We start from the raw sequence: 288358 nt of genomic DNA on the forward strand, positions 1-288358 counted from the left end.
TATAATGTGATATTTAGCTATTTACAATGAACATTTATACATTGCTAGACATTCACTTTCTTTCTTCCTCTAAGCAATGCTATCATCAGATGTTCAGCAGGTTCTTCATGAATGTCTGAATCAGAGCACAGATTGGCTCTCGGTGTGCTGATGGACAGTGTGTGAGCTCGAGGATGCTGGATGTGTTCATCTCAACGCTGGGATTATGGACAGGAGAGCAGGAGAAGGCAGGACACGTACAGTAAGGTCCATCTGTTAGGACAGGAAACAGATTGCATCCTGCAGCATGTTGTGCACCATCTAATGGCTCTATCAGCCATGCGTGAGGGACTTTGAATACGCTCATATCAGTGTAACTCATTTAGGTGCGTTTAGAGATAAGCTGAGAGCAGATTCAGAAGAGGACGCATTATACACACACTGCATCCTGCCATCATATAATGAAGCATGCATTTGGTCAAAAAGTTTTTTATAATCATTATTTAATACAAAGCTTTTGATTACAAATTAATTACTGGCATCAAAAAGTCAAAAAGGGAAAAGTTCAAGTGAATGTTAGAGTGTCTTAGTGGGCAAAATAAATAAATAAATAATTAAAATAAATTCCCAGTAGTTAATTGGGGATTTAAAAAAATACAAAGCATTACACTATATTAATCAGTATGAAGATAATATTAATTAATAAATAACATTTCTAAGTGTGCTAAGATATGTACTCGAGTGATGATCTTCTGCAGTATTCAATGATATGGTTATCTAATAGATAAAATCATCCAAGTCACAACAAAATTCCGATCAAAGGATAATTTGATATTTGATTCAATCTATTTAAAAACGTTATTTGATAGAAAACAGCAAAATCTATTTTAAATATAATATAATATAATATAATATAATATAATATAATATAATATAATATAATATAATATAATATAATATAATATAATATAATATAATATAATATAATATAATATAATATAATATAATATAATATAAAAATCTGTAATTGCAAAAGTGACCCTCTACCGAAACTCCACAGTTTCGGGACGAGCCCAGCGCATACAATTGATGGACGTGTGTTCTGACCAATGGCAAACCATTCAGCTGTAGACGGCCCCGCCTTCTACATCAAGTTAGATAGCGCAGCAGTGCATTGAGAAGAACCGCAGCTCTCACGCTGGATGCACAGAAAACCTTTCCCATGAAATCATCAGCGAATATGTAGCTGGAAATCACGCCTGTGATCTAAACAGTGCTGATCATCGAGTGTGCACTGGATACACGGGGCTCAGGGCTGCACATCAGATCACTGAAGGGTAAGATGACTGATATTTGTGAGAGTTTATGGTCTGATTGTCGCGCATAGAGCTAAAGCAATAAATCCGACGCTTGTTCTGGGTGGAACCAAAGATCTTCATAACGACAGAAATATGAAAAAAAACTAAACAATCTCAGAAATCATGTCTCATAGATAAATCAATGTGATGGTAACGGGATTGTGTAAAGGCTGTGGTCAGGCCTCGCATTGCTGTGATTTCAGCACAAACTCATTCCATCCACAGAGTCAGAAAATGATGAAAAGTGATGGGGATTTATATTAAAAACATGAATCAGACACAAACTGCTGCAATGTTTGTGTTCAACAGGCCTGTATGGCATTTACATTGAAATCTCAATGCAGTGCTGTTAGCTCTATGGGGGTCTTTGTTTGAAAAAAAAGAAGAAAAAATGTTTTATTTGTTATAAACTGCAAACATTGCTGTTTTTATCATTGTCCATGAGATGTTATCATTATTTTTGATTATGATCATCTGTTTAGATGGGAAATCTGTGTTGATATCTAGTTATTATGCAACAGTTATCAAGACAGCACCAAACAGACAGAAATTATTCGTAGATTTTATTACTGAGCACTTAGTTAATGTCTAAATGCTGGTTTGTGGTCTGATTCAGGCCGGAAGTATAATTAAATATAAAAAAGAAAATAGTGCAAAATAAATAATTCAAATTTTTCTATTTCTTAATATTCATAATTGTAGGGAACATGAGAGGATAAAGGCCAACCTCTTGTGAATTGTATGTGTCTTGATTTCCTCTACAAATCAAATATCTCAACTTTATTAAATCATGACGTAAGCTCGGTCTAATAGCTCAAACTTCATTTATACAACAAGAATTAATATCTTAAGTAATTAAGCATCTTTAGTACACATATACAAGAAGACAAAAATATGCAAGTAAAGAAAAACTGTTAACCGTTTATTATAAGGACCAGTTCTAACTATTAACTAGTTGCTTGTTATTAACACATTGGCTGTTATTAGTAGTTATAAAGCACATATTCTTCATGATCATATTCTACATCCCTAATCAAACTTAACTTAACTAGATTACTAACTATTTATAAGCAGTAAATTAGTAGTTTATTGAAGCAAAAGTCATAGTTTAAGGTTTGCATGTCCCACCTCATGCTATCTAAAATTATATATGTTTGGAAATGGACATGATAACATGATTTCATTACAATGTTTCAAGCACAAACATTAAACCAAAACTTTTGTGAGAAAGAATGCAAAAACAAATAATTATAAGTTTATTGATAATTACTAAAGGTCGACCGATATTGGATTTTACCGATACCGATAGCTAGGTTGGACCACACAGGCCGATACCGATTAATTAAGTAGAAGTAAAAATATAGTTTTTAAAATGGGTACTGAAAAAATAAATAACTAAAATAGTGCTTTATAAAAAATAAAAAAACAATACTGAACCATACTAGTAGTAGTAGTAGTAGTAGTAGTAGTAATAATGATAATAATAATAATAACAGTAATAGTAAATGTTGATTTTCCACACTCTAATAGGGCCCTATGAAATCTGTTTAATTTTTTCCTAAATTCCATTTTATTTATTTCCAAATTCTGTTATTTACATTTTCTGGATTCTTTTTTTAGTTAGTTAAATTAAAGTTTATTAATCATAAAGTAAGTCTAATTAAATTAAATCATGAAACTTATTTTCAAATCAATTTAATAAAAGTTTAACACAAATTACATGATTAGGGCTTTATGAAAAATTTTTTTTTTCTCACCAGATTTTGGTAACAATTTTTTTATTGTTACCAATTTCAGTTTTAGCATGTCTAATTATTTGAACGCATAAAACAACGTAATTTATTAATTTGTTTCTTAAAGAAGCCTAATGATTATTCCCCCTCAAAAATTCTGTGTGTATTTACATTTTTATTGTTATCAAATCAAGGAATGAAACATACATTTTATTTGTTTTTTAATTACTCAAAATTAAACAAACTTTTTTGGGGGGCAAACAAGGGGAATTTACTATTATATCGTTATTCCTTAAAATAATTGTTTTATTTTAGCTGTAGAAGTAGACTATGTACATTCTACTGAACAATAGACTTCAAAACCAGACTTGTATTTTGACGGGTTGCCGTGAATACCTTTACAATTCTTTGCATGTAATGATGCTTTTGCTCAAATCAAACGGTCCGATGCTCATGAAGTGACTCTCAGAGCAGTTCTGGAGATGTCCTTCATGTGTTTTCGTCCTCATTTAGTGAGACGGCAGATGCTGAAATCACGCGAGCTTCACGCGCTAAACTGTGAATTCTGTTTTTATGAATGGATTCCTTGACTCCGTCCGTGTTTTCCGCATTGAGGGAAACATAAAACCCTACAATTTTACCAGCACAATGTTTACTTTCGCACTTTAACTGTTTCTATACTTGAACACTTAATGATTATCTAATCAAAATAAAAGAGCAGCGCTGAGTCCAGGAGAACTCACGGGTATCACACACACTCCGGACGCATCGCGTTAAACTCAAACAGTGTTCTAAAAGTGTTTATTTATTCACCAAACAGACACAAGTTTACTTCAAGAATGAACAATAAGGCAAAGATAAGTTTGAAGTTCAGTGTTAAAAAAAACTTAGCAAACATAAATGACACATACAGACTTTATTAGAGCCACAGAAAGACAAATGTATCGATGGAAATGCTCAATTCATTATGTACATTAACAACGATTCGGGGTGAATATAATGTAATTTAATGTTAAACGATGTGAATGGTACTGTGAGGTGCGGCAGGTTTTTCTCAGGTTTATCGCTCTGTTCAGCGTGCAGTGTCACGTGTCTAAACACACAGCACGTGCTGTCAGTGATTTCAGCCACTAGAGGCCGCTCTCGCTCTGTATAATGAAAACAGAGCCTTCTCAGCCGCTCCAGCAACAGACGAAACACGGAAAGCATCAGCATGGATTTTGCAGATAACCAATTCTTCCAGCAATCAATTATCGGTGCCGATTAATCGGTAAAACCGATAAATCAGTCGACCTCTAATAATTGCATACCTACATTTAGTCACTAATGATTGAAAGCACAAAGAGATAATTTATCCCTAAGACTTGAGCCTGGGCTCTTTTTGTTTTAGAAACCACCCTTAACACCCTAGCAACCACATTACGACACTTTAAAACACCCTAGCAACCACATTGCTACACCCACAGGCTTATAACTCTACACATGATTTCCAGGTTTTCTGGGGGGTTTTGACACGGCATGTGTTTTCCAGGCGATCACGTGTGATTTTATTTATTTATTTTTTAATGTATGTATTATTTCTCACACACACACCTGGTCCAGTGTCTCAGCTGCTGTGGTTTTGTGTGTATGTGGTGGCCTGTGTGACATTATCTGGATTACAGGATGAGCAGTCATAACTACTGTTATGTGATTCTCTGCTGTCGTCTTATTAAAGTAACCCAGTGTTCAGCGTCTGGGAGACGGATGAGATACAGTAGCCCTCCTCCTTTTTTCTCTTTTTCCATGACCTCACAGTTGTGTGTATGAATGTTTTGGGGCCCGGGGCCAGTTGCAGCTGGTGAGTTTCTGTAATTATTGTCACACTGGCTTCTCTCTCCACAGCCTCTCATTAAGATAAAAAAGAGAGAGAGAGAACTCAAATGAATGAGCAAGAGACATTTTGTCTGTGGCCCCGGATCCAGCTGAGCTGAGGGGCCCGGGATCAAGGAGAAAGGGTTTGGGAAAATGGTGAAAGCAGCTATTTATATTGATCCATTTCCCCCCATGAGCGTGCTTCTTTCACAGAAGCTGGATGGTGTATCTGCGGTCTCCTTTTCCCCCCTCCGTCCCCAAACGTCCCCTCTTTGAGTCTCAGAGCAGCACCTGCCATTCAGACGGCTGCAGTGACGTGGCATTGATTCGCCGCACGCGTCTGTCTTTCTCTGCTTCTGTCAGCGCAGTCGTCCAGAAGCTCCTGCGGCGTTTGGTTTCTGAGACGGTGCTTGGCCTGTAGTCTGCTTTTACTGGGATCTGTTGTTTTCAATATTGCACGGTTGCTTTTAGAATGAGAATGACTGTGTTATAAATATTTAATATATTTTTTAAAAACATGGAATATATTATTATATTAGAGCTTAATATCAAATATATATATATATATATATATATATATATATATATATATATATATATATATATATATGTATAGACCAACGCTACTTTTGCGTCATCGAAGGTTAACGCCCCTTTTTGGGGGAAAACAAACGGATTCCCCTGATACAGAACTCGCTCTAATTTCTTGATAGCAAAAATGACAGAAACATACACACTCTCTTTGCCGGCCGAGGACCGTGAGAGGTATTTAATGAAGCTACTGGATACGGTGTTTACAGAGGTTTCCCTTTGAAATGGTCGAAAACTTGATTAATAACCCCACACAGTGGCCAAATATGGACATCTAACGTTACCATTATCTCGTGGAATCACCAAGTAGCCTACTTTTGTCATTAACATCCTCACAGTATGATAAACTAGATAAACTAGACGATGAGGCCATGTCAAGAGGAGTCGGTGGTTTACTTGGATCATATTTCACTTGATTTAAGCTATTGACAGTTTTGTTGTAGTTAGAAATACGAAGCTGCTAGTAGCTACGTGATTAACGTTAGCTCTCATTAGGCACGCTAACTTGGCTGTTAACTGATTTTAAGTTTCAAATTTTCGCAGGCTAGGACTAAACAATATAACTATTATACAATATCTGTTTGTAATTGTGTCTGACAGGCCTGTACACATCAGAAACAATGAAAAACAAAAGGTCCCTGGAGCGAGTTCTGTATCAGGAATCCGTTTGTTTTCCCCCAAAAAGGGGCGTTAACCTTCGATGACGCCAAAGTAGCGTTGGTCTATATATATATATATATATTGATCCATTTCCCCCCATGAGCGTGCTTCATTCACAGAAGCTGGATGGTGTATCTGCAGTCTAATATAATATATTAATAATATGGTTTGTATTCATCCTGTCGATTTTCTAAATGTATGTTTTGATCTTGTTGTGACTGATTTCATTTTTCTGATTGAAGATCATTTCATTATTATTTTAGAATTAAATATCATCAATGAAATATTAATACAAACATATATATATATATATATATATATATATATATATATATATATATATATATATATATATATATATATATATATATATATATATATATATATATATTTAAATATATTAATAATATTTCATTAATAATGTTTAATTTGCATGTCTCTTGAATTGACTCTAAGTGGGAGATGGATGTGATGGATATATAGATCTAATTTTGAAGAAGTACTATGCTGAAATTAGTAAGGCCTGTTTTTATTTTTTTACATTTTCTATTTTTTTCATTAAAATTATGAAATCTAAATATAAGTAATCAAAAATTTCTTGAAATCATGAAAATTTATTAAAAGTTTAACAAAAAACAAATTTTTACAACCTTATGAAATACATTTTATTTTCAATTTCATTTGCTGAAATTTCCGCGTCTTCATGGAGAAAGCACGTCATGGTTGCTTAACAACTGCAGACGCCCCAGGAGCGCAACTGCCCGAGCGCTTTGGAAAGAAGGAGGAAGCGCCGCGACTAGCGTTTTACACGATATGTGAGCGCCCCTAACGCGTGTTCGAAACCAGCGCCAACACAGACTTACTTTTTTTTTTTTTTTTATCCTTACTTCAGCCGCTACGGGTGTAATCTTTACAAGAATATCAGAATCATGCAATGAGCAAGTCTGCGTTTACTAGACACTTAATATCACATCAGTTTGTGCTTTTTGGTCTCTGTTTTTGTGATAGAATGCAACTTTCTCCATTCCCAGTAAGCCATTACGCACGTCGATGTATTTTTTGTAGTCGACGTAATCGATGCGTCGTTGCAGCACTAGTCTAATTAAATTTTAATAATCACTATACATGTCTAATCAATTGAATTTGTACGATAAAACTTAATATCTTAATAATTTTCTGTATTCCATGTTATGAGGTAAATTCTACGTACTATGTCTGGATTCTTTGTTTTCAACATTGCAGGAATCATAAGAGCCTAACTGGTTAAATACATCAATTCATAAACCATGTTTAGTGCATTCTGAGCAATGTCTACATTCTTGGCAAACAGCCGCCGTCTTTGGTCTGATTGAACTCCTGTCATCATGGAAGAGCTCATTTTTTGAAGAGAATCTAGTTTGACATGTTTACAGTATTAATATCCTAATAACACTTTAGTGTAATGGTTCAGACATTTAAAGGTAACTCTGTCGTCTCCTGGAGCACTGAGATTTATCACAAAAACATTGCATTGGTCATTATATCTTTAGTTGTATTTCTGGGCATATATCACATAAAAACAATGGTAAGACACTGAGAAGGTGGAAGTATTGTGTATCAGGAAACTGCTGCAATACTTAGATCTGTCCTCATTTACCCGACACGTGTTTCTGTTCTCTGTTTCACAGTCATGCTGTTTGCTTGAGTAAGTCCATATAGTCAAACCTGCTCGAGCAAACACAAGCAGGCCACAAGGGAGGAACTCGAATCTGTGTGACCACTTTATATGGGATTGTTGTTGTCTTTTAATTACATCTAACAAATTGCGACTTTTTTGGTGTATGAAGGTCACATTAGCTTTTAGATATATTTGCTATTTTTAAAATGCATTTTATATAGAGATTTTTCTATTATTTGACCGTTGTCTCAGACCCAAATATTACATTTCTAAGTATGATGAATCCTTCATTTAAAAAAATTAAGAAATAAATGTTGGTCTTGACAGACAATAAGACCAGACTTGTTCCTGGAGGGCCTCCAAGACTGAGTGACCCCTGATTTAAATATTTTATTACACAAATTTCTAAATGACATTTTTGCACACATTATGACCGTCCCTGAGTTGTTGCACAGTTTTCACAATGAACATCAGCTTCACTCTAATGAAATCTACCAAGACAAAAGTGTCAAAAGTGTTGATTAGGGAGCAAGGGAACCGAATCGGGTGATTTTCTGATCGGTGATCGGTCAATCAGTCTCACGTCTTTCCAATTTTGAGCTGATCTGTCTACAAGTGGGTGTGAGAGCCACATGCAAAATAGTCGTTGGTTTGGAAGTTTTTTTACTGTCAGTGAAGAAGACTTGTTTTTTTGTTTTGTTTTTTTTTAAACTGTGCTAAAATAAACCATGGAGGAACCACTTGCCATTAATGCTCAAGTAGCAGTATTGTACTCTTCTGTTTTTTTCATTCATAGGATCTTTTGACTTTTGTAAGACAAGTAAAAAAAGAGAAAAAGATTAACTTAAAAAGTTGTTTTGTTTTATAAAGTAACTCATTGTCAGCGAATTGTTATTTCTACTTCTTTCCGGTCGCAGAGCACTTATTTTTTGAGAGTTTTTTAAGTGAGAGAAGATCCTGTAATTTGGGAAAGTTTCATGCTTAAGTTATTTTATTATGAAAAGAAAAAATAGCTTTGATGGAAAGTACATTTTTGTTTTTATATGCTGTCAATTATAGTTAGTAGCAATCGGAATCGGCGGATAACACTTACAACAAATCTGAGAAATCGGTGCATCTCTAGACTTGATCTTTGAAGAAAATACAGAGGGAAAAATAATGTTTTATGTTGCATTTTCCTAAGATATGATGGTCATAAAATGATCCTTTTTAAAAAAAGAAATTGCCAATTTATTTGAAAGATATCACCACAGAATGTAGCTTTATAAATTAAAAAATTGCAAATGATATTAGATAATTACCGAATTCGTGCATGATAAATCTTGGCGTTTGAAAAGTTTATTTTCTGAAAGTCCAGTGGATTAAAAGTTTTGTGAGCTTCATTTATTGATTATTATTTTTATTGTTCAATAATATCAGTCATAGTATGTCTTCTTAAAGAAGAAATAAAGGAGAACAAAGTGGTAATAGAAAATGCGTTTATGGTTATCATGCAATTTTCAGTTCTGTATTCAGAGACTGTATTGGTAAGCATCTCATAGTTTATTATGGTTTGGTTTATTATGGCATTTCCTCTTGTGTATTTCAATGTGTCATGGCCTTTTAGGGCCTGAAAATCAGTCCGAGGCTCTCGGTTCACCTTGTTAGATGACATGTTCCTGGTCTTACTGAACACTTTTCAAAGACATTTTTCCATAATCTTCCATCATAATGTAGTAACGTCAAGTTGGTTGAATAAATTTAAACCCCTGGGCACCGATTGTGTGTTAGGAGGGATGTAGTCCTTCTCAATCCACTGCAAACTGACACTCCAATCAATTCCTGATGGATAAAAAACGAAGCTCTGTTTGCGATTTTGGGGTTTTTAGCATCCCGTTTTACTTCGAAATACAGCTCATTTACAGTTACCGTTTCTTGAAAGTTTGTGTTTTTGATTTCTATAGGGTTTGTGACTAACACTGATGCACCTGTGTGTCTGAGCGGGAAAAACTGAGAAACTGAAATATTTAAGCATTTGACCTTGATCTGTAAAATAGGCCATGGTGGGAAAACAGGTGTTCAGTGTGTGAAACGACGGTTTTCCATCGCTCTGCAGCAGGGTTTACTACTAATGTGTTTGTTTGCCATTGTGGCAGGTCTCATGGGATTGCTGTCAGTTAGAAATAAATAAGAGTGGAAGATATAGCCACTGTATCCACACAAACCTTTTGAAAGCGTCATATCTGTGTGGTTTAAAAATCTGCAGATATTTTGATTGCAGCAGTGAATTCATCCTCATGATGGAGCACGAGCGTCCATTCTTTATTAAGAGTTTTACTGTTTTTAAAAGAAGTCTGTTCTGCTCTTTGAAAGTACAGCAAAAATGTTAACATTTTGAAATATATTTACTATTTAAAATAACTGTTTTCTATTTGAATATATTTTAAAATGGTATTTATTTCTGTGATTTCAAAACTGCTTTTCAGCATCATTACTCCAGTCACATGATTCTTAAAAAAATCATTCTAATATTCTGCTCAAAAACATTTATTATTAATATTAATGTATTAAATTATTATTATTAACACGTCAATATTATTAGTATTAATATAAATTTTATTAATTTTATTAATAGAAAATTAAAAAGAACAGCATTTATCTGAAATAGAAATCGTTTGTAACATTGTTTTTATCACTTTTGATTAATTTTAAAGCATCCTTGCTAAATAAAAGTATTAGTAGATAAAAGTATATATTTCAGATAAATGCTGATCTTTGTGTCTTTCTATTAATTAAAGAAATTGAAAAAGAATTACTCAACTGTATTAAATATTGATAATAATAATAGTAAATAAGAAGAAAACAAAGATTTTGAGCAGCAAATCAGCTTTTTTAAATTTTGGGTGTGTGATATTGACAAAAAAAATGATTCTGTGTGGTCAGTTCACAGCATTGATAGAAATTAATCTAGTTTAAAATTTTTATGGCAGGAATGCAAGAAATTGGATTTTTGCCGATATCAAATATGCCAATTGCAGATACCGATATATTTCCTTTTGTTTGGAAACAACACCAAGTCTCTCCTGTGTGGAAATTATAAGCATTTTTTACTTTTGTTTAGTTTTTAAAAAACTTATTTGTTAGAATTAAATATACAATAATAATATTTTGCTTTCATTTTATTAGAAGTAGGCTAACAGCGTCCCCTACAGAATAAATACTCTATACCTAACAAGCATTAGGACCCGGGGGAGGCTGCCTCTGCTGCTGATGCACTGCTGTTACTGTTGACTCTATCACACACTGATCGCGTCATACGTTGCATGGATTCTCAGTTTCAATGCAGCGATCCAAAACATTTAATCTAATCACCATTCAGGCAAAACTTTGCTTCAATAATAAGCCACACTGCTGACCTGATCTAATCGCTAGCACACCCTGAGCACATATGAGTAAACGTATTCCTCCAAAACATATCTGCATCATTTTTCATATTGGGCCAATGTGGATATGTATATTTAAAGCCATTATCGGCCCATTCCGATATCGGTCCGATAATATCATGCATCCTTATTTATGGGCATTTTTTACTTTATAAAACATTTTTTCTAAAAGTGTTCATTAGCTTTTTGAGTCAAATTATTACATTTAAGTAGTAAGTTAGAATAAGACATTTGGGCTGTTACCAAGCAAATAAAATCCGTGTTGACAGAAATCATCTTTGCAATGCAGAGGAAACACTGAAGCTGCATCTGAAGTGGCATTTAGATGCATTTACGTACTGTTTAATGCAGGACATGAATGCATTCAACCTGCAGTTGCAAATGCATAAATAATGTTTTGATCTACATAAAAATGTTAAAAAAAGATACTTTAAATGTGAAATTAAAACCACCAGTAGGTTATAAGGGAGTCATTGCGATTGAACCAAATAATTTAAACAGTTTATTCATTCAGGAATGAAATGCAAAACAGCGCTGTAGCTGTGGTTTGGAATTAATTTTTTATTATTGTCGAAATAGAGCAAAAACAGGCGATATGGTGTCTAAAACGCAAGTCCCTTAATTAACTTGTTTATTGAAAATCAATATCATGTTTGAAATCATGCAAATATTTAGAGTAAAAACTGGCACTCTTCATGTGATATTGATTAATTATTTGAAATTATGTCATTATACACATTTTCTGCCCACAAATCTAGAATTTTGTGGGGTTTTTTTTTATTCTAAATGCATTTGAACAGACTGAATCATGCAGTGAAAGAACACAGTTTAAATGTGAGATAGAAGTGAGATAGACAGCTGATATGTTCTAATATGGTTGGAATTATAAAAAAAAAAACATAAAAAATGTTGAGTCTGTGCCCATTATACAATGATTTTCGGTTAAATCTGTCAACTCCAGCTGCCCAATTTCTGCCGACTCTTAAAACTTTAAGTACTTCTGCCTTTTGCTGTTAAGTCTGCAAGTGTGATGTTCCCTAATGTTTTAAATTTTAAAAGTTTTTTTTTTTTTAAGTTGTTGTTAATTGTTGCTGGTTGTTAGAGCCCCTTCTTACCTAAAGGCCTGTTCTTGGCTAAGCTACAAAGTGGATCAGTCTTTGTCAATAAGAAAAAATCTGTCTCTGCATGCAAGAAGACAGGGATGTTTCAAGTGCACTAAATAGGTTCTGTGGTTAAACAGCTATAGGGTTCATTCATTTTACTGGGCCTTGTGAGGAAACGGGTGGTTACATTATGATCATGCTGTTACCACATGGTGTAATACATTTGGTCTAATTCCTCTGTGGTGCCAAAGGGCTTTAAAAAGGACTCCGTTTTGAGATGTAAAAACGGCCAAGACTTTATTTTAACTTGTCATTTTTGAGTGCTTTTATTGGCGATTGACTCTTGAATATAACTTTAGTTATGGATACATTTGTATGTTTTATGAAGAAACGTGGTTCTTCTCAATGCAGAACTGAAGTACTTTAAGTGGAATTTAGGATTTTTATTGCAAAATCATCAGTGTGAATGCCTACAAAAGTAATAGCACATCTGGCCTCGACAAGCTGCGAGGTATCATCCATGTCTGGCGCGGGACGAGTTACACGCTAACGTTTAATACTTAAGGTTTGGGGTTTGTTGAAATATGAATTGCAATAACCATTCAAAGACACTGGAAGTCTGTTAACACGATCATGAGAACTAACTCATGAGAGGTTTTATTATGGAAAATGTCAAAGGAAGCCCTGAGGGAGTTTTCAGCCAAAAGATATTGAGGTCCTTTTGTGAACAATTTCCTTGGATGACTTTTGCTCTAGTCCTTCTCAAGCGGTCATCCCCTAACGGAGCCCTATATAAGGCCTAATAAACTGAGTTTGTGTCTTCCAGGGGCTTGTATGGCCATCCTGTTTCACACACTTACGTAAGCGACACTTATTCCCCATACTTTACCTAAATCAACAGGCCTGGATTTCTCCTCTAAACCTCCCGTTAACAGTAGCACCACATAAATGACTCTTGAATGATCATGTTTTCTGTGTTCAGCTGCCCTGATGTTATATGGCCTTCCTCATCGACAGAGGGCAAACAAACACACACAGATTGATTAATTGTTTTTAATCTTAATCTTTTCTAAAGCTGTGCAAGTTTGGGAATATGATATGTGCCTAAGAATAATGGGGTTTCAGTGGCTCTTGAATTATTGGGATAGTTCACCCCAAAATTTAAATGGTCATTTATTTACTCAATCTCATGTTGTTACAAACTGATTTTTATTTTCTGTGGAGCACAAAAGGAGCTATTTAGAAATTTGCTGATGCTGCTCTTTTCCATAACATGCAATCATGCAGCAACTTGCAGATGTCAAGTTATAAATAGTTAAACGGCTTCTAAAAAAATTATGCAACTCATACATTATCCACCTCATTCGAAGTGGAAGTAAGCTATTTCAGCTAGGGCTGCGATAAACAGTTAATCACTTTTTTTTTCTCAAAAATACAGTATTTTTCAGACTAGAAGTCGCGCCTAAGTCGCATCAGTCCAAAAATACGTCATGATGAGGGAAAAAAGCATATATAAGTCGCACTAGACTATAAGTCGCATTTATTTAGAACCAAGAGAAAACATTACCGTCTAAAGCCATGAGAGGGCGCTCTATGTCTTCAGTGTTGGCTACAGTTGCATTGAGCAGCATAGAGCGCCCTCTCACGACTGGAGACGGTAATGTTTTCTCTTGGTTCATTTCTCTTGGTTCATGTCAAATTTTGATAAATAAGTCGCACCTGACTATAAGTCCCAGGACCAGCCAAACTATGAAAAAAAGTGTGACTTATAGTCTGGAAAATACCGTAATTTTTTTTTAATTTATTTTACATTTAATCAGAATTCATGTCAACTTGCATGGTTTGCATGCAGATTACTGTTCAGACAACGGTGTTAACAGTATTCTCTTATTTTATCAGAATAAATGTACGTGTTCTGGTGTTTTCAGCTCATCATAGCATTTTCTGTAATATAGAGAGAGTGCTTGTACATGGTTACCAGGCTGGGAAGAAGCTGGATGATGAAAGAATGATTCATTTGCAAATCTGACATAACTCACTTTTTGGAGCTTGTCTAGATTCGAACTTGGGACGGACGTAACGTAACACTGTTTACAAGGCTGTTCTGTGATTTCTTTTTAAAACGGTATGTTTTCATTCAGTGCAGTGAGGTAAAGTAATATATTGTGAGTATATTCTGTTTTGGTTTGAGTAAAGTAAGTTTCCCATAACACAAATACCTGGAAGTACAGACGAATAAAGAATGTGCTACTTAACGTACATTAATTGAAATATTAATTTGATTAGCTGAAATAAACTAGAATATACACTGATGGTCAAAAGTTTTTAATAATTGTACCCATTAAGGTCATGAAGGCTGCCTTTTTATTTGTTCAAAAATATAGCAAAAACCATTATATTGTGAAAATATTCTAATTTAAAATATTACATTTATTTCTGTAGGATCAAGTGATAGTGAAGACTGGAATAATGGCTCCTAAAATTAAGCTTTGTCATTACAGGAATAAATTACATTTTAAAATATATTTACAAAGAAATATATTTTAAAGTGTAATATTTCAAAATGTAACCTACATTTTTGTAATCAATCCAAACTTTTGACTGGCAGTGTAAATATTAGATGAAAAAAAAAAAAAAAACTAGGGGCTATAAAATATTACCCCTAAATTTGCTAAATAGACCAGCTTAATCTATGATAGCTAAAACTTAATACAAGATATTAAAATATGAATAATATTCATAATGAGTTAATACTTTAATAGTGAAAGAATGACACTGAAATGAGAGACTTACAAAGTAAAAATGTTTTGTTACTGGTTACCACTGTTTAAATATAAAAATCTGGTTTAGCCATGAAATCATAATGGACCATATTTTTATTAAGATGTTCAGTGTCATCCGTAAACTGATGGATAGCTATTCTTTACTGATCCTCAGGTGAAATGTATACCTATGATGCAGAGACCATGCATACCACAAGAGCGGAAAGTGGCATCACTCTGTAATCTAACCCTCATTAATTCTGCCGTTCATCATTTCCCATCACTCCCCTGTCGCCCCTTTCTCTCGGACCCCGTGTGTCTGTGATCTCCAGGCTCTCCGTCGCTCATCACACACTCGCCGTGTGCTCGTCAGGCCCTGGTGGCGGTCCGAGACGCTGCAGAAGAACTGAAGGAAGCAGTGAGCGACGGCATCATCCTCTCACCTCAGCGAGACACAATAGAGAGAGGAAGCTGTGCACTCTTACACTGCAGCAGAGTGTGTCATGTGCGGTCTAGCTCTATTGCCGCAATGGTTGCAGCATTGCTAATCCAGCTGTAGACCTCATCTGTGTCGGTTTGCAGTGCACACACTCGTCGTCTTGAATGCACTGGTTATAGTAACAGGTTTGATGGGAGTGGTTAGATTTTTAAGGTTACCAAGCATGATTACCTGTGAACCAGCGAGCGGGAGTTTGAATGTGAAGAGGAAAATATGTCACAAATTTGTTGTCATTGCCAAGACTGGAGAAAGTCACTGAGGGACCTGCGGTTGTCGGATAAGGTGGGGCTTCCTTAAATTTTTGTGCATTTTGAGCATGTTTGTATACTCCAGCACTCTTTTATTAGTTCTTTACATGTACAGTAAGAATCAGAGGCGCTCGCTTGTCTATGTGTCTGTGAAACCTGGGGCCTGTTACAAAACCTGCAGAGATTGCTACCTTCTAAGACGCCAATCTAGCGAAGATGGAATCTTAGAAGTGACTGATTAGAATTTTTCATTAGAATTTTGTTATTAAAGAGAGAGCCCCTTGAGAATCTGGAATGTTTTACATAAGCAGCTTCTCGATGAACCGCACAAAGCTCTGAACAGGAGAAGTTTTTTTTTTTATTCTGGTGGCGTATATCGTTAAGCTAACTGCGCATTATTCTAATAAAAATAAAAATACTGAAACTAGCTGCAAAACAAGCACTTTAACTCACAAATGAGTCATTCGGTGCAGTTTATGAACTGATTCAACAGATGATTATCAAATCAGACATCGCTCTCGCGTTATCGAGATGCTTTAGGTTTCTTTCAGTTTAGTGAGAAACCATGTGTTTTTATGAAATGTTTTGATATTATAGAACTGCCTTTAATTTTTTGCATCGCTCTTTCGGGGTCGGTCTTGGTTTATAACAAGGAAAAGTATGTTTTTATGAAATGTAGAGAAGTTGCTTTCGATTCCAGCAGCATTTGGTGCGTTAGCATTTTGCTGAGCTAAATGCTAAAAGCTAACAGCTCATCATACAAATATGCAAAACTATTGCTATACATTGGATCATATGTGTACCGTTTTTTAAGTGTTGAATTAAATATAATCAACATTTCTCTTCCTCCACCATCTTAGTTTTTGTTCTTGTTCCGTGAGCTTGGTGCAGTACATTGCATCTGTCTTTTCTCTGAAAGATTTGTGTGAAACTGCCCTAGAACTTGACCAAACTTGGAGTTTTCTTAAATTTAGAGTAGACTCAGTCAGTCACCTCTTTATATAGAGGTTATAACGCAGAGCTATTTTGTGCTTTTTGGCCCATTCACAGCATTCTCATGGGAATTCCTTCTTTTATCCGTGTCTGTTAGCTTTCAGTAGAGGTGTGTCGTGACTCGAGAGGAGCGTGAGATGGTTCACATCACCTCTGCAGTTCCTCTTGATCTTATCAGGGTTATTGAATGCGTTGATGGATGTTGAGAAGATGTCCTCAGATTGGCTCTAAACAGGAATCAATGGGGAGCACGCTTCTTCAGGTTGGTACACTTCATTGCTTTAGCTAGATTTGTTTATGACATTTCGGTCAGTTACATGTTATAAGTTTCAAAAACATCAGGATTTGGACACGGTTGCTACAGCAGTGTCTCACAAACATATAAAACTGAGTTATCCATCGTACATTAAAAATGTTTTCACATTTTTGGTTGAAAAAGTGTTTATTTCAAATATTACAAGCATGATTATGCTTGTTGTTGGCCAGTAACTCTAATTTAAAGGGATAGTTCACAAATATTTAAATTCTGTCATTAATTACTGATGCTCAAACCCGTAAGACCTTCGTTCATCTTTGATACACAAATTATGATATTTTTGATTAAATCCGAGAGTTTTCTGACCCTGCATAGATAGCAAAGCAACTGACATGTTCAAGGCACAGAAAGGTAGTTAAGACATTATTAAAATAGTCCATGTGACATCAATGGTTCAACCGTCATTTTATAAAGCTACAAGAAAACCTTTTGTGCGCACACAACAAACATAATGACTTTATTCAACGGTTTTTTCTCTTCGACACGCGTTCATGAGAGTACCATGACACATTGATATTTAAAAACACTAATAATCGAATTACAAATCGGAGTACTAAATATAATCTCCAGTAAATGTCCAAATTAATCACATTTTTCATACTGTACAAAGTTAATCACTTTTAGCGTATTATTTCTCGTGTGTGTTAAGTTTTCATTAAAACGAGTCCCAGTAGACAAAAGAACACTACACATTGCTTATATCTGTATCTCCAAATCGGTTTGTTTTTTTAGTCGGCTTATCTTTTGTAAAATAATTTGCACACATGATTTGGCGAGGTTGTAAATGTCAAGCGCGTGAACCTGTGGGACAAACCGAACACATCTGTGCCGTTCCATCCCTAACTCAAATGAGCGAAAAGGTTTCTGGGACGGCAGAATTTAGGGCTGAGAGACAGATGGAGAGGGAGGATGGCTCGTTTCAGTTCTTCTGCCCTCAATAGTGTGTCTAGAGTACAGATGTCTTGTTTAGCTCTCTTCTGTGAAGTGCAACTCTTTTACCATCAGTCCTACAGCTTGAAGAGTGCAGATGGTTTCTTGAAGCTAACGTGTTTATCAGACAGCAGCTTTGAAAGCTCTAAAAGAGCGTGCATCTGAGAAGCGGTGGCCTTTCAGCCTTTTGTGATGATAAACTCAAGACGGCGTTCCTTTTTTAGTGTGCAAAGAGCTGCAGAGAGCTACTGTTCTGAAGCTTTGAGACTCCATCTGCATGTTTGCTGTCTTCAATGGGGAAAAATCGGAACTAGAGTTTAAGGTCTTTTGAAGCCTCTCTCTCTCAGTGACAAGCATCATTTCCTCCGCTTTTCTTTTCTAGCTTATATTTGCATCCTTGCAATGCAATGCTTGTAAATACAGTTGGTCTGATGCCTTATTTTTTTATATCTGTCAAAGCGTTTCAAATTATCTTCAGCGTTTCAATTATTTACATTTAGTTATTTAGCAGACGCTTTTATCCAAAGCGACTTACAAATGAGGAAAATAGAAGCAATAAAAACCAATGAAAGAGCAATGATATACAAGTGCTGTGTTTAAATACGATTAAAACAAGTCAGAAGAATAGAAAAAGAATAGAAAATTCTAGTTTTAGAGGCAACTTTTTTTCTTATTAAATAAAACTAGTTAGAATGTAAAAAAAAAATAATTAAATGAAAACATTTAATAGTTAGAATAGTGTCAAAAGAAGATGGGAGAGATGTTTTCAGTATCTATTCTGATTTATTAAATTATATATTTGTATATAAAATATGCATTAATTGCATTTATTAAATGCATTCATATAAGTATATTTAATATTATAAATGTAAAAAAATAATATATAGATTCATGTGTGTGTTTCTATAGGCTACATAATAAATCTACACAGTACACACACATACCATAAACATAAACCTTTATTTTGCATCCCATTTATCGCGATTAATCGTTTGACAGCGCTAGTATTAAGCCAATATTTAGTTTTCAGCAGGAACACCTTAAGAAGGAGATGAAGAAGACTGCCAAAGGACAGACAGACGACAGGAGAGTTTGCAGTGATGAAGAAAGGGCTGGTTGAAGGAGAATGTGATGGTCAGAGATTAGTGTGTGGCGTATGTTTGGCCTCAGCTCTGTGTTCTCTGGCTGTGTGTGGACTCAGTTATGTGTTGGGAGTGGATGGGCTGTGTCTCTGCACACTCCCAGCGTTCATTAATCTAATCAGTGAAACTGCTAGAGGTTTGAACGTTCTCGTAATAGAGCTCGTGAAATAGATCTGGTTTACCATGCAGGCGAGTTTATTAACAGAGATGTGACCGTTAGAGATGTGTGAGAACTTCAATCGCAAAAAAAGCATTCATGTCAAATCATTCGACGCATAAAGCACTATGTGAGAAAACACCTCGGGTTAAACTTGTGTGGTGTTCAGGAGCAAGAAGTCAGTGATCAGGTTATCAGTTCGGTCGCACACAGAGTTGATCTGTTCCGTAAGAAACAGTCAGAAACAATGTACTGTGTCTAAGATTCTTTGTTCTGGTGAAAATCTGAGGCAGCAATGCAATGCATGCATCCATTCACGTCATTTGCCTTCAGTTTCACTTGGAGGGCCCTATGAAATCAATTAATTTTTTCTGTATATATGCTATTGGAATGTTTTAATGGTTAAAATTTGTTTTTTTCGATTATCAGAAAGCATGTCTGTTTAATGGAAGTCGTTAAACTTGTACAATTGAACAAGATCAAGATTATAAAAAATTTAATTCCTGGGACACTTAAGAAAGCATTTTATTTTATAAATGTTTTGGATTGCATTTTTAAATATGTAAATATATCAAATAAACCAATCAACTGAATTCATAAAACTTGTATTACTTAACAATAATTTTTAGAAAATAAGAGTTATGATTTAATACAAATTTATTACCGATTTTTTTACTTAAGTCTGCTTTCAGTTTGTCAGGATCATAGATGCGAAGCCACGTTCGCTCTTTTAAAAGTTGTTGTTTTTTTTCCTACCCAGGCTCTTGTTATCATGTGTACAATGCATTAGAAATGAAACTGTGTATCCTGCGTTCACAGTTAGTGCCCTACTTTTTGGATCTGCCTTTTCCCCCATCTTCCTGCCTCATGTTTGGACAATAGACAATCGCTGGCCATCATTCTAGAGGAAGTGATCTCTCGCTTTGACTGCACGGATATCATTTGACTATAAACTGTTCTCTGGCAGTCGTTGCGTTGAAGTCTTAAAACAATGGTCATCTTCATCAGTTATTTATTTAACCAAATGGCACACAATCGCTGGGGAGATGCTTGTCTTTGGTGAGTAGACAGTGGTACATTCCCTTTGTACACTGCTGAGGGTGTGTTCAACAACGGGTCGCCAGCGTTCAATGCCAGCCGCTCCGGACAGGAGATGTGTGTTGCATTGGTTTCTCTCCAAAAGTCGTTGCAGACTGTTTCCATTAGATGTTTTCTGTTTGTCGTGTTGAACTTAGATTTTTTTTCTTCTTCTCTTCTAGGCCTGCCATAGAGCATCTTTACTAAGATATCCACAGCTTTGATGCAGCACAGGTAAGCATTTATACTTGAATTAACGTTAACACACAAGCAGTTACTGTGATATTCTGAGTGGGTGTTTGGTAATGATTGCTAGGTAGGGCGATAAAGATTTCATCTTGAGAAAATGCATGTTGATAACGATGATAAGCTCTTGCCTCTGTGTGGATTTATCTAACAGCTGATCATACAGTATACAGAAATAAATGTGACAGCAGACAGACAGAAGCCACAGTGCATGTGGCTAACAAGTCTGCATGGTGTTTAATGTCTCTGAGTGAATGAATGGTGCAGTTTTGTCTATAGAAACTCAAACGTATAATGCTCATTGTGCTTTCAGCATCTGCGTCTTAATAAATGAGGACATGAACACATAAACTTGATCTCTAGAGCTCTTCAGCAGCACTTTACAGTGGCATTTAAGTTTCAGATAGGCCTACACACCGAATCTCTCTTCACGACTGAAAGCGAAAGATCTTTCGAACGAACCGACAAAATAAAAGTTTGGTTTAACTTGAAGAAATTGTGACAAATATATTACTATATGCACAAATGTAATACAGTAATGACTTTTAAGAAGTATCATAAGTTTTATTTTGCATAGTTCTTTTGTGCAGCATCTAGTAATGCAATGTTTTGTTAGAAATTAATTGTTAGATTTTCATTTGATTACATTTTAAAAGTTTGATTAAAATGGTATCAATTCATTCCGTTAGTAACCATTTTTGATGATGAATTTGTTTTAAATCATAAAGAATCATCAGAATCCAGAAACATTTTATGGAAAACAGAATCTAGGGGAAAATAAAATTAAAATTAAAAAGAAGCTCTGTGGAGTTAAATTTTGAACAAACTAGTTTTGTTTACATTAATTCTAGGTCTATGTGGAAAGCATTTTCTTCCCCATTAACGATGGAACAAATATTGTGATGTTATTTTTGGACCAGCATTAATGGTAGGGCATTGCAAAACTATTTCTAAGGGGTTTCGAAATTATCAGAACTAGTAAAAGCATAGATGGATAGTTGCCAAGTTTTTGGTTCGGTATTAGATTCCATTAAGAAATCCATCTACTGTATTTCAGTGGGAATCCATACATTTGGGAATTTAGCGCGAGTATGAAAACACTCCCCATGTAGATTTGGCTTGGTTTGAGTTCATGCATCCTTACACTATTAACAAAAGACAATGGTTGTTTTTTTCCCCAAATTTTTGTGACTTGGGAATTAAAACTAATTTCACACTTTTACAGTATGTAACCGGTCACATATTGTGTTTCCAAGGTCCTCAAATATTCTTTGGAGTCCAGACACTCCTCGTGTCTTTAGTTTAAGACATTGTTTCAGCATTTTTGTCACTGGATAGCATTTGTTTAATGTAACTAATGAAAACGAGAGTCCAAAGACCTTTAGAAAGTAGGTCACCTATGATGTGGCCTGGAGATGTTCATGAAAAGGTGAACAAAGATGTAAACTCGTTCTGACAGCTGAGCCCTGCAGGCCAATCAGCATCAGTCTGTTCTTGAGAACACTACCTGCTCAACGGTCTGCACCGCCTGATCATTCTCCAGTTCGCTGTTGTTGTTTTTGTAATACAGAATTGTCATTTTAGATCCATCATGTCTGGCTCAGTCATCCAATTGAACATCAGGATCTCTACAACTTCCATTTTAACTCTGGCAAATGTCAGTAGTTGTTTACGAAGTTCATTTGAAGTTTTCTGTTGGTTTTCCAAAAAGCAATTTGACCTTGAAATGGGACATTGCAAAGAGATTTTCTCTTTTCTTAAATACCAGAGCCTTTTCCTGATTGCTTTCACTTGTTAAAGAAACTCAGTTTCCACTATGTAACCTTAATTCAGTTATTATCTTCCTCAGTGTTGAAATAAATCCAAGATGACGGACGAGGTGATTGTCATCGCCAAGTTTGATTACATGGCCCAGCAGGACCAGGAGCTGGACATTAAGAAGAACGAGCGTCTCTGGCTCCTGGACGACTCCAAGTCCTGGTGGAGAGTACGAAACGCTACCAACAAGACGGGCTTCGTGCCATCTAACTACGTCGAACGAAAGAACAGCGCAAGGAAAGCCTCAATCGTCAAGAATCTCAAAGACACTTTAGGTGAGGCCACAACTTCTGCTTTACTCAAGAACATCCTCCCAGTTGCTATTTGATTATATCTCTAGATTAAGAAACTCATGTTGCTTCAGACCCATGTGACCGGTTTCAGCAGAATTTCCATGCTAATCTTCTATTTTTAATTCAACAAGAATGTTACCAAGCTCCAGAAACGATAAAAACAAAAATACTTATCTAGCCCGTGTGACTTCTGAAGAGATAAAATAGCTTTGTGCACAAGACAGACACAAATTTAAGTTATCATACATTGAGAATCTTGATTTCTGCTCTAATTTTGCAATAACATGCAACAACTTCAGTTGAATATAGAAGTAAGGGTTGAAATGGCATGAGCGTGAGTCAGTATTGACAACGATTATCTTCACTGTTGTGTGAGCAACGAAACCATTTGCAAACAAACTTCTGCTTTAAAGAGGTCCAGATATATTTGCTTCTAATTGGGTAATGTGCGATTTTAGTATGCAGGGCATATTCATCTTGTCATTTCCTGAGGAGTCTTGTTTTTGACCACGATGATGTTGCGGAGATACACAGGAAGATACAGTACTGAACAGTTAGTAGCTTTCATTTGACAAACCTGCTGCGTTCAACGGCTCGCTCTCAAAATCTCACACATTCAGTGGATGTTTTTTTCAGGTAAAGTAAGTGTCTTGTAATTTTTAGGTTGTCGAGATGTTTTAAACCCTAAGCCATATGATATTGTGTAGCCTATGCATTTACTGACATCTAAGAAAGTCATTTTTCAGCCAGTTTTCTCTTCAATTTACTTTTTTGTTTAGAATCTAAAAGTTCTGAGTAACAACGCTGTATGCAGTGCATGCTCCATGTATGGTTTACTGTCAGATCCATTAAGATTGGCAAAAAAGGCTTATCAATGGGTTAAAAGTAATTAAAACTTGTCCCGACTGGATTTAGACTTAAATTGAAAGAAAGCGTCAAGAAATTATGTTTTGCATTTTTAATTAACCTGATTTAGGACTAAGTTTTTATGCACCATTTTTTAAATGAATGAAAAACATCCCACTACACAGTACTGTGGATATATATGTGTGTGTGTGTTGGTTTAAAAATCTATATTTGTTAATTTCAGCAAGTCATTCTCATTAGATTCTTATTAATAATGATAAATAAATAAAAAAACTCAGTAAAATGCTGTGATGTATTAAAGTGATAACAGAATTAGGGGAGAATTTACCATGAAAATAATTAGTGCTTTTAAACGATTAATTGCTTTCAAAATAAAAGTTTTCTATTTATATGTATTACCGGAATATAAATTCCCACACATGGAGTATATATTTTGAAAATACTTATATATTTTAGATAAATATATTTAATATATAAACATAACATATTTTTTTTAAATGTATGCATGCATGTATTTTATTTATATAATATACAAAGTATACACACATATATTATGTAAACAAAAACGATTTATTTTGGATGTGATTAATCGTGATAAATCATTTGACAGCACTAACAATAAAAAAAAAAAAAGTGAATCCTCTTACAATTGCCCTTACTTGTTTATACAGTATTCTCTTTTTGATATTGGTGCAAAATATTGGGCTGTCTCTGAGTCTCATGAATACATTGAATACATTCAGCGATATCAAGCATAATGCTCTTAGTGTTTGTACTTAAAGTTGCAATGTAACCGAAGACGCAACAGATCTTTTCTTCTGTGTTGTGTTGTACATCAGATAGGGATGCTCCGATCACGATCGGCCGATCGTTAATGCGCATCTCATCAGTAAAGCCGGTTTTCTAATCAGCGGTTAATTCCCTCAGGTGCGTGATTTCACATAGAGCAGCTGTTACTACACAGAGCCATTGTTAACTGAGAAGATGAGCCAATAAACGCTGAAAATTAACGTGATTTGCGCATCTTCTCTATTAACAACGGCTCTGTGTAGTAACAGCTGCTCTATGTGAAATCACGCACCTGAGGGAATTAACCGCTGATTAGAAAACCGGCTTTACTGACGAGATGCACATAACGATCGGCCGATCGTGATCGGAGCACCCCTACCATCAGAGAGAGTACTCTACCCTTACACCAGAAGACTAGGTTTTTATATTTTACTGAAAAAATTGAGACGCATGCATTGATGATTCATTCAGAGTATGGTAAATAGCATGCATGCATAACGTATAAAGGGTGACTTTTCATTCCATGCTGAATTCTTTTGCATTTAGAGGATTTGAGATGTTGATGAGGGAAGTGTTTGTGACACTGGAATGTGAAGCTTAGTGTCAGGAGATAAGCAAGACAAAGAGAAACAGAGGAGACTGAAAGATTAGCTCATCATATTCCTGTCTAGACTAGACCACATGTTTACCACACCTGAATAGCCTTGTCACGGTAGCAAAATTTCAGTATTTGGTACCAATACCAGTGAAAATCCACGGTTCTCGGTAACAAAGCAAAACACACAAACATGCAAAAAATGAAATCCAAACTGTACATATTTAATTTTTAAAGGGCTTTTGAATTTTAAAGCCAAGAGTGATCTGGTTGTCTGTCTTTTAAAGTGTTTTGGTGTGCTTCCTCGTTTTGAGAGTGCATCTGCGCACCTTTCGGATAGCACCTCAAGGACCGGGTTGACCGGGTACACAGTACCACCAGTACTTAAAAAATCCTTGTACCGTAACATTTTAATTTCTTTAGTACCGACTTGGTACCGAAGTACCGGGTCTTTTTACAACACTACACTTGAGGCGCTGCTCTGAGCCTCTGGCTCTTTAGCCTGTTTTGTAAGTTTTTTTTTTTTTTTTTTTTTACACCGAACATCATGGTTTTCAAGCCTCTATTTGAATCCAAAAGCTTAAAGGGTTCGTTCACCCAAAAATGAAAAATCATTCATTAATTGTAATTTATTACTCACCTCATGTCGTTCCAAACCTGGAAGACCTTCGTTCATCTTCAAAACACAAATTAATATATTTTTATAACTCCGTGCCTGCACACATTGTGGTACTCTCCTGAACACGCATTGAAGACTGACACGGAAAAGATTCAATTGTAGAAATGTGGAAGTTCCGTTGCTTTCTATGCAGGGTCAGAGGGCTCTCGGATTTCATCAAAAAAAAAAAAAAAAAACAGTTTTTAAGATGAACGAAGGTCTTATGGCGTGGCCACACTGCACTTTTCGCTCCATTTACTCCCATTCATACGAATGCGAAAGCGTCAGACCGGAAACGCAAGCTCATGCGAAAAATGTAGCATTTCGCTGCGTTCCAAAGTTCCAAGTTTGGTGAACTCTGACCTGCGACTTCGCATCAGGTGAAGATGTGGGACCAGTAGAAGATCGATACGTCACTGCGTGACCTCTTTGTACAGAAATTCAAAAATTAAGGAATCGCTAGCTATATAACTTTAGCTGTAACGCATCGTCCTATTTTATATAATAAATATTTAAAAGATTATAAAAATTAAATATAAAAAGAAGCTGCATGGTTTTATATCAGTGGAAACAGGAATGGTACATTTGAATGAGGACGTTTTATCATTTTTATTGCTTAGGGTGTATACATTTATATAGAGAGAGATACAAGTACAATATAATAATACGCTTTCGACGACGTCGCAAAGGCACAGTACATGCACATATTAATCCATGTTGTGATAATTGAGGAGAGACCGTTTTATCTTGCTTTTAAAGTTACTGAGAAACAGTCCATGTGACAACTAACCCATTATATGTAAAGTCTACATTTATGCAACAACGATTTGACTAAAAACAGAAACGTTTTTCTTTTGCATTCTTGAAAATGTTGCATACGGAGAGCAATGTTGTCAAAACGATCTCCGTTCACATGGATCGGACTAAAAAATGTTAGTTGAAAATAATGTTGTGTAAATGCATGGTAATGCATGTTGCCATATGTATGTCTGTTTATAAAATGTTTCATCCTTTTAAAGTGACGGTCTCTGCCAGTAAATATTTGTGGTGTTTGATGGAACTGCTGGCACACGTCTGTGAGTGTGAGCATGTTTGCTCTTTAATCTTCACATCGGTGTACTCTTAAAGTGTTTCTGTGGTGGTTAGCTGGAGGTTGGGTCTGTGCTGTTGGTACACAGGAACAGGAACGGCTTCTTGTGTTGAACCTGGAGCTGTACAATGAGAGTTGTGTGCATGCTGCTGATAGCTATCTCTCTATCGCCGTCTTTGCGGCTGTTTTGAAAATGGCTTGTTCACACAGCCTCTGTTCTTGAGGCTTTCTCTTACAACTCTGCTGTTGTGTTTTAAGTTTATGTGTGTGTGTTTGCATATGCCATCACCTTCAGGTGCTCTTCCTGCCCTGCCATTTGCAGTACACAGATTTTCTGTCATAGAGTTTCTGTCAGAGTTTCTGATCTGTAAGGGACTCCAAACGAAATTGCAAATATATATATATATATATATATATGTATGTATATGTGTATGTGTATATATATATATATATATATATATATATATATATATATATATATATATATATATATATATATATATATATATATATATATGTATATATATATATATGTATATATATTAGGGATGTCAAATTTCGATTATTTCCATGATCGATCGTCGTTTAAATTAACGATCAATTAATCGATTAATCGTTAACCATAATACTGCAAAATGCGTCTATTGCAGGCACGCAGTCAGCGGTATGACAGGATGTGCAAAAGCCACACACACACACAAAACGCTCTCACTTGAATTAAAGAGGTTTTAGTCTGAATAAAATGCTAGTAGCAGGATTATAAAATGAATAGATGCGATTATGATCATTTGATAAAATGAAGAGAGCGCGCCATACTTTTGAGGTCATTTTACTTTGTTGACAGTTTCCAATCCCGCACGGAGAACGCTGAACTCGCATCTTTAAATGGTTTTGTGGTGCTCGTTGTTGTATTTTAAAGCACAATTGCAATGTTTTCAACTGACATTATTGTATAAAATTATCCGAAATGTGGAGCGCGTGTGACTGCGCTGCACATTAAGTGAACTACATCGGCGCTGCTGCACCAAAACACAGTTGCTCACATTAATTTGATCCTGCTGGATTCTGTCCTAGAAAATGTCCGATTTTTAAAAATCCGGCATACAGCGCATTAGATCGTGACAGTGCATGCGTGCAGACGAGGATGAGAGCGCGGCTTTGGCTAGATTTATTTGGAGGTTATTATCATGTCTCATTCGGCACAAATCGAAATGTTTCCATATTCGCAATGTATTTGAATGTTAAACTATTATTTATAATGTAAACTAGGCTTGTACTTAACACGCATATAGACGGAAAAGATGATCCTCTTCATATGAGCAAAAACGTCCTTGGAACAGCAGAGAGGACCGGTATACTACGGTCTATTTAAACTGACCAGTGTAACCTTTTAATGTTTAGTTGACATTTTATTTTGATAATGAACAGACTGCGATGTAAGTTTGAATCGCTAGAATATACGTGTGCAGCAGGCTCCAGCGCGATCGAAACAGCTGAGACATTAAAAATATATATATATATTTTCCGCAGAAGTGTTTACTTTCATTTGTGCACACTCACAATAAAAACAGAAGATTTGTGCTCTTGTAAAATAAAGAAAACAAACAGAATGCGTTGTCATCCTTTTTTTTTTTTTTTGTGAACTTATGGAGCGCCCACACTTCTGTTTTAAATCCGTTAATCTTAATTAGCCTATTTAAGTCGGATATATTTCGCATTGCCTATTTAAAAAAAAAAAAAAAAAAACATGAAAACAAATTGTTATTTTTATGTTGGGCCTATTACTTAGTAGGCTATAAATTTTCCTTAAAGCATCCCATTTTGTCCCAGGGCTTAGAACCTGTGCCCTAGTCAGGTCCATGCAGAAACTTGTGAACGATGCTCGGCGTCACCGTTTAGTGACAGCAGTGAATGCTCCAGGAATGTGTCGGTCACAGCGCCTATTAATCGCTGTTTTGAATCCAGCAATTATTTATTTAGAAATGATAAGATCTGATTATGACAAGTGTGGTATAAAAGCTTTGTTTATTAGAGGAATAATAGGTTAACTGGAAAATGTTAGCTCGCGACCATGCTTTTGGACCCCATAGTCTTCATTTACGCGGCTTTGTTCTGGTTTGCCGGTTGGTAACGAATTTCCACAAATTCAGTATATTTAGGCATTGTTTCTTTTCCTAAATCTTCATAGTCTAACCCTCTAATTTCCCAGGTTTATTTTATTATCTTTCGCTTTTAATAACTGTTTTCGCATCTCTTACTGTGGTAAACATGGGAAGGGAAATTAAAGATTTCATGAATTAAGAATTCGTTCGATTTATTAATTTGTTCCCTTATTTCACTTAAATCATGGGTTATTTAGGGAACAAAATTAATGAAACATGGACAATTGCCACATTAATAAATCGTAGGAATGAATTAACAAGTTGTAGGAATGAATAGACTACCTGTCCTGTCACTGTGTCCCGCAGCCCTGCAAAGCGCACGATATAAAACAGTTATCTGATGAAATGATTAGTAACTACATTTCTATTGCATTTAATGTTGAAGAACTTTTATGTTGTTTCTATTTTAATGTACTTTAAAGTTTAAATCACATTAAAAGCTTAATTTGTACATTGTGAATGAATGATGATGCTTTTATATATCGTCACCGTCACTCACAGCCGCTCGCACGTGTTGAGTGCGCATGAGCCGCACGCAGCCCAACATTGAATCGGTTAACCGACCATCGATAGCCTTAATCGATTGCATCTCTTATCGACAATTAATCGATCATCGATTAATCGTTGACATCCCTAATATATATATATATGTATATATATATATATGTATATATATATATATATGTATATATATATATATATATATATATATATATATATATATATATATATATATATATGTATGTATGTATATATATATATATATATATATATATATATATATATATATATGCTGCTAATTTTATTTATTGTTAGTTAGTTTTCAACATAAAACTTGGTCAAATGATTTTAGTCCATGTATGAGTACTTTTTGAGCAAATTTTAAGAAAATCACGACAATACTGATAACCATGATAATTTTGGTCCCAATAAAATTGTGATATTACATTTTCATAATGTTTCATCTTTATGAGGTTGAATAAAAGAATGACATTTTATTATTATTTAGTTTATTTTCTAAATCTCTGGGGTATATTTGTAGCAATAGCCAACAATACTTTATGGGTCAAAATTACTACATTAGGATATTATGGAACATTTCCTAATATATCAAAATGTAATTTTTCCTTCGTCAATTTGGAAAACTTTAAATGTGATTTTCTCAGTATTGACATTGTTTATTTAATCAGCTTTCAGATTATATATAAATCTCAGTAAAAAAAAAAAATGACCCTCATGACTGGTTTTGTGGTCCATGCTCACATATGACTAATAATCTTAATCATATTTGTGGTGTTGATTGCATCAGCCTTGCGACACGGTTTATTTTAAGAAAATATGATCAAACTAATCAAAATAATTTTATCAATAACTATACAAATAGACACTAGCTAGTAGGGCTGTGCGATATGGAGAAAAAAAAAAAACTATCGCGATTTCTTTGATACATTTTGCGATTTCGATTTTAATTATGATTTTGACACACACAGACATGCTTTAATTTGAAACATATTTCCAAAAGAAAACCAGCTGGAGCTTTATCAAGAAGTTGTAACATGGCTTTAGAACAAACACAAGTAAATGTGACAAAATGTCTAGACATGGCAAAAAAAAATTGTGGTGTTGAAAAAAAGAGCACGTAGTAGTGTGAAAGCACATTTTTTTTCAGCATTATTTGTGTATTAAGTCCATTAACTATTTAGTGTTTTTTTTTTTTTTTTGGTGTATTCAATGCTGATATCAAATGCTTATGGCATTATAGTATGCTATACATAAATATGGTAGTCATCTTGGTATTTTCATGGTACCTTAAGGAATACCACCATGTCCAAACATGTTACATGTTCTTGTATTAGTATGAACAGACTGGATGTTCATGGCTTCTTCTGTGCAAACTTGCATTTGAGGCAAAAAAACTGTGAAAAGGGAATAAAAAGCTATGTTTTTAAAGCAGACTGATATTGGCAGTCAGGGTTGGCTGCTAGTCACCATAGACGCCATGAGTTCCCTATGTGTGTATGAGGGACAGACTAGTCCTGCTAAAGGAGGGAGTGATTGTGATTGGTCCACACTGGTCACATGGTCAGGCAGCCGGAGAGCGGTTGACTCGTGGGAGGGTGTTTCACATGGAATAGTTGCACAGCTGCAGAGGGAAGTGCCGAGTCGCCTGGATAGCCCAAAATGGATATGGCCGATCTCTTCAAACACTTCTTCCGTGAGTCTTGCCACTTTTCTCTCCTCCTCGTTCTATCGCCAGTCTAGAAATCTGACAGCGCTGAAAGTTTTAGCTTGGATTGAGTTTGCATTGAGACATTCTTGGTTGTAGGATTAGGGAAGTGTGAAAGGCTTTTCTCTTGTGAGCGGAGTGTGAGTTTGTCAGAAACCCCCACAACACACACACACTCACTATTTTTAACCTTTTCTGTTAATCCATCATTTGTACACACTTTACAAAAATTAGTTTGGAAGCCAAATAAGAGTTAACAGACTAGTTGGCATGAAAAGTATTTTTTTTTTTTCTCTCTCTTGCTCTCTGTGTGTTGTCGAGCAGCTGGGCGGGCAGTGCTCTGAAAAGCCTGTAATTGCACTACACACACACACACACACACACACACACACACACACACACACACACTGCAATCAACACAGTGTAAAGAACTTCCACTCTTCTTTGTGCACTTAAACTCTCCTGTTACACTCAACTGGAGTTTTCTCTCCCAGCCCAAGCCTCTTTTAATCAAGTTTGGTTTGGAAACCCGCCGGTTCTGTTCTTCTAGATGCGTCGCGTTTGGGTGCTGAGGGTCTGCTGTTTTGGGGATTCCTGGTGTCAGCTCTCGGTGAAACACTGAAAGCACTGTTTGATGATTGATGGCGCTCGTATCTCTTCTGGGACAGCCGCTGGTGTAACATGGTGTTAGTTTCTACAGTCTCTGACAGGACTGATGTGATGACAGTAGTGTCTTGTCGACATGAATTAAAAGATAATGGGGTGGTGTGTGAAGTGTATGTAATTGTGCTTGAGAAATAGGGATCTTAAAAGGACTGTACACCCAAAAACGTATTTTAAAAACCCATATGACCCATACCAATATTGTTCATCACTATCATAGCTATTGTAAAAATATATATTGCGTAAACGTTTGGGATTGGTACGTTTTTGTTTATTTTGTATTATTGTTCTCTTTTGTTCACAAAGGCTACATTTGTTTGATAAATACAGTATTTTTAAAAACATTTTCAATTTAAAGTTAATATTTTTTATTTAGTAATGCCCAATTTTTAGCTTCGTTACTCAAGTCTTCGGTGAAATCATTCTAATATATCAATATCATCAATATTATCAAAGCTCTTTGTGTTATAATTTACATTATAAATGTCTTTACGGTCACTTTTGATCAGTTTACAGTGTCTTTGCTGGGGAAAACAGCAAAAAAAAAAAAAACCTTTTTCTTATTATCCTATTGAACCTAAAACTTTGAATGTTTTTAGTAATGAATTGCAAATTGTATCTATTTTAACAATCATCTCCCATCTTAGTTATTTTTTAATTAGTTACAATTGAATAACATTATTAAATGTAATTTTCAGCTAATTAAAAATGTTGATGCCTAAATTCATTTGTAGTATTTTTAATTGTTCAGTTTTTGGGGGTTTTATTTCCAGTTCTTTTAGACTGAATTGAATAGAACTTTATTATCAAGCATTCATCAGCCATCACATGAAAATAAATATAGTTTAAATGTATTTGTTTTGGCGAAGCTGGATTACTAACATAGGTGTTTAGTTCACGCTCGTACGCTTGTAGTCTTAATTCTCATTCGTCCATGCATTTAGCCACATGACATGTGACCATCAACGATGTTTGGCATTAGATGACGTTAAACCTGAAATAAACCTAAATGCACCATATTTAAATGTCAACGCAAATGTTTCTTTAAAGGAATATCTCCTTTTTTTGTGTTCTACAGAAGAAAGTGATACTACGAGTTTGAATGGAAACCCGCCCCTGAGAGGTGGTCTTAGATTTTGGCATCCTTTTCTCCCAGTTTTTCAGACCCTTTCTCTGTCTTCCTGTCGCTCGTAGCGGAAGAGCTCTAATTTGAGAGCGATTTCTCCTCAGATCTTTGGAGCCTGTGAGAGAGGAAGTGAGGAAACTGGATTGTTGATTCACTGCAGCGTCAGCCCATCCGTCTGTTTTTCTCCACTTCTCACTCCGACGCTTATAAAGCTGGTGGAAAACACCACGAGATGATGTCGATTTGTGAGCGGGACAAACACGCAGCTTTAATTCTGATGCAGACGAGTACAGGAAGTGATGACGGCTTTCTGGAGTGTTCCTGACTTAAACACACAGCAGGCTGATGGTCTGCATACGTGGTTGGGCTGTGACCCCCGTTTGACTCCCAGAGGAGCTCTCGACGGGCCTGCGCTAGCCAAACAAGCACAGATGTGCAACAGAGGCTATTTATACCAGCGTGTCGTCAGACTACCTGCACCAGAAATGAGTGTTAGTGCTTAATTACGGTGAATCTAATGAAATGTTTCACCTCACAATCAAAAGAAATTTGATTTTGTAGAATTTGTGTATACTTACTGTAATACAGTTTAATGTAATTATGTTTAATGTCGTCGAACTTTAACTAAAATAGCCATTATTCTTTTTTCGTTTATTGTTTGGTTGAAATATGGTATTTCTTTTTTATTTTTGCTTAATCTGTCTTTGTTTCATCTTGGTTTTTTTAAGCTTATGTTGAACATTTGCTGGTTTCATTTAGGGAAGTTAAATTGTATTTGGAGGTCTGTTCGTTGCAGATTGTTTTGAATTGGTTTGCGCATCGAGCGAGCATGTGACGTGCACACAGTCTTGAGCAGCTGAAGGCTCTGTGGTTTACAGTCACTGTCATTGGAGGCCGTTTGATGTCTCTTCTTTTTGAGTTGAAAGAATGTCTTGTTTTCCGCTTGACTTTGAGCCCAGTTCTTACATTAAAAGTGCAAGTGATTTTTCTTTCCTGTTTTTACTAGTTTTGCTTGCATCTCTTTCATTCATACACTTGGGCACTTTCTGCTAAATCTATAAAAATATATATATTTATAAACAAGTTATGTTTGTTTGCCACACTTTCATGTCATTTATTTAGCTAGCATAAAATCCACCTACTCATAGCCATAGGTTGCTTTTGAATTGGGTACAGCCTTGTATTGGAGAACAATAGGATGAACTCATCATAGGAAACAACTAATCTAAGTCAGCTCATGCTGCACTCAGAGGAAAGACTTGAAATGGAAGGGAAGTGGATGTAGTGTGTTGGGTGGGTGGAATAGAACTTTATATGGAACTCTGTTGGTTTTTTACAAGTTGTAATGGTTGCCAGTTAATTACAGATGGCAGTTTTTGGTCAAATTTGATTTAAAAGTTCATGTTTAAAAGTTATATTGGAAAAGATAATAAAAGAGACGTATATAAACACATTGAGTTATGGCCATACAAAGCGTGCAGCTTCCTTCCTGAGCAACCTCCATAGGAATCCAGGAAAATTCCTAATTTTGTTTTCAGGAAATACACCATGGCTCAATACAATGTGTTTTGTTCTTTCAGCAGCACATCCATGGACTCGTAGAGAATATCAGAGACTCGGGGTGGACCGAAAACTCTTTGCATTATGGTGGTAAATTCTGAGTAGCGTTATTAACTTTTTCTTCAACACATAAACAGATCTGTTTTTAAAAAGTACGATTCCAAGTGTTTAAATAAAGCATATATTTAAGTGGGAAACACCCGCCATTTGTAATCCAACCTATTTGCGAAATTGTATGTTTGCGCTGATGTGGTTGGTTACTGTCTAGAAGTGTTAGTTAAGAGACTTGTGTAAACTGCCAAAGTCAGCTCACTAGAGACCATGTAGACGGACTAATCCGATGGCTGAGTGGGTGGATTACTTTCCCTGTCTCGTGAAACAACATCAGTCGTGTCACGCTCAAGAAAACCACCACTGGTCTGAACATTCACACCCAACATCAGTTGCCTTTATTAACAAGTGACAACGTGAAATTTGCCTTCGTAATCATTGTATATTTTAACCTGCATGTTTAGTCCAAATTTTTATTTATTTACACTTTTTCATTCAAATTGTCCTAACTTTTTCATGAGTTGGATTAATGAATTAGATCACTAACGTTTTATTTGGATCTTTTTAATGAATCATTTGATCTGTTTATAAAACCTTTCTGAATGATTCTGTCATAAATCATACTTATCTGGTTTATATTAACTCGCTGACCGAATGATATGGTAATGATGGAAGGGCATGACATGAGAGTGAATGATCTAACAGAATTTTCATTTTTGGGTGCCTGTTGAATTTGTAGACGAGTTGAACTCATGCTGTCAGAAGATTCACACATCTGTGGTTACATGCACCAACACGCTCACGCATGGGGCACTAAATGCTCCAGTTAGTATCGCTCATACACTTCACATTCACTTCCTGCTCACATTGACCATGCAAATGTCAATCCCCCTTAATCTGACAAAGCTTGGAGGCCAAAGGCAAATACGTCATGGTTTGGGATTTCATACATTTGTATTGCAAATCAGGCAGTAGAGGTATACGCAGGCACAGAGTAAATTCTTCTGGCCTCTACCTTTGATAAGCATCTCACTTATAGCATATAGCCATTGGAAAAGCTTTGTTCTCGCTATGTTAACCTTTAACCCCTGAGCAAGCATGAAGTAAATTTGGTGATTTCCTTTTAGATTAGGTAAGAGTGGTTCCAAGGTTTCACCTGCTTTTTTGGTGACAAGTTTTGTTAAATCACATCTAGTTCTTGAACCCTGCCTACAGGTATATTAATTTGAAATATAAAGACTGAGTTTGCCAACTTCCATGTTGAAAACAGGGTGAACCAGCTTAAAGTAATTTGGTGTGGTTTGGTTCTGATGGTTTTAGTGGGGGTTGGCTTACTTTAAGCAAACCATCTTAGACCAGCAAACAGCAGAGATACTATCGTAATACCACGGTATTCTTTGAAGTGCCATGCATTTTGTGTTCTATAAATGAGCATGGTACTACCATCCAGTAACGTAATTATATTGCTTTGCTTTTTTTGTAAAGTATGTAAAGAGAAAGAGGGTTTAACTGTCTTTGGGCCTTTGGATTGGGCCAGTACAAACTTCACTGCCAAGTGGACATTCCTGCACGGTAACACTATTCACAAACCTTTGCCAAACTAACCAACATGGTCAAAAGGCCTTGGGGTCAGATATTCTCCATTAATCCTCCAGACCGGCACACTTTGCTTGACCTAATGTGGTCAGACAGGCCGGAATCCTCGACAGCATCCATGAACCTAACCCAACACTCCCTCGCTCACTTCTTCCTCATGGAGGAGGACGATGGGTGTGGTGATCATTCCAGTGTCTCTTTGCAAGTACTTTTTTCTGAACAACAGAACTAGACCACACAGCTGTGCGAGACAGGTTTGCGTCATATACCTTGTATCATGGTGGCTATATGTTTTGCGTTGTCACAAAGTAAGCATTTATTTTTGTTTGAAGAATTTTTCTGTTGCTCCTACATGCTCGTTCACATGGGAATAATTGAACCATCTCCATGATCAAGGAGGAAGCCAAAAGTGCACAGCTTGTCATATGATCTATGAGTTGTAAAAAGTGGTGAGAACATGATTAGTTGGTTGTAATTGGGTGGTTTTGAAACTGGACCAGTGCCCGTGTTTACCAAGAGAGGACACACTGCTCAAGCAGGCGGGAGCTGATAGCACCCTGTCAGTATGAAAACACAAGCCTGACTGCACTGTAACATGTGTTTGGACAAGTTCTTTTTTCACTTGTGCCCTGCCTGTTGGTGCCTGTATCAAAATACATTGTTCTTTGGTTTCACAGAATAATTTAAACAAGAATGGAGTGCAGGGTGATGAAATTACCCCCTGAAGAGACTGTCTCAACACATTTTTCATTTCTGAACATGGCTTTCCATTGACAAAATGCCTTTAGTTAAATGTGCATATTTTTTTTAGTGGACAGTAGTGCAGGAATAAAGATATGAGCTTTTTCTTAATATAAAAAAGAACTGATACAAAACCAATTGAAGGTGTCAGGTGTATGCAGAAGCAGTGAGTAAATAAGTGAAGTGACACGCAACCAGGTATTGTGTTCCATACTCTGAATTTGTGCTTTGCATTTAACCCATCCAAGTGCACCAACACCGTAGTGAACTGTAGTGCACACTGGAGTAGTGGGCAGCCATTTTTTGTTGCAGCACCCAGGGTGCAATTGGGGGTTCAGTACCTTGTTCAAGTGTACCTCAGTTGGTGCTGTTCATTCACTCCCCCCCCCCCAACCCACAATTCCTGCTGTTACCAAGACTTGAACCTGGGACCTTCAGGTTACAAGCCTGACTCTGACTGCCCCCTCGTAATGAAGACTTTTCACAAAGTTGAGCGGCAAAATTATGTTGCCTTGTACCTTGTATCTGCCACTTTCTAAAGCAGTATCTTATGTATTATTGTAGAAGGCAGTCCTAGAATGCAGCAACAAGTTCTCTGAAAAGGTGATTTGTTAACAAATAAGGTAAACTTAATGAAACATTGAAATCCCCTAGTTGCTAAATTGCTTTAGTTTCAATGAAGTTGAAGCCAATTTTTGGGGGGGCGTCCACACTGACTGCAGTACAAGTAGTTGAGAACAAAGAAGGGACACTAATTGTGTATTTGGGAAAACCTGAATGGCTGTTCTTTATGTATGCAGGAATTGGCAAGGTGAAACGGAAGACGGGCATGCGTGAAACGGCCTCCAATATGGACTCTGACCTCTACCCGGACAATGGTGAACGTCTGTATGACCTAAACCTTCCTGCGCTAGTCAAATTCAGCTACACGGCAGAGAGGGAAGATGAGTTGTCATTGGTTAAGGGCACAAGGGTCATTGTCATGGAGAAGTGCAGTGATGGCTGGTGGAGAGGGAGCTACAATGGCCATTCGGGATGGTTTCCATCCAACTACGTGACGGAGGATGCAGATGGATCGGCGAGCAACGACTGTGGCTTGTCGGAGAAATTGGCTGCTGTTGTTCATAGTGCGAACGGCAATCAGGTGCTACACACAGTACAGGCACTCTACCCGTTCAGCTCGGGCAACGATGAAGAGCTGAACTTTGAGAAGGGGGAGGTTATGGATGTTGTGGAGAAGCCCGAAAATGACCCAGAGTGGTGGAAGTGTCGCAAAGCCGATGGGCAGATGGGACTTGTGCCGAAGAACTACGTGACTGTTCTGCAGGAGTCGCACAACTCAGCCAGCATGGCCGGGCCGCCCACACCTGACTGTGACTACATTGAGCCTTCATCCAGTGGACGCTTCGCTGGCAAGCAGTGGTACTATGGGAAGGTGACACGTCATCAGGCAGAGGTGGCACTCAACCAGAGGGGCACAGAGGGAGACTTTCTTATCCGGGACAGTGAGTCCTCAGTAAGTTGACGGAAACGCTCTTTCATATATTTTGAAAAATATATTAAGATTCCTTCTTTCAGCAATTGTTGACATGTTTTCCCTTTCTCCCTGTTTTCTTTTTCTAGCCCAATGACTTTTCAATATCACTGAAAGCTCAGTCCAAAAACAAGCATTTCAAAGTCCAGCTGAAGGACAACCTCTACTGCATCGGACAACGCAAGTTTAACTCAATGGAGGAGTTGGTGGAACACTACAAAAAGGCACCCATCTTCACCAGCGAACAGGGCGACAAACTCTACCTGGTCAAGGCTCTGGCTGCCTCCTGATCCAAGTAAAAAGAATATCCAGTGACTACACTTCCAGACAGACGGACGGACTGGGAATATCAAGCATTCCAAGAATGGGAGGTACAGGGAGAGATGGACAATGGACTCCCGTTCATACGCTCGGAAACTTGCTCATATTTCATTGCGACACACACCCAATGTATCAAAATACAGTATGTTTAGACCATAGATGATGCAGTGTATTTTGATGTCAACATGTATTAGAATTACAACCTATGTCTTCTTTTGTTAATATATATTCTTTTTTCTTTGATTTTAAAAATGTATTTTTTATTTGTTCTTTAACTTCCCTGCCAATTTTTTAACAGTCCTTTCAAGTTTCTGCTGTTTAAGTCCTGACTGCAGAAGAACTTTGCTCAACATGTTTCAAAGGTCTCACATACTGTCTGTTACTGCCTGCATTGCCTGAACCACATTGAACTGTTGAAATTGACGTAATCTGCTATATTTATTAGGAATCAATATTTCTGCAAAATGCTCCAACAATAAAAGTGAGTGACGAAAACCAATATTCAGAATTAGGCAAAATCTTTTCGGGATTAATCTTGAACTACAGTCTTGCAACTTCATGTTTCCAACATTAAACAAACTTGAGGTCTTTTTGAGGATGACATCTGTATTTATGAGGGGTAAAGTTTCAGAAGCTGACAATCAAGGTGCCTATTATTGTGGTTTGTCAGCTAGTCCTAAATTTACCCACACATGTTGGATCTGTCAGGATCCATGCCATGCAATAAATGTGTCTCCACTTTGTCGTAGGACTTAGCTGTGATTAATGTCCCTTACTAGGCATTTATTTGAATGAATATTGGACTTTGTGCTAGATTTCCAGATCTTTATTGGAACCTGAACTGCAATGCCATGACAGATGATTAAAGAAGATTAAACCACATTGGTATACACAATAGGTCTTTTATAATGCAGTTTTACTAATAAAAGCAGTCTTTCATGATCCAGGCTGAAATTGCACTACAACTGGTGCAATGGCTATGGATTTAGTTATTGGTGGTGGTGGTGGTGGATTGGTTAAAAGCTTCATCAAGTGTTTGTCTTTGCTTTGCACTCATTTGGTTGCTAGCTTTCTCAAATGACCATATATCTAGTTTAGAGAATGAATGAAAGCGTGTCAGCATGAAGGCAGCATTGTGTGCTCCGGTTTCAAGGAAGGATCCATATCGCATGGAGATCAAGATCCACAGTGCTGCTTCCTTTTAGTTTTCAACTGTTTATTATAAATGGTAAGAGATGTTCCATTGAGGATCAGATGTTTGTAAGTAAAACTTAATAGATAAGTATGTTTGGTGGACCAGGCCATGGGAAAGAGATTTTCCTGGACATGTCTCCGATTCAAGTTGGGAAACATGGAAGTTTCTTTTCTGAAGACTTATGAGTAGAGTGATGATCTGGGCTCTTCTCCAGGCAACCATCACTACGACTGAAATTACTTCTCCAGCTGTTCGGAGCTAGAATGGGGAGAGTTGAGCAATGGGGAATTTTTGGGGGATGTGTGGGTGAAGAGAAAAAATAAAAGATTCGCTGAGGCATGCAGAGTTTGCTCAAGTGATTTAATCTTGGAATTAATTGGAAATTACAGATTTTTTTTTCATTGTGACCAGTTCAGATTGGTTCAGTGTGAGTAAGGTGCTTCAGGACCAACTGCTGACTCAACATTACCAAACAGTATCATTTTTCTACTGCCTTCGGTTGTTTTGTTAATGGTTTTTGAGGCTAAGGGGATGCCAAGCAACAAGTACTTATTGGATGACGTCTACCAAGAAACAACCTTTCAAAACAACCCTGCTACCCAATTTATGTTTTGATCAAGCAGTTGAGATCCACTTGTTTTGGATGAGGGATAATGGAGACGTGTAGTCTTATCAGATAGTTTTGTGCTTTAAAATGTGCCTTCATCTCAGTTGGTGGAACCAAAATGTTACTATAAGATGCATAGGTTTTGAGTATCACTTTTTATGTGTGTAATACACCCTTGATAAGTCATACAATCATCCTTACTGAGGAGCTTGTCATGACTCTTGTGACTTAAGTGACCTTCCATTTAGACCAGGGTTGTCTAATTCTGCTCCTGGAGGGCCAACGTCCTGCAGACATTAGCTCCAATCAGCTTCAACAAACTTGCCTGGAAGTTTCTAGTGCAGTGGTGTCCAAACTCGGTCCTGGAGGGCCGGTGTCCTGCTGAGTTTTGCTCCAACCCCAATTAAACACATGGACCAGCTAATCAAGGTCTTACTAGGCATACTAGCAGCTTACAGGCAGGTGTTTTGGAGCTGGTTGGAGCTAAACTCTGCAGGACACCAGCCCTCCAGGATAGAGTTTGGACACCCCTGTTCTAGTGAGTCTGAAGACTTGAAATTATGTTTAATTAAGGCTGGAATTCCCAATATAAAACTTAGTTAGGGTAAAAGCCATTTTTAAGTTCAAAGGATTGTACCAGGGGTGTTCAGTCATCTGAGACAGTGGTTCTCAATCCTGGTCCTGGGGAACTCCCAGTAATCTCTCATATCTGAAACATCTTTGAGGTCTTGGTGTCTTGAGCTGATGGGTTGAATCAAATGATTAGAAAAACATCTAAAATGGTGTTTGGGACTTCCCTGGGACCAGGATTGGGAACCACTAATCTAAGGGCAGGATTGGACACACATCTTTAATTTGTATTAAATATTACATCTACTCCTGACTAAGGTAAGTAGGCCCAGCAAAAATGGTTGCCTATTAATTTTTGTGCTGGTTAAGTATACCTGTGTGTATATAAGACTGCTAGATCAGTCAGCTTACGAGATACCTAGTAATTAGACTTACTGTTGTTATCAATCATGTAGACTTCATTTGCTCATTTCCCCCTCCAAGTTGTTACCAAACAGATTTTCTTTCCTTACTTTTGGAAGAATGTTTTAAGTGAGCTTTGAGCTTTTTGGACATCCAAACTTGGACAATACTTTGAATTATGTAGCATTGTAACACATTTGTACTAGGTTTTGGCTAATTTGCCAACATTTTGTCTCCAAACGTTATTGAAACCTGGAATATTGGGAAGTAAATTACTCCATCTACCATATCTAAGCTATCTGAGAGAATAAAAAAGGAATAATTGAGGAAGCACTGCCTTTATAAACTTAATTTTGCTACAAAAGAATGAATTCTGAATTCAGGCCATTAGATCCTCTACTGAAAAGCATGTATAGTTGTTGTTGTGGGCTGAATTGACCAGTTTTATTGAGTAACCTCATTTTGTTTTAACTATGAGTGAAGCGTCTCTGTAAATGGGCCTGAAGGTGCTGTGAAAATCAAATACAGTTGTATGCTCACTGTCTCCATGAAGAGTTAAGACTGTACAAAGGAAGAAATAAACTACACCAATATATTTTGACATCTCTTTAATATCATCCAAAGCATAAATGTGGTGTCACAATTTCAGAGGTTAAAACTATATATAAAAGCTTAATGATTAAATGTCATCTGAAATGTTATCCTGCATGATTTTGTGTAGCACTGCCATAGAAAATATATTGGAGGCATTTAATGAAGACCTACTGGGAATCATAATGTCTTTACACATGCTGTGCGTGAGACAATTAATAAAAAGACAGTCAAAATGCATACTGAAACAATCTGAAACATGTCAGCTGTAGGAAGAGAAAGGATTTGATAGAGAACCACTGGGGCACCGTGTGACCATTACGAGCGCAATTACTTGCGTATGCAGAGTTCCCTAAATACATAAATGTACTCTCCATGATTGCACAAGCAAAGCCAGAGAAAATCCCTAAAATATTAGATGTGAATGCTGTGCATACAGTACTGTATTATCGTGTTGCAACATACAGTAAGTTATATTAAACACAAAGCACACCGCAACGAGTTTCTCAACTAATCTTGTAGAATGAATTTTGTAGAAACTTGCATACACTTTACTGGTTTTCACATTCACAAGAAATCAAGAAAGCCATGCAAACACTTGGTCTGTATTAGGCAATAACATTATGTGTAGAGAGAGCAAAGTCATAACGCGATACACTATTTGATTATACTGTTAGTGTTTTTTCTTTTGAAAGAGGTTGATGGCTTCGGATGCCAACTCAACTGCACTCTCTGGTGGCCAACATTTGATGACATTCCTGTTCCCATGCAATCCATTCTACTGGATATATATAGTTTGTGAAATCAGCATAAGTGAATGCCAAATCCTAGTGTTTCAAATGTAATACATCACTGAAAATGATTCACTGAATTGACAATATTTTAAGGTAAGTGGTTGCAATCAATTTATTTTAGCTTCATTTAAATAAACACTCAGTTGACATGTCAACATATATTTTTTATGTAGCTAAAATAAACTGTTTGCAATGACTTAACTTAAAATTTTAGTATAATTTTTTCAGTGTATATATATATATGAGGTGTTTAGGCTAATAATGCCTATTAGCCCTTGTATTAAGGAAAGAGTAGTGGTTTGTGACAATTATCTTAAGGAATGTTCAGTCATTTAAAAAAAGCCTGCAATGCAATACTGAAACTGCCACAGCAGTTGGTAATTGTATTATCCTTACATTTCAAAATGAAAAAAGTTATAATAAAAATAATTTATATAGAGGCTTTAATGCTTCCAAGCAAATTTCATATGGGTTCTGGTTCAGAAATGTATAATGTGGATGTTTCTACCATTCTGGCTATGTTCAAAATTGTATACTAGATCTTACTATTGTGCAGTATACATTGTGTACTTGTACTTTTTCAGTAAAGCAGTAAAGCTTTATTCTACACATTTTAACTGTAAAATATGAAAATACTAAATGATTAATTCAGTGGCTTCCAATTATTACCTTCATTTTTTATTTTTTTTTCATTCAAAATTCAAGACCAATCAAATAACTGAAGCAAGAGTTGTGAAAAATCACAAGCGATCACTCTTGATGGAAGGGGAAGTCGAGTGCATTGAATTGTGGGATACACAAGTCCACGCTCTAAGCTCTCATTCATAAAATCTGCATTCTGTGCAAACTATAATGCCATTCAAAGGTTTGGGGTCAGTAGTTTATATGTATATCACCAAGAACACATTAAATTAACCAACGGTTACCATATTTATGTTACAAATTTGTAATTTAAATTGCAGTATTTCATATAATTACTGTACTTTTGATCAGAATGCATTTATTTTGATGCAGCCTTGGTGAGCAGAAGAGACTCCTTTCAAAATCATACTGATCCCAAACTTTTGAATGCTAGTACATACTACATACTGCAGCAACAGTAAGAATAGTATGCTTGTGTGCTGTTTTTAACACAGCCAGTCTTACTACATACGATGAAGCGAACGACATCTTTTTATTGCATAGAACTATGCAAATTGGAATGCTGCATATGTATACATTAATTTTAACATTCAGAACATTTCAGCACAAAATTTGCTAAAGTGAATGGCAAGTGATCTCATAAAACCTCAAAATGTAATCATTCAGATTCTTGGAAGAAATGCTCATAAAGGGAAAATGTGTTGACTCTTTCATAACTCTTTCAGCCCCTCCCTCTTATTGTTTCTCCTAAGAAAGCATTGACAGAACGACAGTCGTCCTCTTTTGTTCATCTGTGGGTTCATCCTTTCAATGAAAAGAGCCACACTCAGACATCTGCCACATCAGCAGCCAGCCGGGACGCGCTGTATAATGCTGCTTTTCACTGCTGCTGGCTTCAGGCCTCTGGGGATTCGTGATCGCTCTATGGAAATGTCTGCGAGACCAAATCAAAATAATGGGAAGTGTTCACATTTTCCAAAATACTTAACCATTGATGTGTCTAAAATACGATAAAGTGAATCGAAGTGCATACATTTAAACTCAAAGGTATAGTTCAGCCAAAAATGAAAGTGTGCAGTGAATTTCCTCACACTCAGGCCTCTTCTCTTTTATAGAAGATTTTTTAGCTGAAACCGTGGTCCTTGGTGATTCATTAAATGCGAGTTAATAGCTACCGGTACTTTGACAGACACAAAAACCCCTGACAATATATAGTGAAGTATCATGAAGCGAAACAATCAGAAACTGAGCAAGACAGGAGTGCATGAGGCTCTGGATTAAACATAATGGGGATGATGATAATAATAACAATAATGTTCAGTTTCTTGCACAGATTGATTGTTTTGCTTCATAAGACCTCAGAATATTATAAAGAGTAACAGGTATTCATTTTGTCTTGCATGTATGTTTTTTTTTTCTTTTGTCTCTTAAAGTGACAGCAGCTGGTGACATGCATTTATGAATCACCAAGGATCACCGTTTCAGCAGAAAATCTTCTTTACTGTTCTACTGAAGAAAAATTGTCAAATACATCTTGGATGAGCTGAGGGTGAGGAAAAGAACAGCAAAGTTTAATTTCTGGGTGAACTATCTCTTTAAAAGAATAATTTTTTGACAAAATAATGTAGACTTGTCTTATTTCCCTTGGTATCACACATATTTTACCGAGAATATTCCTTTTGTGATTCTTTTTTTCAAATTTAAGATTGTATGCTAATTCTTTTTTGGATTGTTATTTAAAAGATTGTATACTATTACGTTCAATATGGCATATATTAATTCGTTGATTCCCCCTGTGACGAACGTATTGGAAGTTGGCATCACATCAGAAGTAGAGTCTGTCTGAGATGGCCGCAGGAAGGTGGGTCATTATTTGCATGCGGATCCACCAGTGCGGCTCCATGGGGTTGTACCGTGTGTACGGACATTTGGACGTGATGGCATCGGTGATGTCGTCTAAAACCGGCTCGATCTCTCGCTGGCCGCTGTTGCAGTAGGAGCGCATGAGAGCCATGTACTGCTCAAAGTGACCTTTCCCATAGTCCTCCTGGACACCAGGGGGCGCCTCCTTCCAGAGCTTCTCTGCCGTTGTCGTGACTATGTCACGTGTCAGGATACCAGTGGCCACGATAAAGTTTCCAGGCTCAACGACGGAAACTTTAACGCCCCAAGCCTTCATTTCATACCTGAGACAATCAGAAAAGGCCTCCACTCCGTATTTGGATACACAGTAAGGGGATCGGAGAGCGTTTCCCATTCTACCGTACATGCTGGCGATGTTCACCACGCGACCTGTGACCAAAAGACAAAAAAAACTGTTTTCTATTTGAATATTTTACAAATGTAATTTATTCCTGTGATGTGCAGCTGTATTTCCAGCATCATTACTCCAGTCTTCAGTGTCACATGATCTTCAGAAATCATTTTAATATAATGATTTGCTGCTCAAGAAACATTTCTAGGGTCTCATTTATGAAACTCTCCATAGATTTCATTAGATTTTCATAGATTACTATGCATAACCAGCATATCATTACTATGCATATTCCCATCCACATGACACATTGTTTAACACCGTCAAAGGTACAAGACGTTAAGGAAATAAGAGATACAGATTACAGTTTTTTTGCTAAAAATCATCCAGTATCTTTGTTATGTTTTAGAATAGATGTAAAAAAAAAAAATGTAATAGTTAAGAAAATTTTTTAGAATAGAGTTGATCTCATTCAATTCCATTGGCCTAATAATATTTCAATTGTAAGAAAAAAAATCTAATTAAATGAATTCAGTTTTGCTGAATCTATTTTTACTCAATCTCACTGATCATTGTTCTCGCTAAAAATATTTTCTCATAACATGAGATGTGCAGTTTATTTTAAAGAAATTATTGTGCCCCTATAGCACTCCTCGCTGTCATTAAAACATAACATACCACAGGAAAAGTAATCAAGCGCATCCGCTACAAATAGGCAATGTGTAAAGTAGGGATGTAACGATTCACTCAACTCACATTTCGATTCACAATTTATTTTTTTACAAAATGAGATTTAAGACAAATTATAAATAAAATGTGTATTTTTATTATCACTTAGACAAGACGCAGCACATTTCTTTGTGAAAATGAAATATAACACTATAATAATATAGTGCTTGCATTTTATTGCTCTTTTGTTGGTTCTGATTCTATTGTCCTCATTTGTAAGTCGTTTTGGATAAAAGGATCTGCTAAATAACCAACTTCAAATGTATGTTCCTGTAGCTCAACTGGTAGAGCACTGCGCTAGCAAGCAAGCAAGCGCAAGTTTGGGGGTTCAATTCCCCGGCAACACATGATATGTAAAAATTGATAGCCTGAATGCACTGTAAGTCGCTTTGGATAAAAGCGTCTGCTAAATGCATAAATTATTATTATTATTATTATTATTTTTTTAAGATTTGTTTGTACAAATTTAAATGCGATTTTCTTAATATTTTGATTTTCAATGATTTAGATTTTTAGTTTTTCAAAATTGTTGTATCTTGGCCAAATATCGTCCTACTAGGACAAAAGTAGGACGAGTACTGCTGAACACAGACCATTTTGACAAAAAAAAAGAAAATAAATAATAATAATAATAAATATATATATATATATATACACACACACACACACACACACACACACACACACACACACACCCACATATATATATATATAGATAGATAGATAGATAGATACACATTTTTACATCATGAAGAAAAATTTCTAAATCATATTATAAAAATATACTAAAAAAAAAAAAAAAAATCACTGAAAACACAAAACACTGAAATCACAAGTGTTTGTCAGACAATAAACTCCAAAGTCCATTTGCTTTAACCATTGATCCATTCAGATCCAAACATCCCATTAATTCAGTGAAAGACTAACAGAAATGGAAACTGTAGTAGAGAAACATTAACATCTGTCTGCAAAATAAACTACCAAAACAAATTACATATTATCTATACCCACAAGATCATCACGACCAAAAGGCCTGCAGCATTCTCTAAGTCTGTTGACCGCAGGAAGACACACTTGGACTGCATGGAGTGTGTTCATCATTACTGTACCTTTAGCCCTGCGGATGAGGGGCAGGAAGGCTTTGGTCACTCTGATGGTGCCCCACAGGTTGACCTCTGAAACCTGCTTGTATGTGTCCATGGTTGTGAACTCCACCTCACCGAATGTGGAGATACCAGCATTGTTGACCACAGCCCACAGACCTGCGAGATATAATCACAAACCCCTCAAACTCACCGATCAGACATCCTGATTCAATTCACACAGTAATGAACAAATATATAACACAAGTAAACATGCAAAACTTTTTCTGCTCACCATGTTTACCTTAATATCTTATCCCACTTATTTTTAAAGCTGCAGTATGTTAAATTGAGAGTTAGTGGTTGAATATGATACTGCAGTCCAAATTCAAAATATTGGAAAGTGTTGGTTGTCCCGCCCCCTCCTCCTGCTCAGACTCCGCCCTCACAAGGGTTGCCAGTTTTTTAGGTCGAGTAGAATCTGTGCTTTCTGACCCAGTTCGTTTACTGGTTTACTCTGCTGCAATATGCTCGGTTTTCCACCAACTGGCAACCCAGTGTTGAAATACTATTGGGTGAACTGTCAGTGGGCGGAGTCACACAGACCAAAACAAAAACAGACATTTGACACTGAACGCATATTTAAAAGTAAAATAACTTGCTGCAGCTTTGATTCACAAGTATGTGATTTCAATATGTTTTTAGATATTTAGGAAACATGCGGAGATATTTTTTTGTCCAGTCTAACAAATTACATTCAGCACCTTTTAAAGTAAGAGTGGGGGGGCAGTTTGTTGTGTGAATGTGTGAAGTGTCTCGTATCATTCACAAAAACAGTCTGTTATGCTAATTTATATTGCAAACCGTTATTATTTTAAATTACGCTGTTATAAGAATTACAAACAGGTTTAGCAGTTACAGGTTTAACACATTTTAAAAAAGGATAAAAACTAACTTGGCAAATATTTTATTATTTAGTGAGCTTAAAAACATTACAAGAAGAAATATTCAGTTGACAAAGTTTTATTTGGGGATGGATCTCAGTATTAACATGGGAGGATCTATATGGATGTTTATATTTTATTATACAGTTCTGACTTTATAACTCACAATTGTGAGTGTATATAATTCTGAGAAAGTCAGAATTCTGAGTTTATATCATGCAATTCTGAGGAAAAAAGCACTCAAAAAAAGTCAGTATTAAGAGATAAAAAGTTGCAATAACTTTTTTCTCTGTTTATTTTATATTGTGATGAATGAATTCCAGTAAGTTTTCCAGTTTGGCCAATTAGTTTCAGAAGCAGGACTTTTATCTGTGTTAACTACCGTATAGTGTTCTTCAATTTATGAGCATTAATAAAAATTAAAGATTACAAGAATAAAGTCTTAAAACTGCTAGAATAAAGTCGAAATATCACGAGAATAAAGTCAAAATACTACGAGAATACATTCAAAATATTAAGAGAATAAAGTCAAAATATTACAGGAATAAAGTCGAAATATTACAGAAATAAAGTCGAAATATTACGAGAGCAAAGTCGAAATATTACAAGAGTAAAGTCGAAATACTTTGAGAGTAAAGTCGAAATATTACGAGAGTAAAGTCGAAATACTATGAGAATAAAGTCGAAATACTTCGAGAGTAAAGTCGAAATATTAAGAGAATAAAGTCAAAATACTTCCAAGAATAAAGTCAAAATGTTTTGAGAATAAAGTCAAAAAGTTTCAAGAATTTAACTAGTGGAAATTAAAGTCATATTATTTAGAGAGTAGGCCTTTATTGCGCATGTAAATGTCCAGGATTGAGAGGCCACCGGGATTGATTTAAATATTGTTGCATCCGAGCGGCCGCATCATCTTACTGGGATAAGGAATCAAGAATAAGATATTTATTAACAGACTGAACAGGAACAACTTTTTATCTGAACATCAGCTCACACACCCAATCGACATTCCTTCGGGGGTGCTGTAGCTCTCTAATATATGTGTATTATTATTTATGTGAAACAATACATTAAAATAAACTGTTTTCTTTGTGTAAATTCCAAATATGTGAAAATGTATTCTCGAAACACAACGACTTTATCTCGTAATTTTAGATTTTTATTTTTTTTTATCTTAGATTTTTTCATGAGAAGCTCTAGTTTAGATATTTTTCATTTCTTCATATTCAAGTGTTTAGATCAAGGAGATGGCACAAGGATCACGCAGCTTCAGTTCTGAGTTTAAGTCAGTAAATAGTGTGTTTTGTAAACTAATGAACTGTTTTACAGTGTGCCTTATATGCTGCTGGTTGTTTTCTGTTTGATCTGTAACACAGGTCATCTACTCATATAGTTTATAGCAGGTATAAAGAGTGATAAACAATCATTCATCTATACAGCTGTATCTGGTGGATGTGGTCTAGTGTGAGGTGAGGTGAGGCACAGTGATTGACAGAAGGGGGCGTGGCCATTATTCCCTCTAAACAAATCAGCTTTAACCATTTCTAGCCACACCCACCTGACCATCAGATTAATTATTGTTCATCACTGTTTACACCTGTAGGAACCAAAATCACATATGAAAAAATAAAACAGCATAAATTTGATCAGGTATATTAAAAAAAAAAAAAAAAACGAAAAGAAAAGAAAAAGCAATAAAATAGAGATGACAAAGTGAAGATATTAATGTTTTACATGCATTAGCACATCATACAAAGTAATTCTGCTTTAAGACTGCTCATTGACTGTCTGATGTTGGGAAAAAAGACAGATCAGTTATTTATTCTACTGACAGCCCTAAACCATTAAATCCGAATATATTTTTGTATAAACATTCAATTCATAAATACAAAAAAAAAAAAAAAGTGTTCACAAACAGAAAAACACATTTGGGAAACATTAAAATGTAATCCTCCCAACTAATTTTTTTTTTTCACAACACATTTTTTTGTCACTTGCAAATACATGGCACCATAATTTCGGCCACATCAGAACACCTTCCATTAAAACATTTGTCTGTAAATAAAAATATATCATTTTTTTTTTATTATTAATGAATGAATAATTAAATTTTCTACTGAAATGAAGCTGAAATAAAATATAAATCTACTTTATTACATAAAATATAAATACATTTCAGAAAACTTAAAAAGATTAAAATATTAGAAACATTGCCTCGGCAACTGACTGAAAATTAGTTACTATACTATATTAAAACTGCAAAAAAATAAATAAAGCCCAATCATTAAAAAAAAAAGAAAAAAAAGAAAAACTAATAAAAAATGACAGAAGCACAAATAAGAATGGTTTTTATCATGGTTTCACGTGTTACTGAATAAATAAATTCTATTGGAGAGATCTTATGTATCTGTATGTATATAAATATTAGATGAAAATCTATAGTTAATTGTGGCCAGTGTGTATTAGAGAAAAACATTTATTTCATAATGATATTTCCCCCCATTTTAAATTCTTATTATCTAATGAACATACACTTTTATTTTTTTATTTTTTTATAAAATATCAAAAAGATTAACAATGCAGATGAATTTTCACAGCCTTCTTTGATCATATTTACCAAGGGTGCCAATATTTTTGACCATAACTGTAGCTATATAGCTATATAGACAAAAGCGCAACTATAAATAATACTAAAATAACTCTGCAATGAAATGCCCTCATTCTCCATTACGGTGATCTGTCTGGTCTCCCTGAATGACCTTTGAATGACCCTCACCTTTCTCTGGCTCGTCCAGGCCAGCGGTCAGGACCTGAAGCGCCTCAGAGACCTGCTCCTCACTGCAGACGTCCAGCTGCAACACCTTCAGCTTCTCTGAGTGAAGGCTCTCCAGCTCCTTCGCACCTTCTCCGTCCTTCATCCACACACACACAACACCACATCACACACTCTGCATACACAGATCATTTATCCTAATACAAGTTTAGTCTGCATTACCACAAAACTTTAAAGAACTATACATACATAACCGTGACATGGTCATTTGGTCATAGTTCTAGAATTATGAAAAGGTTTGACACAAGACCAACTGAATCTTGTGTAATATATTGCTTCATCTCAAGCTCTCTTGACTTCCGGCCAACAGTATGTATGTATGTATGTATGTATATATATATGTGTGTGTGTGTGTGTGTGTGTGTGTGTGTGTTAATAAATCAACTTGAGCCAAGCTGCTCATTGCAGGAATAGTTGAACCATTACCTTAAACAGACAACCTGCAAACACAGTGAAACCGAGCTTGTGAAAGTGCTTGGCCAAAGCCAGTCCGAATCCAGTGTCACAGCCGGTAATGAGCACCGCTTTCCCTTCAACCTGCAGAGGAAACATTACTCAATATTACTCTCATAGAGCCACGGCATTACTGTGCAACCGCAAGTGAATGTGCCAACAATTCACCGGCCTGCTGAGAACAAAACGGTCCTCAGCTGAGCTGGAAGCGAATGGGGATCCAAATGAATGACAATAAATGATCAACTGCAGCTCAACAATCACCTCGTTTAGATTTATTAGTTAGCATTTCAATAAAATAAACTGTCAATATTTACGATAATACAAAATGTATAGAAATTGCATGCACTGAGACCAATATGTCATTCATTTCTATAAATTCAAAACCTATAAAATTCTTATATATCTACATTTCTTATGACAATGCAGGTTCATAAATTGAAATTCATATCGCTCATCACTAGGCCTCCATTAGTACTTGGCCTCCATATAAGGCAAAAAATAATTATTTCTACATTTCATTGTACACATATATTGCATCACGTACCATTTCTACTACAGATGCAACACAATACATGTATATTTGGAACCATGTGCCTCAGCTTTTATGGTAATGATACCATTACAAATGTGCATTATTAGAGAGAACTAATAAAAACAAATGCAAAAAAGCACAGAAATTTATATCATTTATCACTAGCACTCTATATGAGTCAAAGACACAACCATTAATACATTTCATACATGCACACACACACACAAACATATATACATACATACACATATTGCATAATGTACCACTTATATCATGACAATAATAATACATAACGTTAATGTACTTGCATTTACAGAATTCAAAAAAGTAGACTAATACACTTTTTGTGCATGATAGAATTGATTGAGACACTCAAGTTAATCAAAAGTACACTAACTACAGGTTCTGTAGGATTGCAACACAGTTTTTGAGAGTATAATGTAATGTGTATGTGACTCAAAAACCGATTTCAGAGTTCAGACTCATATAACATCGTACTGTAATACGCCGTTTGTTAGCTGATGTGTGTAACGTTACTGTACCGTCACTGTCCCGCGAGGCAGGCGCGGCATGGCCACATACAGCACGAACAGCGCGTACAGCAGCACTATGCTCTCGGTGACGCTCGCCTCCGGGAAGCCGCAGTACCGCGCAAAGATGTTGAGCACAGACGGTAAGCCGAAGCCCAGGACAAGCGTCAGAAACACCGAGAACGCGACGAGCAGCGCGACCCTCACCAGCGGCAGCGCAGCCATCTTGACTTGAACTGACTGTTGACAACTCTGGCGGGGCGGGGCTATAGAGTCACGTCTCATGAATTATGCAAACATACGCAAATTAATGGGACGCTTATCCATCTAAAATAGAGAGTGCACTTGAGGGGCGGAGCCATGAGCATAAATTATGATAAAATGAATAACAGTCCACTTTAATCAACAATAACCAACAGACGAGGCAAGCGTGATTTATCTATTAATTTAAAGATAATCATTATGTTACCTTAAAAAATGAGTTAGGATATTTTTAATGGGTCAGTTGAAATGTAAAAGAAAAATAATCATAAAAAAGGTTCCGTCTGAAGCTGTATTTGTTAGTTTTTCAAATATAAATGTAAAATATAATTACAAAATATAATCTATAAATATCTATAATATAATATTTATAAATAAATTATATAAGTATTATATATAACCTTAATATAAATACAACTTTATGGAAAAACTGTAACAGTCATTTTTAAAAATCATATGATTTAAAACAACGAAAGGAGTGTAATCACATTATGGCTTATGACTTTATTTGTTATTGTGCAGTAGAAACCGCATCGTTATCGCTACCATCGCGGTTTCTATTAATAAAAAATACCTAAATGCCAATAAAATTTTGCTCGACTTGAGAACTACATGGACATAACTATATTTCATAAATACAAACACTAAAATAATTCAATTTAAAAATGCCTCTCCACCAACAACCACAGGGTGTCGTAACAATTTATAAATTCATAATTTCCTGATTTTTTTTTTTTTTTCGGAATGTTACTGTTAAATGTTAAATGTTTCCATTTCTCAAATCAAACTCATGTTTTTAATAAGACTTCAGTTACAAGCTGAAAAATGTTCCTGACAGCTGAAGTGAAAGATCTATTACAGTTAATAACATTAATAAAAAAAGATGAAACTTCACACATAATCATTTTGCCAGTTTTATTTTGTAGCCAGAGGGGACAATGGCTCTGTAACACAGAATTCAAGAAAACAGAGATACAAAAAGACAAAAGTAAAAAGATATAAAAAGGAAGATATATGTGATCAACATTCAAGAGCAGAAAGCCTTCGAAGCAGAATCAACAACAGGTGAAGAACAAGAAAACAAGTCTGATTTTCTTTATGAAAAATGTTTTGTTTTATTCATCTTCAATACTAACAGCAGAAGTTACTCAATACTTGACTTTTGTATGTAAATGGTATATATTTATCAATGTATAGTCAGCATTTGTATGTTCAGGAATCCTCAAACCTCTAGGTGTCAGTATAAGTCCAGACGAATGACTGAACATTGAGCAAGTGACCGCCCTATCTATGAAAAATGCCATGCACTGCCAGAATTCACATTTTGAGGTTTAAAGGTACAGTTAGCATTGCATGCTTGAATGAAGAAGACAGAGAGTGACGTGTTAGCAGCCACAGTGTGACAGTCTTGCATAGCTGAATACCCTCTCAAATATCTGTTTGACTTTTTATTTCAGGAAAACGTCAAGCTTTTTCTGAATGTTGTCAAAAGAGTCTATTCCCATGTAGTCGGCCTGGCCCTGCTCCCATCTCTGCTTGCGCTCCGCTGAGGACATGAGCGGCTGAACACGCTCCTCGCTCGCCGCAGCATCCTCCTGTGAACCAGAGGACATGACAGAGGATAAATACATCACACTCCTTTAAAACAGCTCGTCTTTTAGTCCTTTTCAGACAGGATCCTCAGTCTTGAGGGGGACTACTTTTGTGTCTACTACTACTACTACTATTTCTAGACCTAGAATAAATGTGTGAATTAGTAATGCATATTTACGTTAAATAAAATACATATGTAAAAAGACATTTTTCAAATTATGGCAAGCGCAAAAAAATGTTTTAATCTCAGACAAATGCAAAGGTCACGGGGTGTTTAACTATTGCTGTGGAAAATGTTTTATATATATATATATATATATATATATATATATATATATATATATATATATATATATATATATATATATATATATATATATATAAAATTGATATTTAAAACACATTTTTTATAGTCATGTCAAGCAAAATTCACTGAGATGAAAGTAGAAATAGTAATTATTATGATTACCATTAATGAGTATTAGTTTTATAAACATGATCTTCATTATCTTTACTTTACTTTACTTTATTTTATTTTATAAAAACTGAAGAAAAAAATAGATGAACTAGTTTTAAAAGTGTAATTTCTAGAAATGGAAAAGTCATTTAAATTGAGCACATATATAAAATATATCTGGATAAATGAGATAAACTAGTTTAAAATGTAAAATGTAATTTCTGTAAAATAAATGTAAATACGTAATAAATATATCAAATAAATTACAAGGTATTCAAAAATGTAATTTCTTTATTTGATAAATTAAAGTCATTCCAAGCTCTAATAAAATGTTTTATTATTTTGATAAATAAATAAAATAATGTATTGTGTTGTTTTTTTTCATTAAATCACAAATGACTGTAAAAATCACAATGTCACAGAATAGTGTTGTGGCCTTTGCTACTATAGACACTAACATGTAAATGCAAGACTCGTGTGTCTGTGTATGTGTGTGTGTGTGTGTGTGTGTGTGAATAATGCATGCTCATCATGTAGTGTAAGTTGGCACACAGGCAGTGTGTGTAGTCTCCAGGTCGTGGTTATGTTCGTCAGTGTGTTTAGACCTGACCTCACAGCCGGAGTCGAAGCGCTGGTCTCCATACTCTCGGATCAGAGCGGGCAGCACCTCGGCGCTGTACAGAGCCCACCACTGCAGCAGGAAGCCGGGCTGAGACGAGGCCTGCGCGTCTCCTCTCACTCTCCTCTGCGTGAGGTTATACGTGTAGCTCCACGGCTTCGTCTGGCCCAGGAAGTGCACAACCTTTGCATTTGCACCGTATCTGTAGACCAAAAGACTTTTTCAGCATGCATTCCTGAAAAATAGCGGGTGACTTCAGGTATGTGAATGCATTTCAATAAATAAAATGTGTTTATATTCCTGACTGACATTTTCAGTGTGTATGGTGTAAACCTGAAGTGAGAACACCATGCACACTATTAAAGAACGCATTATGAATTTAGCGTCTCCTCGGATGATTTAGTCTCACGCTCTTATGTAACCCGATGTAAGGGCATGAGCAGCCTTCATGTGACTCGTGCTGCTGGAGTCACACACACTCACTGTTTAAATGCAGGAAGGTACGTGTAGATGGCTATGCTGCTCATGTTATAGATGAAGGGAAGGTGTTTGTTGATGTCGGCTGTTGCCCAGTCGCTGAAGAAGCCGTTCAGAACTCCTTGGTCCCCTCCTGTGGAGCAGATTAATTTTACATAATGTCACTTCAAATGAAGTAGCTCTCTTTTATTTGTCTATATAATTTAGAAGGAAATAACACTGATAAAAGTCATTCATTTGGGCAACTAAAGCTGAAGTGTGTCATATCTGTACTACCAGCATCACCAAGTGTAAATGCATTAAATAAATAAAAATAAATAAATGATACAAATAAATACGTAATTAATAAACAATCAAACAAATAAATAACTAAGAATACATAGCTAAAAAAATAAAAAATTAATAAAAAATACAATTCTAACAGTCTAATGAATAATATAAAACATAAAAATTAATAAATAAATAATAAATGAAAATAAACAAACAAACAAACAACTAAAATAATAGCTATGAATGAATACATAAATACTAATAATTCCTATGATAAACAATGAAATGCAAAAAATAAGAACTATGAATGAATAAATAAATAATAATAATAAAAATCTATAAATAAGAATGAATTGATAAATACTAAGAATTACAAATACCTATGACATAATGAATAATTAGCTAATAAATAAACAGACAATTAAAATAATACATATAATTATGAATGGATAAAAAGAAAGAAAGAATGGATATTAATAATTACAAAAATAAATACCTATGAATGTGAATGAACAACAAAATAAACAGACAATTAAAGAAGACTAATAATTATATTTAACTAATATATGAATGAATATACAAAATACTAATAAATCCTCAATCAAGTATGATTCAATAAATAAATATTAAATAAAAATAAACAAATGAACAAACAGTTAATTAAAATAATACATAACAAAGATGAATGAATGCTACAATACTATTAATGAATAAATAAATATGAATTAATAAATAATAAACATATAGGCGATTAAAATAATATTTAACTAATAATTAATCAATAAAACGAACAAATAAACTAATAATTACTAAATAAAATTACTTTAATAAAAAAAAAAATTCAAAAGGATAATAATAAAAATGTGAAGAGTGTTTACTCTTTTTGGGGGAATTGACTATAAAATGTAGTCTTTGAATTCTAATTTGAGTGTTTTGGTTGGTTGTTGCTATGAGGCTCTCATCTGTGCTTGCTTGAGTGATCTGGCTGATTGCAAAGATGTTATATAATAAGGTTTTCTACCTTCTGACTGTTTCACATGTGACTGACTGTCTTTTCTTGTGTGATCAAATCTGAGCCGTTTGTTCAGTTTGTAATTTTGTAATAAATGTCATGACTGTCATGATGAATAACAACCACATTTTTAGTATGTCACGCAACATTAAGGTATTTTATGGCTTTAGAAGATTTGCATCATAACATACAATTAAATAATAAAAAAATCATAATTTTGTGAGAGATCAACTCAGATTGTGTCTTCTGTCTTTTGAATGTAACACTTTACACTAAGGTCTCATTATTTGATGCATTAACTAATATTTGGGTGAGGATTGGGGTTGATCCATTTATAAAGTAGCTTGTTTTTTGTTTTCTTGATGTGCACAAATAAGCGACAGGTACCATAAGATTTTCTTCTTCCTGTCCTGTTCGTTCATGTATGTAATGAATGAATGAATGTATTAAGTTATGTATGACTTGTGCAATAAACTAAACTAAATATTAACTCGTTTAATCCCACCGGTCACAATAGTGACTGTAAAAAAGGTTTTCATTTATAAAGCTCTAAAAACCTTACTGACTGATGTGTTAGTGTACTTCCTGCAAATATGGAAAAAATAAAGGGTCTCAATTAAATATGTGCAGTTTTATGTGATTAGTGCAAATTGTCACATGACCAGAGCAGTTTACTTCCTGTTTGAACCAGAAGATGATGGCTGCATAAAGCTCCAAAATTAAAGGCTAGTAAAGTGTCTTAATAGAAATGTATGACAAAGATGTTTGGTATACGTGATCTTTAGGGTGTCTAGTATAAATATGTGCATTCACATATATTTAGTTTTGTTGAGTGTGGTCATAGAATGAGTAAACATGCTGATGGTCACAATAGTGACCAGTTGGATAACAGTGAACTTAGATATACAATATAAACCCAAATGCAGTTGCTAGTGAAAATGACAATAAAATGTTTCAGTGACAAAATATTGCACTAAATTAAACATTCAAATGTTACAAAAAAGTTACAATAATGATGTGTTATACTCTAAGCATTAATAAAAAAAAAAAAAAAAAAAAAAAATTATATATATATATATATATATATAATATATATTGTTTTTGTTTTTTTAAATCTCATTGTTCCTATCAATGTTGCATACATTTTTTATGCATAATAGTAACCCAATAATGTGATCAAACAGTTTTAAATAGCTGGGCTAAGATATCTAACCATTTTTATGTACACACATTATCCCACCAGTCACAATTGTGGCCGAGCATAAAACACATTTTAAGTCTATTTATTTCTGTTAACCTATGGGCTGCACTTAGAATCCAGTTCCATCCTCTGCATTTAAACACATGAATATTTGCCCCAGGACAGGCTATGTGCATGCTGTAAGGAAATGAATATAGTCAGCACAACCCATATACAGCATCCTCACTGCTAGCCAAAGAAGACATTTACAAAGTCACCTAATAATGCTACGTGCCTATAGCAGATTAACCAACATGCTGGAGCATTGTTTGCAAAGCATGCTGGTTTAGCAGCTAAACCAATCCAGCGTTATTTAATTCCGGCGTGCCTTCAAGAGCCCAGAAACAGGGTTCAGAATCCTCCCCCGGGCTTTCCTTGTGCAAGTGGCTCTACAAACATTACTGCGGCCTTGGAGTGTTCATTTTGAGAGGATGATCTGAACTGTGGAGGAATGCACATATTCTCTGGCCGGTTTACATTGGCAGAGGATGAGAACAAGTCCACATGATAGCCTCAGGCCATCGGGACCGTAATAAACCAGGAAATGGAAAGATGCTTGTTTGATTCACCGTTTCAGAGATTCAGATGCTCGGCAGGTATGAGAGGACACTCTGACGCTGTCTTTGGATGCCAGTTGTCTGAACGCCCAACAAACCTGGATGTGATCAGGCTGGTTTGTTAGTCTGACGCACAAAACTCTTGAAACTGCTTGTCACTGAGATCATTCCTGATCACTGTTCTTTCAATTTTTTTTTTGACAACTGGTCCTTTGCTGTGTCATTTTTGTTAATGTAAGCATGACTTAACAGTACAAATTACATCTAATCACTCAAAACACTCTAGTAGCAACCATCTAGAAATTGCATTATAACCCAATAGAACACCAGAGTAACAACCTACAATGCCCTTACAACCATCCAGAATACCTCATCAACCATCTGGCAATAAAATAGCAATGCTCTTACAACTATCTTTAACACCCTAGCAACCACCTAGAACAACCAAGGAATGTCCTTTTTACTATTTAGAAAACACCCTAAGAACAAGCATCTTACAACCAAACAGAACTCTAACAATCAACTAACACTACGCTAGCAAGCACCCAGACCAACCATCACACCACAGTAACCACCCAACAACTCAACCATAACATCACCTAACAGTGCCTTAGAAACACCCTTGCAATGCTATTATATCATTACCTAGACAATCTTAGCAACTATGCAAGACATTCTAGCAGTCACTTAGAAATGATACTGCCACCCTAGCAACACCCATGAAACCACTGAGCATTGCCCTTACAAATATCTACAACGCCCTAACAATCACCAAGCTACACACAACCAATTATCTATTACTCTTACAACTTGCCTACAAACCATAGCAACCAACTTACAACCTCACACAATACCCTAGCAACACATTAGTAATCACATAGCAACACTTTTACAACCAGCGTAGAACCGTTCAGAACACACTTCCTAGGACCCTGAACACCCTACCAACCATGCAGTATCACACTAATAACCACCTAGAAACCACACAGCACACACACTCTAACAATGCCATAGTAACAACTCAGCACACCCTAACATTGCATAGCAACACACTTACTATATCATCACCCAGAACATCTTAACATTGCCATAGCAACCACATAGAACACCCTAACAATGCCATAGTAACCATCCAGCACACCCTAGCATTGCATAGCAACACACTTACTGTATCATCACCCAGAACATCTTAACAACAACATGGCGATCTCACAGAACATCATAACCAGATAGGAACACACTTTGTTGTGTAACTACTAGACCACCCTAACATTGTCATAGAAACCACACAGAACACCCTAACAATGCCATAGCAACCACATAGAACACCCTTACAATGCCATAGCAACCACTCAGAACACCCTAACAATGCCATAACAACAACACAGAACACCCTAACCCTAACATTGCCATAGCAACCACACAGAACACTCTAACATTACCATACCAACCACACAGAACACCCTAACCCTAACCGTAACATTGCCATAGCAACCACACAAAACACCCTAACAATGCCATAGCAATCACACAGAACACCCTAACACTGCCATAGCAACCACACAGAACACCCTAACCCTAACATTTCCATAGCAATCACACATAACACCCTAACAATGCCTTAGCAATCACACAGAACACCCTAACATTGCCATAGCAACCACACAAAACACCCTAACATTGCCATTGCAACCACACAGAACACCCTAACATTGCCATAGCAACCACACAAAACACCCTAACATTGCCATAGCAACCACATAGAACACCCTTACAATGCCATAGCAACCACTCAGAACAACCTAACAATGCCATAACAACAACACAGAACACCCTAACCCTAACATTGCCATAGCAACCACACAGAACACTCTAACATTACCATACCAACCACACAGAACACCCTAACCCTAACCGTAACATTGCCATAGCAACCACACAAAACACCCTAACAATGCCATAGCAACCACACAGAACACCCTAACACTGCCATAGCAACCACACAGAACACCCTAACCCTAACATTTCCATAGCAACCACACATAACACCCTAACAATGCCTTAGCAATCACACAGAACACCCTAACAATGCCTTAGCAATCACACAGAACACCCTTACAATGCCATAGCAACCACACAGAACACCCTAACAATGCCATAGCAACCACATAGAACACCCTTACAATGCCATAGCAACCACACAGAACACCCTAACATTGCCATAGCAACCACATAGAACACCCTTACAATGCCATAGCAACCACACAGAACACCCTAACAATGCCATAGCAACCACATAGAACACCCTTACAATGCCATAGCAACCACACAGAACACCCTAACAATGCCATAGCAACCACATAGAACACCCTTACAATGCCATAGCAACCACACAGAACGCCCTAACAATGCCATAACAACAACACAGAACACCCTAACCCTAACATTGCCATAGCAACCACACAGAACACTCTAACATTACCATACCAACCACACAGAACACCCTAACCCTAACCGTAACATTGCCATAGCAACCACACAAAACACCCTAACAATGCCATAGCAACCACACAGAACACCCTAACATTGCCATAGCAACCACACAGAACACCCTAACCCTAACATTTCCATAGCAACCACACATAACACCCTAACAATGCCTTAGCAATCAAACAGAACACCCTAACATTGCCATAGCAACCACACAAAACACCCTAACATTGCCATTGCAACCACACAGAACACCCTAACAATGCCTTAGCAATCACACAGAACACCCTAACATTGCCATAGCAACCACACAAAACACCCTAACATTGCCATTGCAATCACACAGAACACCCTAACATTGCCATAGCAACCACACAGAACACCCTAACATTGGCATTGCAACCACACAGAACACCCTAACAATACCATTGCAATCACACAGAACACCCTAACATTGTCATAGCAACCACACAGAACACCCTAACATTGGCATTGCAACCACACAGAACACCCTAACATTGCCATAGCAACCACACAGAACACCCTAACATTGGCATTGCAACCACACAGAACACCCTAACAATGCCATTGCAATCACACAGAACACCCTAACATTGCCATAGCAACCACACAGAACACCCTAACATTGGCATTGCAACCACACAGAACACCCTAACAATGCCATTGCAATCACACAGAACACCCTAACATTGCCATAGCAACCACACAGAACACCCTAACATTGGCATTGCAACCACACAGAACACCCTAACAATGCCATAGCAACCACACAGAACACCCTAACATTACCATAGCAACCACACAGAACACCCTTACAATGCCATTGCAATCACACAGAACACCCTAACATTGCCATAGCAACCACACAGAACACCCTAACATTACCATAGCAACCACACAGAACACCCTTACAATGCCATTGCAATCACACAGAACACCCTAACATTGCCATAGCAACCACACAGAACACCCTAACAATGCCATAGCAATCACACATAACACCCTAACCCTAACATCGCCATAGCAACCACACAGAACACCCTAACATTGCCATAGCAACCACACATAACACCCTAACAATGCCATGGCAACCACACAGAACACCATAACAATACCATGGCACCGACACAGAAAACCCTAACATTGCCATAGCAACCACACAGAACACCCATAACATTGCCATAGCAACCACCCAGAACACCCTCAAAACATCTTAGAAATCACACAGCACACCCTAACAACCTCATATACACCAGCCTGGCAGAAAACTCCAGCTTTATGGTGGCATAATTTGAACAGAAAAGCACCAGTCAGATTGTCCTCTGAAATTGTTGAGTTTCTCCTTCTAGATTTCATTTTAGATTCTCTATATAATCGTGTGAGGAATAAAAATCTTAAATCATGTTCTTCTCTCCCAAGCTCAAAGCTTCATTAAGCAGAGAATACCACAAGACATCATGAAGAAGAGTCCAAGCTTTCCCTGTTATGACCACAAACAATCTATCTCAGCTAAAAATAAAGCAATTATTACAAATTATTATGATGTGTCAGAGGACAGTCAAAAATAGACCGAAAGCTCAGGCGGACAAGATTGTGTAGCATTTATGCAGCCTGCAATTATGACAGTCCAAAAGAGCCTCTGGATTCTGTGGAATAACAAAAGCATAATAAACAGGCTTTTGAAAAGCTGCCAGTCTCCATAATGTAAGCAGAGCCCACCCTCAAAATGGAGCAATCTAATTGGTTCCTCGACCGTCACGCTCAAACTCCAGCCAGACTCATAAGAATGGGTTCACTGTGTCGCCGAGCTGAAAACATGTCCAAAAATTTACACCAATACATCATAAATCTGCAAGTCACTCACATATGCAAATAATTATTCCTCCTGCATGTTATCAACTAACAAGTGAGAAACAAAGCATAGGGAAAAATAAACATGCACTTTTTCTGATAGCCATTTTACCAAATGGCTAAAACCCATAAAAGTTGCATAACGAGCAGCTACGCCAAGAGGTGGCTGTAGAAAATGGCCCTTGGCTCCTAAAGAAAAGGAAAAACAGGGTAGCCATGAAAGGGCTTTTGTTTGTTAAGGCGTCCGTGCCAAATTCCTTTTGCCGGGCTTATGAACCAGCTGTGTTGGGCAATACTCGAGAGGCTCTGTTGGGCATTTTCGCTTGAGGTAATTTTGTGATGCATACAGGGAAGGGCGACTTAATTACGCTGACAGTGTGCGTAAGATGAGCACACATCAAAGTGCCGGGCGTGTGGGGAAACGCAGAGAGGTTTCAGCTGGAATGGAGAGGTAGAACTATATCCATCCATTCAGAAACATCAGCTAAAATAGACGAGGTATTGATAAGCACCCGGATCACCAGAGAGATAAATATAGGAAGTTTGAAAACTGGTATAAACATAGATTAGGATCTGGACAAGACTCAAGGATCAGAAGAGTGCTGTAAATAGACAGTGATTAGATCTAAACTCTAAACTGGTTAAAAAAAGAAAGTACCATTAAAAGTGCTCTATATCAGGGGTTTCTCAACCTTGTAGATGCCACAAACAGTGTTTCTTAATTTATTTTGTGTTAATATTAAATAATAAAAAAATAAAAATATGTATAAATATTATTTGGAAATTATTTTGTTACTTTTGGTTTTTATATTTGATTTATTTTCACATATGTATTATTTATTTAAATCCAATTGTCACATATATATATATTATTTTATTTATTTTTATTTTTTATTTTTTATTTTTTTTTACAGTTTTTCTCTCAACTTTCCATGGATGAAAAGATTTAGTGACTCAAAAATATTGTATGTTTAAAAAAGATTCAGAATATAATGCAATGTCACATAAAATACTTCTGAAGTGCCTTTTTGTCATTCTATATAGCTCCTAGTATCACTATGTTTTGTTTTTGTCGTGTGGAAAAGAGCAGCAGGAAAGACTCTGCAGAATTTAATATTTTAATATATATTATATATACATATAAACTAGGGGTGTAACGATACGCGTATTCGTATTGAACCGTTCGGTACGACGCTTTCGGTTCGGTACGCGGTACGCATTATGTATACCGAACGGTTCGTTGGAGTAATTAATTATATTTGAAAAAAAAAAAAAAGAGAGAGAGAGAAATATAATGATATGCGTTCAACAAGGTAGCCCAATAACCCAAACAACGTAACAGGCAACGCCCCTGACACTCCCGAAGAAGAAAAAAACACCATCTTATATGTTTATGTTAGGCTACTCAGCAGGCGCTCGCTCACTCAGTACGCGCTGAAGGCTCGTTGCAAAATAGCCAATGCGTTTAACAGACTAGAAATGAGAAGATCCTCCAATAACCAACAGGTCTGGTGTTTGGGTGCACTGGATTCCCTTTAAGCTATAATGGTGATGGCAAGAGAGTGGTGGATAAAAAAACAACGGTATGTCGCATCTGCAACATGACAGGGTACACCAGCGGGAATAAAAAAAAAAAAAAAAAAAAACACCAGCGGGAATATCTGGGATATATGCGTCAGTACTATCTGGGAAAGACGAAAAAAAGGAGAAACATGCACGCAGCAAACTATCCCTGCAGCATTTAGAAACTATAGCTTACAGGGAATCCAACCCAAACACCAGACCTGTTGGTTATTTTAGGATCTTATATTTCTGGTCTGTTAAAGGCATTCGACATTTTGCAACGAGCCTTCAGCGCGTGCTGAGTGAGCGAGCGCCTTAGGGGCCGTTCACATATCGCTCCTAAAAACGCGTGGAAAACGCTAAGCACGTCTTTCTCCTCCTTTCCAAAGCGCTCGGGCAGAAGCGCTCATGAGGCGTCTGTCTTTGCTAAGCAACAATGACGTGCTCTCTCCATGAGACGCGGAAATTTCAGCGAAGGATAAATGGATTTGCAGCTCTAAAAATCGCTTGCAGTAGCTCTGCTACTAAATTTATTTCAAAATTGCAATCCATATACAACTATGATCAGCTGATCCTTCATCTTGGCTGAGCTCTCAACGTTGTTACGGGAAAGGATGAAGCTGATTGGTTAGTTCTTGTCACATGACCCGCGGTGCGCTTGCGGCATTCTGAAAAGTTGAGATGTTTTTACATTTTGCTGTATCTAAAACGTATCGAACCGAACCGAACCGAACCGTGACATCAGTGTATCGTATCGAACCGAACCGTGAATTTTGTGAACCGTTACACCCCTAATATAAACATATATTATATACATTTTAATATATAATGTTAAATAAGTAATTCATTAAATATACTTGTCCCTCAGCTTACAAAAATAACTTTAGGCCGGTTTACACCAAGGACAATAACTATAATGATAACTAAAACTATGAAGTTTTAATAATCGTTCTAAATCTACGTTTGTCCAAAATAATGACAGCCAATCAGAATCAATCCACCCAAAGATTGAGCTTTTAAAGTGGTAGCACACTCATAATAAATGCTAATGCTAATATAGCTTTCATCACAGTCATCGCTACACTTATCGTTCTTGGTGTGAACAGCCTGTGCCCTTAAAGCTATTAGCTCCAACTGAAATAGAGCCCTGACACATCACATCTCAAAGCGAATGATAGTGGTGTTTTACATACCGTCGAAGCTGCCGTGCTCTGTGCAGTACTGCAGGAGTTTGCCGTAGGTTTCGTTGGATGGCCGAAACACGAACACACCAGAGTTAAAACAATCAGGCCAACCAGGGTCTGGAGCCGCAGACAGCTCCTCTCTGTCAAACAGCTCATCGATGTTGGAGACAACCTACAGTCGTCAGAAAAGAGTCAAACTTGGTCAGAAAAGTGTATTTTTATGTTTGATTTTAGGTCGTAGTATGTACAATTCATTAGTGCATGTATGGGGAAAAAAAGTTATTTTACTAAGAAACACTGTTATTTATTTTTTTTATTATTATTATTAATTATTAAGCAATTATGCTGAACTCCTTAAAAGTTACAGTAAAAACAGCTCCAATGTAACCCAAAAAATAAAAATCGGATTTTAAATAAATGCTGTCTTTTTTTATACTTAACTTCTCATAAATCCACAAAAACATTAAGCAACACTTTTTCCCCCCAAAAATGATAATAATTCAGCTTTGTCATCAGAGTATTCAAGATAATAAATTACATTTTAGTTTACATTTTAGAAATTTGTCATATTTTACAATATTATTGTTTTTACTTTATTTTTGATAAGATAAATGTCTCTATGAATAAAAGGCATGCACAGATGCCTTCACTACTTTTGGCAAATTAAACAAGCTGAATAAGACACAGAGGCGTACAGTACATTCACACACTGAGTTAATGACGCACAATGCAATTCAAGTGACATAAATATTTCATGCATGTTTTGACAAGGCATAACTTGAACTCTCTGCTAACCAGCTGGTTTGAAGTCATAATGCACACTCACCAGTGTGTCTGCGTCCATAAACACACACTTGGAGTAGTGTGTGAGAGTCCAGCAGTGCAGCTTGGTGAAAGTGACCCCCAGATCAGGTCTCTTCATCATGGCCAAGTGTGCTGTGTCCCCACTGTCCAACACATCCACTAGCCTGACTTCATCAAAGATCTTACGAAGCACTGCCCTGAAGACATTCACAAACATCTCATTGTGTTTTCCACAGAAGCCAGAGAGTCTGCAGTACAGTACTGACTGAATGAAGCATGCTGTACCTCGACTGATCGGACACATGTGGACCAATGAGCACCACCAGCTTTTTTGAAGTCGTGTGGTTCCTAAGAGATTTTCCAAGCACCATCGCTCCTCTCGCATAGCTATCGTTTGTGGCCAAAGTGACGAATGCCTGTTCTGCTAAAGAAATGAAGATTGACCTAACACTGACTGACAGATTTCACATTACTATTCTATAACAGGTGGCAACAAAATGGATTTCCTCCCAAAACAAGGAGAAAACATCAATGATACACATTTCCTCTCATAATAATGTAAAAAAAAAAGTGGTGAAACTTATAAAGCTGAATGTATGAACTATTGAACAAATGAACAATTGTAAGCTGTGCCTTTGTAAGTGATGTATTTTTCATTTGAATATGGTTTAGATAAGATTCCGAGAATCGGTTCTTTTGAACAATGAGTTTGGAAGAATCCGTTCAAAAACTGATTCACTGATTCTTAAAGGGACAGTTCCCTCAAAAATGGGGATAATTTATTAACCTTCATGTCGTTCCAAACCTATATGAGTTGCTTTCTTATGTTGAACATAAAATAAGATATTTTGAAGATTGCTGATAATCAAACAGTTGGTGGTTGAGAACTAAACTAATTTAATACCAGCAATCGACATGAGGGTGAGTAAATGATGACAGAATTTTGATTTTTGTGTGCATTATCCCTTTAACGTGCCATCACTGCGTGCCATATTCTCAAAAATACTCCAATAAACCCATATTGTTGTTTTTCTTCAAAAAGAAAAAAAAAAGAGGAAGAAAAAGAAAAAAAGGTGTTTTAGTGGTAAATGTACGAGTTCAGTTTGTAGCCATAGGTGCATAATTCAGCAGTCATTTAGATCGCAAATATCATTAACATTTGCATTTAACACTTAAATTATCTTATATCTCTCAGCTGAAACTTTTTGCTTGTTTTAATGAAATGCTATTTATTTAAACCAGTATAATGAGTCAATCTCGGGAATAATAATAATAAAACAATTATCACAATAATAATCAAAACAGACGGTTCTCGATTCAATTAACTGTTGACTCGAGAATCATTCAAAGTGTTCAGACCGGTTTTGTAAACCGTTTCAGACGATTCTTCCACCGAACAATTTAATTTGGACATCATTAATACTTTACAGTCTAATTTGTGCCAAAATGATTTGGATTATAAATAATCTTTTAATTATTAGTTCAATATTAATAATCTTGAACTTTTGAGAAATCATGCCTGCATAAATGAGCATTGCATAAATTACATCCATAGAAAAATGAATTTGAGCAATGCAGTGAACATCCACATCCCTTAAAGACTTTAGTCACATATGCAGAAGTAACTCTCCACACTTCAGCAGCTCTGTCTGATTTATCTGAAAAGTGCATTGTCACATACCTGTCATGCTGGATATTTGTCAAAGCTAGTCTGTAGCTCGGACTCCCAAAACATCAGAGTCACTTCACTGAAAGAGACTCTGTATCACGCCCTGAGTTCATTTATACCTGCGCGACTTTCTCTATATATACTGCTTAGGTCACGTGACCAGAGCGGGCTCTGCGGACACGGCCCTGATTGGTTCGTGATCGTTGGGGCGTGGCCTCAGATCTGCGACTGCACTTGGGTAGTTGAAAGATTTCCAAGATTTTTGGTTGTAATTTATATGAATGTAAAAGAGAAGGTGTGAACTTTTGATGTTTATGGTTAACAAATTGTTAACGAAACGTCCTGTGGCCAGTTGCATAAATTACTTTGACTAATTTTAAAGGTTAGTTATCCATATTTTCTTCTTTACTTCATAGCCTTTTAAATTTAATTTGCATCTGAAAAGTAAGACTGATTACCACGTTGTTAAAAGCTAGTCTATAAAACTTGTTCTGAGACTAAGTTAACTAAGTTAACATTATGATTAGGACTGTTTGTTAGCTATACTAACTGAATAGGCAGAGCACATGTACAACAGTTTGACCTGATAGTGAGGACATCTCTAGAATAGAGTAGAATAGAATTATAGACACGAACTGATTGGTGTCTCATGCCACCTACTGGTCAGAGTTAAGGGTTGCTTTCATTTTGACTCCTAATTAATGAATATTAAATAATTCTAGGTAATTCTCCTATGCCAGTTCAGATATGAACACATATATGTTGACCGTACATTATCCCTAATAAATAATATATCGGGGCATTACAGCATTTATTGTAAGTTTCTTGAAATTCCCCCAATTGTTTTTGTTCTAATGTTTATGTCTATCTTTCTGATATTGTAAAAAAAAAAAAAAAACATTTCTGGAAATGTTTAAATTATAAACCAGTTTTACATCTTATGTAATATGTATTAAGAAATACACCAGCAAAAGTACACCTATGGACAACAGAGTGAAGATAAAAAAAAACAAAAAAATAAAAACAGCTTACAGTCAAATAATAATAATGATTTCAAAGTTTTGGTTTGGTATTATTATAAAAACAACAAAGCCGGTTGAAAAAGTAATTTATTTATTTATTTTTTAAAGGCAACAGTTTCTGTAAAAGTGTGATTCTTTCTTTCTTTCTTTCTTTCTTTCTTAGTGTAGTAGTGCTTCATCAACCCATGATGGTTAGAGCTATAGGACCTTGTGACTTGATATTGCTTAGGGCTCCCGAAATGGAAAACCCACCCCTGCACACAGAATTAGTTTTTAAGATGACGATAATAATAATAATACTAAACTTTATTTTGTATAGCGCCTTTAAAAGTTGCATCCCAAAGTGTTTTACATGCACATAAAAATATGAAGTTAAAAGAAACACACAAAAGTACCGGCAGCAAAAAACTAACCAAACAATACAAAGTCAATATGATAAAAGACAAAGTAATCACATAAAAGCTACCCTAAAAAAGGTAGGTTTTAAGGGACGGTTTAAAAACACTAAGGGATTAGGCTTTTTTAATCTCAGGGGAAAGGAGTTCCCCAATTTAGGAGCCAAAGAAGAGAAAGCCCGAACTCCCATAGTTTTAGCTGAGTTTTTTTTTAACAGTTATTACTTCATAACAACAATTTCAAAACTGTCAAGGGCTCAGAGAAAGGCTTCCTGGGTTCCAAATGTTGTAGCTTTTGATCACTTCATGATATCACCACAACATTAAATTCACATACAGCACTACCTTATTTCTGTCATGAGACACTGAATGTCAAATAAGAATATGAAAAATTTGATCACCTATTTTTCAGCATGAGAATTTTCAATGGATTTTTTCCCCCTTGCATTAAAATATAGAAATATTGAATTTGGTATCTACAGGACAGAAATAAGGCACAAGGAAAATTATTTTTTGATGATGTTCCCCAGTATGTTAGCTGTATCTGTTCCAAAGTTTTGTGGTAATAGCATAAAGTATCCAATATGTCTAGATTGTCCCCAACAAACCCTCATTCAACAGGATAATGCAGGTGTGGATTAGTCACTTCCTAAAGAAGAAGAAGAAGAAAAAAAGCATTTGCACCAACAGTTTGGACACACGAGTTAAAGCATTTATATTCATATGTTTACTGGAATATTTGTAAATTATATATATATATATATATATATATATATATATATATATATATATATATATATATATATATATATATATATATATATATATATATATATATTGTGTTTGTACATATTTTATATGAATGCATGTGTAAAAAAGATCAACTGTTTATATTTCTTTATTTTTTTTTCATCAGGGACAAAACATATCAATTAACATGGGTGTTATGTGCCACTTTAAGCCAATATAGATAATCTAAACAAAGACACAATTTATAAAAGACTATTTTATGCGATCCAATTGAAGAGGGGTGTCTAAATGTACTTGATTTCAATGCTGCTAACTGCATATTTAAACAATATACGGATAAAGAAATAAATAGGAAATATCCTGAATATTTTTTTTTTTTTTTTTTTTTTTTTTTTAGATTTGTGAGATTTTGATGTAATCAAGCTCAATCAGGGTATTTCCATAAACAGGTTCTATTTATATGGTTATACATAGAACTTAGATCCTATTATTTGGAACAATAAGAATACTGAATTTGAGATTAAATATTTAAGTGTAACAAAAAGGCAAACTATAAACCGAACATCATACTATTTAAAATTGACCTAATTCAATATCTGAGAAAGGTACGAAAAAGCAAAAAGCAAAAAGCAAAAAGCAAAATAAATTTATTAAATTCTTGAAAACTTTTTGATTGATAATTTATTTTTAGTTATTTCGTGGATAATATCTTTCTGGTTTATTTTTATTTTCTGTTTTTTCTTTTTTTAATGCTGCTTTGACTTACAAAAAAAAAAAAAAGTTGGATTCAAAATGATTAAAGTGGCGTGAGCTGCGTGGTCATGTGATACATGTTACTTTTCTAATCGCGGAGGCGGGGCTAGACGTTGCGTAACTTACGTAAACGTCGAGTCAACATGTCGGGAAGCGTTCTGATGAGAGTTTTGTCTGATCTAAGCAGAACATCACAGTTTCTACATCCGAATAAGACGAAGTGTGTGACTATAAGACGACCAATCTCTGCCAAACTGCAAGGTAGCAGCCGTGTTATAAACCGAGCAGCTCAGGCGGTGTGTGATCAAACATTAGTGTCATAGTCCTCTACAGTCACTTTGCGATTGTGTACTTTATATGAACACTTTATTTGATGGCGTATGCACAGATACCTACGTGTTTACTTTGTGGAAGTGATGTAAACATCAGTTTATTTTAACATAACTGTGTACACACCTGCTGGTTTATGTATACACACACATGCATTTAAAAGAAACGGAGAAATATATAGTCAACAGTTGTACCTCTTTTGTCTTTTTTTATTTGATTTCTTTCTCGTAAGCTGAAATATTGAAGGATTGGTTATTTTTTAACCCGTTTGCCCTTTGACAAGCCAGACAAGGTGTGATTTCAAGCTTTTGTTAATCATATAATCAAGCTGAACACTGTCAGGGATGAGCTCTCATGAACTGGCATTATTTAGATGCTGTATAGACTTTTATTCATAGTTTGTATGAATAATGGGTTTTTTTCTTCACTTTTTTTTTAATCTATCAATGAGGAATTCTAGAATGATTTATTGTTAATAATTTAAACTCTTTTCTCTGTGAAGGTCAGGTCAGACCACTAGATGGAGTGAAAGTCTTAGATCTGACGAGGTACGAGCTGTGCATTCATAGCATGCTTCTCAATCACAATACACAACTATTTTATTTGCTATATATATATATATATACAAAATAAGTGACTACACGGTGTGCAATGCAGGGTTTTGGCTGGCCCTTTTGCTACTATGATATTGGGAGATTTGGGAGCCGAGGTGATCAAGGTTGAGCGACCAGGTAAGGTTTGTGTAAATAGTGCACATCTTATTTGACATAGTGCATGAATTCTAGTTTAAGATGTTGGCATCATTTCAAGGATTAGTTTCATCCCAAAGTTCAAATTCTGCCGAAGGAAGTTATTTCTTCTTTGCCACTGTTTTTTATATACTGAAAGTGAATCAAGCTCTAAAATAATAATAATAATAATACAAATTTATTAGGTTTGCTTGCATGTATATTAAACAGTTATTTGACCAAGCATGCCAAAAAAAGCTAATATTTTGAGGTAGGTAGTGCTGTTTCCACTGTAAGGACATTCATCATATTAAATGCTTCGTGTTGCATGTAAAACTGATTCTTTGTTAGCTCTAAACACTGACGGTGAACTCTGCTGAACTGTATTGAGCTGTGAATGAATGTGTGGCAGGCTCCGGAGACGACACGAGAGCATGGGGGCCTCCGTTTGTGGGTGAAGAGAGCGCTTATTTTCTGAGTGTGAACAGGAACAAAAAGGTATACTCCGTTTTATTCGTATCTTATCAATTTTCATCTTTAAAATGCATGAGATCCTCATTTCCGCTATTGTAATTGTGGTTCCTTTCTTGCAGAGCATTGCTGTTAATCTTAAAGATCCACTGGGGACCAAACTTGTAACTGAGGTAGAAGTTCAGTGTTTTTATACTTCGATGCATTACAGAACTGTTGCTGTTTGATATATTTTGGCTTGAACACCTTGTCTCTCGCACTGCATTGTCTCTTCTGTCAGCTTGCCAGAGTCTGTGATGTTCTGGTGGAGAATTACTTGCCCGGGAAGCTGAATGAGATGGGACTCGGGTACGAGGAGTTGAGTAAAGTGGCCCCTCAGCTCATCTATTGCTCTATCACAGGTGAACACAATATTTGCAGTATGAAAAGAGTCCCCGGTAAAAGCTATTTGCATGATTTCTGCTGTAATTATGACAAAGTTGCATGTCTTTATAAATGTGTCTTATCAAAAGTGAGTTGAAAATAAATACTGAATACCAGTTTAAAATAACCATGATTCCCTTTTTTTTTTTTTTTTCTGTGCATATTTCAGGAGTTTTAGTTATAAACAATCCAGAAATACATTTGGACTTTTATTTTGAAATGTTACCATTGTCAGCTGCTCATTTAAATTACATTTAGCATAAAATACAACCATTTACAACATATAACTGTATAAACACCATTAAGTAAACATTTATGATATACTCTTAATTATTATGACTGTCTCTTGACATAAATGCATGTTATATATTGATTGTAAACCACTCTGATAGACAGAGTCTGTAGAATGTGCAACAGCTCTGCGTTTTGACATTGAATGTGCATCTCTGAGATTTTTTTTTATTAAATCATAGTCTTTTGAATGTTAATAATCACATTAAACTCTATCAAAATTCTAGTGGTTGACTGATATAGTTTTTTTGACAGCCGATGCCGATATCTTGGAAAGCAGGGGGCTGATATAAAGCCAATATTAAAAATAAATTTGAAAGAATTTGGCAATGGATAAAAAAATAAATGTGTACAATAAACATACTTTAGATAAATAAAATAAATATTTAATAAAAAATTAAATTAAATTAAAAAGAAAGTAAACACCATAACCAACTTTGCACTCAGTATTCTGGGAAGTTTGTGTGCATTTGGAAAAATATTTTTCTAATAAAACCAGGGTAACCCTCATTTGATATGATATGAATATGACAGTGGGCAAATGTATAAAGTAAAAATATTCATTAGTCATTCAAAGATTTGTATGAATTATATAAATGCGTCTTTGCTTAATGCTGATGCCAATCAAAAAAGTATTATAACATTTGCCTTTCTATTACTAATAATATAAAAGCAATCAATCCAATACTTTTTGTATACATTAATTGCTCTGTTTATCCGTTCTATCTGTATTAGACGGAACTGTTAATGATGACAGTAAACACGAGAGAGAGTGTGAGCCCTGTGTGTTCAGGTGCTGCTGCTCTCAGCACCGTCAAAATAAAAGTCCCGCCTCAAACACATCGGCCAAGCATAAAACTTATCGGCTGATATCTGAAAAATGCCAAATATCGGCCTTGGCGATATATCGGTCAACCACTACCCAATTCCTGTTTTTCCATCCCCAAATGTAAGACCTTTTTACATTTTATATATGTGTTGTGTATATATATATATATATATATATATATATATATATATATATATATATATATATATATATATATATATATATATATATATACACACACAGTAGTGAACATTTGAAGTGAATCAAAAAAAGTTAATCAAAGTTGTCCTAAGACAAGATCAAATTTTGGTTTTAGGACAACCTTGATGAAAGGTTTTGATCCACTTCAAATGTTGACTATACATATATGTTTTATTCTTTTAAGACTATTTATGTTAAGTATTTAAATGCTATTTTATTAACACATTCAAGACTTTTTAACTTTTAAATTTCATAAAACTGATGTTTTAACACAGCTTTAAGACCAACATGCAAACATGCTCCCAAATAGATTTTACAGTTCACACGCATCGGTTTTAAGTTGCAAATGAGGGTAACATGTTTACAACATCAAGCTGTGGTAAAAAAAAAAAAAAAAAAAAAACTATTTTCAATGTTTTATGATATTATTATGTTATCAAATTATATGATAAATAATTTACATATTAATGGTTTTAGTATTTTATTTAGATTGAATTTAGATTATATTGACATTAATAATCTTTTTTTATTATTATTATTTTTTTAATGTTTGTATTTGTGTTCTTGAGGCCCCCCAGTGGACCCGGGCTCCCTGCCTGTTGAAGATATGTGTGTCATTGCACATTTTTTAAGCGTTTTCTCTTTTATTATGCATTTATGATGCAGTCTATGACATTAATTAATAGAGAAACTGGGTGTGTTTGTATAAATGGAAGAAGACCGCTGCAACAAAAAGCTGAAGTGCTCATTACCTTTACGTCTCCAGGTATCCATGTAAAAGCCAGGTTTTCTGTACTGTAGACACACCTATGGTATTCTAAATCTGGCCTGCTTTTAACCCATAAACCCTAATGTTTTCAGTTGTATGGCCCTTATGAAAAGGCTAATTTACTTTACTGTCTGAATATTTTTTTTAATCACTCATAAACAAAGCCACGCTTTAATTGTTCTGTAGCCACGCTAATCTGAAGCGGATGGGCACTGTCACCACGCTGGCTGCTTTGGTGATTGGTTTCACGTGTCATGCACCCATAAATCCTGCAGTCAAGTCACACTTGACAAGGAAATGGAAATCAGCATTTCTGTAGACAAGCACACATTTCTCAAGCACACATTTCTGTTATAAAAAGTCACCAGTTTTTGTCAAACTAACATGGATTTTTTTTTTTGATTATATAGGTGTAAAATATTTTACTACAGATTGCATCTGGATTTAATACTGTTGCTGAACTACTGAGAAATGTCTGTTTTTATTTACATGGGAACATGAGGTAGTATAAATTACAGCATCTATCAGCACGCAGAAAAATTCAAACCATTCAAATGAGTTCAGCAAACAATGCTGTCATGTTGGCAGTGATCTTAGTCGTTACATTGTGTCAACACTGCAATGACACGTCTTGCGGTTAGCAATGATTTGCACTCAAAGACTGCGTTTTTTCTGCTGTTCTCTGTAAGATCACAAATCACAGCTGGATTCCCATGTCTCGCGCTGCTTATAAAGATTTGGAGGCGTAACCCACAAGACCTCATTAAATTGTAGATGCTGGACGGTTAAATTGGAGTGATTTACTCTGCTCATCCTGTATCATTTAACTTTCCCCTTCTGAAAGGATTTTTCACTTTCTTCTTGAGTGTAAAATCAGTCTGGAACGCTTAGTTTCCACAAGTGCTATTTGATTTATTATTTGACAGGAATTTTCCTCTAGTCGATTGTCATCATTGTGCCTTCTGTGGTTTTGCTATCTGCTTTGGTTTCCTTAAACCTGTGGATATCAGTATATTGACTGACTGATTGATTGATTGACTCGTGCTTTCGTTCATTCTGTTGATTTAATTTGTGTGTGAACTATCCCTTTCATGCTTTTTCAGTATTGTGATTCTCTTTTTACAGTACATTAACAGAGTCTTGCAAAGTATGTACATTTTGCACAGTAAATATAAAGATATCAGTATCAATGCATTGTTGAAAAGTTGCTTAAGCAAGTGGCAAAACAATTAAACCTAGCCAAAAGCCATACGTGTTGACTGTGAAACACAGTAGACTTAAATTAAATGCATTTATGGTGTAATTTCCACATTTTTGTGTCCATCTATGTCCACTTTTACCGTGAACAATGTGCTGTCACTTTAATTCAGCTCATGGAGCACAACAATAATAGACGACTACATATGCACTGCTCCTGGATTGCATTGTGTGCAGTGTGGATGTGCTGACCTGTTAACATAGGCATGGAGAAAAAAAACTGCATACGCTCGGCAAACGGGCCTTAGATTGGGAATGTTGGATCCAGCACTAGAGGTCTGCTGTGGCTCTCTTGTTGAAGCCTTTAAATCTTTGCTTTAAGCAAATATCATTACCAGTCTCCTGCCCCACCACATGAACTGTGATTAATTGGACACCCCAATCAGGAATAAGGGAAGTCATTCATTTATGGCTGGTTTGTATCTCACATGCTGTAGCAGTTCTGCAGTCTTTTCTAATTTATTTGTAATGGGCCTTGCAGTGGCATGCCGTCAGTTGATTTATTGACATCCTTTGGTTTATTGCTTCAGTCCTGAGGGGGCAAAATTGTGGCCCAGTAGCAATTTGGGAGTGACCCATTTTTTATTTTGGCCCAATTTCATCAGGAAACGGCACTGTGTAACCTATACATTGTGATTGCTCGTGCAAATCCCCGTAGAGGCTTAAAACCATGACTTGGCAGACTAGATGCATCTTTGATACGAGACATAATTCGCCTTGCACTCCAAAAAAAAAAGAGGTCCCACACATGGGAGATTAATCAGATGTTGACATCAGCGTTGTCAGGAACCTTGGGATTTGCCATTGCTGGCGTAACGATGACCAAACTTGGCCACGAAAGCATCGAATCTTTGTCTGTTTTTTACTATAGAAGGTTTTTCTTCTTCCTGCAGGGTTAAAGTATCGAGCATGCTCATTATATGCTTGAAATACTCTTCCTTTTGTCAAAAATATTACCATTTGGGTTGTAATTCTGAGCCATCTGGGTTTTTGGACAACCCGGTAGAACACTGTTTTGAATGCAACAGCTAGTTAACTCAGATAACTAACAAAAAACACCAGAATACCCTTCAGATTTATCAATTTTTTCATGTTCCCACTATAAAAGGTTGGTTTTGATTTCACACCGTTTTTATCAGGAGTGCATCATGTCTGTCACGGTCCATGCAGATATGGAACGGGTGTTTTCGGGTGAGACACACATTGTCTAGTCTGGTTAACGTGGAGTAATCAGTACAGAGAAGGAGAACCACAGACTCCTGTTCCTCTTCTGGAGACGGTTGAGGTCTCCTGGGTGCTCGGCGTCCACAGAAGCGACTAAGCTCCCCGTTTCTTTTTATTATTGGGGTTTCATTTCTTTACAGCAAATTAAAGCGGATTAAGTGGCGCCTGAGAAGGCGAGTCATTTTCAGCATCTGTCCTTCATTAGATGGGCCTCCACACCCAGATGTGCTGAGGTTTGGCATTAGATGCCTTTCACATGGTGTCAAAGCTGGCAGTGGAGAAACCTGGCCTGTCTGATGAATGGAGACAACACTACATCTAGTTAATTCTGCTGTTGTTGTGATTCTCTTAGAAACCAGTTCTCTAATCTCGCTGAATGACTGCTAAAATACAAGTTTGAATAATTAGTTTAGCCTTTTTTGTTTGAAAATGTTCTATATATTTTCTCATCCTCAGGCCTTCCAGGATGTTAATGAGTTTGTGTCTTCATTTGTATAGATTTAATTAATTTTAGCATTAGATCACTTGCTCACCAATGGTTCCTCTGCAGTGAATGGGTGCTGTCAGAATAAGAGTCCAAACAGATGATCCTTGTTGATTTTGTGAAGAGAAAAGCTGTATATTTGCAAGGGATTTACCAGGGTCTTGATCATTCACTTAGAAATGTAAAAGCTCACCCCTCTCCTCAGCAACTTTAGCATGATTTGAGTTCTCATTCCAGTCTGAATGGTGTAAAAGTTCTTGAAAATCACTGTAAAAATGCTATAGTAAACCCTGGTTAACTGGAAGTTACCTTAACATATACAGTGAAAAAATTGTAAAGGGCTTCTATGTAATCAGATTTTTTTTTTTTTTTTTTCGAGTAAGAACTATAAATTACCATATGGAAAAAGTAAAAGCGCATTTTCAGAAATCACTGTGAGACTTGTCACATATTTTGTATGGATCATTTTATTTTTTCTTAATTTTAGTTATTAGTTAGCATGGTAAGATTTTGTGTGATGTTTTCTGTTGTCTATTTACTTAATTTTTTCCTTGTATTATGGTGTTTATCAGTACATTTAAGGCAAAAAGCAGATTTTGGTGGTTTAGGTAGATTGGTATTTGTACATTACATCACTTAATGAAATATATGGTTAAAAATATACAGACGACCCATAATACTGTAAACAATGGTACTGTATTTTTATTGTTAATATTGTTATTTATTTTATTTATTTTTACTCTTTGCAAATGTGTAACGCATGGTTTACTACTTTATTATTATTATTTTTTTTATTCTTAAATCTGAGTATTAGCAGTACGGTAATAACAGTGATTGTTGCCTTAGCAAACACAAGTAATTAAAGCAAAGAGAGAAGGAAAAATGTTATGAAGCGATGCTGCTTTGTGAAATATTCTTGCACAAACTCTGGCCAGAACATTGCTGTTTTCATACTAGGGCATGACAGATTTTCCTTAAGCCGCTCATACCTCTGCCAAGGAAATAAACACATCCATAGATGTGTAGTGAGTCAAAAGTCTTAGAACTACGATGGAGTTCCTAGAATCAAATTAATCTGACAGCTCTGAGGATAATAGAAATGTAATCAGGTCTTCGCCCACATTCTCTCTGGACATGTGAGCTCCGCTGTACTGGCAAAGCAGAATATCCTGGAGATTGTAGCTCTGACTTGGTTATTCTATACAAAACATATAATCAATAACTAAGTCTGTTCACTTTTTCAGGATATGGACAGACGGGCCCCGAGTCACACAATCCTGGATATGACTCCATTGCGTCTGCGGTGTCTGGTATGATGCACATCACTGGTCCTGAGGTGAGGACAATGATCTGATGTGCTTCTAATTTATAGCATCAACAAATTGTGCAATTTTGGTGGAAGAAACCGATACCCTTCCCCTTCCCAAACCCACACCATTTGTTTCGAACATTGAAATGAATGGCACACTCCACCTTAAATGCTACATCATATTTTAGATCCTTTATATTCAGTTTGTTTATCTTTTTTTTTTCTTTTAAGGATGGAGACCCAGTCAGGCCAGGTGTCGCTATGACCGATCTGGCCACTGGTTTATACACTCAGGGAGCCGTCATGGCTGCTTTGCTTCAGAGACAGAAAACAGGACGAGGCCTTCATATAGACTGCAATCTTCTGTCTTCACAGGTGCGACATTTACTTATCTGCAAACAAAAGCATGGAAGTTCTCCCAGTAATGAAAATGTCATCCAAGATTTAGGCTAGATGAGTTTGTTTGTTTATGAGAACAGATTTGGAGAAATGTAGCATCACTTGCTCACCAAAGGATCCTCTGCAGTGAATGGGTGCCATCAGATGAGAGTCCAAACAGCTGATAATAACATCACAATAATCCACAAGTAATCCACACCACTCCAGTTCATTAATTAATGTCTTCTGAAGCCAACGGCTGCGTTTTTGTAGTAAACAAATCCATAAAACATTTAATTGTAAACCAATGTTTCCGTCCATAATCCATAATAACGCTTCCTCCAGTGAAAAAGTTAATCACTGTTGTTCTCTCACATCAAAATCCCCCAAAAATATTTGTTTTGGACTGTTTTCAACTGTAAACTTCTGCTTCAGACAAGATGACTTTTTCCCTGAAGAAAGTTTGAAGGTGATTTATTTTAGCCACAAGCAACAGTTTGAGCTGAATTTCTTAGAAACACATAGATTTTCACTTCACAAGACATTAACTGCTGGACTGGGGTGGTGTGCATTATTGTGATGTTTTTATCAGCTGTTTGGACTCTCGTTCTGATGGCACCCATTCACTGCAGGGCATCCACTGGTGAGACACTGATGCTACATTTCTCCAAATCTGTTCCCATGAAGAAACAAACTCATCTACATCTTGGATGACCTGATGGTAAATGCATTTTCAGCAAATTCTCATTTATGAGTTAACTTTTTCCTTAAAATGGGAACAAAACAAAAATCCACCAGTTGTGCATGCACAGAAATTGGAGGCTCCTGGAAGGCCCTTGTATGAAGATGCTTTTTAATAATGTTAATTAATTGAATGTTAGAACGAGGTTAAGATAAATAATTGTTACTGTTTTTAATCATAAGCTTAAAATAGGTTTTGAAATCTATTAGCTGATTTTATTAAGATATGGTAATTACAGAATATTTTATTCTAATTTCAGTCAAATATTTTTGTATAATGACACTAAACTGTAAAAGTGATTGTGATCACTCTCTTTATTTATAGTCTCTTTATTCTCTCATTATAAACTTATCAATAGTTCACTCAAATCAAGATTTCACCTCCATTAATACATTTTGGAGTATCGATTCAAAGGCATAATATGTAAGGTTTCCATAAATTCAATAAACTATATAATTTCTCATTCAGAAAACATTTAGAGGCAGATATGCTTGGCATATAGAAGTGGAACCAATTGGAAGTCTCTTTAATGCGTCAGTTATTTTCTAACATTGAGTTCATTTTTGATACAGGACGTCATTTCACTTTCATGCTTTTTAACTGACAGTTCAATAACACCGACTGTACTTCATAGATTATCTGCATGATGAAATATTCAGGCCCTTATTCAGATTTCAGGGCTGCAGTTGTTGTCTCTTGCCCTTTGAGCTTTTTAAACTGAACCAGACCACTCTGTTTTGTTTCTTTGGCTTGAAAGAATGCAGTTCCCTGGAAGTGAGTTTAATCGGACCCATTCCTGACTCAAGAGAAAACATCAGCGTTTCACTTTACAGTATAAATAAATCAGCTCTCCATAACTGTATAAGCTTATAAACCAATCATAGTCCCTAGCTACTAGACTTCAGCATGTGCTTTTTAATTTAGCCTAATGGCTTGATAGATTTGGCTTTGGGTGGTTTGTGTGGAGTGAAAAGGATATATATTTCCTAATGTTCATAGTGTATTTCTTAATTTTTCACCTTGAATATTGTTTTTGTGTACATTTATATAATGTTAAGGCTTTTAAGTGAAGTTTCTAATTCATGAGGTCACTTTAAACTTGAACTTTAAGATTCGTCACAAGTACTTTTTGGATTGACTTTTCTTCTTTATGTAAGTGGTGACTCAGCTCAATTTGTTCCTGGCGTAAATAATGGTGTGGTAGGCATGCTAAGGGGTAAATGCTAATTTGTATTGTAAGTAGCAGTAGGCTTTCCTGCCATGCCACTGCGTATTTCATGAACAAAACCGGTTTTGAGGCAGTTGAATACCTGTCCTTGTGGAGAAAATAGCCCACCATTTACAAATGTGATTTTGAGTAATTTGCACCTGCCATTTTCTTTTGGTTTTTGAATGAGCGACTTCAAAAAAACTTCTGGCCTGCCGACTTCCAATCCTGCCCGGAAATGCAAGATTACAGAGGATCTAAATAGAAATGCTTGCTCGGAAGACGTCAACGCCGTAAGCAGCCGATTGAGAAGCCAATAGTGTAGCATCACGGGAATCAATGGAGCGTGAGATGCTAAGTTTACGTGTTCATGAACGTGTGTCGATGGTTATTTTCCACAAACATCATCGTGTTCCAATAGAAATCTGATGCATGACGTTTGGTTCACTTGGTGTATGCTTTATATTCCCTCCTTGTGTTTTAATTGCATGTGAAAACTTAAAGATTGGGATGGAGATGTACAGTTTAGCTAGCAGTTTTCTTTCAAATGACTTTTGCATCTGCAGTGTCACTTAACAGGATGCTTTTGTTGAGTTTTTCACCATAGTAACTACCTGAAACCTCAGATAACCTTTTCAGCTGTGGCTGCTTTCTGAGCAGAAATTCGAGATTGACTAAAGTCTTGATAGATAAATATTTGCAAGCAGCAAACGTGTTTTTCATTTTATGCTGAATGACAAAAGTGTTTCCTCCAAACCGCTTCTCATTGTGTTTCGACACCGAATAACGAAGAGAAAACTCAGAAAAATGACTGTTGAAGATTACTCAATCAGAAAAGCATTATTAGAGTCCAAACCTCACAAGACAGATTTGGTCTGCGTCTTCCTCTGTTTATTTGAAGAGAGCCACTTTGAGTTCTGCAGAAATGGGACATTTCATACTGTGATAAGAATGTGGAGGGATTGAGGAACACGTTATTTCGAAATTTTAGTTGCAGTTAAGAGTTTTAATGTGAATGAGTCAACATTCACAAATTTTAGAGCTAAGCTTTTAATATCCTCAAATATGATTGTAATGAAACAAAATGAGTCACACTTAATTTGTTGCAGGAAGGTCTGTCTGGTTGCATTCTTCGTAAATGTTCTTGCTCGGGTGATGAAGGACCTGACGGAAGTATGCCGGAAATGTGCCGTCTTTGCTCATGCTGAGCTTTAATTGCTGTGTGACTAATCGCTCTCGAAATGCAGGAAAATACCAAACGCTTGCCTATCAACTATCCTGAGCAGTGACCTCAAAGGCAGCTCACAGGGAATAATAATACAACTTTTAAAGCTATAGTTCATTTTAAAGGTACACTACCATTTGGTTACCAACATTCTTCAAAATATCTTTATTTTGTGCTCAACAGATGAAAAAAACTCCGGTTTGGAACAAAATGGGGAACCATAGTAGAACCATTTTTGGTTAAGAAAAAGAAAGAAGAAGCTTTCTGTGATTAGTTAAAAGAAACAGTTTTTTTTTATTTGTGTGAAGAACATCTGAATCTGAACCGTTTTTAGTATAAAGAGATTTTGTGGAATGGAAACTTACATCACTATGGATATTAAACGTTTTTAATGAAACCATCAATGCCAATAAAGAACATTTAAATTTAAGAGTGTACATGGTATTATGTGTACAATTTACAATAATGTTTAAAAGTTTAGGGTTGGAAGGTTTCTTTTTTTCTGTTTTCTTTTTGAAAAAAAGACTCTTCTGCTTGCCAAGGCATTATTGGTTTAATAAAAAATACAGTAAAAACAGCAGTGTTGTGAAATGATATTATAATGATAAAGAACTATTTTCTATATTGGAGATATTGTAAAATGCAGCTGTATTTTCAGCATCATTCCACTTCAGTGTCACATGATCTTCAGGAATCATTCTTATATGCTGATTTGATGCTCAAGAAACATTTCAGATTAGTATCAGTTTTGACAACAATATCTTTTTGTGGAAACTGTGGTACCCACCCCCCAATTTTAATAAAATAAATAAGTACAAAATAAATTCTCAGAACTGCATCGCCAGTACATCCAGTACAAATCCAGTACATTAAACAATAATATTGGGTAAAATTATACATTTTAATTGCATTCAACTTTTGATCTATACATAGTATAATTGCATCAGCTGTAATTTAATTTTATTTTTTAACAAAAAAGCTTGCAACGCAACGTTAGATTCTGACCGAAAGAAGGTGTTTCAGAAGGCCTTGTAATCATGCTGCCTTAAAGTGCTGCCTACATGGGCAGCTCTGTTTTGGAACAGAGCCTTGTACTCTGTGTAAACCTACTGTAGCAAATGAATAAAAGGTTTAAGAATCAGGCATCTGAGTTAAATCTGTTATCCCGCGCTGCTCTTGCGAAGAGGGATTTTAAGTCTGTCATCTTGTCCCCTAAGATTTCTGTAAAGATCATTCAAAAGATCCATAAAGATCCACAACACATCCGACTCGTTTCTGACATGATACTGCAAAACCTTTGTGCAGAGCTAACGAGTCAGAGCGCTCGTCCCCTGAATGATACCGCTTTGAAAGAAGGATGTGGTTTCCAGAAATGGTTCCAATAATGTGATTGTGATCGTCTGTTGTGGTTCGAGTACATTCTCTCTTGAAACTTTTTTACTTGTCCCCCTCATACATTTTTAATTGCTTCCCATTTCAGGAGAAGTCACCCGGGCTCTTTTCAATGACTATTGGATTTTGTGCATGGATTTTCTGGTACATGGCTAATAGGAATTTATCGTATGCATGTGTCTTATATGTGGGCTGAAGGGATGGTGGGTCATGGTTTCTGCGGTAGACCCTAAGCTGGCAAAGTTAAGTGAGTTCTGCCTCTTTCCAAACATTTCCCACTGATCATCCTGTGGTCGTAGTAATCTAACCCTTCAGCAAATTTATAGGTTCTCTGCAATAGCAAAAGCACAGAGGGCATTAGATAACCACACAGTTTCCCTTAATCCAGATGCAAACATTGGTATTTATGGGCAGCATTTTATGTCCTGGGAAAACCTCAGGTTGTTTGGAAATCATTATTCTTCAATTGAGTTATATAGGCTAATGTCATTATGTCTGTGCTCAAATTCCTGAAATTGATATTCCTGGACCTAACAGAGTAGGGCTTTTTAAGTAATGATTGGCAATACTTTAGTTTAGGGACCAATTCTCTTCATTAACTAGTTGATTAACAATATATGCAGATATCTTTCAACTCATTTTGGCGTTTAGCCAATGCTAATAAATGCCGAAATGTTTAAAGAATGACCACAATGCTGACGTGATCTTATTACTAACACACCCTGAACACATGTGAGGTATTTATCATATCAGTATCATTTTTCATATTTGGCCAATGCCGATGTCATAATTGGCTGATTCCGATACTGTAAATATAATATCATGCATCCCTAGTAATAATATAGCATAATGAGAAATTTACAAGGCATTGTTTTTTTGCAGGCGGGTCATTCTTGGTTTTGTTTGAACTCGGAGGGAGTGTCGGCCACATTAAAAAAAGTTAACAGCTTGGATTAATGCGTATTAGAGATGCGAACTGTTTAAAATGATTCAGTTCGATTTGGTGAACTGAATGATTCGTTCGCGATCAGGATATCCAGACTGCTTTGATTTGAACTCTCTCTCACAACAGACACGGAAGAAAAGACAACGCTGAATAAAGTCGTGGTTTTTGCTATTTTTGGACTAAAATGTATTTTCGATGCTTCAAAAAATTCTAACCGATCCTCTGATGTCACATGGACTGCTTTGATGATGTTTTTCTTACCTTTCTGGACATGGACAGTAGACCGTACACACAGCTTCAATGGAGGGACTGAGAGCTCTCGGACTAAATCTAAAATATCTTAAACTGTGTTCCAAAGATAAACGACGGTCTCACTGGTTTGGAACAACATGAGGGAGAGTTATTAATTACATAATTTTGATTATTGGGTGAACTAACCCTTTAAGTTCAAATGGCATGTGAACCGATCATCTCTTTCTCTTTACTTCTAGTTATAGCATGAAATAAACATGAATGAACGTCACAAGGTCTTGAAAGAAACAGTACAACTTACTGAAATGAATAATTCCTCATGTAATTGCTCAGTCAGCTGTGGAAATAAGTCAGTAAAACAGCTTCTGTATAGAAATTGTGAATTGAGCATGTTAGTACTCATCCCTATACAACAGTATGTCTGCCATGTTAACATTGACCTTTGACCTCATATGTTCCATAAATGAACACAATGACACATTTTCTTGTAGTTCTTATACTTTGAAGAAGCTGCCTGGTTCTTCATCTGTTTTTTTTTTCTCTTTGCTCATCATCTCCTATGGTTTTATGGGATAACAAATCTTTCACTAATTGCACAGTTCAGAATCTCAGCAGATGCACTGTGTTGTCGTTCTTGCAGAATCTGTTGCATGTTCAGATTCTGCCTTCTGTTTTGTAATTTGCAGTCGCAACACTTTTTGATTTTGTTACCCTAAGTAAATTCATTTTAGAACTGTAAATCTTAAATGTAACAGATGTTTGTAGAAAAATATTTTTTATTAACAATAGATTACACGATTTTTTTTATACTATTCATGAAATACTAAACAAAATTTATCTTATGAAGCAGTGCTTGGGTAGAGTAAGGTAACAGAAGTATGGGCAATTATGCAGGGGATGTCTTTGGTTTTAGTTTGGAGTGAAACAGCTTGAAAAGTTTTTAGGTTTTTCTCAGATGTTGTGCCAAGAACAAGTTCCGCGCTCAGGAGAGAAGGCTGGGATGCGCTTTAGTCCATGCTATTGTGTTTTAATTGGAAAATATCTGGCTAGAGGAACATATGCGTAGCAGATTTGGAGAGCGATGATATCCAGTGACCTCTTGCTACCCTGTAAACGTTTATCGCATGTTAAATTAAAGATCTGTGGTGAGAACAGCACATGAGGTGCTGTGAGTGTAACAAGATGCTATTTGGCTTTTCTGTCTTTGATATTATAGCAACTTCATTAATTTCTCTAGGTTTCTGTTGAATGGAAGTGTTGGATGAAGTGTTGACTCCTCTTGAGTTTGTAGGGCAGCAGTGGGTCTGCTGGGAAATAACTCAAGTTCGGTCTCTGTAAGGCAAGTCAGTTCACTCAAAGATTTTTCCAATACCTCCAAGCAGCTCTTTTCAAGGCATACATGTTTGGTTTCCTTTTACTTTAAAGGGGTCCTATTATGCTCTTTTACAAAGTCTTGATTTTGTTTTGTAGTTGTACTAGAACAACTCTCATGCTTAGTGGTTCAAAAAACGCATTATTTTTCACATAGTTTACACTATTACAATACCTTTCTCCCCAGCCTGGCGTAAATGGCTCGATTAGTTCTTGGTTTGATGAAGGCCCGTCGATTGAAAAATGAAATGTGTTGTGATTGGTTAGCTGTCCCAGTGCGTTGTGATTGGAGAACAGCTTTGATAGTGTTTCAGTACTGCCCCGCCCCTGGCCAAAGCAGCAAGTTCTGTCTGCTCCTGTATAGTTAAGGATTAGCATCAATATTGCCATCTTAGCATGTCTAAGACAAGTTTATTGAAGTGCACACTACAGTACAGATGCATCTCAATACATTAGAATGTCATGGAAAGGTTAATTTATTTCAGTTATTCAACTCAAATTGTGAAACTCGTGTAATAAATAAATTCAGTGCACACAGACTGAAGTATTTAAGTCTTTGGTTCTTTTAATTGTGATGATTTTGGCTCACATTTAACAAAAACCCAATCTCAACTAATTAGAATACTTCATAAGAAAAAAAAAATCATTTTGTGAATTGTTGGCCTTCTGGAAAGTTAATTTACTGTACATGAACTCAATACTTTGTAGGGGCTTCTTTAACTTTAATTACTGTCTCAATTCGTTGTGGCATTGAGGTGATCAGTTTGTGGCACTGCTGAGGTGGTCTGGAAGGCCAGGTTTCTTTGACAGTGTCCTTCAGCTCATCTGCATTGTTTGGTCTCTTGTTTCTCATCTTCCTCTTGACAATAGCCCATAGATTCTCTATGAGCTTCAGGTCTGGTGAGTCTGCTGGCCAGTCAAGCACACCAACACCATGGTCATTTAAACAACTTTTGGTGCTTATGGCAGTGTGGGCAGGTGCCAAATCCTGCTGGAAAATGAAATCAGCATCTTCAAAAAGCTTAATTTCAGCAGAAAGAAGCATGAAGTGCTCCAAAATTTCTTTGTAAATGGGTGCAGTGACTTGTTTTCAAAAAAACACAATTGACCAACACCAGCAGATGAAATCACACAAATCATCATAGACTGTGGAAACTTAACTGGACTTCAAGCAACTTGGGCTATGAGCTTCTCCACCCTTCCTCCAGACTCAAGGACATTGGTTTCTAAATGAAATACAAAACTTGCTCTCACCTGAAAAGAGGACAACAGTCCAGTTCTTCTTCTCCTTAGCCCAGATAAGACGTCTCTGACGTTGTCTGTGGTTCAGGAGTCACTTAACAAGAGGAATACGACAACTGTATCCAAATTTCTTGACATATTTGTGTGTGGTGGTTCTTGATGCCTTGACCCCAGCCTCAGTCCATTCCTTGTGAAGTTCACTCAAATTCTTGAAACGATTTTGCTTGACAATCCTCAAAAGGCTGTGGTTCTCTCGGTTGGTTGTGCATCTTTTTCTTCCACTTTTTCTTTCCACTCAACTTCCTGTTAACATGCTTGGATACAGCACTCTGTGAACTAGTGAACCAAACTGAGAGACCATTTTGAAGGCCCAGGAAACCTTTGCAGGTGTTTTGAGTTGATTAGCTGTTTGGCATGTCACCATATGCTAATTTGTTGAAAAAAGAACCAAAGACTTGAACTACTTCAGTCTGTGTTCATTGAATTAATTTAATACACGAGTTTCACAAGTTGAGTTGAATAAATGAAATAAGTGAACTTCTAATTTGAGATGCACTGTATATTGACATTGATTTCTCATTTGAGTTTTTTATGAATATCTTATGAGGTGCACATGCCTTGAGTGGATTATACAGTAGGTTGCTCTTATTATTCAGTTCTGGACCAGTTGCTAATCATTTAATGAGCTTACTGAAGAAGAAAGTTAAGAAACATCACCGATATTATTATTATTTTTTCGCTCTCATATGGAAAAAAAATTAGATTGTTTCCAGCCGTTTAAACACAGAAACCAAAGTTTCGGTAAACAACAGCCTCAGCGTAAGACGTCATGGAAATAAAGCAGCTGGGAAGTGAAGAATGGGTTCAGCTCAAGGTGTTGGGCAGATTGTTAAATCATCACTGACAGGCTTTGATCTGACAAAGTATTCCACCTCTGTCCTCTCAGTGCATGGTTGTACATTGCAAAATATTGTCTCAGCTGCATGGCTTCTGATCTGATGTCAGATGGGCATCGTAAAAAAACTGGGGCTGCCTTTAACGTTTTTATTTAAATGCTGTAATCTAGATGATATGCCTTTTTTAGGTGTTTGTTAAAAGTTTTTGTTGGTTCATTTTCCAGAATAACAAACGGTAGTTTCCAGTTGGAGGAAGGTTTTACGGCACGATCTCATGAATTGCTGTGTCAGCCGCGAAAAAGATGGCTGAACTCACAAAACAGCAGGGTGTAATGAGCTTTCTGACAGTCCTTAAGATTTAAAACTATTTTCTTTTTTCTTCTTCAATTTGTCTACAGGTTGCTTGTCTCACTCACATCGCTGCCAACTACCTCAACGCTGGTATCGAAGCCAGACGATGGGGAACTGCCCACGGGAGCATTGTCCCTTACCAGGTAACCCCATTTCTAACACTGTATAGAGCTCTTTATACTCGCTATATCATAAGCTTAAAGCTTTTCACTGTCATCATTCTTTGCTGCCTATAATTACCCAATCACATTAGGTGGAAGGAGAAAAAAAAATCACAATTTAATATAATAATTTACTTTTTTGTAATGTAAAGAATTTGAGCGCAGTTTTTCTATTTTATACAATTTAATGCAATATAAATTAATTTGATGTAATTTAATGCAGTGAAATAGTTAATACAGTTAAGGTTAATTAAGTGTAATTTAATTACATTTATTAGATTTAAATCTTTCATATAATATATTTGATTTTTAATTTAACTTATTTTAATCTAATATAATTCAGTGCAGTTTAATGCTATTTATATTTTATTTAATGCAGTTTAATATTAATTAAATTCAATTTAATGCATTGTTAGTGTTATTTAATTACATTTATTTCAATGTAATTAATTTAAATTTTAATGCAGTTCAATGAAGTATTTACATATAATTCAATGCAGTTTAATACAATACAATTTAATGTCACTTTATTCAGTGTTATTTAATTTACTATATTTTTATATAACATTAATTTACTGAATAAATTGAAATGTTATTTAGTTAATTCAAGGAAATGCTATGTTTATTTTATTTTAGTTCTTAACTGAAAAAGACTAAGACTCTTGATCAGTTATTCTCAGGCCCTTATTAGCGATGATATTTATTTGCCCTGATGGGTCAACACATGGTTTGTTCTAGTCTCATTCAATCAAATCTGTTCCCACTCCTCTTCTGTGAGTTATGATGTTTGAGAAAGGACTGACCAGTGCATACAAACATTTGTTTGAGCGCTACATACATTTGACCAGTGCATACAAACATACACACATTTGTTTATTTTACACAATTATTCATGGAGAGTTTTTTTTTTTTTTTTTTTTGATAATTTGATCAAATTTTTGTCGAATGACTGCATCGCTGGAACTGATTGTCCTCAGACACCTCTTTATATCCACTCTAATTTTTATATACCCAAGTGCTTATGGTCTAATACTAATGAATTACATTTGTCTGTGTAAATATTTGATGGAGCTGCTTGTACTTGCACATGGTTATAGTTGGTTTATCATAAGACTTGTTTGAGACGCCTCAGCTTTAATGCATTTGAGAGCAGGTGTTTCAGTCAGGAAAGGAGTGAAAAAAGAGATGACAGCTCCCATGTCTTGTATAGCAGGCCAGAGGAAAATATCATGTTCATGTTCGCCGTTTTCAGTGGATTATTATGAAATATTGTTGCTGGAACATGAAAATGAACAAATAATCCCATTTCTATTTTTAGTGTAATAAAAAACATGATTCCGAAATATGATTAAAATAGAGATTATTCTGCCAGTGTGTTCACACATTAGTGTCTCGCCTATAAAAAAAATATATAACTAACTTTTTAGACATGAGCTGAGATGTTGCAGCTGTGACTCGCTGCAGCCTCGCTGTCATGAGAGCATTGTGGCACTCGTCAGACTCAGCGTGATGCCTCGGTCATGAGTTATTCATGATTTGGTGAAATGGTTGATCTTACAGTTTTTGTAGGATGTTTTTGCACTAATACTATGAAGTTTTACCTACAAATCGTACACTTTTATACGAATCAGATTACTGATACACTTAAGTACAATACTTAATATTTCTCATCAAATCATGCATTTTTAACTGGCATTTTCCGGTTGGGGATTAGTTTGTCAGTTCTGCTCCTCTTAACCAATTACTATAGCAATGTATATATATAAAGTATTTTTCAATAATGCCCAGTTTTTCTGAACTTTTTCTTTTGCCTTTTTTTTTTACTCTTTTTCTCCAGAGGGATTTCTGTACAAAGTGAACTTTAAAAAATAACTTGATGCTGTTAAGGCTGGTTCACACGGCAGGATAATTAGGCCGATTTTAGCCCCGATTCACCCCTTCCGACAATCTTAGGATGCTCCGATTATCGTAAAATAATCTGATTAAATATTCCTGCCGTGTGTGGTGTGTTAAGACCGCTCTCCTCTGCTCGGAAGAATGTCGGGACCGCTCCGATCTCAAATCGGGGATATCCAACATGTTGGATTTATTTGGCCCGATTTCTTATCGTGTGTGGTGTCCCCCGAGGACAAACAATCACGCAGCCTGTGGACTGTGGGTGTAGCCAATCAGAAAGCGAGGTGACGAGGCGGTGAGGAAGTACCGGGAAACAAAATCAAAACAGCCAGCGTATATAATATAACAAATACAAATAAAGGTCATATGGGCATAACTACATCCACAACTGCAGTCCAACAGAGTACATGGAACCTAATATATGAACGTTTATTTCAACGGTTATTAATCTGTGTAGTACGTAACAACATTTCTATGAGATGAAACAACAACTTATCTCCATATTATGATATAGCAAGTATAGTCCATGCTCGCGTTGTCTCCACCTCTTTGACCATCGTCTTTTCTTGTTTTTCTTATGTTTTTTTCAGTTTAAAATAAAGCACAAACTATGGCCACTGCATCCTCTTCGTCCGCCATGATTGTTTACTCTGAAGTCACGTTTGATCTCGAGGGATTTTGCGAGATTTCCCGTCTGACCTGGGAATGCTCGAGAGTCAAATCGGATCATGTGTGATGTGTTGATATTGCCGTGTGGCTGCACACCACACACGGAACGACCAAAACTGTTAGACCCGTGATTTTTTATCGCCGTGTGTGGGGTCTCTCAGGTTTGGAAAATCGGCCGACAATTTTTAAATCAGCCCGTGTGAACCAGGCCTTAATTTCAGCACAACTTTTCAACTTAAACATTTAAACTGGCTTAAACAATCAGATGAAAAATGATTTTAATTAAAGTTGAAAATGAAAATGATACTGATTTAAAATAATGCAAAAACACGTCATGACTCATTTTTCTTTTTTCTTTCAGTGTGTCTTGAAGCTATTTGAAATATTGGGTAAAACAGAAAGTATATAAACAAAACCGAGACAATGATACTAAACTTATTTTATTATGAGGGCATGAACTACTCATCCCATGAAGCATTGCAAATTATGTCAGTGAAACTACAATGACTGTACAAGTTAAAGTTTATACACTGCTTTTATTATTATACATTTTTCTTTTTTAATAATTAATACTTTTATTTGCCAAGGATGAAATAAATTGATCAAAATATACAGTAAGGACAAAAGATTTTCTATTTCAAATAAATGCTAATGTTTGGAACTTTGTATTTTTTTTTTCTTTGTACTTTTTAACAGTATATATAGCAGAGGGACTCTGATCATTTACAGTTCATTTGTTTGTTTGTTGGCGTGATGTTCATTTCCATTCCACTGGCTCTGATTGGTTGATCATCTCATCAAGATTATGGGTAGTGTAGTTCTTCAAAGTGAGTTTGGTTTTTTTGTTTATTAACTTTTAATCAGACTGACATGTGGCATCTATACAGCACACCCACGGCAATAAACCCACCACAACATTAACCAATCATATGTGACCATACAAGAATAAACTGAAGATCTCCAGTCTTGTGGTTGTGATATTAAAGAACAAAACAAACAACAGTTTACTTGTTGGTTAAGACCAAAGACAGTCCATAAATGCCTCTTCTGTTGTCATTCACAACATTTAATTTATTTTCACTTAAGTTTAATGAGCTATGGCCTTTCATGTTCCAACAGCCGTCCCGGGATAAACATTGAACCCCGTTTTCCTTGCAAACGCTCAGATCGCTTCGTATAGCAAGTACAAAACTGGAGGACTGAAGACACCTCCTGCGTTAGTTGGCGGCTCTGTTCGGCAGATGTTCACAGTGTGACGCACGATGTCCTCCGTTTGATTTTTTCCTCACTTTTATTGACGAGGGGCGACTAGTGGAACGTCCTGAATGGCTAGGGTGTAGTTTAGTCCGCAGCAGGACACTAAGAACAGAAGTCCTTAAGGCACTATTGGCCCTCCACATGGACCAACACTCAGTGAAGAAACATTTGTCCTCTAGATATCGTTTTCTAACAATCTTTAGCTTCTGCACAGACTGAAAGTTGAAAGGTTGATTATACTTCAGCGCTCTCATCTCTGTCGTAGAAGAGCACTAGAATGAAGCAAGAAGAGTTTGTGGAGGTGTGTGGTGAAAGGCAAGATTTATGATGAACCAGGGTCTATCTTGTTTTAATTACCTTTCGGTTTCAAAGAACTCCTAATCGCTCCCATATTTGCATTGAGGTGCTGAGTGTTTGGCCTGTTGGCTACCATAAAGCGTTGTGTAACAAGGCATCTGCTCCATTTAAAGTGCAGATAGATTTATTATAGATGGTGAATGTCAATGAACACAGTTCTGATTGTTACAAGGACACTGTAAAGAAATGCATTTTGAATTATTCATTTATTTTATTATTTTTTATTTATTTACTCACTAAATATATGTGTGTGTGTGTGTGTGTGTGTGTTTGTATATGTATGTATGTATATAAATGACTGGCCAAAAACCATGCGTAAATTATTCTCTGATTGACAAACCAGAAGATAAGATTATTTGAAACAAACAAATAAGGCTGGCATAATTGGAGCTTCGCAAAACAAACCAGTGACCAGGTGATGACACTGACCCCAGACAGCGTGAGGAGATCCTTCAGCAGGATCAATGCACACAAAGCTCCAGGTCCTGACAACATCCCTGGGCATGTACTGAGAGACTGTGCAGCAGAATTCACTGATGTCTTCCTACAGACATTTTCTACATCTCACTTAGTCAGGCTGTCGTTCCCACATGCTTTAAAGCTACCAGCATCATTCCAGTCCCAAAGAAGCCATCTCTGTCCTGCTTCAATGACAGCTGTCTTGTTGCACTTACTCCCACCCTCATGAAGTGCTTTGTAAGGCTAGTCATCCACCACATCAACACTGGGGCCCCCCAAGGATGTCTGCTGAGCCCCCTCCTCTTCACTCTGCTGACCCATGACTGCACACCGTCCAGCACAACTCCAACCTCTTCAATAAGCAGATGATACGACTGTGGTGGGTCTCATTAGCAACAAAGATGAGACAAACTACAGGAGTGAGGTGAGCCGCTTGGCCGGATGGTGCATTGACAACAATCTCTCTCTGAACGTGGAGAAGATGAAGGAGATTGTTGTAGACTTCAGGAGAGCACACACTCAGCACGTTCCTCTGACCATCAACGGTGCGACTGTGGAGAGAGTGAACAGCACCAGTTCCTGGGTGTGCACATCACAGAGGACCTCTCCTGGACCGACAACACAGCAGCACTGGCCAAGAAATCACAACAGTGTCTCTATTTCCTCCGCAAACTGAGGAGAGCCAGAGCCCCACCCCCTATCATGTGCACCTTCTACAGAGGCACCATCTAGAGCATCCTGACAAACTGCATCACAGTGTGGCATGGTGCCTGCAACGCGTCCTGCCGAAAGACTCTGGAATGCATAGTGAGAGCAGCTGAGAAGATCATTGGTGTCTCTCTCCCCTCCCTCCAGGACATTTACAGAACCCGTCTCACTCGCAAAGCCTTCTGCATCACAGGTGATCACCTGTCACACAGCTTCTTCAGGCCAGGACCAGCAGACTGAAGGCCAGCTTCATCCACCAGGCTTTCAGGAAGCTGAGCTTGCTTCCGAACTTGCCCCCCCGTCCCTCTTCTGCCCCAGACACCACAGAACTATGATCTATCTGCCATGTGCCTTGTGCTGCTTTATTTAACTTTATTTTTATTATATTTTAACTTTTTTTAAATGCCCTTATTGTATAGTTGTATCTTATATTTATATTTGATCTAGATTTTCAGGCTCTACTGTTAGTGTTATCTGTATTCACAAAGGGTCTGAGAGTAACACAATTTTTATTCTCTGTATGTATGTACTGTACATGTGGAAGAATTGCTAAAAAAGCAGACTTGACCTGACAATGAAGTAAAGCCACTAATAGCTGTACAAATGGGTCATTATCAAAATATATTGACAATCATGTATTTTTATTTCAGTGAACAGAAACACCATATAAAGTCATTCTATAACACTAATAGTTTACTAAAAGTTAAAGGATAGATGCTGTTTTTGTTTCATTTTGCTTTTTTGTTGTTTTTGTTTTGTTTAGCCTTGCTTTGCTTTTGTTTCACCTTTGCTTTGTTTAGTTTTGTTTTAGGATTTGATTTAATTATTTTTTTTTTTTTGCTTTGCATTTTATTTTTTATCTATTTGTTTTTGTTTGGAAAACTGTTCTTTATCCCTTATCACAGATGACTTTTCTAACATTGTGTTTATTTCTTTCTTTTTTTGTTTTACAGAATATACAATTAATTTAAATACATACAAACATAAATAATGTTTTTCCACCCTTCATTTGGAGAATTTTTTTTAATGTTTTTGTAAGTTATAATGTAGATGTTATAATAATTAATTGATTATGATAATATAATAATAAAGATGTTAAATGCTTTGCTAGCTTTTATGCATTCTCAGAAAAAAGGTTTTCATTGGGGCGACATCCTAATGTGTTGAAGGTGCATGTTTGTACCTTATTTACCCCTATATTACTACTTTAAAAGTACAGTATATATTAGTGTCTAAAGTGTTAGATATATATAAAATATATATATTTAATAATAATCTCCATATTAGCAGATTATTCAGATGATTAACACAGATAATTACACCACCATTATACGTCACAGCACCCACATCTTGGTTGTAGGGTGTTATAAGGCATTACGAAGTGTTTGCAAACTAGTCAGAGTTTGCCAATATTAAAATAGTAAGTCTAATCACTTTAGAAAAGTAATAGCACACCTCTCCTCAAGCCTCTCAGTCTAAGTTGTCTTTAGTAATGTCTTTAGAACAAATGTTGTGGTTTAGTGCGGTTTTGCGGTAATTTCAAATCCCTCACCGAACATATCACACTAGAAACAGTCTCAGTTACCGTTCCTCCAATAGATCCTTCACTGCCTTTCTGTGGCATCAGTTTCATTCAGGATATTGGGTTTCACCCCAGCAAACGTGGTACCTCACTGTCTAGGCTGTATGCCAAATCTCATTAGTACCTCAGGAGCGCTATCGGGCAGAAACACTTATTAAGTGCAGATTTATTTTAGCGCTGGCTCATCTGGTGACACAGGTCCTCATTGACCTGGACTCTTTACCTGACCTGACTTATCAACTCACTCTAAGGGTAAATTAAAGTATGTTGTGAGGTCAAAGCGAGTCCCATCTGGACATACCACGAGGTTAATGCGCACAGATGGAATAAAATCAGTGCATTTAAATCTGCTTATAAATGTGCATGCTTCGTTTATAAATACGGCAGTCCAGCGTCACTGGATTAAGCCTTGGTTTCATTCTGACATATTAAAGTTCACCCAAACATAACCATTCTGACATCATTCACTCGTTCTTAAGTTGTTCCAAACCTGTATGGGTTTCTTTCATGTTGAACACAAGAGAAGATATTTTAGCTGCTGGTGCCCACTTCAATAATAGGAGAAAAATAAAAATACTATGGAAGTCAATGGGCGCCATCAACTGTTTGTTAACCAATATTCTTAAAAAAATCTTCTGTTGTGTTCTGTGGAAGAAATTAACTCCTATAGGTTTGGAACAACTTGAGGGCGAGTAAATGACATAATTGATGTTTTTGGGTGAACTATCCCTTTAATAAACATTTTATGTTTTTACTTTATTCAGAGAGTAACCTTTCGCAGTGAACAAGGCGAACAAATCATTTCTGAGGCGAACAAATCATTTTATAGCCAATAGAAAACGGTGCTGTTTACTAGAAAGGATCATTTAAGTGTCTCTACTACAAAAAATAAAATACAATGCTATAGTAATCTGATCCCATCATTTCAGTTGTCTCTTTATAATGGCTGTGTCTTTGTTGGTTTCTTCAACTGTTCTTTGTTACCTGGACCTTGTTATTCCCAATAAAGAAAAAGCCCCTTAAGCTGAAAGGGTTTGACAGTGTAATTCTGGGCTGGAGCGAGACGTCTCAAGTCTCTGTTTAGCTCCTCTGAGGATTAAACTATTCTTTGGAAAAACTGAGGAAGTTCAGCATTTGTTCTTATCATTTTAGATTCTTATTGAAATGGATCTTTTAATCTGGGTCAGTAAACTCATTAATTATTATAATATAAATATAATAATATGTTTGTTCATGGAAAACTGAAAACACAAAATTGTACAATTTTGTAATAAAAAACTAAACAAAAAAACAAAAAAAACAATAAACTACATTTGCAAATAAATGATTGCATTTCAATGTTTTCCAGATAATATTTTAGTTACAAATATATTTTTTTGTATTTGAATATAGTACATAGTATTTCAAATATCAGCATCAGTTTATTAAAATACCACTTTTATTTTAGTGTCAATTTTGACAATTTTTGTGTAGTTTAGTAACGGTACGTGTATTCGTACCGGACCGTTTCGGTACAGGGCTTTCGGTACGGTGCATGTGTGTACCGAATGCAATATTTTGTATGCAGAACATAGGTACATTTTTGTGTTTCAAAACAAACATATTAAGTGGCAGAAGTCTTCACGTTCAGCGCAAATCCCGCCCTGCAGCTGATTCTAAGGCTGGTGACACACTGGCTGCGTGGTGTGTGTTGTGCGTTTCTGCTGCGTGTCAGTTGCTTTGCATTTTCTGTGTCTTTAAACACCAGAATCGTGCCTGACACGGCACTTGCGTGCTGTGTCCGCCGACAGACTCTCTCCGGGAGACCGCCGACAGACCAGGACCTTGTCTTCACGACAACAATATCTATACGTCATGTTGAGCATAAATATAAAGCCTACTGATAGAGGACACCGTCAACAGTATTGACAGCAAAATAGACATGTTTGACAGGTGCAATATGCCAGTGTGTCACCACGCTAAGGTTTTCAAAAGGCATCACACGCTAGTGTGAACATCACTACAACTAGGAAAAAACGATTGTAATTCAAACGCAGCTCCCGTCGGCATTTAAGCAGATCTTTGCTCTTAATTCCGATCAGTCCAACGCAATAATGAAATCTGAGCAGGTCTAAAAACTGAAACTGTTGATGCTGCACTTTACACTTTGGAAAAGTTATATATATATTTTGAATATGAGCAGGCCTACAAGCTGCGATTGGTAATGCTACACTGTAATCATAGTTATTTATATTTTTCATTATTTTTTATTATACGATATTGGTTTGAGACTGAGTGTATTTTATTTAGTGGAGAACTTTGCAGCAGTATTTTATTTCTTATTTTTTTATTATAAATTAATATATTATTATTTATTTTATTAAAAAGTATTTAAAAAAAGTGTATAGTAATAACCTGCAGTTTAATGTTTGCATTTCTTTCCCTTACTGTACCGAAAATGAACCAAACCGTGACTTTAAAACCGAGGTACGTACCGAACCGTGATTTTTGCGTACCGTTACACCCCTACTATATAGTATATATATATAAACAAATATTTCAGTTTTAGTTGGTTTAGTGTATCAAGTTGAACTAAAAGTTACACCAAACACATTACCTTTTTTGTCTATTGGAAAAAAACAAAACAACAACAACGACAACAACAAAACACACACGAATGAAAAGTGTGTTCATCCCATAGGCGTAATGGTTTTTATACTGTACAAACTGTATATTCTATGGCCCTACACCAACCCTAACCCTCACAGGAAACTTTGTGCATTTTTACTTTCTCAAAAAAACTCATTCTGTATGATTTATAAGCGTTTTGAAAAATGGGGACATGGGTTATGTCCTCATAAGTCACCCTCTCCTTGTTATACCTGTGTCATACCCATGTCATTATACAGAGTTGTGTTCTGATATGACACAAAAACGAGCGCACACACACACACACATGTATGCGCGCACACACACACAATCTGTTTTATTCTCCTGTATTTGGGGTAATCACTCATGTAAGTTGACAGCTCTTCCCCACACTGTTTCCTGTCTGGGCTCAAGAGCGAGCAGTGGTTGGGGATTTGGTTTCAGTGTGAAAGAGCTGTGTTCTGTTCAGTAGAGATGAAGCTGCTGGTTCACCGGGGCTCGGTTGTCTTGTTCTGACTCTGGGAGCAGATGAGTCCGGCTCGCGGGGATGTCTGACTGAGATGTGTAACTGAGGTGTCATGGTGGGCTCAGAGAGAGTTCAGGACGTCCAAGAACTTTCAGTGACTCTCACAAAGGATTATTGGAGCACTAACATGAGACAAAGAACCCAGAACACACTGGCAACCCCGGAGCAATGCACTCCAAACCAGGGCTTTCCCAGGGAGCTTGAGAGTCTATGGGAAAGTAAAAAAAAATAAATACACACACACACACACACACACACATATGAAGAGTTCAGATGCAAAAGCCTCTAAGTGCCATCTTTTTTCTCATGCTCCAAGGTTCAGTAATTTTACTCTAATGAGAACGTATATGTCCTTTTATATGAAATTAAAGTGAAATAACTGAACATAATAGGAGCCTGATAAAAATGCTCATTTTAGATGAAATGTTCAGTTGGCACTTAAGGGCTTTTGCATCTGAACTCTTCATATGTGTGTGTGTGTGTGTGTGTGTGTGTGTGTAAATATAAATGTATGTATTTGACTCTACAAGGTCTCCCTCAAAAAGGAGATCATAATATCTGGGTATCTGTAGTGTCAGAAAATTGCATTTATTTATTTACTTATTTTTTTATTTATTTTAAAATTATTATTAGTTTTATTTAATTATTTATTTTAAATTTGTTGCTCTTCAGATTTCTGCATCTTAAAATTGTCTAATGGTGAGCAAAACATGGTGTCAGTTTAATAAAAATTTAATTTTTTCAGGTAATATTTTGCAAACTTACATCTGGGCATCAGAATATTTTGATATTTGGGGTTCTGTCGTGTCAGAAAGTTTGAAAACTTCTGCTCTAAATCACTCACAACTGGGGTGGGACAAGTTGCACACATACACCACTCATTTAATTCACAAAAAAATCTGAAAAATAGTTGTGCTTTAGTAGTCAGCTAATCAAATGGATTTGAACATCAGACAATGGCTTTCTTTTCAAATCAAAGCCGGATGAAAAGTTAAACAGCTGAATGTTTTGACTTCATATTGTCCTCAAGTGTTTGCTGGGAATCATCAGTGAATTGTGTGCCATTTCCTCACTCATCGACTGGAGATCAGATATTGATTCAAAGCTCGCTTAATCTCAGCCACAGTGGGGCTGTGTTGCATTAGTCTAGCCGAGGGACTCTCTCTGGACAAATGCTTGCCAAAAGACTCGTGCTAGCGCTTTGCTTTCAGACTTCCCTGAGCTGTTAAAGAAAGCCACCCAGACCAAACAAACCCCTCGAAGCTGAATCTTACACCACTAAAGCTCCAGATATCATTAGCCCAACCACTAATCCAACACCGAGGCCTTCCCACACTTGTAGAAATGTCTGAGAGCAAGAAGTAATTAACTATTAGATTCTTTAAATATGAGGCCTTGTGTTGCAGTTCCTGCTGAAAACACCAGCTTAGACTTAGGTTAAATTTAAAATTGCATATGTGCCTTTTCTTTAGCAACATAATACATCAGACTTTTTTTCAGAGGCTCAAACTGGGCAAAAAATATGCAATTCGGTGCAATTTCTGATATTGTATATCTATGTACAAGTGAATATAATTCTGATTATATTGTGAATTAATAAGATATATTGTGAATTGATAAGATAATTTAATAATTATCAGTCATCCCTCTGGATCTTCCAGTAATATAAAATATAATATTTGAATGCTTAGTTTTAAGATCAAACTCTGAGTTTTTGTGTTTGACAAAACATGTAATGCAGTGCAATACATGATAATTTATAAATAAATATCTATTTACTTTTTAATTTATTTTAATTTAAAAAAATAATTTTAATTTTAATTTTAATTTTAATTTTAATTTAATTATGCTTCTCATCAACAACCTTTTTAGGATGTTTACGCTGCTTGAGTTGCTCTTTGCTCCTTAAAGTTCCTCATACAAGGTTTGAGGTTTTTAAAACAACAGTAAACGGATGGTTTTGTGAGGAACTAGAATAAAAAAAGATTCTGTGGCATTGCTTATTGAGCGAAAAAGCCTGTTGTATCAAATTTGACACTGAGATTTCAACATTTAAAAAAAATAAAAAATAAAAAAATAACTTAGGATAATAATCCTAAGTCACTGGAGTCCACTTAGTGTTCATCTTGAACTATTACCAACAATGAAAAAGTTATTAATAGTTACTTCATAAAAATCATAAATTTTACAGCAAAGATGTCAAGTGAACCACAAGCTAAAAGGGAATTCAGTGATTCTATAAGGTCTTTTATAATCAATCAATCATACAACCTAGGGAATAGGTTTTGTTTTTTTTATCAGTTTTGACCATGTTGATAATTTAAAGGCCTTATACATTTCTGTATAAAATATGAGATACAGTAGGCTTCACAGGGTTAAGAAACCAGGTAAGTCAAATCAGCATCCAAAATGTGAAACATACACTGTTCGCACAGTGTTAAACATCTTATCAATGTAATAGGTGTGTATCACTACAGTTATTAACATGTTATTTGCTTAATATTTGTGAGCTGCAAGATAAGCTTAAGCCACTTTTAATAGTTGGATGGGTTTGCTAATGTAAATTGAGAATGTTCTTGAGGGAAAACCACATGGACATGGGGTGCAGCCAAAGCCTAAAACAATTACTGTGTTCAGGCACGGCTCTAATAAAAACACCCTTTCCTTTTCTCCCAGTGAAAAAAAAAGTGTCTGTGTCTCATTGAAATTCTGGAAATGGTTTATGTCTTTTAAATCACTTATTGTTTGCTGTGTTTATTCACTCAGAGGAACTTGGCCTCCTCAAAGCAAACCTCTCTTTTGATATTGCTAGGTGACTTTTCACATCCATAGGCCGTTTACATAATATGATATAATGAATAATGTAATGAATAAAGCATAGACTGTTTACAGCTTTGTCGTCCGTGAGAACTTTCTTCTTGTCTCCATTTCCCCAGGGTCACACGAAGGCTGCAGGTCTCTGCCAGCACTTAATCAAAACTGAAAATGAATGTTGACTGATTAGGTTACTTTCAGATTGGGCCTCAATTAGGGTGTGCTAATTGTGCTTTCTTATGTGAGAGTCCCGTTGGGAAAGGAAGGGACTACAATTCTGCTCTCTATTCTGGAAAAAGGAGTTGTCATACTTTTTTATACGACAGATACGATGAGCCTCTTGCTATGCACCCCATTCCTAAAATATAAGATAAGAAACTGAGAAAGATTATAAACACATGAAATATAATAGAAAATATGAACACAATAAAACAATACACAGTAAAATAACTTACTAATCTAAAGCTTTCAGACCAGCTTCTTCTTTTTTTTTTTTTTTTTTTTTTTTTTTACAGATTTGTGTTTTTTAGTGGTTTTATTCCAGAAATGGTTTTTGTGTGTTTGTCTTAGTTTTTTTTTTTTTTTTTTGCATTTTGTGTGTTGTTTATTTTGTGTTTCTGTTTCATAAACATTTAGTTTTTTTTTGTTTGCTGTTTTGCTTTGCTTTTGCGTTTTTGTTTTGTTTTATAAACATTTTTGTTTGTATTTTGTGTTTTTGTTTGTTACTTATGTTTTGTTTTATACATTTTTTATAAACATTTAGTATTTTGGTGTGTGTTGTGTGTAGATTTGTCTGTTGTTCTGTTTTGAATCTGTTTGTTTCATAATGTTTTGTGTGCTGTTTTGTTTCATGAATGTTTCGTTTTTTTGTGTGTAGATTTGTTTGTTGTTTTGTTTTGAATCAGTTTGTTTAATAGGTTTTTTGTTTGTTTGTTTGGATCAAACACTGCTAAATATTGGATTCGTTTTAACCATTTTAACAAGCAAAAATTATGCCAGAATACTGCAGAGTTTGATTGTATACACAGTCTACATATAGAATGTTCAAAAGTATATTGGAAGCTTTTCTTTTCCTTTTTAAAAGTTTAAAAGGCGGCTAATTATTTTGCCATTCCAGCTGTACACGAGTAAAATCAGTTTAGATTGTTTTAGAATATCTGTCTCCTGCCCTGGGTCTGAAATTGCTGGTTTTGTATGAATGCTTGCAGTATAATGTCAGACCATTGTTGTAAGTAGCAGGTGGTTCAGTTGTTCATAATGAAGTTTGGTAAATGCAACTTCAGTGGAAAATCTAATCAAACCCTCTTAGTTTGTAAGCAGGACACAGCTTGAAAACATAATGACATATTACAATTTAAGTCTCCTTACTGGAACCACTGTCTCACGGCAGATAACTTTTTTTTCCAAAAGTTACACCCCCCCCCCCTCACTCATTATAAATATAGCCCACAGGCAGCAGCCACTGTCAGCTGTTTAGAAAATGAATTTCATTGTGCAGTATTCATGCATGTAAACGCAAAACAGGCATAACAATTGTTAAAAACAGATTTTGTTTTAACTATTTACTTTTTGCTTTTTTGTTTATTCTGTATCAGTTGATACTGTATATTTCATTTTGCATGCTCTTGTCCCAAATTTTCGCGTTTCGATTGCCTTTGTAATCTTCTAACACTCAGATAAGTTATAAATATTTATTAACATCTCAAAATAAATTTTTGAGGTTCTATTTTTAATTTATTTAGACAAATGATGCATTATTTGCCATTATTTGTCAGTCATAATATGAAATCAGTCAGAGTAAATTTCATTCAGAATTTTAATATTAGGGGAGTTTACACAATACCATTTTCAACTAAAAAATATTAAAAAAAATATGTGTTTTGGACATTCATTTACACAACAATGGCATTTTGGGGGCCTGAAAATGCTAACTTTTGAAAATGGGTTTCAAAGTACAAGTTTTTTTTAATCATACCATTATTAAATGTTAAACTACAAAAACACTTCTTTTATTTATTTATTTTTTAAATGGTGACATCAAAATAGAGTGTCTGTATAGACGGTATCTGATCGTCTTCGAACCTCCGACTTTCGTTCTTGATTAATGAAAACATTCTTGGCAAATGCTTTCGCTTTCGTCCGTCTTGTGCCGGTCCAAAAATTTCACTTCTAGCGGCGCAATATGAATGCCCCTGGTCGTCCCTCTTAATCATGGCCCCGGGTTCCAGAAACCCACAAAATAGAACCAGAGTCCTATTCCATTATTCCTAGCTGCGGTATTCAGCGGCGACAGGTGGCCTGCTTTGAACACTCTATACATGCCTGTTATGGTTACAGTGCAAAGTCTGGTTCTCATGAGAGCACCTGGAGATTCAGTTTGGTGCTCACACTGCACATAGTGTGACCCATTAAATACAAAACTGATTCCAAAAAGGTTGGGACATTGTACAAATTGTGAGTAAAAAAAGGAATGGAATAATTTACAAATCTCATAAACTTATTTTATTACAATAGAATATAGATAACATATCACATGTTGAAAGTGAGACATTTTGAAATGTCATGCCAAATATAAAAAGGGACAGGTACCAATAAAAGGCTGGAAAGTTAAATGTACATATAAGGAACAGCTGGTGGACCAATTGGCAACATGATTTGGTATAAAAAGAGCCTCTCAGAGTGACAGTGTCTCTCAGAAGTCAAGTTGGGCAGAGGATCACCAATTCCAGCAATGCTGCGGCGAAAACTTTACTGGATGCCCATGATCTTTGGGCCCTTAGACAGCACTGTATCACATACAGAAATGCTACTGTAATGGAAATCACTCTGGGCTCAGGAATACTTACAGAAAACATTGTTGGTGAACACAATCCACCGTGCCATTCACCGTTGCTAGCTAAATCTCTTTAAGTAAAAAAAAGAAGCCATATCTAAACATGATCCAGAAGCACAGGCGTTTTCTCTGGGCCAAGGCTCATTTAAAATGGACTGTGGCAAAGTGTAAAACTGTTTTGTGATCAGACGAATCAAAACTTGAAGTTCTTTTTGGAAAACTGGGACGCTATGTTATCCGGACTAAAGAGGACAAGGACAACCCAAGTTGTTATCAGCACTCAGCAGCTCAGAAGCCTGCATCTCTTATGGTATGGGGTTGCATGAGTGCGTGTGGCATGGGCAGCTTATAGTTAACAACACACTGTCAGAAGCGTCTAAAAGACAAAAAGGACTGGACTGCTGCTGAGTCGTCCAAAGTTATGTTCTCTGATGAAAGTAAATTTTGCATTTCTTTTGGAAATCAGGGTCCCAGAGTCTGGAGGAAGAGAGGAGAGGAACACAATCCACGTTTCTTTAGGTCCAGTGTAAAGTTTCCACAGTCAGTGATGGTTTGGGGTGCCATGTCATCTGCTGGTGTTGGTCCACTGTGTTTTCTGAGGTCCAAGGTCAACACAGCCGTATGCCAGGAAGTTTTAAAGCACTTCATGCTTCCTGTTTCTGACCAACTTTATGGAGATGCAGATTTCATTTTCCAACAGGACTTGGCACCTGCACAAAGTGCCAAAGCTTCCAGTACCTGGTTTAATGACCATGGTCTCCCTGTGCTTAATTGACCAGCAAACTCGCCTGACCTTAACCCCATAGAAAATCTATGGGGTATTGTGAATTCGAAGATGCGATATGCCAGACCCAAGAATCCATAAGAGCTGAAGGCCACCATCAGAGCAACCTGGGCTCTCATAACACCTGAGCAGTGCCACAGACTGATCGACTCCATGCCACACCGCATTGCTGCAGTAATTCAGGCAAAAGGAGCCCCAACTAAGTATTGAGTGCTGTATATGCTCATACTTTTCATTTTCATTCTTTTTAGTTGGCCAAGATTTCAAAAAATCCTTTCTTTTTATTAGTCTTAAGTAATATTCTAATTTTCTGAGATACTGAATTTGGGATTTTCCTTTTTTTGTCAGTTATAATCATCAAAATTAAAAGAAATAAACATTTGAAATATACCAGTCTGTGTGTAATGAATGAATCTTATGCATTATTACAGTTAGTCAATCTAAAATCATGTTTTTGCATTAGCTGCTGTCAACCATGTTGGTACTTAAATGAATGGTCTGAAATGTTTTATATGGCGCATTTTTATTTTAGTTACGTATGTGAAGCTGCATACCCCTATGCATAGACATTGAACATTGTACAAAAAAAAACTTTCGAAAACAGAAAAGGAAGAAGTTTTATTATCATGTAACCAAACATTGGAGAAAAAAAATGGTCTAGAAACAATTTCTGCTCTTTGGAAGTATACTTTTTTTGATGGTATATGTCACAGTTACAAAGAAACAGCAAGAAACCCAGTCGAATTAATCATGATGTTTTGAAGGAGAAAAACTGAAATAGTGTTTTATATTAAAATGCCTGTTAATAGTCTTTATTTTATAACTTCAAAAATATAACTGTTTTCAATTAGACTTTTTTTCAACGTGTCACCACATCGAATCCTGGAGAAAAACTAAATTTAGTCATCCTAGATGAACCAAAAGTTGTCTAAAAACATGTGAATCTACTTGTTTTGTAGTTAACGCACAGATGGTGTGCATTTTATTAACTCACCAAAGCTGAATTTTGTGAATATTGAGTGTTACTTTGGCTCCTGCGTGCAATCGAACACAACAGGAAAGGATGTCAGGTTGAACGTCATCAAGCTCCTTGTACACATGCAAGTTGCATCCAGCGAGCCCCAGGGTGCTTCGCACGAGTTTGGAAACATCCTGGTAGCAGAACAATTTTGGCTTGATCTCTTTCACTGATTGAGTCAAAGCGGACCCACACTAAGATGAAGCTGGAGCGCCTTTGTGTGCGGATGCGTTTGCTGTGTGTATATTCGCCTTCCTGCTGTTTCCTGGAATCCCCCAGGCATGTGACCTCTTGGCCCATGCTTGATTTATTCATTTGAAATCATTTAATCTGATGGGCTACATTTTGTCAAAACACTGTCTCATTAACTGTGCTCCATGCACTTTGTTTCTTGTTCAACCTATTGTACTGCCAGGGGCACCAGAATAAACACACATAGAGTGAAGGGCTTGTGCTAAGAGAGGCTGCGGCGATGAATGCACGCTTTGTTCTAAGGTGTGCTGCTGTGGCCAAAAGACGATTAGCAATGTCTTGATTTACTCATGCACATAGTCTGGTCCAATAGAAGCCGATGGATTGCACTTGAGAAGGTCACGTTAGTTGAACTTTGGGCCCGTCTGCTATTCACAAGATGCTGTCGAGACAAAAATGGGAATGATCTGTGAGGGGATTGACTGCGTTTGACATGTCTAACGTAAGTTGTTTGATTGCCGTTCATTGTGGCTTCAATGGCATTGGAAGATTGTCCCAGAAGTGCCACTTGGGTTTTGGATCTTTATTGTTTCTAGTCTTGTTAGTGCTATTTTCTAGCTGATTATACTGTAGTTTATCCTACCTCTGTGAAAAGCCTTCTCTTGGTTTGGCTGTTTTCAAGTGAATATGTGCTTTTTACCAGCTGGCATTGGGCCTGAAGTAGGGTTCGATGGAATGGATGAATCGGCGTCTCTGCTGCGAGCATAGACCTGCAAAGTTCAACCTGAAGAATTTGTGGGCCTGATCTTTCGTTGAAAGATTTTCCCTCAAACCGCTAATATGCATATTGAAAGTTCTGATTCACCCGAAGGGTTTGACACAACCTGAGCTGCACAGGTCATTGAATCAAAAAACATCAAGTTTAGGGTTTTTGGGCTGTTTGCTTCCATGACTTTGACCTGACCAGTGGAAAGAAAACATCCAAAATAGACTTTTTTGCATTTATTTTATTGCACTATATCATCTTTACATTTCAGTTATATGTCAGTAATCTCCATGTACTCCATTTTCTGTTATTCTTTATTCTGAAGGTTTTTACAGAGTACTTTTACTCTCATTAATAAACTGAAGAAGTATTAGGAGATATAAGTGTTAAGGGGATAAGTTCATCTGTAAAATATTATATTGTGCCATCATCATTTTCCTCTTGTGCTGTTAAAAATCTGTATGAGATAACTATTTAGTTAAAATTTTAATGTTATGAAGTTGAATTTGTATTACTGGTCAAAGATTAGTTTCATATTTGGTTTGTTTCTTCGTCAGATTTGGAGTAATTAAGCATTTCATCACCAATGGATGCTCTGCAGTGAATGGGTGCCAAACAGCTGATAAAAACATCACAATAATCCACCTCACCTCAGAAGTAGAAAGTAAAGCTGTATGTTTGTAAGAAACAAATCCATCATTCATCGACATTTTAACTCAAAACTGCCGAAAATGCGAGTCCTCATCATCTATTCAGCTTGGTCCTTATAATAGAACCTGGACGTTTTGCTTGGTCCTCACACTGCATAACGTGACCCATTAATTATAACAGATAAAAATATTATATATATATATATATATATATATATATATATATATATATATATATATAATATTATTTTTTATAATTTTTATATTAATTTGATAAAATAATAAACTAAATAATAATGTGTGATAATACTATTTAAAATTAATAAAAAATAAAAAATAAAATGCTAATATTTACTACTACTTTTTAATATGAATTTTTGTAATTTTCAAACTTAGAATCAGCAGGCTTTTAATTTGGCTGGTTTCCAGCAAGTATATGCACTTCCAGTATTTAGCGCAGCTGCTGATTAAAGAGCATCAGTGAATGAATGTCACAGTTTGCATTGTGCTTTGAAAACAGCATATGAGAGCCTAGATTTATGCATTCAGTTTGAATAGAAATCTTATATAGTTTGTCGAATCTAAAATGTGAATTTTGCATAACAGTTGTCAATCATTTCAAGCAAATGTGCTGTCAAAGTTATTAACTTAATTTAATTATTTATTTTTAACAAACAAACTCATCTACATGTTTGATGTAATTGTTCACATTTTCAGTTTTAGGTGAAGTATCCCTTTAAGTGGAGTACCCTAGAGAAAATAAACATTAGATGCAGATTTGCATGAAATACTGCATGGTTGTGTTAGTCATAAATGTAATTATATCAAAGTTTCCAGTGTTGTCACTCTGTTTCTGTTTATGGCAGTTGGTGTGTGAGGTTTTTCTTTATTACTTACACAGTTTAGCTGGCACTCAGCTCTGTATACTTATTAAATCTCTACGTTTGCAGGGTTTCAAGACCAAAGATGGATATTTGGTTGTGGCAGCGGGAAACGACCAGCAATTTATGAAAGTGTGCAAAGTAAGCATGACTCCAAATATGCATATTAATAAATCTAACTAAGCTTTATTTGTACATTTGAGTCACCGGCATATTTTATAGCTATGTTCATTTGTTTTGACTTATGGGGAAAAGGCTTCACATTTCCTAACAGTTCTGTCATCAAACTTATCTGTTTGCCAAGGTTTTGAGCATGAATGGCCTGGCAGAAAACCCGAAGTACAAAATCAACAAGTTAAGAGTTCAGCACCGCAAAGAGCTGCTGCAGATTCTGTCCGAGAGGTAAGCGTCTGTTTTGTGACATCTAAACCAAACCTGTGAGTGTTGTGCACTATTCATCTGTCCACATTATTTTAAATGATAAATGTTTGAGGAAACAATGTATTTTTTATCATTCATCAAGTAAGGGATAATGTAGAAATAATAAGGATGTACGTTATCCCACTTATTCTAACCCTTTAATCAAAAGTAAAATGAGTAAGATGTACCATTTCCTTTTAATGCTGACTGCATTTTTTAAATATATATATGCTGGAGAAATAGCAAAGAAAATAGCAAACCAAAGATGTTCCTTGTCTCTGCTTCTTTCCTGGTCACATCCCAATTTTCAACTTCTGATGCATTATGTCTAAGAATTGTGAACCCATTCTATTAAAAAAACCAAATTAATGGTTGTTAGCATTGAAACATTTTGTTCACATACCATGCTCTTGGCAACAATGGGACTGTTGTGTGCAAAAAATCTGTATCAAAGTCTTTACATAAATCAAACGGCACATTCTGTCTGGGTGAATCAGCATCAGTCACCAAAGGCCAAGACGTGGTGTGTGAGAGCATGTTTACAATATGAGAAACCTTATATGTTTACAATGTTGCTCAAAAGAGAAGTTAATTATAGTGGGCATAGTAAGTGAAATCTTTCTAAGTGTGTTGGTGGTTTTACACAGTGCTGTTGTCCTGAAGGGACAGGGAGAGGAAGTGGCCACATATGACTTTCATTTCAGCTCATGTTATTGTGTCCGTGCCCCATTTTCCAGCACCCTCCCTTCTGTCCCTTCTCAGACCTTCATTCAGGCCTCTGTCCTCAGGTTCATGCAGGAGACGACTGCAGAGTGGTTGAGACGCTTCGAAGGCACCGGTGTCCCCTGTGGCCCTATCAACAACATTCAGCAGGTGTTCGCCAACCCTCAGGTGAGTTTGAGGTCACATCAGTGCTTTAAAACAGTGGCGGACCAACTTGGTGCAAATAGTTGTATTTGTACAAAAAGAAACATAATGTCTTGTTCAAACATGAATTCATATTACACTTCTTAAGGGTAAACATTTCCCATACTAAAATAGGTTTGTGTGTGTATATATATTCAGTTCAAGTTCAATTAAAAATTGCTTTATTGGCTTGAATGTAAATGACACAATATTGCCAAAGCTAATGAAATAGTTTTTTCTTTTGAATGCCCTTTGATAGTCTTTATTTTAGAACTTCAAAAATATATCTATACATATGAAGGATCTCTGTGGTGGACAAGTAGGGTCACACACGCACACACACACACACACACTCTCTCACCTGCTGTCTCTCTCTCTCTCACACACACACACACACACACACACATGTTTGTTTTTGTGAAAAGTAGGGAAATTCCATAGGAGTAATGGTTTTTATACTGTACAAACTGTATATACTATGGCCAAAAAGAAATTGCCTTAAAAATGGTTTACTGAATAAATTGCTATTTATTAAAACAAAAAATTCAATTATAATTAAAATGTTCTTAGGCATAAAAATCTACCTTCTGCTTTAAACTACAGGAAGCCCTTTTACATTACTATAAGGTTACAATTAACAACAGAGCCCAAAATTATTTATTTTTAACTATAATAATCAACTATAAAATAAAAATAAATTTGTATGCAAACATAAATTTTGAAATAAATGAATTAAATAATACAGTTTCTATTTATTGTTGAAAAATAATTATTGACATAGTCAAAATGTGTTTCATAAAATATTTATTTAAACATACATTAAGACTAACTATTAGTCACTTACAGGTAAAGTAAATATAATAAAGTATAGTCTAATATTTCACCAAATGCTCTCTTCACTAGACTTAATTTCTCTAGGAAATAATGAGCTGTATACAGTGATGACTTGCCTGAAGTAAATGAAATGCTACGTGAAAAAATGTATCTCTTTTTTTTTGTGAAAAGGTTGAACTGTTCCACCCCTTGTTAAAACAAGTAATAAAGAGGAAGGGATGAATGCTCACTCGTGCTTCATGCTGCCGTCAGAACTGCCTTGTATGGTGAACTATTGCGTTAAATCAAAGAGCACCAAAACAGCATTTATTGTCTGAATTTGCTGGAAAAAAATAACAATTTGTTAGGTACAAATTTTTTTAAAGATATGAATTAGGGCTCAAAAGTCATTTAAATGTCACAATATTTTATTTGGTAAAGTGTTTCATTGTTTTATTTGTTTAATTAGTGCTGTCAAAGGATTAATCGCGATTAGTCGAATACAAAATAAAAGTTTTTGTTTGCATAATATAAATGCATGTTCTGTGTTTAGTTATTATGTATATATAACTACACATATATTTTAAGTATATATTTGGAAAATATTTACATGTATTTACATGTCTATATTTATGTTCATATAGTTTATTTTATAAATAAATAAATGTAATGTATATCCATAACATATTTTTCTGAAATATATACATGCATGTGTGTATTTTATATATACATAATAAATATACACAGCACAGATACATATATTATGTAAACAAAAACATTTATTTTGGATGCGATTAATTCCGATTAGTGCAATAGTTTTATTTTGTAAAGCCTTTTGTCACACAAATGCTAGTTCTCTGGAAAAAGTAGTTTTTTAGTGGAAAAGTGTTGTTTTGAACAGCTCGACTGTTGTCAGGCTACTGAAACATGCACGGTAGGTAAGTTAGTAGCAATGCTTCTTAGCTACTTAGTTCCTCCCCTGGGAGTCTCCACATACAGATTTACCCCATAAAATAATAAGTCTAGTAGAACCTACTGAATGACCCAGAAAAATAAGTGTCCGCTGTTATTGCCGAGATTGCTTAAAAACAAGTCAAGATCATTTCTTTGATCAACATCAGTAGCTAATAAAGTGAAAAGTGAAACACTATCATATGTACAGGCCCCTAGAGCAAGGAATTTAACACTGCTGCAATTTGAACCTGATTTTGTACACCAAAGATTCTGAAGTTCCCGTCCACACTTACACACACTAATGGTTAATTCCTACCACATGTTGGTACAGAGAGTGCATGCACTTAAAGATCCCATCAGCGCACCGAGGGTCTCGCTTTACCACATCATATGATCAGAATTAGCAGCTATTGTTTTTGTCCATGTTGATTCGAAACACTCATTGAACCTTTGGTGAGGCTATGAATATTTAATTTTCCCAATGCGGTTGGCTATATTTAGCCTTTCACTACAACTTTTGCTCAAAGAATTTGAAAACATATTAGTCATTCATAGTTACATAATGGAATGCAGTTTAAAGTTTTGGCATCTGCCAGTGGACAACAAGAGAACATGTATACCATGTGTTAAATATAGAAAAATATCTGCAAGAACATATTTGTCTCAACACAAACTGACAGATTACTGCGGTTACCACACCACATTATTAACTGTTTTATGATACATAGAAATTCTAAAGTGTACTGAGTTCTGGTATGTTGTCGGGTTTTATAATTGGGTGTTTCTTAGGCACTTTTAAACTTTTAGAAACTTTTTTAGAAAGCACCCCTCTTAAACTTATTAGTTTAATTTTTCAGCTAACAATGTGTTTGCAAATTATTATTTTCATTTCATCTTGAACATTCACACAATTTCATTTTCACCATCTCAAATCATGTATTGTGTTTGAGGCAAAAAAAAAAAAAAAAAAAAAATTAGAATAAAAAGGCCAAATCCTTTATTTAGCTTTAAACACACATAAACAAACACACAGAAATACACACATTGGGTTTCCATGTTATTTTATAACATTATATATATATATTATATTCCCTTATATGAATTAAGGGTTTTATACTGTGAAAAACGATATTTTCTATCCGCTTACTCCAACCCTAGACATACCCTTCACTTAAATCTTTCTAAATTTTTCAAAATTTTTCAAAATGACTTACATTTAAGGAAATAATAAATAAATAATACTAAATATACAAAATTAAATAATATTTTCACAGTTTTTGCATAAATTGACAAAACTACAACTCATATTTCAGGTATCTCACTAACTTTAAGTGACTTTATTGGTGTAAAATTGCTGTTTGTGGTGGTAATGAGTCATTTGTTAAACATTATGTTTAGATAAACTAATAAAGTAAAAAAACAAAATGGCATGATACAAAATACAAGATAGTTTTGTAATATTCATATAACAAAATTGGAAATTAAAAAAAGTGCATGTTATTGAAGAAAAAGTATTTTTTTTTTGCTTTTTTGTCAACATTATCACTGACATTACCACATTTAATAAACATTTTATAAGCATCTTTATACACAACTTATGTGTTCTGTTTTGACATAAGCAATTGACCTGCCCCTTTTTGTAGTTATTGCACCATTTACAGTAGGTTGTCAATTCTTGTGAGTGTAGTTTTCTACTATTTACTAGATGCAATTGCAGTATACCAGGGTCATTCCCCATGGAGTAACGTGAGGTTAAGTATAGGGATGCACGATATTGGATTTTGGCCGATATTCGATATGCCGATATTTTCAAAATAATTTTGGCCGATGCCGATACCGATATCGATATATATACAAATATATACTGATATATTTAAACTTTAATTTTACTGAAGAGAAATCCATGTATCTCTTCTGTACTTATTCTACCATAAATTTATTATTTTACAAATGTAGACAGACATTCACATCTGAAAAACAGGTCAATTATTTCACTTGGAGAATATCGGTTTGGCTCATCGGCAGAAATATTCATATCGGCCGATACCGATAATGGTCATTTTAAGCTTTTATCGGCCGATACCGATGTTGTGCCGATATTATCGTGCATCCCTAGTTAAGTACCTTGTTTAACAGCTAAATTTGAATAATTTTTAAACTCTCGCAGGATTTGAAACTTTCAGTTGCAAGCCATCTATTTAAGTAATCATATCATAATAATCTACAATCATATTACAACAATAATTTACTAAAATGGGATGATGGATTAATTTGAATGAAATTGGGTTGTTTAACCCTAAAATAATCTCAGCATTCAAAACTGGTCAGCGCATCTCTATGGATTTTTTCTTGTGTCTGGACGTCCATCAGGAGACATACAGCACATCTCACCTCCATATCATGTGAGGAACGCCCGGCACGATCGCGTCCTGGTGAACTTTTGACAGCCGAAGCTGATGATTCCATCTGGAGATCATATCTGTCAGAGGACAACACAAATCTGTTAGCCATTGCTCCTTTTGACCGAACAGCGAAAACCAAAAACATCCAGTGTTCACTGGAGAAATCAGCAGTAGCTGCAAGGGCACGGAGGAAATTAGCCAACAGACGTGAAGAGTGAGCTAAGGAGATGATTCAGTGGAAGGGACAGCTTCACATGTACTGGACTGAAAACCAGATGGAGAGGATGTGGATGGGGAGGTTAGTATTAGAGCAAGATAGAGTGGGTGATATTAAGACTTAGTGGAAGAGGAGGGTTGGTACAACAAGACAAATGAGGAAAGCAGATGGAATTAGGTAAGGGTGGTCAATAAAATTCATGCTGCGCTTCCATAGGAAGCACAAGGTCATGTGGCCTGATTAACTGATCTAGTGCTTGAACATCGGTGGGGTTTATATTCACTTCTGACAGAGATGGAAACCAAACCAGGTCGATAAATCAGCCATTTTTCGGATTGGCCTTCATCCATAACTTTTGCCTGTTGAAACACTATAATTCAAGGTTCTTTCTTCTTCGTGAAGCATTACTTCAACCTGTTTTTCTTGTCATCTACCTTTTCTGAAGTGTCCTCTTTTTGCATGAACATCACTATTGGAACTACAGGAACTATTGGAAACCTCTAGAAGGCCTAGTGGGGTTTAGTCTTGTGTAGCCAGACCTTCTGACTGACAGCAGAAGGTCTTGATTATTGAATCACAGCTTTCATCGGCCCAAAAGGCCATCTGACTGACATCTAAAGCAACCACTCAGCATTTGTTTTGTTCAGTGCAGTGTTTATATGCATATATGTTTATATATATATATTATTTATTTATTTATTTTTACATTTTGATATTCCGTTTTTTAGAATGGATACAGTATTGCCAAACAAATATTGCGATACTCAAGTTTATCTATATTTTCTTACACCACTATGCATTAGCCGCTTTTCCATCAACCACTGTGTGTTTGGTGCATGAAAATCTGGTCTGATTTTCACATTTATCTGAACAAAAACAGTAGGTGGTAGGGCTGGGAAAATAAATCGATGCATCGCAAATCGAGAACTGATTCTGCATCGATTCTGAGATTTCTGAATCCTGATGAGTGTTCATTGTCACAGTTGTAAATGTGACAAATTTCTTCTTCCATGAGGGAGTTTTGTGTCACGACTGCTTTGTTTCCAGGCAGACTAATAAAAAAAAATGTTACAAAGACTTCTCCAGAAAGTCCTGTACAATTCAACCAATCATATGATGACTTCCAGAAGCGTTTCCCATTTTCTGTGCCATTATATGCATCAGACGTTCAGCCAGCGGTCTGTGGACGTGACGCCTGAAGCTGAGACTAGATGATGGCTGTCTCTGAATGTAATTGAAACATTTGTTAACATTTAAGTGCTCACAGGCCTTCTTATAAAGTTCTCACTTCTGATTGTGATACACAAATAAACAATGTTCCACATCAATGGAATCTTCCAAATGGGATTTGAAGTCGTTTTTTGAGTATTGAAGAAATTATCTTGGCATGCACAGATGAGAACTTCTGGTTAAGCCTCTCATTTTCATCTTCTGTTGGTCTTTTGAAGCATGATTGGGTTATGGTAAAATTACTAAAGCATCATTTTCAGCCCATTGAATGTTGGAAAAAATGAACAGTGAGAGTGTTGTAAGGTGTCTCAGACTGTCTGTGGAGTTTTGGTCATCAATTTTGTGGAGTTTCTTGTCATCAAACAAGTGGAAAAAAATCCCTGTTGAACCATTTGAACTTTTTCAATTATATTTATTGGCCCCGGTTCCAGTTTTCCAGTGACGTTTGCTTGACGTTAATCAAGTTATCCATCAATGCTCCCCATGCACACAGTATCATGTGGCGCATACTTCATTTTCAAGAATCACATCCGTGACATTCGGGTTATGTTTTGGTCTGGAGCTACTGGCGGTCAATCCTGGTCCCTGGTTGCTTTCTAAATGTAGCAAATATGTGCAGGTTATCGCCCGTTTCACTGCCGAGCCACACACCTGGACTAGGTCCAGTGAAAAATTAATATTAATATTGGATGTTTCCAGAGTATCATTCCTGTCGTATCAGGTACCAGGCCCAGATGTTGGATTTGGACAAAATGGCTCCCAGATGTGAGCATGGTTGAATGCTGAATATTCACACGGATGAAAAAAAGGAAGGAGAAGAATTTCTGGAGACGAGTCTCTTCCTTTTTTGAGCTTCCAAGCTGAACTGTATAACTGAATGTTATTGTTGTGTTTGAGTGTGTGCATGTGTGAATGAAGCCCTGTTTATCTGAATTTTGTTTGAACTGCTTAGTCTAAACCTGAGTTTGTTCCAACAATCCAAGGAGGGCTCAGAGTGAAATACACATTGCCCTGATCTCCAGCTTGTTGTGACTTATGAAGTCAAGCTATCATTTTTTAAATCTCTGGTCTAAATCTTTGGTCTATCTTTTTTGTTCAGGACTTGGAGAACTATGTGACTGTTAAACCATGTTTTATAGCTTCAGGTTCTGTATCATTCAACTTAGTTTTTTCCCCCCCACATTAACCGTGCTAAGATATAATGCTTATAAGTCACTTTCCATTAATATGGTACAAAATATATCTTAAAACAATTATTTATTCATTGGTCGCTTGTTTAAGAACCTGCAGGAAATCGTAAACCTCACCAGGTCAAATTGAATATTATACAAGCTGATAAGTTATATTATGTTATAGCAATATTTTCTACTACTGTAGGTTTGAAATTTTGGCCCAAAATTTGGTGAAAATGTAAATTTCAGTTTAATTACATAGATTTTTGTAATTAGCTTTTTTGTAGCAGTGCAAATTCATAAACATCATGATTAAATAGACAAGTAACAGGAATACAGATATAGCCTGGCTAAAAAAGATTGTATTTCTCGTTAATTAAAATAAAATTAATAAATGTAGTAATTTAACACGATTGGGACTACAACCTGCAGTTTTCAATATAATATTTTATTATTGTTATTATTGTTTAACTTATTATAGCGCTACATTTATTTCTAAATACTAAATGCATAATTAAAATGGTAATATTTCTTATTTTCTGTAAATTTTTAATTTAGTAATAATAATAATCATCATAGTAGTTATTATAAGTCTTATTGATATACATGTACAAGCACAACAAACCTGGAGTTAAAAAAAATTTTTTTTTGGTTTGTTTTAACCAGAAAAAAAAACTAACTAAACTAACATAACTATATATAAATTCAGCCAATAATGTCAAAATTATGAGATGTTGTATGATTAGTTAAGATTTATGACGTGGAACAGGCCTATTCAATGTTTTAAGGAGATGTGTTGTTTAAAACTAGCTACTTTTCCTGTTAAGATTCATTTTATAACTGATATGTAATATATTGGATAATGTTGTTTTCTAACAAAAAACTTGTGATTTGTGTCTCTGTTACTTAAATTGTCACGGGACACCAAAGTGTATTTGTGAAAGCTGCCAGGAACCCACAAACACTTTATGAGTTTTATGAATGGAAATAAATGACGACATTATTTGCTGACAAAAAAATGAAGTGTGACTCAGAGGAGTGAATGTTGACCTTTAGTTTTCCTGAAATACATCTCTCCGTGAGTTTTGAGTGGACGTGGAAATGTTGGAGTAAACCAGCTGCACACAATAACAGATAATTACCGACCTTGGTGTTGTCTCACAGCAGAGTTTTCCACTGAATGTTTACAAGTACAGGGATGTTTCCGGGCCCCGTGGACCTTCAAATGCACCCAAATGAGTGAAGAGCCAAGCATTGGAGCTTAAACAGATGTTGCAGGGAGCGCTGCGGCAGGAACGAATGCTGTAGCTGCAGTAATTGGTCCAGTCATGTGAGAAGGTCCAGTAGGTTTGCGTAGTCTCTGTCACTGTAATGTTTGAGTAATGGAGGTTATTCTGAAAGCCGACTCCAGTTGTTCTTTCCTGGCTGGAGACTTGAGGATTTTCCCCATTGTAATGGCTTAGGGCCCTTGTGAAAATGATGGACCCGTGTACTTGTAACTAGATAGTTCGACACACGCTCCTTGGATCCTAGTCCACATAATGAACTTCATTCCTTACAAACTGTTTTGCTCCTCTTGGAGCTGGTATTTACAATGAATGAGTGCAGAAACAGTTGGAGTGAAGTTCACTGCTGTTTTCTGGTGGGAGGAAAACAATTGGAAATTTTGAGTAACCTCAAAAGACCTTAACATTTGTGCAAGTGACTCATTCGGTTGAGTATGGTATTATGTTGTGGAGGTATTCGGAAAAGACAATCTGATTGACTTCAGCAACTCATGAATGCGGAGAGTGGGGTAAACTGTGGGGAAAAGCTAGTTTTTGTCTTTGTTTGTAGGTCTATTATTTTGCATGGAGTATGTCAACGGTTTTCAACAACATACAGTATATACACACACTTCAGTTTTAAAGACTTTTGTGTGTACTATTGCCAAATATATTGGGAACTTGACTGGTCTGCAGAAACCCAGCTGAACACCTCTGGTGTGTCTTTAAATGCAGTCCCTGGGCCAAAAACTCATCACCAAACGCACACACACACACACACACTTTGCTAGTTCAAAGGTTAAGTTACTGCACTATCTCCTACTTTGATTTGTAACATTTAAATGACTGGTTTTGTCATCAGACTGGATAACCTCAACCATTCTGCAATGACAAAGGAGGACAGACAGTTTCCTTTTTGTTGGAGTCAATAAATGTCTGGATCTTAGTCTAGATGATACTTCCATTAGATGTTGTTTTATGGATAGTGTTATTTCTCTTGGACAGTTCGGCAAGCAAGAATAAACAGGGGTAACAGAAATTACTGGAGCCGTTGTGTGAACATCAGGGAAAGGGCTGGTGTAAATTACAACGTGAATTCCCAAGCTTCTGATTTTCCCATGGTCTTCATCCAAAGTCCACCCATCTTTGATATTTTTGTACAGAGTAACCATCTGTGGGATAAAAAAACTCAGTTGATTTACAAATTCTGCTGCTAAGTGCTAGTCTAAGTATGAATCGAAGAGATTGCAAATCTGCCGAAGCCAGTCAAACAAGACATGATCATTCATTTTCTTCACAAATATTTCAGTTCGCAAAATCATCTGCTTCCACAATCTCAAGTTTCTTTTCATCCTTGGCAAGTACATTGGTATACATAATATTGTGTCTCATTCTTCCCCGTGATCCTTCATTCGCATGTCTTGGAGGAAGTTCTAGCATCTCAAATGGACCGTTGTGTATTGAGTTTGAGCTGGCTGAGCGTTAAATCCTGTCAGTTGGAGCTGTGATCCCTGACAGCATGCGTCGATCTTCACCTCATCCTCTCGGAGTCACTGTACCGTATTCTCTGACCGGCCAGCGGACTGCTTGCTTGGTTTCTTTGGGATTAAGCTCCCCAGGAGTGGAGTGAATGAAAGGAGAGAGCGTGATTGTGGTGCATTTTTCACATGAACAGTGCAATGGGATCCACCCGTTGGTCATAGTCAATTAAACTAAACAGCTGTTGAGTGGAATGAGCTTCACTAAGAGTGTATTATACAAGTGGACATCTGGCCTGCATTAGGGTACTAAGCAAAAATCCTAAACTAAGCAGTGAATTGCGTTTCCGAACGAATGCGCTTCAAAATATGGATCAGAGAGAATGTCATAAGTGAAAATCAGTGTGATGATTCATATGGCTGGATCACTTCGACAAGGGTGGCCAAATTGCTTGATTTACAGCTACACTGACCTTTTACCCAGTGTTTGGTACAGCACATACGACTATTTTATAGTTTAAAGGAAAAGTTGCCATTCCATGCAGGGCCTAAAACTAACATTTTACTACATCTGCCAATGGCCAGAAATGTATTGAAAAATATTTTTACCGGCTTAAATTTTTTTTAAATAAAATAATCATTATTTTGTTAAAGAATAGCAATATTGATGGGAATTATTTTCCACTTAATACTGAAAATAACTGTAGTACTTTAGTAGTAATTTAAAATATATAACACTGTCTAGTTTACTCAAAATATATGCTTTAATAATTTTAGTATTGCATTGTTCTGTTTATTTGCATTTGATACAGTACCTGTTATTGCAGGTAGTGGCAAGTTGTATAGAGTGCTATTTCTATGCCACATGTACATGATGTCTGTGTACAGCTTTTCAAATCATTTACTTATAAGATGCAGTTTTTCCTTTATTGAACATTTAATTTACAGGAAATCGGTACTCGATAGCAATTGCATTCAACGAAAATATAGAAAAATGAGAACAATCATTAACCTGAAATAAATAGCAAGAGTATCATAGCTATACACAGGAATTTCTTGTGACCCAGTTGCAACTTTCAATGGCATGATACTAGGTTGCGACCCAGTGGTTGGGGACCTCTGGTCTAGGGTTTAGCACACATGCTCACAAGCACATCAAGCTGTGGTGCTCGTTTGGGAAACCAATGTCCAGGCCCATATTGCATCACATTCCCATTTCTCCTCTCTCTATTTGGACCGAACTGGAGAAGGTCCAATAAATTTGTGCTTTGCAGATGTACTGTATTTTGTGATTATAATCTTCTCAGAATCAAACTCGTATATCTTCTTGGACAATCGGAGTAAAAACAAGGGTATAAATCACCTAGTGTTTTTAAAGTTCATAGAAATCTAATCTGTCTGGATAGGAATTTCTGTGATTGTGGTGTTGACACCTCTCCTCATTCATTTAGATATTTGGTGAATTTGCGTAAATTGAGCTAGATTTCTCTTTACAATGCCTAGTGCAACTGGATCATTGATTTCTGACATAAAAAGAAAATGATATAAACAATTAAGTGTCTGATCGTGGACTGTTCAGCCAGGGTCGTTTCACAAGGCTGAATATCAAAATGAAGAATCTGAGTTTCAGAGATGATGTAAAAGTATCTCCTGATGCATTGTGATACTGAATAATTTATGCCTTTGACTTGTGGGAGGACATTTATAAGTCCAAATGGACCCCAAATTTCCTGCCATCATCTGAGGGTGAGGAATGAGGAAACCGTGCTCTGAAAGTAAACTTTGTATGTCTACATGGTTCAATAAATGTCACTACACATGTGCTGGAAGGCTTTCTGATATGCCCCTTTTGATACGCCTCCAGTGGTCATGGATGATTTGCTCTGAATCTGTACTTGTCCTCAAGCCATCACCTCAACTTCCTCTCGGCCAGACCTTCCAGAATAGGAGGGTCTTCCTTTAATGGTCCTGGATGATGGTGTGGACCAGCACAGCTGTGCACATCTTTATATGATGAGCTGCAGGTGGAGACATTCAACTGATGATCATCCTCCTGGCTGCATCAGTAACCTAGAGCAGCTGCCCAGTCAGTCAGTGACTTCTCAGGCCACGTTTTTGTTTTGTACCAGGCACCTCCTATGGTTGCTGGTTTCAGACCGACTTCCAAAAATCCATAATGTCATGTCTGACATGTCTAAATGTGCACACTGGTTTCTCTTTCAAATGCCTTTTCATAAACCAGGTATGTATGGGCAGGGCTGAGTCGATGGGAAGGGAAGAAAGAGCAGCTCTTCCTGTACTTAAGATGTTAATGAAGGGACAGACAGAGAAGGGAAACTGATTTATGGAGTGACCTTCCTGTTACCTGTCCTGTTTGGCTATGAGACCCCTAGAGGTGCAGAGGAGAGAAATGGTCGTCAAAAACATATGATACAGACCCTGGAGCAGTGGCCCGAGCTTAATGAACTCCCAAATGAGAATTTGGTCAGTCATGAGACTCTTTGCTGGCACAGAATCCTCTCAGATGTCCGTGTTCATCTGCTGCTTTAGAGCTCAAACCATCTGTAACAAATGAAGGGCGTTCATAAGACTGCAAAGTGTGAGTCCAATATTTTCACCTCGAATGCAACATCATGAGATCTTCACATGTGAGAAAGAAGTCAAACACGCCTAGGGTTGAATCTTATCAACTTTTCTGTGATTCAAATGTTGCAGCATCAGAAGAAGGTTTTGATACTTCAAGCTAATGTAATGGCAGAATTTTAAAAGTCCAGAGACTGTTGAGACAGTTGTTTTTTTCTGGTACAAATTGAGTTTAGGGCTGCGGTTATTTTCAACAGCTGTTTCCCCACTCCTTTGAAATAGGTTATTTGCTCAGTAGTCCTCTGGCATTCTTCAAAGTCTGTAATACATTTTTACATAAATACAGAATTCAACTACAGAGAGCATGTGCGTCATGTACGCGAGTAATGATCGACTCAAACTATGGCCACATCCACACAAAAACAAACAAATCTCTATAATAAAAATTAATTTGTCATATGAAGTTCATAAAGCAACACTTGCATGCATGCCACTCTGCGATTGCGTTACTGAAAAATGTATATTTAGATTATTTATTTAGATTAAGTTGCTCCTTCCTAAAACATATGAGTATTGTGGATCCGTTTACATCATGCATTTTTTGCAAGAAAACTCTGTGTTTAACAAGCAATTTGTCTGTTCAAGACCCATGCATAAAAACTGCAGATGGGCTGAATAAAATAAAATGCAGGTTTTTATTTTATCACAGTAGGTGGTGCTTACAGTAAAGCAGAAATATCCCAGTTACCCTGGTACACAAATCACTGCACAGCTTTCTGACACCTGTTTTTCACAACAAAAAAAAAACAGTACAGAACAGTATCCAAACAGTATTAACATATTTTTGGACTGATGTTCAAATTTTTGGATTCCTTATGCAAGTGCTGGTCATATAATTAGAATATCATCAAAAAGTTGATTTATTTAGCTAATTCCATTCAAAAAGTGAAACTCGTATATTATATTTATTATTACACGCATACTGATATATTTCAAATGTTTATTTCTTTTAGTTTTGATGATTATAACTGACAGCTAAGGAAAATGCCAAATTTAGTATCTCAGAAAATTAGAATATAACTTAAGACCAATACAAAGAAAGGAGTTTAAGAAATCTTGGCCAACAAAAAAGGTATGAAAATGAAAAGTATGAGCATGTACAGCACTCAATACTTAGTTGGGGCTTCTTTTGACCTCAAGCAACATGGTTTGTGTGCCTCTCCCCTCTTCCTCCAGACTCTGGGACCCTAATATCCAAAGGAAATGCAAAATTTACTTTCATCAGAAAACATAACTTTTGACCACTCAGCAGCAGTCCGGTCCTTTTTGAAGCGAGATGCTTCTGACGCTGTCTGTTGTTTAAGAGTGGCTTGACACAAGGAATGTGACAGCTGAAACCCATGTCTTGCATACATCTGTGCGTAGTGGTTCTTGAAGCACTGACTCCAGGTGCAGTCCACTCTTTGTGAATCTCCCCCACATTTTTGAATGGGTTTTGTTGCTATTGCTTGTACACCTCTTCTACCACATATTTTCCTTCCCTTCGCCTCTCTATTAATGTTCTTGGACACAGAGCTCTGTGAACAGCCAGCCTCTTTTGCAATGACCTTTTGTGTCTTGCCCTCCTCGTGCAAGGTGTCAATGGTCATCTTTTGGACAACTGTCAAGTCAGCAGTCTTCCCCATGATTGTGTAGCCTACAAACTAGACCGAGAGACCATTTAAAGGCTTTGCAGGTGTTTTGAGTTAATTAGCTGATTAGAGTGTGGCACCAGGTGTCTTTAATATTGAACCTTTTCACAATATTAAAATTTTTTGAGATACTGAATTTGGGTTTTTCCTTAGTTGTCAGTTATAAACATCAGAATTAAAAGAAATAAACATTAGAAATATATCAGTCTGTGTGTAATGAATTAATATAGTATACAAGTTTCACTTTTTGAATGGAATTAGTGAAATCAACTTTTTGGTGATATTCTAATTATATGACCAGCACCTGTATGTATATCATACGACAACAATACGAGTGAAGTGTTCAGAGGAACAAGAGACAATTCCAGAATATTCCTGCTATTCACTGTGGTTTATAAGAAATAGACTGTTTGTGAGCACAACAAAGTCATCGTTTAAAGTAGCATAAAACCTTGGGCACATGACCAAAAAGCATGAGTCTTATTGGTTGGCCAGCTTTATTCACAGTGCAATGGAAAATAGATTAGAACAAATGTCTGATCAAATGTATTTCATATCAAAATAAAATGTTTATCGCACATAAATTTTACCCTAGTTTGCCCTTTGTATTTACAATATCTGATGCATTTTTATACCACTGTCCACTAAAGAAGCTGACTTTTTTAAAGTGCAGATTGAAGCTCTGAATGCACAAGTACAGAGTATTGCCAATTAGTAAGAACATGAGCTCAAGATGTTGGCTATGATAAGCAATTATCACACATGATAAATCACATAATTGTTCTTATGCGAAGCCATCTGTGTTCAGAAAGGAGAGTGTTTGGTTGTTCATGGGAACTGTCCCAGAATGACCTTTACTGGACACTCCCCTGCCATCACTTGTTGTTTTCACAATTGCTTCACAAGGCACCTGGGAAACATTTGCATTTGTCAACAATCTTCTTTGAAACCTTTTTTAACTCCTCTTTTTGTCTTTTTTTCCCCCCACTGATCTTTTTCAGGTATCATAACAACGGGATTGTTTTGTGGGAAACTTTCTGATTTTGTCTCATGAATGCAGCTCTCAAAGGTCTGCAGCTGACGTATTTTGTAAACTTTACACTGCATTTATATGATCAGAAAGTTGCCTTGGCAGTTGGTCTTAATTTATGTCTGGCTTTCTGTGTAGGGTGGTACACAATTAGTGACATTTCAGGTTTTAGAACAGTCTCAGTTCGTCTATGTTGTTTACAGTTGTTACTCATTTCTTTGGTGTGGTTCATGGTGGTCTTCTGTTTATACTTATTTTCTTTCAGTATTAAGTTGTAAAAGGATGATATTTTACTATTGTAATGTGGTGCAGGTGTAATCTGTTTTTCTGTCTATAGAGGTCCTCTTTGCTCTGGATACCAGAATGAAGTTGATTTGACGCCTTTAAACAAAATGGAAAAGGAAAAGTTCACTCCAAAACAGTCTGTCCGTCATTCTCTGGCCAGCTCTTGAACACTGCTCACTATGTGGCCATTGTTTGTCAATTATCTTCAGTCAAACTCAATGAGCTTGCTGTGATGCATTTTGACCTGCAATTTAACAAATTAAACGGAGTTTGAGATTCCTAACGCATAAGCTTGTGGCATGATAATATTATTGGTTTCTTTGGATAAAAAAATCATGGGCGGTATTTGACATGATTTCAGATATTGGTTTGGAAAATCGATAAAATGTCATAGCAGATTTGTGTCATCCAAAATTCATGCCTTTCGTAATTGAAAGACATTTCAAAACATAGTTAATCACAGCATGGATTAAAGAAAATGCTTCCTTACACCAAATGCTCACATGACATTTATTAAGATGGATGAAAATCTGCCTGTCACTCTCAAATATTTTTTGAACCCTATAGGGAGTTTGACAAATGTATGATCTGTGGGTTTCTTATACTGTAGGGTCATTTTTAACTTTTTTTTTTTTCCGGACTGAAAATGCGCTCTTCACTAAAATATAAGGATGTTAGCTGCTAAAGCTGTAATTGCATTGTGACAAAGCCACACTGTGGAAAACGTATTACAGGTCCCACTTAGTGTGAAACTGAAGTAAACCAGATGCTAGTGTTGAGTCACAGCATAAAATTATGAACAAACTTTCTAACACAAAACTTTTAAGCTAAATATATGATTTTACTCTTAACAATAAAAGTGAAGCGATAATTCTAGCTAAGTTTGGAAGCCAGAATTGGGAGTGTTTATAAGTCTCCTGACTTTTGTATGTCTATCTTTTTTTTTTTTTTTTCTTGTCCTTGTCTGTACACTGCACCATGCTTCCCCTGTCCCAAATGTTTGTGGTCTAACGGATGAATCTTACACGAGCTCCAAGCACTTAAAAGCTTGTCACGTGTTCCATCCGCCTCCCATGGGAACGCGGCAAAGACTGTTACAAGTGACTCAGTCCAATTTCCCTGTCTAGTCAAAGTCAGTGTCCTCTCATTGGGCAGAACATCCAAAATAAAAGTCACAATATATGTACACTTTTTTTATAGAGAAGGATCAAAACCGAGCATTTCTGAAGAATACTAAGTGGTTTACTTTAAATGTCAACCATTGGTTTATATGAGTACAAATTGTAAATGAAATTGTATCTTTGATCATTAGCATTTGTGTAAAATGCTGTAGCAAAAATGTTGTCTGTCCATTCGACTCTTTCACAGATCATTTGCTTTAAATGGCAAAATTATTAATGTCCCATGGAAACATGAAACCAATGCAATTATACACAACCGGTTAGTCATTCATGCAAACCACCAACTAGTAGTTCTGCCCATACCTGTTGTTTTTCCTGACTGATTATTAAAAAAGTTGCTTAGCTGCCAGCCAAAATAGTGAATTCTGCCACATTTGGCCATTTGTGTGTGCAGTGTCCATCAAATGGTCAGTGAATAGACTGCGGGTAGCCTTAGGCTAAGACTAGATACCTGATAAATTGGGAATCATAACAGTTTTCAAAATCACATAATAAAGGGGGATTGGAAATAAAACTCAGTTCAGATTATGTAGTGATCTGAATACCAAACTGATAAGTCATATTTTTGTGTTACTGGTTGACAACTTCACAGGGCTATTTACCTAAACTTGAACTTCTCAGGACAGTATGTTCATGCTCTAATTATTTTATTTAGTTATCTGCCTTCATGCTTTGATGGCCACCTGCTATGTAGAGGCCTGGTCTGGTAAGGGGCTGTTTACAAAGCACATCATCCTATGTCCAACTGTGTTTTTTTTTTTTTTTTCTATGTAAACATGCACTAGACAGTCATCTTTGACCTTTGCATCTCACCATGCATATTTTCTCAGCACCTCACGCCATGAGCGCTGCCTATTATTTTAAATAAGTTTTAAAAATGTGTTATGTTTTGAACCTATCCTGTGTGTATGACTCCACTCATTACGTCTCATCAGACCAGCATTTATTACAGACTTTGGCAGCTTGCATAAAAGTCAAAAACCTGTGCAATCCTTTGAGTGTCGTGTGCCTCTTGTTTTGCATCTTTGTTCAGCGGCAGAGTTTAAAAAGAGCTTAAATTTTGATCTACTGTACCTCAGAAATCACCTGATTGTAAACTAAAGCAGGGTCTTTGCTGTGAGAGGTGTGGCACTGCTGCCTTTTGTTGCTTTTGTTATGACAGTCTTTTTACAGCTAAACAACAATTTCAAGGTAAATTTCAAGAGATGTTGCATCATATTGTAAACAAAGCCATGCTTTTCTTAACACAGATTTCATAAACCACAAATATGCTTTGAAGGGCGTAGAACAAATACAACATTTTTAAAGCATCTCAGACAATGGATTCGTCATCTGGCAAGTCTTAACTGCAGATGTACTCTAAGTTAATTTTACTAAATTTTTCCTTTGCAAGTTCACAAGTGGAATTTAAGTACAATCCACTTAGCTACATTAAAGAAAAATAAACTAATACTTTTTAATTTTACTTATTTATAAAGGTGTAAAATAATTTTTTCTTAATTTGACATTTTCTTTTATCACTGCACTGACATTAGCACAGCTATTGTATGCCCACTGAATGAAACAACTCTTAAAAAAAAAAAAAAAAAAAAATTCAATGTCTGTTTTTAATTGGACTGAATGCAATGGAATTAAGTTGTGGTGAAATTTTACCCAATTGTGTCTTCTATATAAATGAGTTATATAGCTCATTTAAATGAAGTAAATTGAACAAGGAGCAAAAAGCATGTTCTCCAGTGTATCTTAGATTGGGTAAAATGTGCATTTGTCTTACATTTATGATACTGTTAACTTTGATGGACTGCACTGTTAAAAAAACAAACAAAAACCTACTGTGATGTTTCCATGCTGTTCCAAACTGATTTATAGTCCACCCAAGGAATACTCCACCCAAAATAAAAATAAAAATCATTAATCAATTACCCCCATGTTGTTCCAAACCCCCTAAAAGCTTTGTTTATGTCTTGGGAACAATTTTAAGATATTTTGGATGAAAACCGGAAGGCTTGTGACTGTTCTATGCGGAGAGACACAGAGGAGACAAATTGTTGAACAAAGTCTTTCTTGTTGTTTTTTCACATACAAAAAGTATTCTCGTTGCTTCATAACGTTACAGTTGAACCGCTGATGGCAGATGGACTATTCTGATGATGTCTTTCATACTTTTCTGGACCTTGACAGTGTAATTTACTTGGCAGTCAATGGGACAGTCACAACACAAGCCTGCCAGTTTTCTTCCAAAAATATCTGAAATTGTGTTCTGAGGACGAACAACGCTTTTACGGGTTTGGAACGACATGGGGGTAAGTTTTCATTTTGAGGTGGAGAATCCATTTAACTTAGCATTTTCAGTGCTTTTGAACAGAAATCAAGTCTAATGTCAAAGTGAAAGCAGATCTCAAAATAATCCAAAATATTTGTGATCATAAAATCCAATTCCAATATAACTGATTTCATAAGTATTCACCCCCCACACACCTACATCATCCCTTATGCAGCCAGTTGCTATTAGAAGTCATGTTAATAGTTCACTTGTATGTACTCAAGAGGTTTCAACTGATTGTAGTATAAATACACATCTATCTGGAAGGTCCAACTTCTGGTGAGTCAGTGTTATGGCAGAACTTACACCATATCCCTTGGAGTCCAGTTAAATCAATAATTAACAAATGGAAAGAGTATGCTTACAGCTGTAAATCTACCTAGTGCAGGCTGTCCTCAAAAAGCAGAACGGAGGAGGCCACCAAGACACCAATGAAGCGGTTACATGACTGGAGAAAATGAGCATGCAACAGTGTTGTCCACTTCACCCGTCACAGCTCTATGGCAAAGCAGCAGAGAGAAAGCCAGTGTTGTCATGTGAGATCTCGCCTACAGTTTTCCAGAATGCATGTGGTGGACTCTGAAGCCATCTGGAAGAGGGTTTTATAATCCAATGAGACCACAGTTGAGCTTTTTGGCCATCAAAGCAAATGCCACGTTTGGCGTAGGTTAAACACTGTGCATCATCAGAGAAAAACTATTCCCACTCTGAGTCCTAGTGGTGGCAGCATTATGCCATGGGAATTAAGGTTGCAGTGAATGCAGAACAACTGGAGGAAAACCTGAGGAAGTCTGCAAGACACCTGACAAGACAATGACTCCCAAGGAATGGCTTAAAAACGATGTTAATATCCTTGAGTGGCCAATCAGATCTCAGTCCAATTTATAATATGTGGGTCGACTTGAAAAAGACTGTTAGCTCACAACCTCCATGCAACCTGAATGAGTTGGAGCAGTTTTGCAAAGATGAATGGGCACTGCTGTGTCCAGATGTGCGATGCTGATAGAGACCTACAGACTCAAGACTGGAACTGCTGCCAAAGGAGCATCTACTATATGATGACTTGAAAGGGGGAAACGTGTGTAAACAGATACGCAAACAGATGTTTTGTGTTTGACTGTAATTCATTTTGAATGTAGTTTTGACTTAAAAGAATATTGTTTTGCTGATCATTATCAGTTCTCTAGAGAAAAAAAATAAAAACTTTAATTTTAAAAGAGGTGCGTTGTATTTATAGTCACTGACTGTACAAAATCATAACATAAGTTATAATATGATTGCTTAACATTTCTGACAAATAAGTCAAATTTCTATTATATGATAAATAATGGTAAATGACACACAGACCAATGTTTACAAAGTCTGCATTGGTTTGATTAAAAAATAAAACTAAATGAACTTGAAGGAAATTATTTAAATTTGAAAGTGTTTTCAAATGTATAGTTTTTATCATTATTGCTGCAATCCTCAGTGTCACGTGATCCTTCCCAAATAATATATGCTGATTTGATGCTCAAGAACATTTCTTATACATATCAATGTTGAAAATATTCATGCTGCTTTCCATTTTCGTGAAAACCTGATTTTTCTTTTTTTTTTAAATCTTCATGATTCTTTGCATAATAAAAGTTCCAAAGAGAATAGTATTTATTCGAAACACTTTTATAACATTGTCTTTAAAATCACTTTAATATCACTTTTGATCAATTTAATGTTCTTGCTGGATAAAAGTATCAATTCCATTACAAATTGTTGGACTGTTTCAACATTTTTTAACAACAGTTTTATTTTTTTTTCGATTAATTACGAGCGTAGTTGATTGAAAGCCCTACATTACACCTTCTGTATGTGAAAGTGGACCATCATGAGTCCACCGTCATCTGTTCTTTTCAGTGAACTGCACATTCATTGAACTGTGGCCGGTTTGTGAAACTCCTGGGCTGTCTCTCAGAAAGATCTGCCTCAAAGAGAGTTTTCCCCAGTATCTGGGTCAGTCTTCTGTCCTGAGCTCACCTCCACAGCTCGATGTGCATTTGGATTCTCAAACAGACCTAGCCGCCTTTGCCAGAATCCAGCGCAGAATGTATGTGAGCACAACTGTTTGTCAGCGAATTCTGGATTTAATGTGATTTTCATCAGTGTTTGACTTGTTGCTGACAAACCAGTTGTTCAAAATGGCATATATAAAGCTTCAAGTGGCTTTTTCATGACATCTTGAACTTTTGAGATATGATGTATGTGGTAAACATACTGTAACTTTCAGACCTCAAAACATCCCTTCCAGTCCAAAAAGAGCATTTGTTGAATCCAGTTTGAAAATACGACCCGTTCTGAACGTTATGAGACAAATAAATCACATTAATCAAAATATGATTGTACACATTTATATATATGACATTTATTTGGGGGGTTATAAACTTGGCTGACCAAGTCTTGGTGCAGTAATGAGAGGAAAATAGATTATTCTGTAAATTCCATTATTCCTAAAAGCCAGAACTTACAAGAGTAAAATGAGGTAAAGGCTACCAAACCGGTGTAGCATCTGCCATTCTGTGGAAACAATTAATGTTATGACGTTTCTAAAAGGTGCATTGTACATGTCAGAGAAAGGGGAAATACAGTATGATTGTGTTTGCTACAGAAAAAAACATAACTAACATTTCTAAGTAGACCTTAGGGAAAATAATTATATAACAACAAAATGTGCAATCTGACCCCTTAATATCTCATATCATGAGGTGATATTTAGCCACGGTGTCACCCAATCCAAACTGTCATCCGTGCAAAGGAAGGGAAATGCAACCTGATATCAAAATCAAAATATCAAACATCAAGGTTTACATACGGATTTGTTCACAGAGGTATCAATATCACAAGCCTTAGGTGTCCTCAGTGAGCAGGTGGTATGACTTCTTGTCTTGGCTCTTACACAATGTCTCGAGCGATTATGATGTGAGTGAAGTAATTTTGTTTGACTATTATTTTTTCAATTGTTCTTTGTTTGAAGCAGCATGCTGTGGCTTGTCACACAGAGCATTTTGAAATGCAACATTGTCCTATTTCTACAGAAAGAGGCGGTTTGCATGCTAATATAAGAGTAATTGTGAGGGGAAAAAAATATCTGAGAGTTGTCTGAGAGGACTGTCCGTACTGTGGCCTACTAGTCAGATGATACTTCATGCTTCCCTTTTATAGATTCATAAACATGTTGTGTAGCAATTATTTACAGAATTATACATTATGGCTCATTACACATCTGTTCCCTCAAGAAGAGCTTCAAGTCCACCTTTGAATGGAATGGAACATTTTGTCAGAGGTTTGTTTGCTTTATTAGCATTGTGTAATTCCCTGGGATAACATGTTTAAGCTGTCAAGGTAAATTTATCACATGCAATATGCAAATATACTTTGCATTAGTGAAAACAAAGGCTGTGTTTGCATGAACAGCAATAATATGTCAGCATAGTCCAAAACAATTAAAACTGTGTGAAATACAAGACTATGGTTACCTTAATCTGTTAACTGTCACTCACATTTTTGAACAGTGCATGATCCAAACCTACTTTTTCATAATTCATGACTGGAAACATGTTGTAACATGATTTTGATGTACCATTTGAATGGTAATGCAAAGTTTGATTTTAAAATAGGATGAATTTTGAGATTTTAAATTTTCGAATGATATATAATTTCTGATGATTTCTAAAGTGTGATAGAGAGAAAGGCAAAAAAAGAAGAGCTTTTTTTGACAAAGGTCAGATCTCCTGTTATGATGTGGATATTTTTTTTAGGTGCACTCTTGCCATAAATTAATCTATTACTTTTCCTATATAATTTTTTAAAAATTGGTAAAATATTTATTTAGGAGTCTTAGACCTTTCCAAACGATATATAGTTTGTCATGATTAGATTAGAATTTAATTGTAATATAGTGAAGTAAACGTATAAGGGACGGGGTGACAGTTACAGGTTAACCCAAATAAGGTTATGTTTAGCGTAATGAAATCTTTTTGTTTATTGACTTTTAACTTTACTATAATAGAGAGCAAACAGAAAATAAAAGAAAAACAAGGGAGAATGGGATAAGATCGTGTCACAGACCAGATTGAAATTGTGTACCTATGAGTGCAGCATGCCACTGGATCTGACAATTCAGTCATATTTTGAAGACATCGTAATCTTATTTGGAAACCAGGCTATTCCAGTGTGCATAACAGAAATATCGTAGATAAATGGGATGGGGAACTCCATAGTCATGATACAACATGATATAATGCACACAGTACAACAAACGGTAATCTGGATAGTTTTACTGCATAAGCAACCCTTGCAATAAAAAACAAAAAACAAAAGAAAGAAATTCACAATGATGTATTGTTTAAAAAATCAGGTCAACAGTCAAATTACTGTACACCATGTAAACATAAACAGTGTCGACTTACCATCTGGCCTGAAAACAAGTTCTGTTTGCCCGAAAGCAGTTTTTCAATCTCCAGGCTAATTCCTTGTGTTAGTGAGATTTTAGTCATTGTTGATGATTTGTTCTTTCAGACAAAAAGCCTTTCACACATGTATCCAAATAGTGACGGAACATGGATTGCCTGAAGGCAGAGCTATGACACTTGGAGCTTAAAGGGATAGTTCACCCAAAAATGAAGATTGGATGTTAATCTGCTGACTTTGTTTCTTCAGTAGAACACAAAAAGAGATTTTTATCTCAAACCGTTGCAGTCTGTCAGTCATATAATGTAAGTGGATGGGAATCACAGCTAAAACATACACAATCAAAACCAAATTAAACCCTGTGGCTTGTGATGATACATTGATGTGTAAAGACACAAAACGATTGGTCTTTGCAACAAACCGAACAGTAGTTATATAGGTTTTTTATTTTATTTTTTATTTTATTTTATTTTTTACCTCTGATTCACACAATGTCCAAACTATTGGAACTCTCCTGAGCGCGTCCTGTTGTGTGCATTCTCAGCTGCAGACGCTTGAGACGTCTTCTTCTTCTTGCTTTATGGCGGGTCGCAGACTTATAAGTGCATTACTCTCTCAAGTGGACCATTGACACTCCTAATTGAGATTGTCAATGGTCCATTTGAGAGACAGGTGGCAGTAATGAACTTATACATTAACTTAATTAAGTCTCGGCTCGGTCTAAGTCTAAGTCATCTGCTTATTATTATGTTGATGTTTTCTGAGTGGTTGCTAACATCTTGCTAGGATGTTTTAGATAGTTGCTTACTGGTTCAATAAAGCTCAACTATATGGTTCTGCCACATAACAAATGTCCTCAGTACAGGTTTGGGAAACATGATGATATACAGTACAGACCAAAAGTTTGGACACACCTTCTCATTCAAAGAGTTTTCTTTATTTTCATGACTATGAAAATTGTAGAGTCACACTGAAGGCATCAAGGGCTATTTGACCAAGAAGGAGAGTGATGGGGTGCTGCGCCAGATGACCTGGCCTCCACAGACACCGGACCTGAACCCAATCCAGATGGTTTAGGGCTGAGCTGGACCGCAGACAGAAGGCAAAAGGGCCAACAAGTGCTACGCATCTTGGGGAACTCCTTCAAGACTGTTGGAAGACCATTTCAGGTGACTACCTCTTGAAGCTCATCAAGAGAATGCCAATTGATTCACACTTTTTTTGTTATTTATATAATTCCATATATAATTCCACATGTGTTAATTCATAGTTTTGATGCCTTCAGTGTGAATCTACAATTTTCATAGTCATGAAAATAAAGAAAACTCTTTGAATGAGAAGGTGTGTCCAAACTTTTGGTCTGTACTGTAGATATGACCATCTTTAGCGTCAGTTGCAAAACTATCAGAAAATGACATCCCTGAAGGCTTAATTCTCCCTTAAAATATCATAAACCGTGCTTTTCTACTTGCTCTGTTTATTATGCTCTCTGTTGTGCGTCAAAGCCCTGTCTTTACTCTTGGGTCAAGTTATGAAGTACGCCATATTTTACTTTGTACTGTCTTGTAATGTCTGCATAAATATTATTTCCTTCTAAATGAGGCTCAACGGCTTCTCTCCATTAAATAAGAACAGAACTGGTCTCCTGCCTTTTTAAACTCTTCTCTGTACAATGACCTTTTTCTAATACTAATATTTTGCTGTATTGGTAGCCTTGTTGTTTAAACTACAACAAAAATGTAAAGTTAGAAGTCAACACATACCAAAATGCATATTAAATACTTGGGTTTGGAGTCAAGGTTTATATTAAGAAAAACTAAACACGTTTTGGGCCATATCCATTATATTTTAGACATTTCAGTGTGGCCCGTGTATAAATAAGGGGCTGAGCCACCATCGGCCTTTAGTCCTGAGATTTTCATGGGCTTCATGTCACGTTTATGTGAAACGCTTACTGTAATTTTGCCAAGTAGGGCAAATTAGGTTTCTAGACCAGCATCCTTGTTGGTCTATTGAACCACATCACTGTTAACCAATCAGATCAGTTGGCTTTTAGTGTCAGTCAATGGATAGGATTAGGGTTGGGGATAGGTTAGAACTGTGTTTGACAGTTACGCAGGACCAACAAAAGATACTTCCTACTTGGCAAAATCTGTCACGGATGCAGAGAAGACAATCTCAGCATGTAATTGGAGATTTCAAAGGAACTTTGAAGTAAATCAGGGCTGTACAGATCACTTACTACTCACTTTCTCCACACAAACCAAACACATGGTAGTAGGAACAGAAACAGACCTATTTGTCAAGTGTAAGCCTATGATAATTATATAATTTTATCATAAATTATTTAATTATTTATTAAATTTATCATAAAACCTTTTGCAATAAATACATACTTAATAATATTACCAAGCTGTAAAAAAAATGGTTTTGTCTTTGAGCATGTCTAATTTAATCTTCAACACACTATAATTAAAATGTGTGGCAAGTACAGAGACTTACTTCTACCAATACATCCACAGTCAAGCTGCTGTGAACATAAGAACCATGTGTCTGGTGCACATATAACATATATCATATAACCCCCATATTCAGCATAGCATACATGAATCCCCCTGTAGCAGATCTATAGATCTGTAGCAGGTGGAGCTGGGGAGGTAGAGGGTTTTTGAAGCATTAGCTAAGTATGTCGAGGAGCAAGCTCATTGGCTGCTGATATGAAAAGAAACCAGTCAGCTGCGCCATGTGAATGATGTAATTATATCAGATCGAGTTAGAACCTATCTAGAGTTTCATGACAGAACTTTGTGTACATTCATACAAATACTTTACATTTGTGTACTGTACATATAATTTAGTACTTTTTATTATTAATTTTATTTAATAATGTTTAGAATATGATATTTTACATAAAATACCGTAAAAGATGTTTACATGTAGTATACAAGAGAAAATGACAGAATGAGAATAAAATGGTGAATAGTTGAAAAACGACCCTTTTAAAAAGTATGCTTGTTAATTCTTAATTAAGTTTTTTTTTTTTTTTTTTTTACATTAAACACTTCTTTTTAATTTTAATTTTATTTTTAGGTTGTTCATGAATCTTGAACAGTTAGGCTGCCCACTGTTCTTCAGAGAAATCCTGCAGGTCTTGCTAATTCTCTGGTTTTCCAGCATCTTTTGCATATTTTATGCCTTTCTAGCAGTGACTGTAACTTATATTGTACTTTTGTTGTCTTTTGGGAAACATAAGTTTCTTTTGTTGCTAATGAAAGGGCAGTACTAAATGAAAATTGGCATTTAAACAAAAATGCACCTTGCAAAAATGTACAGTCTTCATCCTGTTCAAATGTTTCATCATTTGAACAATGTTCAATGCATTCTGGAGCATCAGTTTGTTTGTGTCATCTAAAAAATGAACACCTTGCTCTTTGTTTTCCCATTTTTACAGTTTATAAACTGTTTTTTTACAGCTCTAAACTTTCTGTGTTGTCATGTTTGTTGCTCTACCAAGGTTGCTGACCCTAGTTTATAGTTTTTACTTTCTTGTAGAGTTTAATGTTTAAAGCATAGAAATTGGTAAAGCCACATATTTCTTTATTACCGCTTGGCCTTCTGAATCCACTTTCATGGGCCAGCCAGTGAACTTCTTGTCAATGAATCTATAACTTTTCCTCATAATTGTTTTTGTTACATCACCACTTTCTTCCCTTCCACAGTATCGCCCAGTCTATCTCAGTTTGACTTTTATCACACTTTCCTATCCCGGTCTGCCTTTCTCTTTGCCAACCACATGGCTGAAAAGAAACCCACCTGTGTAAACATTATGTAGATCCTGCCTCTGCTATGGCCTCTTGGACACATTCAGCCATTTTTGTTTTTTTGGGCACGCTGTCTTGAGGAAGTCCTTTCCCCTGAGCAACATTTGTTTTGTACCTTTTCTACTTTCGAAATGTGCTTGCCTTGTCGGCTTTTGTTACTGTGTAGTCTTTATGGTCATTCTATACCCCAAACCTTGACAGTCATTGGGCATAAGTATGATTTATATCTCAATGCTTTTCTCAGTGCTGATTTAGCAGCTTTTTTATAGTCAGATTCCATTTTATGTCGGAGCCAGATTGGCTCAAGACTACCTGAAACATCTATGTTTGCATATCTTGGTTCTTTCATCAAATATCTCATCAATAAATGATTGATCCCCTCCTGAGTTTAGAAGCCTTTATGGAATTGGCCGATGATGAGAGACCTTGAATTCTTTTAATACCTATAAAGTTGGATGTATCTGCTCACTCATGCCTTGCTGACAAGTGCTTCGTCAAATCACACATGTGCCCAACCGATCCCCCAAAACTCGAGTGGTTTCCTTTCCATCATTCGGATCGGCCTCGAACTATCTTGAAGAATGCAACGATATCAAATGATGTTTAGATAGGCATTAATCAAAAGCAGAGCTTCCTTATTCAACACACCTTAACCCATTTCCCTCAGCATTCTGCTGTTACGCCGATGCCTCTGCAGACAGCTGTCTTCCAGACGTCTGTAAAGTCCGAGCCTCGTGCCAAGACACACATTCAGTTGCTGGCTCAGTCAGAATCATCCCCGGTTCCTCCTTTGGTAGTGAGAGGTGAGAAGCTGTGAAGCACTTGATCAGGGCTGACGCAGGAGTTCCCGAACGTTCCTCACTCCCATCTGAGCCCAGCTAAGGTCAACACAGCCGTCTCTGGGCTGTTTGTAATATCGTTGGGTTTAAAACGGAAGGGCCAAGATTTGTGTGTGGTAAACTGGATGTTTCAACAGTATGGCCTAACCTCAGGCGCTTCTCTGGGGCTTTACTCCGACTAGAGCTGTTTGTTGCCTGTAGGCCTTTGGAGATGTAATAGGAAGTATCAGTTGCCGTCTTGGGAAACAGTGGCTGTCTTTCCAGAAAACTCAGCCAGGGCCATTTTAATACAATCTCAAGCTTTATAGCTGAAAGACCTTGGAGAATTGTAATAAATTTATGTTCTTTAGGAACATGTATCGTGCTTGCTTTAAATTATATATTTAAAAAAAAAAAAAAAAAAAAACTTCCATTTGCATTTTCCACTGGACAAATATGTAAATCTTCCTCACAGGGTTGGCATACATTCAGAGGCTTCATCGGAAAAGCTTTTTTTTTTTTTTTTTTTTTTTTTGTCCATGCTTGGCTCTTTTTTTTTTTGCCGTTAGTCTTGCTGACATGACTAATGACACCAAACAAACATGTGTTCTCTATTTGTTAATGTTTTGCTCATAAGTCATGGAGAAGTTAGATATATAAATGTATCCATCAGATAAACAATTTTATGTTTTATAGCAAATTAAAATAGCTCCCTTTATTGCTTTCATGGGTCAGTGACAAAGATAATAAAGAGGTTTTAAACGTGCAAAAAGTTTCTCAAAATATATATATATTTTTTCGTTGGTTCCATACATTAAAAATTAATTAATTAAAACGGATGCTCTTGTCAACAAAAGGTTTGATTTATTGGCTTTATAAAAGTGTTTTCTTTATATCTTAAATACATATACATTTTAATCAAACAAATATTGAAATTATGTATTTTGTACAATAATCATTTCTATTTATATCATTTTTCATATTTTTTTTAAATTACATGAAAACAAAATTCTTTTCTGTATATTAGTAGTATTATTTCTATGTAAGTAAAAAAATATTTAAGCTTTATATCAGTTTGAATAGTTTTAGTATTTCAATTTATTTAGTTAGCTAACAAGGCAACATTTCTATTTTTTATTTATTTTATTGTTTTTATTTTATTTAAGCTTTATTTCAATTTCAGAAAGTGATGTAATAGTTTTAATTGATGACAACAACAGTGCTTTTACTGAGACTTTTGTTTGTAGCGTTTTAGAACTGTTCGGACATTTTTGACTTTGTATCCCACAAATAAATAAAAAGAATAGAATAGAAATGAATAATATATTAAGTAAAATTTATATACCACCATTCACAGACAAAGAGGAGTCAAAAGTAGATCAAACTAATTAAATACCAGCTGTTCAAATACCAAAAGAATGTTATAATAACTAACCATATTATATAATATTACTGATATTAATAATAATAAATAAAATGAATACATGACACAATAAATTAGCTCATGTCATTGACCCATTGTCAGACATTTTGAGTGTCAGACCCCCCAGAAATCCTCATCAAATCCTGCTGTAAACACATCACCCTAGTTCACCTTTTTATCTGTATATCTTCTTACCACCGCACAAGCTCCTTGATGAGGCTAACATCCAGCGCATGTGCCGTCAAAGCAGAGGAAATGAGCTAAAATCAAACGTGGAGACGTATGAGCTCGCAGGCCTGGAACATTTCCCATTCACTTTCATCCAGAGGAGTGTGGTGAACACTTCCTCGTGACCTGAGCATTGCAGTGTTTGTCAGACGTTCAGCCCGGAGATAAGCCATCGTCATTAGACTGCCTAGAGATGCAATCAAAGCCAAGCGCCGCACACAGACGGACAAACGAGGTGTCTGCTTCTAATTTAACCTCCACAAGACTCTAAGGATCATACATATCAAAATAGAGAGACACAATGGTTGTGCTTTGGTTTTGTTTGGCACCCAAATGAAATCCAAATGTTGCAGCACAAAAAGGGCTATACTTTCTACTGAATCTCTGTTCATTACGACCACATACTAGGCTGACAAGCTGCCTTCATGTAGTTTTTATCATATCCATCTCCCAGGACCATGTAGATTTATCCTTTCATATAAGCTGCCTTAATATCAAAAGATAGTCAAAGCCGATTTGACACGTGTGGAAAAGAAAAATGAAAGCAATGAATGAACTTGGACAGATGGAAGAAAAAGTTTTAGCTTGTTTCATTCAAGCCACAAAAAACAGGCTGTTCTCATCATCGCGTTATCGTTTGATCAACAAAAATGGAGAAATATGCCCACCAGGATTCATAAGCAACTAAAAAGAGGAATGCGTGATGCCGATACCAATTCCGAACCGGACTCATACATCGGTCCCCAAACCTCAAAAACACATGGCAGGTCAAAATCTTGCACTTTGAACAGATGCATTCATGATGCTTTGAATTCATACGGTTGCAATTAGATGTAACAGGAGCTTAAGTGGGCTATCTGAAAGAAATATAATGAGGCTGGTTTAGACAAGCGTTTGGATCAAATTCCAACTTGGATTACAGTGCAATCAGGGTTGTAAACGATTGTAAACGTGATTCATTCAATTCATTAGAGTGCAGCATTTTTACAGAGGGAAAAGTGGATGGGAGGTCTCTCGAAAACTCCTTTTATCCCTTAATGTGGTGTTTGTATCACAAATCTAGACGCTATCTGTGATCTTTAGACCCAGGGTATTGATTTGTGTAATATGGACCAAAATAACAGCATAAACAAAAAATAATGCATAACCACTTTACACCATATCATGGTTTGATTTGGGTTTTAATGCAACCCTGTTTAAGGGAAGCTTTGCATGTTATTTACTTTAACTTACCATAATTAGCCACAACCTCGTATTAGTCTGATCAGTTTGATACTTAGAGAGGATGAAAGAATCTGTGTTCAATACAGCTTCTCTGAAACCCAGAAAAGAAACATCTGGACTGTATTAGGTTTTCATTCCTATAATTGATGGTCTCAGGACTTTAGTTAAATAGGCTCTGGTTGAATGCAGTTTAGCGTGGCACTATAATTCACACGTGACCTGTGATTAGACTTCTCTGTAATAATTTTATGACCTAAAAAGCAAACAAATCATTGACGAAACAATGAAAAGGCATTAACGGCGCAGGGAATGTTTTGGGATCTCACTCTGCTGCAGGGATGGAAGCGGTGTTGCGCAGTAACTGGGGTCGGGGTTTTTCGGGGTCGAGTATTTTCCAGTGAACCCGCTGCTGAAGCACTCATGAAGAAAAAAGCACATAGACACTCTTTGGGAAATAATGCAATTGTTTTCCTGTCTTGGCGCGGAGCTCGCCGATGACGTAAACTGACCGCGGCAAGTTCATATATTAGCGAATGACCAGTTCACGGAAGTCCATGGGGAATTGTTGAGTCTGTGAGAAATACTTTTAGTGGTATTGTCTGATCTGTGTGTAGGGTGTTTTTATACAATTCCTTTTGTGTAGAATCATGTGTTTGCATGTTTTTGTAACTGTACTCGAAAAAACTTTGGTTTCTAGAACTTGCAAATATGCAACAAACAAGCTCAGATTCAGTTTACTTAAAACCACATCTGGCAGCTTTGACCCCAGATGTTTTTAACCCTAGTATTCTGTGCATTAATTAATACTTTTAAGCTAAGAAGAATAGACTTTCCACTTATTAATTGTCCATACAATTATTCGGCAACACAACTGTGTTCAACATTTATAATAATCAAACTTTTTTTTAAGCAGCAAATCAGCATCTTAGAATGATTTCTGAAGGATCATGTGACAATGAAGACTGGAGGAATGATGCTGAAAATACAGATTTGATCACAGAGATAAATTACATTTTAACATATATCACTAAACAATACATTTATTTTAAATTGTAATATTATTAAATAATTTAACTTTTTACTGTATTTTTCCATCAAATAAATTCAGCCTTGGTGAATATAAGAGCCTTATTTAAGACATAATACATTGTACAGACCCTAAACATTTGAATGTGTATTTGATTTGATTGATTGATTGATTGTTTATTTGTTCATTTTAGTGATACATGCGAAGGTAATGAATATTACCGTTTTTTTGTTTTTTTTTTACTTGGGTTTAGAATTGCTAAAACTGTTATTGTGAATTGCAATTGTGAAATATAAATGATATCTCAAGGGAAGCAGCACTATTAACGTTCTAAGCGGTCTGATGTACAGTATCCGCATGGTGGATGAAAATATCATTATAAAATCCCATCGATTTATTATTGAATTTAATCTGACATTTGGTCTTTGAATTTCACTTGTCGTTTCATCCGTATTATCTCATGTATGATTTCTCGTTCATCTGTCGACTGCAAAACTCCCAAACTTCAGAATGCTGATGTAATGCCATTGGGGAGATGTAAAGTCTATGAACTATATGTGGCCTGAACAACTAAAGACATTCACACATAGCCAAGTCACGTCTCGAATGCATCTCAAACCGCATCCTGAGTGTTTTGGGTGATTTGGTCTCAGTACTTCTTAGAAAGCATTAACACTTTGGTATTTTCATGATCAAATAGGCAATTGCTAAAATGCATGACATGACAGACTGAGACTAATTTTTTATTTTATTTTATTTTTTATAATTTAGCCATGAAACACCCTAGCAAGCACCTTGAGCACCTTAGAAGCTGCCCTGTAATCACTCGGCGGTGTTTTTCGGGTTGCCAGGGTTGATTTCATCCATTGCCAGTGGTTTAGCTAATTGTTTCTCCATGCCCACTTCTGAAGCAAACTTTCCATACCACACTGTCCACATTAAATTCATACATTTGATCAAAATTTGAACTGCCTTGAATTTGTGAGTCATGATCTAATTAATGTTGCATTACAAAACATTGTGTTAACATGTCACATTTTGTATATATATATTTAACAATTCTGAGTTTATACCTCACAATGCTGAGTTTGTTGTATTGTGAATTGTGAGAAAATAAAATTCTGAATTGAAAGCATAAAAGTCTGAAAAGTAACATAATATTTAGATAGATTTTTATCTCATTAAAGAAACAAGCTTCTTTCGAAAACAAAAAATGGGATATTAATATGATATAATGAATTCTATTTTAAATTAAGTCTGTATGTTAGCGAATTCAAATACTATCCTGCCATATAAGCATTCTAATTGCCATTACATCACAAAACAAATTCCCTTTGTATTTTCTAGCCTGCAGTAGTCATCTTAATACTCTGAATCTCATAACTCAGGCATGCGAACAGTATGGCATATATCACTAGTGCTTGACAACGTGACATCTAATGACTCGGTGTAATAGTTCCTTCCTCCTTCAATCCATAGGCAGCAGCTGATTGCTTTAACTTTCATGTCAGCTCGCATACGCGCCGCATTGACTGTCATAAAACAGAAAGTGCAAGCGTAATAAATTCTGATGGACCAAAAATAACACGTGTATGATGTTTAAATTAAAGCCATCGATCAACGTTTGAGCCTTATTATTTTTTTATTACTCCTACGCCACCACAGCGCTCCAACCGTCGTCTCTTGAAGCGCAGTGTGGCGGGGGGAGGAGAACCGAGCTCTTGGGATGAAAGAAGGCCTTGGAGGCAGCCATTAAACGTGAGAGAAACACAAATAAACAGACCTTTTACAGCACACAGACACAGCGATCTGGTTTGAAACCACACGACAGGGGCAACAGGGCACACATATGGAGCCGCTGTGCCAGGCGCTCGCTGGCACATGGGCCTTTATTGCTCGACACAGTGAGAGTTTAACAGACGGTCGCAGGCTTCGGGCTTCGGATTTGGTGTCCACATGTCTCACAAAACTTGAAATGACTTTGTGGGCCTGGAAGTTTCGTTTGATTATTTAGTGCTGTCCAACGGGAAGACGGAAGCCACTGTCAGATTTAATATTTAGTTATGATTAAGTTGTGAATTTATAAGCGCTCGCTACAAAGGCTGCTGATTTTGAGGTTTGTTTGAGGTTAAAGGCACTTTACAGTTCAGAGAAGCGTAATTGTGTGCCTGTGGTTATAACAGATTTTTCATTACAGGAATGCAGAGTGACGGAAAAATCCTCCATAAATCGGGCCTGCTGTTGTAGTGACTACTGTAGCACTAAACAGAAGGAATAGTTTACACTAGGGACGCAACGATAACACTTTTTTGATAAAATTTGGAGTATTTGCCAAAACCGATCCAATCCGATACCATCATAGTTAAAAAAGAAATTCAATTTAGAATTTCTATACTTCTCTGTATTGACCTGATCGTCACTCTTTTGCGTGTTAAACACAATCTACTACATATAGACACATTAGTTTGCATGAAAAATAACAAATGAAAAAATATATTATCATAATCTATGATAAACAAAAAAATAGGTTAGTGGATAGTTCAGCAGCAAAATTCTAGAAAAATCAAGGGTGCACAATCATTTAAAAAAATTTTTTTAATAAAAGTGAATAAGTCTTAAGTCTAAAAAGTGAATAACCTAAGTCATTTGTGGATTAATGCTTACTGGAGACACAAACCGGTTAAAATGATTTAACTGTTTCAACCAGTTCACTAAGAAGAACCAGTTAAATCGAACGATTCGTCTGTGAGCCGGACATCACTAGTACAAAGGGAAGAGATACTGATGCGAAGTGTATTAAATCTGTGCGTTAGTTTTTTTGAGCCTTTTCTTTGAACAGTTATTGCGTGCTCTTGACGAGAGTTTCATGGTTTTGACTGTAGTAACCGAAGACACACAGTTTGATTGCTGAATTGAGGATGACAGACAGCCACAGCGGAAAGAAGAGTTTATGTGAACTTGAATTTAATGACTTCAATATTAATCTGACCTCACATGGAACACCTTCTGAACCCTTGAAATATGTCCATGAAAATGTTTTGGTGCTTTAAATAATGTTTTTGTGCCTTTCGTGGGGCTCAGAATAGTACACGCACAATATCGGATCTGGATCTGTCTCGTCTGACCGATACCCGATCCACAGAAAATACCAGAATCGGAGCTGATACCGATCCTGAGTATCGGATCGATGCATCCCTAGTTCACACAAAAATCATGTTTCTATTGTTTACTAGGGCTGGGTTGACACTTAATGATCTCTGTAGTGATTCTTAAATCCCCAGATTTATAATTTAATCTGTTTCAAAACATTATTTGTAGACCGTCTGCCATCCAATAATTGCAATAAGATTGGTCCTTTTTTACTTTTGAGATAAAACAAATTATCAGCTTTCAAAATTCTGTCATATTCAGACAATTAATAACATTTTGTCACTCTTTACTGTAGCATGACTGATCGCTGAAGCTGCTTCAGTTCAGTCAGCATGTGAACGATCATCTCTTCCTCTTTATTAGTTATAACACAAAATAAACATGAATGAACATCAGAAGGTGTTTAATGAAACAGTTCAACTTACTGACATTAATCATTTCTCATGTATTGCATAACTGCAGTGTTTCAAGCGCGGATTTATGACAAAAAAATCAGTTTGTAAACAATATGTTACGTAAAATTACATTTTCTTCAGTCAACTAGAAAAAAATTACTCTAGAAGCATTGTGCTCCTATAAATATATACACTACATTACAGATTGCTTGTATTTAACTTAGCCTTTTTCATTTTTTTATTAATCTGTCATGAAAATAGCTTTTATGACAGCCACCGTTTAATTGTTAATTATTATTAAATAATATAAAACTATATAATTTTAAATATAAAAACTTTATATATTCAAATATTTATAATGCAGTTTGTTAGTCTTGTTTGTTACACCTAACATTAAAAAGCAATTGAATTTAATAATTGGGTCGTTTTAAACCTAACAAACTGATAGAGTTCACTGAATAGTCTGATGCTTTAGTTAATTATTTTAATATTTGACCTGTAAGTACTGTATCTGATATATATGTAAATGAATCACTACTGAATTGTGAATGGGAATTAAATTAAATTGTGAAATCTGTAAATACCCAACCGTGTTGTTTACTCATTCTCACATTTGCTGTTATGTTTCAGTGGGATACAAGCTAGATGTTTTGATTTTATGAATTCCTTTTCCATAAGACACAACTATCAAGCTCGAAAACAGAAATTAGTCCTTATGACTGTATTTCTGTAATGTCTTGTAATAGCATCTAATACGTTTCTGTGATTGAGAAATACAGTGTTTAAAGATTACATGCCAGTATGATTTATATATATATATATAAAGACACATAGAGCCTCAAGTATCACCTCAACGCAAAACATATATCAGCTAGCGTGGACTTTACACTTTATGTTGAACTATGTATTATTTTGTTGGTGCAACAGTTTATGTTAAACTCTTTATTGTTTTGGCCAAGGTTATTGAGAGTATATTATGGCCTCTGAAGCAACAGAGAGATGTTTTCTAATAGTCAGTGTTTCCAATGTTCTGAATGTAATTGACAGTATTGTGTTTTACTAAAAAAACACTTTACAGAAGTTTCCAGCACCTATAAGCTTCCTGAATTTCTGAAATGTACTATTTCTAAATTGTTTCTAAATATGCTATTGCTACACTTCACGGCAAAAATTGCACTGGTCTGCTAGACTTGGTTGAACAAAAATAAACAATATTTTGTTGCTTAAGCTTATGTATTCAGTCATTATTCAATGGTATACTATAAATCCATGTGAAAAAAAAAAATACTTCTCACTGTTCTCAGGTCAAATATTTATCTGCGATTAAAATGCGATTAATTTCGATTAATTAATTACAAAGCCTCTAATTAATTAGATTAATTTTTTTAATCGAGTCCCGGCCCTAATATATATATATATATATATATATATATATATACACTTTTATTCATCAAGGTAACAAAGTAACAACATTTATTGTCACAAACTCTCAATTTAGTTTTCATTCTCATGGACTGTTAATTTTCTTATGACTATTTCCTGTGGTCTTTATGTTAGTTGCGTCTTGATATTCATTTAATGTTCACAGCTGTTTGCGTTTGAGTTCATTATCAGTGTTTATTTTTTGTCGTAGTGTGTTCAGTTCTTTGTCTGGTTTTGTGTGTGATTGAATACACACTGTTACGCATTAGGACTTATTAAAGTTAGGCTTGTTAAAATGATCTTTGTTTTGGAACATTTAACTTCTTCATCTTTGGTCATGCTAGGACATGATATTTATAATGTTAAAATATATTTCTATTTCAAAATGATTTTCTTTTGTAAATAATTCTTCACTGAAAATATGTTATGGCTTTTACATTCCAATTTTCCATTTTTGAAATAAACATTGTCCATTTGAATCATGTTTATGACATACACAAGAACAAATGGCATTTCAGCCATATTTACATTCCAGGATATCAATGGAGACTTCCAGTGAACCAATAACACTAGAAGTTGGATTTTATTAAATTTTTTATAACTGAACACAGATGTAAATACGTTTTTAGTGCTTCTGTGGAGGGAAACATTATCAGCTTCCACGCTTCTCCTTACACAAAGCCAGAACTTCCGGATGTGTTATTTTGACATGAACCACTTAGCAACCATCCAGAACGCCCAAGCAACCTTTTGCACATACAAACACCACTAATGTTTAGTGTATATTATAGTTGATTTAGTTTTTCCTAAAAAAATGGAAGTTTCTTTCTGAGAAAATACATTTCTTGATCATATTGAGTTCTCTTAAGAGTGATACCCTACCCTGCAATTTTTTATTTATTTTTTTGTAGGGTAACCAAGAAGTTTGCGTCACTCTGGTTTCCTTAACAAAAACCCAGTATGATTTTTCCACTGGATTTTCCATATTGCACAAAATAAGCACTGTGACCAACAAAAGTTAGATTTTTACACATTTTGTTTTTACATCTTGTTCATTTTTATGAATCAATTAAATCCTAAATACAGTTGTAGGCCATAAACGAGCTACACCACTGTCACATGACTTAAGTGTCACCACCATTAAGCTTCCAAGAACTCTTTCAGTTTTTATTTAAAACATTTTCCCTGAAAGTTTGGGTTAGAACAGCTTGCAAGAGTTTGATTATAAATATAGTAGGCTTTAAAAGCGGATTAGTGGGTAGAAGAATTTAACTGTTGGTATGATGATGTTTAATGTTTCCAACTACCTATGTAGTCCCATTTTAACACTTGTTAGCAACTGCTTTTATCAAGACAAGTAAAGTATTATAGATGTATTTTATAATGTAGAAAAAAGTATGTAAATATCTTAAGCTTGTGTTAAAGGGATAGTTCACCCAACAATGAAAATTCTGTCAATAATTACTCATCATATAGTTTCAATAACATTCATAAGACATTTGTTAATCTTCGGACCACAAATTAAGATATTTTTTGATTATCTAATCTGAAATCCAAATGATGTTCTTACTACCTTTCTGAGCCTTGAATGTGTTAGTCTTGTTGCTGTCTATGCAGGGTCAGAAAGCTCTCGGATTTCATCAAAAATATCTTAATTGGTGTTCTGAAGATGAATGAAGGTCTTACGTGTTTGGAGTGACATGAGGGTGAGTAATTAATTGCAGAATTTTTGGGTAAACTATCCCTTTTTCCCATAGACCTCATTTCAGGTATTAAACAAAAGTGCATTGACTTCAGGACGATGGAAGTGGAAGTGCTAAAATGCTAAATTGTTTCCTGGTTTTGTCCTAAAAGTGTTCTTCATCTCTGCAGCACTCTATTCTTATGCATCAGCCATCAACTCTTCTAAAACTGCTTCTTCCTTCATCTGTCTGTGTGCTTTCCTAGAGTTAATGACTCTGAAGAGTTTGAGAACATGAAGCTCTCAGATCTCTCTCTATTCGTTCTGACATTTCAATCCGCAGAGCTTCTGACGTCACTCAGGTCATCATATTCCTAGTTAAAGTCACTCTGACCGAATAATTCATAAAGGAGAAGCCATAAGTTACTCAGTCTGCCTCCTTTTAATCTGCATAGGGAGGATGTTGCAAGAAATCTTGCTCTCTCCCGCATTGAGTGCAGATGGCATCGGAAGGAAACTTTCCAACCATTCGTCTTTGAGAATCGTGACAGAATCACGTCTGGTCACGAAATAATTTCAGCTTGTAATGTGTAAGCATGTGTGATTTAATGATTTGTTGAATTATTCCACATGTTTTGGTTTTGTTTACTGGGAATACAACTTGTTTCATTTCTTTGCCGGCTTTTGAGATTTACTGTTAGTTTTGAATGCAGTGAATCAGTCACAAAATCATATGACACGTTCACATATTGTAATATTACATGAAGTCAGTTAAGACATTGAAGTGGGGTTGGATGTAAAACTGTAGCCTTATAGCTAAACTACAGGTGAAATGCTGTTAGAAAAGTTGTTAGATACTAAGTCTACTAACAAAAAGTAGTTTACTGCATTGCAGCTGCTTAAGTAGGCCGTGTCCATTTAAATATAAAATTTTTGATGTGATATTGATTTTTCACAGAAACAATTAAGGTTTTGACAGAAATGATCTCAAATAAGGTTGCAGAAATTGCAATATAAACACATATGTACTGTGTGTGTGTGTGTATTATATATATGTGCTGTCAAACGATTAATCACGATTAATCACATCCAAAATAAAAGTTTTTGTTTACATGATATATGTGTGTGTACTGTGTATAGCCTGTTTAATATGTGTATATATACAGGGACAGACTGGCCATCTGGACCATCCAACGGCCGTCAGCCTGCTGTAAATCTAAGATTACGAGATTAAAGTCTAAAAATTGCGAGAATAAAGTCGAAATACTACGAGAATAAAGTTGAAATATTACAAGAATAAAGTCTAAATGTTTCGAGAATAAAGTCGAAATATTATGAGAATAGTTGTAATACTATGAGAATAACGTCAATATTACGAGAATAAAGTCAATATTACGAGAATAAAGTCATAATACTACGAGAATAAAGTTGTAATACAAGAATAAAGTCAATATTATGAGAATAAAGTCATATTACTACGAGAATAAAGTTGTAATACAAGAATAAAGTCGAAATGTTCCTAGAATAAAGTCAAAATCATTTGAGAATAAAGGTAAAATATTATTGTAAGAGACATAATTTGGGTGTGAGAGCTAATGTTAAGATAAAAAGTTGTCCCTGTTCAGTCTGTTAATATCATATTCTCATAACATTTCGACTTTGTTCTCGAAGTATTTAGACTTTATTCTCGTAATATTTTGACTTTATTCTCTTAGTATTTAGATTTTATTCTCGTTATATTTCAGCTTTATTCTCTAAACATTTAGACTTTATTTTTGAAGTATTTTGACTTTTTTCTTGTAATATTTTGACTTTATTCTCGAAGTATTTCAACATTATACTTGTAATAATTTGACTTTGTTCTCGAAGTATGTAGACGTTATTCTCAAAGTATTTAGACTTTATTCTCGTAATATTTTGACTTTATTCTCGAAGTATTTAGACTTTATACTCATAATATTTTGACTTTATTCTCGAAGTATTTAGATTTTATTCTCGTAATATTTCGACTTTACTCTCGAAGTATTTCGACTTTTCTCTCGTAATATTTCGATTTTATTCTCGAAGTATTTCGACTTTACTCTCGTAACATTTCAACTTTACTCTCGTAACATTTCAACTTTATTCATGTAATATTTTGACTTGATTCTTGTAATATTTCGACTTTATTCTCTAAACATTTCGACTTTATTCTCGAAGTATTTAGACTTTATTCTCGTAATATTTTGACATTCTTAAAATATAAAATATAAATATAAACTTTATTCTCGAAAGATTTTTATTCTAGTTTTTTTTTTTCTCAATGTGGTACTAAAACGCCATCGTACATTTTAAACCCGGGTTATCAATTTCACGCAAAGATTGCTTTCAGTTTAGTACTATCTCCAACCAGGAGAGGTCACTAGTTTCCAGATTTTATTCTCGTAATATTTCAACTTTATTCTCAAAACATTTCTACTTTATTTTTGAAGTATTTCAACTTTTTCTTGTAATATTTCGACTTTATTCTCGAAGTATGAAGACTTTATTCTCAAAGTATTTGGACTTTATTCTCGTAATATTTCGAGTTTATTCTCGAAACATTTCAACTTTATTCTCGAAGTATTTAGACTTTATTCTCATAATATTTTGACTTTATTCTCGAAGTATTTAGATTTTATTCTCGTAATATTTCAGCTTTATTCTCTAAACATTTAGACTTTATTTTTGAAGTATTTCGACTTTTTTCTTGTAATATTTCGACTTTACTCTCAAAGTATTTCAACATTATACTTGTAATAATTTGACTTTGTTCTCGAAGTATGTAGACGTTATTCTCAAAGTATTTAGACTTTATTCTCGTAATATTTTGATTTTATTCTCGAAGAATTTAGACTTTATACTCATAATATTTTGACTTTATTCTCGAAGTATTTAGATTTTATTCTCGTAATATTTCGACTTTACTCTCGAAGTATTTCGACTTTTCTCTCGTAATATTTCAACTTTATTCATGTAATATTTTGACTTGATTCTTGTAATATTTCGACTTTATTCTCTAAACATTTCGACTTTATTCTCGAAGTATTTAGACTTTATTCTCGTAATATTTTGACATTCTTAAAATATAAAATATAAATATAAACTTTATTCTCGAAAGATTTTTATTCAAGTTTTTTTTTTTTTTTTTTTTTTTCAATGTGGCACTAAAACGCCGTCGTACATTTTAAACCCGGATTATCAATTTCACGCAAAGATTGCTTTCAGTTTAGTACTATCTCCAACCAGGAGAGGTCACTAGTTTCCAGATTTTATTGTCGTAATATTTCAACTTTATTCTCAAAACATTTCTACTTTATTCTTGAAGCATTTAGACTTTATTCTTGTAATATTTTGACTTTACTCTCGAAGTATTTAGACTTTATTCTAGTAATATTTCAACTTTATTCTCGAATTATTTTGACTTTATTCTCTTAATATTTTGACATTATTCTTAAAATAGAAAATATTGATATAAACTTTATTTTTGAAAGATTTTTTTTCTAGGTTTTTTTTTTGCTTTTTTTTTCTCAATGTGGCACTAAAACGCTGTCGTACATTTTAGACCCAGATTATCAATTTCACGCAAAGATTGCTTTCTGTTTAGTACTATCTCCAACCAGGAGAGGTCACTAGTTTCCAGATTTTATTCTCGTAATATTTCAACTTTATTCTCAAAACATTTCTACTTTATTTTTGAAGTATTTCAACTTTTTCTTGTAATATTTCGACTTTATTCTCCAAGTATGAAGACTTTATTCTCAAAGTATTTGGACTTTATTCTCGTAATATTTCGAGTTTATTCTCGAAACATTTCAACTTTATTCTCGAAGTATTTAGACTTTATTCTCATAATATTTTGACTTTATTCTCGAAGTATTTAGATTTTATTCTCGTAATATTTCAGCTTTATTCTCTAAACATTTAGACTTTATTTTTGAAGTATTTCGACTTTTTTCTTGTAATATTTCGACTTTACTCTCAAAGTATTTCAACATTATACTTGTAATAATTTGACTTTGTTCTCGAAGTATGTAGACGTTATTCTCAAAGTATTTAGACTTTATTCTCGTAATATTTTGACTTTATTCTCGAAGAATTTAGACTTTATACTCATAATATTTTGACTTTATTCTCGAAGTATTTAGTACTATCTCCAACCAGGAGAGGTCACTAGTTTCCAGATTTTATTGTCGTAATATTTCAACTTTATTCTCAAAACATTTCTACTTTACTCTCGAAGTATTTAGACTTTATTCTAGTAATATTTCGACTTTATTCTCGAATTATTTTGACTTTATTCTCTTAATATTTTGACATTATTCTTAAAATAGAAAATATTGATATAAACTTTATTTTTGAAAGATTTTTTTTCTAGGTTTTTTTTTGCTTTTTTTCTCAATGTGGCACTAAAATGCTGTCGTACATTTTAGACCCAGATTATCAATTTCACGCAAAGATTGCTTTCTGTTTAGTACTATCTCCAACCAGGAGAGGTCACTAGTTTCCTGCCACTCCCTGTATTAATTTTAGTGTAGTAGGACATGCTCTCTAATGTAAACATTCACTAACATTATTTGCAAATAATAAATGAAAAACTGACCATGAAAAAAATTGTTAAGTCAAGATAGTAAACAGATTATCTTTTTACCAAGTTCAATGGAATACTTATATGTTTGGAGTGTTTGGAAATCTAATTTAAATCGTAATCACACCACTACGCACAAACAGAGGAGACGCCAGAGTTGCACTTGCCTCATATATCAAAGGGTAAAATGCATTGTCAACAAAAGCTTTTTGCTTAATCCATGACAGAAATGTTTTTCACTGAACTATGTTATTAGGGTTTCCGATGGTCCTTAAAAAGGCCATGTAAACTCCAAAAAGGATACAGAAAGTCTTAATTATTAAGAGGTCTTAAATTTGGGGACAGAAAAACAAGAATTGCAATATAGATTAGTATGTAGATTAAACTTCAAAAGGCTATGATTTCACTGAATAAACTTGAGTGCTAAACGTTTTAAAGTCACGCACGCTGCGTTTCTAGCAGAGAACGAATTCGATTTTTCAGTAAGCATTTTATGTAAGTTTTACTTTCAAACACATTTGTGAACCCATTTACCTATACTATGATTTGTTAATTCTTTTGTGGTTTATATTTTTTACAAGTCACTTTAATTTCTGTGGCACTTTATACTGTACAATACAGATTGTTTCAAAGCAGCTTCACAGTAATAATAATAAAAAACATTCTGCTGTAAAATTGCTCTAAAAAGATAATGGTGTCATTTTCAGCTCAAGTTCAGTGTTTATTCAGCTCAGTTCAATGTTGCAGAATGTACCAATGAAGAAATTAATACAAAAGACAACCATGTCATTATTCAGTGCAAATCGGTTGAAATTTTGTTCTCATCTGACCGTGTCAGTTTCATCAAATCGATGACCTTCCTGAATGTTCAGTGTCTTTCAGACCTTGGGAGAAACCAAGCTCAGTCAGGGAACCAGTTCACCTCTGGCGTAAGCAAATGAACACGGTGTGATTCATGATTCCTGCTGCATCACAAGTCAGAGTTGTAGACTGATATTCTGCTTTGAAGAGCGAGATACGTCACGCTGGCATTAGGAGATAGTTGTAGTCTGTCCAGCAAGCTGAAATATGAAGGCAGTGTTGTCGTTTAGCCAGTAGAAAACAGCTGGCTCATCAGAAGCCGTAAGCACTATGATCACTATGATCATCTTATTGAAAACATGGCGTGTTTATGACGTGGAATTTGTGCAGAAAACTTGTCTAGTCGTCTTGGTCTTTTCTGAGGATCTGTGCCGAGGGCTCATCTTATTGTCGTGGCCTTCACTGATATTCAAGGGCTTTTTTGTGGTTGATCCGGGGTCTAGGTCCACCTTCTGGTCTGGATATAGACTGACTATGACATTGTGTGTGTGTGTGTGTGTGTGTGTATCTTTGTATTATTACTGGTACTAGTAGTAATAATAATATTAATAATTTAGGTGCTATAATCACTTTTATATTTTTATTTATTTATTTTGATATACATTTTCAATTTATATTTATTTATTTATTATATATTTCAGTTATAGTTTTTAGTTATATTTTTGTTCATCGAGTTTAAATGAAAATGAGAAATATTTATTTGGCAACTAGCTAAAATAGAATAAGTTTAAAAACTTTTTAAAATATATTTGAGTAATTTTGTTTCGTTTTGTCATTTTATATATTTTTGAATATGTATTTTTAAATAATATTATTAAATAATATTTAATGTGCCTGTGTCTTTATATTTTTTCTTAAAGCAGTATATCGCAATAAGCTGTGGTTTACAGTGAATTTATAATAGCTAAGGGCCATTGTTAGGCACGACACAAAGCGTAGTGCCTAAAACCCCCTTAGCTGTTATAAATTCACTGTAAACCATGGGTTCACGGGGCTTATTGCTTTTATAAAACAGTTATTCCATATATGTAGTAAGGTTTCACAGAGTAAAACAGAGCAAACAAAGCGTAATGATATAAATAAAAACAGTGTTCTTCCACCAAACAAAGTAGTTCCTCAGAATCAGTTGTGGTTCCAACAAAGTGGTTGCCGAGCAACACACAGAAGTAAACAAAGGTGTATGTTTGTAGAGTAATTTACAACATCTTTGAACACAGCCGCGCACTATCACTGTTTGTAGGGTCACCTTCATCAGTATGGGACTGTGGAGACCCCTCTTTGTTCTTTCCTGAAAGAGTCATTTCATCAGATCCATTACTAAGCTTTGCCCTGAAAAACACATCATTGTTACCTTGTTCCTTACTTTTTTGACTCTATGCTTCCCCCCATTATCTCTCTCCTGTCCTCTATAAGCATTTTCATTTATTTCCAGTTGTAACACAGAGCCATCTGTAAGTTGATTCGTCCTGCTGTGCATCATCCCCACAATATAGCTCTGCTGCTGTGGATCTACTCCACCTTTCCTTCTTCCGTTCACCATTTGCATTTCAAAGGCGGGTGACGGATATGTTAGATGATGCACACACTGACTGAGGCAGTTGTGAATGTATGGCTTCATGGCAAGGCGCCCAATGATCCAGCTTGATTTTAACCATTTCCATATTACAGTTTGTGATGCAAAAAAAAAAAAAAAAAAATAAGCAAAGCCTTTCTCAGATCTCAGAATTGAGTCTTTTGTGGTGAAGACGAACAGACTGACTAAAACGTTATGCATACATGTTGGACTTACAGTGATTTCAGACTCAATTTGAGACTTGTTTTCAAAATCTAAATTTAAAGTCTTGGATCATTTTTGCATGCTCACAGATACAGATTATAAATCCTGCCGTTTGAATGTTTTGGCCACATTCCTGCAGGGTGACCATGTGACACAGCAGGAGCCAATGGGAGCAAAGCAGTTGATTACGTAATCAGGTGTTTCTTCAACTTTTTGTTATATAAAAGGTCACATCTTAAAAATGTAATTTTTGCTATGATTTATTTTTTCAAACGCAATTTGTTTAGATTTTAATACTTTACCATTGTTCTAGATTTTCAGTCCTGAACTGTAAAAATCCATAATTAAAAAATTGCGTCATTATATTACATGATGGGTTTTTACCCATTGTAACTTAATTTTATTTGCTGAAAGCTTAAATTTCTCCAATTTATGCAACAATGTAAATTAAGTAAATAAATAATTTAACTGTGTGTATTTTTCAGAATACATAAAATATTCATTTCTGAAATCCATGACAAAAAGAAAGAAAGAAATAATGGTGTGGTGGGATCTTTAAATTATTGGAAAAATAGCAAAATTCATGCAATATGGTGCATCCATATTGCTAGCGGACAAAGAAAAATAATTGGATGTAGAGTGTGTTTGTGTGTGTTTTAAGACACTTCATCACTCAATCTTAGAGGTAAGTCTTTGCCACGAAAATGCGAAAAAAATCTAATCAATGCAAATCTGCAATCTGTCATAAACTTAACACAGGATCTCATTGCTTTCATATTGTACAATCCGATAAGCAGCAGTCATACTGGACATAGGTGATAATTTAGGGTATAGCTGGCTCAAGAGGCAGTGAAGAAAACAAGGTCAGGTGAAAAAAAAAGAGAAAGGAGGATATTGGATGAATGGCTGTCTAATCAGAAGCCACATCCTTAACACTCACATTACCCGTGATCGCATCGTTCAGACGGCCTTAAGAGATGGCATACGCATCACCCATCCAAACTGCCTCTAAATAAAGCATGACATCGTGCAGAGCTCCTATCTCGCTTAAATTCTGGAACTTTCCCTAGAAGAGTCAGAAAAGTACACAGAGTATTGAGGGAAACATTGGGGAGGAGAAGAGAAAAGCTTGAGCGAGAGAGAGAGAGAGAACACAAGGGTGTCATCCACATCTGGTGGTCTGGACATCATCTTACATAACTGTCTGGCTTCAGCTCAGTGACATGAGAACCTATAGTGCTAATGACACTAATGCACTGTGACAGACTACATAGAGCCCTGGACTCTGGTGGGACCGACGCCGGACTTCGAGAGGCGTTTGGAGTCCCATGAGCCAAACAGAACAACAGAAAAAGATGCCAACTCCGGCACATCATCTGTTTTCATATACATTTCCTTTCATCTTTACCCACACACAATTTAGTGGATTAAAGGAATAGATCAGTCAAAAATGAAACTTCTGTCATCATGTACTCACTCTTGTGTCTTTCCAAACCTGTATGGCTTTGTTTTTTCCATTGAGCCCAAAACTGAAATTTGAGAATACCCTGGCACCTGTTTTTCATAATGAGAATGAAACGTGATGTATACTGTCAAACTGGAAACTGCCATAAAAAATAAAACACAACATTATCCATATGACTTTTGTTTGATTTTAATGTGCCACTTTTAAGGTAGTTTTTGAAGCTTGACAAGCCCTGGTCTTTATTTATATATACTTTATATGAAAATGAGGGGTCAAAAAATCTTAAATAATTCACAGACTTTTTATGGAAAGTTAGAAGATTTGTAGTCAGAATTATTATTTATGTTTTTGTCTCCTATGTTCACTAAGGCTGCATTTATTTCATTAAAGTTGCAGTAATAATGTGAAATATTATTAATATTTAAATAGCCAATTAATATTTTAAAATGTCTATATTTATTATTGTAATGCAAAGCTGTATTTTCAGCATCATTACTTCAGTGTCACATGACCTTCAGAAATCATTCTAATATGATGATTTGCTGCTTAAGAAACATTTCTGATTAATACCAATATTAAAAACAGTTGTGTTTCTAAACATGTATTACTTTTTTCAGGATTCAAAACAACAACATTTATTTAAAAGTCTTTTATAACTTAAATCTGTTACTTTTGATTAATTGAATGCACACTTGAATAAAAACATTTACTGCTTGAACAGTGGGGTAATTTTCATATTTAGGTGAACTTTAAAGCAAAAAATAGTAGAAATGTATTATGGTATGTTTTTGATTTAATAAAAATGTATCAACAGGTTGAGAAATGTATGTTTATATGAGCAATTAAAATGATGATGAACAATACATCACCCCACCCGTGACAATACATTACCCTTCATAGATTTTGAGCTGTTGTGTCTGTTAACTTTGTTTTTCTGTGCTAAAATCAAAAATCTCTCAGTATTGAAAAAGTTAAGATGGCAATTTTGTGTGGTCTTTGAGAAGACAGTGAGTTAATAGCTTCAAGAGAAGGAGTGTAAAAACCATGCATGAGTAATTGTCTCTGGCTCACGTTCTCTTGTCTCCATTCCCAGGTTGCTCACAATGGCCTTATTTTGGAAATGGACCACCCAACATCAGGAAAGATAGCAGTGCCAGGTTTGTATAGAATTTGCTGTTGGTGAAGTGCAAAATGTTCTCTGCAGTCCCAATTTCTATCACTTTTAAGCATGTGTTCCAAGGTCTGCATATTTGCATACATCTGATGAAGAGCCTGCATGCCGGAAACATCACATACGCTATGCGATAATTTTTAAATAATCTTTTTTTTTTAATATACTTTTGGATCTTCACCTATGGTGTTGTCAACTTTACATTTCAATAAGGTCTGCATATTAGAAACCAGGATCCAAAATCTTAGGGCAAAAATGCCCGCAAGATTAACAAATACCTCACAAATTAGTAATTATGTGTTTTAAACCACGCAGGTGTGCGAGAGAGAGTCTATGGAATCACCAATAATCGAAAAATATATACTTTCAAACATAATGATAAACTAACGTTAAATATAAAAACATTGATTCAAAATAGCTAGTTCATATATAGTCGGATGCAACTGTCATATCTTGTGACAAATTTGCCGCATATGTGCATGGAAGTTATCAGTCTAAATGTTCTGCAAAATCATTCTAGGGTGAAAATCAGTAGTATATTAATTTAAAGTCCAACAGTTTAACACTAATATTGGACATAAATCAACACATTACTATATCTCTCACTATCATCGATACACTATACTATCCTCTGTCGGCACAACAGTAGCTCCTGCATAATTAAACTAAATCTGTTGTGTCTGTTACTGCTAAAATGAAACATGAAAATGTTCATTACACACTGCATCAGATTGCTTTTTACAAATTGTTTTTTGCAGTGTTGAGCATTATATCCAATCAGACGTTTCTGAATGCAATGGCCAATCAGAGGTGATTTAGATTAGTCGGCGCTGAAAACACCAGAGTTTTGTTGAGAGCGCACAAGAAAGTAATTTCATGACAGATTCATTTTGAAGCTTCAGTGATTATATCAGGAGTTTTTGCAGAACTTGCTCTAGACTAAATTAACATCATTAACAGACATGTTTGTATGTGTAGGCAAAATTAGGATAGAATTATGATACTGTCAAGAGCAAGTCGATAATAATGCAACTCTATGACTTAGTTTATTTTTTTATTTTTTTAATTATTTTTTTATATATATATATACAGTTTCAGTTTGTTGTTTTCAGTAACAGTTTAAATTATTCTGATTTATTGAAGTAGCTGGTTAAATTTCCCAATACAGTCACAGTCATTACATAACTTTGAAAATTGCCCTGACAAATGTAAAAAATCCCTGGAAATCAATTCCTGAGGGAAAATACAGTATTGCCGCTTAATGGAAAAGTTAATTTCTTACTCTTTAAGGAACACATCCAGTTTCTAAAATCGTTGACCTGAAAATTTCGATTATTTCATTATTACTCCAAACATGTATGGAAATGTTTCATTGGAACACAAAAGGGAACACGTTGGAAGGATCCTCACACAGCTTATATTCAAAGTCTTCTGAACCAGTTGAGTTTGGAACGACATAAGGATCTTGCAAATAAAAGTGTGAATTTCATTTTTGGGTGAACTCTTCCTTTAACCTCTGTAAACTTGAACTTTCTATTGCTTTTCTGTTCTATCTTTACAAAAATCAATCTCATTGTCCAGATCCTTGGACTTTGAAGAGTTCTATTTCCCTTTTGTGACTCTCTTGTAACGAACAATGGCAAATCATTTATTTTGATGCTTTGTTTTGACTTGTTCAATGAAATGAAAGTTACTCCATTGTCATGAATGTCACTCCATGCTCTTTCATTCTCTGGCGTGAGAGTCCCTGAGAGACGCTTTCTGAACTCGTTCTTTCGTTTGATCGTCTGCATATGCGAAACAAGCGATCATTGATCCTCAAAATGGAGAGGTCTGCGGTCTGCTGAGCGTTTTGCCCCTAGAAAAGAATGTAGAACGGAAAGGCAACCTTTAAGAAAGGTTAAATGCAGATGTTGGCTGTTGTTTAGACAATGTACAGTCATTTTTTCTCACAGCGACTCGATTCCCACTGTTTTTGTGTCGCTTCAAATGTCAGACCCTGATGGACTCGCTCCAGACAGGTGGTTTTACTAACAGTGAATTTAGTTGCGGTTTGCAACTCTGTAAACACACAAATACATGCCACTTACGTAGACACCAGCGTACAACCCCTGCTAATGATCTATGCTTTGTCCCTTCAGTGACTTAAAAGCAAACACTGGCAGGAGCGTACCACTAATAGTTTTGTCATGGCAAGTTGGTTAAACCTTACAAAGAGTCTGTTTACTTCCTTTTACGAACACCCCAACGGAGAGCCATCCTCACCTTCCGCAATTTTATCATTTCTGCGTGCACCAAAAATGCAGTTCGATTTGCGCTCCAGTTAATTCTGCATGCTTCCACAACCAGAAAACAAATGCATTCTGAGTCAGCTGTCCCTGGAGTGATACCCGGGATAATCAGGTGGGTCCTTTGATGGCTACAAATGGTTGTTTACCAGTTCCTTGTATGCACGTTTGTTGTCTCCATCCGAACCAAATCAAGGATTATTGTGAAGAATTTCTCCGAAAAAAGGGCAGAAACCACAACAAACACCTTTTTCCATTCTGCATTCCTCTTCCCTGACCCATAAGTTTTCTACAACACCACGACACACACTCAAGGCCTCTAATCTTCCACTTCGGTTTACATCAGATCGCTGTCTGTCCGTGTTTTCTGTCTGTTTTCTCACTGCACTTGTGGAGCATTTCCCGCCTTTGGTGGCTCTGATGTAATCAAACGTTTTGCAGTAGACAAGCTGTGCATTTCTGTGATCAGCTTTTGGTACCTTGTTGTTTATTCCCTCTAAACCCCTACACTGTGTTTGCATCTAATGTGCAAAACCAAAAATGGAGTCCCGAACAACATAGGCGTGAAATTGGCCATTATCTATCATCGACTGTAAGCAAGGATTACATAATGGATGTCAGGGGTGCAATAAGCCCAAATTGGCTTGACGAAACAATCTGAGATCAACAAGTGTTATCGGATTACATAATCGACAAATTACTAATGACCACAGAATAACGCTAATCGAGTCGCAGGCATTCCTTTGTGGGTAAAACTACAGGAATGCATGTCGAGAAACATCGTCCTGCTTTTTTAAGGCACCAGAGAGCGAGGACGAAAAGGGCTCAGAGGATGTTTTTGTGCCGCTGATTGCGAAAAGCTGCCTCATTAGTGATTGTGCAGGGCAGTGTATTGTGAGGCACTTCCCAAAATAAAGCCCTTTATTTAAATCAAAGGCCCTTGGCACAAGCTTCTTGTTAGCTGAGTTTGCAGCTTTCTGTGATGCTGCAAATCTGAGGGGAACATTAGATTTTTGGGGGAAAGGTAAGAGAGAAGCATGTATTTGTGCATGAAATATGGCAGCAGACTCTAAGTTTGACTTCCTCTCCACTAAAAATGAATCAGAGCAAGGAATATGCAAACATCCTTAAAGATAAGCTTACTTCAGAAGCATTGTATAAAACACATTTAATTTATGATATATTCTCACATATTTTGAAATCTGAGACAATTAATAAATGTATTAAGGAAGTTTAGATAATAAAACAAATATGTCCAACCCATGTTTACACACATCCTTGTGGAAGCTAATTATGTAAATATGTAAATTTAATTTAAAGGAACAGTTTGAATAAATATAATAATAATCATAAAAATATATAAATATTATACATTTAAATATGAGTTAAATATAATATATAAATATTAAATATGATTTAAATATAATATTCAAAATCAGTGGGAAAAAAAAACGAATTATTATAAAACTGAAGTTTTTTTCGAACTTTATTTGTGTAGTTATTGTTGTTGTTGTTCTTTGTGTGACTGGGTCTTTAATGTATGACCTAGAGCTGTGTAACAAAGTTCAACAAAAAATCAACAGCATATGGGTTTGTGTTGACATGGCGAGTAAATGACGTCCAAAAAGAACAAATAATTTGATTTAAAAAAAAAAATCTTCAGCACTTTTAGCTATAATAACAGTAAGCAAGTATTGCAAATAATGATCAGGATTCATGACCAATTAAAGCTAACCATTTGTAATTGTATTATCAGGGTAATTGTTCTTATAGTTTTTGGCATGTACTTTTATAGCGCTGTTCGGTGAAATTGCCCAGCCCTTGGGTTTCCTCGCTGCTGCTGGAAGTTGATCTTTCCCTGACGTTAGCAGGTTTGAAGTGCACAAGGAATCACTTTTAAATTTAGGATTACTCTAAACAAGAAACAGAAAAAGTCCATGAGTTATTGTCCATAGAGCTATCTATCTATCTGTCTGTCTGTCTATCTATCTATCTATCTATCTATCTATCTATCTATCTATCTATCTATCTATCTATCTATCTATCTATCTATCTATCTATCTATCTATCTCTCTCTCTATCTATCTATCTATCTATCTATCTATCTATCTATCTATATCTCTCTCTCTCTCTCTCTATCTATCTATCTATCTATCTATCTATCTATCTATCTATCTATCTATCTATCTATCTATATCTCTCTCTCTATCTATCTATCTATCTATCTATCTATCTATCTATCTATCTATCTATCTATCTATCTATCTATCTATCTATCTATCTATCTATCTATCTATCTATCTATCTACAGTATCTATTTGTCCGTCTAACACTTGAATGCAATACTATAAACATTCATGTGCTCCTACAGTCATTTCCGCACAGTGTTGTTCTGTGCATTGAGGTTGGTTAGTTTGTTTTAAACTTATAAGATGTGAACTTTAGATGATTTGTCAAGCCCTGGTGCCTGTCATCTGTAACCTTATTGAAACATACACAACACACTTCAGAGAGCTGAACACCCCCGTCCTCCATCTCGGAGCCAGGACCGGATGAAAGAACGCCGTCCTGGGGGAAATTTTACGAATGAGAAGGTACGGACATGAGATGGTGGGATAGGCTGTAGGCGAAGTGCATCTCCTGTGACGTAACATTCCCAAACGCCCTCAACGTTCTCCTCTGGTCCACGCTGAAGTGTCATGTAAATTGACAGGTGAAGTTGTTTATCCTGAAAGGCCCCAAAAGAAGCCCTGCTTGTCATTGTGCTTCATGTTCCTATTAGCTATTCAACTTTTGCTGTGATGCTGTAATTTAGGGAACAATTGATGTCAGTTATTTTATGGGAACCAGTTTCTGCCAAAATAAAATAAAATAAAATAAAATAAAAGTGCAACATTTGCGGCAAAGTTAAAGTTAGTCCTTTTTCCCTCAGAATTGGATTTATAATTCACACTAATTCTGAGAAAATAAATCAGTATTTTGAGATTTGAACTCACAATAGCAAGACAGTCAGAATTGGAATAAAAAAGTCAGAATTGCTAAATATAAATAGAAATGTTAAAAAGTCAGAATTGCGAGAGATGAATTTTCAGTTCTTAGAAAAAGTCAGAATTGCAAGAAAACACTCAGAATTGCTAAACATAATCTCACAATTGAAAGAAAAAGTTTAATTTATAAGAAAAAAGTCCGAATGATTAGATATAAACTTGCAATTGCAAGAAAAATTCTGAATTGCAAGAAAAAAGTCAGAATTGCTAGAAAAAAGGACAGAAGTGTGAGATTTAAAATCACAGTTTGAGAAAAATGTCAGAATTCCGAGATATAAAGAAAACAGGCTCCCATACAAATCAAAGTTGACCCAATTTACAGATTTAATATGCTATTGTTTGTGTTATTGCTGCATAAAATTCCAAATGATTTAGCAAAATGCAAATTATGTTTTGTAAGACACATTATAAAAAAAAAAACAAGTTGATTGAAAACTTACCTCTGGCCTACAGTAGCATTGATATTCAAATCTCTCTACACACCTGTACTCGCTTACAGTAAATGAACGTGAATCCATAAAAATACAATAAAAATCTTATTTTAAACTTGCAAGCTATCAATTCTTGGATTTAGTGTAGCTTTAAATACATTCATCGCTCATCCGCACATTTAAAACACATGAACGGACCCTTCTGAGAGAAATTCAAGAGATTAACAGCGTTTCGGACACAAAGTTTTCCTGACAAGATGACTGGTGGATCTGTAAAGCTGCAACTCCTGTAAAATGATCCTTTTCACATCAAAGATGTGTTTTAGTTGTCTCTGGGGCCAGAGTTTGTGTGAATGAGAGTGTTTCTGTTCACTGCTTTGACGTCACCCTCTGAGGTTGTTAGCGCTGATATCGCCGTGATGCCCCCTGTAGACTCAGACAAGTATGCACTACAAACATTTACTGTGATGCAGCAGAGTCTGCTCTCAGATCAGAAGCCTTCTTTTTTCTATTTCTGAAGCTCATTTTTCCTTCAGGCTGTTTTGTGTTTTTGGAGCTTTTAGGTCACCTTCCAGTTCTCGCAGGGAATTTGTTTGTCATGTTGTGTTGATGTTTTGATGAATTTAGCTTTCTCTCAGCTGTTTTATGGATTGACATTAAGATGATGTTGTCACACACATTCTGAATATTTTTCTGTATTAGCAGAAATGTGCACATTATGTTTATTTAAGATCGTTTTGTGACAGTGTCAGTGAACAAAAAAGTAACATTAAAATACAGATTAATGACATAATAGTCCAGTAGAAGTAATAATAATAATATTTAGAAATGTTTGGCTCTAATGTTTTTTTATAAATGGTTGTCTTGCATTCTTATATTTGAAAAAATATATATATAGTTTTGAAGAATGTTGAAAAATATAATTTGGTCTAACCATCAAATCATACAATTTTCTTTTACACTTTAAATGTATGTGAACTGTACATGTTAATAATAATACAATGTCTTAAGATATAATTTTAAAGAGTAAGTGATAAATATAGACTTTTTGGGGAGTCACACCAACTAACTTCTAACATTTATCGTAAAAAGGCAGGGGGAGCTTTTTTTTTGGGGGGGGGGTATAAATAATTTTGTGATTTTTATTTTCTTTTATTAAAATAAGTTTTGTAATTATTGTTATTCACATTTTAGTTTAGACTTTATAATCTCCAAAGAATATCAGACTTTTATGTATTTTTGAAATAATAAATAAAAAGAGCATCATGTCATTGACCCATACACAAAATTTCCAAAACTAGTCACCGGACGTTACTTAAAAGAGAAACAGTTTTTTGTGCAATAAATATGAGTTTCACATTTCTGTTGCCTTAATAGACTTCCATTGAAAATGCACTGCTGCAACCACATGGAGATGAATTTTATATTTTTGGGTTTGGACATTAAGCCACACATAGAGCTTCACTTGTACTGAACCCGAAACATTTCTTTATAACACAGCAGGGCTTAGCCTATGTCTTCCTGTGCCAGTTTTGAAGTTTTATGTCAGAAATTAGTTTTGGGTTATGGTTTTGTGTTTCCCTGGATGTGGACAGTGAGGGGGCTCATAATGTTATATGAATGATTTTACCACTGTTTGATTGGCCATATTCTCTTTTTAGTACACACAAAAGTCATCACATACTAACCAAGCCAGAATGAATAGAAGTTTATTTCTGCCTTTAAATAAAATCGAATCAACTGTGACTCACTGTTTCCGGAGATCTTCATCTCCATCTCTTTGCTGTCTCAGTGTACAAAGGCAGCCCCTCGTACATTATTTTATTCATATAGGAGCACTTGCAAGCTAGTCTGAATTCATTGCTCTTTTTCCTCATGCCATAATATAATGAGGTTTCCCACTCTTATGTATGTTTCACATTCTCCTTTTATCCGACACCGCTTCCGTTTTTTTCTTCTTCAGTCGTCATCTCTCTCTCTCGCCCATTAAAGATGCAGCGAGTAGTTAAAAAGAAGCTGAGAGGTTTAATAAAAGGACTGCGAGGTGCTACTTGTTGCGTGGGCTCAAAGCACCTGAGATAAAGATGTTCATCTCCGCTTGACAGCTCGAGCCTGGGACGCATGAGAATTCACACAGAATCTCACCCACTCTTTTTCTGTCTCTCTCTCTCTCTCTCCATCTCAAACTAGAAACTGAGAATGGGAAATGAGATAAATGTGGATGTTTCCACGTTAGAGAAAGCTGTTTTAAGTCAGTATTACGTGGTTTTCATAAAAAAACATTTGCATGTATTGGATTGTTTACAGGTCACTTGCATGCTTGTTTGCATTGTGAATTATAAAATCGATATTTAATGTCTTGTATAGGATTTCAGAAGGGTTTAACAATGCTTTTTAGCTTAGGTTTATAACCCAGATAGTGCTTCCAAAGGTGCATCCGAATACTTCCCTACTATAGGTCCAAGAATGAAAAGTACGTCCAAATGTAAAGTGTATGTAAAGAAAAGTACCCGGTTAGCATACTACAGCACTTCTGGCATGATTCTGAAATGCACATGTGATAGTCACTTTAATATCTCCCATGAGGCCAAAGGAGGGGTTTATGAATGGCAATGACACAACGCAACTGATGCTAAATCACATGACAGTGACATTGTAACATTTGTAGTACTCACCCTCAGCCATCCAAAATGTAGAGTTTGTTACTTTAAGGGAACAGATTTAAAAATGTAATTTTACATTACTTGCTCTCCAGTGGACCCTCTGCAGTGAATGGGTGCCGTCAGAATGAGGCTCCAAACAGCTGAGAAAAACATCAGAGTAATCCCAATAATCCACACCACTCCAGTCCATCACATAATGTCTTATGAAGTGAAAAGCTGTGTGTTCGTAGGAAACAAATCCATAATTTAAAACCGTTGCTTATAGCCAAAATATCTATGATAATGAAAAAATGGGCCAACATATTTGTTTAGAACTGTTTTAGCTTTTAAACAGTGCTTGATCAGTGCAGATTTCTCTTCTGATTCAGACCAGATGACTTTTTCACTTGGAGAAAGCAATACTAATGAGAGAGGACTTGTATTTTAACTAAGCAATGGTTTAAAGTTTAAAACATCATAATGATGGATTTGTTTCTTACAAACACGCAGCTGTTGGCTTCACAAGACATTAACTGATGGACTGGAGTGGTGAGGATTACTTGTGGATTATTGTGATGTTTTTACCAGATATTTGGACTCTCACCCATTCACGGCACCCATTCACTGTAGATACTACATCCCTTCCATTCTGTTCTAGTGAAGAAACACCTTCAGGTTATCCAAAATGTAGATGAGTTTGAAAACGTTTTCTGTTGGTTTTCAATTTTGGGTGAACTATTCCTTTAATTATTGTTTGACAAATAAGGGTAAACAAGAGCATAAATGTAGTCACTAAATAAGTGTTGCATGACTAACAATAGCTTTTTTTATTTATAACTTTTTTTTCTCTTTTTTAAAATGAAAATAAATTTAAATCCAATTTAAATGCTTATATTAAAGCAGGTACATTTAGAAAACTGTTCATGTGTAATAGTCCTAGCTGTGCCTGTTGAAATCCCATCACTCGTTTACAATACTCAGGATAAATGGTCTGTACTCTTTCTCAAGTCCCGTTTCTCTTCACTTCACTCAGCGCTGTAGATCTCCTCCGGGACATTCTCTTTATTCTCTTTCCTTCTCTTCCTCTGGTTTTGTCAACCATGCAAAACCAGAGATGCTCTTCACATACACACTGCATGCAGAGAGCATGCACAAACCTGAACCTCACTGAACACATCTGAGACTAATTGAAATACTGTAAATGTGAGCCAGATCCCAACATCTGACCTCAGTGATGCTCTTGTGTCCCACAGCCTTGTTCCAACACCTAGTGGAAAATTTCAGCAGATGGCTAGAAGCTCCCATCGCCTGAAATATTGAATTAGTGTGTTTAAAGAATAAAGCCATCAAAGACTATGATTTTTATTTTCCATGGTGTTGTTGTGCACAACACAAAAATGAACCCACTTAATTTCCTTAAATTAATAGTTCACCAAAAATGAAAATTGTCCCCCAGCCTCAGGTCATCGAAGAAGCAGATGAGTTTGTTTCTTCATCATAACAGATTTGTTGAAATTTATTATTACATTACTTGCTCAACCATTGGATCTTCTGCAGTGAATGGGTGCCATCAGAATGGTGTGGATTATTGTGATGTTTTTATCAACTGTTTGGATTCTCATTCTGACGTCTTTTTTAGACGGGTTATGATGGCCTGAGGGAGAATACGTTTTTAGATTAACTATTTCTTTAATCATTGTAAAACATGGTTTCTTGTGCTTATTTATTTTATGAAATTACTAGTTTGAGTATAAAACTAATCATGCACTATAATTATGCACTTGATGTGGTTTGTTAGCATGGTATTGTGAAATAGTAATACAATTTAAAATAACTGCTTTCAAATTTAATTATAATTTACTATAACAAAACAATTTAATTTAACCTGCAAAAATAAAAATATTATTTTAAGAAAAAAGTCTCACTGACCTTAAACTATAAATATAAGACAGTATATATATTTATCTTTAACATTACATTTTGATAACATATTTTATATTTCTTTGGCTTTTTATAAAGATGCCGAAGACAGGTTTCCACAAGGAGAACACTAAAGTTAAAGCCAAACTAATAAACATTTGCTACATTAATTTAGAATTAATTTGATGTGTTTGGTCATAGGCATGTCGTCGTCTTCTTCGACGGTCACTCGAAACGAGTATGACTGTCCTCTCCATCGGGTCGCCTTATTTGTGGATCCTCAGGTGGCCTATCAGTGTAATCCACAGATTCTGGTGCAATGTGGGCATTGAAAGGTTGAGGTGATGTGTGGTTGTGGAGGCTTTCTCTGTTTGTCCTTGCGGTGTTCCCGCTTTGCATCTGCGGCACGGCGGAGTTCTGTTTCGTGGTGTGCTGCTCCTTCCTGCACTGTTTTTCTCCAGTAGTCCCTGTTTAACGCGAGATTCTCCCAGTCGCCGGACGTGATGTTAAACTTTTTCAGACTGGTCTTGATATTGTCCTTAAAGCGTTTCTTTGGCCCACCAGGGGCTCGCTGTCCTTCTTTTAGCTGGGAGTACAGGATCTGCTTAGGGAGACGGTTGTTGGGCATGCGGATGACATGTTCTGTCCATCAGAGATGGTGCTGCATTATGGTGGTAGAGATGCTGGGCATATTCGTTTCCTCCAGAATACTGGAGTTTGTACGTCTGTCTTCCCAGTTGATCCTTGGGATTTTTCTTAAGGCTCTTTGATCGTTCCGGTGCTCTCAGGTGTCTGCTGTAGGTGGTCCAAGATTCCGCTCCATACAGCAGAGTTGGGAGAATCGCAGCTCTGTAAACCAGGACCTTGGTTTGAGCCCTCAGGTCTCGGTCATCAAAGACTCTTGTCCTGAGTTTGGCATAGGCTGGTCTTGGTCATCAAAGACTCTTGTCCTGAGTTTGGCATAGGCTCCGCTGGCACAGCTTAGGTGATTATGGTTAACTTCATAGTCTATATCAGCTTTGGAAGAGAGAATGCTGCCAAGGTAGGGGAAGTGGTCCACGCTTTCCAGAGTGGTGTTATCCACTTTGATGATAGGCTGGAGTGATGGCTGGTTGGGTGGTGGTTGATACAGAACCTGAGTTTTCTTGATGTTCAAGACCAAATCCAGGGCTCTGTATGCCTTGGCAAAGGCATTTAGGATCTCCTGGAGGTCTTCAGGAGAGTGTGCTGCAATAGCGTTATCATCGGCGTATTGCAGCTCTATTATGTTGGCATTTCTGACTTTGCTCTTGGCTTTGAACCTGTTAAGGTTGAAGAGACTGCCGTCAGTCCTGTAAATGATTGGGATCCCCTGTGGCAACTCTTGGCCAGTAAGGCGGAGTATGGCTGCAATGAAGATGGCAAATAGGGTAGGTGCAATGATACATCCCTGTTTGATCCCAGTTTCTACGGAGCCACTATTGAGCACTGTGGCTGACATGCCGTCATGCAGTTGCCTCAGTACATGGATGTATTTAGCATGACATCCATACTTTGATAGTATGCTCCACAGTGTCTGCCTATTCACAGAGAGAAAGGCCTTTGTCAAGTCTATAAAGGCCATGTACAGAGGCAGTCCCTGTTCCCGACACTATTCTTGTAGGTGGCGAGCAGCTCTTAGAGGAGCTCTTCCCTTTCCCAGACCTTGATGAGCAGATGGTGGATGTGGTGCCAGAGCCTTGGTCCTCCTTCCTTTAAGATCTCCGCTGGGATCCCATCAGGACCAGTGGCCTTGTTGTTCCTGAGATTCCTGATGGCATTGTGAACCTCAGTTAGGGTAGGAGGTTCCCCTCTGTCTTCTCTGATGGGACTCTGTGGGATATGGTCGGCGTTGTCTGGTTTGGCTGAGCTGTCACGGTTCAGAAGTTCTTGAAAGTGCTCCTTCCAATGTGCGTTGATGGATTCATTGTCTTTAAAAGAGTTTGTCCATCTTTTGGGCGCAGGGGATTTAAGCCGCGGTGGCTAGGGCCATAGACAGCCTTAGTAGCACTAAAAAAAGCAGTGTCTGCTTCTTCTGAATCCTCCTCCTTTTTTTAAAGTTTGATAGACATTGTGGATCGGATAGTGATGGTCTGTCCAGCAGTGGTCAGAGTCTATCATGGCCCTTGTGATGTTCACATCACAGCGGTCCCTGGCCCTTACAATGACATAATCAATGAGGTGCCATTGCTTGGAGCGAGGGTGTCTCCAAGATGCCTTGAATTTGTTTTTATGTCGATAGAGAGTGTTGGTGATGACAAGGTTGTGCTGAGGGCACTTACTCAGAAGCAGCACTCTGTTGGAGTTGATATTCCCGATGCCCTCCTTTCCAATAGTGCCCTTCCAGAGATGTTGGTCCCGGCCTACCCTAGCATTGAAGTCTCCAAGGAGGATGATCTTGTCCTCCTTGTGGATTTTTGACAGGGTTTCTTCCAGGCAGGTGTAAAAGGCTTCTTTTTCTTCCACGTCAGAGTCTAGGGTAGGGGCATAGGCGCTCACTACTGTCGCTGTCTGGTTGTTGGCCAGCATCAGACGGATTGTCATGAGACGCTCGCTAATCCCCACAGGAAGTTCGGAGAGGTTGTTGACAAGCTGGTTTTTGATGGCAAGTCCAACTCCATGGTTTCTAGCCTCATCAGCTGGCTTTCCTTTCCAGAAGAAAGTGTAGCCACCTTTCTCCTCCTTCAGCTGCCCTTCACCTGCCCGCCGGGTTTCGGAGAGAGCAGCTATACCAATCCAGCATCTCTGCAGTTCTCTGGCTATGATGGCAGTTCGTCTCTCAGGTCTGTCACTTTAGGTGCTGTCCATCAGAGTGCGCACGTTCCAGGCTCCAAAATTAAATTTCTTTTGTTTCTGACCACAAATGGGGTGTTCCCTCTGGACGCGGTAATCCAGTCGGGAGGTATGAGGCAGGCTATTTTTAGGGCACCTTTTCTAGCTCCTTCCCCATGTGGGGTAAGCAGAGCGGATCCTAAATAGTACTGTTTAGTCATGGGTGTAGCTGCCGAAGAGCTCTTCTGCCTCATCCCAAGAGCCCAGCAACTGACTCTGACACCCATCGCCTGATGTGCCAGCTCATGACTAGGGGCTTCCAGAGTACACAAACCTGCCCCCCATCGCCACTTGCTGGTCGCCATAGGACTTTATCCGGGGTGGTAGGGTGGATTCACTTTGTGGAGGACGCCTGTGTGTGACGTTGTTTAACGTGTGGAGGCTGGTGCACAGACAACCACCACACGGTCCTTGGCAGGTCTGGGTCAGGATCCAGTGGCACGGAGTCCAAGACGACTGGGGACCCATCACTGCTGCAGCCTTCATCCACCTTCCCAGCCGTTGTGATGCTCCACTTAAGTCAGCCATCATCCTCCGCCTGTTCCATCGTTGAGGTCTTTTTCTTTTTTTTTCAGGGTTTATTCCCTTAGCCTTTGCCTCTATAGGCTACCCCACAAGGCAGCGGGACTATTTACCCATAGCTGGGGCTGTGGTTGGCGGGTGCCAGGGCATGTCCACTGCTTGGTGGGCCTGCACACCACGCCTCTGGGGCCCACTGCTGCTCCGAGATCCCCTACAGTTCAACCTGAGTCCGCTAGGGCCCAGTTACCGTGTGTGGCCGCAAGGAGGCACTGTAGGAGTCTTGGCGGTGGAGAGGCTATGTACCGACAAGACGAGACTTGCACACTTGGCCCCTTTTTTCGCCCTTACACAAGGGCTAGTCGATGACAGTAGCTGTAAGCAGAATGTAGCAAGCAGAAGCAGCATGCAGCATGCAATATCTACTAACCTACAGGCACTACTATCCCAGCACTACTGCACTGACGCATCATACACGCCCTGTGTATATACAAACACACAGGCATGTGCATGTCTGCTAAAGTGGTGTAGATCAGATCTAGATTATAGATATAGATCTATAGATTATAGATTTAACAGGTTGTCTTTCTTGAAGCAAGGAAACTGCAAGGCAATGGAAATGAGATGGTTATCTGCAAGGGAATGGCAATGAGAGGACCACGACAGCATATTGTCACTGATATTTACATGTTTGATGTTTTCCACTAGTGTGGGGGAATCTTCATGGAAATACCGGAAAACGAAGTTCAATCTTTTTTCAATCAGGAAGGAAAATGCACTTTATGGTTGGATGATGATATTTACATGCAATCAGAGGCCCACATGATGCATGCATGCATATAGCTCGGAAAATGTCAGGAGCAATTTAGATCAGAAGCACAATTGTATATTTAGCATGTCAGTGTGGTTTACCGTAATCTTTCAATCTTGTCTCCCAGAGAGACTGAAAGAGAATCAGAGCTGACTAACATCTCACTTCAGCGCTGCACTGATGTTCTCAACTTATTTTAAGCCTTTCAAGCACAAATGTATGTCATGATGTTTGTGTGCTTCACAGATTATGGAAAAGGGATTCAGTAAGAAAGAATTGTTTATTTCAAAATGCATCCTAAAAATGCTGAATGAAGTTTGCATGGAAACTCATTATCTTTGAGCACCAATGAGAATTGATTTCAGAAGTAAAAAAAAATAGAAATATTGTGAAATGTCACAACTCAAAATAAGTTTTCTATTTGAATATATGTTAAAATGTAATTTATTTAGAAATCATTCCACTGTGCTGGTTTGTTGCTTCATAACTTTGTGGAACGATTCTTTGATGAAGGGAAAGTTCAAAGGGTCAGCTTTAATTTGAAATACAAAACATAAACACTATCATAAATAGAACACTTTATTTCCCACAATCCATTACCCATGTTGAATTTCTTCTTCTTTTCTAACTTTCCTCAACTAACTGTATTGTGTGACCAATTCAATTTGAATTCACAATCATGATTTAAAAGGGAACCCTGGCATATGCAAAGTACATTTCTTCACTATAAATCATTGGTGCCACTTTATAACAACATTTACTTGAAATTAACATCTTGATTACACTAATCTAGTCTAGTTTAATGCTGAACGGATCATTAGATCAAAGAGCTTGTCCGAGGAACCCAGATTCACAGTTTTGACTCTGTTTCTGTAAGTTTATTCATCCGGTCAGACTTCTGAAGTGTGCGGTGCAGAGCGAGAATGGATAAAGTTCAGAATAGGAGGAGAGAACACAGTGGACATTGTTGCGGTAGAGCGAGAGGAAAACCTTGGACCGTGCCTGCGGAGGAGAAGAGCGTCCCGCTCCCTCGTTAGCCACGATAACAGCTGAGGAGAAACAGATGTGAGAGCAAGAGGCAATTATGAGCCTGCGGCCAGTCGATTGGAAGCGAGGGAGGGGAGATGGAGGATGTGGTTAAGGCATTGCTTCTAACTGCTGAGGCTGCGAAACCACACACACACACAATCATGTTTGAGATCTGTTCCCTCCTTTCTTGGATGTTTCTTTTATTTAAATGGCCGATTGACTCTCATCTTCATGTTGCCGCATTTCCTGTGTGGAGTTTTCTCTGCATCTGTCTGGAATCTCTTATTTTAATTAATGTAAAACGTACCTGCCTGCATAGTTCGTTTTGTGATCATTTGGGTCCATTTTGTGGATCATCATGTCCTTTGACCCAACAGAAGAAGGCAAAGAAACACAAATTAGATCTCAATCTGTATCATCTCAGTTGTTTAGATAGGAATGAGATGAGAGCAAATTGAGACTTTTTAGAGCTTCCCCCTTCCTAGATTTTTCTCCTGAGAAACCATTATCTTGTTTAGACTGCATTCTGATCATAAATCATTTAACCAAAAAAAAAAACCAACAAAAAAAAAAAAAAAAAAAACAGCACAAGGTTGTCCAATATGTAGACGAGTTTCTTTCTTCATAGGAGCAGATTTGGAGAAATGTATTATTACATAACTTGCTCACCAATGGACGCTCTGCAGTCAATGGGTGCCGTCAGAATGAGAGTCTCAGTGCTCTCAATGCTTTCTCAGTGAAAAATTCTCTCTCCTGTTGTCCTCTCACATCAAGACCCACTCACATATCTGTTTAGAGCTGTCTTGGCTTTTAAACAGTGCAGATTTCTCTCTTGATTCAGATGATTCAGAACCTTTTCACTGGTGAAAGCAATATTATTGATAGTGAACTTGTATTTTAGCAAGAAGCATTGCTTCTTTTAAATGTTTTTATTAGCCAGTTAAGACTCTCATTATGATGGCACCCATTCACTGCAGAGGATCCGATGGTGAGCACGTAATTTTATGCTACATTTCTCCAAATCTGTTCCAATGAAGAAACACATTGAGTGAGTACATTTTCAGCTAATTTTCTGCCCCTTTTAAAACAATAAAAAGTGGCCCATTATATTCATGCACAATTTGGAGTATTAAAATAATACATCTTGGGGGAAAAAGAAAGAAAAAAAATTGCTTCCAAAAAAAAAAAAAAAGCAGCACACTTTAAAAAAAAGTTACACAGAAAGAGTTTTGAATTGTAAAGCAATACTGTTGAAAATGAAGACAAAAATATTTGGACACTTGGTAGTTACTCATCTAAGACATCTGTGTAAACGTGAAGGAGAACTGACTTAATACTTCCACCAAAAATCAACACAAGTTGACCAAAACTGAAACTAACTTTGAAAAGTGAAGTTTGGTCATGAATCATGTTTGCAGTTGCCGCTTTCATGTTTGGTTATCTATTTATAACGACATGCAAAAAGTATGAAATTTGTCTTTAGTGTCCAAATACATATCAGGCTCACAATACACTCCAGAAATGACTCTTTTACAACAGGGTGCTCCATGCTCATCTTTGTCACATCAGAAGCATGCTGAATTAAAGAGAACATATGGAAATGGTTATGTACTGTATAACCTGAATCTAAATAGAAAGTAAGTGTTTTTGCGCTTCTGTAGCCCACGTTACCCTTCTGGTCTGTGATCTGTTGCATGTCTTGTTTTAGTCCGTTTGAAGAATGAGACTTTCCAAAGTGCTATTAATAACAAACGACAGACCTCGCCTCTGGTCTACATTCACCATCTTTGTTTTGAAAACCGCATGTCTTCTGTATGAGGCCCCTGAAAACATTTGAAAAAGTGCTGGATGTTGGAGGTTAAGCAATCAAGACACATTTAGGGGATGCATTTGGCTCCGGCACTCATGGGAATGTGACCTGTAGCTGCGTAGGAGACGGCACTCATCCAAAGCAATAAGGAAGAAATGTGCGAAGTATGTAGGTGTGTGTCATTTATTGCACAAAACAATTCATGAATGCCAATTGACTCTTTCCTTTTTCGTGGAGCAAGAGTCGGTTAAATCGTAGAATTGTGGGGGAGGAGAAACAATTAGTTTCAGTAAAATTAACATTTGTGGAAGAAAAGAGATGTGCGAAAGTGACTCACCCAGATGACCTACTCATAGGTTTTAACATCATCTTTTTGTAAATGCCACATTTGGATAATGTAGGCTGTTTTTATATTCCAAGATTGTAAGTTGGTTACTTTATGTACTTTCCTGCAGGTTTGACGTATATGAGTAAATGTAATGCCCCTCTGACACTTAGTTGTCTTTTGTTCCATTTAGTGAGCTTATTTTAGGTATGATTCATCATTCGCACATATAGTGGCATAGGTCAGAGGTCAGAGGTTTTCATATGGGGTCTTGGGAGGAAAAATGGGTTGTTGATGTAAACTTGGTTAAACCAAAAATGTAATATTTAAACTGAGCAAATAAATCAAATGCTATGGAATTTTAACAAATTTAATATGATTTCAAATAAAATATATTATTTTGTGTTTTCTAAAGAAGATTGAGGAGGTTGATTGCAAATTATTTATTTAATTTCAGTTTCAGTTTTAAGAGTAAGAAATACAAATGTAATACAAAGTCAAATAAATACAGACGGAAACATATAGAATCATATAGACCTTATAGACACCTTCAACATTGATAATAGTAATGAGGAATGGATTTCAGAAGGATCATGCAGTTATTGGGAAAAGTTACTTTTAAGTAAATGAAGCATTGCAATATTGCATTATTACTTATTGCTTTACTAATTGCAAAAGTCAAGCATTACGTTCCTTTTGCATTAATATTTGTCTGCCTACCTGGGCTTGCTTGTTTATTTTTAATAACAAAAACCCAAAAGTTATATTTTGGGCAACTGTAAAGGCCAATTCACACCAAAAGTGAAAATAGTAAATGTCAGAATTAAAGAAATGCCTCTGCAAAATCACCCCTCCCCCCCACACACACACCACCCTGAATATATTACATTTTAGAACATTTTATATTACAATAGAAAAAAGTTATTTTTAATTGTAAATAATATATTTCACAATGATACAGTTTTTAGTGTTTTTTGTTTTTGTATTATTTGATCTAATTGGTGAACATAAGGCTGTACTGAACGTGTACAGGTATATACTCCCATTTATTGTCTTCCATTCTTCATCAAGAATAAAAACACGTGAACAGGACGGAGAAACGAGCGATCTCTTATGTAAACAGATGCAAAAATAATGCGATCATCAGCAATAAACAGCATATAAATGAAAACTGCATAATGTTACGGAGTAAAATGTTTATCCAGGAAGTGGTATATGTCTGCGCAAGCTTTGGAGGTGTTGATGGAAGTGATTTACTGGATTTATGCTTTTATAATCATACTGAATATTATCCAGATTTAGTTTTTGATAAAAATTAAAAAAAAAAAAAAATCAATTTTCTGCTCAAAACTATACATTTTTATGAAACCTACCTATATTCAGGTCCTGATAAAAAAAAAGAGAATGCTTTAAGCTAGAATAAAACAATTTATACTTTTTTTTTTTTTTTTTTTTTTAAATAGAGGCTCTGATCTTTATTTTAGTGTATTGCATATATATTCATACAGCAAAATATACTGGAGTCAATCAGTAAAAATCGTCAAAATGGCTGGCGTTGGCTGGCAGCTTTGTTTTTTAAATGCTGGCAGGGAAAAGGTTTGGTATGCATACTACACAATAACAATTATTTGACTTCATTTATTGTTTCCACACAGGTCCTGCTGTGCGCTTCAGTAGTTTTGAGTCCAGCAATCCGATGCCGCCACCTGTGATTGGCCAGCACACGGTCCAAGTTCTCAGAGACACACTGGGCTACAGCGATGATGCTATAAACCATCTGCTAGCCTCTCGGACCGTCACTCAGAACAAGGTGCAGTGAGGGACGTCTCATTGACTGAGAGAGCAGTCCTGCAGTGATCGGCCAGCACACGGGAAAGCAAAAATACTGCCTTCTTTCTCGGCACAGTGGTGATAATGTTGTGATTAAACTGGTGAATGTCCATCTGAGAGGAAACGGTGATTTAAAAATACTGACGTTATAACACAGTGTGTCACACGTAAGAATGTGCACTGCTGAATGATTACAGTCTTCAAATGATCAATAATGTGCAGATACTTCATTCACATCCAGATTTAAATCCATACTGCCTGTTCCATAATTCACCCCAAAATCAAAAGTGAAACAAATTGTGTAATATTATTGTATAAATAAAGTAAAGCCTATTTTTAGAACTATTACAATTTTCTTTTTGCATTGTGATACCATTTTGACGTCATCACCACCATCCAATTATTAAGGAGCCCCTAAAGGGACATGGTGATAGAAAAAAAATTAGAGGTGGGAGGAAAAATAATTTGTACGTTTGTTTGCGAGCTCTCACAAAAATGGTGCATTCCCTCAAGAAATGTTTCTCTCTTAAAGATATCTGAGTAACTGAACATGCTACATTGTGAATGTACAGATCTGTATGAACCACTCCAAGCTGTAAAGTAAACAGGAAGAATTTGTTCGAACTCTGCAGGTTTCGCGACGGAATGCAAATATCTTTGCGAGAGAATGCAAAAGGTGTGCGAGGGACAAAACATTTTTTCACCATGCACATTTTTAAGCAAACATTTCTCTTTTTTTTTTTTAGTAAGTTTTATTATTTGTGTTTATTATTATTATTTTGTGGTTAATTATGACTCAGACATTTAATTGTGAGATTCACCCATACCACTATAATAATAAATACACGACTGATTACTACTGTAATAAAAGGCAGCCATTTCATACGTGGCACAAGCAATAATAAAAATAAGCTTTCATAAAGAAAAGCAATATAAAATAAGCTCTAATTAAGTTGATTTTATGAAATGTTAGCATCCAATTTGATAAGGTGATTTTAAATGAATGTTTTAAACATTCTGTAAGATAAGTACTATTCATTACAAAATGTAAGGTAAAGAATCTCATATAAATACAAAGTAAAATATAAAGTTGGCATTCTTTATTTATTAGCTCTTTATTGTCATAATGTTTCACTCCTGTCAGTTAATGCTACAGATATGTGTTTGCGATACACCAATGACATCCATTTGAAGAATAAAATTTTAGATTTCATCATAAATACTACTGACGATGTTTATTTATATTTTAAAACATAATTTGTATGCTTACCAACATTTTTAAATCAGAAACACACAGCACAGAAAGCAATCAAACTCTTGTTGCTCTACAACTTCTTATCTTTGGCCGAAAGGTTAATCTCTGTAATTCATCATATACAGAGAGTACTGTATATTTTCAATGTTCAATGAAATCACCGTGTGACTTATCCGTGGCTCGTTAGATCTGAAATGGGCCAGAAGTGCTGCTATCTTCCGTTGAGTATCTTTTTCCCGTCACTGCACTGTGAGCCGTCACAGGTGCGAGTTGAAGCCACAAGGTCATTTCACTGTCTTCTCAAGGCTTTTGGCTCTACACTAATGCATGGTGGGACTCTTTAGCTGTGCAGCGGAATAAGCACCATTTCTGATGTGCAACTGCCAAATCTTTCATGTTCGATTTCCTGCGGCTTGGGACACTGACTCATAACAGAACAATGTGAGAGAATGCAGAGAGCAAGGCACAAGAGCTTTCCATTGTTAAGCATTAAATAAAAATTATATGTTCTAAATGCATGTTATTGATCTTACTTAAAAAAATTAAACAGTGCATATGCTTCATTTTTTAACTATGACTTCTCAAATCATTTTGTCTACTAAAAGCCTGATGCTTTCTTACCATTGACCCCAAGCTTGCACACAAGCTTCTACTCAACCAACAACCACTGCAAATCATTCAATCATTTTATTATTAAGGTGTTTTACTGCCATTTGCCTTTAATACAGCTTCAGACCTTCTTAGAATAGATTCATACATCTTGGCTTTAATGTAAAACTGCTGCAATTTGGAGCCTTTTAAGTACTTCGTTTTAAAGTAAATGACTAAAACTATTAGTGCTAATAACTTCACTCACCTTCTGGTAATAAAATTTTGTGCCAGGAATTGGTTTAAGTCTGTTTGGGCGTGTTGATGGAAGCAGCTCCATCTATATTTAAATCATCGATCTGAAACTTATCCAGACATATGGGGTGTCTCAATTAGCTCCCGAGCTCGTGAGTCAGTAGATCATGTACACGTTCACTTGTAAGTTCCCTGACTCACCGCACATTGGGACAGTGATCACTCGACTTCCAGTGACATGACTACATATAACATCAACGGACAACATAGTAGAACGTCACCGCTTTAATTATGACCAATCTCTTTTTTATTTTTTTTAATTCTCTTCAAACACATTGTTCTGTCTCATGTTCTTACAACATTTCAGCCTAATTTTATTTATAAATGTTACTTAAATGTATTCATTACCTGTCTAGCGATGTGTGTTTGTTGAAATATACTAAAAAACAGTTTGTCTTTTCACATGGTGTATCATTACATTTTCTGAGGTGCCTTGTGTGGTTTATGTTTCACGTTTCAGAAATGTAACGTTATTTCTGGGAAGGGAACATAGTGAGAGCCTATGTGCCCTAATTTTTGCAATGCAATGTTGGATTTTTCTGGGAGCGAACATTCTAGTGCACTTGAAGGATTTTGCGATTGAGACAGCCCTTAAAGGGGACCTGTTATGCAAAATTCACTTTCACATGTTGCTTGGACATAAAAGTGTGTTGGCAGTGTGTACACAACCACCCAATAATGATAAAAACACACCCACTCCTTTTTTTTTTTTTTTATCCCCGTAAGTAAAAAGCAGTCTCCTAACTACCTGTTTTCAGCAGTGCTGCTAATGTGACGTCACATTGGCTACAGGCCTCGCCCACAGTGACGAGAGTGCTCTGACGAGAATGTCTCCTAAACACTTTAGGTGTTCTGTAGCTGGATAAATGAATACACATAGCTCTCTCTGAAAGACGAGGTGGTTTAATTTTGTTTTTGAAGAAGATTCTCTCCCAACTTTAACCGAAATGTGTTTATGTCTTCGCGAATCATTTACAATGGACTGCTTTGTGAATGAGGGTAAGTATAAAGCAGTTTTTGCACAAAAGTTTCTCCTGAAGGATTGAGCAATGCCAACTGTTCGTGATCCAGCTACACCTCCAGGAGAAATAAGTATCACGCGTTAGTTTTCCAAATTGCCTTTCTGAAAGTCCTTCTCGGCACTCTGTAAGGCTAATGTTGCCAAAGCTACCATTGTCTGTCTGTTTTACCTAATGCTGCCTTCACGTGCTACCAGAATATTTGTGAATATTATGAAAATCTGAGTCATTTAATATTGAGGATCTGCCAATACTGAGTCCCGATCATAGTATTTGGTGCACACTTCAAGTATGTTAAAAGTAAACAGTAAATATATGAGTGTTTTATTTAGTGGTGGGCCGTTATCGGCGTTAACGTGCTGCGTTAACGCGAGACTCTTATCGGGCGATTAAAAAAAATATCGCCGTTAATCTATTCTCAAAGTTGGGTTGGGAGCTGGGTCTATACTAAGCAAGCTATGATGACTTTCACCTTGATATTTTATTTAACTGACTGGCTGAGGCCAGCCTAAAAAGATGCTCAGGACAGTTGACGGGCCACTGCTGTGCATCGTCATGAAAGCTTATCTTTTTCACATGTTTTTAAGACGTACCGCTTGTCGATTGAAACATTAAAGCATCCAAAAACAAGACGCGGAAAAGCTAAACAGAGTAACGTTAGTTGGTCACTCGCGCTGTGTTCGGTGCGCGAGAGAGAGAGAGAGAGAGCCGCGTATCACGGACAGCGACACTGAACCGAGCTCTCTTCTGCGAAGTTCTCATCAAAGTCCCTCCTGCACCTGAACGAACAAATACACATCGCAGTTTGAACAAACAAAAAGATGTGAAAGAGCTCAATTCAGTACTCGCTGTGTTCTAGTGTTTAGGGCTCATGAGAGGCGTCTCAAAACACTAGAACATCGAATTTGCTTATTTTTGCTCTTGTGCCGACAAATACATACAAAATATGTCAAAATATCCACCTTGGAAATTATGCTCGAAAAAACTGTCAGTTATTTCTTATGTGAAAGTAAACAGTTGAGGGAAAAAATGGGATGTGTATTATATTGGATGCGTTCATCGTCTCTTAAAAGGACCGCGCCTAATTTAACTACTGGCTGCTGTAATGTTAATCCAAGAAAATGAAAATGAAAATCACTCACTGCTCTTGACTGAATTACTTTGTAGTTTTAACAATCAAACCAAAAATTATTCAGACACCAGATATAATTGTTGATATATATAGCGCAACTGTAATAATGTGAGAAATGTGTCTGAATAAATGTAGGTTTGATTGTATATTTCATTTTTACATTAAAGACTATCCAGTGCTATTTTACATTTAATTATTTGGTTTCTGTACCTTGACAACTACAAACTTGAAAAAAACTTAAACATTGTGTAAATAGCACAAATAAATAAAAATAGACGAACATACAAATTAAACAATTTCAAACAGTGCCCACTGGTACAACCTTCACCGGGTCCCCGCTGACCCGAGCTACGGCAATTCAAATGAGCCATTTTAATCTAGATTAATCTCAGTGATCAAGATCAAAGTGAGATTAATCTAGATTAAAAAGATTAATCTATGCCCACCACTAGTTTTATTACTAAATTAATCAATCAATCACCTTTATTTATATAGTGCTTTAAACAAAATACATTGCGTCAAAGCACTGAACAACATTCATTTGGAAAACAGTGTCTCAATAATGCAAAATGATAGTTAAAGGCAGTTCATCATTGAATTCAGTTATGTCATCTCTACTAAAGTGTGCATCATGTACGTTAAACATGGAAGCTGGAATGTGTGTACCAGGCACTTGAGAAGACCTCATTGGCACTGTACAAAAATACCACCCTGCACCCTTTAACGGAGTCCACACTTTGTCTGAGACCAAAAAAAAAAAAAAAAATACACCTGTTTGGCAGAGATGCACATCGATGGTGAATAGCAGTCACAAAGTGGGGCACCCTTCTGAAAGTTTAAATAAGGAATGGGACACCCCAGGATCTCATGGATTTAACAGACATGCACATGTGGTGGTCACTGTCCGCAAGACCGGAAGTGCACATTAAGTGTGCCATTTTAGACACGGCCATTGGTTCTCATGCGTCAAGCATGGACATTTGAGCATCTATTTTTCCTTTTAATGCCGGCTGGCAAACATACTGGAACTTACTGCATGACACCGTTGTGACTGCTGACGTGAAATAAGGATCATGCTTAGGAGACCTGATACCGATCAGTTTTTTTTTTTTAAATGCTTGATCGGGCCCAAATCCCAATCCTTGAGATCAGCTCATTAACAATTTGCTCTTCTCAAGCTTTTAGAATCTAATGGCTCGCAAGATTTTGGGAAAGTTGCACACTTCTAAATCTCCACAGATGAAGTATGCTGTCTGGAACTGTGTTGCCTACTGAATCCAAAAGACAGGTATGCATTTTCAGGTGCAGGTAATGTGTTTTGATGGATATGTTTCACTTAGGTTGGAAAGCATCAAGTTCCTGAGCCTCGTTCTGACGACATTGAGAGAAATCTGCCCAGCTCAGTGCAGAGTTAAAGACAGTTTTCCTGAATGAGTCATCTGTTTATACTGTTCCAGTTCATTTCACCGGAGACTTTTTTAAATAAGTCCCTTGGATGAAATAACGCTCAAATCATAATCGGCACAAGGTCACATACTCAGCCCTAAGGTCCTTCCATTTAGTTAGAACGGACAATTAAGACTCAAACCAATAACCTTTTGCTGACATAATAATGGTGTGATCAAATCCCAGAATGTCTATGAAGAAACAGATGTCAGCTCTCCAAGGGTTCGCTCGGGAAGACTTTCCAGCTTAAGCTGGCTGTCTTATTGACAGCCACGGATAGCGTTGGTAACTGTAAAGGTCAGAACTTGGAAAAGGTCAGTGGAGTCCCCTGAGAGCGCTGCAAAAACTGAACGAGTCTGACTGTCAGAAGGCTAGCAATGCAAAGAGGCCAATTACTCCCAATGAAAGCGGATGGAGGTGTGAAGGTTACGATAACCGATCTCCTCTCCTATCGCCACGAAACCATTGTTTGTTTATGTTTGACGTCGCTCCATGCTTTTTCTGCACGCCGAATCTCAGGATGCCCGGATATGAAGTCTGGGGAGAGCGCTGGGAAGTGCTTTCCTGTTTTCAGTTTGTGTTCCGCTGACACGTTCGGAGAAGGAAACGGGTTATCCAGCCCAACCAGCTGCACATGACATTAGCCCCCTCCCTGCATCCCACGCTGCACCTCTCAGTCCTCAGCCAATGGGAGGTGACCCATGCTGCCGCCACTTCCAGTTTTGCATGTGTAGGCCGTTGCTATGCCGGCGGATGGTTTCTGGAGCAACCGGCGAGCACCGAAATGAACTAAGCAGACCTATAATGAACCTGCGGTTTTAGAGATGGGAAAAGTAAAGAGGACAAAGAAACTGAAGATAAGGATTGGAAAACCATCTGCACAGCAGCCCAGAGCAGGGATGAACTTCTTTGGTGCTTGGGTTCGGAGGTACCAGGTTGGCATGTCAGCCTGAAGTTGACAGTGTCCCTTTGTGGAGTTGGGATTACCATTGAATTCCATGACTTGCCATGATGTTGTGGTGCCCAGATATGACTGAAGTCATTGGGATTGATTCAACCGGTTCATCACATGTTAAATCAAGTCTGTATTCACTTGTGCTTTCATCTCATAGAGATTTCACCTTTTGCACACATTTAGGATGCTCTTACCTCCAGTCTGCTGTCCACCCACAATCCCCTGCGTGAGTCTGCCTCTCTCAACTCCCACAGAGACACACCAGAGTGGTCTCGATATTAAAGCAATATTGAGGAAGACAAAATCAGTCCAATAATGTTTTTAAATATGTAATGATTTATGAATCCCGCATCCTTTAGTCTCATGAGAGAAAGTGAACGTGAGAGTGTAAGTAACCTTGAGTGTGTGGTCGGAGTGTGTGTGTGTGTGTGTGTGGTTCTGTGTGTGATTTCAAATGAACAGTGTGGGAGTGCTGAGAGGAAATAGCTGTTGTCCGGTCTTCACTGAAATGCTGATGAAAATCTCACACACACACACAAGATATTCAGGAAAGTCTGTTCTTTAGAGATTTTTAAGAATTATATATATATATATATATATATATATATATATATATATATATATATATATATATATAGTGCATGGATGCATTTAAGTGAATATGAAATATTTGTTTCATAATTTTTTTTTATTTTATCTATCTATAAATCTCTTAATTGATCTAAAAAAATTCTTAAAAAAATATTATGCATATCTACACATATATACAAATAATAAAAATTTCAGAATATATTAAAATTCTATAGTATATATATGTGTGTGTGTGTGTTTGTATGTACAGTACTGTGCAATAGTCTTAGGCCACTAATATTTTCACCAACAAAAAAATGTTTTAAGTAATTTGTTTCTATCTTTTGCTGTAGTGTGTCAGGCAACAAAATTTGCCTGTGTGCATCTCTGAATTGCATGTTCCTTTCATCATCAAATAGTCAGGCTATTTTTCTGACAGTCTGGCTCGTTTAAACCATGTTGTGGTTACTAATGTTTTAGCTGTTTTATTTACTCGCCAAAGCCAATTTTCACATGCACTTTCTGTTTGACAGGTGTTCCTTTTGAACCTTGTGTACTCCTTCCCAGAAAGTTCAGCTCGAATGGTTTACTCGTTAGATGCACTCTGTCAGAGTCAATTCAGATATCAAGTGTTTGTACTGATGTGATCTACTGAGCGAAAACCTTCACTTGTGTCATCACATAACTTTAGAGATTCCAGGTGCTTAAAATCATGGAAACTCTTTGTGTGTGGTTGTGACATTCGACCATGTGAGTCAAGCTGAGTAAATTAACTCACAACAAGATTATGTCACTCTTCATTATCTATCCACTTGAGCCAATCAGAGAACCGTCGGCAGCTCTCAAAAACACGTTAACCTCTAACAGGTTCAAGTGCAGTTTTTTGCAATTGTTTCTCTTCTTCAGGACGATCTTTCTTGCAGATGAAAAGAACCTGAATAAACCCAAACAAACCCAATTTTGTTTTTCAAGGCAAATCGGCATGCTTTGTCCACTGGGACCATTTCCACAATACCTGCCGCTTCCAAGCACTCCAACGATCGTCTTGCATTTTGTTTAGTGGACTTTAAAACTCTTGCCTGCCAGAGATGAATTGCAGAGAAGAATTTTTCCTTCATGGCTTGCCAGTTAAATCATGTATTTTTCATTCCCTTTCAAATCCATTGCATCCTTATTGTGGCTTCTCCCTTCATCGTCTAATGAAACAGGCATGTTGTTTTGTGCCGGCTTTTGCATGCTGTCCCAGAGCACATATTCGCATCCTCCCTTGCACTGGTCATTCTGAACTCAGACAAATACCACAAAATTCCCCTCCAATAAAAAGGTCCCCTGTCCCCCGAGCCTTTGCGGCGAGGCTTTTTCCTGCTTGTCTGGTTATGGGGTCATCAATTGGTTTGGCAGGCAAAACAACTTGACTCCTGACCTCTCTATATGCCCTAGGGGACTGCATGTCTGGGTGATGGTTTCTTTCTTTCCTTTTTTTTTAAAAAATGAACTAAGGATAGTCCAGAAAATGGTTTAGGGCAGTGGCTAAAACATACCTATTATCATTCTAAAAACTACTTTTGCCAGAAGGACCAAGCTCTGAAAGTAATGAAACAGTCTGTGAGCATGTCCTCAAGTAGTTTGTGGAAGTCTGATTATTTTTTTTATTTTTTTTTTTTAGGGGTTGTTGACTCAGGTAGTTAGTTCTAGAGAATCAATACATTTAGGTGATTATATTCAGGTTAAAAATAGATTCACTTATTCATTTGACTCCTCTTTCAGTAGTGTACACAAATTTCCCTTGCATCATTTTAATTGATGTAGTTGGTATTGTTTTTTTGTTTTGTTTTCGAAGGAACCAGGGCGATGTGAACTGAGTTGGCCTACTACAAAAATATGTCATTACTGCAGCACTGTATAGATGCCTTTATTAGTAGTTTAGCAACTGATTACATTTAATCTGGATTATGTAGATTCCAAAAATGTAGTACTCACATTTTAAAATTCTCATAATGAGATTACGGTTACTCTTTTAATGGATTACAAGTCTCCCTGATATTTAAAGATTTAAATTAACATGTTAAGCACATTAACATGTTAACAGGCAATCAAATAAAACATTTCAAATTTGAATAAATATCAAGCTTTTCATCAACTCAAACGCTTTTGGCAAACCCCGAAGTAATGTAATTTTTTATAATATTTTATAATAATCTAAAAGTAATACGAAGGTAGTCAGAATACATTACCTGAAATTATGAAAAAAGTAATCCAATTACAGCACTGCTTCTATTGTAGTACACTTTCCATTTCTATGTAAATTTGATTCTAGAATAAAAAAAGTGTTTTAAGACACTGCACAATCTAGGTTGGAGTGCTGTAGATGCTCTCAAACAAATTCAGTGTTAAACTTTTATCCTGGGAATTTTCCTTGCACGCTTCTCTCCCATAACAGAAGACCAATGAGAGAGTTGACATTGGTTCTGGTTGGATTAATCCGACTCCTCTTTACTCATCAGCGTTGGTCTCGGTATATGAAAACAAGTGTATGTCCTATTGTAAGTCTCATGTGGCTTTTTACACAGAGTAGTTCAGGTACCCAAGAACATTTAACTCCCCATGCGAGACTTGCGCCGAAATATGAAAGATCACAGTGAAATCACATTCATGGTATAGAATGTATTTCACATTTAAGTCCACTGCCTTTCCCATGTTTATTACTCATAAAACTGTAGCCTTTTGCTTTTCCCCAGTGTCAACACCATAACGCATGGCACGCCAAACATACGCCCAAAACTCCACCGCACACAGATACTCAGTAAGACCCTGGCATGAACATCTGGTCACAAGTCCTGTATATGGAAGAAAAACAGACTCCTTGTACATTTTTCCAGCTGTACTTGATCATCCAATGCCACAGTGCTGTCACACATGGAGAAAGTGGATATGACTGAATCACTGTTATTTCAGAATGGAATTGTACACAGGTGCTCCCTTGGGGTCTTGTCTGATTGCTAAATGGCCCTGTGTCCTCAGAAGAGGAATTCATCTTGCAGACAAACTTTAGTAATGCTTAACCCTTCCTTGTCAACACCACCAAGATCTTTTCCGATATGTAACTGAAGACATAGGAACCAAATTCAAAGCATTTGGCGAGTTCAAGCCAGGAAACATTTCCTTCCTCTTTTATGTGTGAACAGACCCATTTCAATATAGTGTTACTTGCAGTATATACAATCCAGCTTTCATTATATGCAAATAAGTCAGGATGTTCATGGAGCCCAAGGTCATTGGTTCGATTCCCAGAGAATGGTAGTTTTTAACATGTCATGTTCTTTACATTTTGTCATTTTAAGTGTGTCTAAAATGCGGACTTTGTTAAAAACCATTGACTTTATCGTTCCGTCTTCAGTGGCAGCTCTTTTTCTACTTTTGTCAAAGTGTTTGTTTATATGCAGTGTGTATCTCCTTACATACCATGCAAAGTTATGCAGTATGTATCTCCTAAACACCATCTAAAAATAAAACGGGGTATTTATTGTATATACAGTTTTAAGGGACAGATGACATAGAAAGTGTCCAGAGTAATTAATTATGTCTCTTTATCCAAAAATGTTTGTACATGTTCTGCTGCACCTCCAGGAAGCTGGGAGTTCTGCTTTGGGCTCTGGGGTTGGGTGGGAATGACAGATTGTTTTAGGGAGTTCAAATCCACAGCCCCAAACATTGTCTGTCATGTTCTGCACTCTTCCTTAGACAGTCTCATATCCATCACGACGTGGGCCCCTGGATGAGACACTTAACTTAGTCCACACATGTCCAATTACCTGTGCTTGTTATCATTCATTTAGACGACGGCTGCTTCAGCCGGGTGGTCTCCATGACTGACTCGACTTAGTCCATGTGTGATGTTCTTCTTAGAAGAAGTGTGTGGCTTAGTTCATCAGTAGTTAATTTACCTGTCGACTTCAAGGTAAGACTTGATCACGTGGTGGGTTACAGCATGCTTCATTGGAAATGCTGCACAATGGTTCGGGTTTAGGGATCGTTTGGATGGGACAACAGAAAGTGTTGAAGTCTTTTCATGAGGTGTTGGGAAAAGTGCTATTGAACAAATCCTGCACCTTTCATCATCTCTCACCATCTCCCAAAGATTGTCTCTGAAGGTGGCTCCATAAAAATTCCTCCAGAGTGTTCTGTAAACATTGTAAATTCCCTACTGTCTCTACTAATGTAGAAGATATCCCATGCTTACATTAGTTTAAAAGTGCTATAGCTTTAAAGGACGATAAATTTCCTTGAGGCCTAGAACTTACTCCTTTCAGCTTAGCCTCTACATTTGGTGTGGAAAGATAGACTGTTTTACTGCCATGATCCGTGTCTGACCAGACCTCAAACTGCAGCTATGACTGTCCATTCTCTCACTCCCACACACACATGTGTGTGTGTATATACGTGTTTGTGAGCCAGGACTGGAAGTTCGACTGTCTGTTCGCTGTGTCTGAAGTCCTGCCATGGGTGTGTTCTGTTTACTGGCAGCTGTGGGAAATGAGGGGTGGAACCGGAGTGGGAAATTGTTCTTGGAGGAGGGGGAGAGGCTGCAGTCTAAACACCCAGTCCAGCTGCTTTGGCCTGTAGCTTGGGCCAGAGAATGCAGCGCTCCCCTTGTTACATCATAGCCAGTGGTCCCAGGTCCCACCGCCGCACATGCTGACACTTCTCACTCACTTCATTGCGTGTAAAAACAGCAGCCATTCAAATATTCGTCCACTGGGTTCGCAAACCGATTGGAGGGCGCCAAGATACAGTCATGGAGTCCTTGTTTGTTTTGTTCCAGAGGTCATAAAGCCAATTTGCGGCCAGTGAGGTGATTGCCGAACTCTTGAGGTCACACCCAGAGCAGGAACTGAATGATAAGTCTGAATTAGCTCTTCAACAGGATCATATGAAGTCAGAGAAGAAAGGTTGAATGTTGATACCTGATCGTCCACTGGAACTAATGAGTAGGGCTTCCTTTGTCACAACTGCAACACACAAAGGGAGCGTGTGTTTTTCCATTCAGAGAAGGAAGACCAGATGGGAAGTATACTGGACACCCCCTGAGCACAGTAACAGAGGGAAAGGCAGCAGGGGCCTAAGTGATTCTGTCAGACACTGACACTTCCTATGAGCAATTTTATTACTTCTGGTACAACGAATGGAACTATCTCCTGGATCTTTTAGTTTTTACCTTTGCACTCCTGATGCCTTTGATATAAATTGTCCTTGCAGTTGTTTTTCCTCGAGGTTCACATTTGGCTCCTTTTTGTTTTCACCAAATACTTGCGGGATAACTCACAAGCAGCTACTGCAATAAAATATACTTTTCTACGAAAACATCAAATGTCAAAGCATGATATATTTATGGAGAGGGGTGGTTGCACTTATTTTTCAAAATACTGACATGCACCAGAATGTTTTTCAATCAAGACGTATCTCTCAAGGTCGCTTTTTCAGATTGGATTTTGATATTTTGACTAATAGATCTGAACAACAACTCACCTTGTTGTTCCAGTCAGAGTAGAATCTCAAACACCATTCATATTTCCATCTATCAAAGCAATGACACTTTATTGACATGGTTTCCTGTGTGTGGTATCTTGTGCAGCTCCTCGGCACAGCTAAGGCCAATAATGTGCATCTCAGATGGACCACTTGTCAATTTGGCACTTGGCAAAGGTTTCCAGACCTGTCCAAGTCAAGCTTACTGTCCAACAGGGAGATGCATCTCCTGATATATTTGGCTATGCACTGGAAATGGATTTTCTTTGTTTAATTAATTTTTGAATTGTTACATTTTTGATAAAAGATATTCCTAAATGGAAGGTAGTACATTGTTCTGGTGGCTTGACTCAAAGTTGGTAATTAGGAGGTTGCTAGTTTCCCACAAGAAGAAAGCCGTGAGCTATCACCGCTGGACCCTTGAGCAAAGCACTTATCCCCAGGTTGCTCCAGTGGGATTGCCCCTATAAATTCACTGGAAGTTGCATTGGATAAACACTTCTGCAAAATTACTATACACTGCAAAAAGAGTAGACTAATATCTTCAGGTGAGCGAGATTGCACTGCTTATTCTTTATGACATTTGTTTGTTTTTTTTTGCCAGGGTATGTTACAGTCTCACCAATAAAATGCAAAGTTGCCAAAGTCTGGATTAAGGAACAAAGTGGCCAAGGAAACAGTGCTTTTATCACAATGAGTTTCCATAAGTGTGGAAGAAATCCAAAATAATTTGTACTGATGCACTCTGTTTGTAGCTGAGGAGCGAAGCCCTAATGCAGAAGGGACAGCCGGACTGTCAGTATATGGGATTCAAAGGTTTTGTATTTGCCCAACATTGAATCTAACTAAAATGAAACACTACGAGCCTTTTTTCTCTTCCACTGAAGTCAATCAGTGGCCCCATGATAAATGGTTCATGGCCCTTTCTGGTCAAGGTTGAGTGGCCCCAAGTCACTGTTTGGCATAGGGATTAATTAGGCATGGCCACATCCATATATGTGTGTTATGAATGAGATCCATTTAGCTATGACTCTGCCGTGTTCTCTTAGCCTACCTCATTACACACCAACTGTACACTTATCTGTCACTCTGTGCACAGCGTCTAACAAATGGAAACCACACACAAGCCTTACAACTCAGCTCTGCCAGATAATTTACAGCCAGAGCACATTCTGTGCGTGGCCTTTGTCTCAGCCCTATGGAAATCATTCAAATCAGTGCAGCCGACCTATGCGACTTGTCTAATTAGCTAATTAGCTGGAGAACGGCTGTCATGGAAGAGCTTTCACACCGCTGGCTAAACAATAGAAAAGATTAGGATGAGTTATGCTTCCTGTCAGCGTAACCAATATAGTGCAAGCAAGATAGAGCAGGGTGAACGGGTTCATTGGCTGGTATACATTGATACTGGCACGGATGCACACAGCGGCACGTACACGCATGCGTGCACATAGAAGATCTTTCTAGATGGGTGCATCCTTACATGTACACAAAACCCAAACAAACTGACAGAGCAAAGAGGAGGAGGTGATACTGCTAGGTTATACGAAGTGTGAAATATACGAGCGAATGTGAAGGGTAGATAAAAAGAACTCCTTGATCTCGCTGACGGAAGTGCAGCAAAAAGTAATGTGGAAAGACCAAAAAAAAAAAAAAAAGCTCTTGATGTATTGTTGTTCATTTTCCCCTAGTAATAAAAGTTGGCTAAGGGGGACTGTGAATCATAAAGCTGAAGGATGTGCACCCTTTTGACCTCTCAAACCAAAGATAGTGACAATACAGGTGTGGAGAGCTTCCAAGAAGCCTGATATTTTAGACCATGGCATTTAATTTGATGCACACCCTTTGTCACCGTTTTGTAATTTTTTTATGAATAGAGAACTGCTTTTCTTTGCTACTTCCTTGCCTGTATTTGTAAGAAAAAAATCATTATTTTTTAATACTGTATTTCAACACAGGTCTGCAACTGGATTCCTCAATAGGTTTGCAAAGAAGTGAATGTGCAGAAAGTGTTATTGCTTATAAATAAATATTATATGGGCTTTGAGGCTATTCATAAGCTATTGCACACAAGTGGAGACCACACACCCAAGTATCTAGAAACAAGAACAGAGTATGCAGTCCCCTTTTCTGACCCCGACCCATGTCGTTCAAGATTTGCAAAACATGTTTTATGGCAGCAGTGCTGCCCAACTGTCGACATAAAGCTTCCAGACGTTCTGTATCTCCACGTTAAAGTTCTTTGAAACAGAGACATGGAGACAGTCAAAATATCAGCACCTGGATTTACTCTATAGCCAAACAGGACCTGAGGGAGATCATACCTGCCATGTTCACCATTCATCAACAAGAAGACTGCAGTCTTCAGTAGGAAAATAAGGAAATACCAGATAGTGAAAAATATGGTGCCTGTTGACATGCTACAACTCTGCGGTTGTGTTCCAAAAAAAAAAAAAAAAGAAAGTGTATATCGAATGCATAAAATCTGTCAAAGAGCAGAATATAGTTGTACATTTAGTGAGCATCATATGAAGTCAATTTATTTCACCTTTGTAGGTGACGTTTCATATAACAATGAGCATCAAATGGTTCACAAGTGTCACTGAAAGAAAAAAAAAAAAATTATTACCAGGGAAATGCATCACAAGATGAAAGTGCTTCTTTGCCATTATTCGTAGATATCCTCACTCGGGAACAGGTGTAATTGACTTGTAACAAGATTTCATTGTTCAATTCCATCCAGTTGCTTTTGGCTTTGTTTTGCTCATGTGCGTCACAACCCGTAGGCTTTCATCTTTGATTAGACACTCATAAAGTTTTAAATTGGAAGAGCTTGTAGCTCTCTCACCCCCCTTCTCTGTTGTGTATGTGTTTGTTTGGTCTGTATGTCCGAGTAGGTGTCCGTGAGATTGTAAACTTCTGGTTTTTCACCTGTCAGATCTGGTTTTGCTCTGGCTAGTGATTCCAGGAACCAGCATCTATATCTATATTTATACATCATGTCTTGTGTGCATGTGGGAGAATAAGATATATTATAGATATATAGATTTTGTCTGAGTCATCCTTCCTCCCTCTTGTCCATCATGCAGTGTGCATTAGTTATATCTTGTTTATAGCAAGTTTAATATATTTATTTAATGTGCAGTATCTTGCTCCCAGTACACAAAGCCATAGTTAACCTGGCTGTTCATTTATTTATAACTTGTGCTAGTATGCATGCAAATAAGCAGCTAATTAATAGTGAGAATTGGTCCTTAAACTAAAGTGTTACTATTATTGTTGTTGTTTTTACCAGTCCATTGAAACTCCTTAAAAGAGCCCATTTGAAGAAACACATTGGACTTTTAAACGCCTCTCAAGTGTAAACTGAAATGTAGAAAGTGGCAAAGTGTATGAGAAAGAGAAAACATAAACATTTTCAATTATGTTTCAATTACATTCAAACATTCTCTCTCCACTTTGACCTTATGGCCCACAACTCTTTGCCATGTTATTTCAAAATTTGGACCATATACTAACACACAACCGTTTCTGAAAACTCGCTTGTCTCTTGCAGGCCTCACACGGTGATTTGCAAACTCAGAGAGGCTCTTGAAGAAGCCTGCTTAGACATCTCTAAGAAACACAGAGGAAGAATTGCCCCTTTAATTCACCAAATAACATATAAATGGGTTCAGCCGAGGGACGAAGGGTCATTTTGTAATGTCAAGTGCCACGTTAATGTAAATGCAAGAAATTAGGCTGCCAACTTAGCTTTCAATGCTTGAACATGTTTGTGTATGAGTCTACAGTGTGTCTGGATGGATCGCTTCACATTGTGGGACTCGGCAGGTAGCAAGATCAGTAAACCTTGGAGAATTATTTGTTTCATGAAGGCCTGGAAAGAACAAACAGTGCATTTTTCCTCAAATCATTAGTAATTATAAGATGACGCTGGGGAGTTGTGTTTTGTGGTTGGGGAGGGGAGCTAAATTGCTATTTTAGATGCCTTTGGAAAACACAAGCCTCTGAAAGCACGACTTACAGTGTCCTACTATTAAGAACTGAACATTAAATGCATTGATTTTCTTTAGAAAGAAATAGATTTTTTAATGATTATGTATACACATTTTTGAGACTGTTCACATTATGTAATGTTTTTTGCTTCAAATGCTGTCATGTTTTGATTGAAATGTTCTGTAATGTTGTGATTCATCTCACAGCTGGTTGCTTTGCTTCATGACTCCTCTCTGAAGAATTTGTAAAATGCCTATGGTGAAAATGAATGGGGAGAACACTTGAACCAAGACCACTGATAAAGTGAGAGATCACTGTTGTGCTCAATTATTCACTGGGACTGATGTAATGTTATCCTAAATTTAACAGATCGATGTTTGAGACTATCAGGGTTACGTGTTGAAAAATACACCCTGAAGGGTTTTTAATTTTGCGATAATGACCGGCTGACTGTACATCACCCCGGCTACTTACAAAATAAATAAACTAAATGGACATGAAATATTGATTGGAACTGGAATTATATCATTAAGTGTGAAAAAAGTACAGATTTATTCAGAGTGATTCAAGAGACATTAAACTAGCACAGCTATGCTGGAAATCAATTGCATGAGACTTTATAGAGTTTGGCAGACCTTGTACAAAAATATTTAAATGCAGAATGCCATGATTGGCTAATGAGAATAAAGTATTCCAGAGAACGACATGACAACGGCGATAATAATAATAATAATAACAATGGTAACAGTTCTCTCTATTAACTAGTTGCTGCTTAATAGCATGCATATTAATAGCATATTGACTGTTTATTAATAGTTATAAAGGACATATGAATGTCTTTTTCTGCACAACCATATTTTAAAACCCCCCCAATCCTACATCATACCTATAATAGTAATTTTGTAAATCATATGCTTTTATGATTCAAATCAAACAGTTAATGTAAAGGAATCAACTCAAGTTTTGTCAATTTCTTGATGAATCGGTCCTTAACATGCACATGTGTATCGGAAACCAAGGGTGTGTTGCCTGAGCATAACCTTTGTGAATTATAGGTGTATCCAGTCACATACTCCAACTTTTTATATCCCCGTGCAGCTTCAGAAAGATCGATCTCTTTTTCATGAGGTAATGAAACGCACACAACTCTTGTCCCAGAAGGATGTGCTCAGTGAAAGGACTAACACAATGAAAACAAACTGAATCCAATCCTCGGTGCGGTTTGGCCACTTCCCTTTTTTAAGTCTTGTTTAAATTGTGGATCATTCAACAGCTTACACCATGGAAATACTGGCTTTGAAACATCACAACACAATACCAAAAGATCGCAAATGAATAAAACCCATCTGACATCTGGTTAAGGATAGATGTTTACTGGGATAGTGGTCCGCAGCGGGGCATGTGTTGTTGACGACGTTACCACTAATAGTTAGTCCATCGAAACAGTAAATTGCATTCAAATGTTGCCTCTAGCAGTTAGGAAACTGTTCGATTTTTTTTAAATAATAATAATAGCGAAAATCCCACTTTCAAAGTCTGCCTCGCATTTCACGACATGCACGGTGAGTCTCTTTTCATCTTCAGAAATGAGCTCCGTTTGTTTACTCTGCTCTGTTAGTTTGGGAGCAGCGAGATTTAGGAAGTCAGTCAGTGTGACCAGAGCCTGAGGTCTGAAGTTTGAGGAGGTTCTCAGAAGTAGACCCTCATCAGAGCTCTCGAATCTCTCTCTGTGCAGTCTAGACATTTAAAGACCTGGGATTTAGAGCGCAACAAGTAATGGGGTAACATATAAAAAGCCAACCATCTTGGCCATATCATGTAGCTTACATGATTCACTGGATGCTTAAAACGGTCGTGAGGCGGCCGAGCACCATAACGCCATCCACCTTGTTCTGTTGGTTTACATGTTAATGGTAAAGTGAGCTGCCTCAATGGTAAACATCCTTATTATATGATAAAAATGACTTCATCCATTTATCGGCCAAAAGTACAGTCATTCAGAGGCTTCGATCATCAGGTTTTTATTTTTTTTAACGACCTTTGTAGCATTTGCAATTAATTCATGAATACTAAAGAAGAATGGGAGCAATGTGCCTTAATTGGATACTTGAACATATTTTAACACTTGTGTTTAAGGACGGTGCTTAATACTTGCAGTGTACTTCAAATGTTAGAAAAAATTATACTTGCATAAAAAATTATAACACTGAAATGAAATGAAGCTTAAGTGAAAAATAGAGAAGTAGACTTATTTTGATGTATTAACAAACATACTTAAGCACATGTAAAGTATTGATAATCATTTTAAAATTATTATTTTGAATTCATTTGATAGTACAAGTTACTAATAAAGTTAGTATATATTCTGTATGTTTGTGTGTGTGTGTGTGTATGTGTGTGTGTGTGTGTACCCTAAAACACAATGCAATGCAATGCGAAATGCAAAGTACAGGTAAAACACCTGTAAAAAATCAATAAAGTGGTGAAATGCTCGTTTTCACTCAATATCCTGTTAATCTTGAGTACCTATAGATTAGTACTGCATCCTTCATAACTCCAAAAACCTTTAGTTTTATTATATTCATAAGAGAAAGATAGTCTGTACCGATTTTTCCCGGAAAAACACGACCGACTGGAGGTGTGACGTGTGGGCGGAGCTAAAGAATCACGAGCGCCAGTAGGCTTTTGCGTTGAGAGCGTTAGGAAGCTGTGACATTACCTTGAGGAAAAAACCATCATCCAAAACAACCATGGCTAACAGTCAGATTCAGCCGTTTATTTATGATCCCGAATCAGATCCCGAGGCTGAAACTGAAAGAGATCAGCAGCAGCAACGACTCGCTCCGAGCGGGGCTCGAACCCGGGTCTCCGGCATGGGAGGGGATGCACTAACAAGGAGGCAGAGATATTTTAAGCAGTTTTACTCACCGCCTGTGGTTCCAACACACAATCGTGACCCTTTTTCGTTGGGATTGCATCATCCTTAAGAAATTAACGATACGCAAATCCGTCGTCAAACTGGGCCATGTTTGTAAAACAAGCATTTTCGAAATGCAGGGAACAAACACAAACACTTGCACAACTCCGTTGATGCTCTGTAAAAATAAACTCCATCCACTGGTCCCTTAATGCTGTTTTTTTTTTGGTAATCTGTGCAGGGTTGTCTTGCCCTGGCAACCAAAAACACACTTCTTTTGTGACATTTGGCGACGCTCTCGCTTTGATCAGTGAAGTCTGTTGTGCTCTCAGTGCTCTGCTATACGGGAGCGCGCGCTCTTCCGGCAGAAGTGTCCTTATAAGGAAATTCCGCTCCATCTAACGTCACACAGAGCCATACTCGGAAAAAACTTTCCAAAACGTGTGACAAACCGGAAGGAGTATTTTTGGAACAAAAATACTCCTTCAAACGTACAACTTAATTTTTGAAACTTTGTCCATGTTTAGCATGGGAATCCAACTCTTTAACAGTGTAAAAAACTCAGTATGCATGAAATAGCATTTCACCCCCCCTTTAAATGCTTTTTCACATATAAAACATTATAAAAGTAATTTTGATGCATTAATTATGTTTTTTAATGCACCTTACAGGCTAATGCTTAGGACCTCATGAACAATTACAACCACAGTTAATACATTACACTTATCAATTCATTGTTACACTGTGCATTTTTAATTTGGTTATAATTATTTACAAGACATAATGTATTGCAATGCACATTATGAATATTTATAATTTTTTTGTACCCTTTTTTTAACCCTTCAATGCATTATACGTAAAGGCTTCAAGTAAACTATTATCTTTTTTTTCAAAGATTACGAAAATGCATATACAGATGGTTAGGTGGTTAGAAAGCACAAGTTCAGTTAATTTATTTAATATGTTTAAACTATAATACATTTTCATTTAATTGCAATAATAGTTAAAATTATCGATATATCTTTTATGCCAAAAATCATTAGGATGTTAAGTAAAGGTCATGTTCAATGAAGATATATTTTTTAATTTCCTACCATAAATATATCAAAACTTAATTTTTTATTAGTGATATGCATTGCTAAGAAATTAATTTGGACAAATTTAAAGTTGATTTTCTCAGTATTAATATTATTTATTTATTTGCACCCACAGATTCCAGATTTTCAAATAGTTGTATCTTGGCCAAATTTTGTCTGATCCTAACAAACCATACATCAGTTATTCAGCTTTCAGATTATGTATGAATCTCAATTTATAAAAATTTACCAGGGTCATATATATGTATATACTTTTTTTGCATTTTAGTTGCCAACAATAGATTGATTATTGTAAGAATTAAACAACATTAATACATTTTTATTTTATCAGTTGATGTTATTCTAACTAAGTGTACTTCTTTTGCACAAGGGAAAGCAGCTTTAAAGAAGCTGTATGATAAACCTATGAAAACAAATGTTTCTTCTATATGGTCTCCAAAGTATCATCAGTTATAGATTGGATAACTTTGAGTTTCTTTGGCTAGGATTTGCTTTCTCAATGTGGCCTTTATTAAAGGATCTCTGTTCACAAGAGGCACATTGTTCTGCCTGGGAATGGTGCATACTATAAACACCAATCTTCTAGAGATGGGCTTCCAAGCAGGCATCTGATGTGAGCGTTTATGTCAAATAACTCTTCAGTCAGAAGAGTTGCCAAAGACACTATGTCGCAAATATAAAACATGTTTTCTGGCCCTTGAATAACACATTTTATCATTTACGAGATGGTATTGTTAGAGCTAAAACAGTTTCCCAATCAAGTCTCTTTCTTTTTGGGTTTTATACCCGCTCATTGATGATTCTCCAACAGTGCTGGTTTATTCATGATTTTAGGTCCAGAGTGATATGATATTTAGTCATAGAGTCAGGCCTACATATGAATATAAAATAATATTAAAAACCTCTGTGTTAGCACCTGGTTTGAGCAGGTAAAGACACGCCGGTCATGAGCGATCCATCGTTTTATGGTCTGGCATGATTGTTTTGTTTTCTTGCCATGACGACATTAATGATTAATAGTCCGAATCCAGATGCATCCAGTCACATCGCTGCATGACAGTTTGGGGTTTCCCTGTCATAATGACTCATGAGCATTATATCCAACAGCCATGTTATTCATGTAAGTCTCTCTAATAACCCCAATGCTCTCATCTTTTTTATGCGTTTAGATATTGACCCGTGTTTGGAATAGGGTTCCTTTTAAACACAAGGTGTCGCTGTCCCAGAGTCTATATGATTTGCTGGGACCCCGGAGTATAAACATTTTCACAGCTCAGGAGACTTAATGGACCCTATAGCATATCTTTAAAAGACTGTACTTTTAAAAAATATACTTGGGCACTTGCATTGTAATATAGTTTACATGTATATTAAATGCTATTAGTTGAACGTTAGAGTGCTTGTTTGACCTGGTTAAGTAGGACTTAAGTACACCTTTATGTGTAATTTCTTTGAAATACGGTTAAAGTGTACTGCTAATACCGAAAATCATGTCAATATGGTTTGTGTTTATTTTGAAATTTCCCACGTCTTCTTTTTTCCTTAGAAATTCTAAAGAAGGCATTTGAGATTCCTAAAGTAAACTCTATTTTATCTCACTGCTGACAGAGATGTCATTTGTGGCTTTTAGAGAATGCACTAGTGCGTATGTTTATATCCTTAAAGGATATCATGGGCTTATTGGGGCGTTCATAACACCAGAAATGCCTTTATAGCAATATTTATACAGCGAGTAGATGAATCATGAAAAAAGGGCTGAAGCAAGACCTTTTACGCAGAGCAACACACCAGCGCATTGCAGCGTCTCGGATGATTTCAGACTAAATGTTTGTTTACATTTGTGCGCATGACTCCATCTGTTTCGTCTGTGGTGGAGATTTTTATGAGCTCTGTCACTGTGCTCTTTCCATATTGTGACATTTTAATATGTGGATGGACTTTTCCTAACAAAGGTTGATTACAAAACAAAAGACGTCGCGTCACGGAGGAAGGAAGATGGATATTTATTTCTCCTTAAGTGGTCATAACTGGCATTCAGACAGTCATGGGGTGGATTTGACTGAGTCACAGCAATTACACGCACTGGGTCTGACAGAAGAACACTCCCAAAACAGATCATCTGCTCCCCACCCCACAAACCTACAAATACCTGTCTGTGTTGCTAAATATAGCCGTGATCAATGTCAGCCTCACTTTAAGTCTGACTTATGAACTCAGCTCAGACATGTGGATGATTATCTCATCCTCTCCTCACATATTCGCAGCCCCAGGGCCCGTCTTTATATGGCAGACAGGATGTATAAGCGGCACATATGGCTTTTTAATCATCGCTTTACACTCAATCTTGATATATTTCCATTTCAGTGTCCACTACCTTTTCATACTCAACTGATAAATTAGATTCGATCCATCTAGAATGACTCTGTCCACATTAATCATGGTACAAATGTAAACTGAGCAGGGACACCAGAGAAGGTAAATATTCATATAGTTGCCATCGCTTCAGTAATAACAACAGGCTGGAACCTGCAAGAACATCTGCCAAGTGAAGCCTTAATAAATGGCATTGAAGAAACGGTTTGTAAGCTTACCAGGTGAGAATGTTTGATGTGTTGCCATTTGAACAGATTTAGTATCAGAGATTGTTAGAGCGCCGCATTGATTCCATCAACTCGTGACACGGATGCCTGTGCGCGAGTCAAATCTGGATTATGTGATGAATTACATGTCTTTATTCCCTTTTTTGTTTAGAATAAAGCAAAACTTGATTTGAATGTTTGATTCTGCTTGTCAGATGGATACGGTTGCCATGATAATGTCATTTCTTTACAAACCAGACCTTTACAAAAACAATAGTAATGTTTAACCTTATGAAGGAAGTTTTTTTAATGCGTATGTTGTTTTCTACACTAAAGGACTTCACTGAAGCCGCCAAGGTAAGATCACATGACTAGAACTACCCACTTTATCTGAATAACCCCTGTGGAGCACTGCAGGGATGAGGTGTTTTTGTAGGCCAAAACCTGAAGCAAGGTTCACACTCTCCCATAGTCAAGGGGCTGTTTTACACAAGCTCAAGATTCATTTTTTTATTCACATAAAATACATCAGTTACACCCCTTGTGATTTTTTCAAAGATTTTACTTGTCTTGATAAAGGCGCTTGTTAAGTGGTTAAATGGGACTATAGAAGTTGTGTTAACATTAAGGGCCCTATTTTAACGATCTAAATGCAAAGTGTAAAGCGTATAGCGCAGGTGAACTCAGTGCATGTCCAAATCTACTTGCTATTGTAACGATGGAAAAAATGGTCCGTGAGCCGGGCCGCATTTCTAGAATTGGTTGTCCCTTTTCTCTTAATGGGCATAACGTTTAATCAGAGTGTCATCTCCCATTCCCTTTAAGAGCGAGATGCCCTCGCGCCATTGCAGATCGCTATTTACATGGAGGAATTTGTTGGTGGAAAAGCTGAAAGCTTCTCAAGTGAAGAAACCGATCTGCTCATGCACAAAGTTAAAGCGTGTGAGCAGGTCATCTACGGGACAAGCAGGAATCCACCAAAGCTTCCCGAGGTGAAGAAGGTGTGGGATGAAGTAGAATTTCATTCATCATTATAAGTAGTAATAGGCTGAATTAGAAATAGCTAGCCTAATTCTAATACACGCAATGACTATCCATCATTACATTTTTATATTTACGTAGCCTACACAATAATATTATTTTACACTGTAATCCTTTTGATTTTAATATTTGGCATGTTTGTGTGATGCACATCCCTGTGTGTAATAAGCAAAGTCAACGTGAACTGTGGACCCACCCAGAGTAGCATTTTCTACCAACGCACTCTTTAAATTACAAAAAAATACCGCGCCATTGACTTTAGACCAGGTTTGAGTTGGTCTATGGTGCAGTCGATTTTCAGCTCCTTAAAATAGCAATGTGCTAGTAATGTCTCACAAATGAGTGCAAATGCATTTGCTAATTAAACGATGTGGCGCTGGACGGGAAAATGTGAACGGCACCGGACTGAAATTAGCAAACTCACTTGCGCTGCGCTTTGCGTCGCATTGTGCCGGGTGTATGATAGGGCCCTAAATGTTGTCACATCGAACAGGTAAATTTATCTATTCATGTTTTGTAGTGAATTAATCACTGTGATATGTAACGAAGAGAATTTTAGAATTGTATTCAATTTATTTCCATTAAAATATGCAAGTATGTGTGTTTGGTTCTGTAAGACAAATAGAAAACAATATTGTTAGTATTTAAAGAGATAGTTCACCCAAAAATAAAAATTCAAAAAACATTTACTACCCTCGTGTCTGTCGTTTCATACCTGTAAGACCTTTGTTCATCTTTGGAACACAAATTAAGCTATTTTGGATGAAAACCGAGAGCTCTCTGACCCTTCAAAGACAGGAAGGATACTACCACGATCAAGGCACAGAAATGTTAAAATGGTCCATGTGACATCAGTGTTTCAACCGTAATTATTACATGTTTTTGAGCATAAAAAAAAACATAAATAATGACTTTATTGCATGCATTGTTCCACATTAGCAGCACCATGCACTTGCATTGTTTACGTGGAGTAAAAAGCATGCACATACATCCTGATACACTCCAAAATGGTGCTGGGGTGATACGGATGAGAACAATTGTTGAATAATGTAATAATCTTTTTGTTTTCTGTGGGCACAAAAGGTATTCTCGTAAAATTACGTTTGAACCACTGATGTCACATGGATTAGTTTAAGGATGTCCATACTACGTTTCTGTGCCTTGATCGTGGTAGTACCCTTGCTGTCTATAGAGAGTCAGAGATTGCTCTGATTAGGATAATGTCATATGTGTTTGGAACAACATGAGGGTAATTAATGACAGAATTTTCATTTTTGAGTGAACTATCTCTTAAACATTAAACATAGCATAATTATACAATAAACAATGTCAAAAATGAACAATATTAATAGTTAGAAAGATATCAGAGAAGAAATATTCTCCACGGGGCTTTAATCATTTAATTCGTCATTGCCATTGTTAGTCCACACTCACTTGAATACTCTACATCTACCATATCATACTTACTTCCCTTATGAAACAAAAATATATTGCAGTATATTGGAAAATATCATGTAATATATTAGGCATATAATCTTATATGTATTTATTTTTTCCAATATATTGCAATATATTGAAAGCGGCAATCATTTGTATATTTTGCAATATATTATATAATATATGTATCATCAATATATTATTAAATGTATTCAAATATATAGAATATTAGAAAATAAAAAGGGAAAATAATATATTACAATATATCACAATATATTTTAAGAAATATATTGATAAATATATTTTCCATTCGTAAGGGTTTTCCTGAATCTTGCTGGACAACCCCCTGTCGAAATTCAATCCAGGTCCTCATGTAAAGTCGTGGATAGCCAAAGGACACAGAACTGCCACAGACATATACAGGAAAACCCGAAACCTGGAGGGGGAGAATCACGACATGGCTTTTGTGTGGCGATAACTAGATAAGGTAAGCAAACGTTTGTTTATCTATTAAGACTATAGACAGCTTTGAGTAATTGAAAACTTTGAAGTACTTAATTTAGCATTTAATACTTAATTTAGTGAAGTAAATAATTTAATTTAATTTAATTTAATTACACCTAATAACAATGAGAAAATGAGAGAGATGTTGTAGTTATAGTACCAACAGTGGACAATAGATTTTTTTTCCTTGACGTGATGTTGCATTCATGGATGTATAAGGAACAACAAAAACAGTGCTGTTTGACATGTTTTACCGTCACCTTTTTTTTTTTTTTTCAGCACAAGCATTCATGTATTTTACAGTATGTAAACACCTTTGGACACAGCCGTTATTTCCCAGAAAGTGATTGCATTATTTTCAAGAGTTTTGGGCCAGTCCTAAGTGTGCCTGAAAATCAGTTTTAAACAAACATTGCTGCATCAGAACTAGATAGTGTGCATGAGCATGTATGATTCTCTGCAAACGTTTGAGTACTATAGAAAATCCATCATCTGCTAAATAGTCTGAAGAGTCTTGAGGCACTAATGTTGAGCGCTGTGCATTATGCATTTGAATCAGAACTTTCCTCAGCACTCCAGATGCTTTGCATGAATCAAGCACAGAACCTTTTTTTATTGCATTCCACTTACTCAAAGGCAATTTGTAAGCACTTTTTTCCTGTGGCATTGGGAAATGGCTACATAACACAAGCCTTGCCACTTGCCGGAGGCATATGAGGGAGAACATTTTTAACATTCCATGGATTTGAACATTTATACTTAGGAGCAACCATTCCCATCAGCATGTCCAAGCATGTGTGGGAAGATGTCTAAACAATTGGTGTAGGTACATGCGCTGTATGTTTGTTTCAAATGTCAGAATTCATGATTGCTCAGTGGTAAATGCAAATGTGTTTGCTCTTTGAGGTATTTACATAAGGACTTATGTATGTGTGTTTAGGTTTATGATACATTTTGGCGACAGTTAAGAAGCTGGTTAAAATTGGAATATTCAATCTGGGGACATCCAAAAATATGCACAATCAGGGGTAAAAAAATAAAAAAAAATAATAATAATACAAAAATAATAAATAGGTTTTCCTTATTTTTTAGGGATTGGGGTTATATTACAGCAATTTATACAATACATTTTGATGTTAAATAATATAAATACATTATTATATCAAATGTGTATAATGATTGAATAATTGACGACGGGCCATTGAATTTTTAGAAGAATAATGCACACCAGAGGAGGTGATGCAGTAACAACACGAAGCGGAGATTCAAGCTAGATTATTATTATTTTGATTTTACATTAATTAATTGAATATTAATAGATGTTTAATAATCATTTATAATATGTGTCTCTGTGATTGAGTTTTATTTGGTTTATAAGAGAGCATGGAGCCTACCTGACTGTTTCCTGTTTTTGAATGCTTAATGTTTACAAACATCATTTCGCCTAACCTGATTTTACCAAGTGAGACATGTTCCTGGGATAACATCGTAGTTGACCCTGGAACAACATTGTGATTAACCAATCAGATTTGAAGAACCAGTTTATAGATTTTGTGAAGTTTATGCTTAAAATCAGTGTTTGGTGCTTGTACATCAGTGTCATTCATCGATCATTTCCTCTGATTTTAGGGATTACTCATGGTTAAGGTTAGGTTTAGGTGTAGGGATATGCTTAAGAATATATTTTTGGAGTAAAATGTTGTTCCAGGGTCAACAAAATATGTTGACCTAGGAACACATCGGACTTGGCAAAATCAGGACGTGCCATCATTTCAATATCCTCTTTTAGTTACAAAGTGTCACCTGAATTTATAGTTTTATGTATTTATTTATTTTATCTACCCCTCTGTGTCCAAGACCCTTTGCGTTCCTCTCTGCCGACTAATACTAATGTGAAGTTTAATCACAAAATAATCACTATCCTAGTCTTTTCAGCCTGCTGTGGGGCAGATGTTTCATGAGATAAACAAATTCAGCTCATTTAATTGTAACTCAAACTGCCAATGAAAGTTTTCACACATTTAAAACAATATCTGGAGCACAGTGGCTTTATATGGTAATTGCAGCAAATGATCCAAACTGCATTGGAGTGTTTTATTTTAACTACTGTAACTGTTATTTAACAGACTGCATTAGCTGATCTTAAACACACTTTAACACCATTAGTTGTTCTGAAATATGCAGTCTGATAATCATTGGATATTATTTATGCATTTAGCAAACGTATAAGCGACGTACATTGCATTCAGGCTAACAGTTTTCTACTATCATCTGTTCCCTGGGATTCAAACCCCCAACCTTGCGCTTGCTAACACAATGCTCTACCAGTTGAGCAACAGGAACTCAATATATAGATAACACAAGATATCTAATGAGATATTATATTACAGTAATGAGGGTTTCACAACGAGTGTAAATAAATGAGACACAGCTACAGTTTTTTTCCTCCATCAAAATACTGCATTCATCTCTAGGCCGACTTATTATCAGTTCATGCATTCGTTGTGACTCAACCTGATCTTCTTGGTATTGTGAGTATCATAGACTAATGTTTAAGCTACATAAACAGTAGAAGTAGACTAAAATGAGAACCAAACTCAAATTTTGAACGTTACACAGCACCAAAATACATTTGACAATCCTGTATTTAAATGAGAAAATAGATTTCAGCTCTCAGTTTTGTTCATTTTAAGGACATTCAATTCATGTGAACTTCTCTAAAACCCCTGATATGAAGCAGGTGAGAAAACATCCAAAAATGGACCTAAAATCTGAGTCCAATTTCAAGGTCAATGGTAAAGTAATTGCAAAGATAACTGACTTGCTTTCACTCTTGGGTCTGAGTTTGGTTCTTTTTAAATGGACTGAAGTGATAACTCCCTCAGACTCTTGAAATGATCCAGAAAAGTACGGTGCACTTAAGGTTATCAGGCATTTGTCTCATTAGTGCTGGTTTATATTCTCTGACACACATTACTCACAGCACTTTGTCACAGCACCTTTCCCATCCTTGGTCTCCATTCACATTTGTTTTCAGACTAATATCCCACTGTGAATCATACATTATGATTCATATGTTTTACAGTACTTAGCTCTAGCGGTTAAGGAAACATTAAACTATTTTCCACCAGTTCTTGGTGTGACATGTTCACACACTGACACACACTGACTTCCTGTTTGCTGTTGACGGCTGTACTGCGTTTGAGCTCCGTCACTATATTCTTTTCATTGACTATTTTTAACTTAAAAATCAATTTTATACATCATTGTTTCCGTTTATATAACGCGTGAATATATCCTCTATTGTATTCTACAACAAAAACAATCAGACCGCCTCGCTATCACTAGTTTTATTTTGATCTCCCGGGTCCGCTATTAGCTTTTAGCCAGTTAGCATCAGCAAGCGTGTTTGCTGCTAACTGCGCTTACATCGCTAATACTCTATTCTCACACATTACCACTGCTGTACTCACTGTTACTTGCTTTAATGGCGGATGAATGTCTCCACTCTGTGCAGCTCGAGCTCGAGGCCGTGGGGAAGCAGATTCGCGACCTGGAACAGAGGCAGGCCAAGCTGAGAGAGCGGAGAGCCGCGCTGGAATCATCCCGGGCTGACGCTCACAAGTCCGGGGTAAGTATACAGCGTGCTGTTAACAGTCCCACCACGTCTACTCTGTGTGTTTCTCTGCGCAGGCCCGGTGCACCCAGGACGCGATCTTCCCAGATGTCCTTCACTGCGACGCCGGGACACCACGGACCCTGGGTGCATCCACAGCGGAGGACGCGAGCCGGGTCCCGGGCGACTACTTCTCCCCCTCCTGCCTTCGAGCTCTCCATCCAGAACCGCTTCGCTCCCCTCCGCGAGACAGGACGCGACGCTGTGATCATCGGAGACTCCATCGTCCGACACGTAAGTGCTACGTTAGCCGAAGGTAAAGTGCACACTCATTGTTTGCCTGGTGCTCGTGTTCTCTATGTTTCTGCGCAGATACCCGCGATCCTGAAGGACGGCGAGAGCCCCAGAGCGGTCGTGCTTCACGCCGGGGTTAACGACACCACGCTGCGGCAGACGGAGACGCTGAAGAGGGACTTCAGGAGCCTGATCGAGACAGTTCGCAGCACGACGCCCGCGGCGACGATCGTCGTGTCAGGACCACTGCCCACGTATCGACGAGGACACGAAAGGTTCAGTAGACTTTTTGCTTTAAATGAATGGTTGTTGTCATGGTGTAAAGAACAGAAACTGCTATTTGTTAATAACTGGTTAATAATCTTTTCTGGGAGCGTCCTAGACTGTTTCGCGCTGATGGATTACACCCCAGCAGAATTGGAGCGGAGCTTCTCTCTGACAACATCTCCAGGACACTTCGCTCCATGTGACTAGTAAGACAATTCTCAAATAACCATTATGATGAGTTTTGTTCTAACCGCTTAAATGCTAAAGGTACTTGCGCTGTAAAACCTATTAAGACTGTGTCTTTTCCCCGAATAGTGAGGTCAAAATATAAATATAATGTAGGATCTAGAAAAAATCTTATCGTAATTAAACCAGAAAAATGTAAAGTAAATGAACAAAAACAATTTTTAAAGTTTGGGCTCATAAATATTAGATCACTCGCACCAAAAGCAGTTATTGTAAATGAAATGATCACAGATAATAGTTTTGATTTACTCTGCTTGACTGAAACCTGGCTAAAACCAAATGATTATTTTGGTCTAAATGAGTCTACTCCACCAAACTACTGTTATAAGCATGAGCCCCGTCAGACTGGTTGTGGCGGGGGTGTTGCAACAATATATAGTGATATTCTCAATGTTACCCAGAAAACAGGATACAGGTTTAACTCTTTTGAAATACTTCTGCTAAATGTTACTCTGTCAGACATGCAAAAGAAATCTAATGTATCTCTTGCTCTGGCTACTGTGTATAGACCACCAGGGCCATATACAGAATTCCTGAAAGAATTTGCAGATTTCCTCTCAGACCTTCTAGTTACAGTTGATAAGGCGCTAATCATGGGAGATTTTAATATTCACGTTGATAATGCAAATGATACATTAGGACTTGCGTTTACTGACCTAATAAACTCCTTTGGAGTCAAGCAAAATGTCACCGGGCCCACTCATCGTTTTAATCATACACTAGATTTAATTATATCGCATGGAATCGATCTTACTGCTATAGATATTGTACCTCAAAGTGATGATATTACAGACCATTTCCTTGTATCGTGCATGCTGCGTATAACTGATATTAACTATATGTCGCAGCGTTACCGTCTGGGCAGAACTATTGTTCCAGCCACCAAAGAAAGATTCGCAAATAACCTGCCTGATCTATCTCAACTGCTAATTGTACCCAAAAATACACACGAATTAGACGAAATTACTGACAACATGGGCACTATTTTCTCTAATACATTAGAAGCTGTTGCCCCAATCAAATTGAAAAAAAGTTAGAGAAAAACGTACTGTACCATGGTATAACAGTAATACTCACTCTCTCAAGAAATTAACTCGTAGTCTTGAACGCAAATGGAGAAAAACTAACTTAGAAGTTTTTAGAATTGCATGGAAAAACAGTATGTCCAGCTATAGACAGGCTCTAAAAACTGCTAGGGCAGAGCATATACACAAACTCATTGAAAATAACCAAAACAATCCTAGGTTTTTATTTAGCACAGTGGCTAAGTTAACAAATTACCAGATGCCACCTGATTCAAATATTCCACCAACGTTAAATAGTAATGACTTTATGAATTTCTTCACTGATAAAATAGATAACATTAGAAATACAATAGCGAATGTAGATTCTACAGCGTCTAACACTTCAGTTTCATCCATCGCACCCAAAGATAAACTGCAGCGCTTTACAACCATAGGACAGGAAGAGCTAAATAAACTTATCACTGTATCTAAACCAACAACATGTTTATTAGATCCTGTACCCTCAAAATTACTGAAAGAGCTGTTACCTGTAGCAGAAGAAACGCTTCTCAATATCATAAACTCGTCGTTAACTTTAGGACACGTCCCAAAACCATTCAAGCTGGCGGTTATCAAGCCTCTTATTAAGAAACCAAAACTAGATCCTAGTGTACTGGCAAATTATAGGCCTATTTCAAATCTTCCATTTATGTCTAAAATTTAAGAGAAAGTTGTGTCTGCTCAATTGAGCACCTTCCTGCATAAAAATGATATGTATGAAGAATTTCAGTCAGGTTTTAGGCCCCACCATAGCACAGAAACTGCACTTGTTAAAATTACAAATGACCTGCTCCTTGCGTCAGACCAAGGCTGCATCTCATTTCTAGTCTTACTTGATCTTAGTGCTGCGTTCGACACCATAGATCATGACATACTCATAGATCGATTACAAAACTATACAGGTATTCAAGGGCAGGCTCTAAGATGGTTTAGATCCTACCTGTCCGATCGCTACCATTTTGTTTACTTAAATGGGGAGTCATCTCATTTATCATCAGTAAAATATGGAGTGCCACAAGGATCCGTCCTAGGTCCCCTTCTATTTTCAATATATATGTTGCCCCTTGGTAATATTATTAGAAAATACGGAATTAGCTTCCACTGTTATGCTGATGATACTCAGCTATATATCTCAACGAGACCAGATGAAACTTCCCAATTATCTAAGCTAACAGAGTGTGTTAAAAATGTAAAAGATTAGATGACACACAATTTTCTCCAATTAAATTCGGATAAGACAGAGATACTAATTATTGGACCAAAAAACACTACACAGAATCTTGTAGATTACAATCTGCAACTAGACGGATGTACTGTTACTTCCTCTACAGTCAGAAATCTGGGTGTTATATTAGACAGCAATTTGTCTTTTGAAAATCATATTTCCAATGTTACAAAAACTGCATTCTTCCATCTTAGAAACATTGCCAAGCTACGAAACATGTTATCTGTTTCTGATGCAGAAAAGCTAGTTCATGCATTCATGACCTCTAGACTGGACTATTGTAATGCACTTCTAGGTGGTTGTCCTGCTTCTTCAATAAACAAGCTACAGGTCGTCCAAAATGCAGCAGCTAGAGTCCTTATGAGGTCAAGAAAATATGATCATATTACCCCAATTTTACAGTCTCTGCACTGGCTACCTATTAAGTTCCGTATCAGTTACAAATTATCATTACTTACCTATAAGGCCCTAAATGGTTTAGCTCCAGCGTACCTAACTAGTCTTCTACCACGTTACAACCCATCACGCACCCTAAGGTCACAAAACGCTGGACTTTTGGTCGTTCCTAGGATAGCAAAGTCCACTAAAGGAGGTAGAGCTTTCTCACATTTGGCTCCCAAACTCTGGAATAGCCTTCCTGATAATGTTCGGGGTTCAGACACCCTCTCTCTGTTTAAATCTAGATTAAAAACACATCTCTTTCGCCAAGCATTCGAATAATGTATCTTTTTAATTGTGAGTGTAGTTGCATCTGTTCAAAGTTGCATTTTTATTCATTAGCTTGGGTTAAACTAATTTTACTTTGTTGGATCAGCAGCTATGCTAATGAAGTCTGTATTTTGTTTCTATGTTTCGCCACGGGAATTACATCCCGTGGTAACTAGGATTCAAACAAGCTCCAGTCTGGATCCAGAACACCTGAGAAGAGATGATGCTGACCCTCAGAGGACCCCAGATGATGCTAACCTTGAATCAACAAACAGAACTAACAATTATTGCTAAATGTGTGACTGAATCATATAATAACTTAATAATATTGATAGTTCATCGTCTAGCTGACTACGTCTTGTATTATTATTATTATTTTTTCTAAAATCCTGTCGAATGTGCACAAACTACTAGCTACTACTAAATATTGTAGAAACATAATTTTCTGTAAAGTTGCTTTGTAACGATTTATTTTGTAAAAAGCGCTATACAAATAAACTTGAATTGAATTGAAATGATGCTTTCCAAGGCAAGCCCTTGGTTGAGCTGAGCTGTTTCTTCGTGGTCCTCTTAAAACAAACAAACCAAGTGATTCACATAACAGTATACTTTCACAGGCATAACCATAACTGCTCCTTAAAGCCACACTTGAACTTCCATACTGTGGTTTGGTTACCTGCACCCTATAATGTTTTCAACAGGGTTTCCTGGAAGGATATTTGTATGGGCCAAAGCCCTGGGTTTCCAAGATGACAGGTAAATCACATCATGGTGACGAAGGCTGACTTCCATCTATAGGGATTATATGACTTCCTTCACTGCAACCGTTTGTTTAGTTATGTTAAAGTCATTTTTGTTGAGGTTAGAAACATAATGTTAGGTTGAAGGGCAGTTGAGAAAGTAAGTGATGATATTTTTGTGGAGACACACTGACCACGTGCCATGTGCATTCATTTCGGGAAGTGCAGAGCCTGCTTGTTTTGGGATTTTGATAGGATTTAAGGAGAAAAACTATTCCATAACTTTATTCTAGGTTAAAATCTAGTATGCCGAGTGAGTCACTGAATCAGTCACTCAACTTATTATTTTAAAAATAAAGATCCATTTAAGAATGAAACAAAAGTCTTTATTTTTGAGCCATTGACTCATTCGCTCAGCTGCTAGATCCAAAAGCATCGTTGCATTAAGCAATGAAACAAAAGTTTTATATATGAGTCATTGAATCATTCATTTAATCGATTCCTTCAAAAACATTGATCCATTTAGGAATGAATCAAAAGTCTTTATTTTTGAGTCACTGAAACATTCTCTCAACCAATCCATTTAAAAGCTCTGATTAATTCAGGAATAAAGCTCTACTACTTTTTAATTAACATTAACAACTATTTACCTATGAATCACTTGTGCTAAATTGTTTTACTAGAAGTAGATCTAATTATACAGTACACACACAAACACATATATCATTCATATTTATGCTTTCTATTAATTTGTGCATAAGACTTAAGAAGTCTTGTCTCTGTGCTTTAAATCTTTGTCTCCAGACCTTTTGCTTGACTCCCCCGGTGTTTCTGATCCAAAGCCACCACCAACACGAAGCACCATCAATCATCTTCTCCCCCAAGACTTATCCACTTTTTTTTTTACCATGTCCTTTTAAATTTCATACCTGCAGAGACCGCTCTGGCTCATACTTTCACACATTGTGAACTTGCAGCCATGAGAGTACTCGGTGTGCCGGGTTTTGGAGTTATCTTGAAGGATGGTGATGAGGATAGAGACAGAGGAAGTGGAGTGAAATCTTAGAGGACCAAGACAATTGGAGCAGGTCTTGACTGTTGTTCCCACAAAGGGACACAAGCTCATCTCCTTCATCAACTGCTCGGAGACACTGCCTCCTCCGCTGCTCGTGCTCACTAGCCCACGCTTTTCATCACCTTCTCTGGCTCTCTTCTCTCTTTTACTTCCACCTATGTTCTCTCATTCATACTCCTCTTTTTTTTCATTCTCTCTTCACAAGCCATAAATTTCAGGCCTTATAAATCAATCTCACTCTAGTTACCACATCTGACGATTCAGTTCCTCCTCATTCATACAGTACTTGGCACTATGTGAGAAAATTGTGATGGTTGACATAGTAGACATAACCATAGCAATGTTTTGGTTGTGAAGAAGAAACAATATGGCAATAATCTTTAGATCCAGTAGTATAACCTCTATATCACAGGGCTTTTAAGAGAAACTGTGTTAGAGGTTTTCAGAAAGGATCAAAATATGTGAATGAGTCAAAACGTACCTTGTCTGTGAATTTTTAGCACTGCCAGTACAGAATGGTGTCTGTATATTGAATATGTACTGCACATGGCCTGTGTGAACAATAGTGGTTTACGTAATGTTGAAATGACCATAAAACTAGTAAAAACCTGTTTTCCTCAAACGTGTAAATTGGAAGCTTCATAATTATAGAAATGTCATACCAGTGTAAAAAAAAAATATTTAAATCTTAATTCAAATCAGCATTTTAAAAAAGAAAGAAAATAAAACGGTATAGTGTTAATGAAATAAAGAGCCACTTAGGTGTGCTTAACTTTCATAACTCTTTCTTAAAACTTTTAACAAGTGCACATTGTAATAATGAAAAATGATCTTTTAAAGTGGTGGTTCACTGCTTTTTTCTAGGTTTGATTGTGCAGCCTAACATGAGTTAGCCTAATGTTTCATAAAAATAAAAAATACAACATTATGTTCACATGATTTATCTTTATTCTACATCGTTTTGTCCCTTCTCCAATAAATGCTCTGATGATTTCCCAGTTTTATGAAGCTCCACTGCAAGAAATACGCAATGTGCTCTGATTGGTTAGCTGGCCCATGTAGTGATTGGCTAAATAGCCTCTAGTGCGTCCCGCCCCTCACCTCAGTGGCATGTGCTCCAATTGTATTGTAAACAATGGTGTCATCAGTATTGCTTATCAATCTGAGCTCGATTTAGAGATAAAGAATATTAGTGAAGAGGATCGTGTAGAACCTGTGCATTCATGGCTCTTACAGGACATTTCCAAGTGGAGGTATTTTTTTTATTATTTGTTGTTGTCTCTTAAATTTAGATACACTGTTATTTGTAAATGCTACTGCTTATGTTAGCTTCTAAAATACTGTTTTATCCTGATTAAAGCAATAATACAGCAGAATACATGATTGCAAGTAGCATTTTTGTAACAGTAAGAAATGTTTACCAGCAAGAATTACTCACTACCTTGAATTCCATGGTATGCTGAAGTGTAATTTTTATTTTTATTTTTTTACAGGAGAATAGAACCAAAACAAGGCTTCAACAGTTAATAGTAAACACATATTTAAGTTTGATATTTTACTTCTTTATTACTGATGTTGCCCGTTTGCTTTCTTTTCAAGCCTTTCTAGTGCTAATCGGTCAATTCCAAATAAACCTGTACATTTATTCATCCTGATGATACAAGTGTTGCCAAAAGATACTAATATTATCTGAGTTTGAGGACATGTGTGATTCAGGTGTTTTGTCCTTAGTGTATGGTTAACATTTTTTACCTGCTACGTCCATAAAGCACACTGATTGAAATACATAAAAAAATAAGTATGGCAGTAAATTCTTTAATCTTAAATTCTGAATCCAACAATGTTGGATGGACATCAGTAGCGCACACATCACGCAGAAGCATTTTTCACTTAAGAGTCCATAATACCGGCAATAAAATTCTCATGCATGCTCTACACAAGTCAACATGAAGGCTAAATTGACCATATTTACTTACTTAATACACGCTCTGCTCCTATTGTGCATGATTCATCTGTGCATGTCATTCCAAAGACAACACATGTTTGTCTTCATCAAAATGTAATAACATCCTCTGCCTTTGAAACTACTTTATATTTTGGCCGTATTTAATGTTAACAATAGCTGAACAGCAATTTTAGGCTGCTGATGTAAGGCTTTTTTTTTTCAGTTTCCACAAATGCATACTGGCTCATATGACTTATGCATTGCTTATTGACGGCTTATAGTTGAAGATTTCCTCAGTTCAGGGTACAGAGAGACACGATGGATGGGGTGTTTTTATGCCAGAGACTTGTGAGCACAGGTCATGTGTAAGAGGAAACAAGTTTTCTGCACTGGATATGATTACGTTACCAATAGCTGAGCACACTTCTCCCATTGACATCTTAATATCATTCCCAGAACCGTGAAAAACGCAACAATAATGTTAATATCCTTTGAGCCCTCCACTTTTGTCGTCACTTTCAAAAGCAGGTGTTTCTCCAGTTTTCCAGAGTTTTAATATTGGCTATTCCAAACAGCTTAAGGACTTTACTTTCTTCTTCTTTTTTTTCTCCACAGGCACAAATGAAACATGATGGAGAAAACAGTCGTGTGATCGCTCTACCTCTTCCTTCTTTTAGGAACTAATGTTTCCATTTTTAATACACAGGATCAAGTTATTCCTTTCGTCCTGCCCGCTGGAGATTTCCTTTGACTCCGCACAAGGACTCGCTCTCCCACCATAATATGCATCTCTTAGATTTCTTCGGGATGTTCAGCTCACGGTTTTCCTTAATAGTCTTCTGGAGGTTAATCTCAGCGCCCACCTTTGGCCTCTCACAGGAACTCGCGCTGTGATTCTGTGGCCCGTCTTGAGGATCTTACACTTAATTACAGTGAAACTTCTTACCGACTTACTGTCAGGAGAGACAATTAAAGCAGCTGGAAGTGAATGAGGTTTGGACCAGCAGAGCTACAGGAACCTGAGGAGGTCAAACTGTGAATCCAATCCTGGAAGAAAATGAATGCTAACCCACACTATCAATCAGCCATTCATTAGAGTTTTGTAATGTTGACGAGTTTCCTGGAGCACAAAAATGGCCATTTTTATATAAGCATGATTATATCCTGAGCACAACAGGGATGATGCTTTTTTAAATGTCTTTTTTTTTGATAACTATTAAATATAAGGGTTGTTCCAAAACAAATGGATCACCCCCACCAGTCGAGAAGAAAACTTTCAAACAGAGTGAAGTTGGTGGGAATCCTTTTGTGAATCATTTTGCTCTACATTTTCATTGTTATATTATTATATATCAATCAATCAATTAGACAATCAATATTGACAAATTTACTGATAACATGGTAAAGTTGTATTTTAATTTCCAGGCATGTTATTCAAATGGATTAATTTTCTAATGTGTTAAATTAAATTAGTAATCACATCAATTTATTTATTTATTTAAAACTTAATTGTATTCTTATGTTCATTTATTTAAGTTCTTTATTTTTTGTTTCTTTATTTACTTTTTTATTACTTCCATATAACACATTATTGTTTTGGAAAAGAAAACCGTAGTGGTAAATCAATCAATCAATCAGTCCATACATGCATAAAATATAATTTATTTATTTATTTGTTTGTTTGTTTGTTTATTTAATTTTTTAATATCAGTAGGAATGAATTAATGAATTTATATTTATTTATTTATTTAAATATGTTTGACATGTTTTATATGTTTTATTCTCCATTTTAGCTAGATTTGAGGGTTAATGTATTTGTAATAAGTTATACTTAAGATTTGGGATACTGTATAACCAATAACAATAGTGAAATTTGCCTTAGCAACAACCACTAACCAGTTAGATGCTGAAAAACATTAAGAGATTTCCCAAGTCCAACAGTGGACTTGTCCCAGTATTCTGTTTTATTTTAACATCCCGCGGTCTGTAGGATTTCAAAAATAAACCATCTGTGGCGGATCTGGCCAAGAAAGCACAGATTCGGCAGGCTAGGTAATATATGACTCAAGGGTGCTTGAGGGTCAAGGCTCTGGTCAAATCTGTAACTGTGGCCAAATCTTAAACTCAAAGGGAAATTTACAGCCTGTCTCAAACCCTATCACTTTGCCATCTGGCTGCTGAGGATGATGGGAAAGGGAAAAGGACGATGTCTTATTTTGGGGGGCAGCCATTGATCAACATGCTCACTCAAATAAAGCCATTTCTTCCACATCAAAGCTCCTAGATGTACAATTGTTCCTTCCGAGGCTGCCAAACAGCACTGCTTCAGAGAAATCACTGAGGAGAAACAAGGAGGCAAAGAGTATTTCATTGAACAAAAGCCTTCTTGATAAAAGTAGGCCTGGAGGACTGTTGATGATTTCACTCGCTGCTTACCTCATTCCTACTGTTTACTTTAATGAAAACACCACCAAAGTTTCCTCTCAGATCATTAGGCCTAAAACTCCGGTGAAAGAGATAGCGTGTGATGCCTAACATGTGGGTGGTCGGTTGTAATTTCGATCGCCATAGTTGTGCCCTCAAATAGATGGAATTATTAGATGGAGTTCATTTTTACTTGACATTTCAATAATAATTAGAGAAAGCACACAATGAACCGGCAGCTGTATATAGACTCCGGGGAGAAAATATGTCACAGTGGGCATTAAATGTCACGCTTCATCCGGATTGGACTGCGAAATTCCATTAAAAAAATTCCATTAAAACAGTCATTGGCACTAATGATGACAGGTGCCCTAAGTGACATATTTCAAAGCGTCGAACAATCACAAGGCCTCATTTATGCCATTTGACGTCATTGCCGTTTCCAATTCCATCTCGAATGTATCTTGAGACAGGTCCCATTTGGCCCGTGGAGCACAAGCTTTATTTCAAGCTCTCACTCCACACCGGTGAATAATGGAGTCGGTGCTCATCAACATGCTAATGATCAAGTGCTGAACCCCCCTTTCTTCCACATGTATGAAATCCCATTACACCGATCAATCAGTGCCTGGCACCAGGGCTACTGCAGTGACTCACATCTGCTGGAAATAGGTGTTAGGGTGCGCATGACGGAAGCGGACATTGTGACTACAGCTTCATCAAAAGGTTGACTTTGTGCAGGATGAACTATCTGAGCCGTGTCACCTCATCACCAAGGGTTATTTCCACCGGATCTCACTGTTTCTTCCAATTTTCTTGCCACCTTTCATGATAATGGTCTTTTGCTAATGTATGCTAAGATATTGACTGTTAAGGAAGTGGATGAATGACTCAAAAACATAATGTATTCTGATAATGCTGACACTTGCTTATATAAAAGATAAACAATTATCTGAAGCTGTGTTATGTGCAATTTCTGGTATTTTAGTTTTGATGTTGCTTGAATCATTGCACCATTAGAAAGGCATTGTGTTATAACTAGTGCAGTCAATCAAAAAAAAAAGAAAAAAGTGATTCAAAAGTTTTTCTGAAATTAATCACGATAAATAATAATTTATCCCAGCTAACGTTAAAGTTTTAAATATACTTTCATATTGCAATAAATTCACATTAAATATTGTATCTTAATGTAGTAACAACATAAAGATGGTATATTTTTTATTTTTTTATGACTGAAGGCCAATATCAGTGATAACAATACTACTGATGTCTTTAGGAAATTGTTGTTTTTTACTAATATTTAACCACTCTGTCTATAGCCATTCAATATTACAGTATAATTGAGAGCTATCAATTTTAACATTTATTAGACATTAAAAAAATAACAAAACCCCCAATAATCAGTATTAATATATCATATTTAGTTACCTGTGCCCTTCAGTAAGTAGGACATATACAGAAATTGAGTGTTATCAAACACAAAATTCTAAATTTTTAATAGATAACATTACAAAAATGATTAATTTCCTCTCTTTTTCTTTTGTTCTTTGATTAACAGACGTCCCAGCAGCTGGGTTATTGGGTTATTTGGCTGCTATAACTTTGAGAGCTTCCACTGCTGAATGTGATGCGGATCTGACATACATTCTTGTAGTCTTTTAAGCTTTAATATGATCTTAAACGCTTTACAAAACAGCGTAAGTGCACTTTAATATGAATAATATGGGCTACAGTGCACGCTGGCACATTTGTGTGTGCAGTTGAAGAGCACGCACTACAAGCACAGTTTAATGGCTGACAGGACAGAAAAATGAATTTTCACTAACATGGCCTGATGACTTCTCATCCGACCGCAGAACTGATGTTCCACTGAAGCTCTCCATCACTGTTTCTACGCTCGTTTGACTAGCGCCTGGTGCTGAGGAAAAAAATCACATACATCTTCAGGTCAGTTAATTCTCAGCACATAGAGACCCTTTCACCTAGATATCACACTATAGAGACTGTGTCTGTTCCCCGAAAATACAAAAAACGTCCAAACCAGTTTAAGAGTAACAATTTAATTGAGGTTCAACAAATAAAAAACAGATGCAATACGGATAAACAAATGATAAAGCTTGGCTTATTGAATATCAGATCCCTTTCTACGAAAGCAGTTGTTGTAAATATTATATGATCACTGATCATAATCTAGATGTGCTTTGTTTGACAGAAATCTGGCTAAAACCTGATGATTACATTATTTTAAATGAGTCCAAACATAAACATGAGCCGCATCCAAAAAGCAAAGGGGAAGGTGTTGCTTCAATTTATAACAATGTTTTCAGGATTTCTCAGAGGGCGGGCTTCAAGTAAAACTCATTTGAAGTAATGGTGCTTCACATAAAATTATCCAGGGAAACAAATGTTGATGATAAATCCCCTGTGATGTTTGTACTGGCTACTGTATGCAGGCCACCATGGCACCATACAGACTTTATTAAAGAGTTTGCTGATTTTACATCCGAGTTAGTTCTGGCTGCAGATAAAGTTTTAATAGTTGGTGATTTTAATATCCATGGTGATAATGAAAAAATGAATTGAGATCAGCATTTATAGACATTCTGAACTCTACTGGGGTTAGACAACACATCTCAGGACCTGCTCATTGTCGAAATCATACTCTAGATTTATAACTGTCACATGGAATTGATGTTGATGGTGTTGAAATTATGCAGCCAAGTGATGATATCTCAGATCATTATTTAGTTTTGTGCAAACTTCATGTAGCCAAAATTGTAAATTCTTGTTACAAGGATGGTAGAACCATCACTTGTACCACAAAGTGTGCTTTGTAAATAATCTTCCTGATGTATCCGAATTCCTTAGCATATCCAAAACCTCAGAACAACTTGATGATGTAACAGAAACTATGGACTCTCTCTTTTCTAGCATTTTAAATACAGTTGCTCCTTTACGGTTAAGGAAGGTTAAGGAAAACAGTCTGACAACATGGTATAATGAGCATACTCGCACCCTAAAGAGAGCAGCCCGAAATATGGAGCACAGCTGGAGGAAAACAAAACTAGAGGTATTTCGTATTGCTTGGCGGGAAAGTAACCTATCCTATAGACAGTGTTGGGAAGGTTACTTTGGAAATGTAATAGGTTAAAGATTACAAGTTACCCTGTTTAAAATGTAATAGTAGTGTAACTTTTTCAATTACTTTATTAAAGTAATGTAACTAATTACTTTTGAGTACTTTTTGATTACTTTTTCTAAATTTGTGAACATTATAATAAATAAAAGCATACATATCAACTCAAATACAGTTATCTAATAAGCATGTGTCATATGCTGTTTAATAAACTCCTGATACATTGGTGTGTTTTTTTTTTTTTTAACTGCTGTCTCTTTATATATGATATGATGATAGTTTTCTCAAAATAAGTAAAATGCATGAAGTGACAGAGCAGTTCTAGAAATTATGTGTATGTGCTCTTGTACTCATATATTGAGACGGCAGAGGTTGAAAACACTGCGAGCTTCAGTAGGCCTATGTGTAGTAAATGAAACTGCATGTCTTTGCCATTAATTTACAGGAGGGGCAGACTGGGAAAAAAATCAGAATGGAAAATTCAAACTCATACAAACAAATTCATGGACAATACTATTTTTTGTATGGACCTGACATAAAAAAGGTTTAAATCTTTAATATGGGGACATGTCAAATAATTAAAAGTTCTCTCCTGAACGGCAGCTTCACTTCCATTTTTCTCTTCAGTCTCATTATTTTGCCCCGTTATCCATCTTAATACTCAAGATTGAACAAAACTGTACTTTACTCTACAATACTACAATATATTTATAGAAAAATCCTAATACTGTACACGAGTCATGTTTTTCCCTTACAAAAATGTACCATGCTTTTATTAGCCTATATAAAAGTACAATAACCTTGTATGTATGGTTTTTTGTTTTGCAAATGGATTTGTATTTATTTTTAAATAAATAAATTTGTAAAATAATTTTAAATTTTTGGTTACCACAGTTAAACAATAGTAACCATTTTCACTGGATTTATAGTAAAATAATAAAATGTTAATTTTCGCAAGGGTTGTGTCAAAAAAGCATCTTTACAGATGAAACTGACCTGAAACCCTGAACAGTAGTTCTGCTTCTCTGTTCCAGCTGTGCGCTTCCACAGTCCACTCTTTTATCTCTCTTTCGCATTGATTACTTGGTCTGATCCAAACCGTTTGGCGGAGGCGCGGAGAGCGCGCGAGTCACGACTAACAGATTTATTAGAGATTTAATTATCAAATGGCGGATTCGCAAATGATCGCTTTAGTACATTCGGCAGGCAATTATACAATAATGATATTAAAATATTGGGACAAGTTGAGGAAGACTGAGGAAGCTGGCAGGCCACCGGGAATTGTCCCGGTTCTCCCGGTGTCCAGTCCGCGCGTGATTTCAACTGACACGCAGAACGTGCAGGAGTCATATATTGCATTTTGGGGGCTTGATATTCACAGACACCAGTCCATGTCATGTTTTGATTCAAGTGTACTGACCTACTTTTGATTTAGTCATCCAAAATGTGGCATATTCCGTCAAGCATTAGGCATTCCATTTTTCTGACTGGATTCTACGAACCAGACTGTGTTTCCGCATCCCGGAAATTATTAGGGGGTATGTCTTAGAATAGTCAGTGCAATTTGGGAAAGAAATCAGTTAAATCTGTATGTGGATGTGTGTAAATATTCAAATGTAATCCCCTTTGTAATCGTTAAAAAAATCATAAGTAACTGTAATTTAATTACTCATTTTTTCTTAGTAACTGTAACTAATTACAGTTACATTAATTTTGTAATTAAATTACGTAACGCCGTTACATGTAACTAGTTACTCCCCAACACTGCCAATAGAAAAGCATTAAAACTGCTAGATCCTATTACTTTTCTTTTCTCTTGGAAGAAAACAAACATAGCCCCAGGTATTTATTCAATACAGTGGCTAAATTAACGAAAAATAAAGAATCAACAAGTTTTGACATTTCCCAAATGGAAATTAAGGGGAAGGGAAAGTCGTGGCCTAGTGGTTAGAGAGTTTGACTCCTAACCCTAGGGTTGTGGGTTTGAGTCTCGGACTGGAAATACCATGACTGAGGTGCCCTTGAGCAAGGCACTGAACCCCAACTGCTCCCCAGGTGCCGCAGCATAAATGGCTGCCCACTGCTCTGGGTGTGTGTGTCTGTGTGTGTGTGTGTATGTGTACTGCTGTGTGTGTGCACTTTGGATGGGTTAAATGCAGAGCATGAATTCTGAGTATGGGTCACCACACTTGGCTGAATGTCACTTTACTCATCACTCACTCAACATCACAGCAGTAATAACTTTATGGACTACTTTACTTCGATACTTGACTTTTAACTACTTTAAATCGATACTATTAGAGATAACATTTTAACCATTCAGCCGTCAGCTACAGTATCGCATCAGACAGTGCAATATATATGGCCTGAGGAACAGTTCCACTCATTCTCTAATATAGGAGAGGAGGAATTGTGTAAACTTGTTAAATCATCTAAATGAACAACATGTATGTTAAACCCTATTCCGTTTAAGCTCCTAAGAACTAGTTAATTATAGTCCAATCTCGAATCTCCCTTTTCTGTCCAAGATACTAGAAAAGGTAGTATCCTCACAATTATATTCCTTCTTAGAGATAAATGGTATCTGTGAGGATTTCCAGTCAGGATTTAGACCGTATCATAGGACTATGACTGCTCACTTTAAAGTTACAAATGACCTGCTCTTATCATGGTCGTGGTTGTATCTCTCTATTAGTGCTATTGGATCTTAGTGCTGTGTTCGACACTATTAGTCACAACACTCTTTTGAATAGTCTAGAACACTTTGTTGGCATTAATGGAAGTGCATAAGTATTGTTTAAATCATACTTATATGACCTCCATCAATTCGTAGCAGTGAATGAAGAACTATCATATCAATCACAAGTGCAGTATGGAGTACCTCAAGGCTCAGTACTAGGGCCGCTACTCTTCACACTTTACATGTTACCCGTGGGAGATATCATCAGGAAACATGGTGTTAGCTTTCACTGTTATGCTGATGATACTCAGCTATATAATTCTTTGCGGCCCGGTGAAACACACCAATTTGAAAAACTAATGGAATACATTTCCTAAAAACTGGATGAAGAGTAATTTCTTACTGCTAAATTCTGAAATAACAGAGGTGTTAATTATAGGACCTAAAAACTCTGCATGTAATAACCTAGAACACTGTCTAAGACTCTATGGCTGCTCTGTCAATTCTACGTCATCAGTTAGGAACCTAGGTGTGCTATTTGATAGCAATCTTTCCTTAGAAAGCCAATTTTCTAGCATTTGTAAAAAAGCATTTTTCCATCTCAAAAATATATCTAAATTACAACCTATGCTCTCAATGTCAAATGCAGAAATTTTAATCCATGCATTTATGACCTCGAGGTTAGATTATTGTAATGCTTTATTGGGTGGTTGTTCTGCATGCTTCGTAAATAAACTACAGCTAGTCCAAAATGCAGCAGCAAGAGTTCTTACTAGAACCAGGAAGTATGACCATATTAGCCCGGTCCTGTAAACACTGCACTGGCACACTATCGAACATTGTATAGATTTTATAAAGCACTGAATGGTTTAGCACCTCAGTATTTGAATGAGCTCTTGTTACATTATAATCCTCCATGTCCGCTGCATTCTCAAAACTCAAAAAAGGCAATTTGATAATACCTATAATATCAAAATCAACTCTGGGCGGCAGATCCTTTTCCTATTTGGCACCTAAACTCTGGAATAACCTACCTAACATTGTTCGGGAGGCAGACACACTCTTGCAGTTTAAATCTAGATTAAAGACCCATCTCTTTAACCTGGTTTACACATAACATACTAATATGCTTCTAATATCCAAATCTGTTTTTTAGGCTGCATTAATTAAGTAAATCGGAACCAGGAACTTCCCATAACATCCGATGTAGTTGCTACATCATTAGAAGAATGGCATCTACGCTAATATTATTCTGTTTCTCTCTTATTCCGAGTTCACCCTAGCCACCAGATTTAGTTTGTATCCAGATCAGAGGGCCATTGCAGTCATCCAGATCCAGTACTTATCAAGCCCAGATGGTGGATCAGCAACTACAAAGGACCACTACAGCCCTTAAAAGACTGCGGAGACCAGGACAACTACAGCCCCAGATACAGATCCCCTGTAAAGACCTTGTCTCAGATGACCACCGGACTACAAAAAACAGATTCTTCTGCCCAATCTGACTGCTGGTTTCGTCTGGTTAGAGAAGATCTGGCCCCCAACTGAGCCTGGTTTCTCCCAAGGTTTTTTTCTCCATTCTGTCAACGATGGAGTTTTGGTTCCTTGCCGCTGTGACCTCTGGCTTGCTTAGTTGGGGTCACTTCATTTACAGCGTTATTGTTGACTTGATTGCAAATTAATACACAGACACTATTTAAACTGAACAGAGATGACATCACTGAAGTCAATGATTAACTGCCTTTAACTGTCATTTTGCATTATTGGCACACTGTTTTCTTATGTTGTTCAGTTTCTTTGACGCAATGTATTTTGATTAAAGTGCTATATAAATAAAGGTGAGTTCTAAATAAAGTTACACCCAACTTTTACAACAACTACAGTGCCTTGGCAAAGTAAGTTTTTTCCCACATCAATCTAACCTCCATACACCATAAATGGAAAGCAAAAAAAAAAAAAAATATATATATTTTTTTTTTTTGTAAATTAGAAATGGGACAATTGAAATTTAGCTTAGTAACATTAATATTGCTTATAGATATTACTACACTTTGAGTGAACTTAACCTGTGGCAAATGCAATATGATTTGCAAAGACACCTGTCTTAATAAAAGATCTAACAGCTGAAAATGCACATCAAAGCAAAAACCAAACCTTGAGGTAAAAATAGTTCTACCAGAAAGACTCGGGAGATAAAATGATGTACGAAGCATACATTTATTGACAGCTCAGCAAGCACAATTATAAATTTATTTGGCGGAAGGCCCCGTCCATGGTTTGTAATCCGAGGGTAGCGAATCTGCATTTCCTGCCTGAAGACGAAGGCAGGGGCGCAGCCGACCCCCCGGAAGGTAAGGACAGGACCATCCTGGTGGTGGTGGGGAGGGTGGAGGTTGTTGTCGCGTCGGCATCTGCGAACTCAAACATGTGCAAGTACGATGTTTTATACAGGAGTATAAAGACGTGATTGGATAATGATGAAGGTAATTAGTGACGAAATGATTGAGTCTTTCTGGCAGAACTTAGTCTAAAGCTTCCATTTCTAGAAAGTGATTCCAACACCATTGTTCCTCATCATCATAATCATCATAGCTGTGTTGTGGACTTTCTATGTTCTCATATAATTAGAATGATTATTAAAACTTCAAAGTTATAATGAAAGTTATGGCCTTTATTCATGTCACGTCTGGACATTTCAGACTTTACTCTCCCCAAGCATCAATATCAAAGACTGGGTTCTTTTTGGGCTCCTATCCCTACTTTTCATGGTTTACCCTGCAACCCGCTATCTTCCAAACAATTAACATATTAATATTTTGCTGTTAGCGTTTGTGAAAGCTTGATCTGTCCAGTTTCTTAGACAGATGTTCCAGTTCCCACTCTCCAATGGGTAGTGTCAGGCCCTCAATCTTTCACGATCTATAAAGGCTTCCCTAGCACAATAAATCTGCCTGGATTTGACGTCTCTGTTAATACAGTTACCTAGAGACCTAAACCCATCCACATCAGCCCCTCAACAACCCATGCATCCATTAGGAGATGATGTTCTGATTTAAATCAATCCTACATGTTTTCTCATTTCCTAAAAGACCAACAAACATGTCATCGAGGAATCAAGACTCTTCCATCATTCCTTTTGTACTGATATCTGTCAGGGTTTGCGTTATCAGTCTTTTCACACAGTAGTTCATTTTTTTTCCCAGCTTTGTGTTTTGAATTCAGCTCAGTCAAACCCAAACAAAGCTTGGCATTGCCACTCAGGGTTATGTTTATCATATTCCACTCAGGCTCCCATTATGCAACAAGCAGCACCAGATCATTGACATGTTGGTTTTACATCCCACATGTTAATTCTTAGCCGAAAATTGGCACTGCTATTGTTTTAGTACTTTCTTAGATTTGATCTGTTGAATGTGTGTCCTGATGAAAGAGGGTTAGGGTTATGTTTTGCTAATGGTTGAAGGGAGTACTCCAAACACACTACAATCAGATGGTCGTTTAACACGCTCTAATCAGACTGTGATGTCAGCAGTACTTCAGGAATTATTCTTCAAGGTTTGTTTTCACTCCAAAACTCACTTCCTTTCCTCGTCTTTCTCACTTGTCACTCTTTCTGCTCTCTCATATTGGTGCATTGTAAATTCATTTCAAATTTACATGGCAAAATGTCATTTTAACTGTCATTTTTTATGTCCAAGTTGTGCATTTTATCAAGTAATCTTATGGAAGGCCATTAATGATAAAAATTAAATGATACATTAAATGATACAAAAAATTAATTAAATGATAAATACATTACAGTTGTGAGACTGAAAATCTACTTTTTGAGGAAAAGTCACCATAAAAAAAAAGAAGAAAAAAAAAGATTATAGTCACAATTTTGAGTTATAAAGTTGCAACTGTGAGATACACAGTGGAATGGATGGTGGTGGTGGTGGTGGAGGAAATACCCCCTGAGAATGTGAAGCCTTTTGAGTGCTTAGAAAAGGAATTATTATTATTATACAGACACAATTATGAGAAAATAGGACATAAATTCTAAATTATAAGAAATAAAGCTGTATTTGTGAGATATAAAGTTGAAATTTCAAAAACGAAACAATGTCAAAATTATAATAAATAAATCCGCAGTTACCGGATATATCCATGGGAAATACAAAGTCCCAGTTGTAATTTATAAACAAAATCATGACAATTAATGTCACAGTTGTGAAATATATAGTCACAATTATGAGAATTAAAAAAAAAAAATTATATATATATATATATATATATATATATATATATATATATATATATATATATATATATGGATTAATATGTTAATTATAAAGTCAAAATTAGGAGAAATTAAGTCACAGTTAACAGATTTAGTCACAAATGAGAAAATATAAAGTCACAATTAGGAAAATGCAAGATAAAAAGTCGGTTGAGATATAACGTTGATATTTTGAGAAATACACTTTTTGAAGTTATTGAAACCAATTTTTAGAAATGTAGTCACAGTTTTTTTTTTTTTTTTTTTTTTTTTTTTGGAAAATATAAAGTCATGATGAAAAATAAAGCTGTTTATGAGATTTAAAGTTAAATTTTTTTGAGAAATAAATTCACAGCTGATATATAAAGTCACAATTATGAAAAATATTGTCACACTATGACACAACTAATGTGATTTATAGTCACAATTATTAGAATTTAAAATAAGTCACAATTATGCTAAATAAAGATGTGTTACTGAGATATATAAAGATTAAATTTTTACTAGACTTAGTTACAAATGAGAAGATGAAAACTCAAAAAGAGATGTGATTTACATTCACAATTACGAGAGATAAAGTTACAGTTGTGAGATTATGAAGTCAAAATGTGTAGAGTGGTAGAGTGTAGAAGGTACTGACATCACAACAGCAAAAAATAATTATTTTGCATTCCACTGAACCTTAATCAAGATGAAAAATATACTTTCAAGACACTTAGCAGCCAAATAAAAATGAGAATTCTTCTCCCAGAAACTGTTGGCTTCAGTTTATGGAAGGGATTATGATATGCACCCCAGACACTGAAGTGATGCACTATCCGCATCCCATAGGGTAATGAAAGGCTTCACTTTGGATTTTGTAATTTATTCGAATCTTAATCTTGTTTTGATTGGTTTCTCACTGTAAATGGAAATATCAAATCTGTTGACAGGTTTTGGCCTTCAGGATGACGTTGCAACACCTGCAAAATTAGTGCAGACATGCTCGACAACTCATCACAGATTACTAAAAATCAAGTTGTATTTCCCAAGGCACTTTTAATAATAACACTAATCTAATTTTTCACATTTAAAAAAAATATATAATAATAATATATATAGACCAAATACCTGAAAATAAAATTATATTCCAAGACACATAGCAGAAGACACTGCCTCATTCCTCACAATAAATACTACCCACAGTGAAGTCAAATATCAGACATTAGACATGGAAGGAAAATGATTTTTTTGACTTATTTATTGCTTTTTGACTGGTTAAAGGTTGATCATTTTGTAAGAAAGTTATCTGCAGTAAATAGCTGTACATGATGTATGTAAACTGGAACAATCTTTCATTTTTTTCCACAAGTGTGGATTTTCCATAAAACTCTTTACCTCAGATTGATTAAACAGCCAAGAATCTCCTTGTGTGTTCTTAACTGTACTGAATGTGCACGTGTAGTGCATTTTAAAACTATACAATAATATGTGCAGCAGATAACAATATTAATGAAATAAAAGGCACCTTATGTGTATTTAGAGAACAAATAAAGTACATGTCAAATGAAGTACATTTTCAAGTATCATTTAAATCGTTATGTTTTAATATCCTCTTGTTTTGCTTTAAAGAAGTGCACTTTGATCTGTTCACTAACATATAAAGCACATGTAAAGTAAAGAATTAAAAGATTTTAATCAGACATTTCTCAGCCATAAAATGTATTTGGTTTGTGTTGGGGAGGTTGCGGTCCAGATATCAGTGTTAACCGATAACTGAGATTTCTATAATTTTCAAACTCTTCAAAAAGAATCATGAATGAATTCTTCATAGATAAACACACAGATATATAAAATGGGACTACTGTATAAATGCCTTTCTCAGCCTTGAAAACGACACATTACATTAGCGGAGGAATCCAGTGCTTCGTGCCATTAAAAACTATCAGCTTTCCCAGCGATTCGAAATCATTTGCTTAGGAAAAACGTTTAGACATCCTCAAATGAGACATGGATTAGCAGATCTTTTCCCAGTGTTTTGACAATAATTTCACAGCTATACTGACCTCTGTCTGATTTCCCATGATGCTTGTGTGTGGAGAAGTAACACTGGGCCAGGGTCAGGTGCTGACGTGCCTCTGTTGTTGAGTCTTTTTCTCAATCCGGGGCCAGTGCCAGCTACCTGATAGCGGTGTGATGAGGCTGTGTGGCCGTGGATGTGAGAAAATGACCCAGCTGGCCTGTGTTTGTGAGGCAGAAATGGATGAGGAAAAATGAAAGAGCATTTAAAATGATTTATCCTCCTAAATTATAAGCTTTTTCATGGAATCTAGCTTTTAGCATTCAACTATTTCATTATGAGCTGATTAAAGGCCACATGCTGAAGGCAAGCTACAAAAACAACCAGACTACAGTTTTATAAATTGTTGAGAAAAATGTTAGTGGTGAAAAGTCTATAATCTTACTCACCCTTAAGTTATTTTACACATGTATGAATTTCTTTCGATAGTGGAACACACACACAAAAGATTGGTCTTTTATTATACGGTGTATAAACAAATAAATATATATATATTAGATAGATGGATGGATGGATGGAGGGATGGAGGGATAGATAGATAGATAGATAGATATATAGATAGATAGATAGATCGATAGATAGGAGTGTGGGAACAGAAGGTCATATCATAGCACAGGCTAACGACTATATACATATAATTTATTTAGCAATTATAAACAAAAAAAAAAAAACAAAGAAAAAAAAAAACAAAGTGTGTTCTTATACCTTTGGCTCCAGCTGAATTTATGTCCATGAACTCTTCCTTTTCGAAATGAAATCATATGTGTTGTTTTTCCAGAGAGCTGAAGAGTCATCTTAAATTAACATGAAGATTATTTCAAGCTCTCATATCAGTGATATGCTTTCACGTACATGGATAAAAACACTGGTATTTGAGCCAGACGTTGACTTCACTTAAGCATTTTGGCCTTGTTTTTCCCCTCTGAAATAAAAGAACAGTGTGTTTTCAGTCATGTTTGATCAAGGTCATGGCTAGTCCTTTATCCATATTTTGCTCCATATCAAAATGTCCTTCATATCTTCTTTTAACCTTTGACTTTTCTGTGAGGTTTCAGGACAGTGATGATCAATAGTGTTACACTGTGTTCTCATTTCATTGCGGTTTGAATAAGAACTGATTTATTATACATTGTAAATGGATATTTACAGTTTTTTATGCTTATTAGTCAATAAAGCTGTTATGACAAAAAAAAAAAAAAAGTGATTTAATGTGTTTCACGTTAACATCCCATTACCACCAGAATATAGTTGCAGATATGAATACTTTCTCAAGGTTATTTCATTTTACTGTCCTGTTCCTAATTTACATAAAATGTACTCATTATAGTACTTACAGTAATAACTAGGTAACCCTAAACATACCTCTAAACCTAATCTTAACTCGTGTAGTTACTTTATATTACCCAGTACTTTCTTAGTTAACACTGTACGTTTTAGTAAGTATAAACTGACACTAAAATGTAGATGTAAAACATTTTTTTTCTGTCCATGCTTACTCTAATGTGTGCATTGAAGTATTTCAATGTGTTGAAAAGGGTGTTAACAAATGTTTGTCAGTGGCTCATTCTCCTATTAGAGTCAATTAGCCCCATGTGTGTAGGAATCAGTGTTTCTGTTTGCGGAGCTCAGATGATAACCTAATCTAGTCTTAGGTTTGACAACACCTTGCACGACTAGTTTCTCCCTCCCTCTCAAGCCCTTCGTCCACTACACTTATCTCTTTTACATAACACAAAGTCAAATGCTTATTTAAAGGTCTATTAGATGCTTTGTTTTGTCTTCAGCTAATCAAAAACGCACCAGTCATTTGTGTACAACACAGCAACCCACTATGTTTGTGTGGATCATCCTCTCTTTAGTTGCATACTGACAAGTGTGAGTCCTCACAATTCCTGCAATTCTTTATTCTGTATATTTGCTTATTTCACAAAGTTTCATTTATTGCTGCACATTTAAAGGCACTGATAATAGCACCATTAATTATACATATCTTGGTTGCACTTTATTTTACAGTACGTGTACTAACATGTACTTGTAGTGTACTTACAGTGTACTTATCTAAGAAAGTTCTGGTAAAACAAGGTAACTACATGGGGTAGGGTTAGGTTTAGGGGTAGGTTCAGGGTTAGTACCTAGTTGTTACATAGTTATTGAAATTACTATAATAAGTACCTAGTATGTACATGAGGAACAGGACTGTAAAATAAAGTGCTACCCATATCTTGATAGGTAATAGTATAGTTTGTGGAGCAGCAAGTAGGACTGTACCCAACATGCACTGCATGGGACTTACAGCTGACTGTATTGAACCTACTGTCCCTATTTCCTGTTCAATAAAAAAAAAAAAAAAAGCTAATTAAAATATTTATTAATCGGTCTTAATTGTGTTGTGGTAAAATAAAATATATTAGGAGAAAACATAAAATAAATGCATTTGAATTTGCATTTACTGTAAATTGTATAACTGATCATTTAATTTCAGTTTCACTTGAAAACACCTTTTGTTATCTGGTCAAAAATGCTTGTAAATTTCTTGTTATGCTATATGAGCACCAATCTTTTTGTCAACTTGTTTTCTTTCAACAAGGACAAGTTTGATCATGGGCCTGATTGTTCTTAGGATGAAGTTCATCTCCATGTTAAATAAAGACAGATTTGTAATAGTGCTAAGATGTACGTGAACTTGTGTGTGTTTGGCGTTGCATGACTATGAGTGTATACATGCATGCTCAAGTCCGAGGCCTTTATGATTGCAAGCACACACGTACAAATGTGAACATGATGAATTGAATGAACACCCCCCCCCCCAAAAAAAAAAGAAAGAAAGAAAGAAAGAAAGAAAGAAAGAAAGAAAGAAAGAAAGAAAGAAAGAAAGAAAGAAAGAAAGAAAGAAAGAAAGAAAGAAGAGCAATAACATCTTTGGGAAAAAGAAAATCCTCTCTGGGTCAAAATGACCAGAACACAACATGAAGGTTTAGACAACAACAACAACAAATGTTTGTCTAACACTGAGAGAAATCACATTCACATGTCTAAACTTGTTCAGTCGAATCATGCTGCACGCTCCATAAATCAACACTTTCTACGAAGCCCTTGTTTATAATACATTCTAAGGGTATTCTTGAAGCATTATAATGAATGCATAAAGTATTATACAAAAAAAAATGTCATCTCATGAATACTCAACAGTTTTAATGCATTACACTGAATCCACTTAAATTACAATTGTTATATATCTTCCACGGTTATAATATATTATAAGTCTCATATATTGCCATTGTTTAAGCTCTTTATAATAACATAATGTAGTTTCTTAGCATTTTTACTGTAAAATGACAAATACATTCATGGAAACATCCAAAAGGCTTACTTTACTTAAAGCAGACAAAGGCCATACATACATAATAAATAATAATAATAATGAGAGAAAGAATATTTCTGAAACATCCATAAGATTTAATATCACACCATGTGATATCAATATGATAGCTTTGTTTTGAACTATTTGAACTGTTTGATTATTTTGATGGTACCCTTTAGACAACTGTTATTAAGTAACTTTGAAACTCCATATCAACTACCAGTCATATTATAGTGTGTCTGCTAAATATCTGCTGTTTCTCAAACAGACACTGTACTGACAAGTACAGTACTGTGCAATAATCTTAGGCCACTAGTATTTTCACCAACAAAAAAGAATTGTTTTAAGTCAGTTGTTTCTATCTTTTGCTGTAGTGTGTCGGGAAGGAAATTTCAGTTTACATTTCCAAACATTATTTTTGGCATTATTTGTAATAACCCAGTGAGGTGTTTGTTTGCACAAAGAGTCTGACAGCAGCCAGTGCTCCACACAGAGATCTGATCTGATCTGATCATCATCAGTCTGTCCGGAGTAACATGAAGAAACAGAACAAACTGAGACTGACTCAATCTAGAAAAACTGTGTCCAAAACGCTTCAAGAAACCTGCAGAGCTACAGTACTGTGCAAAGTTTTAGGGACTTGTTTAAGTGAGAATGGCGTCACAAATAATGCCATAAATATATTTTATTAATTAACTTATATGTACTTAACTAAATTAAATCAATGTGACCACACTATGCACTGTCCTTGGTGCACTTGCGCATTGTTTTTCAGGTAGCTTTGCAGGTTTCTTGAAGCGTTTTGGACACATTGCCACAGTTTTTCTGGATTGAGTCGGTCTCAGTTTGTTCTGTTTCTTGATGTTACTCCAGACAGACTGATGATGATCAGATCAGATCAGATCTCTGTGTGGAGCACTGGCTGCTGTCAGACTCCTTGTGAGTGCAAACATTTCACTGGAATATTAGAGTTAATGGCAAACATAATGTTTGGAAATGTAAACTGATATTTACTACTGAAACACTACAGCAAAAAATAAAAATAACTGACTTGTGTTGGTGAAAATACTTGTGGCCTAAGACTTTTGCAAAGTACTGTACATCAACCTATTCTACCAAGTTTATGACTAAAAAGTATTACAACTGAGCCTCTCAAAATAACACTCAGCCACTCCTAACTGAGATGTAGTTTGATGTTGTGCAGATCTTCAATTAAAAATATCAAGATATGAGAAATATAATTCATTATAAATGAAGTGGATTTAACATGATGCTCATTAGATCATTCTCTTAAAAGTTAGTAGTACTATACAATTTTATAATTGTAATTATGATAATTTATGAGATGAAACAACATGTTTTTTTTATACATTCATTATAATGCCTCAAGAATACCCTTTTAATGTATTATAAATATGGGCTTGGCTTCATGGAAAGTGTTACCACCGTTTTTCTTTAAATTAGAAATTCTGTCACCATCTATGCCCTCTCGTCATTTAAAACCACTGTGACTTTTTTTTCTTTTTTTTTTCTTTGGAACAAAATGTCAAAGCTGCTATGTAGTGATGGCCGTCAAGTTCAGATGTTACACTTGCTTATTTAAAAGAAAAAGAAAAAAAGGTTGGGACCCAGGTTGTCTTTCATGGTATTCCGAAACTGTACCTAAAACTGTAAAAGTACTAAAATATTTTTTTTTAGTCATGCCCCCTCAAAAGAAAAAAAAAAAAAAACGAATAATGCATGACACCCCAATTCTTACCTTAGCAAGCTGCACTTGCACCATATATAAAAAAGTGCATTTTAAATGAATGAGCATCCTGTTTTGCTGGCTTCAGACTCTGAGCTCCTGCATTCCGTCGCTGCAGCTCTTTGATCGCTCACTACTGAATTATTATCACTGCCAGCCGTTTGCTCCTCTCTGTCATTATCCTGAGACAGCTCTGATTTAACCAGGAACTCCAACACACTACTTCATGCCATCTAAACTAGTATCTTTTCTTTTTTCATTTTAGGACAGAGGAGGTGTGTGAAATGCTTCTGAAGGGTCTGGAGTTTGAGAGGCTGTTGATGTTTTCTTGCACGTGTGTGTGCATGTGTCTTGGAGGGACGCTGTGGTTATGTGTCATACACCAGTAATGGTTCATGATGGCTGGTCCACCTTCTCCAAAACCACTGTGATTTAACTCAAACCTCTGCATGCAACATGCTTTATATAGACACCATCTGGTTCTCTTTCCTGATAATCATAATTTAGCATGCAAACGGTCCTCCTTTTTTCCTCTAGTCTTCTCTTAGGTGGCTTTTTTTTTTTTTTTTTTTGGATGCTTCTGATTTTGTCCTATAAACTGTCCCCTGATTGTATATTGTAGGGCGTTTGCTTTGTTAACACTGTATTTATATGTATCCATATTTTTCGTGTCTGGAAATGAAATGTGTTTATGTGTGTTCTGTGCAAGAAATCACAACCAACACTTTTCTCATGTTTTAGTGTACAACATTTTAACTTTAATGGTGAAGCAAAGGACAAAATACTGAAGAATAAATTAGATTAAAAAAAATAGCCACAAGCACATTTTTGATTTGTACAACAAAGCAATGCAACATATTGGTATCTTGATTTCCATATATACAGAATAAAAAATATATTTTTTATTCTTAGTCCACTTATTTCAGTGTCAATTATTTTTTTAATAACAACGAACAAACAAACAAAAACATATACAACATGTCTTTCTTTACATATATATATATATATATATATATATATATATATATATATATATATATATATATATATATATATATATATATATATATATATATATATATATACATATATATATATATATATATATATATATATATAAAAGAAGATTTTTTTTCTGAATTTGTATTTTTCTTTTCCATTTTAATAGTGATTTTATTTTATGACATTTTGTATGGATTCCCATCAGGAACATACTGAAAATGGCAAAATGTTCTTAGTCCAAAATGTAACAAAAGTTCTTTTTCTTTTTCTTTTCTTTTCTTTTCTTTTCTTTTCTTTTCTTTTCTTTTCTTTTCTTTTCCCAAATTGCTTCATTTAATTTTATATTTTTTTTTCAACATTGCACAGTGGTAAAATATTTCATGATGGGAAGCGAAAATATGAACATCTGCAAAACAAAAGTTTTTTTTTTTTTTTTTTTTTTGGAACACTGCAGATCCTTTTAACATTTGGTGAAAAAAAAAATCGCAAATACCTAAATAGTTGTTGATTTCCCAATTACACAAGTCATTAAATATTAATGCTGCACATTCACTTTTGTAACAATTCATAATTAAAAACAAACTTTAAAAGGTTGGTTTAAGTGCTGTTTAAACCATTTAGATGGCAAGTCGCGCATGGACTGTGCAGCAGTGCAAAAGCACACAAAGGAGTGGGCCGCTGTGGGACGTTGAGAAACTGTTTTAAAGGTCTTTCGGTTTGCTAACCTGGACATCTTTGTAGGGAGAACAAAGCAACCTTCTGAAAGACATATTGGTATCTTCTGAATAACTGTTCGGAGACAGCCTAATATGGTAGGCAACACTAACCTAAATTCTTTGGTGTTGAGTAAAAAACCAAAAAACTATTTTGTAAAATGCATGTGTGTACATGGTCCGCTGATATAGTGCTAGTCATCTCTGCCTTCCCCTCAAACCTCCCTGTTTATTTTTAACAATATCATTTGTTTGACTCATGCTATGTAGGTACGTCTGTTCTGAAGTGCTGCTAGTCTTTCTCTATAAACATATTTGTACATGTGGCTAAGCTGATCAAAATGTTGATATAGTGCAAAACTGTAAACGTTTTAACGTCTCATTTTTTAAGATAACAAAAAATTTACAGAAATCAAAACAAAATAACATTATTAACAGAATAATTAGAATAATACTGTAGAGAAATGTTTGGTTCCAGCAGCCGGTCAAACTTCTTTCAAGTATCTCTCAACAACACACACGAACAGACATGCACACAAACGTACACTAATAATCCCGTTGGCACACTTTACATACACACACTTTTGTACACGGACACACACATCAAACATATACGTAAAACATACGTACAAGGTATAAAAAGTCAACAAATGTTAACTTCTTTTTTTTTAGTTTGTAAAAGTAAATAGTTAAGAAACAAAACAACACCTCGATGAAAAATATATCATAATACTTGACAAGTTGCATAGCTTTGAGATTTTCTTTTTCAGGCACCTCATCTACGTCATCTCTCTTCCTGCAGTGCATGTCTGCGCTGCAAAGTAGGCCACATAAATATTCTCTGACCTTGCTCCCTTTGCTTTGTAACAAAAATATATTATATTTCTTTTCTCTTTTGAAAGTGCCACAGAGAGTACTCTGAGTTACAGATACCCATTGGATTCTAAGATGACCACGGACAAGTGGTCGAGAGAAAGAGAGGCCTGTCTACATGAGAGTTTGTCTTGAGGCAGTGAGATAAAGATAGAGGAGCTCTCCTCTCCTCTCTCTACATCTCTTCTTTTTCATTCATTTTGGGGCTGCAGTTTTCGCCCCTACCAACTAACCTTGTCTCTCCCTTCCTACCCTTCCTCTTACCATGGCGGGATTATGAGCAGCCGCATTCTTCTACAATCATGTTCTGGATGTCCTTTTTGACGATTTTCTGCTCCTCATTGTAGTAGAGCATGGACATGGCTCGCAGACGAGTCGGCACACAACAGGACTTGATGTTGTTGAAGGGACTGTACCCTCGCATGCGGTAGTGGTTGATGACCGTGGAGTGGAAGGACAGCGAGTTTCCGGTGATGCTGGCCACGTGGCTGGGACAGTCGCCCTCGCAGTAATTGGCGTGATACCCTGAGGGAGCGATGATCCAGTCATTCCAGCCGATGTCTTTGAAGTTTACGTAAAATTGGCGCTTGCAGCAGACTCGTACCTTGCCGTCGCACTCCAGGCCTCTTTTGCGACGTCTCCTTTGGGACAGATCGTCCATCTGTCGCACCACAGCCATGAGGAATGGTCGGTGGGATTGCTCACGCTCGCCGCCTCCTGGATTCACAAGCACCGGCGTAGCTCGAGCATCGCTGCACAATGGGCAGGAGACACGCAGACTCAGCATGCTTCCCCCGTCCTGCAACAATGCCTGCACGCTGGCCGAAACGGGAAATGTATGCCAGCCGCTTCGCCGCGTGTCCACGGATTTCTCTGCCAGAACCTTCTCTCCCGTACTTTGCTGCAGGAGCAGCCGGATGGTGACGTTAGCTCGGGTGCGGTTGCCTTTTGGCAGTCGAAGAAAGAGCCAGATGTTGGCTTGCTCCACTAGAGACATCTCACTACTTTCCTTGGAGATGAGAAAGTTGACAAACCCTGGAGCTTGACCTGAGAGACAGGAAGAGAAGGAAACATTAGAGATTAGTCAAATGAGCTGATCTTTTGTTATCGTACTCGTATTTCACTTTATCCTGAGGCTCTGACTTTGTAGATGGTGTGCCCGCCGCATCTTAGCTGACGCTGGGAGCGATGGCATCGGTGGAACACTTTAGCTTTTTGCCGGCAGTGACCAGTTTTTCAAGGTTTCCGCAAAACAATCTTCTTCTGTTTCGTGCGACTATTAATAAATGGCATAGATGTATGCAGTCATGCATCCTTTTCCTGCACGTCAAATTAGTGAATCATCTATTCCTACACGCACACTGGCAAGCAAACAATCCCTTCCGGTTGGTTCTTCCTGCACCACCTTGGAATTGAAATAATTGAGGGTATAAAACTTCATCACCTCTCCTCGTAGTTAACTGAGCAATTAAGAGCCTGCTAGCCTAGTAACACATAATGGCCATGACAACATACAGCGTGCAGCTGGAAGCAGTGATGTGGCATGTGGCTTGCTGTCTCACTGGACTGTAAAAGACTGTTCCCTTTGGCTTTACTTCCCACAGTGTTATAGACGGAGGCAAGGCCTCTGGAAAATCTCAGTTCATGGATCATTTGGGTACTTCTAAACAAATCCTCTCCATTTACTGACTCAACCGGTTTTTAAGCCACTGAACCCTTGATGGGACATTATTTTTGGCTGTTCTCATTGACTGTTGCTCACTTATACCGTAGCTGAGTTCTTGCTAAACTGGCCACCTAGTTCAAGACTTGGCATACTATTCCTGTATGTCATTGCTAATAGCAAGAAGCCTTTTGCAACAAGTATTAAGCAAAATACTAATCTATCATGTACCACAACATATTTACAGGGTTATGCCGTAATAACAATGGCATCGAGCAACTAGTGTGTATGTGTGCGAGAGCGTATTTAAGGCTCCCTGGCCCAAACCCATCTGTCCAAACACAAGGGAGCTGCACAAATGCGGTCTAGAAATAATGGGCTTTTTTTCCATGTAGTGGTTTACATATTGTTTCCCTTTTAATCTACACCCTGTGAAAGAATTGAGTATCGTGAGGATTTACTTTGCTGGGTAAACCCTTCAACTGCCCCTCCAGAGCAGAGGCCCAGGGCCATAGAAGAAAGATCACCACCGGATCTTTGCAACTCCGCAAGCTTCTGAATATATTTGCTGGACAGCAAAGAGAAATTCTGAAATTTGAAGAGAAGGACTAAAGGGCCATGCGGTAATCCCTCAACAATAAACACCAATTTAACCGCAAGGGCACAGTTTGCACAGCTGTCCTGCACACAAAGATGGAGAATAACATTTACACATTCCTCCCCTCCCCTTTTCCATGTCTTCAAAAGGGGCGGGTGGCTGTAGTATAGAATCACCTGGGAACTTAAGTGTGTTTATGGGGTGGTGGGGGGCGGGGGATGTCCACTCCTCTTTAAACATGGCTTTACTTTATGTGTTCTATAATCCCCTTTTCTATCTGGTTTACCTTAGGGGGAATCAGCCTCTTTCATCTCCTTGTTGGCCTCCTGTCATATTGTATGGCTTGCAATGCCCCAGTGCTTGAAGCTCAAAGAATGCCCTCACAGTAAAGAAGTCTTCAACCTGTAAGGTTGTTGAAACACGCCTCTTTGGAGTTGGAGTTTGTTTGTACTCTTCCTAGTTAACTTTTATAGAATGCACTATTTATAACTAATTTGTTGACAATGCTGATTAAAGGAAACAGGTTTTCCATGCAGCTCACAAATGCTAGTTCAAATAGCAAAGAGCTAGCAGGTGCTTAATGGATCAGGTGGAATCAGGCATGCATTCATTGATGTATATTCCCTAGGACTTGCTGACAGCTAAGCAATGGCTAAAACTTGAATGAAAGATCAGAAGGGAAGGACGCTAGGTGCTAACATGAGAACTCTTTCTGGATCCCTTCTAGTATTAAAGATTCTTGACCGATTTTCTTTTTTGACCCAACAAGATATTAAATTAGAAATAAAAGTCTGAAGGTGGAAATGTGACTCTTTTAATGGTGTGTGGGAGTGAATGATATGAGTTCCTCGCCTGTTATGCAACATATTTCAAGCACAGTCCCGCCAGCAGTGAGGATGGATTTCACAGACTAAACTCTTGCACTAAAGCTTACTGTTAGCCATAGTATCACATGATATTAATATATTTCAAACAATAATCAGTTATCATCTGGATAATGATCGCTTGCTACTCTAATACATTATAAAGCAGATCCAAATCAGATACTAAACCCAATAAAAATGCAGCTGAGGTACTCCAATAGAAAATATATGACACTGCGATCATAAATATCCTCTGACATTATAATGTCGCTGAACAGACCAGAAAACCACTAGAATTCCTTTCAGTGCACAGCATGTTGCTACAACGGCATTCATGGCCTTTCCTACATCCCAGCATGAGAAGCAAACAAACAAAAAGAGCAATTAAACCTTATTTCCCAACCATAACACTGTGGAGTCTTGTATACATTCTCCGGCGAGTGTCACTAACACCGGCGAGCCACTTCACGATACCACACCTTGTGCCGTAAAGGCCAAGCATGCTTGTAATGTTTTTCCCCAAACGGCCTTGTTCCCTCTTTATCTGGTCCTCTTCACCCACAGGCGATTCGGCCACCAACAGCAGGCCTGATTTACTGCTCCCATCTAAGTCAGGCACCCAATCCAGTGCAAAGAATCACCAGCTTCAGACAGCCCCTGCAGGCCAGCGCAGCTCCCAGGGAACCAGGAGGGTAACGAGGAGAGTTACTGCAGCCTCCCCTTCTAACCTTTGGTAGGAATCCACAGAACAAGGCTAAAGGCCATGCTACATAACTGAAGGACAGGCACTTTCATGACTGCGGTTTAACAAAACACGAGGGACATCTCATCTAAATGGATAGTTGCAATTCGTATTTATTTGGTTGATTTTTCAGGATTCAAGGTTGGATGTAGGTTTGAGATGCTCGCTAATCTTCTACCAAGCCCACATCTGCAAGTAATAACCCACTCTCACGAACAGGTTTGGATGATGCATCAGCTGTCAAAGTAATAAATGAGTTTAGTTGGCATGATGCTGCAGCATCCTTTCTTCACTACAGTACTTTACCTTGGAGCCAAGAAAGCTTTAAGTTGCATATAACAAAATGTCACAAGCAGAAAAGTATTCCTTCTACCTGAGAAACCTATTTGACCACACTAATGCTAAAGGATCCTCGGCTAACAAGGAGGCTTTCTACTGTGGTCTTCAAATCTGGATTGTGTTTAAAGGCGATACTTTGCGGCTTTGTCATATGTAAGGTATTGCAAGCTGGCAGTGTAGCCCTAAAATAAGATACTTACTATTTTATTTCTATTGCCTTTAAATAGTAATTCTTCATATTTTTAGACGATCTTGAAGCAAGTCAGATTCTCTTTTCTGCAAAGAAATCAGTGTTTGATCTAGCAAAAATAACTGCTTGCATATGAACAATTGGGACATCTTCTTATCTTCGCTGTAAACATTACTGGAGGGAGTGATTATAGGGCTTTCCCTGTGATAAATTGCTTTGCAAGTAGGAGGAGATCAAAACGAGGAAACAAAGTAAATATTGAGTCATTGTTTCAGAACATGTCAAGCATTGCATATGCAACCTGCACGACTGAATGACATCAGAAAGGCCAAACACTGAACGCCCACACACACTCACAGCATCCACAGTGATATCATCAACACGCCTTCTGTTTGAAGATTCGGCACATGGCTTCGGTGAAATTCAATGATAAAGAATAGTGAACATGGTACATCTATTTATTTAGTCTCTGCATTTTTTTTAATCATTAGCATTGGTTTGGATTCAAAGGATATCCATTTTGAAACTTTTAATGGGGGAAAAAAAATAACTTTTGCAGAAGATTTGGCCACATTTTATGAATGACCTCTGGTGCACTCTCAAGGTTTAGTAGTGATAGTGAAATGTCAAGGAAAGAGCAAATTCTTTAGATATAGTTGCATTAAAAAGCACTTGTAAGTGTTTTTATTAGTTACAATGCTGTTATTTCGTACCCTTTGCTACTGCCTGAAAGTCTGCAGACTAAAGTCATTCATTATTTGCAGTCATGCTAACATACACAAGCTCTGATTGCTCATGCCTTCAGGCTACACATTTAAACTGAGAGTAATCAGTCTTACCATGTAGCACCCAATCAGCCAGAATGCTGCATGTTAGAGATAATGATTTAAACAAGTATGTCCTTGAATAAATGCAGTATGCCTCATGTTCTGAGAAACTGAGATCTATAAAGTACAATTAAATAGCTTTAATTTTAATAAAAATTCAGCCTATGATCATTAATGAATAGTGGGCTACTAAATGCTGTTACTTCATATACTTATATTCCATAGCTTTATACGATATCTGTATGTCTACCTGTATGTGTGACAATTATGAGAACATATTCTTGGACAAGATTCCAGACAGATTCTGAGACTTACATCATACACATAATTACAGATGTCTAAACAACCCACTTAACACAGCATTACAGTGATGCTCTGCAGCAACATGTGTCTTAAAAATCAAACCAGTATGAAATAATTACCATGCACAACTATGCATTACAGTATTTAGAAAATCAATCTAATTACAGTTTTGTCTCTGCTTGTGATGCCAAAGCCAAAAAATATCACCTGGTGCCACGTTGCAGTCTAAATGATGCTTGAACAGCAACATTGGAATTGGCCCAACCAGGAGCCTCAGTAAATTTTGAAGGTGCAAGAAGGAAATGTGCACAGTAACAAATTCAGTAGGAACTTCCGCAGCACATTTTGAGATTAATCATAATGTATAATTTAATGTATGGAGAGTTCTAGTGAATTCTTATTTGCGAGATAATTCTAATTCTTATTTGCGAGATTCTGCAATCAAGCTTTATTGAATTCCCCCTTGTGGTGGATTTGAAGAACAGCTCTATTTTGAATACTTTTGGAAACGGCTCAGAGGCAACTGAACCCAGTAGTTCGCGCCAGACAGAAAATGGAATTTGAGCAGGTATTCCCACGAGGCACGAGGTCGAGTAAGAAACAGTTATCGCGAGTTTTTGTGCGACAACACTGCAACGGTTTGGCGGAAGGAGGTGATGGATGCTTTTGCACGCTTTTCATTTTTAACAAAAGCCCATAAGTGGACATAAGGGGAGAAGATGTATGTATTTTGGTTTGGTCAGATTTGATTATGAATCATGTTAAAAAATAATCTGGACAGAAAGTATTGCAGTCTCAAAGTATAATTTCAATAATGCTAACACTCCACCCACTGCTTATTATATCAATAACGACTTATTTTTGTACTATTTACAGCCTTGTATTTAGTCTAATTCGGTTTTATGATGAGAAGTATGAGTTAGGTGTTATATTATTTATGTGGGTATTCTTCTGGTGTGTTTGAAATGTCAAAGATGAGTGATGGAGTGGTGAAAAGTCTGATTGCTGTCCACAGAAATTGAGCTATGATGTACCATGTGCTTGGTTTGTGCCAGTACTAGTCATAATTTGACATTTTTCAATGTGAGCAGTTGAATGAGAGCTCATAATCCTGATTTATGTCCATAACCCCCCACTCATCATCAAATACCCATTGAGATCCAAAAGATGTGTCTGAGGTTGAGGGTATTAAAATTTTCACTAACAATCCATGTGATAAAAGTTTGATATAGATTTGATTATTAACAGTTTTCCTTCTGTCTCTCAACTAGGTTTTTTGTCATCACTTAAGCATGAGTTGAATTTGTTTTGTAATGTGACAAGCTGTAGTCTGGCACCAAAACATTATCAGGGAATGGTTCTCAGAAACAGGGTTCTCACGGTCATGAAAAACCTGGAAAAATCAGTGCCTTTTAAAATTTCCAGATGTGGAAGGTCTTAAAACGTCATGGAAATTTTTACAGTGAATGCAAATTTTCACCCTATTTGCTCTATGTGAATTCAGTCTGTATGAAATGATTTTGAAAACACTTTTGCAATAGACGTGAATGACTCTGGGAAAAGAAAAAAAACCTGCATATTATTGCATATTTTATTTGTTCCAGTGACTGGGTTATTTCTTGTGATATCTTGTCTTAAAGGTTTTATTTCTTGGTCTACTTTATGTCATGTATCTTGTACACTTATTATTCCATTAAAAAAAATGCATAATTCATTTTTATACTTCTAAAGACATTCTAAATATTCATTCTCTCCACAAGGCAGCAGTGTTACAGTCTCAGCTCCCTAAAATCATGAAACATTCATCTTTAAGACAAGCAATCCAATTGCTCTGTTTGCTGCTTTTTAGGTCTGACACATCTGTTGAGAACTTCTGCAGCACACCGCGGCTCTGTCACTCATGACCCATTTGTGCTGCATGACTCAGAGAAGAAGCCAATCTCTCCTCACATCATGGGCTTGACAGCACCTTTGAACAGTTCTCACTGCTTTTTCAAACTGCCTTTGAAACCTGACACAAAGGCAGTAACTGAACAGTCTTCTTTTCCCTCCTATAATACGGAGAAGTCCTTTTTTTTTTTTATTCCTATGCAATATGATTTTTTTTCTATGTCTCTCAGCCCTCTTCAGTCACATGGGGAAGCTACATATGAGTCTGTCAGTCCCCTTGGAAGTGCTCCTGTGCAGAGCTTATGGCTAGAAGCCTAGGGGGCCCTCGCAGATAATTACTGATTCTCTAAACCAGCAGGAGGTTTGCAGGAACCTCGAGAGAGGGGGAGAGAATTGCCGCAGCTTTTTTCTAACTGCATTGAGTTTGTGCAGTGGCAACAGGTTTCCCTGAACTCCTCAGACTTAAGTTGAACAGTTTTAAAAACCCACTTCTCCGGTTTCATCCCTCAAGGGACGACTAAATGATTTAGTTAAAAATATTTAAGGACTAAGATCATTCTTTAGACATTTGTTAGAAATTTGTACTCACCGGCTTCAGCAAATGTGATGATCTCCATCTGTTCTGCCTGTTCGGTGTCCTGACGGCTGCTGGCCTCGTCCTCAATCAGGACACTGCCATCTTTGCCCACCCGTCCCACGTGTACCTTGCGGATGGCATTGAGGAGCGCAGCTCGAGGCACTGGGTGCGTGATGTTTGGGCGCTCTTGCAGGTGCAGCATGTTAAGTATGTGTCTCTTCACCGCCTCGACCACGTCTTGCTGGGCTCCCTTGTCCTCACTCTCACCTTTTCGGAGTCGCGCCAGGGCACAGGAGGGACAGTCTGTGGCTGCCTGTTCAGACATTGCCAGGCTTCCTTTGGTGACCATGGCACTGAGGGAGCAGGTCTGGATGAGCAGCAGGAAGATCCCGCTCAGAACAGGGAGAGGGGACATCCTTAATGAAAAGTGTCAGTTGCTGAAGAGAGCTGGAGGGTTTTTGCACTGGGTTGCAAAATGAACAACTTACTTTAAAGTTCCTTTCAAAGTAAAACAAGAACTGTCCTGTCGCCGAGAGCTTGCAGTTAAGTCTGTCTGCCTGTGGATGAGCTCAATCTTAGCAAAATTTGAGAGGAGCAAAAAAGTAAGAGCTAAACTACTAGAGGGGGAAAAAAAAGTGAGGAAAAATGTAATCCTTCCTGGTAAGTTGTGAGAAGAGATGCTGGTTGGAATCAGTTCTATCAGTGGCTTTTTCCTCCTTCTCCAGGTCCTTGGGAAGTTTGTATAGGATGGGCAGTCGGCTTCTGGATGTGCCCCAGGGAAGCAGTGTGCTCGTAAGAGGTCTGGGACTGCTCACTGTGCAGGAGTTGAATGGTTTTGTAGAAGTAGGCTGGACTCTCTCACTGGCTCTAGCTCTCGTCTCTCTATTTATGCTTCTCTCTCTTACAGAGTAATTATACTTCCCTTGGCCCCTCCCCTCTTCCTTGCTCCCTCCCTCTCTTTACATTTCCTTTTCATTTATTTTTCTAAAGTTCATTCATTTGTAAATTTTCAACTGTCTTGCTGCTTTTAAATGCAGGACACTTCTGTATTACGAACTCATTTTAATAGACAAAATTCAAGTCTGGCAAATTGTCAAACAGAAATATTATAATAGTATTTGAGAGTTTTGTGGTGGCACAGCAGTTCCTCATAAATGTATTATGGTCAACTGGAGGTTACCAGTGGTAATTTTCAGAGAACTTCAGTTTTCTTCCCATTTAAACAGTTACTTTGAAGAAAGAACGTCTTGACGTTACTTTAAAGCAGTGCGCGTTAAGTATTCCACGCTTCCTTTTACTGCTGCAACATGCAACACATGTTGTGCGCAGATTCACCAGGAAGTGCCCGGAAGGCTAACTTCCTGTTTAATTGGCAGAGGACAGATGTCTGAGATTCAGGCAGCTGGGGATGTGACATCATCAAAGACTGCGTCGAGGGCATGCGTGGGTCGTTCGTCTGCATATCAGCCAAAACATGCATGAGGGATCCTGCAGTCATGCGAGTCATGATGTGCAGTGGGTTACGTAGACGTTTTTACCATATAAGACATGCTGATGTACTAATTCTGGATTACTCAAAGTTCTGATTCAGGAGTCCCTTCTTCATTAGTGATGCTGACTGAAGTCAGTGTCTCAAGTATGCCTTGAGAGAGTCAGCCTTTGCTTTAGTAATATAAGCACGTCTGGGGCATAATGAATCAAGGGATCTATTTGTCTTTAGTTGTTTTTTCTGTCTTTATCCTAGTTATTAAATGATATCATTTCAGACTAATATTTTAGTAAATATTATTAACATAGTTGTTATTGAGTTGTATGCCATATTTGTATGTATGTTTAATAACTTGATTTGGATAATAGGTTAAGGTATTTTCTCTGTATCACATTTGTATCACTTTAACATGTGACATCTCACTGTAAGGAGTCCCTCTTGTGGTCAAACTTGCTTATTGCAGAGATCAAGATATGTACCCCCCACCCCATGGAGTACAGGGCTGAGTATTGATTAACACAATTTGATATCAAATGTTTGAGTATTACAGTCTTTCATTTATTTTTTTGGTGAATTCTCAAGTAATAAGTAATTGAAATCTGGCCCAAAGAATCACTGAAGTCATTATACTGTTGATACCATCCAAATAATGAATATACTGTTAGTTTTTCTATATGCAACATCTTTTCTGTGGTTTACTGCTTGCCTTGGTTTTAAGTTAAAAAGATATTCTACTGTTTATTTCTAGAAATGTCAGAACCTTTAAAATCTTAACTGCTGGAAAACTCTCTAGACTGGATGATTCTAAGATGACTGTTGTTTTGTTGACTGAGACTTGTGGACTAGACTGGAAAAGAGAATTAAACAGTTGAATCATAATAATCATGGCTTGCGTTGTGACGGCAGAGAAGAGGAAATCTAGAAGTCACTGCTGTGTAATACCATCAAATCATGACCGCACTGAATTCTCATATGATGCTTGCGAAATCTGACGTCATGTTTTTGTGGTCTGAGGAGGCCAAAATGATCAGTTGTTGTAATGACAGTAGGGGTTCCTTTTTTTCAGTTTGTGATCTTCTGAAATGCTTTACAGTTTAAATTTGAGCTAGTTATTCACCTAGGGAATGGAGAACAGATAGAACAAGACAACTTTTCTTCCTTCAGGCACTGAATGTTTGTGTGCAGACTAGCTTTTTATTAGGGTTGTTAAACTGAGCCATTGCAGTCTCTGCCTCATACCTGAGACAGGAGAGCTTTTACTGCTTTAGTACAGCACTTCAGCAAGCAACAGACTTGCAGTGACCTGGTGTATACTTCATATCACATGACAGTAAACACTTAGAAATTGCCGACTTGTTGAATATACAACAATGACAATTCTCCAAACATTACAAGTAAACAATTCCATGCAGTCCTATTGTAGCAATTACATTTTGCAAGTAATGTCTAAGAAAACATTTCTAACTTTAGCTGGTCATGTCTAAATGTCTCGCGGCGGGACAGTCTGGATGATTTGGGCCACCAGTAGGTGATGGATTGCCTTCCTCCACCTCTGTCTTCTCATCAGGGGCCACATAACAGACAGAGAGATGAGAGTCTGGTGACATGGGGGTTACGTGATTCCTCACCATCACGGCAGGGAGACAACGTCCCATTAAAACGTGAATGGAGAACAGGGAGAGGAAGGAGCAGGGATAATGTATTTTCAACCCTAGAGACAGCGATGGACTGAAAGAGTAAATCTTTCTCCAGATGTGAGCGTCTCCAGGATTCAAAACATTCTATCACACACTGTGTTTCTCTTGCTGTCCATCCCTTCCAGGATTTGGGGTGGGAGAGAGGCTGTAGGTCAGGCTGTCTGGGCCGTGTGCTATCTGAAACCCGAATCGACTCTGCCTCCCTTTGTGAGTTTCACTGGAGACCACAGGGAAAATCTCCAAGACATGAGGTCAGATAGGCTAACGCCGACTGCCCTTGCGTCTCTGTTGTTGAAGTGCGAAGATGGGAAACAAAAGCCAAAACACTCCCGCACAATCTGCGTAACCACTGCATTCGTCATGCTTATTATGCTGCATTCTCCCATGTGGCCTATACTTAGTATATCAGCCTATACTGTACTTGGAAGCACATGGCTCAAACTTTTGAATTCATCTACAATAAATTAATTGCCGTCATTAAAGTGTGTGATTTTTATTTATTTTTTTTTTTTTTTAAATGATGGCTTATAAAATGTCTCCCAAATTATACTGGTTGGACAGACAGGTCCAAACACACACCATTGGTTGAGCTGTGTCAAACTGGTTGGGTTGCTAAAACAAAAACAAACAAAAAAGCAATGTTTTGAAAACATCCGCCCTTGGTTGGCCAGATATATAGCCCTATGCTATTGGTTAAACAAATCACAAAATCAAGGTCCAAGATGTCCAAGTCAACATGAAAATGAAAAAAAAACTTATTTATTTTCTTTTTGTGCATGTTATTCTAAAAAATGGTTTGTTCCCTAATCCTTAATCAGAATATTTTTTTTTCATCAATCCCTCATGTATTTCAACACCTCCAAGCAACTGCCATATTATTTAATTTCTCACTTAATGTAATTGCAACATCTCACCAAATTTTCATCTCTTATTTCACAGTTTATAAGCCACAAGGATGCACTGTTTTCTTTCAAATCAAAGCATGAATACACACAGAAACAGCACACCCTTGTGGCGCGGCTGATACAGATGAGCGTAGGCAGTTTGAGTGATGTGGAGAGACACAGAGGAGGCTGTTGACAAAGGGATTGTTGAATAAAGATGTTATTTTTGTTTTATTCACATACAAAATGTATTCTCGTTGCTTGAAAACGTTACAGTTCAAGCACTGATGGCAGATGGACTATTTGATTTTCATACTTTTCTGGACCTTGACAGTGTAAAGCCCCTTTCACACTGGGATTCCGGAAATTACACGGGTAATGTGTCCCAGCAATTGTTTCCGGGTGACTAGAATTTGCACTTTCACACTGCCAGTGTTAACCCGGAATATGTGCGTGTGTTCACACACAACCCGTAAAGGTCCCATAAAGACACGTGACATCAAGATGTGACGTGTAATGTACGAGTCGAAAACCCTAGGCACGTTAACTTTCACTTAAGCCAGCAAGCGATCTCAGCATCAGCACGGAAAGTGAAGAAGTAACTGATCTCTGCTTCGTTACAGTTTGCACATATTTAAGTCGCAAACGTTGATCTGCCTTCTAAACACCTGGTAAAAGAGTCGTGATAATGTGCGTCATCACTACAACACCCCTTTTTGGCATTAGTGCTGGCTTTTGTTCACACAGCATACGTTCTGGGATTGAACCCGGCAACGTTACTGGGTCCCAGACCTGGGATCAATCCCAGAATCAATCCTGGTACGTGTTTGCGTTCACACAGAAGGCTACCCGGCAATGTTACGGCAATTTTCCGGGTCCAATGTGCAGTGTGAAAGGGGCTTAAGTTACTTGGCAGTCTATGGGACAGACAGGTCTCCAAAATATCTTCAATTGTTTTCCGAAGACAAACAGAGCTTTTATGGTGTTTGAACTACATGAGGGTAAGTGATTAATGACAGAAATTTTATTTTGGGGTAGTATATTCCTTTTAATATAATGCCGTTCTGACTTTGTAACTCACAATTGCATCAGAATTGTGAATTTTTTTGTTCAGTTTTCATTCAGTGGCAGAAACAAGATGCACAAAACACACAAATGAGTTCTGACTTTGCAACTCACATAGAGCATCACAGTCCCACCCACAGCTGGTGCCGGAAGTAAAAATTCAATGCAATTTCTGAATTGACATTTGGGGTATAAGCCATAAAAACGTAACCATACATGGTAGACTTAAAACCAGCTATGGCTATACTAAGCGATAGTATATGCTCATATAAACGTAAAAGGATCACGGGGCACTAACCTTGTTTTGATATAAATGCCTTTTATTCCCGATGTCTTGGATAAGTACTTCATTACCCACAATCCTGAACAATCCCACTGTGTTGCATCTGATTGGTGGAGCCATAGACAGTAGGTGGAGCTTGTTTAACCGTCTGGTTAAACCCCGTGAAGGTCCGTGAAGACTGAAGATCATTAACAAAAAAATAAAATAAAATAAAAACGTGTTGCGTTTTTGCACGGCAGACTTATCAGTGCAATCATGATCTCCTTGGATGCCATGACAGTTTTGCAGGGAGGTTGGTAACTAAGCTAGGCTACTGTAGCCTTCATATGGTATTCATGTCATATCAAGCATTTTATAATGCTACTGTCAAAACAATATTTAGCCTAGGCATACCATTTTGTGCATTTACTGAACATTTGTGTAATGGCAACGACGTGTTGACGACTGAGCGGTGATTGCAGTCAGGTACAAAGCACTGCACCATTGCTGACGTTATTGTTAACCACTTTCACACATGCACACAATATATAAAATACACAATGATAAATATAAAAATCAATACACAATACCTATATAAAACACTATTTATTTACACGATTGTAAATTCACTACATTCACTATATAAAATAAAATTCACTGGAGGAAAAAGTTCGCTCGAGCGAACCGTCATCAAATTTGGAAGTCGCTCAAAAGGCTCGTTGCCTCGTACGGAGTTGTGGCTTCAGTCGAATTCAATGGGGCGCGGTGGTTTATGGGATGAGTAGTTCCTGCGCTTGAAATGAAAATATGTACACAGTCTTGTACCTTTGACTTTTTTTGGATTTTCTCTTAATTATTTCACTCGAAATTATATGTTATATGCTTATGAGTTCAGCCGTAGCTGGTTATCCTCACACATGCTCTAAAACACTTTAGATACGGATTTTTCCGAAAGTCAATGGAGAAATGAATGGGAAATTTATTTCCGGCACCAGAGCTGTGGGCTGTGGGCGGGACTGTGATGCTCTATTTGTAAGTTTTTGTAATAAAATGAAGAAGAAAAAGTCAGAATTGTGAAATGGAAACTCAGAATATTGGGATAAATTAATTTTATATTCGGTTACAGAAACAAGCTGTAGTACACAATTGATAGTTTACTTACAATTTACAACTACATATGTTTTATTTATTTTTTACCCACACTGTTCTGGGCAAAAATGTCAGAATGTTGAAATGAATATTTGCTATACGAGGTAATGTCACCATTGTAAGAAGTCGCAATTCATTTTTTAATATATTCAGTGGCAGAAGAAAGCTTCCAGATGCTTCACTGAGAAACAAGTAACATTAAAGAAGTGAATTAGGTTGTTAATGCTGTTATCTTTAGATTTCTTTAATTTATTCGTAGAGAAGAAATCATTCTGCACCCTAACCACCCATGGCCCTTTCATTCCGGATGAAGGCCATAGCCTTTGGCAAGATCCACAGCTCCTATGTTTAAGCATAACATCTGTTGTAGACTTTAGCTAAACTTTGGAAGTGAATGTGGACTACAATAAGTATTCTGATATGTAATATTTACTCTATCATTTACATGATAGAGCTACCAAGCCAACATCTCCAAAATGTTATTACATTAGATGCATCAGATGGATTATGTATGCTAGAAGCATCTGTGAACCATCACTGATAATATCATATCCAATGGCTTTGTAAAGCATTGCATAATAGCTAACTTCAGCTAAGTGGGAATGTAACTTGCGCAGTGCATGTATAATATATACGTAAAGCTCCTTATATTCAGCCATGGCAGAATCTCCCACCATGCTTTATTGCAACAGTATATTTTAGCCTCTTGGGTGTTCTGGTTGTTTTATATGCAAACAAGACTTTATTAATGTATGTTCACTATGCAGTCATTCGTCAAACACTCCTCAACCCACCTGACCTGAAAAGACATTTGTATTCTCAAAAGCCCAGAGTGTTTTGAAATGGAGAGCTTTGTCTAATGCGAATCTGTCTTTCCTTGCAGGCAGCTTTTCAAGTTGGACCAACCACACCTAGCCGAAAAACATCTTTATTAATAACGTTATGTATATCTGCTGGACCAATCATCTTTGGTTGGTTTGTAATTTATTTTGTGTAATGTTTTAGTTGATGTGCTCAATGACATACAGGGCCAAAGAAAAAAAAACATCAGCCTTCTGTTTAAATAATTATGGTTTTATATTTATTAGCAGGAAATGTTGTCGATTAAATAAAGCATATTCAGCTCTGAATTAGAAGTCTAATGGGACCTGTGTGTTGGCACACTGAATGAGAGGTGAAAATTTAATTCATAGGGTGTGCAGTTAAATGTTCACCAAATAAAAAGTCATTCTGAGCTGAAATTTGATAGTTTGAACTTGCTACTGAAGATTTTATATTGTTGTTTTTGTTAATAGGAATTGCAGTAGTGGTGGAAATGTTGATTCTTTCAAGAGATTCATTCATTTTTAGTTCATTCAACAAAATGATTCGTTCAGATTTGTTTACGGATTAGTTCAGTGACCATTTCTTCGTATTACACAAAATATGCCAATAGGTGTCTTATGTGTTATGTCGTATTCACTTGTTACAAAAACTGATTTGGTTTTATTACAATGTGTGCATAATACCATTCAATAAATAAAGTCTAAATAAGTTATTCAGATGAACAAAGCACATGGTTTCTTGCATAATTATCATTTTAATTGTTTGGTCAGACAGTTCATATATTATATATTCACATTCATAAATTGGGGATTAAACTTGGAGTTATGTTCTGTATGCTAAATGTGAAAACAAGCGTATGTGCACAGTACCTAACTTACATGCTAAATGGCCAACTGACCTGGTTTACTCTCATTCATTTTGTTAATGAACGAGATGTGTCAATTCATTCAACTCATTAATGAACGACGTGTACCAAATCATTCAACTCGTTCACGAACGACATGTACCAGTTCAATCATTTCGTTCACAAATGATAAGATCTCTCGATTTCAGACTCATGAAACTCATTCAGTGAAGGGCGTATTCTTTCACTACATTCAACAAATCACATGCTCCGTCACATGTCATACTTGAAGGTTATTGGTTCAAGGTTGACAGGATGAAACAGTCCACAGAGCTGCGCATGCACTGCTAATAGCGCCGTGCTGCGGTGGAGGGAGGAATTTCAGTGAACGAGAAATATGAGTCAGTGGATTACGTGAACGAGAATGATACGTTCACCTAAAAGATTCGTTTAAAAAGAATGATTCGTTCACTAATGACACATCACTAAATTGCAGCCAATAATGTGTTGTGTGTGTGCTCTTGTAGCATTGTATATGCCTGTAGGACCTAACCAGGTTCATTAATCTGTGTGGAAGTGTGACATGGAAAGATACAGCATTAGCATGATACTTTGTGAGGTTTATTTCAAGATCTTGATGCATTTTCATCAGTTCAATCTGTTGTTAAGCAATGGTATCCCTTTTTCCATATTTTATGTGTTTCAGTTGTGTTTAATGCATCATCGTTCACAGTTGTAACTTGTCTGTTACTGTCCTCATGCCCTTAAAAGGATAGTTCACCCAAAAATGAAAATTTGCTATTAATTAACGAACCTTCAGGCCATTCAAGATGTAGGTGACTTTTTTTTTTCTTCAGTAATACAGTACAGAAGATTTTTAGTTGAAATAATGGTGATAAAATGCAAGTCAGTGGCTACTGGCACTTTTGAGAATCAAAAAAGCATATACAAGCAAGACAAAATTAATTCATGTCTCCTGATGATATAAGTTCTTATGAAGCGAAACGATTGGTCTGTGCAAGAACTATCTAGGAACTATCTATGCACCGATCGATCGGCAAGGGATCAGACAATTTTCCTCATGATTGGCCTGGATCAGTGATCGGCCATTCAGTCTCATGTCTTTCTGATTTTGAGCCGATCCATTTTGTTACCAGCGGCACAGGCAATAATGTCACGTCAGCTGCGCATTCTCACTCTCTTCTCTCCGACAATCCCTTCTCTCTTACACACGTCTCATTCGCTCCAGTAAATTGGTGCTTGTACTGAGCATTATTTTAGTCATTGCCACAGGTTTCACGCTTAGACCAAAAGCGCGTGCTGCACCGCGGGCATGTTCTCCAGTTAGATCACCATTTTTGTATTGTATTGTCACTCAATTTAAATAATAAAAAAAAAAAGCTAAGTAAAATAATGTCATCAATTATCAGTGTCAGCCCAGAAGTTCCATATCGGTGTCACTGCATTCATCAACTTTGAATGAAGTGCCAAGCTGGAAAGAAACATATAAGGGATATTTACATCAGTTAGCACAATTATATCAGTTCCAATTGTGCTGGTTATTCAGGGATCAGAAACAGCTGCTTCTCAGACGGCTCTGGGAGTTTAGTCTTCCTTCATACACGCAATAATATGTGAGGAATAAGATGAAGTTAGCCTAGATGGCAAACTTAGAGACATAGTCTCAGAACAATTGGAGGGGTAATATGAGGTTGTGGGTGTGTAGACAAGACGGTGATTGGAAAAGGGTGGTGGATCTGCTAGACAGCACGTATCCGGGTGTGGCACTCATAATTCTGCCGCATATATCATCATTACAAAGTTTTTTTGTTATAACTTGCAGACCCAGATGTTTTAGGACCCAGATGACTGTTCTTATAAAACATATCAGGCACGAAGTAGAAAATATTAAAACACAGAAATTTTAAACAAATACTTAATATGTTATACATTTCAGTATGTTAAAACAGTGTTTAGACAGTATGCAAAAATCAGAGTTTGTGGTGTATCCTACTTCAGTTTTTGCAAACCCATTCCAACCCACGCTCTTAGGCGGTTTGAAATCCAATTAAAGTCAGATGTTTGAAATGTGTCTTTTTTAATAGTCCGCTCGGATTTCAAGTAGTTCTTTGTTTTTCAGGACATGTTGTGCCTATGTATGTGTCCTAAGTTAATTCAGTCATGTAACACGTGAATGAACAAGCAACACGTGAATGTTTCTTCAACTTTTATGTTAATATTAGCCTTAGCGTAACAGAGCAGTCAGTGATGGATATAACCACAGGATGTAATCAAATACAATGTGTCATCTGAAATGTGATGGAAATTTTCGTGATATATATAATGAATAAATAATAATAATAATAAAAATCTGCAATGTATGCATATACACTGCTGGACGTTGTTAGTGTAAATTCAGTTAAATAAAAACAAATGGTAACCCTTTATTTTGATCCACTTTAGACATTATGCTAACTGTAAGTATCTTTGGAACTAGGAATTAGTTCAAAAATTCTGTCATTAATTACTCACCCTCATGTCGTTCCAAACCTGGAAGACCTTTTTTCATCTGTGGAACCCTAATTAAGATATTTTTGATGAATTCTGACAGCTCTCTGTCCCTCCATAGACAGCAATGGAACTACATTGTTCCCAAGTCCAGAAACGTACGAAGGACATCGTTAAAATAGTCCATGTGACATCAGTGGTTCAGTCATAATTTTACGAAGCTGTGAGAATAATTTTTGTGCACAAAGAAAACAAGAATAATGTAATTTATTCAACAATTCTTGTCCCCAAGTTACATTCTTCCATCATTTTGGAGAGAACCTCAGAACGTAATCAATGTAATCAGCTCTCTTTGATTTCAGGACAAAGCACGTGCTTGCTGAATGTAAACAGCACTGATTACGTTCTGGGATAAATTTATTATTTCGGAAAATTACGACTGAAACACTGATGTCACATGGACTCATTTCCTGATTTCCTTGATATATTTCTGGACCTAGGAACATTGCATTTGAGTTGCTATCTATGGAGGGTCGAAGGTCTTTCGGGTTTGGAATGACATGAGGGAAATTAATTAGAATGTATAATGTTGTACTTTAGTATAACTAAATCAAACAGAATAGTTTTTAAGAGAGTTTATCTGACAGAACCACGCACACACTGTATAAAAGTCTTATGATGTTCTTTCCTTCAATACTATCGACTTGCTCCTAGAGTACATTCTTGATATTGAATATACTATCTGAACAAAAAGATTTGATTTCATCTCTTGCAAATTGTCAGTATTGACAGCTAATCCAAAAGACTGAATTAAAAAAAACAAAACAAAAACAAACATTTAGCAGATTGAACAAAGCCTAAACTAACTTCAACCCAATAAGGTCATTATTCTTCTGAAAAAATGTGACGTCAGCTTTCCATAGCACTGAACCACACAGTAGTTTTGGCGGTGAAAGTCGACTCAGTTCACTTTCTATGAGAAACCACAGCTGGACCGTTGGCTCATTCTCACTTCCGGCAGTCCAGACGCACTCTGAGGCGAGACGCATGACTGCTGAACTGATTCATTGATCAGCTGAATCACTGACCCACGGCCCACAGGTTAGAAATTATCATGGGCTGATGGGCTTTTGTTGGTCGCTGAGTCATGTCAGGGGTAAACAGAGAAGTATAGCTCCTGTATGAGCCTGAAAGCACTGGCTGTGCCTCCACTCTCTGCTTTGATGGTTATAAAGTGAAGAATGTGTTTCGGGGCCCTTTTGTGTTGTTCTTTCATTTTTAATTGGACCAGTGTGTGAGGGTAAGGACTGATATACTGAGTGCTTGCAGAAATTCCCCTCGCCTCATTTTGGCAGGCGGATACGTATGATGTGAAACAATATTTGGCCGGCAGGTTTGGTGCATGGAGAACATGAAGTCTTTTCTTCTTTTCTCCAGCATTTCTTTTTTTGTTTTCCACCTCTACTCTCACAGTATGGAAAGATAATTAAGAATAAAATCTATCCACCACATTTTATTAACTACTAATTTATCATTCTCTTGTTACTTGGCTGTTTATGATCATTCCTGTGGTGTTCCATCTTCTGTTGACAGAAAATGAAAAACATCCTCTTGGTCTGAGAATTAAAAAACCAAGCTTATTGTCTAATTATCCACAAATAAGGATGGATTGTTTTTTTTAAGTCAGATTAAATTGGCAGCGGACACTTATGGACACTTACGGCTAAAGAAATTGTTTATTCAATTTGCTCATGTTGCTCCTAACCTGAATAACTTTCTTTCTTCTGTGGAATGCAAAAATCACATTTTTGTTAATCTGGGACAATATATATAAATAATAAATAAAAATCAAATGTAAAATGTGCTTCCTCTGTAGTCGAGTCCCATTAAAGTTTTATAGTGGAATAATCAAAACATAAATACAATTATTTAAAATTTTATGTTCAACACTAAAATCTCAATATTTAACCAAATGTTTATATTTTTGTTTGTTTACTCTGGTGGGAGTCTATTCCAGTAATTGTATCTCGGTGTTTATTTGATTATTTGAAACACTTAGATTCTATCTATCTATCTATCTATCTATCTATCTATCTATCTATTTTTGGTTAATTTGACTTTTATAAATCTCTCAACAAAAAGATGAAACCCATGGTTCGGTGACGAAGCACGGCATACCCCACCAGAATGGGCAGGGCCATCTGGCTATATAAGTGGGCATTCCCCCGTAGAATTCCTTTTTTTACGTTCGTAACCAAATATGTTCCCTATTGATACTTCACTAAGACACTATGGGGAACAATACAATCTTGCCATGCTATGCTAGAGGAACGACAAATATTTGAACGTGCCTTAAGCATTCCAGGGGGTCCAGAGGTACCAAGTGTTTTGCAAGGAAGCCCGCAGGAGGCAATAGGGCCAAACTCACAGAGGTGACTCAACAGATGTTAACACCAGTATCAGAGTGGTTTTCAGCATTAGGGATGGAGTGTTTCTTAGCCCTCAATAATGTGGGCAGATCCAATGTAGGGAAGGTAATGGGGTGAGGTGGGTTGAGCCTCCTAGAACCCTTCATAAAACGAACAACTAGATTTTTTCCTGCCCACCGATTGGCCAGCTCTAGGAGCATGAGAGGCTGCTATGGCTGCAATATAGACTTTGAGCGTGGAAGGGGAATGACCCTTATTCAGCAGCTCTTGCAGAAAGGACAATATCAGAGATATGTCACAGGAAATAGGGTCTGCGCTGTGAGCTGTACACCAGGCGGAGAACACAAACTTTTTAAGGGCATATTTCTTACACTCAGGGTGGTCCGCAGGGTCCCATTGTGAGGCCCGTTGTCTTCCATTGAGAGGCCAAAGTGGGGCCACTAACAGAACCTTGTGTTTTTGTTCCTTGATTCATCTGATTACCTGTGGGATCAAGCATAGTGGAGGAGACTGGGCCAATCATGGGTCAGCTCATCCTTTTCTTCCGTGAAATAAGGCAATGAGAGTTGTTTTTTAAAGCAAAGAGATCGACCGCTGCCTTGCCAAAGATCTCCCAGATTCTCTAAACTGTTTGGGGGTGGAATATCGACTTTTCTGAGGGGTTATTACTTCAAGATGGCATATCCGCTCCCTGGTTCAATTTGCCAGGCATATGGGTTGCTCTCAGTGAACGCAAGCTGAGCATTCTGCTGTATGGCCAGTGCATGTTCTAGCACGACTGCTGCAACCCTGAGTCCCAGGCATTCCAAGTGGCTGAGGAGTAAGACTCTTTGAGATAGTAGCTCGTCCTCTGACTGAGCCGAGAGGGGCCAGTTGTTGAGGTAATTCAGAATGTAAATTCCCAACTGTCTCAGCGGGGAAAGAGCAGCATCTATGCACTTCATAAAGGAGCTAGAAAAAGCCCTAAGGGGAGGACCGTGCATTGATTAGCCATTCCCTCAAAGGCGAATCTCAAGAATTGCTTTTAATGGGGGGCTGTCCGGATGTGAAAGTAGGCATTTTTAAGATCCAGAGAAAAGAACCAGACCCCTAGGCACACTTGCGAGAGGATCTGTTTCAATGTAGTCATCTTTAATGGCCATCTCATGAGAATGTGGTTCAAGCATCTGAAATCAAGGATGGGCCGCATCCTTCTTGGAGATGAGGAAGTAACAGCTGTAAAAGCCTGACTCAGTCTGAACCGGAGGAACCCTTTCCATGGCTCCATGGCCAACAGATTCATCCCTGCTCTGAACCGAGGTGGAAACCAAGCCGCTGTATCATGGGGGTCATTGAGCGAACTGTGTAGAAGTGTAGCCTGACCAAAACCTGACACTCTGGCCCTTGTGACAAGAGGTTGGATTGGTTGGGAAGGTGGGTCGCCTTGTGGGTGTGGCCCAGATGAGTCAAGAATCTAAAGATGTTAGCGATAATCACTAGTGACAGCATTCCCTTTCAATCTGCCCAAAAAGATCAAAACCTCTCATTAGAAGAAGGGTACTGATGATATTTATGTGTAAACATGCCGGCAGATCAAAAGTGCAGCGCGCATTCTCTCATATCCACTCATAGTGTGGGAGAGAGGAGGGGCGGGGCCACCTTCAATGAAGGCGATGAACCTCAAGAGTAGCAGTGCGAGATACATGTTTTTTAGTGGTCTGTCCAAGTGAATGTTGGTGTGGCCCAGGCGAGCAGTGCACTCAACTCAAATCTGTAAGACCTGTGGCAGTTCCTATCTCTGAGCTTTGCTGAGAGAGGTGAAAGGAGAGAGCAGGGCTGCCTTCATTAAGAAGGCGAGTGGAGAGGGGCGGAACTCATGCTATCAGTGAGACCATTCTGTCTCAGTGAGCATGTAGTCTCTGCATGGGAACTGCCAAGACAGGCGATACACATACTACTCCTCTGCATAGATACAGTGGCATAGAGATTGGAAATCAAGGGCAGAGTGAGGAAAAGTGTGTGGACAGAATGCCTGTGTGCAATGACAACTGATCCAACTGAAATTGAATTGATCGCTAAAATGTTCCTATGGGAAAGTAAAATCTACAGTCATAAGTCATAAGTTCTCTTGCATATTATGGTCTATTCCTATATCTAGGCAGAGTTGTGAGTCAATCTTCCGTTGCAGATGACTTGTGCGAGGAGACAAAACAAGAAACCTTTATTAGCCCTTTTGTGGTTAGTTGAAAGCACAGAAAATATAAACAGTGACATGATCTATACAGTTCATCTACATGTGTCAGCATGGATATCCAATCCTGAGAATGTGTTTAATGACAACACAGGATTCCAGGTAACAAGGAAATGATTTAAATGTTTATCTCATTGTGAAACACTGGTTTACACTGTCATTTGTAATTGGTGGGATGACTTTTCTTGGAATAGGAATCATTGAAAACAGATGTAGATAGTTTGCTAATTTTTTGTAATATAGTTATTTTTATTGTAGCAGTTCTGCCTATAAGAGATAGCGGGAAGTTTTATTAAGTTTCAAGTCATCTTCTATGGATTTCAGTAGTGGAATTAAATTAAGATGAAATAAGTCTGACAAATTGGGATATATTTATTCCCATATATGTGATATTGCCTATTTAAATTGGAAATTTAAATGTATATACACTGTACTGAATTATTTATTGGTTAAATTGTATACTTGGACCAATTTATTGTATAATATGATATTTTAGAATTATCATTAATTAAGTTTCCATTAATACTCTCAATGATTTTTCTGTTTTTGTAGGTACAGTAAAATATCATCTGCATATAATGACATTTTATGAATATACTTAATCACTGAGAAGCCTGTGATATTATCATTTTGTCTTCTTGCAGCTGCTAATGTTTCTATAAATAGTGCAAATAGGAGTGGAGAGAGTGGGCATTCTTGCCTGGTCCCTCATAGCAACTGAAATGATGGTGAAATAATGTTGTTAGTGATAACTGAAGCCCTCAGCATACTATATAAAGTTTTAATCAAATGGATGCATGATTCTCCCAAAAGAAATTTCTAGTGTTACGAAAAGAACATTTCAGTTGACCTTGTCAAATCCTTTTTCTGCATCTAAAGATACTACAGATTTATTGATAGACATTATATTGAATAGTTGTCGTAACCGGTTTGATCTGGATGAATATGATTTGAGACAATGGTTTCTAAACGTATCACTAAAGCTTTGCTAATGATTTTGATGTCAGTGTTAATAAGTGATGCTAATAAGTGCTGTCATATTTTAAAACTGTGGTGAAATGGTTGACCAAAAATGTTTGTTAAATTCCGGGGAGAAGCCATCTAAACCTGGTGCTTTATTATTTGGTAATGCTTTCTTACAATCATCATTTGTTAATAGTTTTTCTAATTCTTCTTTCTGAGTTGAGTATAACATAACATTATCCAAACTCAACTCAGTTTGAGCTACATTAAAAGTGATTATTACATTTTGAATATGCTTATTTTTCCTTACAAAATGCACTGTTTCCCTACAGGAGGCCTTTGTTCACCACCCCAGAGCCATGTGAGACACTGTTTTATTATGAACGGATGCACTTTATTTCACTTCCTTTAGACTGATGAACTGAGACACCGGCTGACTGCCAGTGAAAGAAGGAAGGCATTTCCGCCTAGGATGGCTTGAGGGTGAGTAAATAATGGGCTAATATTTATTTTTGGGTGAATTATCCCATTAAGAGACTTGTTGACCGAATGTAACCATGGTTCCCTGAGAGGGAACGAGATACTGCATCCTCTGAAGGGACACTATCGGGAACACCTTGTCGTGACCCGTGTCTGAAGCATACTTCGAAAAACGCAAACGTGTTGGCCGGCAACAGCCTCTGACGTCGCTACCGGCGTGACTATAAATACGCGTCCGTAGGACCTGTCACTTATCTTCTTCGTGAAGCTTGCATCCGAAGCATGGCAGGGAGCTAGACGACGCAGTGTCTCGTTCCCTCTCAGGGAACCATGGTTACATTCATAACCTGAGACGTTCCCTGTCAAGGGAACTTCGAACTGTGTCCTCTGAAGGGACACAATGGGGAACAGTATACCCACGCCGCCATGCTGAGGGGAGTGCAGGCTAGAATCATGGCAAACACTATGTACCAACTCTACCATTTCACTGGGAGTCGCCCCTGGGACGGTTCGACGGCTGTCCATGACATTATCCCTTATGGCCAAAGGCCTAAGCTACATACCCAACTCACCTTTAGGGCCTCGGCCCAGGGTTGAGCTGAAAGCTTGGAATCACGAAAGATTCCTTTAAAGGGATACGGCTAAGAACCTAGCACTGTTTATTACCAAGTCTTGCCTGTCACAAAGGAGGGGCCCTCGTGGCACTCTGATAGAGCAGCTTGTAGATGGAATGGCCCGGGAGCAGAGCAATTGGAGAATGAAATGTACAGATGAAGCCTCGGCCATGCCTGTACCATGGCGTCCAGCCCCAATGGAGCTGGATGAGTCAGAGGAAGCCAGAAGGGATAGTGCGACGCTCTCTTGAGACGCAAAACTGATCCACCCAGGTCTGGCCAACCTCTCCAACTCTGCTTCAACACCTTGGTGTGAAGGCGCCATTCCCCGAGCCTCAGCCCCTGCCTCAGCAGGATGCCTGCTCTCACAGTGCGCCTCAAAACAGTATGTAGTACTGGAGCGTTCTGATGAAAGAAAACTGAGAATTCAGTCTTCCATGAGAGGAGGACTCAGAGCTCCGAGCAGCATGCTCATAGGCGACCCTTTTGAAAAGGGGAGCACTGCTAAACTACCGCGAGAATTGCCCACACAGCCCCCCATATTGAGGGGCGGTGCTTGAGGTGTATAACAAATACACACTGGTTGAATGAAGCCCAAGGAACCCCGGGGCTAATCATCTTAAGAAAGGGAATGAAGCGGATCGTGTAACCCTTACCGTACAGGATTCCAGAAAGTGCGCAGAGCCTTGCGTGCACACATACCACTTATGTAGATTTCAGACCGTGCACAAAGCGTTAACGTGCACACTGACCACCATGTGGTTTTGAGAAAGTACACAGGCTTAGCGTGTGTACTGAAAGGTTACCTGACAACCACAGTATGTGGGAGCTCACCTTCAGAGAGACCTGTGAAGCCTACTATCTGATAACCACAATATGTGGGAGTTCACCTAGAGAGGCCTACTACCTGTTACCAGATAACCACCTCAGTGGAAGGTAATATGGAACTTAACTCCAGGGTGGCCTGGTGAGGCCTACTACCTGACAACCACAAACTGTGGGAGCTCGTTTTTTTTTTTTTTTTTTTTTTTTTGTGGAAACGCACAGTATGTGGGAGCTAAATCTCCAGTGAGGCCTACTACCTGACAACCACAGTATGTGGGAGCTTACCATCAGAGAGGCCTGATGAAGCCCACTACCTGATAACCACAATATGTGGAAGTCCACACAGCCCCTCTTGTTGAGGGAAGCGATGCTTGGGGTGTATAACAAATACACACTGGTTGAATGAAGCCCATGGACCCCAGGGCTAATCATCTTAAGAAAGGGAATGAAGTGGAGCACGTAACCCTTACCGTACAGGATTTTATAAAGTGCGCAGAGCCTTGCGTGCACACTTACCACTTACGTGCACACTTACCACATATAACCACCAGCAACATAACACCCATAAGCAGAAAAGGGTTTAATACTCACCCACCCTCCTGTACTGGAGTCCCGCTTTACGGGGCGCCCCCTTTCGCTCCAGACCGCCAGTAAGGTGGTCACTATGAAAATAAGACCAACCAAAACATAACAGGTCCAGGATAGGAGACTGTTATGTGAGAAACTTTCCACCTAACCCCGAACAGGTGGAGCGCTGGTGGCTACAAGGGAATTAGGCAGGGGAGAAATAAAACAGAAGTTAAAAACGAAAAGGAAGTGACTAACTCCTAGGTATCGCTCCGCACGTCCTGATTTTGCCAAGTCCGATGTGTTCCTAGGTCAACATATTTTGTTGACCCTGGAACAACATTTTACTCCAAAAATATATTCTTAACCATATCCCTACACCTAAACCTAACCTTAACCATGAGTAATCCCTAAAATCAGAGGAAATGATAGATGAATGACACTGATGTACAAGCACCAAACACTGATTTTAAGCATAAACTTCACAAAATCTATAAACTGGTTCTTCAAATCTGATTGGTTAATCACAATGTTGTTCCAGGGTCAACAACGATGTTGTCCCAGGAACATGTCTCACTTGGTAAAATCAGGTTAGGCGTATCGCTCCGATCCGGACGAGAACGCTGCCATGTCTGAATCACATCCCTCAGACCCTGCTTACTTCTTCGTGACCCGCGATTCCTCTTGCCTCAGGCGGGGGAGGAGCGTGAGTCGCGACACTAGCCTTCTGCTCCCGTCTTCGATCCTCAGATCGAGATGGGCCAGGACCCCTTTGTTGTTCGGGCTCTGCTGCTGCGTATGATTTACCATTTAAGCGGGATGTATCCTGGAAGGGCTTAGATGGCAAGAGGGAGATTTTAGAGAGAATGTTCCCCCACTGAGAGATAGCTAGCCAGCATCTCTTCTACAGGGGGCATCCTCTCATAGCCGTTCTCGTGCATGCCATCGATATCAGCATAACTCGTATGCTGAAACCGATGGATGCGAGAGAAAAATGGCCTCTTCCATTCCTTTTCGACTTCTGCATGTAAGTCAGTCAAGAATGGGAGGCTCACCTGGGTTGGCGGGCTATGGTCAGACAAATAACGGCTAACAGGTCCCCATACGCAGAGCAGGAGAAATGAGTGGCTCAGCCTCAGCTTCTTCGCCACTCTCAAATATCTCCTGCTCTTTCTGGGTAGAACCCAGCAGAGCACTAACTTCAGTGTCAGAATGGGTTAATGACAACGCATCTTCCTCCCGAAGTTCGCTCTCGTTTGCCACCGGAAAGTGTGAGAGGAAAAGTCCCTCTCTACAGTCCTCAGCGAGTTCCACCTGTGATCCCCTCGAGCTCATTCTCCTCCGTGCCTCGGCAATGGCGGGTCCTGAGCCGCGAGATCCAGATGGCTGTCCCTCTTTGCTTGAAAAGAGAGACAAATGAGAGCGGAGCCTTTTCACAGAAAAACGCTCGCAGTGCGCGCAGATTGCCCCATCAAGGACATCACACGCGTGCTCTTCGCCCAAACAAGAGACGCAAAGACTGTGTGTGTCATCAGGTGTCAAATAACGCTGACATTGATGCACACACTGTTTAAACGCCTTGCTAGTGGATGCCATGATAACAATAATAGATCGCTCTTACCGTTCTGGTCGTTTCTCAGATGCACGCTTCAAACAAAACAGTCAATGAAGACGAAGAAGATAAGTGACGGGTCCTACGGGCGCATATTTATAGTCGCGCCGGTAGCGAAGTCAGAGGCTGTCGCCGGCCAACACGTTGGCATTTTTCAACGTATGCTTCAGACACGGGTCACGACGAGGTGTTCCCCATAGTGTCCCTTCAGAGGACGCAGTTCAAAGTTCCCTTGACAGGGAACTAAGGTTTTCAAATTAAAATATAGATTATTTTAATGTAATAATAACCTTACTTTAAAACTTTAAAGTCATATGTATGCACTGTGATTTTATGACATTTCTGAAGAAGTTTTCTGAATATTAGTCCAGAACATTTTCTCGCATGAGAAATAAAACCATTCCTTAGGAAAAAAAAAAAATGAAAAAAATTATTCTGTCTTTTGCAGTTAGATATGTTGTTTTTGTCAGGTTGCAGTTTTCATCATAAATTTGGGAAGTTTCGGGAGGAAAAATGACTTATCTACAATCATTCTTCCCATTCAAGTCATCCTCAGAGAGTGTGTCCTGATTCATGTTGTGAGTTGGCACAGTAGCGGCTGCCATGGCTTCAGAGCTGTGTGAATATGACTGAATCAGATGCTTGTGATCTCTTCAGGAGAGATGGATGAGGAAGTATGACGCAGTGATGGAATCCCAGTCCTCTTGTTTTGAACTGCACACCCACGCACCTCCACTCTCTGCCAGACACTTTCCTTTCTCATTTTCTGACCTTCTGGCTGAATGTGATTCACCTTTACGTGGCAATGGGTAAGGTACGTCACACCTGAAATTTGTACTTTTGATCTAATGCAGATCTGTCTGTCGGCATGACACCACTGTCCTCTGCTTGCCAAATTCGCACTAAAAGAGAAAGCAGAAAACATTATTAGGCCTATTCTGGCACTTTATATTTTACTGCACTCACCAGCATTACAATTATGGACCGGATTGAAAATTCACATTCGTTTTTTCAGTAAGGGTGTCATATTGGTATTTACGACTCAGATGATAGCCAGTCCACTCACACTTCACAAACAATTGCATATATTATTTATATTCAGATCAGGGTTATTATAGTATACTATAATTAAAACTTAAAACATAAAAATGTGTTATTTGAAATAAAATGAATTTAAAATGAAATATACAAAAACTTATTTTAAGAGATGAAGCCAATCCCTCAGAGGACCTCAGATGATGTTAACCCTGAAACAGCATACAGAACTAACAAATATTGCTACAAATGTGATTGCATCATATAATAATTGCTGTTAATAATGTTCATTGTCTGGTTGACTACGTCTTCTATTCATTTTTCTGAAAATTCCTGTCATATGCACACAAAACTGACAGTCACCACTTATAAGCTTCTACTTAATATTGTAGAAACTTAATTTTCTGTAAAGTTGCTTTGCAATGATTGGTATTGTAAAAAGTGATATACAAATAAACTTGAATTTAATTTAATTGAATATTACAGCTAATTACCAAGGCAACGTTTCCTCTTTACATTTAGTTCCATTTTCAAATAACTAAAACTTAATAATAATTAATTATAAATAAATAAAAATACATAAATATTATTACAATAATAACTAATACAAATGTAAAAAATGCAAAACAAAATTGCAAAAATTTTTGTATTAAAATTAAACTGAAAAAAATAAATAAAAATAACTAATTCAAAATATTGACAAAATCATACTAATGCTAAAATAACACTGCTTAAAATTGCATGTCCTTATTAATGACTGAATATGTCTAGTAGCTAGTTTTCTGTTTAAAAAATGTTTGTAGTAATTCATCTATGATCTAACTGGTATGGTACACCTTTTTTTATCTAAATCTTTATTGTAAAAATGAAAGGAAAAATGCTTTGGAACAAAGACTTGGGCGAATATTATTGCTCTCTATTTCATCACATGCTGTAGATGCCAGCAAAATAATATATCCAAAAACAAAGATAACAAAAAAACAGTTTCTACAGTCTTGATTCAAAAACATTATGTCAACCAACTGGACACAGTACAGGCCGCTAAAAATAATAATATAAAATAAAATATGCCACATAATGACATTAACACAAGTTTACCAGTTGGCATATACAGTAGTTAGTTACATACAGTTTATTTGTCATTTTTCATTCGTCACCTTTATTTATATAGCGCTTTTAACTATAAAGATTGTGTCAAAGCAACTGAACAGCATTTAAATAGGAAAATATTGTGTCAATAATGCAAAAAGGCAGTTCATCATTAAATTCAGTGATGTCATCATCCAGCTCAGTCCATTTTAAATAGTATCTGTGCAATCAATTTGACGATATCGCTGGAATTTAAGTGTCCCCAACTAAGCAAGCCAGAGGCAACAGCGGCAAGGAACCAAAACTCCATCGGTGACAGAATGGAGAAAAAACCTTGGGAGAAACCAGGCTCAGTTGGGGGGCCAGTTCTCCTCTGACCAGACGAAACCAGCAGTTCAATTCCAGGCTGCAGCAAAGTCAGATTGTGCAGAAGAATCATCTGTTTCCTGTGGTCTTGTCCTGGTGGTCCTCTGAGACAAGGTCTTTACAGGGGATCTGTATTTGGGGCTCTAGTTGTCCTGGTCTCCGCTGTCTTTCAGGGCAGTAGAGGTCCTTTCTAGGTGCTGATCCACCATCATGTCTGGATACGAACTGGATCCGTGGCTACAGTGACCTCGGTATAAGAGAGAAACAGACTAATATTTATATTTAGCAAATAGTTACATATTGTACAAATATATTTTATTTACATAAACATTCATCGGATTGAAACTGATTACAACTTTAAAGTCTCTAGAAACCTCACATGCCAAGGGTTTTCATTTGTCCCCTCAAAGTGATTTTCTTAAACGTCTCTCTTAACTCCTCCAGGTGTTTAGCCTCCGGGCTGCCCAGATGCTTTCCCAAATGCACATAAACAGTTCATCTTATTCTGCATCTGTGGATTCTCTGATATGAGCTCTTTTACGACAACATTTTTCTGCCCTGTGATAATGTCATCCATGACTAAGTTTAAATAGTCTATGAGCGTGTCTATGTTGGACGTCGTCTGCCAGTAAATGGCTCTTCTGATAAATCTGTCAAAAGGCGAAGGGATCGACATTCTCCCCTGCTTGTAATCCAGACACACACCCTCCCAACACAGGACCAAAGCACTTAAAGTCACACTCACGGCTCTTCACAAGTCATGTTTTATTGCTCGTTATAAAATGGTAATCATTCTCTCACCAGCAGCCTTCTCTTATGCAACTTTTGGCCTGTCTGGAACAAATGCAGAGTGGAACCACATAGAAACTTCATTTCGATAGTCTGCTTTAGACATTATATGAATTATATGTAACTTTGCAAGTATATGTCAACTTGAGGTGTCTTTACACTGCCAAATTAGGGCTGCTCTATGCCTGCTCAAAATTCAATGTAAAGTTTCAATGCTGCGTCAAAGCCAGACTAAATTATGCCTTCTGAGACCTTCCTTAGCCCCTTTTATCAAAGTATACAGTTGTTATTGCTGTGCAAATGCATTTAAGCCACTTCTGAGCAGCATTAAACAGTCTGTGTAAAGAGTAAAGACACCTAAATACCACTTCAGAAGCGCTTCTGTGCCACCTTTGCAGTGTAAATTTAGCTCAAGTACCTTAGCAGCTGCATGTCAGCTAACTCTCATTGAAGAATTATGCCAAAATTACATTGCAAAGGTATCACAGAAGCGCATTTGAAGTGGCATTTACTGTAGGTGTCTTTACACAGACTGTTTAATGCTGCTCAGAGGTGCCATAAATGCACTGTATACTTTGATAGGTCCTGATGTGGATCAGAGCAGATATACATAATTTAGACTGGCTTTTATGCAGTGTTGCATCTTTACACTGAATTCTAAACAGGCACAGAGCAGCCTTAAAGGGTTAGTTCACCGAAAAATGAAAATGATTTCATTAATGACTCGCCCTCATGTCGTTCCAAACCGCCTAACCTGATTTTACCAAGTGAGACATGTTCCTGGGACAACATCGTTGTTGACCCTGGAACAACATTGTGATTAACCAATCAGATTTGAAGAACCAGTTTATAGATTTTGTGAAGTTTATGCTTAAAATCAATGTTTGGTGCTTGTACATCAGTGTCATTCATCTATCATTTCCTCTGATTTTAGGGATTACTCATGGTTAAGGTTAGGTTTAGGTGTAGGGATATGGTTAAGAATATATTTTTGGAGTAAAATGTTGTTCCAGGGTCAACAAAATATGTTGACCTAGGAACACATCGGACTTGGCAAAATCAGGACGTGCTTCCAAACCCGTGAGACCTCTGTTCATCTTCGGAACACAGTTTAAGATATTTTAGATTTAGTCTGAGAACTTTCTGTCCCTCCATTGAAGCTGTGTGTACGGTCTACTGTCCATGTCCAGAAAGGTAAGAAAAACATCATCAAAGTAGTCCATGTGACATCAGAGGGTCAGTTAGAATTTTTTGAAGCATCGAAAATACATTTTGGTCTAAAAATAGCAAAAACGATGACTTTATTCAGCATTGTCTTCTCTTCTGGTCTGTTGTCAGCGCATTCACTGCAGTGTAGTGATATCCGGTTCACGAACAAATCATTCGATGTAACCGGATCTTCTTCAACCAGTTCACCGAATCTAACTGAATCGTTTGAAACGATTCGCATCTCTAATACGCATTAATCCAAAAATGACTTAAGCTGTTAACTTTTTTAATGTGGCTGACACTCCCTCTGAGTATAAAACAAACCAATATCCCGGAGTAATGCATGCACTCAAACAGTACACTGACTAAACTGCTGTGAAGAGAGAACTGAAGATGAACACCGAGCTGAGCCAAATAATGAACAAAACATTGACTTGTTCTCGAGTCAAGAACCGTTTCTGTCAGACGCGTCCGATTCGAGAACCGAGGAGCTGATGATACTGCGCATGTGTGATTCAGCGTGAAGCAGACCGACACACAGAGCGTCTGAACTGAACTGATTCTTTTGATGATTGATTCTGAACTGATTCTGTGCTAATATTATGAGTGCGGGTAAACCCTAGCTTGAATGAAGGGCAATCATCGCCAATGATGTCATTACTTCGAGCGCAAAAGAACCTGTGAACCGTTTTCCTCAACTGGTTTATTGAATCGAACTGTGCGGAAAATCCGGTTCGCAGAAAAGAAGCGAAATTCCCATCACTACTGGTTATCCGACTACCGATGCAACCGGTTCTTGACTCAAGAACAAGTCATTCTTTCATTTATTATCTGGCTGGGCTCTGTGTTCATCTTCAGTTGTCTCTCCACAGCAGTTCAGTCAGTGTACTGTTTGAGTACATGAATTACTCTGGGATATTGGTTTGTTTGAACTCAGAGGGAGTGTCAGCCACATTAAAAAAGTCAACAGCTTAAGTCATTTGTGGATTAATGCTTATGCAAACCATTTCAAACGATTCAGTTAGATTCGGTGAACTGTTTGAAGAAGATCTGGTTACATTGAGTGATTCGTTCGCGAACCGGATATCATACACTGCAGTGAATGCGCTCACGACAGACACGGAAGAGAAGACAATGCTGAATAAAGTCATGGTTTTTGCTATTTTTGGACCAAAATGTATTTTCGATGCTTCAAAAAATTCTAACTGACCCTCTGATGTCACATGGACTACTTTGATGATGTTTTTCTTACCTTTCTGGACATGGACAGTAGACCGTACACACAGTGCACACAGTTTCAATGGAGGGACTGAGAGCTCTCGGACTAAATCTAAAATATCGTAAACTGTGTTCTGAAGATGAACGAGGTCTCCCGGGTTTGGAACGACATGAGGGTGAGTCATTAATGACATAATTTTCATTTTTGGGTGAACTAACCCTTTAATTTGACTGTATAAAGACACCTCTAAAGTGTAACCCTCACATACACATACATGGCTTTTCACTTTAGTGATACAGTAGGTCAACTAAATGGGAACAAGCATATGGGACCAGAAAGTTACTGTTTATGCTGGACATTTTTAATCAAATACTGATTAATTCACTGCAATAAATCAAATATGAAATGAAATATTGTGCTCAATACATACCTACATCACATATTTGATTTATTATTAAATATATAAAATAAATATTATTGGTCAAACCTTACCTTTATAATGTTTACTCTGGCTGGGACCCCCGTAATGAGGTGACAGGACTGGATGGCAGTCCAACATTTCCATATCTGTGCTGTACATAGGTCGACTGAGACGGAAAGCAGTGTGGATCTTAGCTGTGGAAATAGGCTTTTTTTTTCCTTTGGGTCAGCTTTAAGAGGACCTCCATGAGCCTGGGAAGCAGCTATGATTGAAAGATCCAGCAAAGAGATCCAGACCCATGACATATTGTGTAATATAGTCCAACAAGTCCAAACTCACTGCCAGAACCTGTGTTTACTTCTTAAAAGTACAATATGATGAGAGAAAATTCAGGGGAAGACCTACTGTTATCTTATCTGATGACCTGAACATGAAAGTTGAGCTCAACGTTAAGCGGTGATGCAGAGACCGAGATCCCAAAAGCACAAAGACATTGCAACCTCCAACGATTTAATCACCATTAATGTGAATGTCTTTTTAATTGTGTATTTTAACAATGACTGATACTTGTTTCATTTAACTTTGTGCATATAGTGAATGGATAAAAGTCACTTTGGATAAAAGTGTCTGCCAAAATGCCATAAATGTAAATTGTGTTGGGTTGTCAGACTGTAAAGATGCGGAAGTGCAGAGAAAAGCCTGGAGTTTCTCAGGGAATGTGCCAAGCTGGATGCAGTAGAGCCAAAAATGACCAATTTGCAGACTTTATTTTGCTGAATTTACTGCGTGATTGTCTGAAAGCAGCAGGGCATGCTGTTTGAAAGAAGGTCAGTATCACAGAAGCAGTCCTCGTATGACGTCCACATTCATCAAACATGCATATACTTCAGAAATAAACGCAAGAGAATATTTCATGTCTGAAATCAACTTTATAGCCAGTGTAAAGCTTTTCTGTTAAAGTATCCACTATGGTTTGCTTTTAATGTGACATGTGACCGTATTAACATTAACTCATGTTCCTGGTCTTATGCTTTAAGAGCATGTTAAACCAAAAAAAAAAAAAAATGTCTTCACAATCTTTCAAAGCGTAACAACTTGCCTTTTTGTCCTTTTTCCCTGCCTTTCCTTTCTGATGTAACCTTGAAAATGTACTCTGTTGAACATCATCCTGATTAAAAGGCATGTAAGACATAAAGAGATTAATAAAATAATGAATAAAAATGTTTATACACATGATGAGATTGCATGCATAAAAAAGTAACTGTGGCTTTATTTCACAATTCAGACTTTTTTCTCACAATTTTGAGAGGAATAGAGATTATGATGAGTTTTAAATTCACAAAAATGTTTAAATAAAATGTTTTAAATTACTTTTACCTTTACCTTTTAAAAAGTTTAAATTACCTTCTGTGGCAGGAAGGGGAAAAATATCTTGCAATAGTATGAGAGAAAAAAAACATGTTGTGAAATAGAAACTCAGAATTGTAAGAATTAAAGTCAGAATTGTGAGATAAAATCACAATTACTTTTCTATTTCTGTATTCCATGGCAGAAACAATCTTCTGTGCATGACTAGATCTGTATGGGAAATCTTTCACCTTCAAGAGAATTTCCAAACGCATGGATTCCTGTTGAAATACCTGCAGTTTTTCCAAAAAAAAAATGCTGAAATCAGTAAGTATGACTATATTCAGAATGAATTAATCAAGGAAAATCTTCTCAGTTATACAGCATGACCAATGCCTTTACTTGCACAAAGGTTTATTTAGTTAATATACATCTGTTGTCTAGCGGAGATTCATCCAATTTTCATACTGTTTGGCTTCCCATTTGGTGCATAAAAAAAGGATTTGTACAGTAAAGAACAATATACTGCTAATTCTGAATTTCAGAGTTGACTTGGCAAACGTTGTCTGTCCACACTTTAATGGCAGAGATGCTCTCGACTGATGTCCTTCATCTATAGAAAGATCAAAGATTTAAAGTGAACATAAAGGGAGTGAGCTCTTTTAACTCTGTCAGGATAAAACATCTGAAATGTACAGATACCCAAAGACGTCTCTGTTCAGAAGAACATCAAAGCTTTTGTGTCAACATATAGTGGAGTGAAGTTAACCTGGTTCTGATGCCAACAGCACTCTCTATAATAGGGCAGGCGTTAAGCTTTCTTTATGAGACTGTCCTCAAGGAGCCTGTTTCAAATAGACCGCTGGACGTGTCACCACGCTGTTATTTGTCCTAAAACCACAATACCTCATTCACACAGACCCTTTGATGAGAGCATATAGAAGTGACGCACCTGAGAGACCCTCTCAACACGTAAAACTCTCACTTATTAAACACATACAGCTGTAACAGATGCTGGCTACATGAAAGAATGACATCACAGATAGACGAGGTGTTTCCTGCTTTGATGGCAGGATTTGTCAGACGGGCAGCTCAGTGTTTCTGTCATACAGACACCAGTATTGCTCATGCTCTACATCACCAGCCGGCTGAATCAGGAACGGCTTCCTTTAGACCAAGCTGGAGCTCCGTGGGGTTTCTAATGAAACATGGCAACCTGTAAAAAGTCATGCAGTGAATCATAAGCAGCTAATGAGGGGCAGTGAAAGATGAATTTGTGCAGTAGTGCTATTGAATGAAAAGGAACAAGCATTTTTACAGGCTGTGTGGAATTAAGTATGTATAAAGTAATACTAATTTAGTAATTAGTCATTTAGCTCAGTCATTACGAACCAGGGGTCCAAAGGATTTAAGAAGGTCTTTGTTGGACCTAAACCGCTGTTAAAAAGTTTGTAGTTAGTCAGATTTTTTTATGTTTTGAAAGTCTATTATGCTCAGCTAGGCTGCATTTATTTGATAAATATACAGTAAAAAAGCATCATTGTGAAATATCATTACAATTTAAATTCATTTATTTGATCAAACCTGAATTTTCTGCTTCATTACATTAGTTTTCACTGTCACTTGATGCTTCAGATGATACGCTTCTCATCCAACATGATCTCGTGGCAATTTGTACATATTTTACAATATTTCAATGACCTTGCTCATACAAAATCATATCGTTTTGTAAAAAATCGAATGTGTTTTGCGAGGTGGCATATTAATAGAAATTTGTACCCCTCATAGAAGATGTACAAAACTGTACGAGTGAGAAATAGCCACCTCGTAAAATATGTATGAACTGGTCGTGAGATAACGTTCATGGATCATCTGATGCAGCAAATCAAAAATAGTAAAAAATTGTTGTGCTGCTTCATATTTTTTTAATAACATTGTAAGCCTTTTCCATTATTTTAAACAACTGAATGCATTCTTGCTGAATAAAATTTACTTTTTTCATACAACAACAACTTACCTAGGTATTATATTATTTTAGATTTTTGCCATGTGTAGGTTATAGCCTTATTTGAGTCATTTGCAGATGAGCTCAGGATTCTTTAGCAATTTGTTCATAATACCAAATAATCATGTCGTTTGGCCATAAGTGACCCTGTTGTGATGGTACTGCACATGTCTAGATCTCTCGTAAATGGGCCAGAGTTTACAGTGTTCTCAAATAAACATTTGTGGGTTTATCTGGTGTATCTCTAGTCTGTCTGCTGGTTGGCACAGTTGCAGGGATTACCTCAGGACACTCTCCGCCTCGGCAAGAGAAAGACAGACATACTGAATGGTTTATCATGTCAATGGCTCAGGACCCGAGGGCCACTAAATCCCTCTCAAGGGGAACGTGAGGAGGTCAAAAAGTGTATTCCAGTTTCATCTGCTGAGATCTTCCCAAGATTATCTGATGACGGACTGAACTACAACAGTCATGTGTAAACACATGCACTCATTCACAAGGTCATGCACAATCACAAATCTTTTTAATGTGCTTTGCCAGTGCCTGCTGGAGACGTGCTCTATTATTAAGGAGAAAAAAAGTGAAAGGAGGTGGGAAAAGACATTTTTAGAGGTTTGAATGCTTCAAAGAAATTGCTGTGTATACCGACGGTGAATAAGTGTATGGCGTTGATCTTGACCTTAAACTTGGATCTCCGTTCCGCTAACACAAACCTCACAATTTTTTTTCAAAACTTCTTTCTTGTTCTACAGAAGAAAGAAAGTTACACGGCTTTGGAAAGGAAAGACATAATGAGTAAATGTGGATAGTTTTCTCCAAATGATGATGGTTTCCTCCAGTGTGTTGGAGATCTCAACCCCAGCTAGACAAACACTGGCCTGTGCCTCAAGCCAGCGCTCAATCCTGCCAATAGCGGAGCTCTGTAATGGATGTGTTTTGCCGTTTCAGTCTCCCAGCACCTTCTGGGATTCCCGAGTTTGTACAAGGTGTATCCAATTCTCGCCCCTCGAGTTGATATGTGCAGTAGCGTGTGGAGCGACCATCCTGAAGATGGATGTGAGAATATGATGGTGAAGAAGACAGAAAGCTCACAGACCAGTGAAACCCAGTCTGGGTTTGGAGGAAGATGGCCTTTAAATCACAACCTGCAGCTTTACAAGACTTGGAAAGGTCAATTTTTACGGTCTCTGTAGGACAACCCAGAAGATACCTAAGATATCCGTTTGGCTGGAAAGTGAATTATGGATTCTGCCACAGGTGACATAAGCAGTATTCAGAGGAGGCATATTAGTGCATAACTCAAAACATGCTTTCTTTGAGAGAAGCCATGCTTTTTTTTTTTTATTCTGGGAGCGAATTGTCTCGTGGGTTTTCATATTGGACTGTCTTAGTAAAACTGGGGCACAGACTGAAATCCAAAGCTCTTTGTCCTCAGCCGTGAGGTTAGACCTTGACTCCCGAGAGTTTTCCCTGAGCTTGGAGGAAATCATGTCCCGTTTTGCTTGAGTTTCCACAGGGTCTTATTTTTACGCACGAGAGTTACTTTAGGCCTTTTCCTGTGGGTGATATTATTCATATAAAGAAAATGAGCACCAGTGTTTCAGGTTAAAGGGACAGCTCACCCAAAAACAATATAAAAATCATTTACTAACCCTCATTTAATTCCAACCCTGGATTACATTTTGTGTGTGTTTGTGTGTGTGTGTGTGTAATACACAAATGCAGATATTCTGAATGTCAAGTAAGGGTTCAAAGAACACAGGATCTCATCGGCATTCATTGTATGTACAAAATAATAACAATGATATTAATAATTATAATTAAATGAAAAAATAAATTACAAATCTTCTTTTCTGAACTATTCCTATATTGTTTAATAATATTTGAAATATATTGTCATATGAATTAAATGCATATGTGATGCATATTAAATTGGAACAATTTCATACATTAACACGTTTAGCCTTTACAAATTTGTACAGTATAATACATTTCTTGACATATTTTTTGACGTATATGCAAATCCATAAAAAAACTGGCATGCTGAATGTTGTTATTATGTAAATATAAAATATAGACATGTCCTTTAAAAAATATAGGCATATACAAAAACATAAAAATTTGTTTTAAAATATGGGCCTATAATGTTTTAATAAAATTGCATATATATATATAAATACAATTGACGTACAATTGCTATATAAAAGCATCATATATATATTATTAACATGCACATATAAACATTTGAATATTGGTATTTTATATAGGCTAAGGTTTTTTGAATAGCATAGGAATATAGGCTGCATATGTATAAAAAAATAAATAAATAAAAAGTCTATATTGCCTTACAGGTACCGTATATAGGCAAAAAAAAAGGCAATAGGTTATAAAGTACAATTTTGTTTGTGTTCAGATGAAGACGTTTATTGTGCGTTTGCAAAAAAAAAAAAAAAAAAAAAAAAAAAAAAAATTCACTGCCTTTTCTCTGGTGTGCTCTGCCATCTGCTGCATTTGCTCTGTAATGACCACCAGTGATTTCAGATCGTAATACTGACAGTGCTGGAGATTACTGCAGGACAAACATTGCAGATAGTCACATAATCCATTACATTTGGACAGGTGATATAATCAGATTACTTTTTGATTACTTTGTATTAAACTTGTTGATCAGATTGATTTAAATAGGATAATCTTGTAACGTAAGAAAATAATTATAGGTTTATTTAGATTATAGGAAAATAATCTAATAACGTATTTTTGGAATCTGACTATATAATCCAGATTACATGTATCAGCACTGAATATACATTTATATCTGTGTGTGTGTGTGTGTGTGTGTGTGTGTGTTATATAAAACTAGACACTCACAGGTTGAGTAGGTATTAAAACTGTATTCAGGACAAAATTTCAAGACTACAAATTATTTAATGTCTTGATACATCTGATTTTTGGCCCTCAGATATCAGTACACAAGTGCATTAACATTAGTAAGGCACTGAGTGATACAACCTACTAAGTGCACATCTGGTACAGTAAATGGAACGGACGGTTCATTTTGTTGCAAAACACTATATTACGTGGTCGTCTTATTAAACTGTTATGACAGAATGATTAAATAAATGTCTCATGTTATGTATACATCAGCTAATGCTATACGAATCCTATACAATCCACTGTTTAGATGAGTTGGGTAATTCTTCCTGTCGTTTGTAGTATAAAGGGTTAACTAGAAAATCTATTGCGTGAGAAGAGAAAGGTTATTTAGGGAGATGTTGAATGGCTCCATGGGCTCTTCTTAAAGTTTAGACTTGGCCTGGAAGAAGCTCATGATGGCCTCCATGCATTCATCCGAGAGCCAGCGCTCCACCAGTCTCTCCACCTCTGCGTCGTTCACGGCGTGAAGTTTCTCTTTCTCCACCGAGCGGATCAGCTGCTTCGACAGAGCCAGAGACTGAAGAGGTACGAGAAAATGACAAGGAGAAGCATTTGTTTTCAAGATCCTTTTACCTGGAAATGTGATAATATTTCTCTCTTTTTTAACACTAGCACGTCATAATTCAAGCAGCCGGAGCACTTACGTTCTTGGGCAGTTTGGCATAGGCCTTCAGTCTGGTCCACACCTCGGACTGGAAAGAGCTTTCTGGAAAGACCTCGGTCACCAGACCCACTTCACAGGCCTGTGCGGCCGTCAGCTTCTTATTAAACAACAGCATCTCACTCGCCTGAACAGAGACGACAAACAGACTCGAAAGAACATATCTGAGAAAAAATATTCCCAGAGCTGAAGGCCAAGTGTGCCATTTCTGTGCCACCAAACATATTAATGACTGTTATTAAACAGGTTTCCCCAAATGCTTTCCTCCAATTTGACATTGGTTGCTTTGACCAGTGAGAGGACAGTTTACTCACACGTGACTTGCATTAACACTTAGAAGAATTAAAGAATTAAAAGAATAAAAGGCAACATTTTAATCCCTGTTTTGGAACAAAGCAATCGATCTAGAAGAAACATTAAAAAGTGCTGTTGTCCTCCAAAATAAAAGCTTGAGGGTTTAACATTTGAAAATGAAGCAATTAAGACAGCTGTAAATATTAGTATTGTTAGTAACTCTCAGTTGTATTATAAAATAAAATTGTTTACTTTATTATTATTTTTTTTTTAAATACTAAATTTATGGTGAAATATTGAAATATTTATTTTGTGTAATATTTTTTATATTAACATTAATAATAAAGCAAATATTTATTATTATTATTAATATTATCATCATCATCATCATTTTATAGTCATGTTATTATACAAATCACAAAAGTTCTGGCCAAATTTTCATGCTCTACAAAAAAAAAGAAAATTAGATTTTTTTTCCCAATATCATGTAGTCCACTGTATGTATATTAGTGCCGTTAGCATATTAATAAATAAATAAATTGTACTGTGATTGTTTTGTTGTTGTAGTAAACGGATTAATCTCAAATTTCAGTTGATGTTCATACCTTTGCTGCACCCATAATTTTGGGGAAAAGATATGAAGAGCAGCCCTCTGGGCTCTGACCCAGCTGACTGAAGGGTGTATGAAACGTCGCCTACACACAAAACAAAAGGAACATAAAGCCAAAACACATGCAGATATATAGATATAATTAAACAGACAGACATGATGGATCACTGATATGCTGTAGGAAAGCAGCCCACCTTCTCTGTGGCATAAACAACATCAAAAAGTCCCAGCAGAGTGACTGAGACCCCCACCGCCGGTCCGTTTACGACTCCAATCAGAGGTTTGGGGAAGTCAATGTATGCCTTTACGTACCTCCTAAAACAACACAAGCAGGCATACATCCATCATAACTTCTCATCAACCTCAAAAACACTATAAACTGGTTTAGATTCAAGCAAAATGGACTTTACTTCAGCAACTCCCCAGCATCTTTAGCCATCTTCTCTACTCCACCCTCAGGGATCTTTGTGAAGTTGTTCAGGTCGTTTCCGCTGCAGTAATAATCTCCACTACCTTCAGAGACATTAAAAAAGAGGATAAGCACACTGATCTACAGAGGAATATCTGCAAACACTGAAAAGGTAAAGCAGAGTACTTCACCCGTTATCACTGTGATGACAGAATCGTCTTTGCCAGCCAGATCCAAAGCTTCGATTAGCTCATTGTACATCTAGAGGATGCAAAAACATGAAAGAATATCTTCTAAAAATGTCTATGCATCAGTGTTGCTACTGTAAACTAAAAATGAAGGTCTCTTTAAAGTTTTTGTTTCAAATTAAGCTTAAATTAAACAAAAATAGAAAAATGAAGTACTAAAATTAAAACTAGAGATCGGCCGATATATCGATTTACCGATATTTTCCCCGATATTTAACTATTTTACCATAATCCGATATCAGATTCACAGATAAACGTGTCATCTTGTGGGTGTTTTGAGAATTGTGCAAAGGATCGCCATTGCAGTGCATCTGAGGGGAGACGAGACAACAACAACGGCGTGCCGGTAATTGATTTGCTGGAATTAGTAAACTTTATTTAACATAACGTGCAGTTAATGTGCAGTTATGCACAAATTAGATGCATTATTACATAAATGCCTGATATGTAGTTTATGCAGCTTGGCTCTAAGAAATAGAGACCAACTCACAGAGTCATGATAAATAATCCATCAAGTCCAGTCTCAATAAAGACGTGTCTTTACATGAGTTAAATAATACAGCCATGAATGAGCGCATGTTGAATTTAATTCTCTCTCTTTTGTAAATTTGTTCCATCATTAGTCTTGTGAAGCCACTTTCATATTGCTGTTCACTCAGTGGGGTGATGTGGTTGATGCTCTTTAAATGCTTCATAAACACTGGTTCTGCATATCGGTTATCGGGCACATAAACATGCAAATAATTTCTATCGGTAATAAAAAAAAAATCAAAACCGGACGATTAGTTAAAAAAAATAAATAAATAATAAAGGCAAATACATATGACTTACTTGCTAAAACTTATTAGAATTAAAATAAGAATAAAACCATTAAAAATTAATACTGATTCTAAAATGACATTGGCTTACAGTCTGTGTCAGTCTTGGCATTCTCTAGTCAAATATCTATTTAAAACTGACCAAGGTCCTACACAACTGAAATCCTACAAAACTATTAGTTTTGAGCCTTCAAGATGTCAAAAAACAAAAAACATTATCCAAATTAAGGTCTTCACCTCCACCGTGATGGCGTTCTTTTTCTCGGGTCTGTTGAGCCGGATGGTGGTGATGTTGTCCTCCGTGGTGACCAGCAGGGACTCGAAGCCCTTTGTGCTCCCCGTGGGCTGCTTTGCCACCGCAGGAGCCTCTGTTCCCACCAGAGACGAGATGAGATCCACATACTGCTGCCTGGCCTCTTCCTAACACAGACACATCACCACATTAAACACTGATGTATGCTGGACACATACACTGTGCTCGGTACATGCTCACTCTTTATTAGATTAAAGCCTGAACCTTGTCCTGAGACCTAAATGAAACCCTGTGGCCCATTATTATCAAATCCAAACTGTTTTCAGCTATTTAAATAAAGCTGAAATGAAGTAAAATATGACATGCATTAAAGATGAATAAAATGCATATTAGATTAATAAAATATTAGATGATCGTAAACTTACAAGGAAAATTAAAAGTCTGGTTACATACTACGTACACATTTAGTTACTATGCAAGTAGAAAGGTATTAGGGACACTTAATATAAAGTGTAATAAAATTACATTTTTATTCAAATTAGATCTTTCTAAAATTATTTTGGAATTTAATTACAGATTTGAAAATAAAACCTTTAGCCAAACATAAAAAAGACCCTTTTTATATATATATATATATATATATATATTCACTCTTTTGTGAAAAATAAATATATTATCAAAAATTTTAATGAAAAATACCTGTGACACGGAGCCAAGACTCTTCCATGCGTCCCATTTGGCTTTATTCACAAAGTCCAGCATGCTGGGTTTGGGGGTGTTGCAGGGTCCTTGTGTGGCCTGATCATTTACAAAACAGAAGTGCATCATAATTAAGATAATTAAGGACAATCTGGCATTGTAGATGGGGTCAACAAAAATCTGTAATTGAAATAAGTCTCTTCTGCTCACCAAGGCGGCATTAATTTAATAAAAAATACAGTAAAATTAGTAATATTGTAAAATATTATTACAACTTAAAATGTAAAATTTAATATTGAAAAAGTTTAATCAATTTAATGCATTCCTGCTAGATAAAAGCATTTATTTCTTTACAAATTTTACGGAACGGCAGACTAACTTCATAAGAAATTTAAAACAATGAAGAAATCAAATCCAAACATATGGCAAACATATGGCAGAATACTTTTTGTTCCAAGAGCAAGCGCGATATATATCGTCTGCAATTATATCATATTTTTATATCATATTATATGCAATTTGACATGATCAAGTATTTTACAAAGACCTTTCAAAACACCGCAACTACGAAGAGTGCTTAATTAAGAGACTTAACGTTTTAGACCACAAATTGCTTGCTTTCGCATTATTTCGACAACAAATGCTGCCACCTACTGGTCGTTTTAATTTCACATTTAAAGTTTAAGAGACCAGCACCATAACACACAGCAAAATATCGTCTAATTATTGTCATCGATAAAATCCTTGAAAATATTGAGATTTAATTTTTTAAATCTAAGTGGTTGTAAATTACAAGTTACCCCATTTAAAAAGTAATAACTAGTGTAGTGTAACTATTTCAACAGGGTAACTGATTAGATATGATCCCTTTGATTACTTTTCTAAAAAATATATATAGATATATCTATCTATCTATCTATCTATCTATCTATCTATATATATATATATATATATATATATATATATATAAGTTAATCTTAAAAAATAAAGCATATACATAAACCCCAATAGGACATAAAAATAAAATTTCACAAAATGAATGCATGAGATGTTATTTTTAACATTTTCAAAATTACCTCACCTGTAGGTTTGTTTGTTTCTTTCTCAGTAGCTGTTACAGTTACATTTGTATTTAACTGTGTTAAATGTAACAAGTTCCTCCCCAGCACTGGTTATTGCTCGTCTCACCTGTTTGAAGAGTGCATAGACCTTGAGTTTGACTTCATTCCCTGGATCCTTCTTCAGAGCTCCCAGCTTTTCTTTGGCCGCGTTAAATTCTTCTACTGAAGCTCCCATAACTGCAGCAGATCGGTGCAGCTGAGCACACGCAACTTTACTCGCTCTGGACACAAATCAGAAATATGTTACAGTTCGGTGTCCCAGTGAAAGTGTGTGAGAGGTGAGGCTCTGACAGACACCGTGATGTAGGGTAAAGGTCAATGCAAGCTCAAGGTAAACACAAGGTACAGGAGTTTCTATTGCGAAGCACAACATGATGTCCAGAACAATACTGGAGATTAATAAGATCTAATAAGATCTCTCTTACCGGGCGACTCGGTTAAATCTCCAGGGCGAGAGTAGTTTGATCACGGCAGCCATAATCCTACCGCAAGCTGTCAATCATCTGTCAGATCATCCAACTCCGCCCACGACACAGATATCAGCCAATCAGACACCGTCTTATCTCATTCTCTCTCTCAACTTGAAATTTATATTCTTTTAAAAAATGGTACTGCCGCCTCCTGGTTGGAGGAATCGGATTTTCCTTTTAGATGCTGAACTGCTATGGATTGAATTTTAGCTTGAAGGAAAATAAATCCCGAATAATGTTCTGAACTCAGGTGTTTGAAAATAAGTAAATAAATAAATGACAAACATTTCACTCAAACTGTTGTTATTTTCGCGGGCTATTCCTCAAACTAACGCCAGATGACAGCCAGTGTTTCTTAATGTAACTGATTGCATTTTGAATACATTTTTGAATTTCTAATTAATGTGTTCAACTATTTATCATTGTGAAACATTTAAAGCGGACAAATTAAATCTTACAGTAGGACTCGACACTAATTACTGTCAGACTTTCAAAATACTTAAAAATACACAAAATATTTATAGGCCTAATCATCTCATTTTATAACAGCCACCACAAATTCAGACTTTAGCTGCTTTTTTTTTTCTGAGGTTAAATACAGATTAGAAATCATAAGTAGGCTAAATTTAACAGATTTTAAATCAAATCTTTGCATATCCATGACAGGAAACACTGGCATCTAAAAATGGCTTGGGGGGAAAAAAAGTCAATCTTATAAAATAAAACATATACACAAACTGAAATGGTACAACAGTTATTAAATCAGCATGTGTCCTAAACTCCTCAAACATTGGTGTGTTATATTTTAGAGCAGTTAGTGCAGTTTGGGAAAGAAATAAATCAAAACCGTATCTGTGTGAAAATATCCAGAAAATAACCCCCTTTGAAATCGTTAACATTTTCATAAGTAACTGTCATTTAATTACCTTTTTTTTCTCAGTAACTGTAACAGATTACAGTTATATTTATTTTGTAATTAACTTTACATTTAAATTTAAATGGCATAATTCAACGCCTTTAGGTGAAAGCCTGACTGCTTTATGCACATTGTGTATGATTCCAGGAAAAAAAGTCAGTCTCGTAAAATGTACTTCATAAAATGTACTTAACAACAATAGGCATTTTTTTATATATATAAATAAATACATGTCCAAAAATGTAATGGTTCATTAATTAATTTAATAATTAATTAACAAAACATAAACTAAGTCATTAGCAGAGAACAAGCTCCTCTATTCTCGATCGAAATGAACAGAGCCATAAAATAAAGCAAATCTGAAGTCCAAATCTCATTCCAGGATTAACGACCACATACAACTAAAATAGCCAAACAAGCATCCAGAGGCTCGTCTGTTTAAACTGCACATATTTGTTTGTTTAGACTAAATATTTTCAGATAAAGATAAATCAGATATTTGTGTGTTGATTCACAATTCGGATGACTTTTCTATTATAGTAAAATGTGAAAAGTATAATAACAACAATCACATAAATGTGCGGTTGGTTCGAACTAGATGTGAATGGGATGTGCATGTAGACTACACACAAGTTATGAATAATGCAGTGCTTGGATTAGACTGCCACATGCATGCAAGACACAATGAATATATTGGACAAACCTCCAAACCACTTGGCAATAGTTCACAACAGAATTGATTTTCTCATTCATTTAATCAAATTGCAAATGTCTAAGTACATGTCTCAATGTCTCAGTACATCTTTGCAAATGATTAAGTACAGGTAGATTACATTTAGCACAATTTCCAAGTGAATAGATTTTGTTGATCTAAACCGATTGTTGATTCTCAGTCTAATGGTTGTTCGTTACAAAACTTGTCAGCGTCATTTCATTGTATAAATCATCACATGCACAATAGTCTGTTCAAATGTCAAAATCAGACAAGAACATAATAGCCTGAATACCATATAAGAATCCTTGGAAAATTTGATAAATTTATTACAGAAATTGACAGTGAAACTAGAACTTGACTAACGGAGGAGGAGTTTCATACATTTTAGATGACCAATCAAACAGTATGTTTAGTGACCTGACCTTTTTTTACGCTATTGTAGAGAATAATGGCATTTGAAGGAAACAAGACCCCTTACATCCTTGTGTTTGTGGATGAAGCTGGCTTCAACCTGGCCAAGGGCCGAAGACGTGGCCATGATGTGACAGTTTTTCTCAGTTGCTTTACATTTCTCGAATTATCCTTGAGATTTGCAAAACAGTAATTGCATTTCTCAAGACAACTCATACAAATGGCAAAACACCATGGATTACCTGCAAAAGCCAGTCTCTTGCTCAAAATACTTAGTTCATCTCTCAAAAACAAATATCTGTGTCAATGAACATGTCAGTGCCATCGAATGACAAGTCCTTGTGTCATTGTGTACGGATAAGACAGTCAAATTGCTTAGTCATGTTGTCAATATAACAGTGTACTCTGGAGGGATGTTCTGATGTAAACTATGGCAACATTTTGGATGAAAGTTAAGGGATTGAACAGTATGCCATATGCTTATGTATGCCATATAATCATTTCAAAAGTACACATTTACACATTACTGTATGTGGGGTATTGACTGAAATAGAATGGATTGAATTGCCAGTTACACGTTTACTAGTGGTCTGGCCAAAAAAAAAAAAACCTTTACAATGTCATTGTGATATAGAAAAGGAAAA

The 288358-nt window shown here is 36.7% G+C and overlaps 6 protein-coding genes across 12 annotated transcripts; 2 read left to right on the forward strand and 4 right to left on the reverse strand.

Moving 5' to 3' along the window:
• Window positions 1-1142: 1142 nt before the first annotated feature.
• On the forward strand, window positions 1143-39569 carry nck1b (NCK adaptor protein 1b). 5 transcript variants are annotated; one of them, XM_026200851.1, is made up of 5 exons: window positions 1143-1316; window positions 20664-20715; window positions 22561-22820; window positions 37764-38479; window positions 38587-39569. In XM_026200851.1, the coding sequence occupies exons 3-5, from the start codon at window positions 22595-22597 to the stop codon at window positions 38785-38787; spliced, it is 1143 nt and encodes a 380-aa protein (XP_026056636.1). In that variant the 5' UTR covers window positions 1143-1316; window positions 20664-20715; window positions 22561-22594; the 3' UTR covers window positions 38788-39569. The 5 variants fall into 5 exon arrangements, with proteins under 5 accessions (XP_026056636.1, XP_026056634.1, XP_026056635.1 ...); XM_026200849.1 differs by having other exon boundaries at window positions 22577-22820; XM_026200850.1 differs by lacking the exon at window positions 1143-1316 and adding an exon at window positions 16984-17121 and having other exon boundaries at window positions 22577-22820.
• Window positions 39570-42184: 2615 nt separating this feature from the next.
• Window positions 42185-53234, reverse strand: bdh1 (3-hydroxybutyrate dehydrogenase, type 1). Its single transcript, XM_026200854.1, has 5 exons — window positions 52992-53234; window positions 51888-51998; window positions 51405-51540; window positions 47712-47864; window positions 42185-45911 (listed from the first exon to the last, which is right to left on the reverse strand). Exons 1-5 carry the CDS (start codon window positions 53202-53204, stop codon window positions 45445-45447), a joined length of 1080 nt encoding a protein of 359 aa, XP_026056639.1. The 5' UTR covers window positions 53205-53234; the 3' UTR covers window positions 42185-45444.
• Window positions 53235-54141: 907 nt separating this feature from the next.
• gyg1b (glycogenin 1b) lies at window positions 54142-69181 on the reverse strand. 2 transcript variants are annotated; one of them, XM_026200855.1, is made up of 7 exons: window positions 69060-69147; window positions 67664-67802; window positions 67401-67575; window positions 66584-66746; window positions 56393-56519; window positions 55901-56111; window positions 54142-54835 (listed from the first exon to the last, which is right to left on the reverse strand). In XM_026200855.1, exons 1-7 carry the CDS (start codon window positions 69064-69066, stop codon window positions 54689-54691), a joined length of 969 nt encoding a protein of 322 aa, XP_026056640.1. In that variant the 5' UTR covers window positions 69067-69147; the 3' UTR covers window positions 54142-54688. The 2 variants fall into 2 exon arrangements, with proteins under 2 accessions (XP_026056640.1, XP_026056641.1); XM_026200856.1 differs by having other exon boundaries at window positions 54689-54835; window positions 67664-67799; window positions 69060-69181.
• A 2893-nt stretch (window positions 69182-72074) lies between these two features.
• On the forward strand, window positions 72075-181914 carry sugct (succinyl-CoA:glutarate-CoA transferase). 2 transcript variants are annotated; one of them, XM_026200857.1, is made up of 14 exons: window positions 72075-72228; window positions 72800-72845; window positions 72955-73028; window positions 73438-73523; window positions 73619-73669; window positions 73777-73897; window positions 80219-80310; window positions 80515-80658; window positions 90333-90428; window positions 110536-110607; window positions 110771-110868; window positions 111675-111777; window positions 159851-159914; window positions 179256-181913. In XM_026200857.1, exons 1-14 carry the CDS (start codon window positions 72111-72113, stop codon window positions 179417-179419), a joined length of 1329 nt encoding a protein of 442 aa, XP_026056642.1. In that variant the 5' UTR covers window positions 72075-72110; the 3' UTR covers window positions 179420-181913. The 2 variants fall into 2 exon arrangements, with proteins under 2 accessions (XP_026056642.1, XP_026056643.1); XM_026200858.1 differs by having other exon boundaries at window positions 72199-72263; window positions 179256-181914.
• A 56059-nt stretch (window positions 181915-237973) lies between these two features.
• On the reverse strand, window positions 237974-248119 carry inhbaa (inhibin subunit beta Aa). Its single transcript, XM_026200860.1, has 2 exons — window positions 247245-248119; window positions 237974-240287 (listed from the first exon to the last, which is right to left on the reverse strand). Exons 1-2 carry the CDS (start codon window positions 247645-247647, stop codon window positions 239515-239517), a joined length of 1176 nt encoding a protein of 391 aa, XP_026056645.1. The 5' UTR covers window positions 247648-248119; the 3' UTR covers window positions 237974-239514.
• Window positions 248120-280026: 31907 nt separating this feature from the next.
• eci2 (enoyl-CoA delta isomerase 2) lies at window positions 280027-285780 on the reverse strand. Its single transcript, XM_026200861.1, has 10 exons — window positions 285628-285780; window positions 285270-285423; window positions 284082-284180; window positions 283367-283549; window positions 282255-282324; window positions 282065-282167; window positions 281849-281969; window positions 281650-281739; window positions 280734-280877; window positions 280027-280606 (listed from the first exon to the last, which is right to left on the reverse strand). The coding sequence occupies exons 1-10, from the start codon at window positions 285678-285680 to the stop codon at window positions 280451-280453; spliced, it is 1173 nt and encodes a 390-aa protein (XP_026056646.1). The 5' UTR covers window positions 285681-285780; the 3' UTR covers window positions 280027-280450.
• Window positions 285781-288358: the final 2578 nt, after the last annotated feature.

The sequence above is a fragment of the Carassius auratus genome, chromosome 24 (genome assembly GCF_003368295.1).
Source record: "Carassius auratus strain Wakin chromosome 24, ASM336829v1, whole genome shotgun sequence".
Classification (NCBI taxonomy): domain Eukaryota; kingdom Metazoa; phylum Chordata; class Actinopteri; order Cypriniformes; family Cyprinidae; genus Carassius; species Carassius auratus.

Bases quoted from the DNA above. Each gene is read 5' to 3' on its own strand.
- nck1b (XM_026200851.1), top strand. From the start codon at position 22,595: ATGACGGACGAGGTGATTGTCATCGCCAAGTTTGATTACATGGCCCAG. The intron at 22,821-37,763 runs GTGAGGCCACAA...TTATGTATGCAG, and splicing joins GAATCTCAAAGACACTTTAG to GAATTGGCAAGGTGAAACGG. The intron at 38,480-38,586 runs GTAAGTTGACGG...TTCTTTTTCTAG, and splicing joins TCCGGGACAGTGAGTCCTCA to CCCAATGACTTTTCAATATC.
- bdh1 (XM_026200854.1), bottom strand. From the start codon at position 53,204: ATGGCTGCGCTGCCGCTGGTGAGGGTCGCGCTGCTCGTCGCGTTCTCG. The intron at 47,865-51,404 runs GTGAGGGTCATT...TATATCTCGCAG, and splicing joins CCTGGACGAGCCAGAGAAAG to GTCTGTGGGCTGTGGTCAAC. The intron at 45,912-47,711 runs GTACAGTAATGA...TTTTGGTCACAG, and splicing joins CCTCATCCGCAGGGCTAAAG to GTCGCGTGGTGAACATCGCC.
- gyg1b (XM_026200855.1), bottom strand. The intron at 67,576-67,663 runs GTACAGCATGCT...GAATGTCTTCAG, and splicing joins CATGTGTCCGATCAGTCGAG to GGCAGTGCTTCGTAAGATCT. The intron at 56,112-56,392 runs GTGAGTGTGTGT...TTTGGTCTACAG, and splicing joins TACCTTCCTGCATTTAAACA to ATACGGTGCAAATGCAAAGG.
- sugct (XM_026200857.1), top strand. From the start codon at position 72,111: ATGTCGGGAAGCGTTCTGATGAGAGTTTTGTCTGATCTAAGCAGAACA. The intron at 72,846-72,954 runs GTACGAGCTGTG...TGTGCAATGCAG, and splicing joins AAAGTCTTAGATCTGACGAG to GGTTTTGGCTGGCCCTTTTG. The intron at 73,898-80,218 runs GTGAACACAATA...TCACTTTTTCAG, and splicing joins CATCTATTGCTCTATCACAG to GATATGGACAGACGGGCCCC.
- inhbaa (XM_026200860.1), bottom strand. From the start codon at position 247,647: ATGTCCCCTCTCCCTGTTCTGAGCGGGATCTTCCTGCTGCTCATCCAG. The intron at 240,288-247,244 runs GTGAGTACAAAT...CCTGTCTCTCAG, and splicing joins CATCACATTTGCTGAAGCCG to GTCAAGCTCCAGGGTTTGTC.
- eci2 (XM_026200861.1), bottom strand. From the start codon at position 285,680: ATGGCTGCCGTGATCAAACTACTCTCGCCCTGGAGATTTAACCGAGTC. The intron at 282,325-283,366 runs GTGAAGACCTTA...TGCATCCTCTAG, and splicing joins AGAACGCCATCACGGTGGAG to ATGTACAATGAGCTAATCGA. The intron at 282,168-282,254 runs GTGAAGTACTCT...ATGTCTCTGAAG, and splicing joins TGTCATCACAGTGATAACGG to GTAGTGGAGATTATTACTGC.